We start from the raw sequence: 284,168 nt of genomic DNA, 5'->3' as shown, positions 1-284,168 counted from the left end.
TTACACAAATTTCAAACATTCCATCCTTTGCCCTGGCCTTAATCAATTCACATAATCCACCGGCGTACCACCGACTAACAAGGTGATGACAGCTGACAGTGGCCAGGCAAGATCAGCTGACATTTACCATGCATCTCAGAATAACCGAGGTGACAACAGCGTCACTTGTGCAACCAGAACGAAATGGACAATAAGCCCGCTTATTTACTTTGTGATTATCTACTAATTCACGCCTGAAAATGCATACAATGTGGAGCAGATAAAACGACATGCTTGCTTTGACATCATGCTGAAAGCGTAAGCAAATGACGTCTTTATGTTTCATGTCTAATTAAAACATTGCAGTTGAAAGGTTACCAGTTTGATGATGAGTTCATACTTCATAGCCTGTAGAAAATTGAAAGTGGTTGGAATAATGACCTTCTAAACGCTTGCCGCTTCAAAAGAGCACTGAGCAACGACGACTGAAACTTGATGAAAAGGTTTTCAGCTCTATAGGCTCTAGCTGTGGTTAGTTTCAGCTCCAGTCGACATTGATCCTAGCTCCCACAAGAGTTGGTCTCATTTCCCCAGGGCTACGGTCCGACCTCCAGCAGGGGTAAGAGCTCGACCTGCTCGCCGGGCTGCCCGGTGGCCGCGACCCATCACGGTGCGCCGATCTCCGCGACACCCGCTGACAAGGACACCAGCTCACGGCACCCGGTCACCGGCATCTGGTCTGGGTGGTCGCTAAATGAGTGTCGCAATGCGCCCCTGCAGTCGGCCGCATCCATAAACCTCCGCAATCAATCGTCCAATCACCACGAGCCGAGGTGCTAAGCGGTTCGGCAGCAGCTGCCGGTGTCTCTGCCGCGCCGCCACCGCCGCCACCGCCGCACACGATGGTTCTGATTGTACCGGTATCAGTACGGCGCCCGTACTTTATGGCCGGCAGGAAGGTGAATGTGCGGACTGTGCTGTCCATCTGAACGCGCAGTCACTGGGTTTGTGTGATTTCTATGTGTGTTCCGAACGGGCATTAAATTGGCAGTACAGGCCGGGTTTCGGGGCTAAGGTCGTTTAGTGTCGGCACTTAAATAGCAGCTAAGGCCTCACTGAGCTAATTAGTATCGAGGCTCGTGCCATTCGTCCCGGCTTTATGAGTGATAACATGACCGTTATATTTCTTTTCGATTGAGACATGCATGGAAAAGTGAGTGTAATTCCGAAAAAAGGCGTAGCAGTTGGAAGAAATTAAAAACAAGAATCAATTGTTAATTATCAGAATCTTTTCATTCTCTTTACAATAATCATGGCAAAACAAGCAGCATCTAATACATAATAAATTCAACTTTCAAGTTTTATGCATGTTGTATTTAAGGGATAGGTGGGACGGACAATTATCACACCGTAGAAAACATTCAGCCTCAAATATATACGACACGGTCCATTGGGCACACGCACGCGACACACCACTTAGAGCGCGTGATGTTCAGCTTGCTGTTCACCTTGCGGCCCGTTTGCACACCGGCACTCCGTGCGCAGAGTTATGGGACCGATCGACCGGTATCGGGAGCTGGTTAAAGTGCCCGCCGGTCGTTAAAGTGCCCGACTTACCTGTGAGGTGCATGTTAACCGGCACATCTCGTGTGTAAACACGGCCCACGGCAGGCAGCAGCTCTTTGTGAGAACCGCGTGGCCCGTGTACCGGCGGCGCTCCGAACATCGCCAGCCCGTATCAGAGCGCGCCCGCTACATGCACATACATCCTATAATGATAGGGATATGCTTCAGGCGCGCTTTTTACATTCCTCAAGTGCAAAATCCACCGAATGATTGACGGTAATAAAGTGAGGTTTTGGAGCAAAATAGAAGTTCTGCGGAACATTAAATGTGCGTGAAGTGTCACTTGATCTCTAGTTCGAAATACTTGACTGCCTTTCATACACTAATACAGCCTTAAAGGGAGATTATGACCTTTTTCCACAAAATCTGAGTTAGGACCATTTTCTGACAAAACACAACAAGTTATAATGTAAATTAAAACCATTTTGCTCAATTCGGTACCTTGCCGCAAATATCTCAACTTGAAGTCACGTTAGCGGGGAGCGCTGAAAATGACCGTTGAATAAGTACTTACATCACTTTTTGGTACTTGCATGTAATTTTGTAAAATGAGCGTATTCATTACATTTGATCTTCATCACATCTAGTTAGTTAATGGTCGTCTATAGTGCCTTCAAAAGATATTCATGGTTTGGGGGTGGTTTATGTCTAAATTTACGCAACTATTTTTCCTGTTCATCATCTGTCGCCATATGCTGCTATTTTAGTAGCAACGACTCAATTTTGAATCGGTCCCGCCGACTGCACAATAAAAGAAGATAGATACAACACTTTTGCGGCATCACTGAAAAACTTATGCAGTACTGTTATCAAAATTCTCATAACACCGTTCGACAAACCTGAAGTCTTTTTGAAATAAATATGCTTGTATTTTTCGCTTCAGGCTCTGAGGCCAAAATAATGAATTTCGTAGTCGCAATCGCAAGATTTGGCTGCGTTTCTGGCGCTTGCCGTTCATTTGTGGCGCAAAATAATACTTGGAAACAAAGAAGAGTAGGCACTATGTACCACCGAATTAGAATCTAATTAATTCTAAACCGAATTAACTCTAATTCAAATTAGAATCCTTACAACCAAGCAACGACAAGGCGATAACATAAACAAAAACCCAAGCGTCGCTGTTTGAAACAAAAGCGCCATATACTGCGACTTTTTTATAGAGAAGGACAACGCATTTCGGTGGGTGTTACAAGTACTGCAAGTACTGCTTCTTTTTTGCAAAAATAAAACCTTTTTCACATACGAAAATGTGCTAGGAAATTTTCATATTTTATAGAAACTACAGTAGAAATAGTATAGATGTCGAGTAATTTTTATTTAAGAAAAAAGAAAGCTCATTATCTCCCTTTAACGGTGTTACTGCTATTCCAATTATGAGATGATTAAGGAATATCTGACACTGGAGAGTGAAGAGAAAATCTTCTGCTAAGGACTATCACACTTCTCAGTGCACTACACTTGACTGCGGAATTTAGGCTGCTCAACGCCATTCTGTCTTTTATGTGTGTTTGATAGAAAAACACGGAACAAATAGTGCATGGACGCGTTTCGATTATTAAATCTTCATCAGCATGACATAATCACAGAGAAAACAAGATATCTTGTTTTCTCTGTGATTATGTCATGCTGATGAAGATTTAATAATCGAAACGCGTCCATGCACTATTTGTTCCGTGTTTTTCTACTTGTCTCTATCAATATACAATTGTGTGTTTGATCCTCAAGTACATTGTAGTTAGCTGTAAGGTACCTGATCATTAAATGAAAATACGACTTTCCTATCGAATAAAGCTTACTTATTTCACTCATTTTGATTTGTAGGTATATGATATCAGAACTAACTAACATAGGTACCTAACCTAGACTACTGACAGTTTACAAATGCATTACGAGGTCCATGGTATGTAGATTGTAGGTACATACCTGTAGTAAGTAGTTTGATGTTTCAAAACGCTTCCATACCCAAAGCTAACAAATACATACAGAATTAGGATAAATGATAACAATAACACGTCAAATGTATATTTAAACACACAAAGCTTTCGGTATGAAAATACCTTGGTCACTGTGTTAACAGAAATGAGGACAGAAATTGTCACCGGCAGCTTGTACAAAAATATAAAATAGCACTCGAAAAATAGATCACAATCACGAGATTATCTATCGGGGTCCTGCCACTAAGCTTACAGCGCATGTTGCTAAAGTTATAAATCCAGTCCTAGTATTGATGGTATCGCGTGCTGATATGTGAGCCGCTTCTAAGATTTTTCGTGTCGTTTTTCGTGCGCCCTTCTCTAATAATCGAGTTGCTCCCCAGTTCGGTAAATGATGAGATTGTTCGGCATGTACGACGATTGCGTTCGATGTTCGATGAAACTTAAGGTCACTTTTATGTTCTTTAAAGGCCGCCGTCCACTGCGACGGAATTCCGTCCGGAGTCCGTCCGGAATGTCGCCGCACGCTGGCCGCATCCGGTCCGGATGCGGTCCGGATGCGGAGAGCTAATAAATGTTTCCTATCACTTATTACCAAATAAAATATTGCAAGTAACCAGCAGCGAATACTCTTGCCATTCTAAGGAAATAATTTTTTCTGACTTCATGATGATCGAGTTCCAATTCTTCGTACAATTCACAATGTTTGCCTCCGATACGGCCCCAAACCACGTCTGTTCCGGACGTTCCGGATGCGTTTTCCGCAGAAAAGTTCAACGCGTCGGACATCACTCTTCCGTCTCCGTAGCAACCGCATCCGAAACGCATGCGGAGAGCTGACGGAAAATCAACAGCTGATTGCCGTTCGGATGCGGTCCGGACGGAGCGCACACGATTTCCGTACGGACCGGATGCGCCCATAGGGTTCTGTGTTAAATTCCGTACGGACCGCACGCGTTCCGCACCAGTGGACGGCGGCCTTAAGTCTCGTTTCGACCCCCCTCCCCGTTTCTCCCACGTAGCTTTTGTTACACCCACCACAAGGAATTTCGTACACTACACTTTTCGGAGAATCGGATGTGTCGGACGTCTCTTTCGGTCTTCGTTTAATCATCTCGTGTATCTTCGTTCCCGTGTTCGTTGCTACTCGTACGCCTGTCTTCTCAAGTGATTTAGAAATAACCTCCGCGCTCTTGAAGTTTGGAATCGATATCCATTTTCGCTTTTTCCTTCCTTGTTCTTTTTCCTTTTGTTTTGGGTTCTTCTTTATTCGTTCGGCCTTTTGCTTTTGCCGAATGAGATACCCCTTCGGGTATTTCAGTTTCGTGAAAGCGTTGTAAATATGTTTAATCTCTTCGTCCAGGAACTCCTCATCACAAATTCTCATTGCTCGTAAAAAGAAACCTATAACTATACCACTTTTCACACGTTCACTGTGGCCAGAGTAAAAATGAACATAATCTTCTTTGTTGGTTGGCTTTCTATGTACCTTAAATTTGAAACCTGTCTCTCTTCTGATGATGCACGTGTCTAAGAACGCTAGTTGGTTATTTTCTTCGTACTCGATCGTGAACTGTATTTTCGCATTGACGTCGTTCAGTTGCGCAAGTTTTTGTTCCAGATTCGTGTTTTCTGGAACGATCACTAGGACATCGTCCACATATCTCATCCATATGGAGCTGGACCCCATGATTTCGAAGAAATTTGATGCTTCCAGAGTTTCCATATATAAACAAGCGGCTACTGGGCTGAGAGGAGATCCCATAGCCAGTCCATTCTTTTGTAAGTATTCCTTTCCGTTGAATGAAAAACAGCCAAACTTCATGCACAGAGAAACTAATCTGATATAATCCTCCTTTGGAAGTGGGAGAGAATCCTCATCAGTGGTGCTTACCACTTTTTCGATTGCTTCTAGGGCACCTTGAATGGGGACGTTGGTAAAAAGGGATTTCACGTCAAAGCTTGCCATTTTCATGTTCTCTACGTTTTCTATTTCTTTCAGTTTAGACATATATATATATTTCAGATATTCTACATACAGAATTGAAAGTTGATGGCGTTCAAGGAATCGTTCACGGACACGATTATATGTATTGCGCACGATGTAACTAAATACTTGTGTCCTCATTTTGGCATACTGACCACGCGATTGGAGAGCACAGACAGCTGGAATGATTAGGGTGCAGGTCCGTTGCTGCACCATGCCGAAGGTAGCCACAGTTTGCCGATGCCTTGCTGAATGACCGCCTATCAGTTCTTGGGACTGTTATTTGGGTAGTGGACGGTGGACACTCCTGTTCTTGCTGTCCTAAAAAGTGTACCAGGTGGGTGGTCACTGGTCTCAGCAGTATTGCTAGGCTGTCGTAGGACGATAGCTGAAGCTTCATCCTTGCTTTAGACCCCAAACTCACTTATGACCCATTCCCAGAGACAGAAAAGAACATGGAAAAGACGTTTAAAAATGACGTTGGGAGCGGGGAATCGCACCCGAGTAGAAGCGGAATCCATATTTAAACATACGCACACAAATGGCCAAAAGGTTGCCAAGCCCTGAATTAAAAAGTGCTGATAAGTGATCAATTATCACCACCTTTCTTTACATGCTGGCTTATGTTTTCGTGCAGTCTTATCTCCACGAGATGTGTCGGTCAGAACTGATCCGGACTGACGGCACGGGACGGCCGGTGGACCGACCAGCTGCCCGCCGCCGTGGCGCCGGGCCGGGACAGAGCTGCCAGCTGCAACTGAGGGCCACCGCGCCACGGCCGCATATCGTACTTACATACGGGGAATAACTGCAATGGAACTGACAGCGGGACGAAAGACACGAGTAAAATAATTACACAGAGGGCAGGTCAAAGGCTTCCGTGTGCCAACTAACAAAAAGGTAACAAGAAACCTCTGCATGAGTTAAACTTTCTTCATTCTTCCTATTTTCGTTGCAGTTTCATGCCAACATTGAGGAGGATAACGGCCTATATTTCACAGGCAAGAAACGGTGAAGTGCCCGCAATATTTTTCTTTATTCTAAAAAAATATGGATAAGATAAAGGTAAGCAGGGTTGTGCTCGACTAAAAAAAAATGTACCGGCTCGACTCATCATTCAACTTCAAAAAGCCCTGACTCAACTCTGACTCAAACAAGGAACTGATTTTTTTCCCTTGACTCGACTCATGACTCAAGCGGCTCGATGAAAATATGAGTCGACTCAAACTTGACTCAATTTTTTTGTCAAGTGAGTTGTGAGTTGGAGTCAAGTGAGTTGACTCAAAATTGACTCAAGTTGTTGAGCGGGGGGAGGTGAAAAAAATCTGGCAGCAAAGCCAGGACTAAGAATATATATATATATATATATATATTATATATATATATATATATATATATATATATATATATATATATATATATATATATATATATATATATATATATATATATATACTGTTTCTGGAAAGTTGAGTCAGCTGACTCGTGTTTTTAAATGTTTGACTCAACTCAATGTCAAAAGCTATTTTGCTGACTCAACTCTGACTCAACTCAACGCCTTAATATTTTTGTCCGACTCAACTCTGACTCAACTCAACAGCTCAACATTTTATCCGACTCGACTCAAATCTGACTCATTTGAGTCAGAGTTGAGTCAAATTTCTGACTCGACTCATGAGTCAAGCACAACCCTGAAGGTAAGTTAAGACAAGAAAAAGATAAAAGATATATCGTCCAGATAACTACGTAGGAGTGAGCATGCCACAAAAAATATGCGAGACGATACACAAAGCTTGTTTCAGATCTTTTCAAATCTAACAATAAAACCGGATTATTTGCCAGTTTTTTTTTTCTCAATAGTCAATTGTTTAAAAAAGTTAGCAGTATTAGCATCCTTAAATTATTATTTCGCAACCATTCATTCGCAATTGCGCCGGCGCACTCACACCGCGGGGCATCGCTCAGCGGTGTTCCTATACCGCGACTGACCGGCGGCGGCTGCCGGTGCCGCGGGCTCGGCTGCGACCTTGGGCCGTCCGTTATCGTCGGTGACGACTGTCGACGGCCGGCGCGTGTCGGCGCCGATTGGAGGGCGCGCGTGCCGCCGGCCGCCACCGGCAAACAGGGCCGGCTGCCGGCGCGGCGGCCGCCGGGGGCGCCGGCAAACAGCGCGCGCGCCACCGGGAGCCGGCGGCGGCCGCGACCACACACTCGGTGACGGCCCTACGACACCGATCAAACAGGCAGATTACTGAGCAGACGAGTCGGTGGCGCCGGCAGCGGTCCGACAAAACTGACGGGCACACGGCGCACATAGGCACGGCCTGCAGCTACAAGGAGCGCCGCTGAAATATGCCGACTGAGACAGAAGTACAGGTGGACACACACGGATATACACAGACATAAACATTACACACACAACGTATTCAGTACTCTTATAGAGATTGAGAGGAAAGGAAGGAAGAGGAGAGGAGATAAATAGATAGATAGATAGATAGATAGATAGATAGATAGATAGATAGATGGAGAGAGAGGGAGAGAGAGGAGAGAGAGAGCGCAAATGAATAAATAGATAAATACATAAATAAGGAGATAAATAAGGAAGAGGAGAAAAGCAAACAGAGCATGCAAAATAGATTTAAAACATTGAAATACCTACTACTTTTGATGGTAGGATATTTCTACAAATGTGCGCACTTTTCAAAAGAAAAAGAAAAATGAATAATTGAAGCCAATGATAAATGAAGCCAATTATAAACCTAAAAAAACCACCGCCTTCATGGGCTTGGTAATTTTTCATCAATGCGGAATTTTTCACCTTATCTGCTCAGTAATGGCATCGGTGGAAAATAAATGCTCGTATGCTCCGAGAGATGTTTCTTGGCAAGGTTTTCGTTAAATTTACTCAGACAGGGACCTCGATGCCATGAGTTTCGAACCAGAACCGATTCATTTCCAGATTCCACGAGATGTCTACTGTTTATGCAAGTCTGAAGTGGACCAGTGGCGGCGGAAGGTAATTTTGGATGGGGGTGCAAAGTTTTCTAAAGGGGCCCCTCTGGAAGTTTTGGGCCCCCCTTCATTTTTTTTTTTTTGAGTGATTATTATTGATTTATGGAAAACGAAGATTTTGGAAAACTATCCCCATACAGACAAGTTCTGTAAAAAGTTTGAAATTGCAGTGTAAATACCTATCTCAAATAATGAAAACATAAAGAAGCCAATGTAGCTAGTTTTTGTCGGCTAATCTTTTAGTCTAGCCACCACCCGCAGCGTCTCAAACCACTTTTCTGGATCCGCAGTGGACCATTGAGGGCCCTACGAGACCGTTCCAAGAAGACCGTGCTTAGTAGCCCCTTGGAAACCGACCACATAGACCTCCAGAGTCCTCCAGAGACCTACATGACTCCCCAGACTGAATGAGCCCTTCGATCAGGGTCGGTCCCTTGAAAGTTGCTGAAAGGTTTCAGAAGGCAGTATAGGCTCGAAAGTCTTTTGAGGGCTCTCAGAAACCGGCATCGGACCCCAAAAAAGCCTGTATGGAGGCCCTCCAAAGCCGGGATGGAGGCCACAGGAGCCGATGTTTAGCCTAAGGAGCCGGATGGAGGACTGAATAGAGGAAAGGGGTCTCAATGAGGCCTTCAGGGGCAAGCGTTTGAGCCCCAAAAGTATGTGTGGGATTTTAGAGGCAGGTAGACCCCTGGGATATGCACGGGGTCCCAGGAGCTCGCGTGTGAGCCCAAATATTTGGCTGGCGGCTACTAGAACCAGCATGGGGATTCTTAGGACTTAGAAGCCGGTTAGTCCCACATTTCATGGGTCATGAGTCCCAAGAGTCGATGTAGGGGCCATAAAAGCCGGTGTAGGGCCCGTGGCCCCTTAAGTTCCGACATTGAGACTCTCAGAGGCCAGCGACGGGGCACCAAGAGCAGATAAAGTGCCGCAACAAGCCGGCATGGGGCCTGAGAATCAGTGTGGAATTCCAAAAGCCTGCGTGAGCTCTCGGAGACCTTCGTATTTCGTAAGGTCCACAAAGGTCGTTGGGTCCTCTGAAGCTGAACTCTGCGGGGCCCTCAGAGGCCAGCGTGTCTCCTGGCACCTGCCTGCGTTGAGGTGAGACCCTCCGAGGCCGTCGTAGGGTTCTTCAGAGGCCAGCGTTGGCCCTTGAAGCCTTCGTTAGGCCCTAGAAGCCGTCAAGAGGGCCCTCAGAGGTCAGCATGGCCCCTGGAGCCTGCCTGCGTCGAGGCCCTCAGAGGCCGTCGTGGAACCCTCAGACGCCAGCGCGGGCCTTTAGATCTTGCGTTGGGTCTTAGAGACCATTTGTGAGGATCCAGAGAGGTCGTCGTCAGGGCCCTCAGCCCCTCAGGGACCATCCTTGGGTCCTCAGAAGTTGTGAGGGCCCTTAGAAGCCTTCGAGAGGATCATCAGAGGTCGTCATGAGGGTCCTTTGCCATAGTGAGGGTCTTCATGGGCCCCCAAATACCTTTCCAAGGCTCTCAGAGGCCTTGGTAAGACCACTAGAGGCCATCGTTAGGGCCATCAATAGACTGTTGCAGGGCCCTCAGATGCCAGCATAGCCCTTGTAGCCTGGTTGTGTTGGGGCCCTGCCCCTCAGAGGCCGTCGCTGGGCCGTCTGAAGCCAAATGGGCCCTCAGACTTGAGTTGGGTCTAGGGCCGTCACGAGGGCCCTCAGAGGCCAGCGGGGCCCTGGAGTCCTGTGGGACCCTCAGCGGTCGTCATGAGGGCCCTTAGTGGTCGTTATAGGGCCCCAGGGGGCAGAGGTCGTCGTGATAGCCCTCAGAGATCGTAAGGGCCCTCAGAGGCCGTCATAAGGCCCTCAGAGGCCGTCATAGGGCCCTCAGATTTTTCAGATTTATTTGGCGAAAGATCCACATTATCACACATGGTTTTTCACAATCGCACGTCAGCAATTCAAACGTTAAAAAACAGGAAGAGGTCGGCCAAAGTGGCCTCTGGCCACTTTGAGGCCAGCGTGGCCTCTGGAGTCTCCTTGGGGCCCTAGAGTCTCTTTGGGACCCTCAGCGGTCGTCATGAGGGCCCTTAGTGTCCGTTGTAGGGCCCCAGGGGACAGAGATCGTCGTGGGAGCCCTCTGAGATCGTCATAAAAGGGCCCTCTGAGGCCGTCGTGGGGGCCCTCAGATGCCGCATGGAGCACCAAACGCGGCTCGGAACACTTCTAGTCGGTGTGGGGGCCCCAAAGACTAGCATGGGGCGCTCCTGACTGTAATTGGATATCCCGGATGATTCCACATCAGTGTTCGTTTCTCGTTCACTGGTTTTCAGGAGAAAATGTATTGGATGGTGCGACGGGCCCCTTGTACGGATTTTGGGGGTGCAAAAAGATATGTTTGCACCCCCATGTTTTTTGATGGGGGTGCAGCTGCACCCCCTGCACCCCCTATTCCGCCGCCACTGAAGTGGACCCTTTGCTGATCACTGTTTCCTCCGTTGGAGAAACTTTATCCAAAGATCGTAAACCAATAGCTGTACGTTTGCTGAACGAAGGGCACACTATCGGGTGAGTGGCTGAGGCTCAAAGGGCCGTCGTATATGTATGTGTGCAGTACGTTCGGACGAGTGATTGATGGCCGGTTTACCCAGGCCCCTTCTCAGCCGGCGCCGGGCACGGACCCAGCAAACATGCCCACATGGGTCCCATATGGGGTGAACATGGGCCAGATGGGCCCACGTGGGACATGGGCTACAGATGGGCTACCCATATGGGCCCCATATGGGATCAAGATGGGCCAAACGCATGTGGGCTGGAGATGGGCATCCCATGTGGGTCCCATATGGGGTGAACATGGGCTAGATGGGCCCACGTGGGACATGGGCTACAAATGGGCTACCCATATGGGTCCCATGTGGGCGCCGCGTGGGTCCCATATGGGGCCTACGTGGGCTGGCCCATATGGGTCCCACGTGTCACCCACTGCCATTCCCATGTGGGACCCATATGGAAGAGGTGGGGGGCCCATGTGGGCCCCATATGGGAACCATGTGGGCATGTTTGCTGGGGACATGCGCCCGCGACGGTGTAGTAACGTCGTGACCAGCCGTGGGCACGTGCCACCCGTCAGAGAAGAATTTGACCGGCGGGGCTCAGCCCGACCATCACGACATTCCTGCCAGAACGGCACCGATTGAAAGTCATAGCCCACAACAAACCCTGATCAGTTTGCAGGGCATATTATAGTTTGTCTGATAAAAACAATCAGCAGCCATCTGATGGTTATCATCTTTGCTCGCAAATGGTAGTCAGGTATGTAGCTGGTACTCTTTTGCGGTATTGCTTAGTCTCTGGTTTCATACAAGTCTTGATGCGTGATAAAATGCAGGTAGTATCAGTTACAGCAAAAATATTTACTGCCTGAGCTTCATAAAACCTACAGGCAACCACAGCAATAAGCTCTGGTTGAAGTTCAACTGATACCAATAACTTTATCAATGAGACCGAAAGAGTAAAAGAGAAAAGCAATGCACTGCAAGCATGCCGGTACATATCTCTCTAAGTTCCATAACTTTGCTCGTCAAACGCGAGTGACTAATGGTTCTCATCGTCAAAGTATTGTCTTCCGACCAGAACCTGGTGAATTTGTGTTTCCAATCGGGAGTGCTGTGGTATGTTTTGCCGCATAAAAATGCATCCATGGGATGCATTTTTTGCACCGTTGGTGTTAAATGTGGAAAAACCTGGTCCTTTCGTATAGTTGCAGTGCTCGCGACAGAGACTGACAAGATGCAGCACCTTTATATCGAATCTAGATGCGTATCTTTGATGGGGAACACTTTCTCTCAGTTTTTCTTCTCCCCTCTGCTTCCGCGGAACGCGGAAAGCCGCTCTCGGGTGACCAGAGACCGTCCCCGATCGAGATGTGTGCGACAAACCCCCCGGAGAGCGGCGCCGGAGCCCTTCACCTCTTCCCCTTCCTGTGACGGTACGCGCCGCCGGCCGGGCTGCCATCGAAACCGCAAGTTTGACCCATTTCCCCGTCCGCAAATAGCGTCCTCATTGTGCTCTCCCTTTCTACCGGGAGTGAAGGGCGCCGCCGCCAGGAAGCAAACAACTCGTTACAGTTTCGGCTCTGTCGCATGGCACCCTCTCCGCAATAGCACCCTTCCGCGATGTGGAGCAGCAGGCCGGTATGCACACTGAGCCGCTGGAGGGGCGCGCCGACTGTTTCCGCGCTCTCGGCCGCCATATGCGCCGATTTAGCCAGTCAGAGCAGTGAAGGTGAAGGTGCGCCGCTGTTGTGCCCTGAATCCATCACTTACTGCATGCGCATGAGGCGCCACCCCACCCTGGCCGTCTGGCGTGGCTCTCCAGGTCGGTACCCATCTGGCTAATGATGCTGGGGTGGCGGCGGCGCCCACCTCCGCCCCGTATATAGGTACCCGGTAATGTGCACCTGTGGCCGATCGAACGCCGGTCTTCGATGGGCCCGTGAGGTGCGTCATGTGGTCACCGCTGCGCTAAGAACGTCTCCCTTCCCCTACAGAACGGGCAACGAGAGCGGACGGGCGTGGCGACTCGGCACGCGCTGTCGAGGTACTCACTGTCCAATGTCCATATCGGAGCACGGGAGCCACTTGTCAGCTCAGCAGTAAGCAGCGGTGGCCCCCCAATGTGTGTAAATACGGTAGCTCAAGATCCACTTGAAGCACTCGACAGTTAAAGTGATGTCTGGCGCCTTTCTGAGGGATATCCGGTAGCCGTCTGAGTGAGCGTCCACACTCCACATCAGTGACTTCTGGATTATGCATTATGCAATCTGTTTTAGTTGTGTTATGGATGTAATTTGCCTGAGTGATACCTAAAAATCACCTGAATGATATCTGTATGTCGCCTGTCTGAATCGGCCATCGGCGGATTTGTCTGTATTTGTACTCGTGTTTGTGTGATACGTTTGGGTGGCATGTGATAGTGCTCTACTCATGGAGCTGGCCTCTGGCCTCTGTGTATAATCCAGTCCCCGTGTGATGCCCCGGAGTGTAGCGACACCACTCCCAGAGTCCAGACTGGCAGTGACCTCGACATCCCCGGTAATTAGCGATCTGAGAGGCACACCCTGCCAGACGGCGAGCAGTCTGGATGGAATGGAATCACAGCGGCCACCTGGATGGACGGAATACCAGCAGAAAGCGACGAGCGCTCGGCAGCTCGCTAGTCCATTAAACGTTTTTATGGTCCATATCCTACGCTCCTTTCGAGACGGCATGCCAGTCTCTTCAGCAGTCACTTTTTGTGACATATCTCTTGTACTCCTTTATCGTCAAACATCTAACACAACGCCTAAAATGATAACTGAGCTCTGAATAGTGGCTCTTTAACGATGAGGTTTTTCGTCGCTAAAGTGCCTGGTTATTCGTTCCCTTTCAGATTCTTTAATAAATAGTTTAAAAGGGTTGTAAATAACGCCGTCAGATGCCAAAGATGTTGTCTACGGATAAAGGGCAGGAAGAATGCCGGAATTCGCTTAATTGGAGGTCATTTTGCCATCAGTCTCCAGATCAAAGTGCAGCATTCGTGAGTGTTTGAAAGAATGTTGTACTGTGCTTTAGACTAGACATATTTGCAAGTTATTCAATTGTTCAGAAATTAACTACACATCCTTGCTCTCAATATGTTAGATATGTCAGCAGAGTACATACCAATATCGCGATAGGTGCTAATAAATAATGGGAAAACAAAATTATTGCCAAGCATAAAATGCAGCATTCCTGTACCTTAAACTAATTCAAATCCAATCCAATTCCAATCCAATCCAAAATGAATGATATCTAAAATGTAAAGGATGAAAACGCTGCGTTGCTACCATTCCATTCGTTTTGTGCTTACCTACCATTCCGTTCGTTTTGTGCTTACCTACAAATCCATTCGTTTTGTGCTTAACTACCATTCCATTCGTTTTGTGCTTACCCATGCGTCCAGTACCGCACATTTGGGAACATGAGCAGTGAGCCCTTATTGTGCAGACAGGAATACGATGTTGTAGTTACAAGACACATTAATCTGCCCTCAGTTCCTACTTCCCAGTAACATAGCTTATACATTGGGCGAGCTCATCGCACAAAAGAAGCTCCATACTCGGCGGGGTCGCGGCATTCTGAGCTGAGCTGGTTTTGAACAATAAAAACTGATGACAAACAAACAATTAAATAGTTAGCGAACATGCTCAAGATGTAAAGGTAGGAGTTTCATGCTTTCATGTTCATGTTCATGTTTTCCCTGTCGGGAAAACATGAATTAGTGAGTTCATACTGGGAAAACATGAATAGTGCGTTCATACTATTCATGTTTTCCCTATCGGGAAAACATGAAAAGTATGGAGCAAAAAAATGCAAGCATGAATAAGGTAGGCATTTAACTGTTCCAGTTATATAAAATATATCTAACAAGTAACTATCAAATGATATAATAGCCGCACCGCTCAGTGTCGATTACCCTCTGTCGGATCCCTGTTACCGAGCTAAGAGGCGGGCCGTCGGTGACCCTGCAGATGTCCAGCCCATACCCAAATCGGCGTCTAGGCCGCACACAAGGACCGACCGCATTGACAGTCAATGGATCCACTGTTGACTCGCCTTTTGCAAGAATTCCAGCAGTATCGTGTTTTATTGCCAACTGCTGTCTGTGCAGGACAGATAAGCTTATGGCTGACCCACAAAACTTCCCCAGCCCGCTGAAACCGAAAGTCCCCCACTCTACCCGATAAACTGGCGGCCGGCGTGTTTTGGGGCACCCGCTACGAATACCAATTATTTCGATAGCCGTGTCCCCCACCTGTGTTACACCGGCCGCTGTCCTCTGTTCACGGTTACGCTACTGAGAGTACCGACGGTTATCGCTCGCAGAGGGGAGGGGAGGGGAGGGGAAGGGTTGGCCAGGAAATGGACCGACCCGTCGGCCGATTCCGATCCACGGTCCAAACAACAGGATGCTCTGCCAATTTGGACTGCCCGCTCAGTGCGCGGCGCGGGCCGATAAACAGCGACCGCAGGCCGGCTACCGGCCACCCTCCCCGCTCTCGGCAGCGCCAATACCATATTTATTGTCTCATCGGTAATTGGGGGAATCCGTCAGCGCCGACCGGCCGTATCACTGGCGGCCTCCGACCGAGCGCGGTGATAAATGATAGATATCCAGCCGCGGCCTGCTGGTTGGCATTGAGACGGATGAGCAGCTAATCAGAAGCGATTGCGAGCGGGCAGCGGCGCTAACCCTTTGGTGACGTGGTATTTGGCGTACGTATGTAACATAGCTGCTTCTAGCTTTTTCTGCAGTCAGTCTTTCCACATATTATAGTTTTGATTATTTATAGCATATTTATAGTTTTGCAGAGTCATAGTTAAATAGATTTATATAGACCACTGGTGACAACATCGGTTACGTCGTCTCACAAGTCGGAGAGAGAGAGAGAGAGAGAGAGAGAGAGAGAGAGAGAGAGAGAGAGAGAGGGAGAGAGAGAGGGATAGAGAGAGAGGGAGAGAGAGAGGGAGAAAGAGAGGGAGAGACAGAGAGAGAGAGAGAGATAGAGAGAGAGAGAGGGAGAGAGGGAGAGAGGGAGAGAGAGGGAGTGAGATGGAGAGAAAGAGAGAGAAAGATAAGGGGAGATAGTCAATAAGAAGGGGAGGAGGGGAAGCAGAGAAAGCTAATTACAGGGTAAATAAACATGATAAGACATTATGAATTGTAAGCGACCTAAAATTACGTGCATAAAATGGCTGATAAGCAGCAAAATATTCATGGTACCGTACATTTCAGGTGTAATCACAAACATACACACAATAACTTAATTCTGGCCACTATCCTGTAGATAATTGCCTCGTCACTGACGCCCGATAATGGGCCTTCCTGGGCACGTGGCTGTGACTGACGATCAGGTAGCTATCGCTGCGGCTCCTAAGCACTCGAGTCACGCTCTTGACCTCCTATCAGCCGGCTCGGCGTACTACCTAATGATCTCATTACCGTCATTATCGGAGCGTCTGAAGCGTCGGGGCCCGGACCACGGTGGCTGTGGGCCATCACAGACCTAACCAAAGCGGAGACGGACCATCGCAGCCCGGAGTACGGCAGTGGGCCATCACAGACCGGACAACGAAAACTGGTCTGAAGCTCTCTGCTCTATTTCTTAGTTGCCTCACAGCTCAGTTGTATTTTCCTTCCAGCTGGGCATGTATCCCGCGCCAGCCATCTCGGACACAGCCCCTTATCTCCCCAGATTTCGGTTCTATCTACCCTACATCCCGTCCGTATCTCTCAGCTCCCTGGCGGTCCATTCCGTTACGATGGCGCGGCCTCCCACCTCCACGCTGTCACGGGAGGGGCGTCGCAAGTAATTGAAGCTCGGCTTTCGAAGCGCTGATTGGCTGAGGGAGGCGCGTGCGCGCGACCGTCGGCGCACTGCAATGTTTTATTCATGGCGGTGCGGCGCGGTGTGGCGCGGGGCAGGGCGTGGCGTGGCTGTGGGACCGGCCGACCTGTGACAGCGTCGGCACTTGGCACCGCCAGTCGTTCGTCGGTGGAGGGCGGAGCCAAGCGCTGCCGACGGGTGTGGTTCGCCCTGAAGAGTGAAAAATGTCTACCTCGACGGATGGCGAGACAATCGATGACTGAAAATACAAGAAAGAGCTGGTCATTATCCTGACATTTTAATGCTAGGTATTAGTATTACATTCGCTTCAGTGACTAGCTTGCCCGTTTCGTCCGCAATGTGGCGAGGGAAACTTTTCTATTCATCCCACACGGTTTTAGGCAATCATCTACAAATAGAGATCTTCCTTTTCTGCTCGTCACACAAAACAGCTTCTGAACATAAACTCTAATTTTGGCCCTTAGGTCGATGACGATCAGGTCATTAGGTCACGTTAACTTACTTCACCCCAATAAAAGCATCCGTGTTGATCATTCTTAGGTAAAGCTATGCCGGAGCTGAACGATTAAAAACTCAGATAACGGTGAGTGGGAGAGAATATCAGGGCCTCCTCTAAGGATTTTTCACTGGGTGGGCAGAATTTTCGCTACTCCCCTGCCCAAGGGCGAATCCAGCCACTATTTTGAGGTTCAACCAATTTCAAAACCTGTTACCGCGGGGGGGGGGGGGGCGGGGGTGAGGCGAAATAAGCAGTGCCGTTATTGGAAATAAGATGATAGTTTGCAAAGTTAACTTTTGTCGTATGTTTTATGGTTAGCGATGCTCGAGCGATTCGTTCCAGAGTTACATGTACAGCCCTCCGCAAACTGCGTGGTAGGTAGGTATTCTTATTCGGTATTCTTGCTATTTTGACAATGTACCAGTTTTTGTGACCTTGTGACCTGGCCTCGGGTCACTAGAACCTAAAACTCCAAGGCCAAGTGACAAACAGATGCTCCAAGTCGTGTCTTAACCCTCGCATGTGTGCGGCGTTTGCCAGTTTCTAATGTGTAGGGGGGGGGGGGGGGGTCGGTTGGCCCCCCCTTGCCGTTTGGCCCCTGATCAAGCTAGAGCTTCGCAGAAAAAACGAGCGTGTTGCCCGTGACGAGAGGAAGCCGATGATACCCAATTTTAAGGTCCTAGGTCATTGGTTGACCTTCCAGGTCAGGTCAATGACCCAAAGTCGGGAAAATCGGGACCTATTAGAAAGTCGTAAAGTGTGGCTGCTAAGGGGTTTTTCGGGGTGCTGATCACGAATATCGTGTTAGTTTTGATCACAGATGATGTCTTTAAGCATTTAGACCAGGTCGGGTCAGGTCAGGTCAGGTCAACCAGTAGGGGTTGTGACGGGTGTTCGTAGTACCTGTCAACCGCCTCTGACAGCTTCGTAACATGTTACGAAGGCACCAAAACTACTTCGTAAATGTTCAAATGGTTGCTAAATTGGAATTCAGCTCCAAAAACTAGCCTAGAAACATGTAAAACTCGAAAAAGTGAACCGAGGTCACCCGAGGTCACCAAAGGTCAATGACCTGACCTGACCTTCAGGTGACCTTAACACCCACCCTAATGCATGGGAGCAACATCAAATCATATGTTTGAACGTTTGAAACCACGAAAAGCTTGCAAACGCGCGGCTAATGCGAGCCGACATACGCGGAATCGCGATTCCGGCCAAACATGGTCTCGGAAAAGAGGTCACAGGTCAAAGGTCATTTGGGTCAGGGTCATGAAATTTTCAGGATAGGTGTAAAATTGATCAATGCGAGGGTACTGAAAGTTTCATTGCGATCGGCCGCTTTTTACGCGAGTTATTCGCGAAAAACCATGGGGGGTCCATCCGACCCCCCCCCCTACACATGCGAGGGTTAAATTTGGTAGCGCTACGTGCTATAGAACTCACGCTATCAACGAAAAACTCTGGCATTCGGTTGCCGCTAAACTACATAGTCCAATTTTCCCCTGACCTTGTACGGGGTTTGTGACCTGGTGACCTGACCTGAAAAGACTAGAGACCTGAAATTTTCAGGACAAGTGCCAAAAGGTTGCCCCAGAGGCCCAGAGGGTATGCTAACTTTGAGCGCCGCCGTTTTTACATTATTTGTGAAAAACCTGAGGGGGGTGCATCAACCCCCCTCACCGGGCGAGGGCTAACTAACATAATACATTGTAGTAAAGGCTACCCGAACCGGTAATGATTCTTGCTTATTTGTTTAGCTCAGCCGTATTTAGAGATTTAGCTGGCTTTGTCCATGAATAACAATATCGGCAGGGGCGTAGCCAAGGGGGAGGGGCCACGGGGGCAATGGCTCCCTCCCTTGAGCGCAAAACGCGCCATGGGGGAGCCCCTCAGGCCACGGGATATTTTTTTCAAACACTGGATAAACGTCTTTTACTCGGAAGAAAATTGATATCGAAGTTTCATTTCTGTGGCCCTCTGATGACCCAATGGGCCCCTGCACTCATCCGATGACCCCCGGTTTCCTGGGGCCCCTGGTCGCCTAGAGGGCCCCGGTCGCTTGGGGGCTAGTCGCCTGGGGGCCTGGTCGCCTGGCCCCTGCCCCCTGGTCGCCTGGAAGAACGCTTGTCACCTGCAGTGGCATAGCCAAGGAGGGGGCCAAAGGGACCATCCCCCCCCCCTGGAAGCCAGGGGTCGTTATTCTATAGGGGCCCTGGCTGACACAGTGGGCCCTTGGCGACGCAAAGGCCCCTGCGGCAGATCCTTTGACACAGCTGAGTAGTTATACTTTGGCCAAGAGAGCCCCAATTTTAGAGCCTTGGGGCCCTATTGAAACCAGGGGGCCAGTTGGATTGGATGGGTCCAACTTGGGTCCAACGGTGTGTAAACAGAATCAATGCGTTCCGACTGTTGGTCTGACCCTATATCGGTTTGAGGGAGCTCGGATCGGATCCACTGTCGATCTGAGGGGCCCCTATCGGTTTGAGGAAGCCCTCAACTGCCCTGAACGGGTCCTTAGTTTGTCTGAGAGAGCCCTCCGTCGGCATGACTGGGCATCTGCAAGTGCAAGGAGGGCTTTTGTCGGTCTTAGTGGCCCTTAGGCGGCTTATATGACCCTCAGACGGCTTACGAGGCTCTCATGCGCTGTAGGGGCCTGTGACGGTCTGAAGAACCCTTATCCGACCTACGGGCCCTCAGACCGCCCTCAAAACCGACTGGCGACTCTATGAAGCTATTCGTGGGCCTATCTAACAGGGCCCATGGACTGCTTACCCCCTCAGTTCTAGTATTTTTTGTTAATAAATATTTTTCTATTTATTTGGGCCCCCTCCAAAAAAATATTGGATCCAACCAGATGGCTTTTTGGATTTTTAGGGGGTTATTTTGGGCCCCTGTGCGTTTGGCCCCCTCCTTGAGGAAATTCTGACTACGCCCCTGAATATCGGGCAACCAGAAAACTTTTTTTTTTGACCTTCAAACAGCCTCCACTTTGCTTAAGACCAGAAAGGTAGTACCGGACGTCCGGCCGGACCCCAGAATTTTTGCATTTGCTGCAGCTTCTGGGTGGGCAAATCGACGCCACTGGGTGGGCAATTGTGGTGACTGGGTGGGCATTTGCCCACCCAGTGGGTATGTTAGAGGAGGCCCTGGAGAATATAGGTGTGAAACATACCTACATCTCCCAAATTTTCAGTATTTCTTTGTATTTTCGTAATTATATTTCCATTTGTATTACCATTGGGTAATCTTTCTGTTGCGTATCCTGGGTGATGGCATGGGAAATTGGGGCCGGAGAAGAAAACTTTACAAAACGAATTTGAAACATGAAATTGTTTTGACTTGCTCATGACGAAAAAAGTGCTAAATGGTGGCAAAATTAGGGACTTTGATTTGCTGTAAGAAGGTACCCGGCTATCTTCATCTAAAACTAAGATTACCTATCTTATAGGCCTAAGGCTAACTAATCTAAAAGCATATTTTGTTAGGCATTATTTCCGGTGATAAGTAAATCAATCAATCACTAATGGACGATGCAAAGTCAATTTCAGGCAATGACACCTCTCAAAATGTCTTATAGGACCTTGACTGGATTCAGTTGACTTGACAATGAAAGATCGAATCACTTTGTTGATTGGCACATTAGTTTAACGAAATTTCCAACGTCACCTCGCACTTATTGATAAATTTATCATACAAATTGTGCTAAATCTGCAATTGAAAACGATCCCCTCTGTCCCCAGTTTCATCCCCTGAGCGGCGGACCGTCGGCCCGCTGGCGATTCGGCCGGCACATTTTGGGGCAGGTGCTCGCCGACTGCATAATCACACACAGACACACACGAATATAAATCAAAATCCGCTGCACCGGCACACGCCGCCTTTATCTGTCGGCATTCGGTGTCTCTGTCACCTGCCGCCGGAGGGGGGCAGTCGGCCGGGTGGGGGGGGGGGGCAGAGGCCCCCTGGAGTGCACCTGGAGCGTCGCGTGCGCCGCCTACCTGCGAGGGCCGCCGGCGCCGCTGGCCGGGGGTGGGGGAGAGGGGAGAGGGGGCGCGGCAGGTGACGGCAGGCAGGTGCGGCCGCTCTCCTCTGCCGTAGTGGTCCGGCCCAGCTCGGAGAGCCGGCCCGGCAGCTGCCGCCGGCTCCGGCCCGGCCCGGCGCACCAGCTATCGGCCCGGCCCGCGCCGCCGCCGGTGGCCGGTCAGCCCTCACACGTGCTGAATAGATACACCGACACGGGGATGACGCGGCATCGGCTCGGTTTTACGGCCACTATGAATCTCAATGGGCGCTCGGCCAACTAGCCTTTACCATTAGGCTAATGTGGCTGCTCATCGGCTCGCATCGGTGCTGGATCTTCTCTGCTCTCCGTATCTGCGCTCATCAATATTTACAGCCATGTTGTCATAGACAGGCACGAGTCCAGACTACCTGCATTGACCGCCAGAAACCAGCCTGTTGTCAGTCTGCGCAGGGTGTATCGGCAGCTCCCTCCCCCCTCCGGCGCCATCATCGGACCGCCAATTAGCGCACGAAGGTGCACCCCTCCTCGTCCAGAGGGCGCCCCGACAGACGGGGGACGGCGATCACCTGTTGGCTACCTGACGGCACGGTGGCCGTTTTAGCCGGCAGATGCGTGGCGGAGGGGAGAAGGGCCATGGCATCTGCCGACCGCCGGGGGACAGGGCAGGTTGGTTCCAGGGTCGGTTACCAAGCCAACAGGTTGGTTCCAGGACCTGCTGTCGAACCGACAGGTTGGTTCCATGACCTCCTGCCTGCTGCTGAACGGACAGCTTGGTTCAGCATGACTTGTTTAGTGGGAGGGTTGGTTCCATGGCCCGCTGGGAAGCGGGAAGGTTGGTCCTACAGTCATCTGTCGAGGACAGTTGGTTCCAGGCCAGGTCGATTCCATGGTGGACCACGCTGTTTCCAGAGTCGGCATGCTGCTTTTTGCATACCGGCTTTCACTGTTTTGCAGCCAAAGCTTCTTCTCCAAGCACTTTGGTCCCATCCAACAGTCATCATTCATCACCACTCGCCAGTCTTCGACAGCTACCGAGTGGTCGCAGCATTGTATCTATTGCACACTATAGCTTATTCGGTGGTTTTGAGAGCTACTGCTCTACTAGAGACAGACTAAAATCACCTCCCGATAACACACAACAGACGAAGTGACAGTTAAGAAGCAAGATTCAGTGCTTTGCCTTTCAGAACTGCGTACTTACAGCTCTTTTACGTCTGCAGCTTTCCCTTTACGGGTGCCGCTGTCATAAATCGTGTGCACGTTGAGCTGTCAATGAGGCTGTGATGTGCCATCCGGCTGCCGCTGCTCGGCGGCGGACACCCACGGCGGCGGCGGCGATAGCGCGCCCTAAGTACACCCATCCATACGGCTGGCGGCGCCGGCCGTATCGGTAGGAGGCGCCCATCGCTCTGCCGGCCGCACGGCAGGGCGGCGCGGCCACACGGGAGGGCGGCACGGCGCGGCCACCGGCGGTTCGTCACGGCGGGGACAGAATCACCGAGCAGCGGCCACCGGCGAGGTAGCGGGACACAAACGACAGTATCATACACAGAGGACCGACAGCATCACAGCGGATCCGGCCACCGGCGGCGGATCACAGAGGAACGGCACAGATGAGTGACAGTATCATACACAAAGAAACGGCAGTATCATACATATTAGGTACACAGAGCAACGATAGGGTCACCGCGCGCCGGCCACCGGCGCGGCGGCGGGTCACAGAAAAACGACACAGATAAACGTCACGACAGAATCATAGTCCAAGAAACGACAATATCAATGATAAACTACAGCATAATCACAGAGAAAAGACGGATTCATAAGCAGAGAAACGACAGCATCATACACGGAGAAACGACAGCATGATACACAGAGAAACGGCGGCATAATACACGAAGGAACGACAGCATCAAACACGGAGAAACGTGAGCATAATACAGGGAGAAACGACGGATAGTATACACGGAGAAACGACAGTATCATCACATATGGAGAAACGACAGGATCACGGCGCGCCCAACCACTGGCGGCTCGCAGAGAAACGGCAGTTTCATACGCGGATCACAAGGTACCGACAACCCCAAACGCAGAATAACGACAGCACCATACACGGACCACAGCGTACCGGGACATCACGCAATCGCAGTGACGCATAGAGATGGGTAGCTCCTGTCCTCCGGGGCATCGGATTACATCATTTCCACATTGACAGTATGGATAAGCAATGAAGACGTGCCCCTGATATATACATCAGCATCAGGGAAAAATCGGTGCCGAAGCGTCTGACCCACTCCGTGGCACACCCTACTCGACCGGTATTTAAATAGTCAGCGAACAAAATGAATGATGCCTAGTCAAAGGACCGACTTGTCGTGACGTGCAGATACTGAGTATGTTATATCAAAGTCATGCGGTGTCATAATTTCAGAGTCTACGCATCACTATTCGAAGTAACCAGTCTGGCGAGCTGGGTAGCTGTACATACATCGTCGGGTGGCCCCCTCCCCTCCAGGACCCCGTAACGTCACTGATAGAGACCGTCTCGGCGCGCTGGTTGCGTCAGTGGGTGCAGTAATGAATGGTATATGTGCTCGTATGTGCTGAGGTTGTCGTATGGTTCGCTACGACAGAAGTGATTTGATCCGATACGCCCCTAGGCTGCATCCCCGAGGGAGGGAGCTAGCGGCATCCCCGCCCGTGGCACCGGCTATACCAGTGACCTGTTACTGCAGTTCCCCAGTCCTGACATAGGTCATGCAGTGACCTACCCCTGTAGTGACCTGTCCCTGTCCAGTGACATCTCGTCGGCCGGCGCTATAGCTGAGGAGAACGAACTCCAGTCTTCTGTAGGACGAATGCAAATTACAAATGCAGCGTACGGCAGGGTAGCGGAGCTATAGTGCCTCCAAATGGACGCTATGCTAAAAGCCATATCGACAGAGAGCTTGCAATGAAATTAAAAGGATATGGAGGACCGACTTGAAAGACATGCTTTTTACCGAGATGCATTCGGTCCAGCCAAGCCGCCGAGTTGTAAAATACGAATATCTGGCGGAATCGCATCATTTTACATAATTTGGATGCCATTTGTACATAATGACCATTATCGTCCTCACGGTTAGGCTCCCCAAAAGGCATTTGACTGACGTAGGTCGTACTCGTAGTTATACCTGTGATGCAAGTCCGACAACAGCTCGCACTTTACGAGTACGACTCAGGTCGGTGGCTTGACTGGACCAAATGCATCAAGGTAAAAGTGCTTGTGTTTTCAGTCATCAAGATCCTGTTGGATCACTGCGCTTTTGCTGCCGCTATGATTTGATCACATATTCTAGACCCTCTTTCGGCAAGTTCGCACTCAAGCTCCATTTCATGCATGAAAGTATGATCATCAATCACCAGCACCAGAGCCAGCGCCCCGTTGGGGTCTGCCGAGCAACGCGCCCTGTTGGGGGAGGGGGGGGGGGAATTTGCCCCCCCCCCTAAGATCTCAAGAACCACGCAACATAGCGACAAGCAGCAAACGGCGTTGGATAGCCCCAACAGGAAACTACATTGAGACCCAATTTCATTGGTCAAACCGATGACGTCACAGGTCAGGTCAAATGTCGATTTTTCACCGTTTACAGGCATTTCAAGAAATGCGTTGTAAAATTGAGTAAAATGCATTTCATTGAGAATCATCGATGGGAAATTGTTAGTCAAACACATATTTTGCTATTTGAGGTCACTGATACCAGGTCAGGTCACAGAGGTCAGGTCACTGAGGGTTACAATATGAAAATATCATGTGATGCATGTTTTATGGTCCATTTTATATGCTAAATGCGATTATGTGGGTCAGGCAGCCTTTGGGGTCAGTTTAGATTATGTTATGGAGAAGGTCAGATCAAGGTCAGGTCAAGGTCAGGTCAAATTAGGTCAACTTTCAAAGTTGATATTTTTGCATAAAAATGGGTATCGATTCGATGCAACTCATCACGAGGAACTCAATAGTGGTCTTTGTTTTGCGCTACGTGCTCTAGAACTGCCAAAAATTGAGTTAAAAAATTTGACGTCATCAATTTTGAACAGTTTTTTTTCGCTATAACTTGGCTAAAAAAGATGTATCGACCTAAAAATTGGTATGTAGATAGAAGAGCGCAGGGACTATCACATATATTCCGTTTTTCGAAATTCAAAAACTTGTGTTTTTAGCGTTTCTTCTAAAAAAAATCATTTTTTAATTTTTGGGGGTCAAAATCGAAAATTTTTGAAAATCCCAGATAGCAGTTTTGTAGCGCCATCTATTCTCTATATGACCATATAATGAACTTTGAAAATTGCTTAGTAACTGAAGCTTTTGTGAGCGTTTCAATGTTTTATTTTTTTGCTCATTTATGCTCGAATATGACCTCAGCTTGACCTCAATAACTCCTGACCTAAGGTGACCTAAGACTTATTATTTTGTGTGGAGGTGCCAAATTGATGCCCGGTAAGGTACTGAAAATTTGGCGGCGCGCAGCGCCGCCGTTTTCTTGCTATTCAGGAAAAACCACGGGGGGGGGGGTCAAATTGCCCCCGTGGGGCGACGGTTAAATCACAAATCCGATACGGCAATGCAGAATGATTTTGACCAATTCCTTTCCTATTCCCCAACATCCATAACGATTTCTCGACGGTGTCGTAAACATATTTCCCTCATCTCCTCTGCGTGAGGCATAAGAACTGCAGCTCTGAAGATAATCTACGATCAGTTGACCAAGTTGGGTCAAGCAGCCTTGTCCTCCGAAAAAAGACTCCCGTTACAGCTACTTTGGCTACGTGGTTGAATTATAACTCATGCTTCTTCTTTGGAGCGGTGAGATTCATAAAAAAACTTAGAAAACTGCCGTTTTTATTTGAAAAAAGTTTTCATGCCTTCGGTAACATTATTGATCGCAATAGCCAATAAATGACATCAAACGTTTTTATTTTGACCGTTTTCCTCCGAACGTTTTTTGCCTTTTTCAATGTCCGTGATACTGGCTTCCAAATGGGTTCTATCGATTCTCAACAATAGCGAGAATTTTCCCAGGAAACTCTGAAGGCACTTACTCTGTAAATTTTGCAATTATAAAAGCTTAATATTTTTCTTACTAAAAGTGGACACAAACGGCTCTAAAATAAACGTATTAACAGCCACCACTGCAATCGTGCAGCTGAGCTTCTGGCCGGAACCTAAGTAGGAATGTAGTCTAGTAGGTCTCATGCCTAATTCAGTGTCTCATCACACCTGAGCAGCGAACAGACATCTCGATTCTCGGAACCCCTGCAGGAAGCGTGCTAACGTGCCATTCGCAACATATGGATGAGAGTAGGTGAGATGAGTCTGCTTAATGACTTCCCAAGTAGGCATGAGTCATTCACAATGACTCGCCGTGTGAAATACAACGGCCGTTAATGTTTCGGCACCGCTGCTATGTATGTGCTCTGAACCAGCGGTAACGACTCGCTGACGTTGCAGAGGTGCCCTGCCGCCGCTGCCGGGGTAGTCCGGAGGACTGAGGCCGGGCCGGACGGGTCGGTCGGGCGCGGCGGCCTTGTGCCCCTCTGGTCGCGTGGCTAGCAAGGCCAGGGGAGCCGGCGGCCGGCGCGCTCATAGGGGCGATGCGGGTGCCGGCGGCGCCGCCGTCTCGCCGCTGACGGCCGGTTGCGCCGGCATACGGGTACACTGCGTCACAGGGGCGAGACAACCGACCGGGCGGCCCCCAGCGCCCCCACAGAGCGCTGAGTAGCGAGCTGTGACCTCCAGCACAGCGGGAGCTGCACCTGAGCAGCGAGCTATAGCGGAGAGCACCTAATTCAATTGAGAAAATCGAATGCACCTGCCTTACTCCAGCAGTATTCCGCACTACATGCTCTCTGCTGTCGTTAGAAGTGGTGCTGGCCAGTGGCCACCCAGATGTGTGCAGTGTCATAAATATCAGCGAGGATCGGACCCGGCGCTACCCCAACAGGTCCGCCGCAGCGTCCTGTCCCATCTGACCCTGCATGTCGCCAGTGTGGCTGGCGTGGGCGCTTCAGAAGAGTGCCGTCACCGGCGTCCTCAGACCTGCCGAGAGACAAGTTTGTGATCTGCATATACAGCACGACAGGCCAGTCCGCCGCCAGTTGCAGCGAGAGTGATTCGAAACCATCTCTGCATAGGGAATCAGAATCAACAAGCCACTATACATGGTATTATTGTTATGTTTATTTACATATAGTTACCGACAACATACATAGATTCAAAACTAAAAATGCAAATGTGGCGTTGCAATGCCATGACCATTTCAAAAGTGATGCATTATCGCACTCCGCCGATTGTTTGTTTGTCCAAAGAGAGACCTCAGTCCAACCGTAACCCGTTTGGTGAGAAGCTATTTTACATGGCACTACCTTCGGCTTCAGAGCCAAAGCCGCGTACAAGGGGATAAAGTCAGGTAAACGGGATAAGCGGCTGATACCAAAGGATCTGTTGCCACGAATCTGGTCTAAACATGACATGCTGAAGGGAAAATTGTCTAAATGTCACACTAAGCTTTGCTCCTTTTACTTCATGGCTGTTCGGTGTCGAAGGGAATATTCACGTTCCATTCACCGATTGCATGCTTTATTGCTCCGTCACTCACCAAAAGGCTTTCCCCCTCGCACACGACTCTCCCTGTCCCAAGCGCCGGCAGGAACTTTATAAATCACATGGTTTACCTGACACGCTGCCTCGATTTGAAAACCCGGGACCCGGCTCTACCGTCCGCAGTCCCATAGGCCGCACTCCACATTCAAACTCCCCTCCTACTCTCCCTCCTCTCTCTCTCTCTCTCTCTCTCTCTCTCTCTCTCTCTCTCTCTCTCTCTCTCTCTCTCTCTCTCTCCCTCTCGCTCCGCTCCGCTCATCCCTGTCCCAAATTCCGTCTCAGCCTTTGTTTCTCGGTATTCCCATGGCAGCCGCTCATTTTTTGGGTATCTCCACAGTTCCACCTAAGCTCACGTCCCCAATGACCCAGTCTCGTTCTCTTCCTTCGCTTCCACCTTGACCGTGTACTCTCGGAGCTCCATCGACTGTCCCGCCGGCGCGCCGACTGGCCGAGTGGCGCGCGCGGGACCGCGGCTCCCGCCGGCCGCCTCTCCCCTCCCCGCGGCGTCCCGCGTCGCGCGCCACCCCAGCGCGACTCGTGCCGTGGGCCGTGGCGCGCGCCGTGGGGCGGGGCTTCGCGCACTAGGGTACAAGTAGGACCGGCGGCGCGGCGCGCGCCCAGTCGCCCTGCCGCCGCCGTCGCGCGAGCCAGCCGCCGTCGCGTCGCTCCGCGCGTCCTTTTCCGTTGCGTTTTGTTCCGTTTGTCATGTCTGCGATGGGGGTGGTGCCGATCCGGCCGAGTCCGCAGAAGGTGACGACGACCACCTGCGTGCTGCTCACCACGTCACCGGCGCCGGTGACGACGGCTCTGAAGGCGCCGGTGCGCCGCCAGGAGCCGGCCGTCCGGCCCAACCGGCGCCGACTCGGCTACTCGTCGTACATTCCGCCGCCGCAGCCGTCCAACGTGCTGCGCCGCAACGCCCGCGAGAGGAACCGCGTCAAACAGGTCAACCACGGCTTCGCCGCCCTCCGCAACCACATCCCCAGCGCGGCCAAGAACAAGAAGCTGAGCAAGGTGGACACCCTGCGCCGCGCCGTCGAGTACATCCAGAGTCTGCAGGCGCTGCTGGATGAGAGCGACGCTGAGGGAGCGCCGTCAGCGACTCAGAGCCAGCCGTCTTCATGTCAGCCGTCTCCGCACCAGCCGTCTCTTCATCAACCGTCCTCTCTGCAGCCGTCACCGTGTCTTCCCTCCGCTCACCTTCCCTCCCCGTGTCTGCCCTCTCCCTGTCAGCCGTCGCCGCAGACCCTGACTCCCTCCAGCGGCTGCAGCGCCGACAGCGGCTACGGCGAGCAGCGCGGCTTCTTTCTGCCGTCTCCTGCGACCGGCTCGGTGGCCGGCCCGCACCTGGCCTCGCCCTGCTCAGACGCCTCCTCTCCGGCGCCGTCCTACTCGTCGGAGCCGACGCTGCTGACGTCACAGTACGACCAGTACGAGCCGTACACACCGGCCGGCTTCAAGGAGGAGTCGTACGCGGACGCTGAGCCCATTAGCGCAGAAGATGAGGAGCTCCTGGACGCCATCGCCTGGTGGCAGTGCAGCCAATAACCGTCCGAAGCCCGTCCGGCTATCACCGTCCACACGCACAGGTGAGAGAATGACCGAAACGTTTATTTATTTGACTAATTAGCGAGACATTCTTTTACATTTTCGTTAATTGCGTCAGACCCATGTGCCGTTACAACTGTTATTGTTCTTCTTTTTTTTTGCTGCACTTTTTGTATGAAGGGATTGATCGGAATTTTATCAGCACTAACGCCAATTTATCTATATAGTTTGAGGTCTCGGTATGTCAATTTTCAAAGGACATGTTTTTCATCTTCGGTAAACGGACAGCTCATTCAGGCGTTTTTTTTTTCCGGTCGGAATGGGTTTCGGAAGCGCGGTGGCTGTCTGAGAGGCGCGGTGGGTCCGGTGAGGGGCCGTCGGAGCGGGGTCCGCGGCAGATCCTCTGTGTCTGTCTCCCCGACATCCGCTCGGCGGCGGCGCCGCCACCATTACCTGCCGGCCGCGCGGCCAGGAAGCGGCCGCCGCCGCTCCGCGCTTGGCCGCCGCTCCGTAGCGGTGGACGGTGTCGCGGGCGGAAGCCGCCTGTCCCCCGACCTGCCCGCCGAGCTGAGAGGTGGCAGACACCGGCGCCGGACGCCACTTCCACCCGACATTTGCATAACCCAGCACGGCGCCTGCCCCCGGCAGCGGAGCCACCATTCATCATACAGCTCACGGGAAATATATGTAAAACTGGCTCAACTCCGCAAGAAATTCGTTGCCAAATTTACTCGGTGGCTATTCATAACGTTGGAATCGTAAATCTCACCAGAAATACCTGTCCAGCTACCTGCCTCTCTCACGCATTTTTCTCGGTTCCTTCGGTTTTTCTAATCAAGACCTTTTGTCCCCTTTGAGCCGGTGGGTTCCCTTTCATTCGCGTCAGACGGTCGCTGGCTGAAGGGACGGCGAAAATAGTGGGTCGCGCCGACGGGGCGCGCGGTGCCGGCACCCCCTGCCAGTCGTCCTTCTCTCAGCACCCGCTCCTGAAAGCGCGCCTGGGAAACCGACTCTCTTCAAGTTTAAGCTTTTTTTACTGGGTTCCTGTGAATGCAGCCCACGTGGAGCGCGGCCGAGCATTGGGCATTTTTTGTCGTCTGTGTTTTTGCCGTCTTGTCACGACGAGCTGTCAGCGCGCGTTCAGAACTAACGGCGTCTTCTCCGTCTCTGTTCACAGGTGGAGATTCTAGTCAAAGCTGACTGGCCTAGTGCTGCTGAGGCTCACAGTCGCCGCCGCCGTCATCCGCCGTTCGTCATCCGTCATCTGCTGTCCGCCATCAGTCGTCATCACTGCGCCCCCGCCGTCATCGTCGCCTTCAGATGTGCTGCTCGTCAGTGGAGGATGCCGCCAGCGCTACACCGGTGGAAACCGACCAGTCGCCAATCGTCCACGATCGCCCGTCTACGTTCGGCAGACTCCCGGAGGAGAGGTGCCTCTCAGTGCGTCCGGTCGCCGTCAGGCCGTCTGCCAGCGCGTCCGTCGCCGCCGGTTGTACACGAGCCGACTCCAACACCGACACCCGGCGTCCAGATCCCGTAACCTAGCCGGCCCTCGCGTCGGCCGATCGGATCGCGCATTAATTGGACCAGCCTTTCGGGATAAAGGGACACCATCAACATTCATCAATCGTGACGCGCGACCACCCAAAAAAACTCGACCGAGACGCGTTTCTCCGGCTCCTGGCAGGTGCCCGCATGACCGCAGAAGCGCATCGGGATAAGGAGTCAGCCCGTTCTAATGATTTGACATGACCTGGCGAGGCAAAGCGACCTGACATGCCGTGACCTGACCTGACCTGAATTGGCCAATGTATGGCTTATAATTGTGATGCAGTGTCTTGATGCCCAGTGCCTTGCTTGTTTGTGCCAGCTGCTCAATATTCATATCAGTCTGTGTTCGGCCGTGATATGATTAAACTGGTAGCATCATCTCTCTGTAGATATGCCTTGTTGGTCAGCTGTTGACAGTTTGCGGGATCTCTATAAGGAGCGTATACCGCTGCATTGTTTGAACTATGTCAGGCACATCGGTGTGTGATTTATCGACCCATGTTTTTTATCACTGTCAACAAAGCCATCGCTATTTTGTATCTTTTTACAGCAATTTGTACATTTTTAGATAATCTTAGTGTAGCTGAAGCATTGTACATAATAAGTGTATGTACAAATTTCATCTGTGACGTTACCCTTATAGCGACAATAAATATGTGACTAAGAACAACATACGAGTATTCTCTGCGGCTGGCATTTTAACAATGAAGTTGTTACGAGCATATGTTCAACATCAGTCGATGGCAAATAAATAAGGCCAATAAATATTGCAATTGCAATCTAATGAAAGGATAATTATACTTTAGTGCGAGACAGACTTAACATACATACGGGTAATACCTACCTACATACCTACTAAGAATCTATGATGTGCTTTAGAATTAGTAAAACATAGAACAAGGGGAAAACAAGGAAAGCAAGGATAAACACCACAATAGGTAAGAAAGGGAACACTGCAACCCTATGAAGTTATACTGTAACACTATGAAGAATTAGAAATCCGCAGTATTCGTACCAGTTTCAGCCGTACGCTTCAGTTGGAGGCTGCAACTCGTGTGACGCAATCTAACAGAAGGCTCTTAGCTTTATCAATGTTTCAATAGTCTCAAGTTTATCACCTCTATAGGAAGCACCCAAGCCAGATGTGAATATTTGCATCGGTGACATTTGTCAACACTCATTGAGCTCCTGTATTTGCAGACACTTTGATCTTTCAGAAATCAAGTGGTTCAAGGAGTTCTAGGAAAGCTAGCAATGGCGACTTACGCTGTTTTCAACGTGTCTTCTATATAGGCTATAATGATGATATGGATAATCGCTCCTCAACCTGGGTTTCGAAATGGCTTAGCAGAGAGATCCGACATCGTTAGCTAAACTTAGCTAATCCGCAACAGATTTGCCTACTGGAGATAACTTGAGATAACTTAACCCTCGCCCATGTAGGGGGGGTTGGTGCAACCCCCCCCTGAGGTTTTTCGGAAATAGTGCAAAAACGGCGGCGCGCAGCGCCGCCAAATTTTGGGTACCTTATGGGGCAAACCTTGCGCATCTTTTGATAAAAAAAATTTGACCGGGTCATGTCAGGTCACGGAGTTATGACGTCACAAAGGGAACAGCCTCCGGCCGGATTTTCACAAACTGAGTGCCAACGCCCGAGGTTTCCTGCCGGTGGTACGGAGATCGGTTGATGGATCGTGATGAAACTTCCCATGCATGTTGGGGCAAGTATTGGCTATCATATGGTATAAGAAACTTGACCGGGTCAGGTCAGGTCACGGAGCTATGACGTCACAAGAGGAACAGCGTCCGGTACTATTTTTGAAAAGCGCCCGAACCACTATTTTGCTAATTCTTGTCACCTCAATGGGAATATGCAGCAATATTAGCTTCTATAGGGAGCAAATGGACCTCCCAAATCCAAAAATACAATCAGATTTCAAAAATTTAAATTTTGATTTTTCGAATTTCTGCCGCCGACTGTGACCTTGCCAACTTCCGGCGCTCCCAACGCGCCATTTTTAGAGCTAGGGAAACGAAATACATACCAAACGATAGAGAATTGATCAAGGAACACGATAGTGAAGGTTTCAAGTCGATATCTCCCACCGTTTTGCCGCAATCGCCGCCGAAAGTTGAAAAAAGTCTATTTTTCCGAAAATTTGACCTTTGACCGGTCAAAAGTAGGTCAAATGTTGACCTAGGACCAAAAAATATACCACCAATCGCGAGATCTCGGCGAGAGCAATCCGTTGGTCTTTTCCGCTAAGCTCTACGACGCTCCGTTTTCAAACGCCAAGGGGGGGTCGCACCAACCCCCCCCTGCATGGGCGAAGGTGGCAGATCGCCGTTTACGGGCGAGGGTTAAGAATATGGCACTGTTTGGAGGTCATGACTTCACCATAATTAGCCCACAAGCTTAACAGGCGACAGTGATAACATATGCGAGTACCATGCAGCATCGTAAGTAAAATCACGCATGCCGAATAAAGTGCGGAGTGGGAACCATGGCGTTTGAAAGGGACTGCACTGTAATACAGACTCAAAATTGCTATATGTTTATCATTACTGTGGGATATAGCACTACTAATTGGGTACCTACCATCGAACTTTTAGGTATATGTGTCGCCAAAAAGTTTATTTTGATAAGTTTTATTATTGAAGAATAACCTCATTTCATTCACCCTATATTTTATCAATTGACCAACAGCTTGCTTTCCCTCCCTTAAAAGATTGTTTCCAAAGGTAACTCACGTCCGAAATATTTTGAAATAAAGCAATAAAATTTCGTTCTTTTTTGTGCACTGCAAACAATGCGTAAAGATATCACTAACACATTATGCGGTATATACTGGGGTAAAGAAAACAACCATAGAGGAAATTCGCAAATGGGAAATTGACAAATGTTCAGTCAAACACCTCTTTAAATTCTATATCGACATTCGACATAGATATAGAGATAATCAGTGACCATTATTTTACAGACTGAAAGCTTTATACGCGTTATAACACACGCCATAGATAACATAGAAAACATAGATTCATGTTATTCTATGCGCACATATTTCTTAACCTTCGCCCCAGTGGGGGGGGGGGGCATATGTTACCACCCTGTCGCGTTTTTCGCGTGTCAATAAACAACTGCGGCGCGTAGCGCCGCGCCGCTTGGGGTAGCTTTTGGTACATCAATTTTGGACAATGTGTGAAATTTTTGACTCCAGGTCATGTCAGGTCAGGTCACCAGGTCAAGTTAACTGACCAAGCCTTAAAAAAAGTTTGCAATCATGTCCAGCCTGCAGTGTTTGTCAGGAAGGTTTTAAACTTGGTGGATTGCATGCTGTTATGGGAGCCTACAATTTGTATATCTCGGATTTTTTATATCCGTGATCTAAGGTCAGGTCAGTGGCATGACATTTCCATTACAAGTCAATGGAGAAAAATGAAAATGCCTCTAGATCCGTGTGTACGCATAGGAACAGTCCAAATATTTCAGAATCACAATAATTTAGTCCACTCGTGATGACCAAGGTGTCATTTTTGCTGATAGCCTCTAGAAAGGTCATCCGAGGTCATTTGAGGCTACAAACAATTTTTTGTCAATAACTCGCGATTGGAAAGAGATAGAACGCTGGGGATGGTCTCATTGTGTTTGTCTTGTTGAGACGCATCGACTGATATGCAACATGACCTTTTCCGGTCAGGTCATGACCTTGACCTGAGGTCAAATTTTTAAGTTGACCTTTCAAGGTCAAATTATAGTTCATTCGACGCGTCTCGGTGAGGGGAACACGATTCTGGCAACAGAAATGTCGTGACTTTTTGTAGTCGAAAGTTATTGTCGAAAAACACTTTTCGTAAAAACAGCTATTTTTGGAGTTTTTGCCCTCTGGAGGCTAAACCGTTGACCTGAGGACAATATTGATAATGACCTTTTCAAAAGAAGAGTTCAAAAGCTATCGATTGCTTTTCCATGCGTTTTTCTAGTTACCATAGTTCCTGAGATAGCGGCATGTTTTCTGAAATATATAATGACAATTGGCAAATTTTGACCTTTGATGACCTCTGGTGACCCCAATATTGCTCTAAGGTGAAAAATGACCGAAATACTTTCAAACGTACGTATTGAGAGCTATCGACTGCTTTTTACCGCGTCTTTCTAGCCCTCTTAGTTTTTGAGTTAGAGGTGGGTGGTAACATATGCCCCCCTCACTAGGGCGAAGTTGGCCGAGACCGCCACTGGGGCGCGGGTTAAATTCATCCTCATTACCACTACGACCTATATAACTAGTTCCCAATCTCGAACAGTTACTTAGTGATGGAAGAGGAGAAAATAACGATCAGTCCCGGCGTTATGCCAATGTAAACCATTCGATTCACGTGTTTCGCGTATACCATTTAACATAACGTTCTCCTCATAAGCCATTATGCACTTTGCCGAATGAAGAAAAAAGACAGGTTATGCATGTCGACAACGATATTGGACTTTGGGGAGCAGCTACGCAACATTTTATAGACTTTTTATTGCTTATTTTATTCAAATAAAGCTGGTTTGGTGAGGACTGCAGAACATAAGCACCGGCGTATGCTATTTTGTGATTAGTCAAAGTCACTACAATATCGCATCCGATTCATATTACGATATGTATATTGTATTTTGATATGTAACCAGATTATGCAGGTGAAACGCTCTAATGTATTGCTTTTTGACGTGTAATGCATTCAACTCTGACGCAATTTCTGAAGAAGCGTAACATGATAAGCTGAATTTCAAACAAGGTAAAGAGGCTTATTATGAACAATGGAACGTCGTAAATGTCAATTAGGACCGAATATATTCATCTCATGAAGTCCAAAAGACGAACAGAGCTAATATCCCTATCGGGACGGGTGGACTCTATCAAAGTACTGTTGTTTCGGCATATAATCTCCGCCAGGGCACCTGTCATTGTATACAGAAAAAATGGCTAAGCGTAAGACACTTCTGCAACAGCATCTATATGTAAGTGTGACATTCCAAGCTCCTCTAAACAAAGGCCCTGGCTCAAGACTGCTTCACTCACCTGGCTTCCCGTCTGTGAGTCCGTCTAAAAAAAAAAAAACAAAAAAAAAACAGAGGGGCGTTTGCTTGCTCTGGTTTTTCAATATTTCCTTCCTCATTCTTCCGTGCTTGGCTCTAATTTTGTTCGTTCTCCGTTGTATCTGTTCCGCTCGTCATACACATATTGTTCTATGTGTCCATTTTCCAGAACGAATTTTTCACCAAAAAGCTGTCTATATTTCATGCAATAAAGTGAAGAATAAAAGCGAATGCTAACTATTGAGGCTTTTGCAGGATCTCCCCGTAAAATCGTCCTTCGTATCTTGACAGCATCACCACCTCTCATCAGTCCCTCCTGCAGAAGCTGCGCGCCTCTCCTGACCTGTCACCGTCCGCTGGTAAAACGCAGTCGGCGGACCGCCGGACTCGATCTGCCCTCGGGCGTCACACACGGAGTAGGACCGCCTCGTCCGAGACAAGCCCCCGGGCGACACGCACGCTGTCCGAAGGCGTCGCGTGGCTCGAGCTGCTCCTAATGACCCCGGCTTGTGCTCCGATAACAATCGACGGAGGCACGCGGCCTGCCAGCCGTCACTCGGCTGTCGCGCGGCGCCGGCCGGCGGCCGTCCGTTAACTCGTTACTATTCGATCCGCGCCGTCCGACACCCGCCCGACGAAAGTCGACACCAGATAAAGCGGGTTGTAATGGGATTATCACCCGACCAAGGAGTAGTAAATCAACTTCGGTAAACAAAAACCGAGAGATGAGGAGCAGGCCGCCCGTCGAGGCAGCCGATTAACGCTCTCCAAACGGGATTCGAGCGGACTGGTTTCCGGCTGAAGGGCTAGTCGCACCTCTGACCGGCCGGCTGGCTGGACGGGTCGCCCTTCTGACCGGCCTCAACCACCGCGTGGACGTCGCAGTCCCTCGTTCGACCGCAGTGGCGAATGATGCCCGTCGGAAGCCAGGCGGTCGTGTGGTCGCGTCGATCGCGTCCCGCACATGTGAGCTACTGACAGACGACCGACCGAGGGGAAGGGTGGTCGGACTTCTCACTCGCTGTCTGCCCGGCCAACAGCCGTCTGCGCGACTGGCCGGCGGCGGTCCAGCACATGGGAACGCCTCAGGACCAGAGCGACCCACCAGTCAGACTGCTCCACCCCTGTCGTGCTCGGTGGGCCATGTGGTCACCAGGGCTGTGACCGCGTTGTCCAGGCGCAATTAGAGGGTCTATGACAACCGCTAGTGACGGCCGCACACAGGCTGGCGCGTGCGCCGGAGCGATTTTTTCTCGCGCTTCTCCCACACAAAGCGCTAACTGGGTCAGAGGAAGGGTTAGGAAGGGGCGGACGCGGGTCGCGCCGGTGAGCGGTGAACCCCTGTGATCGCCGCTGACGGACACTCCCCCTGGCCCGGACCCGTCTCCGTCAGAAGCGGGACACGCTTCCGACGGCAGGCGTTCGAGCGGCGACGGCTGTCACCCTGCGGCCGCGCCTGGCCGCGGCGGCCACAGATGAGTAACGGGACCAACCCCTTCGGAAACACCGGGAGCCGTCGGAGCCGCCAAACAGCCGGACATGTGGGCGCATATCTGTCAGAGGGGGAACAGATGGGCCACTGAGACTCACCAGTCAGACAGGACCAGAGAACACTTCCCCTGCTCTGGGATAGGGGATCGACAGCTACACCAGGCCAGGGAACATACTGCTCCAGACTCAGATGGGCTTACCACCGGCGTCAAACTAACAGACTTCCGCTTTAGAGCGGCGAGTTGCACTCTAACAAAAATGTGTGGCTTCGATTGGCTGTGAAGCAGCCGATTGAAGCTGCATCTCTTCACCACACATCAGTGACTGGGTGGCTAATATGGGACCATCCTTCACCGACTGACCCCAGATGGTCGCCATTCTATCCCCATGGTACTCTTGTCCAGTCTCTATCGTCTACCCCCGCGCTGACCAGCACGACAGTACGTACTCCCCTAATTCGATGACCGATGATGACCGAGGCCGGACACCGGAGCCCGTCTGAGATGAACCGCTCGGATCAGTTTCTCCCATCGACCGTGTCGGCGACACCTTCCGGCGCGAGCCGGACACGGCGTCCAGCTGAGAAGATCTCCGAGCGGCGGTCAACACCGGAAGCGGTATCAGCTCGGCGACAATCTGGCCCACGAGTAGACTCTAGTGGCCTATGTTCCGTCATGTCTCTTCCAATTCATAGATCATTTATTTATTATGTGGTTGAGAATGACTAGAAAATATTCAGAGAAACTAGACAGGGAAGGTGAAGGTAGGTATAGCGGGATGGCTGCACGTTCGAAAAGGGTTGGTATACGACGGAGGCCGACAGACAGCAGGCAGGGTAGTGGGCGGATCGGCAGCGGTACCCGGCAGCTATAGCGGCCGGCCGGCCGGCGTCAGTTGTCAATTACAGGGCCAGAGCCAGTACCGGCGGCCGGTAGGTATACCGCCACCGCCGGTCCCCGCGCTGATCCACTTCACTTTCGGAATCACCTGATGACATGTTTTGATCGCCGGGTCGTTTTAGGCTCGTGTTTTGCCGTGCCGACCGGACCATCAGGCATCCCGTTCCTGTCAACACGAGTGGCATGTACTGACCGGTACGGACAGCCGACCAACCATATCGGCGGCGCTGATTTGGTGCTGACGGCACGGGTGGACACCAGCCTACACCAGCGCCCGGCCCGGCCCGGTCGGGGCCAAATTACCGCGGAACGGGTGGATAATAGCTCGGCGAGCTGGTATGGGTGCCGAGCGCTGCCTGGCAGCACGGCAGCGGGTCATTGGGTCAGAGTGGCCTGCAGAGTGGGCCGGGACACCGCCACGGTCTGACGGGCTGACAAAACTGCCGGTCATCCTATGTCCGGGTTGCTGTCACCGGATACAGTACACATGCACCGAACGGTTTGCTTACGGCGCAGGGTGAAGATATTTAGCATCGAACACGTGATATAAATGCCTGCTTACGAGTTGTTAAGTTTAGAAATATGAAAGAAGTATTTACTTTGAGCTAACCAACATGAGTTTTGAAATGATGTAGGTATCGCAAACTTCTTTATTCAACATGAGTGATGTAATAGACTAAAATTAGAAGAAGAAAAAAAAACAGGAACTGGTAGACCGTGGCGGCGGAACACCTTCAATTAAGGGGGGGGGGACACTGCCGACTTTTGGTCCCATTCTTACCATGCCACGCTCATAGGGCTAATGTTAAAATGCCAAAATCAAAGGGAGGCACGGTGCCCCGGTGACCCCTTCGTTCCGCCGCCTATGCTGGTAGACCGATAATTCACCATCAAATTACACGAGCGCGGGCCGAAACGTTTATATGAACTTACGCTATGGCTTTAAAGCTACAGCACACACCCACAGTTGTAATTCTTTGCGAGCAACATATCATGGTGAGACAGAAGACAAAAAAGGTGGCTCAGTCAGGCTCAATCCAACATCACGACCCACCCAAATCACGACGAAAACGATCCTCCTCTGTGCCGAAATGGTTCGGCCAGCGTACCTATTACAACTCTTAACGGATCAGAGATCACCATTGATCATTTTTAGGATCATCTATCGGAATTTGCCCTTTTGTTCCGGGCTAGACTGGAGACGATAATCGCTTGCCTGAGCCACATGTAACAAGGTGCTGGCGTCATATTGGTGATTTCCAACTAACATGGACAGGGCACGTGTCTGCGACTGCTCGGCGCTGTTACGTTGTCGGTTGTACCCGATGAACCATGATCAGAATGATCCCCCGCATTATTTTGCAGTGAACCGTTCGGAACACACGTATTTCCTGTACCGTACACCGTATCGCCGTAAATGGGTGTAAGTACGCTGGAGCCCTGGGACCAGGTGTACTACACTACTACAGACTGTTACCCAAGAAGCCGGGATAATGGATGGCTTAGCTACACAGACCGGACCAGATGACCCTAGATCTGCAGAGGAGGTCCAGGAATTTGATATTTGCTTGATAAGGGTGCATCTATAAATATAATGTATTTTGGATACACAACTGCTATCTTCAACAGAGACCGACGAACTCGAGCCAGTCCCTGAATACGGTCAGATTCAAGTCCCAGGATGGAGTAATGAACAAACCATGCCTGACTCTACGTGCAGACATTGACAGCCAGTAATTTATGATGTCGAATACAACGCTGAAGAAATATCATGAACTTATCTTTTAAGCATTGGGAGACAGCACAATTTCTGGCGATTTTTATTCAAGGCGATATCGAACTCCCCCGTTTTATAACGTGAAGCGTTGAAAAAAAAACAAAAAAAACTTATAAAGTCATAGTAGCATCAATGGTGTATCACGGCTAAAAACGCGCCTTGAGAATAGCATCTTCACTGCGGCCCTTGAGTCACAAATACTCCTAGATACTGTCTCATCATTAAAATACGTGCATTTCATGGGGTGATTAAGACGGATGTTGCGACATAGTCCCATCACCAGCACGACGCTAAAGCCACTTAGACAGGCTTATGGAAACAAAGGCTGGAGGGTCGTGTATGCAGCAGCGACGACCTGCCGCGGACGCAGCCAGCCGAGACAATCTGGCCATCATCGGCCGGGCGACGGTGGTCTACGGTCGGGCGGCGAGCCACCCTCCCCTACCGGCGCGGTGGTCACTGGAGGTCACCGGCAGTCTTCCCTGTCTGTGGAAGCATGCCGGATCCGGTATAGAGGGAATAGACTGCATGTGAAGAGAGGCCAGGCCCGGCGTCGGAAACTAGACTCGCTCCAAATACCTAAGTGAGCTGAATGCTGCTGTTGCCGGGCCCATGGGCAGCGCTGGGCGACTATTGCATGCCGCTCTCTTTCACAGAGAGACCAAGCGGATGCGTAGTAATTCATCAGGCCGGCTCGGCTCTCGGAATAGCGCTGCGAATCTCGCCTTCCTCGGGCTACCTTTGCGCATAGACAACCTGTTCTGTCCGGCGGTCAGATTAGATCGCGGGAAACCTCGACATTACCATCCCATTATGACTAGTTAGCGGCGGCCGGGCGCAGATTGGAGTGCGCCGCCGCCGCCGTCCAGCTGCCGCCGCGCGCCGGGATGCCGCCGGGCCGCGGCCACACAGGCGCCGCAACAAGTGCACTGCTGTGGGAGGCCTCCGGTGGACGGGCCATCACCCGGCGGTGACCGGACCTCAGCCGGGGAGGCCCCACCGGCCCGCGCCCACCGCAGTGTGCACAGCCTTGGCCCCTAGCCTCCGCCGACCCCAGCGCGCGGCTCTTATAATTGGACAATGATGGTCCGCACGAGGCGGCCGCGGTGACACCGCCTTTGAAGTGTGTCCTACCTGCGGTTTGTCACCAGCGCTGCGCACGATTTAGCCACGTGTGTGGGTGGCTACCTGCGTACAGTCGTGGCCAAAATACGACGAAAGCAATCGGAAGACGACGAACGACGCACTGATGACTTAATGTTAGTGCGTGGCGCGGGTTTGGGTCGTTGTGGTTGTCACCAGCCGGCGGATGCTGAGTTCAGGACAGTCTGGAATCGTCCGGTAGCACGCCACTAGACGTCCTCTGGGTCCACGGGCCCAAATCACAGACCACAGTGGACGGGGCGCAGGCCACAAGGGAAACCACTGAGCACCGGCCAGGTTCTACCTACCACTTGTCACTCTATATACAGAAGCTACATAACATGGGCCTCGTTTCATAAAACTCTGCCGTAACTTACACCTTTCCGTAATTCACACCCTTTCAAACTACGGAGCGCAAATGAAGCGGTTTCACAAAGCCACAACTGGAATTGTTTACACCTCCGTAAGTAAGCACATTTGCGTAGTTGCCGTAATTTATCAAGCGTCCTACAAATTACAATTTCGTGTCAACACTTATTTTTTTACGAGAAATTATAAAACAGTTATGCTGAATTTTAATCTTAAAAATTATTTATGAAAAAAACAAAATTGATATTGATAACCATCCTTTATTAAATCAATATATTGAAAATAGCAGAAAGCCAGCTAAGCAGAAGTGCCTTACTACGAAAGTGGCGCGGCGCGGCGAACAAACAAAATTCCGATAGTTGCCACAAAAAGCGATTGGTACAGAAGATTCGCAGTTTCTTTTTCTCATTTTGGCTGTTCTTTCTTCCTCACCGGGCTCAACATTATAAAATATATTAAAAATTAGCTTCGAATCTTCACATTAATTCAAATTCACGCAACATTTTTGTGCGTAGTTTACACCACTGATATCAAGAGCTTGATAAAATATTTGGCGTTAATTACGTCGTTTTATGAAACCCAAATGGCATGAATTGGTCCGGATTCGAGCATTTGCCGTAAATGAAGCTCCGTAATTTCGATGGCGTGAATTACTCCGGTCTCCGGCTTTATGAAACCGAATTGGCATCAAATACGCCAAATCTGGCATAATTGACGGAACGCCGTAAGTAATTCCTTTTATGAAACGAGGCCCTGGTCGCTGACCCGGCTGCATCCTCGCTGAGTATTGTAGATCTACTTCGGTTTCACGTAAACCGACTTCCGACGACCTTTTCTGGCTATACTGCCGATGGTACTTTCACTGGACGTTTACATTGCAGGCTAAAAATAAGCCGTTCAGTCCAAGGCGGGATCTTCTCCGTTATTTGGGACGCGTGAGACCGACACAATTCCGCTTTACGCATCTGAATACCAGGCGCCCCCAGCGTTAGGTACGCGGTGGGAAATCAGCCTCCCGTTTACCCTGCAGGGGTTGCAGTGCGGTGGGCCAACGGGCCATAGTGTCCGTCCGTATACCAATCTATCAGCTGCGGTCCCTATCACCACATCGTGCGACTAATATGACCGGAGAAAACAGATACAGTTGCACTTGATTTACACGCGCTACTCTACCAGTATAACGCCTTTTGGGGCGACTAACGGAGCGAGCGAGAGGGTGGGCCTTGCACGTGCGAAATTGCGAGGGGTTACCTCCAACTGACTTGTGTACGGCACCCTACTAACTGGTCTCTAGCGATGTGCCAAATTTGGGCACAATCGGCCCAGCCGTTTTCGAGATCTGGAAGCGGTACCCTGCACGTGCGCACGTGCAAAATAGGTCCCAACTGACTTGTGCACGGCACCCTACTAACCGGTCCCTATCCATGTACCAAATTTGAGCGCAATCGGTCCAGCCGTTCCCGAGATCTGGAAACGACCCCTGCACGTGCGCACGTGCAGCAGCACCCCAACTCTGGCACATGGATATGCAGTGCCTAGTGGGTGCCTACCTACATGCCAACTTTCAGCGCAATCGGCTAAGTAGTTACCGAGATATTGCAACAATTACAAAAGTGACACCTCTTCGTTTTGCACGTGGCACGTGCATAAGGGGTCACCCACATGAATCGGGAATAGTCCAATACTTGGTAGAAGGAATGAAGCTACCCTACAAAAATTACCGCGTGTAAATCGGTCAAGTGGTTGCTGAGATATAAGCCTCGCAAAAGCGTGACCACGGCCGGCCGGCCGGCCGGCCGGCCGCTCATACTCAGAAATTTCCGTTAATCTAAGGAAAGACTACGCTCGCTTCGCTCGCTCCGTAATTATTTTCTCAGCAAGCTACTTCCTGTGGCGGCTTGTTAATTTGTCGGTATTGGTCTAGGACTGGTCACGGTTATGAGTACACCTGTTAAACACATGTGCGCATAATTAACAAGGAGACACTTTTTCGCACAACTGAGTGATCTCTGGCTAGCGGACAATTTAACTGTCACGGATTTTATGGTAGTAGCGGTCAGCGGAAGAAACCCGTTGGATTTCTTGTCCCGAATACCTACATTGCAAAATTCATGAAATATTATCGCAGCATTGTTCAACAGTATGCGAACCTGTTAGTGAGGCATCACAAGCTTTCTCACATAACTTTCGCTCGACGGTTGCTACCCCGTCTCTATAATGAGAAACGCAATGATTTTCTGCGTCTGCGCTTCCCAAGAGCGACCTACTATCCATCGTTGCTGTCAGAGTAGCCTGACTGCAGGGTTGTGCTCGACTCAAAAAAATTTGCCGACTCGACTCATCATTCAACCTCAGAAAGCCCTGGCTCAACTCTGACTCAAACAAGGAGCTGATTTTTTTCCCTTGACTCGACTCATGACTCAAGCGGCTCAATGAAAATATGAGTCGACTCAAACTTGACTCAAATTTTTGTTGAGTCAAGGGAGTTGACTCAAAATTGACTCAGATAAAAAAGCTGTTGAGCGGGGGATGAAAAAGTCCGGCAGCAGGGCCAGGGCGAAGTTGTTAAGCGGTGGTGGGGAATAAAAAGCTTCTTTCTGGAAAGTTGAGTCAGCTGACTCATGTTCCTAAATGTTTGACTCAACTCAATGTCAAAAGTTATTTTACTGACTCAACTCTGACTCAACTCAACGCCTTAATATTTTTGTCCGACTCAACTCTGACTCAACTCAACAGCTCAACAATTTATCCGACTCGACTCAAATCTGACTCATTTGAGTCAGAGTTGAGTCAAATTTTTGACTCGACTCATGAGTCAAGCACAACCCTGCCTGACTGTCATCTCGGCCCGTCACTCGGCCAGTTTTATTGTGCGAGCTTAGCCTGCCTCACTGTCTCAACTCAGCCTGTCTCATTGTCTCACCGCGGTCTATCTCATTGTCAGCTCGACCCATCCCACTGTCAGCTCGGTCTATGTTCACCCTCAACCCTTCCCGGCCGGAGCGCGGGTTTTCTGGAAACTCACCCCTCCACCATCCGTGAGTCACCCCACGCGTCCGGGCTGCGGCGGCGCCGATGGCGTCCGGGGACCGGGGGCACTGGCGCGGAAACCGTCATCGCGTGGCGTGCAGCGTGGGGCCCGGCGTCATGACTAGCCGTCCGGCCGGGCTGTGTCGCCGCGAGGTCGGGCGCCCGCCAGTCACCGGGCGCAGTTCGGGTCTGCCAGTGCCGCCGGCTGCGGGCGCGGGTCACAAGGTCACCGCTGCGGCGCGGACCGTGTGCCCGCTTTGTTGCCGGCCGGTCAGACCGTTCGGTGGCGGCCGGTAGTGCTGATTTATTGATGGCCCGTGCCCGTAATGGGCGGCTGATTCGGCCGGTCGGTAGAGCGCGGATTGTGGATAGACTGGCTCGTGGACGAGTAGACAGGCGCCACTACCAGCATCGCTGTTTTATCGACGCAAGGGGGCTCGTCGGTGGTGACATCAAAATGTCCTAGCCGCTCTGTTTCAGCGCGTGTGCGCACGAACTCAGGACACCCCCGATAACTATCAGTCAATCATGAAATAGGTGTCCGGGTAACGGGAGTGACTGGCAGAGAAAGCCTCTCTCAGTAGCGCGTCCTTCCGCGCGTGTTTAGCTGAGTGAGTTGTCAGATATGTGACGATCTCGGCCGGCCCGATGAAGTCAGTGGCGCGTGGCTAACGTGCTAATGGAGCGAGCCGGCCCCGCTCTGCGCCCCGTCACACACACAGACGTGACACCGAGCCGACCGGAGCCTGTGTCTAACCAAATCGAGCCGGTGACTTGTCCACTTTGGACACCTATCTGCTCTGTATCAGCTCCAGAAACATGCCCAGCGTCACTTCTGTACGCTTTGTAAACAGGGCGCAGCGTGTTAGACCATGACGGATTTATTGGCCCCTTTCTCGACCCGATTATATTTTGTTAGACGCAGGAATTAGAATAATTAGCCAGCGGTGCATATGATTAATGCTAATGTCCCATTACTCGGCTTCCATCTTTGATGTCGGGCGGCGAACGAGTGATAGGGGCGGCGATTAATTGGAGAGGCTGGGCATAAAGAATGACGTCGGTTGTGTACTCGGACAGCGGTCGATCGGCGCGGCTCGATCGCGCCCCTATCAGCCGATCGGCCACTCTCCCCGACCGCCGCCCAGCCGCCACGGTAAATAGTTTGTGTTTGTAACGAAACGGCGCGACATTCTTGTGTTGTCCAAGATATGGATGGCGTTCGTGATAGGAGACGCACGTCGGCCGGCCGGCGAGGTCGGGGCATTCCGGCCGCGGTCACCGTCAGTTGTCACCGGTCCTCAGCGAGGCGTCACCTGTCACCCGACTGTCATCTGACTTCACCAAACTTCACCGAGGCGCCAGCTGTCACCTGAACTCATCGTGTCATCTGACCTCTCCAGACCTCACCGAGGCGTTACTTGTCACACAAAAATCGCCGGGACGTCACTGGTAAACACCGGACTGCCTCGGGGAAGTTTTGGATAAGTGAGGGCAGTGAACAGCCAGTTCTGTGTCACCCATGTCCACTGTCAGGCCATCCACCAATTCGATCCCGTACCAGTCCAAAAAGCGTTCTAAATTCGCTTTCAATTTGTGGGTCGGAGAAGGACAGGGAATGAAACAACTTTATTCATCATCCCGCTAACAATTTGTGGGGGCAAATAACTTCAGCATTTCCCGGTCGTTTTCTCTCAGTTCAGTCGAATGGTCTAGTGTCTTGAATCCTTGGTGTGCCTGACTTGTATTTAGTGTCGACTGTCGGCACCGTCTGATGCCGCCGACACCGATGTTCTCCCCAGTGCCCTGAGCCTGAATCTGTGGGTGGTCGGCGACATAGACACTGCACATTCCCTCTCCGATACCCCGTGCCCTGACGGTACAGACAGCGGGCGGTCCGTGTTGCCGTCTCACCCGCCGCCGGCCGGCACACAGGAAGTGGGGTCACACTTGGCTGACCGGGGCCTCCTTGACTCGTGTGGTGGCGCCGGCGGCGCGGCGGCCGGCCGCGGAACAGCCGACCTCCTCCGTCGAGCGGCGGCCGACGGCTGATTTACCGAGACAGCCGCGGGCGCCGCTCCCCTCCCACCTGAGGGGGCGCCCCGGGCAGAGAGGGAGAGGGGAGAGACGATGTCGGAGTGTGAGGGATTGTTGAGTGGTCTGTGGTTGGCTGGAACTGTCAGTTATACCTCCTTATACAGTTGATTGTCACTGTCGAAGAAGTCTACTATCGAGTAGAGCAGCCTGTCGCAGGGATCAATCGGTCCGAATATCATCATCCACGAGGTTCTACCGTCCTCTTCCAGTCCGAGACGAGCGTCCCCAGCCAAAATATTACCAGTCCTGTTCCGTTGACAGCAAATTTTCCAATGATGATCATGCATTAACAATGATATGTTCAGTTCATGGATTTATCAAATGTAAGAAAATCAATCTGTAGTTTCCACAGCCGACGCTGTGGTGCAGCAGTCGCCACAGGCGACCGCCGCCGGGCGTCCACGACTCCAAGCTCAGCTGCTCACGCACGTCGAGACCACGCCGTTGACTGAATAGTTGTATTTAAACTGATTCGTTACTGTGGAGCACAGCAGGGCGTCAGCGAGCATACTAGGACACGAATCCACCAGCGCTCACATCGACACTCGCACTGCGCAGTACATACAAAATATGTTGGTTTAGATTAAATGAAAACAATAATACATTTAACAGCAATTTCCGTTTTACACTTCCCACTCTCTAGCTAACACAATTCCCCTACAAATATCACCTCGAAGTTAATAAACAAATAAACATATCCTACCGGCTGTAAGGGTCTCCACGCCCTTTTCTCAGCGGCCGACCTCGCACCGCAGCAGGCTCGCGCCGGCCGACCTCGTGCCGCGGCCGACCTCGTGCCGCAGCCGACCTCGTGCCGCAGCCGACCTCGTGCCGCAGCCGACCTCGTACCGCGGCCGACCTCGTACCGCGGCCGACCTCGTACCGCGGCCTCGTCACACGGCGCACTCAGCCACGGGGAAAACCGGGCTCGCACAGGCCGAGCTCCTCCCCGGGCACCTATACAAACAGAGCACACTGCAAAATGACGCACCTGAGGCGAAATCCCATGCCGTCCTATGAGCATATTATAACTACCGAAATACGTATGCAAAATAAATCTAACGCCTGACAAAGCAATCAACATTCCTTTAGCAACAAATTTACGACAATCATCGATCAATATCCACCCACCTTCTGTCCAAAACCAGCACCGCAGCCGACACAACCTCTCGGGCCAGACGCACCCGCCGAAAAGAGCGAAATAGTGTCGCACACTGACACGTACCGAGATTTCACCATCACTCGCACAAATATCAAATTAAGCATGTTTGGCATTCCAAATCCACACGACGAATACAATAATATTTCTCATGGTTAAATCTTCAATATCTCGGCAGAAAACACACGCCTTCTATACATTTTATCCGCCTCGCTCGACGCGCATCTCTAAAGCTGCCAGAATTCTGACGCAACAAACCCGGCTAGAGGGCGGGGAGTGATGACAACACAGAACAACATGTAAACCAAAGGCATAGGTAAATCAGACAGGCCGGAAAAGGATAATGCAACACGGACAAGTACCACAATGCACCAAATCTGGCTGGCGCCATCTACACTCCCCCATTCGATCAGATGGATCGAATCTAGAAAAACCGGCGCCAGCGCGATACTCCAACAGGAATTTTTACGCGATGAGAAGCACTGACCTCAGAACACCCGACACATGACACAACTGACCTCAGAAGTCCGTCTGCACACTCGCGTGCCTAACTCACTCAGTCTAGCTCAGACTCTGAGCAGATCAGTACCATTTTATGAATGGGACGCAGGTATGTTGACGCGCCTATCCTAACTACCGCCTTCCTGACCAGCCCATCCTGACTTGGGATTGCCTCCACAATCCGCCCCATCTGCCACAGCCCCCTCGGAACGTCACGGTCCACGAGCAGAACGACGTCCCCCGGCCGCATATTTCTCACCTCCCGCGTCCACTTCTGTCTGGACTGAAGTGACAGCAAATACTCCTGTCTCCAGCGGACCCAAAACTGTTGGGCTAGATACTGAATCTGCCGCCAGCGCCGCCTGGACAGCAAGTCAGCCTCATCATACAACCCGGGGATCGGGCCCGCGCTGCCTCTCAGAAAAAGCAAATGGCTCGGGGTTAGCGGCTCAACCTCGCCCGAGCTGGTAGAAACAAAAGTCAACGGACGGCCGTTCATTATCATCTCAATCTCACAGAACAACGTGTGAAGGGACTCCTCGTCCACACGCTGCTGCAGCGGCATCGACCGCCAGATCTTTCGGAAAGTTCGTATTTGTCGCTCCACACTACCCGAAAAATGCGACGCAGTAGGCGGGTTGAATACCCATTCAATCCCGTACCTCAGCGCTGCGCGCGACAGCCCACTCCTGTCTACTTCCCTCAGAGATTCCCTCAGTTCTCTGTCTGCCCCTGTCATGTTTGTTCCCATGTCACTCCTGATATACTGGATCGGCCCACGACGAGCACTGATCCTCCTCACGGCGTTAATCAGCGAGTCGGTACGTAACGAGTCTAGCAACTCGACATGGACAGCGCGCGTCACAGTACATACGCACATCAGGCCGTACCGTTTGCGTTCAACGCGTCCGGCCTTTACCATGATGGGACCGAACACATCCAACATCACAGAGGAAAAGGCATGTCTCTCTCCCACGACTCGCTCCTGCGGCAGCTCCGCCATCAGCTGCTGCTGGGGCCTGGCGTTCACCTTACGGCACGTGACACACGAGCGGATCGCTCGTCTAACCTCCGGGCCCGCTCCTATGACCCAATACCTCCGCCTCAGCTCCCAAAAGGTATGGTCACGACCCTGGTGTCCCACCCTCCGATGAGTCTCACGGATAATCATCTGGGTCACATGGTGGCGCCGAGGGAGGATCACGGGATGTTTCACCTCGTCAGACAGACAGCCAGCTCGGGACAACCTCCCCCCAACGACCAGAAGTCCGCCGACCATGTGCGGATTCAGACGACTCAGCCCACTAGCCTTTCTCACGCGGACTGGACCGTCGTCACCGCCCTGCGGAAACTCGGGCAGCGAGCTCTGCTGAACGTATCGCAGAACTGCACGCTCCGCCGCCCTCAGATCGGACACACTCAGCTCTCGAGCTGCACTACTCTCTCGCCGCCTCAGACCTCTCCTCCTCATACACCACCTACGGAAGGAACCGTCACGGATCACATCAATGAATCTCCTCAGCCAGGCCACCGCTCGCTGAAGCCGGCTGAAAGAGGAGAAGTGCCTTATCAGGATATCAGACGAACTGCCCTCGCTACACTCGGGCTCCACACGGACCGCAGCGACCGGTGTCGCCTTCACCTCACACTCAGGGATTACCCCAGTCACTGTCGGCTCAGTCGGCCACCCACTCGTCCCCTCACGGAGAAACTCCGGCCCACCCAGCCAGGGATCCAGTCCCGCGGAACGACAGCCGCGGGATCCCACGTCAGCCGGGTTCATCTCCGACGGAATATACCTCCATTCGCACACGTCAGACCCATCGTGAATGTATGCGACTCGGTTCGCCACATACGTTTTAAATCGCGTCGATCTGTTCCGCACGTAGCCCAGCACCACCATGCTGTCTGACCACATGTTGAACGAATCGAACAGAGTGTCCAACTCCCTGACCAGCACGCGCCTAATCTTGACCGCCAGAACAGCGGCAGCCAACTCCAGTCGCGGGATGGAGACGAAACGGACCGGGTTCACCAGCGACTTGCCCATCAGAAAGTGGACAGACCGCTCAGTTCCCCCACCCGCAGTCCTCACCTCTCTCACCAGGTACGCGACCGCGGAATACGCCGTCTCACTGGCGTCCGCACACACGTGGAGCTCGGTGGCAAGCACCTCTCCTGGCAGATCAGAGATGCACCTGCTGAGCCTGACTCGATCGAGCTCACCCGCCAGCTCTACCCACTCCCGCCATTCCCTCTGCAACACATCAGGGAGAGGCTCGTCCCATCGGTACGACAGGGCACACAGTCGTTGGAGCAATGCACGGCCAAGCAAAGTCACCGGCGCGATCACACCCAGCGGATCAAACACCGAGCTCACGGTGGAGAGGATGCCGCGCCTCGTCACCGGCTTCTGTTTATCACGGAACTGAAAACAGAAACAGTCATCCTCCATCGACCACCTGAGACCCAGGACACGATCAGAACCGAGACTATCTTTGCCCAGGTCCAGCTCCTTGACGCTCTTCCCTCTATCCTGTACTGGAATCTGACGAAGGACATCTGAACTGTTACTCTTGTACTTTGTCAAATTAAACGCTCCCGTGCTACACAGCTCTTTCAGATCACTCGCCAGTTTAACTGCTCCCTCCACGGAGGACGTAGCACAGAGGACATCGTCTACATAGGATTTGCGGGTCAGTGCGTCAGCAGCCTCGGGGAACTGCGACCGCCCCTCCTCCGCACACTGTCTGAGCGCAAAGCTCGCCACGCTGCCGCTCGAAACGGCACCGAACACGTGACACGTCATCTTCCACACCCGAACCTCGCCCTCCGGGTCAGAGCCGTGAAACCACAGGAACCGCAGCAGGTTGGTGTCAGGCTCCGGGACCCTCACTCTATGATACATTGAAGCGATATCACAGGTGAATGCTACCGGGCCCTCCCGGAAGCGGCACAGCACACCGAGCAGCGAATTAGTCAAATTCGGTCCCCCCTTCAGTAGATCGTTCAGGCACACACCGTGACTCCTTGCGGCACAATCGAAGACAACTCTCAATTTACCTTTCTCGGGTTCCATCACCCCGTGGTGTGGCATATACCATACAGGGTGGTCACCGTCAGTCAGTCCGTCGGACACCGGGACAGCGTAGCCGTCCTCCTCGAGTGAGGAGATCACGCTGCGGTACATCTCAAAGTACTCTCTGTCAGATCGGAAACGCCTCCTCAGCGCTTCCAGTCGTCGGGAGGCCGTCTGGAGACTATCTGGCAGCTCGCCAAAGTCATCCTTGGGGAGGGGAATAACAAACTGTCCCCCGTCATCCCTTACCATGTTAGATCTGACAAAGTCAATCCATTCACGGTCCTCAACCGACAGGCCCTCCCTATCATCCGACAAGTCACCGAACTCATGCTCGTACAGCTTTCGGTAAAGACACTCGCCGCCGCCGGCGTCCGGCTCGGTCACACACGCGTCCATGACCCTCAGGAAGTTCACACTCAGTCGCCCTCCCGACACATCTGCCCCCTGGGCACAGCCGATGATATACCATCCTACATTGGTCCGCACAGCACAGAGCCCCTCCTCCCCCATCGGAGGGGCCCGCACCTCCCTAGCCACAATCAGTGCAGCACAGTCTGAGCCCAAGAGCAGCTCGACTGGGGAGTCGGCCTCGCACAGCCTGACACCCTGAAGGTGCGCGGCACCACTCAGCTCGTCGGAACTACACCTGTCATCTAATGTCACGGGCAGAGAGTCGACAGTCCACAGATTAGGCAGCGAATGAAACGCGCCACCGTCCGCACCGCTCACCTCTAACCCAAAGGTCATGGCTGTCGGGATAGTCTTCCGGTCAGTTCCCACTGTCTCGATAGATACTGTCGTCCGCTCAATCCGCACGCCTAGACGCGCCGCCAACCTCTCTGTCAAGAAGCTGCCAGAGGACCCCTGGTCCAGCAGAGCGTTCGTTACCAGAACCTTACCAGTCGTGGCCCTGAGTCGCACCGCCACAATAGGCAGCGCCGTCCGGCTGACTCCCCTCAGGCCGAGACTAGCGCTCACTACGTTCGCACCGGACCCGCCGCTGGACGGCATCACCACACCCGCCCCACGCGGCGTCACCGGAGGTCCTCCGAGCGGTCCCGGACAACTCTCCCGGTGCAGCACAGACGGATGCGCACCCCGGCAGACATCACACTGCAGCGGCCTCCGACAGGCCTGCACACGGTGCCCTCTCCGCAGGCACCCAAAGCACAGCTGGAATCGCATGAGTGCCCGTCTCCTCTCTCCCCAGGGTCTCTCTCTCAGGGCCTGACAACTACCAATGTCATGCGCCGACCCACAGTACTCGCAGCGCCGGCCACCAGGCTCACCCACCTTGGCCGTGTTCACCCTGAACTTGCCAGGATGAGGCGCACCAGCATCGGAACGGGACGGAGCGGGCGGCCTGGGACCGAAGAGCGGGCTCCTCCGCACTCTCACCTCGGCGCTGATGAAAGACACCAGGTCTGAGAAACGCACAGGATCGCCCCTCTCGCACAGCCGGTCCGCCTCCCTCATCCACCTATCCTGAAGGTAGACGGGGACCTTGGATACGACCAGCCGGAGGGTGGACGGGTGCTCAAACTCCCCCATCGTCACCCCGGTCATAGCATTCATGACCTCAGTCAAGAAGAGTGAATATTTATCCAGCCCCTCCACATCCCCAGCCTGGATGCGTGGCCAGCCATCCACCCTCCCGACGTAAGAGTCAATTAGTCTGATCGGATTCCCGTACCGGTTCTCCAGCAGCCGCCTGGCCTCCTCATACCCCTCATCTCCCAGGTGGAGGCATCCCTTTACCAGCTGATTGGCCTTACCTCTAGTATACTGCTCCAGATAAAAAAGAAGCTCCCCCTTGTCATTTGTTTTCTTGGCGATACGCGAGTCAAAAGCTTTCATGAAAAGGTTGAATTCCTCCACCGCACCAGTGAAGGGACGCAGCTCGGCAGGAGGGAGGAGCGACCTTCTCACCAGGGGAGACAGCTCACTCTCCACAGAAGGGGTCTCGACCATAGCCCCAGCCGCCACCCTCAGGGGCTCCCACGCAGACTCATCTACCTCCCCCATCTCCGCTAGCTGTAGCTCCAGGTCCAACTGCTCGGACCGAGCCCTGAGCCTAAGCTCCTCCTGCTGAGCTTGAGCTCGAACCCTGATCACGTCCGATTCTACCTCCTGTTTAGACTTTATAAGTTTAAGTTTCAGCCTCAGCATGCTAGCTGAGGTACCGGGCGGCCCCTCAGATGAGGTCGCACCCGCACCACGCAGGGGGGCAACACTCACTTGGGCCTGGGTCTCTGCGCTACCCACGTCCTGCGCCTCAGTCCTAACACTCTTAATCTCTGTTTCACCTGACGCGCGTCCCTCGATAGCACCCCACAGCCTCTCTACAAGCTCTACTTTAGTCCCGGTTACATCTAAGTTTAACTCCTCTAGCTCCTTCCTCAAGTCTGAGACCCTAAGTCTCCCCAACTCCTCCTTAGTCAGTGCGGTGATACTCATAGTTCAGGGATGGTTCAGGATTTGGTAGGAACGCCCAGCCAGTACTTAAAACTACACACCCTACAAACTACAAAGCTAAGAATACACAACACACATTAGTTAATCAAAAACGCGCTCATCACTGACCTAACGTCAACGTCTCTAACACTAATAGCGTCAGCACCCACGCACACGGGAACCACAACTGTGCACCCCCACCAGCTAGCTCCCCGTCACTGCTCTCAAGTCCTGGCAGAAAGCCAAGGACCAAACCTCAGTCCTGGCAGAACACCAAACACAGACCCTGTTCTGGCAGAGTGCCAGATCAGGTCGCAGAAATGTCAATCTCTGTCTGGCAAGGCACCAGACTCACTTTGGCAAAAACGTCTGACTCGCTCTTGGCAGAATGCCAGACTCACTCCTGGCAGAACGCCAAACTCCTATGCAACAGCACAGGTCAGTCACATCTCACCGGTATCAAGCGCAGCTAGATGCAGCTGAAGCAGCAGGTTACCCGGAGTTGCAGCAGCAGCCGGCTGCAGCTGACCCAGCCGTTGCTGCACAGCCAGAGTGTAGACGGAGGCCCAGCCGTAACTGTAGTTTCCACAGCCGACGCTGTGGTGCAGCAGTCGCCACAGGCGACCGCCGCCGGGCGTCCACGACTCCAAGCTCAGCTGCTCACGCACGTCGAGACCACGCCGTTGACTGAATAGTTGTATTTAAACTGATTCGTTACTGTGGAGCACAGCAGGGCGTCAGCGAGCATACTAGGACACGAATCCACCAGCGCTCACATCGACACTCGCACTGCGCAGTACATACAAAATATGTTGGTTTAGATTAAATGAAAACAATAATACATTTAACAGCAATTTCCGTTTTACACTTCCCACTCTCTAGCTAACACAATTCCCCTACAAATATCACCTCGAAGTTAATAAACAAATAAACATATCCTACCGGCTGTAAGGGTCTCCACGCCCTTTTCTCAGCGGCCGACCTCGCACCGCAGCAGGCTCGCGCCGGCCGACCTCGTGCCGCGGCCGACCTCGTGCCGCAGCCGACCTCGTGCCGCAGCCGACCTCGTGCCGCAGCCGACCTCGTACCGCGGCCGACCTCGTACCGCGGCCGACCTCGTACCGCGGCCTCGTCACACGGCGCACTCAGCCACGGGGAAAACCGGGCTCGCACAGGCCGAGCTCCTCCCCGGGCACCTATACAAACAGAGCACACTGCAAAATGACGCACCTGAGGCGAAATCCCATGCCGTCCTATGAGCATATTATAACTACCGAAATACGTATGCAAAATAAATCTAACGCCTGACAAAGCAATCAACATTCCTTTAGCAACAAATTTACGACAATCATCGATCAATATCCACCCACCTTCTGTCCAAAACCAGCACCGCAGCCGACACAACCTCTCGGGCCAGACGCACCCGCCGAAAAGAGCGAAATAGTGTCGCACACTGACACGTACCGAGATTTCACCATCACTCGCACAAATATCAAATTAAGCATGTTTGGCATTCCAAATCCACACGACGAATACAATAATATTTCTCATGGTTAAATCTTCAATATCTCGGCAGAAAACACACGCCTTCTATACATTTTATCCGCCTCGCTCGACGCGCATCTCTAAAGCTGCCAGAATTCTGACGCAACAAACCCGGCTAGAGGGCGGGGAGTGATGACAACACAGAACAACATGTAAACCAAAGGCATAGGTAAATCAGACAGGCCGGAAAAGGATAATGCAACACGGACAAGTACCACAATGCACCAAATCTGGCTGGCGCCATCTACACAATCTAAAACCCGACTAACTGCCCGACCGAAAAATGTCTCAACAGGACAAGGACAAAACGGAAAGGTGCAGGATCATCAACTTCATAGACGTGTCCAGCAGTGAAAGACAAATCTGCAGGCCGGCCAGTCAAAATGGAACAGTAAATTCAAATCCGTCTTGAAGTAAGTAAGTCAGCGTGCATGCGGTCATAGACAACTGTAGTTTATAGACTGCTGATAAAAAGTGGCTTAAAATACAGCACATTTTAAAGTTGCCGCCGAGTCGTGCGGTTTGTGGGCCGTAGACCCCCTGTTCAGTCGCTGGGTTGACTCGGGGGTCGGTCAGTCGGACTATAGGACCACTCCTGACCAACTGACCACTTGGTCACGACCTGCGGCGGTTTTTGCGGGTCTGACGGGCCGAGGAGCCGCCGTCTGGAGTGGAGGACCAGCTGCTCCTGACGAGACGCCGGGGAGAGAGGGAGGGAGAGAGAGAGGGAGAGAGGGAAGAGAGAGAGCCCCGGCCAGCGACTGACCACCCGATGCCCCCGGGCAGAGGGGAGCGGAGTGAGCGGCGGGGAGAGGAGGGGAGGCCGCCCTCCCCGACTGCGGCCACTTTGACCGCAGAACCGCCACGCCGCCTGGACTGCCCCATTTACAGCACGGAGGCCCGCCAACGTGCTAATTTGATAACCCCTCAGTGGCCGCCAGCCGCCAGAGGCACACAATGCCGAGAACAAATATTTCATAAAAAGGCTGAAAGAAAATAAGCAACGACATGGATAAAGGCGGGTGCTTGAAGTTGCAGCGATGTTCTAGTGAAAAGGCATTTTTACTATCATATAGATGATACCAACGGAAGGTAATCAAACATGAAGAAGGTCTTTTTTTAATTAATTGGGAGTCACTGCCCGATGCGTGGGTGGCCGTGATCGACTCCCCGTGCTTCTAGCAATCGTCAGATGGGCGACGAAGAGGCACTTGTTGTCAGGCGGTCTCTTGCAGGTGTGGGTGAGTATTTACGCAAATTCTACATAACTTGGTACGTAAAATATATCGTCAGTACCTATTCAAAGATATATGTAAGCTGACTTTCACCGAATGTAGGGGAGGCCAAATCCTACATCAGAAACGCGGGCATCTGGTACATCAAACGATTAGAGCCATAACTTCACTGTGCCATAGTATATACGGTGTTATTTATTGTGTAGCTATTATCATAATAGCATCATAAACTGCACTTGATTAAACTGTCTTCTCTCATATTGTTGTCGGCTACTGAATTCGTATAAGGCTTGAAACAACAGACTTAAAAACGTGAAAAAATGCTTTGACCTCAAGCTTGCGCTCGAGTTATTCTTGTTGTTAGAAAGGAATAAGCCATGATGATATTCTGACGCATGCGCGACAAATGTGGCCAATGCACAATAACGCCGAACCGTCGTCGCATGTACAATATACATATGGTTACGGTAGCGGATGCACAGCACATACGCCAATTATCGCGTTAATTTCAAAGGGTCCAAAACTTGAATGACTATACTGACTCTGAACGGTACTTGAGCAGATTATGAATAAAACGGATATTCTTGTTTATTTTGCAGCTTTCGTTTTGTTAATTGTTTCTAAAAAGCAGCAATTGTTTAGTTTTATGTCAATAATTACATTATGTACGTACATATCGAATTCTTATACAGAGAAAGGTTGACTGATATATAACTGACACAAAACAGCTTAGGGTCTGACTTTGGCGAAGTTTAGGGCAGGAGCCAGACTAGGAGCGAAAGTCATTATGAATGGCTCGGGGCGCAAAACGCATTGCGCGTATAGCCGAAATAAGTGGATGTGGCTGTTTTCGGATGCCAGCTGATGGACCGTGAAGATTACTGATGGAAATCACTGCTGGAGGTGGTATCTAGAAATCACTGCTGGAGGTGACCACTAGAGATGTAGCTACTGGATATTATTGCTGGAGGTGGTAGCTCATGGATTTTACTACTGGAGGTAACTGCTGGTGGTAGCTACTGGATATTACTGCTGGAGGAGACTGCTGCTGGTGCCTTCTAAAGGTGACAACCAGCGCAGCCGGCTGCAGGCCTCGCGTGCGGCCCGGTCGGCTCGGCGTCTCGGCAATTCATAAAGCCCGGCCGTGCGAGCCGGCGGGCCAACGGAACGGCCGTCGCGCCCATACCGGTCCGAGAGAAGATAACATCGGCGGATCGTGCAGATTGGTTAGATCAGCTGCTAAGTAGCCCACCGGAAAGGCATAGCCGGCGCTGTTTTTGCCACCGATAACCGATCTTCCCATCTCCAGCGCCCCTTTTCACGCTTAAGGTAGATTGAGTTGGGCCGAGATAAGCACAGTAGCACTGGGGGCGAATATGGGTAATTACAGGGTGTATGCTTTGTCTCATCTAGCGGTACCATTTCGTGGCGTATGCCTGTAGGCGCTCGCCTCCCTGGAGCTCACGGATCGGCAGGAATGGAGCAGCTGCATGCTCCGGCAGCCGGCGTTGATAGCAGGCAGGGATGGATAGCATCTCCGCAGGGGGAGGCGGGTCTAAATCTGATCGGACAGGACAGCGGCCGTCTGCGGCCAGCCCGGCCCGGCCTGTACCGGTAGTGGGCCGAGGACAAAAGAGCAGAACTAGCGCTGACAGATAACAATCCTTAAATGCTACGAAGTTCCAGAGACGAGACGACTTGCACCGAAAATGACATGAATAAGGCTGAAGCCATGTTGAACTTATTCTAGAGGGTTTACTGAACGTAGCATGCACCGCACCTGCATAAAATTCAGGAAGTTTTTTTGCTGGACAATGCGGGTTTCCTTCCTGCCAATTATTGACTGGCGGGGGATTTGACTGCGGGTATTTGACTGCAGGTGGGGAGGCGTGGGGAGCCTCTGTTGACCGGGAGTTTGCCTAATGACCGTCCGGGAACCTGTCAATGGCATTTCACAATTCCCAACCAATGGCATGACACGATTAAACGGCGCTTCCGGCCAGTGGGTCAGTGGAGAGAGATAGGGAGGGATGGGTGAGATGCAGAGGGGGAGGGAGGTGGAATACCAAAACGAAACCAACGCGGCATTCTGCAGAGTGAGCGCTGAACAGGAATGATGAAAATCTATACGTTATTTTCCGCACCAAGAAATCAATCAGAATCACAGTTTGCACTTTCTATTGACGTCACATAATTTGTACGAAATCCATTACCATCTTGGATAATAAAGCTTTGGAAACAAAAATAAATAAGCTAGATTCCTTCTCTCCTCTATTTGGTTGTCAGACATTAGTAAACTATGTAGATTGTATTCAATAATCAATTGTATTATGTTGTTGTGCGCTGACACCCATGCATGCGTTGTTTGCCATTGAACGGTCGCTGCCACTGCGCTGTGACCTCGTCTGACCTCTGCCTGCGTCTCTGTGTCTCTCTCCCCCTCCCCCACCCCAACAATGTCTCACATGAAACATGGGCCGGACATGAGACGCCGATTCTGAGCCCAGAGGTGTGCCCCAGTCACCGTGGCGCTTTTGTTAGTCTGCGCAAATGGAGGTAATTTCGGGGACAGTGACAGCACGCCTCCTCCTCCCTCACTCTTCCCCCCCCCAGCCGGTGTCAGGTCACGACCAATTCGCTCCCCTCTCTCTGTCTCCCCCTCCCGTTCCGGAAACGGCGAGCCCCGGTGGTGCTTCAGATGACTCTGTGGGTCCTCCACCGAGTCAGGCAGAGTCCTACTCAGTTCCATCGGGGCGGTAATAGACGGGAAGCCGAGTCATCAAATCACGGGTTCCGGCCGCACGTAGCAGTGTCACGAATGGTGAAGAGGTGACCAACACCGACACTTCACAGACAGCCAAGGACAATGCAAGCCTGGTCAATGGTCATTCACCTCAGCGGTAGGCAATTGCACATGCACATTACAATAAAGATAAGGCGGGCTGGAGTTCGCCACCTCTTGTCTACAAAGCTTGACGTAATTTTCATAATGACGGTATGGGCTAGGCGGCGTCATGCACTGCTGTGCCATTCTGGTTAATTAATAAGCACACCTTGTTATGAGAACGTATAGAATGCAAAATGTCCATTTTTTTTGCGTCAAAATGATTTGCATGTGCGTGTGTCGGCGTGCACGCTCTTTGATCAGCCGTTACAGCGAATGAGGTCATTATCATTTCGGACCGGGCGGATGTCCCCTTCCTCCCTCCCCATGAAGGACGGTCAATGGTCGATTTCCTCCCCGCTCCCCCTATGCAGTCCCCTATGCAGCGGGCGGCTCATTTTCCTGCAATTTCCCGTTGACCCTGACTCGTGACCATTTGTAACAGGCCGTCAACAGATTCTGTTTGCGGCCGGTTTTTGTGTGCCGACATTTGAACGCGCGGCTGAGCCGTTTACGCTGGGTGGTGCTTACTATAAACAACTCTCGTCGCGTGGCAGCTACAAGAAGCGGCGCAAAAACGACGCCACTCGGCGGTGTTCGCCGGGTGGCAGCAGCGACGAGGCGGCTGTTTTTATTCGCGTGGTCAAACGCCCGTAGTGGTGCGGGCCGCAGACGCCGATCGTTCGATAACATAATAACGCACTTATCGGGCCGATCTTCTCTCTCGCTCGGCTTGTAAACAATCGAGACATATAATTAATTTCGCCGTGCCGACCTGCCGCAGTGCGCCGTGGGGTGCCAATTGAATACGGAGCAGCCATCGCCATGCAGCGGCCCCAGATCGGAGGGGAGCCAGGGGTGCCATGACGCGCGGCGCGGCAGTCCGTCGCGCGCCACCTCCGCCGCGAGCGCGCCAACTTTGAACTGGCGGCCGGAACTGGCGTGTGACGGCACCGTTACGCCGTCACAATGGCCGTCACGCCGACAATGGTCGGCTCGGTACAGAGCGCGGTACACAGGGCGGCGGCCACGGTGCGTCCGCGCCGCGTCTCCAGCGCCGCCCGCCGCCCGCTCGTTTGGCGGGTTTCACCGCGCCGCGGCCAATTTGCCCTCGGCTGACAGGAGCACCGTGATGACCTCCCGTGGGAGCGCTCCAGAGGCAGGGAGGGGAGGGGAGGGGAGGGGAGCAGCGGCCGCGCGGAACGGCCCCGCCCGCCTGCCGCTCACCGGGACGAACCGCCGCCGCTCGAGCGAACGACTGTCGGCGGAGCAGTCATGAGGCTGCGGCACAACGTAGCAAGAACCGAGCATGTTGACATATAGCTGCAGTTATACCGATCCATCCCATGAAGCCTGTGCTCTCAGCACTCATGGTCCAGGAATCTACGTAACTATGTAGATTCCTTCTTGCTTACGATTACCACTTCCAGCTCCGGTCTAACTACTCGCTCTTTTTGTTGCACTATCGTTCTACCTTTCTACCACTTATAAAGAAACTTGGCCAGACAACTCCCGCTGCGGCGCTAGGACTTGGATTCAGCGCCAGGCCACTGTGCGAGCCCGGCGGATCCATCGAGCCACACCCTGCCAGAGAACCACCTCACCAATCGTACGCGGACGCACCTGAAATTAAACACAGTCAATCGATAATTTCCACCTGTTTTCCCGCGGCACGCCCAAGTCGCAGGCCCAGCGGTGGCCGCGGCAGCTGCCGCCATTACCCGTACTCATCACACCTGACTATTCGTAAAAAAAAAACGGTCATCACGCGGTGTTCTGAGCTCGTCTGCCCGGGCCGCAGCGGTGGCGGTTGGGACCGGGTGCAGTGGACTGAAACCAGGGACGTCTGCCCGGGCCGCTAGGTCCCGGACCTGCGGTGATGAAGGGGTCGTTTTTGACACCTGCCGAGCGACACCGGGCGGCACTGGTCACACCTGAGGGCCCCGCCGGCAGTAGTGCAGCCGCCTCTATGTCACGCACCACAAACCGTCGTAGCCAGCAAGACACCGAATAGTTTGTCCACCGTGTGACCGATGGTCTCACACACTAATGGCATCACCTGATGACTCCAAATGTCAGCGTTTAGCAGCGTCTCACCCTCCTGAGCCGACAAATTGAAGTGTCCGCCCCTCCCCCTACTGAGGTGGGGCAGTCCCAGGGCTCGAACCACCGCGCCCTCGCTAATTCCGACGGAGCTGTGCGGATCACTCACCGACGAGCTGACGGGCGGGGCGGGGCGGGCAGAGAGGGCGGACCGGGGCGGGGCGGGGCGGGTCACTGTCGCGCTCACGACCCCACCCACTGCCTCGGGCGGTCAGTAGGCAGTGGGCACGGGGAGTGGCATGGTGGGTCCGTAGAGAGGGAGGGAGGGGGCGTGTGTTTATGGATAGCTGCTGACTGCATACAACTGTCGGACAGCCTGTCCGAACAACTCTGAGTGCATGTCACGAACGGATGGCAGAGTGACAAAACTAGACCTTTTGCACTCCTCATTGCTAGCATTTTTCTTATATTATGTTATAAGCTCCCGGAGGTTCCTTCGCACACAGAAATTTCGCCACATTTCACCTTCGACTGTTCTCAGCAACTCGGTGTTTAGCTTAGTCGTATATTTTAGGCACTTACATATCTTACCTACAATACATTTTTCAGCGGCTCATGAGTGCGACTCGCTCTGACCTATTTCCGAGAAGGAACAGGGTCACTTCAGAGGGGACCCATAGCCAACCCAAGGCCGTCGTCCTGTAGTCCCTGCCCTCCTCGTCCTCTCCCTTTACCTACTGCCCTCCTGAACGACCCAGAGCTAGACTTCAAACGGCCCGTCGTTCGGGTGACGCCAGGGTCAATAGGGGTCACGGCGCTGTGGCTACCGAGGGAGGGGAGCGAGGGGGGAGGGGGAGGGCAGACTGGGTCGGCACCTCTGCGGGAAGCGGTAAGGTGACGCCGACGGTGGCCCCAGTTAATGGTCTGGATCGGGGAGGGCGTGGGGCGGAGGGGGAGGCAGGACACAGGAGAAGTGTCAGAGGCGGCCGGACCATCATCGGTCATCAGACCGGGCGGCAGTCTGTCGGCGCCACGGTGGACAACAAACAGGAAGCGGCGCTGTCGAGCGCGCTGCGATGTCTCATTTAGCGGCGCGAGAGACGCCGGTAAGGCGCGGCACACCACTGGTTGATTTATTGTCAGCGAGTTCGAGGGCTCGCCAAAACGTGCCGGCCAGGTTCAGACAGGGTTCAAGGCCGCGCGCGCGGCGGTCGCCGGCCGGCTTATTTGGACCGCTCACTTGCCTCCTGTTGTAGCGGCTAATTGGCCCCCCTAGCTCCTATTTCGGCGCGGCGTCAGGTGGTGGCTGCGCACGCGCGCCGGCCGCCGGTCAGCGGCGCCCGTTTGAAGCCGTCCGACCCTTGCATGGGGCGCGGGGTGGGCCAACCGGCCCCCGGCCAGCCTGCGGGCGCATCTGGCGCCAGTTAGCCTGTTTGGCTGAAAGTGAAAACGCCGCGTAACGAGCTTTTGATCAGCCTGGTTCCGCTGGACGATTGAGACGTGTGTGTGTGTGTGAGTGTATGTGTGCGCCGCTGGGACGCAGCTGACAGAGCATGGTTCGCTGCCAAGGCGGGCGGCGGTGCAGGATATGATTGTGGATGCCGTGACAGACTGATGAGCCGCATTGAGCGGGCTGTGGCGGCCGGTGGGCACTGATCGGCGCAGCGGATTCCCGGCCCGGCTGTCACCGCTCACACACCCCACAATAGAGCTCCGAGAACAATCAGTGTCATCTGAGTCAATGGTAGGCGGCGCACATGACTCGCATCGAATGACACTAAACACTGGCGGCCGATCGTTGCCCGAATCGATCGCCGCGGCCGCGGAAATCAGGCGTGTCTGGCCGGGACGATCCACTGCAGAGTTCCGCTCCAAGCTCATATGGAATGGTCCCGAGCGGATGTGAAATCGAGCCGACCTCCAAACTACATACTCGCATGTGAACGTAGTCCTTTTGAAACATTGGGACATTGGATTTCTCCAAATCAGATAAAAGTCTAAGTAATATTTATGATCAAGTTGTCAACGCATAGTCGTAAAACATTGACATCTAGGAAGTTATAAGGATAATAACCACATGTCTCCATGCAATCTGCCTGAAATGTTACCTCGTTTACCCTGCGCAAGTCGTATTTCAACTTAGTATAAATAACATCTAAACATAAATCGTACCATAAGCTAAGCATAAATCATATAATTGATGGTTACTCTGACCACCAAACTAAATTATTTCATCTAAAGAATTCTCTAAATTCTGTACCCGATGACCTACTCCACCCGGCTAAGGACTGAGCGGAAAGTCATTCTTGTAACTATGTAACTAAGCGACCCGGTGCCGTTTTCAAAGTAAAACAAAGACTACCTCACTGGCAGAGACGTCAACAAATGTCCCAACACTTAACATCAGTGATACCCAACAGTAGAATATTGATGAATATATTGATTATGAATACCTAATGGCTGGCAATGATCACAAGGCACAAAGATAAGGCTGGTGATCACTTCTAGATCATAACATTGAACATATACTTATAGGTGTGCTATTTATTTATTTCGGCGTCAAATATGTGATCGTTAAAAAATTAAGCGAGCATAGTAACACAAATGCCAAACTCGCCATTTATCAGTTCGGGTGCGATCAGTGTTTCCCAAGTAGCCTATCAGTCAGGCGATATTTCTGGCCCTACTCTTCAGACTGAGTTCAGCGATTCCAGCCGCTTGGTGCTCCAATATAGGAGGGTCGGCCCGCCATTGGGACCCCTACCATCCGTCCCATCAACCTCTGACAACCAGTATACGACCGTGTTTGGATGCCGGCTATAAACACCATTGTAGCGATCCAATTCCGAGCCCTAATGGTGTCGATCGCGCCGGACTACTGTCGGGTAGTTGTAACACGGACCCTCCCCGAGCCATACATCACTGCGGCCGAGGTACTACAGTAAACAGAGCCGGCGGCGGCGGTGGCGGCGGCGGCCCCGGCGGCCCACCCTTTGATCGGGTGAGCCCGACCGGCCGGCACCTACGGGTGGGGACTCGGACCCGACGGCCGCCTGTGGTTTGACACGAGACGTCGCACGGCCGCCGAACGGTACACATAGATTTACTGCACCGCTGAGAGGATAGGTGGGCTGGGACAAATGTTTGTTTATTTATTTCTTGTGGCTTCGCGCATATCCTAGAGAGACGAAAAATGTCAAAGAATAATAATTTGAATCCGACAGTATGGATATAACACTTTCTAAAGTTTGACCACATAGGCATAAATTACATTCAGTTGGGAACCTAAATGCTTTGCACGCTGATGCTGTTGACTATACCAATGCGAGCAGGATCCGCAACTATTACAGTTTTTTACAGATCCCCGCAGTTAATTGCCACCTGACAAAATTATTTTTCTTGGGCTTGTACAATCATTAGCCTCTCAAGTGCCATTAAAGTGACGTAAGGCACCGGGCAATAAGTTTAATCACATCAAAACAGACTACGCGTAGCTGGCTCCAGCAAATTTGGCCGCACCAATTTGTGCTCACCTTGACAATTGAGCCCGTCAGGTGACCTAGAAAGGCCCGGGGCCGGTTCACGTGCTGGGGCGCGTTAGTTTCTGCCCCGTCAGTGGGGCCGCATGGCCGGCCGGAACTGGCTGTCACACGGCCGCCGTAACAAGTGTCCTCTAATCATCACGCAGTCTAACGGAGGGGCGCGGCGGGCGGGGGTCACGGGTCGGACGGGGGGGGGGGGGGGCGAGGCCAGGACGTCCGGCCCTAAAGCGCGCGGGTCGCAGATGGCTTTTGCGCGCGTGCGCCATGCTCCTGACCTTGGTTAGTCGGGGGGAGTGACCCGGTTCTAGTTGTAATTAAGCTAGGGAGCCGCGTTGGCAACGCGGGTGCGTACAGCTAATAACGCAGAGTTCACGGACAACCAAGTGCCCGCAAATGATCAGGGAGGGGAGAGCTGAGGGGTCCTGGGCAGCCACGGCGGGCCATGTAGTGTGTGCGCCATACCGGCCAGTGTCCCCTCTCAGGAGGACGGAGCGGATACAACAGCCGCGAGATGAGTTTATGGCACCGGTCGCGGAGGGTCGGAGTCCATCAGGGACAAGTCGAGTAGCCAGCCGAGTCACTTCACGCCTCTCCTGTTCAGTCAATTGACACCTCCAGAGTTTACAGACCTCTGCTCCTTCAAGACTGTCCTAACTCACAGCATTTACAACACGCTGGAGAGAGCTGTTTAAAGACGGGTGCCCCTGTGATACTAATCCCTGAGTAGCTGTGTAGATTATTGATTACAAGAACGAAGACAATGCACGTTTAGAAGCGCAATAATCGCATTTGCATAATGCCCAGGTGCTGAGATGTGTCGGAGTGTGGGTGTGAGTGACAGGCAGAGTCGCTCCGCTGACGAGATGACACTATCGCCCGTCTGATCTGCAACTGAGGCCGTGAGGAATGCTAGCCGCTCCCGACAGCGCTCACACTACTGGGACACATCTGAAGACGAACGTGTAGGTAGGCATGCGATGCATCTAAATCAACAACATTCTCCTGATAATCATCTCTGAATTGGGTCTGATGAGGAAGCTGTAAGCATAATGATTGAAGAGTCTACAAGGAAATTCGTTGATGAATGTCAAGTCCTACAAATTACAAATCATATCACACCCATCTTCACACCACGTTTGATAACGAGTACATTGAGCCGTCAATAATACAGTAATGTTGATTGCACTTTCTCTGACAGATACGCTTTGATGGTGCGTTGAAGTCTCCGCCACTGGAGGACTGCAACGCCGGCGTAGAAGGTAGCAAGTTAATGTTCGCTTTGCTGTGTGATTATTACCGTCATATTTATACACGATTAACACGACAGGGTTAAAAGATAATAGTAAGGTAAGTAAATTTTCTCTCTATCTGTCCATCTGTCATATCCGTTTGTCCGTCTCCTTTTACTTTGTCTCTAGTTATATTTTTGTATACCCGCTAAGCATACGCAATACGCATTACGTTTATAGCCAGTCTGACATCTAGCTGCAGCATCCTGACACCCATACCTGCTCGTGAACCTGCTGTAGACGTCCCTGTCGACCGGCACGTTCGGCATCTCAGTGACGTAGCGCGTGCGTTCTCGTCCACCGAGCTGACAGCTCACACTCGATACCGACTATTCTGCCAGAATTGGGCCTCCGTGTGTGGATGTGTGTGACCTATCGTCAGTTGATCTCACGCTATCGGGGAGGGACGTTTTCGGACCGGCGCAGGAGAGAGAAAGAGAGAGCGAGAGGGAGAGAGAGAGAGAGAGAGAGAGAGAGAGAGAGAGAGAGAGAGAGAGAGAGAGAGAGAGAGAAAGAGAGAGAGAGATAGAGAGAGAGAGAGAAAGAGAGAGAGAGAGAGATAGAGAGAGAGAGAGAGAAAGAGAGACAGATGAGAAGGAGAAGGAGAAGGAGAAGGAGAAGGAGAAGGAGAAGGAAGGAGGTTGCTGAGGAATGATGATGGATGTTTTTTCCTCTTCCCTTTCTCCTCCTCCTCTTCCTCCTCCTCCTCCTCCTCCTCTCTCTCTCTCTCTCTCTCTCTCTCTCTCTCTCTCTCTCTCTCTCTCTCTCTCTCTCTCTCTCTCTCTCTCTGTTACCAACCCATCTATCCACTGCGCCGTGGCCTCGGCGCGCCGCCGGGCTGAAGTGTTCACCAAAGGGTTCAGTGGGCCGTCGGGAGCTCGCCTCGGGCCGGTGGGAGTCCCTTGGGCCGACGTCGGCTCAGAGCTGAATGGAGCCGCAGCTCGGCACAATAGACCTGGTGGCGCCCCGCGATCCACACGAAGAAAGGGACAGGACAGCTTCAAGGTCGGGCTTACATTGGGGCCAAAGGCTGAGTCAGATGAGTTTTCGTTAGATTTAGATCAGTGTGGCGACCACATTCAGGCGCGCCTCACTCGAGCTTCAGCCAGACTTCTCGTGGGAGCTCTCCAGACTAGGACAGACTTTTCGTGGGAGCCCTCCAGAATTGCTATTTCTCCCTTCCATCCCTCCACATCCACCAGCGCTGGTCACCAATTTCTGCGAACTATGCCATGAAAATAATTGTCTTTTTTATTTGGTCAACAACACTTGTTTGTGATATTCAGTAAGCGTGTTCTTAGCCCACGTCTTAAAGTTCCTAGATCAATGACATTTGATGGAAGGTCATCGCTTAATTAGCTTACTAAGCACACTTATATCAACTCTCCAAAACTCAGCAAAAGCGTGCGTTGGTAATTTACGCTTGATGGACTAATGGTGATTTAGGTAGGTGCCCTGCTTATAATGCTTCGAATTCTTTTAGGATGTAGTGTATATGTTACAGGCCGTATGAAAACTCAGTCCGTTTGCAAACGGCCTGGCCCGATTCAGGCCGTTTGCAAACGGCCTGGACAGCCCAGTCAGTATGCAAACGGACTGAAAAGTCAGGCCGTTTGAATACGGGCTGAAATTCCAGGCTGTATGCAAACCGCCTGAAATTTCAGGCCGTTTGCAAACCGTCTAGGCCGTATGACAACTTTCCAGACACCAGGCCGTTTGCAAACGGTCTAGGCATTTTGAAAACAATCTGGTCTGCATGAAGTTACAGCTGGACAATGTTGAGTTTGTTGAAGCACGACCGTTTCATGACATTACATGGCACCATGAAATCCTGAGGTGCATTCGGCATCCGGAAAAATATTGTCACTCGGATATTCTCCGTCGGAAAATTATTGTTAAGCGCCCATCTTCAGCATGTCTCGTTATCGCGATACCGTTCGTGATCCCTGATGATTCTCGCTAGTTCCGGAAAATTATCCCTGATTTTCCCGATGACGAATGCAGGCCTGGTCAGGAAGAGATTAGCAGAACTGAGACCCGGCCCGTTTTGCGCCCGGTCGACCCGGGCTTCCCCCGGACTTCAAAGTTTCGCCTTCCACCGCAATGGTCAAGTATTGCCGGCGTACGCCACTGCACCGGCCAGCCGCCGGCGGTCGACCGGGCGCGGTGAGGACTCTAATGTGAACCAGTGGCGCCAGGGCCTCGTCTAACATGTTAACTGGGGGGGGGGGGCAATTGCCTCCCCAGTCGAGCGGATTGCCCCCCCAGTGGCCAACATTTGCCCCCCCCCCAGTCAACACGTGAACTTCTCACAAAAGTACCTCATCTGCAATACGTTTTTGCCAGGAGTCTTACATGGATTTAACGAGAAATATAAAATAATTTGTTCAATAACTGTTCATGGCTACGGGAAAAGCCAGAGGTTTGTGATTTTCAGAGCTGAGAGCGCCAAGTAGCAAATTGTCAATTAGCAGCTGGCCAGTGACCCAACTCGTGTGTGCCCCCCCCCCCCCACACACACACACACTCAATCAAACGCCCAACACGGATACGTATGTTTATCATTGTCTGGTGAGGGGGTAACACAATGTTAACCCGCGCCGGGCCGGTGCTCCGCTACTTTCGCGCCGGGCCGGGGGTGTCTGAACACCCCCCCCCCGTCTAACTCCGCTCCTGGGTCACGTAGCGACACGCGGTAAGCGGCATTCGAAAGAACGTCAAAAATAATGACGGAAACACTTCAGTCATTTTTTAGGTCAGGTCAAAGGTCATATCGCCAGAGGTCATCAAAAGTCAAAATTTGTACATAAAAAAAATTGGAAACTGCCAACGGCTAACTCTGGAACCGATAGAGTTACAGCGCCGCTGAAAAGCCCATTCGAAAGCTCTTTTAACGCTCTTTCGCCGGTGTGTCCTCAGATTTGACATCAGGTCAACGGTTTAGCCTCCAGAAAAACGCTTTTCTGCAAAAACTTTTGACTCAAGGAAGTGACATTTATTTTGCCAGCATCGTGTTCCTCTTGTCGAGACGCGTCGAATTAACTATAATTTGACGTTGAAAGGTCATTTTGAAAATTTGACCTCAGGTCAAGGTCATGACCTGACTGGAAAAGTTCATGTTGCATATCAGTCGATCCGTATCGTGAAGCTGAACACATCTGCGGTGTTTTCATCGCTCTAGCATGTCTCTATCAAAAGTTATTGTCAAAAAACTAATGGGACCTTTTATGACCTGATATGACCTCAGGGTCATAAGGACAGGTCACGGGTGCCATTTTTCGGTTCAGCTTGTCGAGTTTACCTGTAACACAATGCTTGAGAGTGTTTGGAATGGCATTCGTCCAAAAAGGCGCCCTTCAATTTTATCCTATTAACTAATAATGGAGAGGTCGCAAAATTGACCTGACGTTAGGTCACCGATATCAAAATTCCGAGAGATCCATTTTTTATATACCTACTGTAACTCTCATTAATTGCTGAAAGTTTTAAGGTGATCGTTCGGTCGGTGCAGCTGTGACGCGGATTCTAACTTTTTCTGAGGTGAGGTCACTTGACGCCGTTTCTGCGAAAAACCGCAGGGTAACCCCCTTCCAAAATCCCCCGGCCCGGCGCGGGATGAAAAATAAATTTAAAAAAGAAATTTGTTAAAAAAATCATGGTCTCAGCGCTGTGACGAAAAACAAGTGGCCTAAATCCGGTGAGAAAACAGGATTTGGGGGTACCCTAGGTTTGGCTCTTTCAGTCTCTGCCCCCCCCCCCCCCAGTGAAAATTCCTTAGACTAGGCCCTGAGTGGCGCGGGAACTTCTTCCAGACTGGGGGGGGGGGGGGGCTAAATCATAATAGAGATCAACCTAGGGTACCTCCAAATCTAGTTTTCTCACCGGTGCGTATGAATCTATGAAATTATGTTGGTAGATTTCCGATTTCGATTCCTCCAGCTGGGGGGGGGGGCTCAAATACATTACGAGCCCCCCCTCCAGCCGAAAAGTTGGAGGGGTTCAGCCCCCGCTAGCCCCCCCCCCCCCGGTTCCCGCGCCACTGATGTGAACTCTGATGTCCATTGCGCGCTCCTTCGTTTTATGCCGCAAAATAATTGGCGAGTCTTGTAGTGATACGTTTCGCCAGACTTCACCAGTAGTGGCTTCACCAGGCTCCATCAACTGGATGGCCGTACACAGGCGGACCGTGGACTTGTATCATTTGTAATATTGTCGAAAAACGTCCGGGCCGAGCATCAGCACAGTAAGAAAATGTTCGACGCATGTAGACGAGTCATTCGGCATGGAATGCGCAAGCATTCACATGGATGTAACCTGATCATCGACCAACCTGGATCCATTAAATCAATCTTCAGAGGCTGTTGTACTTCGCCAGACCGTTTGAAAACTGACTAGACCGTTTTCAAAATGTCTAGGCCGTTTCAAACTGCCTAGGCCGTTTTCATACGGCCTGATATTTCAGGCGGTTTGCAAACGGCCGGCTTTTTCAGGCCGTTTGCAAACGGCCTGACTGGGCCAGGCCGTTTGCAAACGGACTGGGTTTTCATACGGTCTGTAACATATACATTCACACCAAATCAAATTATTCCAGTATAGAACAGCTTACAGCTCCTACTAACCAATTTCATTATGGTCATATGTATCGTCGGTTATCAATCATTGTAGCATATTACGCTGAAAGCATAGCATGCACTCATTCAAACTGACGCATATCTACCACGAATCTAGTTTCTGAGCTGAAGCGAACCCGTTTAGTTCAAAGCGCCAATCGAGTGAAAAATATTGTCCATCGTCTCGTCATGTTAATTGCCTGCTTGCTACTGAAACACGTGTGCCCAGGATATCTTTCTTGCTTGAAACTGAAACACGCTCTTGGGAAATGATTAACGCATGTGAACATGCCTTCAGGTGCGACAGCGGCAGGCTGCACCGCGAGGATTGTGTCAAGATAATTCTTTTCAGATAACGAATGGATAACAGGTAATGGAACAACGGTGTCCGCTGCACACGAAAAGCCAACGCGTGTATTCTCGCATTTAATACGGCTCGTAAAAAGAAACTGTCGTCAAGTTGCTACTCTTAGCGACTGAAAGCTAGTGGCTGCGGTCATTAATTTTCCATGATATGTAGAAATAGGCGAAAACTCATTGTGACTTGACATCCGATTTAGGTAAGTAGTAGAAGACAAAACTTGATTCCTAGCTTCACGGGATTGAATGCATAAATATGTTCTACATTTACTAAAAGTAATCTTAAGTACCTAGTACCTACATTCAAACTATAATGCAATAGAAATATGAAAATATATATGCTTAAATGTTGTAAAAATATGCTAAATTCAATTACGTAGAAAGTAATAAGCAGCCTACTTTGCTTGTTGGAAAGACACAAATGATTTCAAATCGCTTCCATATCCAAACGAAAAAAGCTGTGTGGTCCGGCGACATCCCCTGTTAGTGGGGACGGGAGGGGAACAACAAGTCGTCCGTACAGAGGGACAGTAATTATCGCGTGCCTGTGCCCCGGTCCTGATATCGCAACTGTCTCGCGTCATTACTGGCCAGATCAGTTCGGCTTCAGCACACACGCCTCGGCCGCCCCCAATGATGACCAGTGGTCCCGGCCGCCTCCGAACGTGACCCACCGCCAATTGAGTCGCCCGACCGGTCTCCGCCGGTATGTAAATGAGACAAGTGCCACAGAAATGCCAGCGAAATCGACACTGCCATTTGGTAATGGACATATTGCTCTAGATTGGAGGCATTAGCTCCATGTGTGCCGCACCCGCGGGCCCGGGCGAGCTGGGCCGTCTGCGGAAGGGCGGTGTGGCGGAACTATCCGTACTTCCGCTGCGGAGCCAGCGCTGGAGAGCGGACTTGACTTGCCACATCGGTGCCGTTAATTATGTGGGAAATACATATATGTAAAGCTAGAAGTGTGAAACGATATAATGTTGTCTAAGGACTAGACACTAACTAGGATGGCCGTGGAGATAGGGTCCAAGGGCTAGACGTCACCCAAAAACCACTGGTGGTGCAATGTGCTTGTGCAACAAATGCTCAGCGCATTACAAAACATGAACAGGTACTCTAACGGCCGTTTTGAACGTAAGCTTGACAAAGCACATGTGCGACTGTATTTACCCAGAACTGGCCTGGAGATCTCGATCAAAGTAGGCGGAAAGCACGAGGCAGTTCAGTCATCTTAGTACGGAGAGAGTAGAATCTCACAATACGCGATTTGGAATGTGGGTTGTAAGGCACAATATATCCGATTAAATATTGTGCAATGTTGCCATGTCATCATCACATCTTGTCACATCACTTTAGAGGAATAACTTAAGAACGTGGTAAATGGGAAGATAGTGAACGTAGGGGAACAAGGAAATACATCTGCAGGATTTATGAAAGCACCGTATACAATGTTAAGATTATATGCCTGGCTAGACAGATTAGGGCTTATTTCAGATTCTGGACATGCATAAATATTTTAACAATCTCTAGTCCTTTGATATCGTATGTTTGATGCTAAATCTTGTTTATGTAGAGCAGGGCGGGTATCGGAGCCGAGCTGATAAGATATTGGTGTAATGAGACGTTCTTAGATAACGGTAAAGCATAAATTGACTTCTACAGTGGCCTAATGACGGAATGTGCCACAGTGCCAGCCAATAATACTACTCATCCCGATTTAAAAACTGCATACTCTTTCTGATTGTTTGCTGCTGGACGATGCTGTTATCTTCATGCATTTATAATTAATTTCTATTAATTTTGACTAAAACATTCGCAACTTCGATCGATTTCTATCATGCCAGTCATCGCTGTGTATCCGGTAAAACGAGCTGAGTGCCCGGCAGCTAGATCACTCAGTTAGCCGAGTGACGGTGTACTGGCCTCTGGTGTCCCCTAATGTCGCTGCTGCTGCGGTGGGGAGGGTAGATCGGGGTGGTGAGGGGTGGGTAGGTGGGAGGGAGAGGGACTGGTCCGGTAGAGCAGGTGACAACGGGGTGCCACCTGCCCGTATCACTGCAGCCCGACTGACCACTGTCCTTCAGGCTACAGTTTAAATCAGTCCCCTGAAACTTCACTTGCTGGTGATTGGACGGCCCGTAGGCAGTGCTGTTACCTGACCTGACCTGACCTGACCCTTCTGAATCGCTAGAACACTGGGCACGCGCCGAGACGGCCGGACGATCGTCGTCGGCGCCCGCCGCCGCCCGACGGTTACCTCTCACAAAAGACGGCCGGCCCTGTCGGCGGCGGCCGCCCCTCGCTCGCACCGCCACCGACCGAGCAGATGTTCCCTGTACAAATTCCACCAATGGCCGATAAGCTGGCGGCACGGGCCGCGGCACACGCCACCGACACAACAATATTGAAGGTGTGTTCGTGAGAGTGGCACGTGCCACCGGCAGCTCCCGTGACGTGAGCGCTGACCCGGTGACCTGTCTCAGTTCCGGCCCGGACCAGAGACGCCCGGCCGACCGGACGACCGTCCCGCATCAACGGCCGTTACCATTCAAATTTTCTATAGGGATCGCGTTTGAATTGGCGAGTCAGCCAGCGCACCGACAATCTACGCAGCGGTGAGGCTGAACAGCCAGTTTTAGATCAAAACGGAGCGCTCGCACAGCGGCAGTATCAGGCTGGGACGAGCTGTCACCTCGCCATGGATCTCCACAAGGGCAGCCCCGTCATCGACAAAAGACGCAACGCCAGAGAGCGCAACAGGGTCAAACAGGTCAACCAGGGCTTTGCTGTGCTTCAAGCTCATCTACCCACTGGCGAGAGGAGAAAGAAGACCAGCAAGGTGGATACTCTGCGTGGTGCCATCGAGTATATTCATGCGTTGTCGGAGCTACTCTCTGCTGCTGACCAGTGCAGCCCGGCGTCCTACGAGTATGCATCGGCCTCAAGCAAATACAGCCCGGCGTCGCTAGAGTATACTTCTACGTCAAACGAGTACAGTCCTGGTTCAAACGAATACAGCCCGGTGTTACAAGAGAACGACTCCGCGTCGCACGGGTACTCCGCTCCAGGCCTCCCTGGCGTCTCCCGTACTCCGTCCCCGGGACCGTTCTACCACAGTCGGGCTTTGAGACATCGAGCCCACTGGGACGCGCTCGAAGGCACCACGGCAGCTGAGAGCAGCCAGCCAGCACACAGCGAGGATCCGGTGCCACAGGTCATCGGAGCGGGGCCGGCCGAGCTGTCCTGGTGGCTCGCGGTCGGCCTGCGAGCACCCTGACATCGTGAACGATAGCCGAGCAGGCGATAATCAAGACAAGGTGAGCCGGCCTCTCTCTCTCTCTCACTCTCTCTGTCTCTCTACCTCTCTCTCTCTCTCTCCCCATCTCTCTCTGTCTCTCACTCTCTCTCTCCCTTTCCCTTCCTCTCTCTCTCTCTCTCTCTCTCTCTCTCTCTCTCTCTCTCTCTCTCTCTCTCTCTCTCTCTCTCTCTCTCTCTCTCTCTCTCTCTCTCTCTAATAATACGGGAAGATGACCGGACACTGCTGCTCTTAATACTTTTGTTCACATCTTGCCTTCATGATATTGGTCTCATACGCTAATAAAACCCTTGAACTTTTATATTATGATGCAACTATCACAGCTCATAATTCTTCGGAATGATATTCGAGTAGTGAAGTAACGCGAATGACTACAGAGCCACAAATAAACTTCGTGTAACAGGCTAGTAACTACAAGATGATATCTGATCTTCCTACCACTTTGGTTTTAACATCGCGTGACAAAATCATTCACCCGTGCTGTCTGTCAGTGACGCTACAGAAATCATTTCCATAATGAACTTAATTACCGATGGTATCGCACATACATGCATGCATGCGACGCAGTTATTTCATAGAACACTGAACACTTGTCAACTGAGATGAATAGTACAAAATTACTGTTATTTATACTAATGGATTGCATTACATATCACAAACCATTTGCTAGACAAGTGTCGTGAGTCTTCCCTTTTCTGACACGGTGAGCTCCCGCGCTTTCTTATGGGACGTCCGGGTTAGAGGTACATTTGTTGCTGAGTGTTTTGGAAGGCCTTTTAATATATTATAACTTATTTTATTGAACCTAAATATTGGATATAAAGAATGATAATGAACGTTATGCCATCTATGTGGAAATACTCCGGCCGCATTCTCTAAGCTTTGAATATCAAACGACGTTAGCAAAAGACCAATAAGACCGTTGCGTTCATCCCTAATTGAAATGCCCTGTCACACATTTTCCGTCGCGCCGCCTCACATTAGCATTGACGTGGCGGCCGTAAATTTTGCCGGGGCACCACCTCTCGGCATTGAGTGGCGCTCGCCGGCGGCTCACTGCCGAGGTGTATTGTGCCACTCGAGTCGACACAGAGCCGGTCAGGGGACGGGGGAGAAGCCAGTGAGCCACAACCCACCAATTAATGCATCATTGCCCCTGCACCGTGCGTCTCCCGCTCCCCACACCCGTCGGGCCGGCCGGCGCCGCCGTCTCTACTAGAGATTGCAATCCCGGAACGTTTTGCCAATCCCGGGATCCCGAAAGTTTTTATTTCGGGATCCCGGGATCCCGGGATCCCGGCCTTGTCACTAAATGTCGTAAGAGTGATTTCCTACTGACATATTTTGCGTCTTTAAGCTTACCACAAACAAAGAGGCAACCAAAAGCCATCCTTAGACCATGTCATTTGCATTAAAAACGATTGAATTTGCGAATAAAACATTTCGATTTGATAAGCATTAGCATTTATTCCCAATTGGCCTTCATAAAACTGTGCGTCGACCAGATCGTTTACTAGACAGGTTCCAGCACATCCACGCCTCACTCACTCTTCGTCTACGCTACTCGTAGTTAGCGTGACAGTGTTAAGCCATTGCCATGTTGGTCTACTTAAAAACTCGCAACCAGTGTACGCCAACTTTGGCAGCTCCCTATTTCACAGTGTTTTCAAAACGTCGCTTGGTCACTTTACCTCCTTCCGGTTACGCTTTCATCATTAATGTCTCTCAGAATTTGCTCGAAAGTCGCTTTGAGAGCAGAGTCACTGACTGGGAGAGCTCCACTCTACCGTCTTCAACGTCTGAATCAGTGAGCTCTGCCGTCACTTGCGTGACATCTGTGACATCTTTCTGCGACACGAGCTCAAAGACTGTCTTGATGACCTCCTTTGTTCCGGCCACGGACGGGCAAGTCAGAATCGCTGAACGATCTGTGATCCTGATAAAGATGTTGCAGCGCTGATGCTGCATTTTTTTTTTGGCTTTCGGGACCTTTTTTCGTACGTATTTAAGCGGCTTAACCGCTGTGGGTGATACCCGAGAGCTACCAACACGGTCGATTGTGGACGGCCAATACGGGGTGCCAGCTAAATAGTTTATCTGCTTTATGTCACGCAGCACAATAAACAGTGTAAACAAGACTCGTGCAGCGGCTGCATTCTTTTTAAGGTGAAAACTGATTCTTTTCGGGATCCCGGGATTGGCGGAATTTCGGGATCGGGATCGGGATTAAAATCCCGCCGGGATCCCGGGATCCCGATCCCGGGATTGCAATCTCTAGTCTCTACCCGGCCGCCCACCCCGGGGCCACATTCTTTCCGGACGAAAAAAGACTGCATAAAGCTTATTTATTGGTGGGAGATTTTTTGCTAGCCGTTTCCGCTCGGTGGCGCGGAGACCCTCTTCTGCCTCCGGCTCGGGCCGCCGCTGAATGGAGTCAAAATCAGCCATGAAATATGTCGCGGACTGGGTTGGGCCGGTAGTCCTGCCAGGGGGCATTGTCCGGCCTGGGAGCGTCCTGTCTTGAAGAACATGCTTCCTACGCGCCGTATAAATTTATCCTTTATCCGAGCGAGGCTAATTGTTCACCTCAGACTCGAGAGCTCCGGTCTCCGAGACAACTGCGACTGTGGCTTCAAAGACGTTCGTGGCTTCCAACGGCAGCGGTAACTCGGTGCATTGTAGCGGAAACAGCGGGTTCGGGGAACTATTGTCGGACGCTCAGAATTCAGAAGCCCACAACTCCCCAGCTACGTACCCTCGGTCGTTGAACTAAGTTGGAAATTCCGTCTTTGTGTAATCCCATTTTGATCAGGAACAATGCAAATGATAATGCCCTTTATTCATTTCTCATAAGTTTGATTAATACCTTCTTCCGTCATCTCCTGAAAGCAGATATATAGCTCTGCTGGGCCGGTCTAACCGGAATTCGAAGACAGTTGATAGCTCAAATGTCTTGATCCACCATTGAGTTCCGTTATCTTCGATTTGAAGACGCACAATGAGAGTCCGACCCCGACATTCCTCTCTGTCGTGTCCTATGGCGGTGCGTGCCCAGCGGGGCCTTCAGAGCAGTTATGCACAGAAGGGACGGCCCCTGGACTTCCGTTCTTAGCGGTAGGAAGCTGGGAAAGTCTCTCCCGGACCTCGGCTCGGCTCGCCGCCGTCAGAATCTTTGATCCGCCGCCCATCAAAGCTGCCGTTCCGTTCCCGGGTGGAGTTCAGGTCGCCCGACAGCGCCGTTTACGAGTTCAGCTCCGATCTCGGCTGGCTGTGACGACCGGCGCCGACTCGCATCTGATGACGCCGCCGCGTCAGCCGTCATCACAATGGCCTGTGTTTCGGGTCGCTCGAATTCCTCGTGTCGCGGACGGCCTCTCAAAGTGGCACCGCTTTGCTGTCGTCCGCCGCGCCGGTCAGGCGGCACGGGACCTTCGTGCGGCCCGCGCGGCCCGCAAGCTCGGCCGACGAATTGTCGTTTCAGCGGCCACGCGTAATCTCGTCTGTCCTTGCTCGCGACTGGTCTGCGTACATCAAATGCCGATGCTTCAGTCAACACGCACGAACAGAAGGAAGGTGTGGCTGGAATTGTCGGCTGCCACATTGTAGAACGGCTTCCGACTCAGTCATTCGCGTGATCGGTCCCGTCACCTGATCTATCATTGGTACATCTGTCAGTGTACTTGGTACTGGACCTGTCATCCGTGGTCTGTGTCTGGAACTGTCACCAGTGGACCTGTCACTGGACCTGTCACTGGACCTGTCACCGAACCGGTCGCCGCGACACCTGCCACTCGCCGCCGCGCTGGTCGGCTGTGAAAGGTAGCCTGGTTTATTTACCGCGCGTGTCTGCCCAGCCGATCGCTGATACGGCCCGACTCTGACACCTAGACTCGAGACGCAGCCCGGATAACATCTAGGAAAAGGAGGAGAAAACTGAACACTCGACTGCCGGCATGTCTTCGGTGTAAGAGATGACTACAGTGTGAGCTGTCAGCTGGCGTCTTGCTACCATCCTTCGAAGAAGAAAAATCCTGAAAACCAAGAATACAATGTTAGTGGACCATCGTTGCATACATTAGCCCTCTTTAACAATATTGGTGCGATATATGTTGGTCGATGTCCTAGGTATGCCCAAAACGACACAGCTTACATTGCATTGAACTTTTTAGTTTTCATTTATTAGTTTCCTTTAATATGTTTTACACGGAATTATGCGATTTATAAATGTAATTTTACACAACAATCTATGAAACTTTTGCTTTTTAATTCATGCGTTTTTCATTTGCCATTTCTTCGTGCTTTCTTCATTACCTAATGCAGTTTTTCACATAATGTGCACTGTAGCCTACTCAAAAAATGTATTGGACGGTGATTAAACGTAAAACATATTGAAAAAAAAATATTGAACGGTGATTGAACGTGATTGAACTTTGCATTTTCACGTTTCATTTTTAAACGGCTCCGCAGAGTAAATTGCACTTTTAAGATACACAGTTTCTCATCTTGGCGCTGATTTAAAGGGACCCTCCCACCTTAACATTAGATTTGAGTTGAGATAGCCAAAATGGGGTCCCTGGCTCACAATTACCGGTTTCGGCACTCACAACATCGAGAAATGCCTTAAATCGGAAATATTGAATTTCAAAACTGCAGCATTTTGATTCAGAGGGGCTAATGCATAGGAATACCCCTCTGAATGTGTGACGTCAGCGCAGATATCTAGCGATTTTAAATGTTTGACTAAAACGTTTTGTAGCACGCGGTGGTATATGCTGCTTTGCGCGCAACAAGTGCCACACTTTCAGCTGCCAAACTATTGCTTCCAAATAAAGTCGCTAGGAACAGCGGAGATCCCAAAAAGTAAACAAAAGTAAAAGTCTAATAATATCTTGAAAACCGGTGAAGATTTTTCGGTGAAATTTGGTAGACATTCGTTTTCGCTCTTTCTGAACCGAGCGACATCACTTGCATGCCAATTCATAAACTTTTTTGAAGGTGGGAGGGTCCCTTTAAAGAAGACACTCAAGCGCAAGACAATGCCAGCGAAAAAAGCAAATGACGCGGTTCATTGGCATTATCCGACTAAAGGGAAGCCGCTTGAAATAAAGCACTCAATTATCATTGGAATTATTGAAAAATGCACGCATGAATATCTGCAAATGAAAATGCACGGTCCAATTACTCCTATAAAAACTGAGACGAAAAATGTCAATGTGAGTCGGGCGGCGATGCGTTTGGGTGGTGGGGCATTGTGGTGTCTCATGAGCGTGACAGAAAAACTTACGGACGCGGAGACGGGGATGGGACGCAAAAAACACGCCGCTCTTACACTAGAAAGACGGGGAGATGAATAGCATGAATAACGGAGAAAGGTTAATGGCTCAAAGCGGCTGATGTGTCAACTACCGTGGCGAATAGCAAATTAACTTGAGTCTTTTGCATTGTAAATGCGCTGGCCGCGGCGCGCACTGCGACGGAGACGGGTTTGGTGGCGCTGAAATTCCCACGAGTCTGTCAGTGCGGCCGCTTCATCCGCGACGGGCAGGCCCTATCCGGCAGGTCTCGTTCATCACGGCTGGTATTCGCACAGTGGTTATGCCAGTGCCGGTGGTGACTATGCCGGAATCAAACGGACCTTAGCGCTACCATACCACATCAGAGAGTATTGCGTTCATAGATGACATGCTAAGCTAACGGTGATTTACAGGGATATAGTCAATAAGTCATCAAAAGTGAATTCCAACTCACCCTTTGGTTGACTGATAGGCTAACCGAACATGGAAGCTTTCAATAAGCTTCACTCGCTTTCTCTGTGAATTTCAAAACCAAATGCTGGCATGCAAAATTCATTTGAAACAGGCAATAAAGATAACTTTCATAACCGAAATAAAATTTCCATTTTCCATTCTGACTCAGTTTAACGACCATTCTATCTGTTTTGTTTCAGAAGCAAACGATCATCAGTGAGTTGGTGACAGTCTCCGCCAGTCGGCCACCGATCGCCACCGTCACCAATCTTCGCGGGAAGTTGGCAGGGACAGAGCTAAAAGCACTGGACCAGCCGCTGGGTCATCCACTGGGTCACCCACTGGGTCAGTCGCTGGGGCTGCCCTGGGTCACCCACTGGGTCAGTCGCTGGGGCTGCTCTGACGGCCGGGCGACGGACGCATCCTGCGACTGAAGTCCGAGAGGAGCCCGTTCAGCGACTGCGAGGATCCAGCCTGGAGACTGAAAGGACTGGGGCGCTGGGGACTTACTCTGCGAGAGGACTGAACGGACGCTCCTTCACTTTCAGTGCCTTCTTGGCCTTGGCTTATGTAGTACCAAGCATAGATGTGTATCCTAAGTGCCGCGTTGGTAAGACCAATCATATGGGCTACTGTTGAGGACCGTGCTTTGCACTCCAGTGTTTTAACTTCTAGGAAGTTGATGGGTCCTTATGCCTGAGGAGATTAGAACACAGAGTGCCTTATCTAATATGTTTAGAAATACTCGCAACGTTTGATGTAAATAAATAAGCATGTTCGTCTACAATGACTCGAGTCTGGTCTGCTGTACATACAGCTCTATAGTTGACCCGGATATTTGCAGTGTTGAAAGGTCTGAAAGTGCTCACTGTTTATATGACGTGCAAATGTGTTATGTCATTAACTACGCCCGCTGCATACATGTGTACAATACAGCGGCGTACCGATCGGCTCATCGGATGACCGTTATGGATGGCTCTGGTGAGACCACCTGCCCGTCCATCCCGGGAGCTGGCCGGGCTGATACTGTCCTGATACGCTGATGGACTTGGTCACAAGAGGGCACCGGGCACGCGCCCCACTCGATAATATTTTCGATTGGGCGTCTCGTCCGGTAGAGTTGAGCTGGTGTGGAACGGTGTTGAGGAATTCCTGCGGTATAAGCTAATTTGGTCATAAACACAGCTAGATCGCGGTGACGGATAGTGTGCGCGAGAGGAAGGGGGCGGGGGGGGGGGGGGGGGGGTCCGGAGGAGGGGAGGGGCACCGTGGTAGGGGCGAGGTGGAGTGCTCGTGCAGAAGTTGACCCACTCGGCGCTACACCACACGTCATTTGTCTTTTGTCAGCTGCCGCAGCATGTCAACAGTTCGCCAGCCCAGCAAGAGAAATCACCCAATATTGATGGCATGGACAGTTGCCACTTAGAAATTCCAGCAAAGAACTAGCGTTGATTGTGGTAAAAGACAAATGTCCAGATGTGAAATCTTTACAAATAGTCGCGATCGACTGATCGATGACAGCCACATCACCACCAGTAAGTGAGCAGTTTCTGTTTGTTATGCCGCGCACATTCTCCTTTGCTGAATACGACACGGTAGCGGATTGCGCACTTAACCCACTCTATAGATACTTGCTCACAACATGACTGACTGTTTTGTCTTTCTATTCATCTCAGCAAATTGACCGCTCATTTGCAGAATGTCAAAATATGGGAATTTGTATCTGCCAATATGAAGAGTCAACTGGAAGAAGGATGGTATTTAGGGCACATGCGCCATCTTAACATGAACAATTTGAACATTGATTTACGCGCTGGTAATTTTCATCGAATTTTCTCAAATTTTCTCAAATCGAATTTTCTCAAACATTTTTAAAGGCAAAATCCAAGGCCATATATAGGGCAACATCTATGTTAGCTGTTACACAGCAACAGACAATGATGAATGAAACAACCTAAAATGAGTTCTTTCAATTAGGTAGTACATGAAATAGATTTTGGTGAAGCATGCTCCCTCAGGGCTGATCACTTTTACCAATGCCGTGGAATGTGGATCCAAAATCATTGCTGACAGAGTTGTAAAAAAAACGCTGTCCTATACAAGCCGAGAGGTGGTGGTGAAAACTACAAATGGAGGTTCCAAGCGCACATAGTCGAACAGGGAATTACACCTCACTACGTCATGGATAGGCACACAAACCAGCAATCATGGAGAGCAAATGCTCGATTTGGCGCTAAGTCCAACACACATCTCTGCCGGCGGGCGGTCCTTTGTTCACGCGGCCATTTACTGACCTCACTGGTCAGCCATAAACTGCCACCCAGCGTGTGGCCTCAGAGATGCCGCTATCACTCGGCACACCTACCGTGTGACCGGAGCTTAGTGTCCGCCACATTAGCACCAGATGAAACGGGCCGCGCCACCCAGCGCCAGATTTGTTTGGCGTGCGCCAGAATTGTCGCAGCACGCGGCACGCACGCTGCTGCGTCCTAAATGCCTGGCGCGCCAGTATTTGTCGCGGCATTACGGGTGCGACGATAGCGGAGCGGGCTCGCGCTTCACTCAATATACCCTGGGCTCGCGCTGCGTCGGTACCGGAACACGAGGCGCGAGGCGGCCCCTCTGACGGGCGCTATCTTATCTGGCAGCGACAGGGCGCCGCTTTCGTTGTCACCACCGCACCGGGCCGGGACGAACAGAGGACGGTGCGGCACGCGCGGGCTACGAGCTGATGTATGGCGCTCGCTATACGACTGCACCTGGTTCAATACTGTGTTGTATTTCATCTTATCTGGCATGTACAGGGTGTTTCTGAAAATGTTGACACATGTATTTATCCTATATCTCGCATGTTTATTGACGCACACACATTGTCATAGGCTACAACTAATCAGTCATCATTGGAAATTCACATCCATCGCCAATGATCACTATTTGATCCCATTCCCGGAACCTAGAGCAGGTGCTCGAAGTGACCACCACATCAAGCCACACAGAGTTTGGCCCGACGGTGCACTGCTTCCAGAACTCGGCGGCGCTCCTGGGGTGTCACCGCCCTCAAGCACGCGCAGACCGCAGCCTTCAGCTCGGGAATGTTTCGGGGTTCAGTACTCTAGGCTCTTTCCTTGACATGACCCCAGAGGTAGAAGTCCGCCTGCGTGAGGTCCGGAGACCTCGGTGGCCACCTTGTGGGGGTGCCTTGGGAGATGAGCCCCCTTCCCCCCCCGAAGCGCTCCTGTAGCCACTGTAGGGTCACAGTGGCTGCATGAGCGGGGCACCATCCTGCTACTCGTTGATGGTGTCCACACACTTCCGCTGGAGTGCAGTCCACTGAGAACTTCTTGAGCACCTGCAGATAGCGCTCTGCCGTCACTGTGAGGACGTCGCCCGCGTCATCTTCGATCCAGATTGGGCTGATAATTGCCCGTGCTGCTCACAGCGCACCACGCAGTGCATCGGGGCGGGTGCAGCTGATCTTCTGCGACCTCGTCCTGGGCCTTCTCACTCCAGATCCGGTTGTCCAAATCAGATCCAGATCCAGATCCAGATAAGCGCCATTGTGTCAAAACAACTGAACTGGTTTCGAAGTAGAAATGCACTATCTTAGCTTTTTCCTTCGTGTCAGTAATACGGCGTGATGAATGAAAGCACCGATGCTGTCAAACAAATGTCCAAAAACTCTTTTTTCGTCTCGTGTATTGAACACGTGCATTTAAATGCAGTAAATTCCTCGAAATATCAAAACAAATGTGTCAACATTTTCAGAAACACCCTGTATATTATCCCATAAGAGTTATGTCAGGAGTTATGCTTTCGCCTTTGGCATATTACTTTATCCTAATATTCTACCTAAGTCACATATTTGCCGTCAATATGTAGGACATTCCGCTGACCAGACCATTTAAATACTTGAAAGAAAACGGTGAGTGGTATGTCACAGATAAAATACGAGTATGTAGTTGCCTTGCACAGTTAGTGTGATACAAAGGACAGATCTTAGCGCAGTTGTTTGCAGACAGGACGTCCTTTCCTCCCGGCCAACTCATCTTTCAGCATGACAAAACAATGCCATCTTATTATTCATGACCATCGTTATCGCATTGGCAAGGATCATAAACAATATGGGTGTCCTGTTAAGCATGTCACGACAGCTCGGTAGGTAGTAGCCGCCACCGCATTGGTTGAATGTGAATGCAGAATATCGCACCGTGCGCCATTGTCAGCATTTCACCGCTGTCCGGTGGGGTTCAGTTTACATGCCAGCTTTCGGCGCCTGCGGCGAGGAGTAAACAACTCACCCACCCATACACGGTGTCGTGTCGGGCCGATACACAGCTCTCAGCTGATGAACGCCCTCCTATCTGTTCACCGCTCATTAGTCGAGCGCTATTTACTGGCTCTGACTGTATGCACTGACCGTGTGCACTGTACCGAGCCGGTGCCGATGGGGCTGTCTCCTTCACGTCAAGGTCACTTTCGTTACCTTCGTGACCTCACCTATAGACTGACACGGTGAGGATTTTGATGATGATGATTGTGATGCCGCAAATGTATCGTCCTGGCGTTGCGACCTCTCCCGCGTCCCCCGCCTACCTGCCTACCTGTCCTCGGTCCACCGACCGCATCCATCACTGCAAACACTCCGGGAGGTGTCGAAATCTCGCCGAGCGTATGAGCAATGAGCGCATCAATCAGCCGCTGCTATTTACTGGGGGATGTGCCGGGGGAGGCGCCCATGCGCGCCGTCCGCCAGCGCGGGGAGCCCGAATTACCCACCACCTCTGCGGCACACACAGGCACTAATGAGGACGCTACCAACGCAGCCAAACAGGCCCATTAATTGATCATTTTGCCAGAGTCAAATTAATTCGGCGTCGGTGATGGGGGCAGGGCATTGGAGCGGCACGCAGCTTCCGTTAGTGAGCGGGGAAGGTGGCGGTGGAATTTGCTGCAGCCATCGGCCGCGTTTGCCGCGACTGTCCGTGCTGTGTATCGGAACTGACGTTGTCTTGCTGGCAAGACGACGACCTCGCTCGCGGCGCTGCGCGGCACGCGTCGGGACGAACCCGATCGACTGCCGGCCCTCCGTGGTCATCATGAGGACGGCCACGGAGGGCGGCAGTCGAGGCGCCGCCGAAAACAACGGCCGCATCCTGCGAGCGGCGAGTGCAAAACAGTGGCGGTGGTGACCGGATATCCGCCGGCCGGCCGGGGCGCCGCGGGAAAACGGTCTGCAAGGGACCGACTGGAGAGGGCAGTGCACTGACGTCCGACGCTCGCCGGCGGTCACTGAACAGCGGCACTCTGTTGTGGGTTACAGGGTTGTAGTGTGACACCTATTGGTGACACTCACCAGCTCTATGACGCGGGCTAGAACTCAGCAGTAATGGATGTGATGCTGTATAGCCACCGGCGGAGTCAGACGACAGCAGAGCTCATTTGGAAATTACGGTGGAACCCACTGGCATTTGTTGAAATGGACATTAAACGCGATTTACCCCTGCTTATTTTGATGCTGAAAAAGGCAATGAAACATAATGATGTTGCGCTATGACCTCATGGTCGCCTTTTTACACATCTCGTGAACGCGCCAAGCCACCTCGTCACAGGCTAGAGCGCACCGGTGCGTGGACGGACATTATTTTAATTTCACGCTATATGATCTGCACTGGGCGCACGTTTCCGCTGACGGGTCACTGTCTGCACGCGAGGTGGCACTACCACCACCGCTTCCGGTCCTGCCTTCCTCTGGCCGCCGAACTGAGAGAACAACCGGCAGAAAAAGTGCGCCACTCAGCCAGAAAAAGCGCACTGAAAAAGTTTAACCGCGGTAGCACGACGCACCACTATAATCCAGACCACGTTTGACGCCGTTTGATTCGGTTACTTTGTTTTTTGGGTTATTGAATGTCGGTGTTGTTCGACTATAGACGGGCGGATAAAAAACTCTAGTGGGCTAGACAATGTAATTACCTGAAGGTCGTGGTCGATTGGGGTCAAATCATGAGTCAGTGGATTCATGGACATCTTCCCTACCGCTCCTCTCGATGTCGATGACAGAATAGCATAGGAACTGGGTGATCCCATGCAGTCAACTGAGTGAATGACTGCCGCAACAAAATAAAGGACTATGCCTATAGGATGCTAAAATAAGTGTGCCTAATTGCGATGCAGGATGCATCCCTATTGAATCCATATTGAGATTACGATGTTCCCTTTACCTCTTAATAAGGAATATTCGCTCATAAAACGCACGTGGTAAAAAGACCATTCTGCAATATTATGACAAACAAGATCCAAGGACAAGATCGACGTACTTTCAGACAAGGCCCTAAAACAACAAGGCCCTAAAACAAGCTTTCAGATAATGCTTTTTGGGCCTTGAAATGAAACAGCCCAAGATCCAATCACCTAGATTTGCACGCATCAATGCACCACAAACGTGTACAATCATGTGACGCTATGGTCTATTCATTGACCTGTAATGCACACTACGGTGCACGAGCAACATAAGCCATGGCGTGCAAAGCTGGAGGGCAAATTGTGGAATTAGCGTTATTACCGGACCAGTCAGGCTTATAACCTTGACTAAGATCAGTACGGACGCTTCTACCTCTCTTGTAAAAGTGAAGGCAAAACACGATTGTCTGAAGAATCAGTATCCGAAAAGTGCTTTCTAAAAGCTCATCCAATATATTGTTCAACAGCTGAAATGTTATTTCATTGTATTTCCTAACTTTCAAAGCTATCAAAGGTAAACATATATTAGAAAAGGTACCACAAAAGACCCAATATGGGGAAGAAAGATAAATCCAAAGCAAATAAAGACAAAGGAAAGGCTAGTCACAAAAAGCAGAAGAAGGGCAAGGAGAAACAAAAGAAGAGCCCCAAAGGAGAAAAGAAGTCCCTTCTGGCGTCGTCAGGAGAATCTGGAGATGAGTTAAGTCTTTCGGATAATGATGTCATGCGAATGAAGCGCATTCACGACACCAACGACGACTCAACGGACGGCTGGTTTCGCCCAAGCCTGTTTCTTCCTACGTTGTCTGAAAATGAATCGACGCTGTTCCAGCTGGTGCAGGATGGTGATCGAGACTCTGTGCTCCAGTTGCTGAGAGATCAGCCCGATCTCAACATCAACTGCTGCAACTTCCAAGGCGTGCGACCGCTTCACATAGCCGTGCAGCAGGGGGATGAGCCCATGGTGGAGCTGCTGCTGCAGCAGCCCAAGATTGAGCTGTCCGACACTGTCCTCTACGCAGTCGAAGCGAATAACGAAGATCTCGTTCGGCTGCTCTTCGAGAAGATGTCCGAGGATGACCCCGACCAGGAGTTTTTCGGTTATGACTCGAGCTCACGCTTCACGCCTAACATGACACCGCTGATTTTGGCTGCGCAAGCTGACCACTATGAGATGGTGTGCTTCCTGACAAAGCGGGGACACAAGATCATCAAGCCGCACCCTCCAGACTGCTTCTGCAAGCTAGAGTGTGCCGGTCGGCTGAAGGGCGAGGACCTGGTGAAGTCGTACCACCGGGTGCTAACGTATCAAGCCTTGACGTCTCCGTCGTACATCATCCAGTCATCACCGGACCCCATCCTGACCTGCTTCACGCTTCATCGTGAACTGGGCCGCAACATCCACCGAGAGCGCGAGTTCCGCACACTGTATGAAGAGCTGCAGCAGAAGGCCAGTGAGTTCGCGGTGCAGTTTCTGAACTATTGCCGGTCCACGGAAGAGGTAGAACTGATCCTCAGCCGCCCTCTGGGCTGCGAGGAAGGCGCGCGGCCCTTCCACTACCCTCGTCTTCTCATGGCCATCGACTACGGCCAGAAGGAGTTCGTCACCCATCCGAAGGTGCAGCAGGTGCTGACCAAGCTGTGGCTGGGCCAGCGGCAGGATTGGCGTCGCTACACCACCAAGAGGAAGGTGATGAGCTTCTTCTTCGCACTGCTGACTCTGCCGCTTTCTGTGCTGTTGATGCTCGTTTACCCCCAGTCTCGCCACGTTCGCTACTGGCACTCACCGATAAACAAGTGGATGAACTGGATGGCCTCGTACCTCATCTTCATGGCGCTGATCCTGCTCGAGTCGAGTCTGGACGAGATGAGTCAGTTCCGCGGCCCACCGGACTCTGGCCTCGAGCCACTGCTGGTGCTGTGGGTGTTTGGTATCGCCGCCTCTCAGGTGCGTCAGTGCTGGCGGCGCGGTCGGCGACGTTACTTCAGCGACTCGTGGCACTGGTACGATACCCTGATGACCACCGCGTTCATGGTGTCGTTCTGCTGCTGGATCTGGTCCTACTATGACATCGTCACCTACGGCAACGAGCGACTGGAGCGCAAGTTCTGGTACCAGTACGACCCGACACTGATCGGGGAGGGTCTGGTGGCCATCGCCAGCATCCTGGCCTTCGGAAAGACCCTGTATCTGTTCCAGATGAACTCCAGCCTCGGCCCGCTGCAGATCTCACTCGGTAAGATGGTGTCGGACATCTGTGAGTTTCTGGCGATCTTCACGCTCATCATCTTCTCGTTTGCGTCGGGCATGTACCGGCTGTACGCCTACTACGGAGGGATGGAGAGACTGGACGGCTCCGGAGTGAAGACCTCCATGTCTGGTGCGTTCGTCACCCTGCACGGGTCTGTTCGTACGCTCTTCTGGGCACTGTTCGGCATGACTTCCCTCGAGTCGGTGCAGGTGGTTGTGGAGAACCTCCCCGGAGGTACGGAGCAGCTGCCTGTCATCAACAAGCACAACTTCACTGAAGCTGTCGGCTACACGTTGTTTGCCGTCTTCCATGTACTGTGCGTTGTTATCCTGATGAACATGCTGATCGCCGTGATGTCCGACTCGTTTGAGAACGTGCACGAGTTTGTCGACAAGGAGTGGAAATTCGCGCGCACCAAGGTGTGGATCTCGTTCATCCTGGAGCCGCCGATCCCTCCGCCGTTCAACCTCCTGCCGTCTGCCGTGTCGCTGTTCCGTGCCGCCCGCTGGTGCTGCGCCTGTCTGACCAGGCCGCGGGGCCGCACAGCGCTCTGCTCAGCGCAGCGCTGCTGCTACATCGCCGAGGAGATCCACTTCCCGCGAGACGACCCGGCCGCCTTCAAGATCCTGATGGCGGCGCTGTCTCAGCGGTATTTCCGCGAGCGTCGAACGACGGAGGCCGGCGGCGCGGCGACACTCAGCGAGACAGCAGGTCTGAAGCGCGGGCTGATGACGCTCAAAGCTGAGCTGCGAGACCTGGCCACGGGCGCCTCCAGCACCACACTTCAGAAGATGAAGTCGCGAAGCAAAATGGCGCTCTAAACTAACTGTGACATCGAAAGTCGTGAGACGTCTATCTATTCAGCCACCAAGAACCACGGGATGAAAATATCTCAGTGAGAAGCGTCTGTCGGCCCGTAAGCAAATACTTGTTTCGTTCTGGTGATGGCTGTGTTGTATTATTGATGAATGTGAAACGCAGATGTAATGCTCCACCAAGTGTCATGCTGTATCAAATCACGGTAGATTGATGTGTTCAACATGCGTACACCACGTGTTGTAACATAACATGACAAACCACATTTATGATGTGTGTTTTTCATATGTCGTGCATCAATGTTCAATGACATGAATAGAGTGGCGTAATGTTTTTAGAATGAGGTTGTGAACGGATAACTCGTTTGCGGACATGTTATAGCTGCAACACGATATAACTAGCATCGTAACCGTGAAGTATATAATAGTGTATAGGGTTTACATACATATGTCAAAACCAACTATTGTCTAACGTCCGTCATTTGCATGCGTTGTAATAAAGTGGCTCACGGCGAAGTTTACTTGCAGCATCGGCCCCCCTTTCGGTGAGCTAGGCTCCTCACCCTCGTCAGTTGTCGGCCCATCAGTGCCGTGATGGGACTCCTTCTCGGTAGCTGTTCAGCAGTCAGCAGCGTCGGCAGGCTGGGGCCGTTTTTACAGCCCCAGCCCCGGCCGGACCGACCATACAATTGGCGCAATTGGCAAGGCGTTAGCAGATGGGAAAAACAAGAAACAGAATAGAAAATCCCCAAGAGGTGCAACACTGTTGTGTTTTTGTCGGGCGTCTCATAAAGGAGCCGTATTAGGTTACATAAAACAGAAAACAGTTTTTGCATTCTGTAAACCCTACTGAAGGGGTGTGAAACTGCGGCCTTTGACGAATCTGCATTTGGTCACGGGCCAAAAAGACAAGTTTTTGCAAATGCTGCATACGAAAGTAGCTCATCGGTCAGGACTTTTGTTGGCTAATGAACTGGAAACCAAGGAACAGAACGCCGTGTAGAAAAACTGCCTCCCTGGGACGCTTAGCGAAAAACAAAATTCGCAGCTTATAATCTCGGTTTTGTTACACCAGCTAATTTCACACCTTTTTCTGGGTTTACGAAACCACCTTGCGACCCAGGAATGGAAACGCTTGAGATTTCAGCAAAGGCCTCGGCTGGCTAAACTCATGGGCGCAGAGACAGACAGAGAGGCAGCTGGAGACATGCATATTAATTTCGCGGTGGCGGTCCACCTGCCTGACTCAGGGACTGATCTCACTGATGTTGGCCCCATATCTCACAGGGGTCGTGGAGAACTTATATTACATTTGAATAATGTTAACAACGTGATGGATAGGTCAGTTAGATACTATGTATATACAGGGTGATCCAAAAAAATTGGAACCCCTAACTTAAAATGTCTCTAAGACAGAAACTTTTCACTTTATTGACAAATTGCAAACACCATTAGAAAGAGCGTTCAATTCTCTATAAAACCAAATTGATGGAACTTAATTATTATTATAAATATTGCCCTAGACCTATGCCTATAAAATTTGTGTCACGAAACTCAGTGAAACGGTTTTGAACATTATGCGCAAATCAGTGATTGACGGTTTGCTGTTCTGACCATGTCCCTTGTTGGAGGTTCATGAATAAAAACAGCTCATTCACGTGCTATTGTAAGGAAAGGAAAGGCTGACGGCCTGCTGGGACCAGTTGTCCCAGAGACTGCTGGTCCGCGCAGTCGGAGCTGTCCCCAAGCAACTGCAGGCCTGCGAGACGGCCCACGGAGCTCGCGTTGAGCACATGCTGGGATGAACAGCGGAAGCTAGGTCGCGTGAATCTGTTCTACTCTGTGCTTCTGTGTAAACTTTTATGTAATAAAATTGAATTTGAATGTGGAGTTATTCGCAAAAAGACAACAGATAGAGTGCTAACGGATTTCAGCGCATTGTTAACATTTGGCGATTTCGTTTCACTCAGTTTTCTTACGCTCATTCCAAAAGCTAATAGTGTGCCAATGCTTTACAACATACATGCATCAATTTGACGTGATTTTTTTAGAGAATTAAATGTTCTTTCTAATGGTGTTCGCAATTTGTCCATAAAGTGAATATTTTCGGACTTATAGACATTTTAAGTTAGGGGTTCCAAATTTTTTGGATCACCCTGTATAACGATGTTTCACGGAACACTTAATACTGAACCAGCGCTAGGTCAGTCAAGATCCTCCTCCTCCTCCCAGCTCTCCGACGGACCGCAGGGAGAGCTACAGGACTGACCACTGACCAGTGACCATCGCGCTGTTGACCGACATTACAGCCGCGCCTGTCTCTCCGGCGAATGGGCCGCGGTCGTAGCCGTTTCCGCCGCCGCGTCCGGCCGTTTTACAACCGATCGTGTTCTTCTGTTTGTCCACCATCCGGCGGGCCCGTGCTTTGTGTTGCATGACACCCGCGCCGGCAGCGGAATAAATGTAAATATTTGTGACCGGACACAACTGTCCGGCCACAGACTCCAGCGACATAAATCACCACGGGGCGCGGGCGGCCGGTTCAGAGAGGCTGTAAAACCAGGGCGACCGGCGCCAATCGGGACCGACGGACGCGGCCACCTGGGCCGGTCACTATCGATTGGGTGAGGATGCCGAGCGCGCGTCCAACTCCACACAGACCCACGGCCCAGTTAGAGGCGGACGGACCAACGGCCATTCAGCAAACCCAGTGAACGTGGCAGTCCGCTGGAGAGAACGTTTATCAGTGCGGTTATCTACCACATTGGTTACCAATGCAGTGGTTTAGAGGCTTTCAGTCGAATTAATGAATGTGGTGTGGGTGGCGGCTGGCTTCCCGCAGTTTTTCTTCTCGTGGACGAGTGGATGATTTAGCGGTTTGGTGGGATTGGTGGTGGTATTTGCTTAGATGTTCCACTGTGTCTTAGAAATTGTCTGAAGAAACTGGTCGGCAAATACAGGGTGTTCGCAAAAATATGTCATGATTTCGTTACGCCATTATCGCCAGCTCAAATAGCAAGGATCAAATGTCTTGCTGAAATGTGTTGCCCGGATCTTCAAGTTTTGTTATACACATGTATCAGTGCCTCATGTCAAACCGGACGCACCCCACACGCTTTTCCTACAAAGCCATTAGAATCATGACATATTTTCGCGAACACCCTGTACTAGGTATCATAAAGGAACAAAACATAAAAAGGTGACGTCTTGTTGAAGAGTAAATCAAGCGTATAGGCAGTGTCTGATCAATGCATATTCAACAAAATTCCACGGCTCAAGAAGCATAATACGAGCGCCACAATTCATAGCTACCGCGAGCATTCCTCTCAGCTTCAAAACAATTACCGGTCTTCATATATTTGCCCCGAAATAAGACAGTGACCGCGGCATAGTAATCTCACCAGATTCCATCCCTACAGAACACAATCGTCCTCAATTCACTGAGCTGTTATGGGAGACCGAGCGACGCCGACATTCCTGTGACCGTCCCGTCCCGGTCTCAGCGGTGCCGAGCCGCGCTGTACCGACTGGTGTCCAGTGGCATGGGTGGGGGCCATCGGACCACCGCCACTGCCTCCCCCCCCCCGACGTGCCGTGCCAATTAGCCGCGACTGGAATCCACCGTGCGCCCCGGGAGGGGAGCTGGGACCGCGTCCCATTGGTGACTGGATTCCGCGGGCAGGCGTCTGTCTCCGGACGCTGCAGCACCGACAATGGCACGCCTCTGATTTACTCTGTCTCGGTAAAAACCGCCGCTGCGCCGCAGACACCACCACTGGGCGGCGATTTATGGCACTCCAGAGACGGAGGAACTGACACAGTCCTCGTCGGAGCATGCCGACGCACGCGAGTCGGCCGGAAGACCGGAAAGGGACGAGATGGGGTCCGGACAGCCGGGACGGGAAGGGAGGACAGGGTGGCTGGGGCTCGTCAGCCGCCCGCCCGCCGAACAGCAGCGCTCTCCAAGCTGTGAGCGATGCGCTCGACACAATCGGTTGCCGCGTGTTGTGTCTGTGCCGAAGAAGGTATGCTGTATTTTACTAGGCTGAATTGATATCCTGAATTATTTTGACTGCATATTTTGAGCACCAGAAAATTGTTATTTCTAAATGATATATTGCGATGCTGATTGAATGAAAAAATTCATCTTCATTAAAAGTAATAATACAATAAAACATCTCTTTTGAGTAAAATGGCTGATATCACTTATTCGAAACTGGGGTTTCAGATCATACTTCGGCTGATTAGGTTAAAACAAAAACTGCTATTGCTCACATTTGGTAGAAGGGCAAAGGACAGGTAAAAGGTAGCAGCATCTGCCGGTGGGCTGGCGGCGTGCACAAGGGTGTGCCGCCCATGTAATTGTCCCATTAGTGGACACGTGACTGCACAAGGACCAGACACCATATTCCCTCAGACGCCCCTCTGCCCGATCGAGCTTCAGAGAGAAAACGTGACCCTCCCCAGCGCCGAAATGGGCCTTACTGTCAGGATTAAAGGCGTTCAGCTCTTGTTTTTCATTCATTTTTCCCGAGAGGCCTCATTTTGTCGGCTTTGAGACGAAATCAAAGGGTCCACAGAGGTCCAGAGAGAAAGTGTCCGGTACAATTTCTTCTGAATGAAGAAGGTCGTGATACTGTTTGTATCGGTCCTAATAGCCCCACTCAGCTGTGGAGAGGGACAGGCCCGGCGAGCCGCGGCTGCCCCAGGCGAACGGAGCGAGAGGCTTCACCGTAAGCCGTGCCGAACGACCGTATACCAAACGGAGTGAGAGAGGGATAGAGAGGGGAGAAGTTGGGACAGAGACCGAGAGAGAGAGAGAGAGAGAGAGAGAGAGAGAGAGAGAGAGAGAGAGAGAGAGAGAGAGAGAGAGAGAGGGGGAGAGAGGGAGGAAGGGAAAGAAGGTGACCGAGGAGGGCTAGGAGAACCAAAAGAATAGTCAACGAATTCAGTTGCAACCTATCAAAACGACTCGAGCTATCCCTTTGGAGCAACGGTACAGCTTGGCCGCATCTAACTAAGAAAAGAAGAGCATCTGAAGTGGAACCTCCCAGAGTGCACGCAGTACGGGTAAGGGGCTAGCAACTCCTAAGATGATTAAGTGGATATCAGTTTCCAGATCGGGGTCAGAGTGCCAACTTTGGAAGTGTGCGTAAGGCGCCTCAAAACTCGGGGATTTATTTACACTGATAGGATAGCTGACACTATGCTGATGGCTATATAATTGCCGACCAAGACGATTAATTACAATAAACACCTCACGGTGGCGGACACCAGGCGCAGATCGAGCCGAGATAGCCGCACACCAGCCTCCTAATTGTATTCAGATAATCCATTCTGGGCGCTTAACCGGCGTCCCAGCCTGCTAAGGGCGAGGATTGCCTTGAGCTGACGAATGCCTTCTCTCTGCTGATCCGTGGGCATCAGACCATTTCATCTTAAACGATGTATTCAAATACGCCAAATTCTATCTTAATTAGTGGTGGGCATTCCGCGGTTTTTATCTGGGCTGCGGCCCGTGGCCGGCGTGTTTTTCGTCGCGTGCCACCGTGGAGATGTGATCGCCAGGTCGCCAAGGTCGCCGCAACGTGCCGCGCTGTGGCGGGCTCTCTAATGACGCGCCTTTGGGGACGCCGCTCGCGCCGGCCCACCGATCCGCCGCTGATATTGGATAAAAAGCCGAGTCGCCGCGGCCGTGGGAGCTGTCTGCTCGGCAAAAAGCCGCCGGCAACGGGCGGGGAGCGCGGAAACAGGACAGAGGTGGACGTGACGTCACTGGAACGATCAGCTGACGGCCGCCAGGGTCTGACAGACGTCCGGCTGCTCCGCTCCTGGAATTCGCTGCTGCCGAGATTCTGAAGACAAAAAGCATAATGATCCAGGCTGCAGATTTGCTCGTATCATGTTTCGTGCTGAGGTGCAATTCCTCGGGTTTTCACTGAGAAGATTCGAGACCATTTTACAATTTATGAGGCTTCTGTTGAACTTTTACTGCTAAAGATGAAGTAATAATCATAAACATCGATCAAGGAAATGTTTATATGCGCGCCTGTGGCTACGTCTTGATACAAAGCATAGATTTGTCTTATCGGCGTCATCCCCCAAATTTTACTCACTCTCGTGCTATCTGAAACGTTCAAAGAGGTGTGATAAATCAACACTAACCTCCCTTCGCAACATCAAGATTCAATAACCGAAGCCGTAAATGGAATTTAAGCGTCGAATGTGTCGGTCATTACAGTATTTTCAGAATTACAAGAATAAGTGTCATAAATCTTGGAACTGACTTGCGGGCACATAATCGCTGAATTCATCGGATTATATGCATGGATAAGTCTTCATTCCTGAATAAGCAAACATACGTACCCACATTGCATTTATATTTGTATAATCCAGCTAATGAGTAAAAAAGCTTAAACAGTCAGTTATGAGTAAATGATTCAGTTATGAGTTACGAACAACTTTAATCCAGTTACGAGCAGAAGTACCTATATACAGGGTGTCCGGAAATTATTTGCCCCTCCATCAGCTCGCCGCCATAATTAATAAACAAACAGCCCCCGGGTCATGGTTTATTGACCGATTTATTCCCTGCCCTGTCCTACCCATTCCCTCATCCGCTTTGGTATTCCATAGATCAAGATGTCCGGAGTATTCGCGCTGATGCTCAGCCACACCTTTCACACCTTCCTCTAAAGCTCGTTTTCTGTGGGAGCTGGTTCAATCTTGCTGAGCTTTTCCTTCATGATTCCCCATAGGTTTTCAATTGGGATTAGGACAGTGGAATCGATTTGACTTCCCGCTTCATTCCAGTCTTCACCATAACTTTAGCGCGATGACGCTTTGTCAAAGAATTTCTTTCGTCACAGTAGACACCACGTTCAGGTGCGAGTATGCGCCTGCCAAACGCCGGCCCCTGGCGCATCTCACGTGTCAAGGTCAGGTGACCGGGTTAGGTCACGTGACTAACGGACAGCTGTGGATAGTCTTAGGCACAGTTTTAGGAAATTTTCAACAGTTCTTAAAGCGCACAGTGGGTTTAGCTGAATGAATAAGGGGCACCCTTGTTTCCGGACACCCTGTAACTAAATGGAACTCTGCGGCAGAAATAGTGCAAAAAACAAAAAAATGATGCAGACGTATGCCATTCATCTCGCATCATTTTCTCCATGCACATTGCACACCGAAACACTGGCCAAAGCGCTGTTCTTCAGGCTGATACGAAACGTAAAACCCCGCTTGGTGCTAGCCTTCTATGCAGCATCCAGGTCCCTCAGCTGTCGTTATGTTCGCAGCACGCATTGAAGTCTCCAGATGCTCTTCGAGCCGAACGAACATGTCTCTGACACGCCGTCGAAGCGGCGGCAAAAAACGAGCACCAGGCCGTGTCAGAAAAACGCGGCTGCCGTTGGCTGCTGTCAGACGCGTCATATAGCGGGCGCGCGGCACGCCGTGCGCCGCGTCTGCCGCAGTGGGGCGGCGCCGGCCGGCCGACCCGCACCCCTAATTGCCGCGGGCCTGTCTGCCACCACCGGCGTGGCGTGAGATGAGGAACAGAGCGGAACTGGGCGGCGGGGAGGGGCGGTCTCCGTGCAGAGTCCGCTCCATCACCCATCGGTCGGCGTCCCACACTCGCCATGCGGGCGCCGCTGTCCGACGACAGGCCGACCAGCCCGCCTAACGAGCCCCGTCGGCCCGCTCCTCGACACCCGGTATGCAAATGTTGTGACACAGTGACATTGGACGGAGACGCTGTCCAGCGGCACCGCCTGTCAGTGGAAGGAACGGTGACTGACAGGACACAGGACAGGACAGGAGACAGGGCAAGACACAGGGCAGGATACAGGGAGGGACACAGGACAGGACAGGACCCAGGACAGGTCACAGAGCGAGACACAGGGCAGGACACAGGACAGGACACAGGACAGGACACAGGACAGGACACATGACAGGACACAGGACAGGACACAGGATAGGACACAGGACAGGACACAGGACAGGACACAGGACAGGACATAGGACAGGACACAGGACAGGACACAGGACAGGACACAGGACAGGACACAGGACAGGACACAGGACAGGACACAGGACAGGACACATGACAGGACACAGGACAGGACACAGGACGGGTCACAAGACAGAACACAGGGCAAGATATACGGGACCGGGCACAGGACAGGACACAGACCTGGACTGTGACCGAAAAAAATAAGAAATCAGTCAATTTCTTATTTTCATTATGAACCTACTCAACTTTTCTTACATGTTTAGGTATATTTCTGAGGTCAGGTCAGGTTCCTACCGCCTACGCATGCTGACCTGCTGAAAATAATTGGCATTCACCGCTTGATCGGGATAAATCAGGATGAGCGGCAGATTTCAGAGTCAAGTCAGCCATGTCAAACACACGATGCCCTGCTCGTCGAATTCATCGTGCTCTATAACTTAGCCACTGCCACTTATCTCAGACTAGGCTCGTAAAAAGAGCGCTAAAGCGACTAAAGCGACACGTGGGAAATCCACCGTATACCTAAAAATAATGAACACTTCAATCAAAAAATAAGAATGTAAAACATATCTTCCATACAATGTGGATACATTACAGCAGCTTAGCAGTTTGAATCAACTTGGCATTCAAATCCAGAGTAGTTAATTGCATGACGCCGCGCGTTTGCGTAACTTATTTCTACAGCCTACGAATCAGCGTGCCACAGGAACATGCAGGCCACTGCCGTCTAAGGAGCATGCGACATGGTCGATGACAAGCTCGATAGGTTCTCTCTCGTCGGCGGCGTCCCAGGTACGCCGGGCCGATCAGAGCCCACCCCGAGGCCAGTCAGAGCCAGAGCGGGCACAGCACCGGCCACTCCCCCGCACAGACGCCGCAGACTTGCCCAACCGGCATGGAAAGCTGCACCATTTGCATCGACGTGGCGGCGTGGTGGTGGCAGCGTCATCCGGCGCGCGGCGTCATCCAGCCGGCGTCATCGGTTCGTCGGAGCCCTTGACACAGATGCGGCGGGCGGACGGAGCGTCCCCCGACAGGCAGAGCGTCCCCCAACGGACAGGCAAGACTGTCCATGGGCCATGGGACGGCCGACGGAGAGATGATACCGGAGTTGTTGCTCTATCAGTCTCTTGTTAGTTGTCATGCTCCTGTTGCGCCTATCGGCTGCCAAAACAAACACAAACCCTTGAAGAGCTTGACAACTGACATGGTTATAAAAAATATTCAAATTTCGAACCGGTGCAACGGGATCGGCGATGACGATAATTCTGATCTGTTTATTTGTTTGTAGCGCTAGCGCCTTTAACCACGGTAATCCCTCGAGCATCATGAAGAATCACGGTAGCCGCCTGAGCAAATGGTCGCACTTCGCAGTGCCATTGCCAGAGAAGGACCATGATGAAACATATGTATATTTGCAGCTGTGATGCATGCTGCGCTCCAGCGTGCAAACCTACAAACGGACATCCCAGGTAAATCCACTGTTGCTCAGTGAAGGCCATGCATGAGCTGAGACAAACCAGACCCAGGACCTTCAATGCGAAGAGAGTAGAAGTCTAATTTCCGTTTTCCGTTTAAGCTATCGGCGATTTGTAAGTTTTATTTATCAATCAGAAATAAATTCCTCATTTTAGCCAAAATTCAAAATCAATACCTAAACCAAGTTCTGCTCTGTCATCAATTGTATTCTTATGCAGTAAATGCATTGGAGAAATGGCAAAGCCTGGAGCCACTCCAAACAATAAACAACAAACACGGATTTTTGCGCGAGCCCCTACTTCGGTACTGTTTTAACTTTTGAACAGGGATCCACATCGAGGAGAATCGATCGTCATGATGACTTGCAGTCCAATGCTAATTACAAGAATGCTCCAAATCGTCGTAAAAGGGACGAGAGAAGAAACTGCGCTATCAAATACACCAATCTAGAGTCACTATGTTTGACGAGTCATCATTTAAAATTTCGTTGGGAATATTAAAAGATAGCGGGTTAGCAAAGTCCAAAATCCATTTATAGCAGCCCCAAAAACTAATTAAAATCATCAATAAAAACCAGAGCTGTCACGATCTCTCGAACCGATGGCGACTAGTGACTCACGGATGCTACCGACCCGCGGCGTCGAATGCTGGCGTCGGATCAGATAACAGTGCGCCACACACGCCGCCACAGCGCCACTATTGAGCCGCGCTGTGGCGACGCCAATCGGCGCCATTAATCGTCTGATTAAGTCGGCGTCGCGGCATTGAGTGGCGCCGGCGCACGCGCCGCGCGCGGCGTGATTCAGGTGCGGCGGCATTCAGCGGCGCACGCGTCACCTGCGGCGCGCGGCGCTGAAACAGAGGCCGGCCGCGTGGGGACGCCGCCCCGTGGGAACGGCGTGCGCCCCAGGCGGGATGGGGTGGCAGGTGACAGACTGACGCCGCGCCAGGTCACTGGACTGATGGAGGCAGGTCGCTGGTCTGACGGTACCAGCCACCAGGTTATTGGACTGCGATAACGGATCACTGAACTGTCGGCAGGTCACTGGACTGACGGTGACAGGTCACTGGACTGATGGAGGAAGGCCACTGGATTGCCAGTGGCAGGTGATGGACTAACGGTGGCAGGTCACTGGTCTAACGGCGGCGGGTGACGGACTGACGGTGGCAGGTCACTGGACTGACAACGGCAGGTCACTGGACTGGGCTGAAGGTGGTAACTTACTAGATTTTCGACAGCAGGTTACAAAACGAAGGAGGCAGGTGACTTAGCGGTCGGCGGCTGTCACTAAATTGACGGCAGCAGAAAACTGGCAACCTGGAGCACCTCGAAAGTCTGTAGGTACAATCGAGAGGTCTTGTTTGCTCTTTGCTTTGTCTCATCGACTTCATTATAACTATATAGTAGACATACGTCTCAGTATCGTTAAACAGCATCAGCCTATCTACTACCCAACGAACAACGATAGAGTTTCATCTGATTTCCCGATAAGCGGTGACTTAATTAGCATCATACAATATATAAACAACACAATGGGTAATACCCATTAACATATCATCATTCAGTGTCACTTGCTGCATTATATGTAGATCTTTGTTCTCATAGAGAAAATATCAAATTTCAAGGTACCCTAGCAAAAAAACGCAGCAAGATGTTTGAAAGCTGTCACCAGATAATAAAATAAAAGAGCGAATCTCGTATGATGCGGTGTTTAGCAATGAAGCACGGTGGTAAAATATTTGATAGCTTTTTCCCTGAACATGGCGCAGACCCAGACCTTTTTCATGTATGAAGGAGGAGCTGGGCGGGGCGGGTGTGAGAGTGCGAAGGGTGGCCGCCAGCCGCGGGTTGATTTGGCCAGTCCTCCCCTCCGGTGTGGTCCCTATTTATGGCAGTAGTTATCGCGCCGGTGGCCGCACGTGGACAGCCGAGTTACGGCTCGCACCGGCTGTATATAAGGTGGCAGAAAGGAGTCTGGCCAGCGGCACCCTGTGTACCGCCCTGTATACTGCCGGATTACACGCCAAGTAGTGTTGAGCAGCGAGCCTATGATCAGAACTGCACAAGACATACACACATTAAACACACCATGCTGCTACTCTGCACTAGCCACTTTGATATATATGGGTTCAGGGTGTGTTGGGCCGAAGGCTGTGCCTTACAAGGTCTGTTGGAATGTATAGTTCTTGAGGTATGCCTGCAAACTAAATAGACATGTGTAGCATATTTAGGATTAGAACGATTATGATTCGAGTCTCGACATAAAAAGCGACTTTCCTGACAATATTGCTGTCATGCCTTTCCATCGGGTTTTCCATCCACTAAAGCCCATTATGTGTGCCCATATTGAATCTCTTATCAGTGATAAATGCAACCGTATAGATCTTTATAAAAGTTGACCTGATTAAAGATATGTCTCCGTTTTCTGTCTTTGGTCACTACAGCGTTCGGTTTGGATACCCTCCAAGAGACTATTACAAGAGAAATCTTTGACATTAGAAGAGGAATGTTGTACAATGCTGAATGGACGCCGTCCCAATGACTTGGGCCCCTGTTGGGCCGATGGCGGGCCGTCCCCGAGGCCTCTGATGCCGGTACCGGCCTATCGTCCGACGCACAGGCCCCGCGTCAAATGCCTGATCGGTCACTGGGCCCGACCGCTGCTCAAAGCGCGCCACTCGGCCGCGCATCCACCGGAATGGCCCGCATTCAGGGCGTCCCCGACCGTCGCCAGTCGCGACCCGCCCCCGCGCCGCGGCCCGCCTCCACACACTCAAATAACTCTTTACAGCTTTTCTGCCGCCCAGGTCACGCGTTAAAACGATCGCGCCTTCCTCGACTGAGCGCGACCATAAGGCAATTGGTGAAATGCGTTTTATGTCGGTGAAGCGATCCATCATAAGGCGGAGGCTCGCTCACCCTCTAACTCATCGTCCCGTACAAAACGGGACGCCGGCCGCGCCGAGCTAAAATAAACATATTCTTTCACCACGGCCGACAAATAATTATGGAGATTCTGAAACGGAACGAATGAAAGGGACGTGGAGAACGGAGTGGCCTAGACGGGACGGCTAAAGCAAATACGCCGTCTGAGCACGGTCTGAAGCCTGATCTATCTGTGGCTGAGCTAATAGGTCAGCGCAGATATATGTAGGTCGAATAAAGAGGGCTGTGATCTCCTATTTCTCCGATTCAGTAGGGCTTCCTTAGAGCGAGATCTTCTGTCTCTGCGACACTTCTCTCAGCTCCTCTAAGCCAGAATATTCGGCGTCTCTGGGGACCGCCTGTCGGACGGCTATGTCCTCATACACACTATAACGAGCGAGGCCGGGATTTGGGAACAAAACTCACATGACGTCTCCCAACTGCCTATGAGCCGTCCACTGCGGCGTCGGCGAATTCGACGGTTTGAAAAGATCGATGGAGAGTCCGTTACAGAGCATCGCGACTGCTATTCTAACGCAGTCTTGGTCCACAGAAACGTTTGTATTAGTGGCAGCAGAACAGAGAACTGTAAAAACAGCGGAGTGAGTCCGAGCTGCCAAAACATGCGCCGCGATCTCTAATGTTCCTTGTCTGTGTCCGTTGACTGTCCCTTGCCGTATGCCTATCCCGTAAATATCCTGTTCTTGGCAGAGTTATTCTTCCGTCAGGCAGGCTGTCTCAGTCCTCATGGTGCGCTCGTTTTATCATTTCGTCCATTTCTACTCCCTTTTAAATAGAGAGCGTTTTCGGTCCCCGACAAAAACGCTCCAGCGGTATATGATCGGGGTGCTCCACTCACCACTGACTCGCATGCCGGGCTAGGTCGGCAGGGCATCCTTAGTCCTGGGGAGCATAATTAATGCCTGAATTGTTTCACCATTACGTGCATGAACATCTTGCATGACCTGCATCACTAGTGTGTATGCAATGCTAATTCAGTCCTGCAGAAAATAACATGTTACATACACTGCCAAGCATGGCAAATTAGGGTAACACCCCATTACCATCCGTCAACATGGCATAACAGCCGCACCTGAATTATCCTTCGGTTGCAGTCCTGGCGGGCAGATGTCAGCACGCCGTCGGCCAATAGCGGCGGAACACCTTTAATTAAGGGGGGAGGGGGGCACTGCCGACTTTTGGTCCCATTCTTTCCAATGAACGCCCATAGGGCTAATGTTAAAATGCCAAAATCAAAGGGGGGCACGGTGCCCCGGTGCCCTCCCCGTTCCGCCGCCTATGCCGCCGGCCATCCGGCTTCTACCACCTTAGTCCTCCCAACGGCACCCCTCCTCCCAACACACTGCTGTCTGCCCGTCAACCCTTCTCCGGCACTTCGACTTCATTCTGCCAACCTTACGCAGAGCCGGCTTCACAGGATCTACCGAGTATGTAAAAAGTAGTTATGCCACATCCTAGTGGGATGGAGACCCATTATGCGTGGAGTTGATACTCTTTGCTTCCACAGATCAAATCAACGTCGATCCCCTCTGTCAATAGCGGAAGGGAAGCCATCAACGGACACCTCAGTTCCATCTGTTCCGTCAGTTCCGGTGGGTCACAGCAGCTCCGTCACGCCGGACACCATAGGTCCCATCGGTACCACGAGCTCTGTCCAGCCACAGCAGCCCTCATGCCGGACACAAACCGCAGTCCGTGGCGGCGATTCACTGACATCCGCCCAGAGACGACAACGGGCAGCGGAACGGATCGCATCCCGACCGCCGACCGTCCCGAGCGCACCACGCCACTGCACCAGAGTGCAAATCGCGCAGCCGGCACAATATCCGTCATTAATCAGCGGAATTATCGGCTTCGGCTCTCTTCCGCCTGTGCGCTCCGCTAAGGAGTCGTCAGCGGCCTGGCCGCGTCCTGGAGAGCGGCGTCGCGTCCGGAGCCGGCCCGGCCATTCAGACGTTTCCAGGCCAATTATTCGGCGGCGCTCGTCTCGGGAAGACGCACTGGCGGCTCCGGCGCGCCCCCGCCGGCACAAAGCGCGCCAAATGAGCTGGCGCGGCGGGGGCGGCCGGCCGCGGCGCGCGCGCCGCTGGCTCCCGGCGGTAGGACCGGAGAGCGACAATGCTGAGCTGATTAAGTCGCCGAGCTGCGACTACCTGTCTGTCGGCGGGAGGGCGGGTGACGGCAGCACAGCGCCGACTACCACTGGTGGTAGAGCTCTCAGTCCTCTGTCACTGGGCATGGCGCGGCCCGACAGACGTTTTTACAGCGGTACAGCGGCTGTAGTGTCCACTGTCCACCCAGACAACGGGCTGATGAACAGGGACAGATGTATTGGGTACCGGACGAAGACAGAATGATGAGCTGGCACAAAGGTACCGGGCTGAGACAGCTGACTGAGAAGAGAGGAATGATGCAGTGGGTATGCTATTTCAAGACAGTGGAACGATTGTACCGGATATGGACAGTGGAATGATGGCGACTGAACGAACTGACGAAGGCAGTATGGTTCGTAGCGGCAGACTGGACTGATATACTGCAGTGCTGGCTGCTATAAGGGACTGACGGGGTGATGGCGCCGCTATGGTCCGAGCGACTCGGTCCCATGGCTGAATGGCAGCGGGGAGGGGGAGGGAGGCGCGGGTGGCGACGGGGACCTGTTCAAACCGACCCGCCGTTCCGCTGTCGCCGGTCCTAAATCAGCGCCGCATTCACACCCCTGCACGGCCGTCTTTCAGCACGGAGCGGTGCACCTCTTTCAGGGCGCGGCCCCGCCGGCCGACCCCTTCCATTGGGCCTTTCACGCGGCCTGTGGCGCCGGTCAGCTGACGCCGAGGCGGAAGGAACCGTCGGGGGGGGGGGGGGGGGAGCGTCGGGCAACGACAGCATCTGGGTCACTAGAGATGGGTCTGAGGCGTGGGCTGTCAGCTCCCCCGCTGAGGAAGGAAGCTCCACTGCAGACAAAAAAATCCTGACTAGCGTTTACCAACTTCATGACTGATACACAAGAAGAAGGAGGGACGAGCTGATAAGAAGACATTCTTCCGAATCAAATTATTTAACTGCGTCTAGTAGCTTGCGCGTTTTGAGAGAACGAGGCCTAATGAGTGAAAACCAGGACCAGAGCTTGATGCCACATTGCCTAATTAAATCTGACGACTGACGAGGTCTTTCTCCAACCTCCCTCCTCCAGTCATGCCCTGCGGTATGTTCCGCGCTGTCCTCCATCTCTGCTCCCGTTCTTTGATCCGACCAAGAATGTTTCATATGCGACACTGTTCAATGTCCTCTCCTCTATACTGCGAGTACAGAGGGGACGCAGCGATCGCAGGGAGGACGCCCCCGCGGGCCCATGTCGGGAGACCCGCGCCCAGGCCCCACTAATCGCTTCAAGACGCTCCTCGGCAAACAATGCAGCCCCGGAGGCGCCCGACCCGATACGATGGCCGATATTCATCAGACCTTTGATGCTGTCCCAATATGGTAAGCGGCAGCCGGGCGCCCGTGTGCCCTCCGATCAACTATTGGCGTCTGGTATGTGTGCGTAAGGCTCTATCTCAATCTGGCATCTCCGGCGCGGTGCGAGCAAAAACGGCGCACATTCGGCCCGTATCGACGGCGCGCCTGAATGCTCTCCTGCATTATTCGATGGTACAGCGCCATTATTCGTCTCTGCCGCGCCAGAATCGGAGCAGGCTACCACCGGAGCGGCGCTAAATACCGGCGCACAAAAACGGCGGCCGGCGCACGGAGCCCGGCGCTCTCCGACCGGCGGACCGGGCGGCGGGGTCACAAAAACCCGGCACGACCCGCGCCCGGCGGCCCGCTGCCGAAACAATGGACTCAGCGCGCAGGCTGACCCCCGCAGAGAGAAAAATCAGCACGTGTAATGAAGTGGGCCCTACGACGGCAGGCGGAGATGTAAAAATCAATATGCGGTTCCCAGAACGGTTTGGGTGACATTGAGAAAAGTCAACGGCTGTAAGAAATTGCATGCAGATTTCTTTTCGGAGTTATTTCACTCGGGCGGAATTCCTTTTCAGTGTATTCCCAGAAAGCAGCGTGAATAATTAACTGTTGATTGGGGCCTCCAGTCCCTGGGGATCCAATTATCAGCTACCGCCATGTGGTATGTTAAAAGAACCAATAATTGGCAAACACCGCATCACCTAACTAATATAAGGGGCAGAGCTAAAATGATTTTTCTCAAAGGTCAGAATCGGTCAGAACAAAACCTCGTGGCATGGTGATGAATTGGACGGGGGGTGGTCGGCGGACGGCACCAAAACCAACAGGGTCCCACTCGGGGGCCTTGTTTTTGGCACCTCCCGCTGGGCCCGCCCCGGAACGGAGGCCCGGCCCGGGCGGACACCTGTGGACGGCTGCCGCGAGACTCACGGCTCAGAAGACCTGTCTCCAGCCGTCATTGATCTCTGCTACCCTGATCGCCGACCAAATACACTGGCATGGTAACACCGCGAGAGACAACATGGTGCCAGCTTCGCGGGATCATGCAAAGCATACACATGCAGCCGAAAGTCCGGTTCCCCTAACTCTGTGTGAGGTCTAATGGGCCCCCATGATTTAAACCGATACGCTGGTCTTTGATGGTCCATATAGATTAGGGCCGAAATTCCCCTTTCCGATAGCGTGCGTCCATTGTCGGCGGGGTAAATATTGGCCCGATAGCGACCCGGCGCTGTTGGACAAACTCCGGCGGGGCGGCCTGGAGCCCGTGCCGGCCGGCGGGGAGCCGCATTGTTTTAGAATTGGCCGTCCGATCCCCGCCGGTCAGTGTCCATTCTCCTCACCAGGAGAGAACTGTCCCCCACCGTCACTGAAAACAGCGCGGGTCGGAACGGGCAGGCGTCCGTCCGTACCCGAAGAGCCCGGCGCAGAGCTCGGTCAGGCACGTGCGACGCGCCACCTCCTCACAAACCCCACAATTGCTCGCCGCTGTACCCCCAACCGAGAGGCAGCCGCACCAAACAAGGAGCTTGAAAGAAGCCGCCTCTGTCAAATTGAAATGTGACATTTAACAGACGATTTTCAGCATTTGAGGTTGAGGAGTATTTGTTTCAAACCACCTTCTGACTGCTGACTGCACCTGGGATGGAATGTTTCTGCGGTAAACGGATTTTCCCTATTACCCACATGTCGTTGAAATAATTTGCGGCTGGTGATGTGCGCCTCATGCGCAGGTGGCTGGTTTTCGCGAGGTCAATTTCAAAATTGAGATATGCCACTCATAAGAAAGCTATTGTTATTTTACGTGTACCTAAGTACAATTCTACATACATATACATGTAAGTACTAACTGTAAGAGTTTATCTCTAGCATATATGTGACTAGTTAAATGTTAATGAGCTCATCATTTATGCATCCAAATCGTGTCTGGTAACACATAGGTATCCGCGGCGATCAGATATTGACAGCGTCCCTAGAAACATAACATGCTATCATGCTACTGAAAATAAATGACTTAATGAACGGAAATGTCGACATTCCACAAATGCATACAGCAATCAACATAATCGCAAAGCTGAAATATGTGTGTGAGCTGTGAGTGATTCCTGCCGACAAAGTGGTCCTGTCAATTGCATGGTTCTGTACTCTCATCCAGTTGCTACCTATTGACGTTTAGTGGACCATAACCTAGCATTTCAAAGAAAACAAATGCCAGACATTGACGAATAGGCGTGAAAAATAGAAACAGATCAAGCGATGCTTGTGGTCTACTTGCTGTTTGCGGACAGGGTAAGACGACGCATTATAGTCTGCGGTCTGAATCCCGAAGCAAAGCCCGGACGAAGGGCCAGACCTATTGCCTGGCTAGTCTGTGCTCCAGAAAATACTAAACAACGCGGCATGTCTTCTGTTCTGTCTTCTCTGGGGCACTGGGCCTTTCAAGGAGAGCGCCGGGATTATCCGGTGTCGGCTGGATGTATCATATTCGCGGAGACAGTGCCAGACGTGCACCGCCCGGCCGGTAAAGGGTCGCCTCAGGTTCAGGGGAGGATCGCCCCGGTCCAGACACAAGGGTGCCAGGGGAAAGGGCCGGTTTCTGGCCACACACAGCCCGTGCGCCATTGTGTCTGACCTTTTAAACTGCCCCATTGGTGGGCGTCCCTGTGTTCCACCCCCGGCCTTTTCAGACACGAGCGGCGCCCATCACGCCCCCTTACCCGCTGACCCAGCTGACACTGTCCCGGCATCGCGAGCCGAGTCGGCGTCTTACCTTATCGCTGTCAAAACTTCAGGTGTGAATTTACGATGAAGCTTGTATGTTTTCAAATTGACTCCTGAAACAAAATAAAAACGTGCTAAGCATAATCAACATTTGGTTGGCGACGCCTTTCGTAACGCATGGTGACAGCGTAGTTCAAAGTTAAAAATCATGAGAAATTACATAAGGCTAACGCAATACCGGACGCAGAGTCAGCATAAAGCTTGAGAAAACGCCACATGTCGGCCTTATCACATCATTTCAGAGTCATCTTCCACCGAATATGCGCGCTTTCAGCTGAGTCCCGGTCGCTTATGTAATATGAACCGTATCTGTGTGGCTTCGCAGGGGGCACTTCTCCCACGGCAGGTTTGATACCGAGGTGATCTGGCGCGCCGTGGGTCGCCAGAGCTCCACTCTCGTCTCAGTCATCGTCCCCTACAGATCCTACGACATGGGGTTCCGGGCCATCCCGCTGCTGCTGCCGCTGCTGGCAGTGCTGACGGACGCACTCATTCTCCTGCCTCCGGAGACGCCTGGCGTCAATGACACGGCGCTGATCATCGTGCAGGGAGCGGACGTCTACCCGGAGCAGTACCGCGCACTGGGGTGGGTAATCGGACAGTACCCCGCGCACTGGGGTGGGTAATGGGACAGTGTACCGCGCACTGGGGTGGGTAATGGGACAGTGTACCGCGCACTGGGGTGGGTGTACTGGGTACTGGGATCTCCCAGTATGGTACTGGGATAGTGTACTGGGACAGGGCACTGGGAGCGGACGTCTACCCGGAGCAGTACCGCGCGCTGGGGTGGGTAATGGGACAGTGTACCGCGCACTGGGGTGGGTGCACTGGGAGATATGGTACTGGGATAGTGTACTGGGACAGTGTATGTACTGGGACAGGGTCCAGGGAGCGGACGTCTACCCGGAGCAGTACCGCGCACTGGGGTGGGTAATGGGACCGTGTACTGGGGTGGGTGTACTGGGAGATATGGTACTGGGATAGTGTACTGGGACAGTGTTCTGGGACAGGGCACTGAAAGAGGATGTCTACCCTGAGCAGTACCGCGCACTGGGGTGGGTAATGGGAGATATTGTACATACTGGGATAGTGTACTGGGACAGTGTACTGGGAGCGGACGTCTACCCGGAGCAGTACCGCGCACTGGGGTGGGTGCACTGGGAGATATGGTACTGGGATGATGTACTGGGACAGTGCACTGCAGGGAGCGGACGTCTGTCGTCTACCCGAAGCAGTACCGCGCACTGGGGTGGGTAATGGGATGGTGCTTTGGACTTTGGAGTGCAGGTGGTGGACGGGTAGCCATGGGCTTTGGGATATTGTTCAAGCACCAGGTAGTGGTACTGCAGTATACCGAGAGCATGACGAGAAACGGTGCCTACTGCATTACGGCTTCCATTTACCACTTACATCTCCTGCGCAGGCTGGCGATTCAGAGCGCCACGTCCATCTCGCTGTGGGTGGCCATCCCGGAGGGGTTCGTGGGCAACTACCCGAACCCGGTGCAGCTGCCCGGCCTGGCAACCGACGCGCTGGCGCAGCTCGCGGACGCCGGGATGCCGGGGGACGCCCCCGTCTTCCTCTCCGGTCATAGTCTCGGCGGCATCGTCGTTCAGGGTAAGTCACCTCACCGCGTCGACGAATTTAGTTACTAGTCAATTGACTCAGTCAGTCAGTCGGTCAGTCAGTCAGTCAATTAATTAATCAGGAAAACAATCAGTCATGAGTCAATCATTCAATTATTTAGTCAGCATGTTCGTTTGCTTGTCAGGCGCCTGTCCTCTTGTCCCTGCGTCCGCTGCCCGTCTATTTAAACATCAGAGGTCTTTCTTTCGTTTTTTCCCCAGTGTCACCTGTCCGTTTGAGTCCACGTGTGTATGTTGTCAGTCTATTTCTCTTTATATGTATGATCTGCTAGTTCCCGCGTCCGTATTATTTGTAACCCGTATCTTTTGCCTCATGCTTTTGCAGGTTACGCCGAGGAGCAGGCGGACTCGCTGGCCGGCCTGCTCATTTTCGGCTCGTACCTGACCGACCGGCCGCTGGCCACGTTCCCCATGCCGGTGCTGCACCTGGTCGGCACACTGGACGGAGGACAGGCGCGGCCCACACGCATGTCAAAGACCTACTCCGAGCTCGTGGCGCTCCAGGTATTGAGACGTTGGTGGTGTTGTTGTTGGTGGCGTAGGTCGTAGGACGCGTTGCCTTGAATACACATTACACATTATGATGTACTATTATAGACTAAATGTTTTCGAACCTGAGGTCACATTTATGGTGTCTTTGTTGCATACCCGTTGACGTAAAGTTCTGCCGTTGCTTGTTTCCAGGCTGAGGACGACTCGGCCAACCTGCTGAAGCCGGTTATTCTGCTGGAGGCTGTGAACCACGCGCACTTCTTCAGCGGCGAGATCCCGCCGACAGTCGCCGCCAACGACATCCTCTCCGAGCTGGACGCCGACGAGGCCCGGGTGCTGATCGGCGAGCGCTGCGCCGCCTTCCTGGCCATGAAGTCTGGCGGTGCCGACGAGGCGTCCCGCCGCCTGCTGGTCGACGATTACAGCGCGACGGGCGAGTACCTGGCGCCCCTGTACGAGCTTCAGGAGCAGGAAGCCGACAGCGACGACCGCTCGCCCTGGGCTGAGAAGGCGCAGCGGTACATGTTCAACGTGCTGGACGAGTCGGTGACGGTGGACATCCAGAGCTACCACATCGCCAGTCTCAGTGACCTGGAGCACGAGCACAACCAGCTGAACATCACCGGCGAGCGGTCGGCCGATCTCTCCATCTTCTCCTCTGTGGAGTTCCCTCTGGACCCGGTGGACGCTGCGCCGGGGCCCCACGCCAGCTCCGAGCTGGCCGTCAAGATGGTCTCCCAGGAGCTGCTGGCCGCGAAGTTGCCGGTAGGCCAGTTCGGTGACGTCCGCTCCTGTGCTGATGTTAATCAGATGACGCTGGCGGCGGCGGTGGAGGCGGCGCCGCCGGCGGCTTTCGAGCGGTACCAGCGGCGCGGTCTGCCGGTCACTTACCTGGAGGACCACCAGGCCGGCGCCGGTCCCCTCTGGGTCCAGGAGAGGCTGCGGCTTCACTACAACGAGGACGGTCTCGAGATCCAGTCGGTCGCCATCAAGACGGCGCCCGATTCCATTTTCTACGGCGGCAGCAACTACTGCAAGCTGCTGTCGCCGACCCGTGCGCTCGAGTACGTGCTCATTGACAGTCTGAAGGGCACACAGCCCTAGGGTGCGAACTGCTGCTAATGCCAATTGCAAAGTGTCATTGTGCTATTGCACGTACCACCTCCAGTGCGATGATAGGTATTTTGTAAGATAAGTTATTCATTTGTCAAAGTCATGGGTCTGTTTTGTATGTAACATATATAAAATGCTTTCTAGGAATAGATATGTGCCCATGTGCCGTCGCTACCAGAGTGTAATAAACGTCCAAGGAATGAATAATTTGATTTGCGGTATTTATAGTGATTTGTAGCGTACAATTTTAATACCCTATCCAATTAGGGCCCGTATGAAGGAGACTGCTCTTCTCCTTCCGGCCCTCATCTCCCCCTTACCTGTCGGAATGAAGCGCCGATATGGTATGGCGCCACCACAGAGGCGCGGAATGTAAGGCACGCACCTGGCGGCCGACCCAGACCCCTGCCAGTCGCCCCAGTACGCCACCCCGAGTGTTTATTTCCTGGTGGGAGTGCTGCTTCCTGCCGGGTCTGTCAGTCCGGCCTACTGACCGACCCGGAGTGTATTCCGGGCTGTCCATCACCGCCGGCGCCAGCTCCATCGGTAAAGGTATCACTCGACCGACCCTGAAAGCTGGTTAAATACCCTCTGTTGGTTCTACGGTGTCGTCTGCCGACGCGGTGCTCTGCTCCAGACAGCCTGACCCACAGTTGACCCGAACACAGCGCGGTGGCGCCGGATCTCCCGGGTCGGACCCCCTGAGAGCGGAGAGGGGGGGAAGGGGTTCGCGGGCTGCTGAGGGAGCAGAATGGAATGCGGCGAGCAGGACAGATCGTGTGGCGATGCCGGCCAATTACAGGTGGTCCTGCCACGCCGCCGGCTGGGGGTCGGTCGCCGGTCGACCGAGGACAAACATGTTTTCGGCCGGCCGGACAGTGGTCACCGGCGTCTGGGCGGCAGGTCGGCGGCACCGACCGGTCAACTGAGCAAACACCGGCCGCGGCCCCCATTCAGCCCTTTAAGCGGCGCCCAATCGGTGACCCGGCTGTCGGGCCGGCCGACCGACAAAGGCGGCCGGTCGCGCCCCCGTTCGGAGCCACTGGAGCAGCAGGGAGCCGCGCTGGCCGCCGGCTGTTTGCGCTGACCGGGCCCCGGTCACCGGCCGGCCTTTCTCGGCGCCCAGTGGGACGTGACCCGGTACATTCAGCCAATTGGCCGCGCAGAATGTCGCCCAAATTGGTGGGAAACGGGGCGCGCCCTCAAAGGGTTGGCCCACGGGCGGCCCGAGCCGCCTTCTCTGGTTTCGGCCCCCGCTTTGTGCCGGTTCGACGCGCTGGTGTTCGCTCCCGCACCTCGGGTCGGCGCGGGACGATTTATCGCGATAAATCGCAGCCGGACGCGGTTCGCACGTGAACTGATCACAATCAGCGCCACCGCCGGCTGTGTGCACGGCCTATTCTCGGCGAACCGACAGCAAAACTGCAGATCGGAAGACCACAATACCGGCACAGAACAAGGGAGATGCACCTCACACTTTCAGACGTGGACGTTCACACAAGGTGAGAACGGTACGAAGGGTGTCGCTCACACGGCTCAGTCGCTCGTGCTTTAGTTGTGTCGCTCTTGTATGTCTGAGTTGTTCCTGCATAGCATGGCAGTGGGAACCAATAGATTCACAAATCGCTTACAACCTTTTGTGGATAGTTCCCCTTTCCTGAGGGAGAAGGAGACTGGAGAAGCTATGTTGTAATGGTATAGATCAGGTACCATTTTGACTGATAAGAAGCGCACCATAAAAGCTACAACATACATGCATTCCATTCGACGCCTTGCTGCGTCTTGTCAAGATGCAAGCGAGGTAAGTTACGGACAGTTAAGGTTAGCGGCTCAGTGGCCTGCACTGACCTGGATAGACCGGTTTGGAGAGGTGCTGTAGAATTAGTCACGGTGCATGGCTGAATGCTACCAGCTCGGCTGCACGCGCTGTTTTACACGGCTGGCTGCTCCAGAGGTGACGACGACACCAATGCTGTCATCGATCAGTCATCGTTCAACGGAACCAATCAACAAGTCGCCGGTCTGAAAAGCAATGCGCATCACTTGAGTAATTCAAATTGGTTTTGACGAGCGAGCATGTTAGTAGATTAACTAGCGTCTTTTTTACGCTAACCTGCCACGCATTAATCACTTAGCCCTTGCTGGATCTATCGGTTTATTACGCACTCGGCAATACACGCATGACGCATAGCTGATAGCACCCCGGCAGACGGGGAGAGAGGACGGGTACAAATCCCCTTGTCGAGTGGCCTCTTACTGTTAGCTATAGCTCCGCGGCAAAGCGAGCGTGTTCGAAGGTAGCAGACGCAGCGATTGGTGATCAATTTTAACCCGCGCCCCGCTGGGGGTCCTGGACTGGATTTTCACGCCCTGCTGGGGAAGGGGCGTGTCAACCCCCCACCCCTCTTCTAGCTCGGCTCCTGGGCCACGTAGCGACACGGAAGCACGTGCGCTGCTATGAGAAACAGCGACTGGTATCCGATTTTAAAGTCTCAGGTCAGTCGGTGACCTCTGAGGTCAGGTCCAGTATAAAGTAGCCAAAGGCACGAGATCGGTTTTTCATAAAAAAAAAATCGCCAAAGACGGCCGCAGAGCTGCGATTTTGGCATCATCGTGCACGCCTCGCTCAGGAGCGTCGACCATTTTTTTTTTTGTTCGATGTCAACATAAGGTGTTGACCTCGGTCAAGGTCAGGTCAGAGCTCCCTAGGTTACGAAGTTGGTCGAAAGAGGGCATATCGCATATCATTCAATTTGGCAGGTCTTCTCGAGTCCATTGGTGGCTTTGCCGACTCGCTAGCTCAATTTGATCGCGAGTTATTGACGAAAAACTCTTAAGGCCCAAGTGACGCCATAAATGACGTCACGCAAGGTCAACAATGAAAAAGTGAAGTATCGGACCTTGCAAGGAGTGCATGAAATCACGATTCTACTGTGTGATTGAGACAGTTGAGACAGCTTGAGACAGGCCAAAATAGCAGTTTTCATTTTTCCCCCATTGACACATAATGGTGAGATCACTTGACCGATCGACCTCATGTGGATGTGACCTTTGGGAAAAATCCGAGATATGCAAGTTGTGCCGAGAACTCTGGAGAATACTAGGTCCTGTATGTTTAATTTCCCTGTAAACACTGCTCTGGCACTGGGACCGTGCGAAGTTGCGACCGTGCATCTGAGTACCGTGCAGAGGTCACTTATGCCGACTGCCGACTGCCGTCATAGGTCAGTGACCTGATCTGACCTGGAAATGCGGTTGATTTCATAACACCCGGCATGAATCAAAGGTCAGGTATGTCAAGTTTCAGCTATTCGCCGGCGTTTCAGTTATCGCCGGCATTTTCGGAGCCATGACGAAAAAACTATGGGTAGGGGCGGCACCTGCTCCCCCTCCGCCGGCGAGGGCTAACCTGACCTGGTGACCTGACCTTAAGCGACCTCGCTTTGAAATTTTCACAGCATGTGTGGAAAAGAGACATGAAAGGGCGTTATCCAAACGCCGTCATCCCGACCGGGCGCACGTTAACTTTGACCGGAAGTTCTTGACACCTTAGCCATAGGTAACAGGTTCACTTCAAAGGTCAATGGCCTGGCCTAAATTGAAAATGCGGTTGTTGTCAGAAGATATATATACCTACATATACCTACATCCCGAATGAAAGGTTGGATATGCCAACTTTCAGCTATATAGGCAGGTTTCAGCTATCGAGATAATCTTCATCCGTGTTTTGAACATACATAGAGTCATCCCAATAAGTTAACAAGTTACAAGCGTTAAAGTTATACACTAGCGTCTAAAGTTGAAAACATGGCAAAGTCACCCCCGTTTACGGTACCTATCTTTTTCGCAAGTTAGTTCTCAGCATGGTTATAAGTTATAACGGCAAAGCCCTATCCGCTTACGTGCCCATCGCGTTTACGCTCCGCATGCGAAGCGGTCTTTAGGCAAAAAATTCCGGCAGGCGGCTATTTTTCTGTTGGCAAAACTGGCTCAGATCGCATTTCCACCGTTTACAGGCATTCCAAGAAATATGTTGTAAAATCGAGCAAAAGGCATGCTATTGAAAATCATCGACGGAGACTTATTTGTCTATTTTTCTATTGGAGGTCACTGATACCAGGTCAGGTCACAGAGATCAGGTCACTGAGGGTCACAATATGAAGGTGTCGTGTGATCCATGTTTTATGGTTCATTTAACATGACAAATGCGATTATGTGGGGTTAGGCGACCTGTGAGGCCAGTTAACCCGCGCCCCGTAGGGGGGGGGGCCGAAACGGCCCCCCCTGTCCTTTTCGGTCGATATCTCCTAAACGGCTGGAGATATCGCCACCAAACTTTCAGGACCCCTCCGGGCATTAATTTTACACATTGTGTTCAAAAATTTTACCAGAGGCTATGATAGGTTGGCCACAAATGACGTCAGAGTGACGTCATGTTCTGTCATTTTCGACCGAAAAAAGACCTTCGCGAGAAGACCTTTCAGGACTACAGCTTTGAAGATACAGAAAAATGATCAAGACATAAAAGGTGTAGAATTGACAGGGCTACAAAACTACTATCTCGAATTTTTGAAATTTTTGAGTTTTGACCCCCAAAAATCAAAAAAGCATTTTTTTGGATATATTCGCCAAAAAATCCAAAAAGTTTTTTGAGTTTCGAAAAAACCGGAATATATGTGATAGTGCCTACCGTCTTCTATCTACATACCAAATTTCAGATCGATAGCTCGTTTTTTGGCCAAGTTATAGCGAAAAAACTGTTCAAAAATGATGACGTCAAATTTTCAAACTCAATTTTTGGCAATTCTAGAACTCGTAGAGCAAAACGAATACCACCATTAGACTCCCCGTGACGAGCTGCATCGAATCGATACCCATTTTATGCAAAAATATCAACTTTGAAATTTGACCTAATTTGACCTGACCTTGACCTGACCTTCACCAAAACGTGACCTAGGCTGGCCCCAAATGCTGCCTAACCCACATAATCGCATTTGTCATGTAAAATGGACCATAAAACATGTATCACACGACACATTCATATTGTGACCCCCGGTGACCTGACCTCGCTGTGACCTGACCTGGTATCAGTGACCTCAGATAGCAAAGTATGTGTTTGACGAACAATGTACCATCGATGGTTTTCAATAAATTACCAATTTACTCGCTTTCACAGCACATTTCTTGAATTGCCTGTGAACGGTGAAAATCTGACCTTTGACCTGACCTGTGACGTCATCGGTTTGACCTAGGTCAATGAAATTTGGTCACAAGGTAGTTCCCGGGTGGGGCTATCGAACTCCGTTTGAATTTTGAAAATCGGCCGGTAACTTTCCGAGATCTTAGGGGGGGGGGGCCGAAACGGCCCCCCCCCCTACGGGTGGTAGGGTCCGCCGGTAGCCCTACGGGGCGCGGGTTAAGGTTACGTTCTAGTGAAGGTCACGTCAAGGTTAGGTCAAGTTGATTTCGAGTTGATTCGAGTTGATAGGTCAAGTTGATTCAAATTTCGAAGTTGATAGGTACTTCTAGACTCTAGTTCTGCATATGGGTATCGATTCGATGCAGCTTGGCATCGAATCGATTTTGATTTCGACAGGCAATATTTTCATGAGGATGCATATTGCATGAATTTTGAATCGTCAATACTGATGTCTGATACGACCGCAAAAATAAATTTTGAGCATGCCGTTTGGTAAAGTTTCTGCTGGAAAGTGGGAAAGCCCTTGCCTGAAACAGACTCATTCCGCAGTCAGGAAATCGCTTATCGCATGCGAGAGCCTATTCAAATACATGGAAGCACGCTTGCATCAATTGCACGCACCTCCCACAAGCGATTGATGCGAGAAGAATTATAACGTATTTGAATGCATAGGCTCACGCATGCAATTTCCTGAACGCCGGAGAGTCTGTTTCAGTCTTTATTAGCCCGGTACCAGTGTCGAATTCGGTCAGCATGTAGCACCAGCGCGGGCCAAAGCCTTGGGCCAAAGCATGCGTTCTTACCAGATCAAATTTCGGACTGCTGCAAGGCCGGCGGGGCTGCTGATCCCCAGGATCATTCGGGTCGGGTCGCTCGGGTCACCACCTGACGTTTCAGCTTCCTCACCGCTTGTTTAGCGCCCTCGCTTTACTTGGCGCCCTCTATCACAACGCTTAGCGCACCATCTATCGACAAAAATTGAAATGACGTTTTTCGACCGTGCTTTTGTCTTTTGTGCGCTGAAATTGCCTAGATTCTGGAAACAATCCAAAATACTGTGGTCTATTGTACTGCTTTTTACCACGTGACACGTGAAATATATGATCAATTTGCCTATCAAAGTTTGTATTTTAAGCTATTTTTTATATTAAGACATATAATATTTGTTAAATGACACTTTTAAACAATATTTTTTTTAGTTGTATATCTTTTTTAGGGTAAATCGTGAAATAGATGTCATGTGATGAACATGCCTCAGATCGACTGGGAGAGCAGTTTCTCCCCAGCCCCACCCATGGATATCTCGCACAGGTTCCTGGAGACTCTGGATGACTGCTTTCTGAAGCAGCAGGTCTTCCAACCTACACGTTTCCGCCCAGGCGAGACTCCACACATATTGGATCTTGTTTTGACAAACGAGGAAGGGATGGTACAAGACATTCTCCATGAAGCTGGGCTTGGCAAAAGCGACCATGTTATCTTGCAATTTGACCTGTGTTGTTACACTTGCAAGCAAGTAGCTCCCACATTCCACCCAAACTACTTTAACCCTCGCCCGCACATGCCATTTTCCCATCCTAGAACGCACATGGGGGGGGGGGGTGGTTGCCACCCCCCCCCGCGCCATTTCGTTCCTGTTGGAGATAGAGCTTAGCAGTAAAGACCAAAAAGATTCTTTGGGAAGAGACGAATCCAATGATGCCCAGTTTTACCTTCTCAGGTCAGTCATTGACCTTCCAGGTCAGGTCAAACTAAAAAATGTTGCTGTTTTGGGTCACCGTTGGATATCAAGTGCGCTGCTTATCAAATACCGATGACGATGCTGTTTTCTGGTGCCAAGCCAGCTAGAACCTCTTTGTCACACTATCCGACCAGAATTTTGGTGCTGAGGTCATTTCAGGTCAAGTTAGGTCAAGGTCAATGATATGTGTTTGTATGTCTGTGTGTGTCTGTGTGTATACTGATGTGTGCACCGATTGTTTTTGGGTTCATATCACATGAAATCATGATCTGAGAAGCTTTTACCAAAAAATGCAGTCAAAAAACTTCACAAAAAGTAAATTCAGCTTGCCTAAAACGCAATTATCTTAGATGACCTAGGTTGACCTTGACCCTGACCTTGACCCCTGTACATCGTCGAACAACATGTTCCATGATAGGTGGGAGGTAAGACTGGCAAAAAAGGCCGAAATCAGGGTGTCAAAAGCTCACAAGGCCCATGGCAAACGCAAAATGTTGAGAATTGGCCATTTGGGTCATGACATGACCTGAAAAACAAGGTCATATCTCCGAAACCAAAAATCACAGAAACTTGAAATTTTCTGTGGACATCAAGAAAGAATAGACGAGCAGCTATACAAAAAATCAGCCTTCTAGCTTTAAAAATGTTGAGTGCAGAGCAGAAAGACTGCCTGGGGGGGGGTGGCAACCACCACCCCCCCATGTGCGGGCGAGGGTTAAAGGGAAACCAGACAAGTTCTTAAAAAAGCTTCACGACACCGACTGGGACTCTACGGCTAATCTCACGCTCGAGGAGAAGTACCAGTTCATCATGAATTGCATCAAAACAAGTGCCAGAGAGTGTTTCCCAACAAGCAAGAGAAAGAACAGCCGCAAGAACATCTATATCAATGGCCGAGCCCTACGACTGAAAAAGGAGAAGGAGAGACTCTGGGCGATCTACTCCCAAACCAAAGACATCCTGGACTACAGCAGATACACCCGCTGTAGGAACCAGCTGCGGGCCTTGACCCGAAGGCTCAGGAGGGACCTGGAGGAGGAACTTGCTAAAAACATCAGAACCAATCCGAAGGTATTTTGGCGATATTCCAACTCAAGATTGAAGACGAAGGCTGGACTGGACAACCTTGTAGATGCTTCCGGAGCCACAGTGAGTGATGACAAGGGCAAAGCCCAGCTCTTGAACTCCTTCTTCAGCAGTGTTTTCACTGATGAAGACAAATCTCACATACCGGAACCAAGTAACCACTACACCGGCTCGCCAATTGAGACTGTCTCCATTACAGCTGAAGCGGTACGACAAAAACTTGCTCACTTAAAGACAGATGCTGCCCCTGGACCTGACGGTTTGCACCCAAAACTGCTACAGCTTGCCTCCGCGGTTCTAGCCGGCCCACTGTCGTCATTGTACGGTGAATCTCTAGAAAAAGGAACTATCCCAACAATATGGAAATCAGCGTCAGTGGTTCCGATACACAAGAAGGGTAGCAGGAGTATCCCAGAAAACTACCGACCAATCAGCCTAACGTCCATCCCATGTAAGATCATGGAGTCTCTGGTGCGCGATGCCATCGTTGAGTTCCTCGCCTCCACTGGCCAACTGTCCAGGCACCAGCACGGTTTCCGTCCCCGAAGGTCCTGCAGCACTCAACTCCTGGAGGTACTAGACGACTGGACCACGATGCTCGAGCAGGGTGATTCCGTCGACGTGGCATATTTAGACTTTCGTAAAGCGTTTGACTCTGTCCCACACAGCCGACTCTTGAAGAAATTGAGGTTTTTCGGGATCTCAGGCCAACTTCTCCAGTGGATCGAGGCATTCCTAACTGGTCGTAAACAAGAAGTCGTCGTAAACGGAAGCCACTCAGACTCAACGGTCGTCAGAAGTGGGGTTCCTCAGGGCTCAGTTCTGGGGCCCCTCTTGTTTCTGTTGTTTGTAGATGATATTCCTTCTGTGGTCGACTGCTCTGTGAAGATGTTCGCTGACGACACGAAGCTCTACCGAAACGTATCCAAGCGGCATGACAGAGACTCCCATTCAGAAGACGCTGAGGTTGTGGGGCTGGCTGTCGCTCAACAAAGGGCTGGCAGAGACCACTCCACTGAACACACCCAGCTGTCGATTGATGAACAGAGTCGGAACACTAGTGGTGCCCTACCTGAGGTTGACGAGGAGGGAGAGGTGGCTGTCTCTCACTTCAGAGATGTCAGATACCACTCTGCCCGACCATCGTCCCCACAGCAGGTGCGAGACACAACGGCGGCGACAACTCTTCAAGGCGACATTGATGCCCTAGTGACATGGTCTGACCGGTGGCAACTCCCATTCAACGAAGGCAAGTGCAAGATCCTGCACCTGGGGAATAACAACCCCCGGATCAAGTACACCATGCGAGAAGTCGACCTAGAGGCGGTGGAAACAGAGCACGACCTCGGTGTCCATATCGACTCCTTGCTAAAGTTTCGCAAACAAGCCACCACTGCTGCTGCGAAGGCCAATCAGATCTTGGCAGTCATCAGGCGCTCCTTCGAACTTATCGACGAATTCACACTCCCACTGCTATACAAGACTCTGGTGCGCCCACATTTAGAGTACGGAAACTTGGCATGGGGCCCGTTCAATCGGGCCGACCAACTCCTGATTGAAAAAGTCCAAAGGAGAGCAACACGCCTGGTAGCTTCCATCAGACACCTCCCCTACGAAGAACGTCTACGAGTGCTAAAGCTGCCTTCATTGTTCTACCGCCGACGACGAGGTGACATGATCCAAATGTATCAGCTGTTTCATGGAGGGGTCGACCTGTCTCCTGAGGATTTCTTTGCGGCTGCCACTGACAATCGTACCCGAGGCCACTCGATGAAAGTCCAGAAGCCCAGAGCGGAAACCAGGCCAAGAAGACAATCGTTTAGCGTGAGGGTCGTCAATGACTGGAACAGTTTACCCCCAACGGTCGTCGGCGCTGCCTCAGTCGATCAATTCAAATCAAGACTGGACGCCCACTGGGCAAACATCAGGTACCTGATACCTGATAGGAGTTAGAAAGGTCCCACCTGATACGAGCTCGATGAGAGCGGTTCCCTACAGGCCAAGTGGCCTCAAAATTCCGATCATATTAAGGTAAGGTAAGGTAAGGTGATTACACAAGCGAATTGAATGCCCTCGTGTTGTGGGCTTGGAGTATTTGGAGGGAGTGAATGCGGAAAATATTTTTGAATATGGTTATTTCAGAAGTAGCCAATTCATATCAATATGGCCTTGGGCAATTCACTTGACTTTTGCCATTTTTTCACGGTACAGATATTCTGCCATAAACCATGCTATGATAGGTATGTTGTGGTTGTTTCTCTTGTTGGACTTTTGTCATTTATGTTGATATTGATATCTAATTCCTCATTCGGGCTTGGATTGATATAACTTTGGGCATTAGTAGAGCAGACGTCACACGAAGGTTTTCCAACCGAGGAGAGGCGCTGTAGGTTTGTAGGTTGTAGGGTAGGTTAGGTTAGGTTAGGTTAGGTTAGGTTTGTTAAGGTTTTCCTAGAAAGAACACCACCGCGTATGGCGCCTCAACTTTGTGCTAAATTATCATTGTTGCTGTTCCATGTGTATCATCAATTATGCATCTTTACTTCAAAGTTACAATGTAAAGCTTGTCTGTATCTGTTCCATGTAAAGCTTGCAGTCGGAGTTTCTTCGGCAGATCGCTCCTCCGCTCAATAATTTGCGTCTTAATATGTAAGAGCTGTATATACAGAAATCACGCACTGCTTTCAGCAGGGCTCTTCGGCTGCAAGCTTGAAACGGAACAGACTGAGCATAGTGATATGCACTGTTAATATGTCATGTCAGTGTCTAGTCAGTTCTTATATACCGTGGTTTATTCCGTAATTCCTGTGCTGTCTTCAGTCCTGATACCTTAAAAATGACAGGGTCACCGTGGTGAAGTACGCAAATATTGGATCCTTGGACTGTGTTTACTATTCAATGCAATTGTTAGCAAACCTTTAACATTGAATAATATTTTAATGCAGTGTTATACTTTCAAGAGGGATTCCAGTAAAATATTTTTGCATCTGTGAGTGGTCTGCATTGTAGAGCATGATAAAAAGTTTGTACTTTTTGACCCAACGGCAACATATTAATTCCATTATCAGTATGGACGTTTATTGTCTTGGTTAACTTCCATACCCACTCTTCTTTCCAGGTTAAAGTAGTTATATTTTGACTTCAATTTAAAGATTCTACAAACTTAAGTTTGGAATGTTACTCTGAAGATTTACTGGCAATACCAGCAAGTGGAGATTGCAGACACTGTGTCGTCTCTCAATCATCAGTGATCATAAGCTGAACAGGTGACTAACTGCTCAATCCTCTCCGTAAGCCGTCCGACCATCATTGCCGACCATTATTGCCCTACGAACCGCTGGAACACGCTGTCAGTCTCTGACGGTCTACCTAATCGGTCAGACAGCCGGCCATCTCGGCTGGGAGTCCGGCCCACAGGTCATGGACCCCGTCTCCGCGCCAGTGGTGTACCGCTGTCGCGGCTGTCGGCAGTGCCTGTTCAGCTCGGAGCAGACGGGCGCGCTCCAGACGCCCTCGTGCTGCCGCGGCGCCCGGGAGCTGCGCGGTCTCTCAGAGGAACAGCTGCCTGGCTGGGCCCTCCAGCAGGTGGAGGAGGCCGGATGGACGCGCGGCCGCCTCCTCTGCCCAGCGCCCGGCTGCGGCGCGAAACTGGGAACCTTTGACTTTATCAGTGGTGCGAGTTGTGACTGCAAGAGCATGGTGTTGCCGTCCGTCCGTTTGGTGAGGTCACGGTTGGACGAGCTGACCCCCGCCCCCAGCTCAGTGCGACCAGTCATAGGCACAAGCGCCCCCGGAGACACTGGTTCGTAACGGGTGTCGTCCTTTCTAGCTGCTGTTTCAGCCGGGGAACTGTAACACAACATGTGATTCAGACTTCAGAGTGTTTCGCGACAACTGTTATATTATTTGCTGTATTGGCATAATATTTACATGAAATACTCTGGCCTCTGGCTCCTACCGTCCTTCCGCAGCAGCCTTGTGCGACTCTGGCGTCGGACTCACTCTCACTGCATTATATCGCTCTAGCTCTGAGAGAGGCGCCGCCGCGACCGTGCCGCGCGCTCTGCTCGCTCAAACAACAGCAGAAGCAGCGGCTGGCAGCGACTCGAGCCTACTGCGCAACAAACCAGGCCACACAACAGTCACTTGACATGGGGCCGGCGGCTCGAGGACAGCCCCTCCAATCCGGAATATCACCACGACTCGCCGCGCGTCGGCATGGCACACCTTACCCGGCACCCAACAGACGGGGCCCGCGCACAAACACAGAATGAGCAACACCAACGAGAGCACCATATTCCCGCTGTCCGCCCATTTACCGCTTAGAGCTCTACAACAGCGCGACGTACACGACACTTGTGCTAACAAAATGCTCAAAACCTACGGTCACAGTTGCATAGCGTACGCTCTCACACAGATCATCGTTAGTATCCAAAGATCAGATGCAATGGGATTCTGTATAACAGATGCAGCGGCCGCCATTGGCTGCGGACGCCGCTGCTGGCGCCGTCAGTCGTCCAGCCACCATGTGGCCGCCAGAATCTGCACCGGGCCGGGAATCGCGTCCCAGTGCGCCGGCCCGGCGCTGTGACCTCCGGCTAGAGCGGCACTCGCTGTAACCGTACACAGCGTGCCGTCCGGGCCGTGTGTGTGGGCGCCGGGCGCCGCTACGTCTGGGTCCGCCCGGCCGCTCGCCGCGGCGCTGGACCGACATCCCGCCGTCACGCCCTTACGCGGGCTGTTCGTAGTTGGCCTACAGACCCCACACTCTACCATGGCGTGGGTAGCATGTTCAGCTCGGCAGCACCCTTACACGGGCTGTACGTAGTTGGCCGGGTAGAGGCCCACCTTGCCGTCCTTACGACCCTTGCACCAGCCCTGCTCGTCCTCGTCCTCCAGCTTCTCGAAGGCCTCGCCTGGGGAGGGCAGGTGCGACCGGGTCAGTTTACACAAGACTAGCAACAACAAGCTGATAGGGTCACGCCCGTAAGCGATAAATAATCTGCGAGCAGTTATCCAAATATTAGATCCATGAAGCACAGCAACGAGTTATGTGCAATATGCATCATTTGTCTGAAAACAAAATAGTGAAAACAAGAACTACATCCAGCAGAATATGCCGCGTGATATCGACTGCTGGCTAGGAAGAACAAAACGATCGACAAATGTTGATTAAAAGCAAAACTATTTCCCACACGAGTCTTCCGCAGAGGGCCCGGCCGGTCGCCGAACCCGCCACCTACCGGCCTTGAAGGAGAGCTCGTCTGCCTCCACGCCGTCGTAGTCGTAGAGCGCCCGCACCGGCACACCCGGCTCGCCGTTATCCACCAGCTCCACGGTGTACTCGTCCCACTCCTCGTGGCCGCCGTCCTCGTACCCGTGGCCGTTACTGCGGGCAGGTCACCGACCGGTCACGGGTGTCCGGCGGGGATCGAAAGTGGGCGAGCGACGGGCGTCATCTATAGGTAGTCACGTCAGAATATCAGACGCGAACATCTTAACGTGAAGGCGGTGAAAGTTTCTTTCATCATTCGTTTAATCATATTGACAACGGGGCACGAAATAGCCAAATAACTGTGTAGAAGTGCTTCATGATGTGTAATACAATAATACAATGCGGGCTGTTGTAAGAGAGAGCATAGGCATTAGGCAAATATTGCAGCATCACGGACAGAACAGTCGTTGGACCGAATTTGACCTCCTTTCTGAACCGTCCTTCGACCTACCTGTGCTGTGAGCTGCGGTTCGGTGACACGTTGTTGGACTGCTGCCCCGACGAGTGGCCGGCCACCGCCCCTCCCGGCTGCGCGGCTGGCGTCCGTTTCCGCGAGCCCGGCTTGGCGTCGGCGTCATACTCCTGCGAATGAGACCGATAACGGTGGTGAGGGGCCGGCGGTACCGACCGCCACGACCGGCCCGCACAGACGTGGCTAAACGATATACACGGTCCGAAAGAGATACGTCGGTAAATTTGCAACATGACAACCGTCACGGATATACGGGTTGCGTTAACACAATGCACCTTTCGAAGATCTACAACATTATTACTGATGGGTGATCCAAGCAACACCGCTAAACTTGCAAAAGGTATCAACTTATCATAATCAAGCGGTAAAAACATGCGATTGTCCAAACATGCATTGCGCGTCATGCTTTCCGCCTCATTGGCAGCTTTCCTTACCGATTGCGACTGAACAAACCTACGCGATCGTCGCTCCAATGCCATCAGACAGTGAATGACTGAATCTTTCGAGCACTCACCATCTTACGCTGTGACACCGCCTCGGCACCAACTTTGAATGACCCACCAACAGCCGAAATGCGTGTGTTTTCATGCTTGTCTTACTCTTACTTTAATGTTACCAGCACTCCCATTTACGGTCTACGCAATCCAACAGGGGATATAGCACGATGCCACTCTGACCGGAGAAACGGATGGTAGGAACTTAGAGAGGGAGCCGTCGTCACCACAATCCCCCCTGGAGCCCGGGACACCGAAGGATCACTAAGCAACCTAGAGCATCGTCGTTCAGGATAGAGGACGTCGCCGCGTTTCACCCCGTATCCTTAGCGTCACACATCATAAAAAGTGGATGTGGGTTGTAATTGGGTCTTTGCGCCTATTCTCTACCCATACGTCTATCTTTCGACCATAGTCGCTATAGTCGCACCACCGTCGATAACCCGAAGTGGTGAACCGATACATACGGGCAGGTCGTCGGTGACCAGTCGCTGGTTGATGAGAGTGATGGTACCGTCAGCGTCCGCAGGGCGACCGGCGCGCCGGCTGCGGCCCGCAATGTCGCGGAACTCCTCCGAATAGTCCTGCAACGGGGTCAGGCCAGAACTGAGAGCGGCACCGACCGGCTTCCCCAGTGGTTCCACATGCTCGGCCCGACCCGCCTGGGGTTTGGGTGGCAGATGCAATCGGCGGCAATCACAACTTAAAAACACGCACACGATCCGGGTGAGGAAAGCAGGCAGCTCACCGTTATAGGGTACACACGTCAAACTGAAATATCCCAAAATATCAACTAAAAACAGCCACAAACAAAACATCACGCGTTAAAAAAGCTCGTTAGCCAGGCATCACACTGCATTGGCCAAATCTAGCGGCATGCCCGCAGCCACTGCGCTGTAGCGACCGCGCCGGGACGGACCAAGTCACCTGGCACAGAACCTACCTCGAATGCCGGCCAGTTCATGGGCATGTTGACGCCGTGGTTGTTGCTCCACCAGCGCAGGTCCTTCTCCTTGTCGGCGTTGGCGATTGTGTGCTCGAACTCGCGGTAGATCTGGGCCAACCTGTCGCAGGGAGTCGGAGGGACGTTAGAGACACATTTCCGTGGTATCCTGGGTCAGACTGTGTGACGAAATCAGAGAAAATCTGTGTAGTGCCGTAACATTACTGATCTTCTCTTTCGGCCAATAACTTACGACAAAATATTCGCTCAAAGTTGATTTTGTACCATTGAACTTATAGGAATATTGGAAAAAATCAAAGATGTCTTTATGAAACACCGCACAGCAATTTTGACCTATCGAGGCCAGGATTGGCCAGGATGGATACCTGAAAATAGAGTATTGCTACAGAGGGTGGACTGAAAAAAATCCCATATTTTTCGTTAAAACGTATGAGGCCGTCAGAAACGCCCTGATTCGGACATTACCCCACGTTAAAACTCACATGGGATCACTGGCGATGTTGAGACACTTATGTACGCCGAACAGGGTCTCCTTGAAGAACGTGAGCCGCTCTCCCTCGCGCTCCTGACACTTGTTGAAGACGTACGTCATGTCCTCGATGTACTTGCTGTTCTGGTCGGAGATGTCTTTGAGGGCGTTGTCGTAGCGTTCCTTAGTTTTGGCCACCTCCTCTCCGGCCTTCTGCACCCTGTCAGCTAGCTTCTTCAACTGGGGAAGCACGGGTGGTGGTGGGAGGTGGCTGTGAGCTGTCATGGACGGGGAGCTGAGTGGCACATGAATTTGTTTGCCTAAGCTCACAGTCAATATATTGTAGTGCTGTTATGAATACGCGCACTCACCCATGCACCTTGCACAGAGATCTATCATCATCCGTACCGCGCGTCAAGCACGTACCGCGTCTCCAGAGAGGCTCGGGTCGCTACTGGCGTTCTGTTTCTGATTCTGGGCGGTCCTCTCTGCCTTGCAGGCGGCGTGGTACTCAGCCTTTGCTTTGTTCACCTGTGCAGGAGTAACGAGAGGCAGGGCGGTCAAGGCGGGCAGTCACGAAAACAAAACATTTTGTTCGGGCCATATAGAAATACGAGTTAGTTTTCATGTTCGCACGCTATGTAAATTCGTGCATCCTACTTATTACTCATATGCTGATTAACATAAAACACAGTTTGATTCAGTGCCCGTGAGTGTGATAATGTCAAGTGGCGTATGTGAGCTGTGTATCGCTGACTCATACCGGGCCTGACTCAACCTTCTGTACGTTCACACGTCGGTAACACCGGGCTGACCCTGAGTCCCGGCGGGGCGCTGGGAACTTGGCCAGGTGACCGTAAGATAGGGCCATGGCCTGACTGCGACAAGGTACCGCTGTCAGCACAGGGAGCTGGGTAGGTCGTTTTCGTAACGGGAGACTGCTTACAGCGGCCGTCCAATGCCGCTCTGGCAAACCGGGGTGCGCACGCAGTACCTACCATATTCGCCTCTGATATCCAATGATAAACAAACAGCGACACGGAACATATTGTAACGTAGTTGTGTCATTCGTCATATTCGCGCTGCGATCACTTACCTTGACAAGGAGTTTCGCCCAGGGCTTTTGTGCTTTTCGGAATGCGTCATCAAACTCCTTCTTTTCCTTGAAGTGTATCATCGTCTGAAACACAAAAACAAAACTTACATCAATACCCGTATCAATCCTATGCATTAAAAACTCCGCTAGTTTCGTTTATTAGTTTGTGATATCTCGATCTATTGATACATGCGTTTATCGATATCTATTATTTTATGCGATGTGAAGTGAACAAGATACATCGCACAAGCTAGATTCATATCGAAACCTTTAACCCGCGAGTTGCTGGGGGGGGGGGGGGGGGGGGGGCGTTAAACGCCCCCACTTTTTTCGCCGGGCCATAGCATAAAAACGGCGCGCCGCAGGCGCGCCAAATTTTGGGTACCTGTAGGGAATTGATTGAAGTTTATTTTGACGAAGTTTCAAAAAAATCGGTCGGAAATTTTTTTGGGATATCGAGGTTTTAGTGACGTCATGATTTCTGAGTTTTCGACCAAAAACGGCATATGTTCAAAAAATCATATAAAATCACAGAATAGATATACAGACATGCCGTAAATGCCATTAGACTGCCAATACCATGATCAATCAAATGGCTATCTTCGATTATTGATTATCGTTCCGCATTTTCCAAAATCTTGAACTGAATCTTGGCAATTTTTCGTGACTTTACGACCATGATACATGAATTTCTTAAATTGAACTTTTTAAGCCAAACACGTACACATATGATAAAATGAATGTCACCATCGTGTTCTACGCCCCAAATTACCTATAAAACATGTGTCACAGGCTGCGAATATCAGTTTTGATTTTCGGGGATATGTGCCTACCCGGTTGACCTGACCTTGACCCTGACCTATGCTTGGCTGACCCCTATATGAAGCTGATACTCTTGTAGGCCTTATAAGATGGATTGTGCACCGTTTTGACAGAGTTTATGGCGAGAGGCGCCCATTGCGAAGTCCTGAAGTCCATGCTACTGAAAGCCCGATTTCAGGTGTTTGACCTGACCTTGACCCGACCTGTGACCTCAAAATTCAACTTTAAAGTACTCATCTGAAGCGTCTCATTGCGCTCTTTCGTTTGCCGCCTCGTGCGTTTCGCTGCGCCTATTGGTTCTCGAGATATCGGCTGGGGGCGTTTAACGCCCCCCCCCCCCCCCCCAGCAAACGGTGGGTGGCGAAATACCCCAGCAACTGCCGGGTTAAAAAGAACACTTTATTTATTATCGCAACATCGTACAAACAATCAAACTATGCATCACTGCGGCCCCAGTTTACACTTCCGAGTGACACAATGACGCAGCAGCGGTGCGGCGGGGCCCTCAGTTCGGCGCTGCAGGCGGTGACCCGCATTACATCGGTGGTGACCCGCCGTGCCGGCCCCGTCCGTCGTCAGTTCCCGTCAGCACGCTAAAGTGACGGATAACATAACCCAGGGCAGCCCACTAACTGCGGGAGGCCGGCGAGCAGCCGCTCTGTTTATGTGTGGGGGAAGAGTGAGTGCGTGCATGTGGATGAGGGCGTGCGTGTGCATGCTCGTTATATTTATAAGGACAGCCGTCAAGACTGAAAAATCCCAGACGGTGGTGACTTGACTACCAAAAGCTCGGCCAACCCGACGCTCCACGATCCGGTTGGAAATCAAGAATCCCCCTCCCCTCCCCCGATGTTGTGAGAAGAGCATAGCCAGTGCAGAGCTAGGAATCGAGACCACTTCAGGCATCGACCTTTTCGGGAAGCAGAACTACCGTCGGAGTGGTAAATAATGATTTATTTTCAACTTTTCGATAAAAGTTAATTGTTCAAAGAATATGTGGTCTAAGTCAATCCTGGTTTATGACAAGTTGGAGAGCAACAGACCGACTTCAAAACGACTGTGTGCGTTTCACACAGAGTTGTCGACTATCGAATGTCAACAGTAACAGCGTATGGCGCAGATTGCGCAGTGGCCTGCGGGCACACCGCACCGACCCGGCTGGGGAGGTGCGCTGGGCTGCACGACGGAGGGAGAGAGGAGGGGTGGGGCGGCCAGGGGGGAGGGACGAATGGGCGGCACGGGGGGGGGGGGGCACCTACCGGCACCAGCATCAGCGGCGCTCGCGGCTTGAAAACAACGATGCACGGTAAGAGGACGAAAGCACAGCACGAGAGAAACATGACGAGACGGCCTATACTACACATGCACGATGTAGACGAGAGAAATACGGCGCCACGTCATTTAGGATGCTTTCATAAAACAAGTACAAAATGAATGGATATTGATTATTGCTATGAATAGCGCGACAAATACAGGCAAACATGATTCATCAAATACGAATTACGTTAATGTGTCATTAAAACGAAATATTATGCATTCATAACAGGCACAAGCATAGAAACTTCGACGTCATCCATAGAATCAGCAAAGACAGGCTCGCAGTTGATCTAGACAAGCCGCCTGGAACACAGAGTGAAGTGTTTCTTGAGACTCGTATGAAGCAACACAAAGGAGGAGCTGCGTGGTAGGTGAAAGATGACTCACAAAGCCGTCTCGCTCACCTTGTGAAAGTTGTCCTTTTGCCACTGTTTGACCTTAGTGTGCACGTCGTTCATCAGGTTGTCGCGAACCTTGAGGTGCAGCTCGCAGCGCTGGTCGGCCTCCACCAAAACACTCTTCCACGCAGCCTCGGCAGTGCCGTATTCTGGGCCTGTGCGCAACAGTGTGAGTGTTACTGCGGATACGTCGGTAACAGTGACACCATACTCATAAACTCATAAACCCCGAGCCAGTATGTAACGCCTATACCATGCATATTATTCCGGATATCTCGGTAACATCATCCTCGATGTTCAGAACTTGGTGTCATTCCACAGTCGACACCGTACACGAGGCCCGTTGAAAGCGGCGATCAAATGCTCCACGCATTTACGGTCCCACGGTGCTAACCATGGTTTAGAGTTCCAACCAACTGAAACACGAGCTGCTCAAGGTTCAACCACTTCTCAACATACCAGAATTTAATGGACCAATCAATCACCACTTAACGGTGGTGGGTCATGGCAACCCGACTCCTAAAACGAATCTCAGAGAGCGGAAACAGCATCCAAACTACCAAACATGCGACATCTAAGTCAGAAGTCTCATGATGACTTAAATTACCTTTTTCAATAAGTTCATTCCATTTTTTACTCCATGCTTTGAGACTCTTGGCATAGCTTTTCTCGATTTCGCCACGTTCGACGATAAGCTTCATCATGTCATCACAGAGTTTATGACCATCTTCGATCCGTTTGCACGTCCGTTTGTAATTGTGGGGCTCCCAAAACGAGTCAGAGCCGGGGGCGAATGCATTCTCTTCACTGTTCACAGACATCTTGAGACTGTTTCCTGAGGAAAACGCAAAACATGATAATTACATTTGAACGCTGTTGGGAAAGACCCTGGACATTCTAAAATAGGCATGCAAAAAAAGAAGGCAATATTGTATCCCATCTGAGTGCCATGAACTGAGCAATTGTCGCCTAGTTTAGAGGACATGTGAGTGCATAAGGGCTAATGACAGCAAGGGCAGATATTGTTTAGTCTCTTTATGCATTAACAAACTAGCCAAAACCAAAGTCTTCCAGCTGAGCACTAACAAACATTTCTTATTAAATCAGCACAAAGCAGGGATATTTAAATTAAGGCATATTAACAGGTCACTTATCAAGTTGTTCTGGGTCTGATTACTTGAAATGAGAAAAATAGTAAGCACTAGACAGGGATAATCTATTAATTTGCATTTCTGAAATGGTGGTAATCAATCACTACCTAAGAGTCAAAACATCAAGGTAATCAATCAGTGACACCAAGAAAATTGCAGCCAGCCAAAAGCCACCAAATGGGATACAATTTATGACATTGCAAAAGCTTAAACCCATCAAAAGCTTGCAATTAAATGGCTCAAATTATGATGGTAACTGAAAAGCTGTTCACTGTTTAGTGCATCCCTTTCAGCCTTGCTGGCTCCTGCTGCCTAACACTTGTAAAATGAAGGCATGATGTTATGAAAACTTCCTATCTTAACCCTATTCCTGGCGTGGGGGGCCTCAGGAGCCCCCCCCCCCCCTGAGGTTTTTTGGTTATTTCTCCCAAACGCGTTGAGCTAGGAAGCTCAAATTTTCTGACTTTTCCTAAAAGGCTTCTACGCAACATGTCTGAAAATTTTGAGTTGATCTGACCTCAGGTCAGGTCACCAGAGGCGGTTTGGTGACCCTACCTCAGAAAAGTTTGCAATCACGCCAGAGCTAGAGTTTTTGACCGATCAATTTCTTCTCTTCAGGCTTTAGTTAGGGTACCAGTATGTGCAATTTGTATATCTCGGAATTTTGATATCCGTGACCTAAGGTCAGGTCAGTTTCGCGACCTCCCCATTATAAGTCAATGGGGGAAAAATCAGCTCCCTGTTTTTACCACTAAAACGGGTCGGAATGGCCCCATATACCATACATGACTTCATATACGATCAACCTTCACTACCTTGAGGTCTGTTTTGCTGTTGGGCAGCTGTGAGGTCATGTGACGTCATCAAAGGTCACCAAAGGTTTTTGGCCAATAACTCCGTACAGGAACAAGATACAGACGCGTGGATGGTCTCATTGTGTTCAGCTCGTCAAGACGCATCGAATGATATGCATGATGACCTCGAGGTCACGTGACCTGAGGTCAACCTTTGACCTTGACCTTTCGAGGTCAACATATATCATTCGATGCGGATTGACGAGAGGATCACGATGATGCCCTTAGTTTGTTCCTATCTTGACTAATTCGAAAGTTATTCGAGAAAAACTCTCTCCATATCTAGCGCCGCCATTTTGACTTTTTTGACCCCTGTGACGTCATCTTTGACCTGACCTGAAAATGACCTTAGTAAAAATTGTAGATCTTGACCGTGCGTATCCGATGCCGTTTACCGTTTGTCGCTGCGATGTGTAGTTTTTGAGATCTGAAGGGGGGCCGAATCGGCCCCCCCCCCCGCCAGTTTCTTGTCCCGGCGGAGCCCGCCAGGAATAGGGTTAAGACGACAAGATGCCAACTTCCAACAAGCTAGCTCACAAGAGTCCAAGACATCAACCTCCAAGAAGCTAGCTCCCCACTTCAATAACTCAAAATTGAGTTATTGTTTCCCACCCATCATCCCAACAACTCCCAGAGAGAGTTCCAGCCAAACTAGAAGGCCTTGCCCAGGGCCTTCTGAAGGCAGGGTATTCTAGCTCCAGGTAGAAAAGCTCTGCCTGTGATAAAATAACAGGTGGCATCATTAGGATTTCTGTGCAGGTCGAGCACTGTGTGGACACTAGCAGCATCTATCTGACTCTGAAATAGTATTTATGAAATAATGTTGAACATTCATAATATATTTGTGTCATTGAATTAAAGCTCAATCTAATAAATTGAAACACTAAAAACAATACATTTATGAGAGCTATTTCCTCAGAAATTGTTCAGGGCCCTGTTCAAATGTCTGCCACCGCTGATGCTAGCGTGGTAAAAAGGCGATGCTTAGCTAATGGCCAATCAGGAGTCAGGACAGCAGGAAATGCAATATGTGTGTAGCCTGACTAGCTGTTAACTAAGCCCAGCCTTTTTAATCAGGGATCCACGGCAGCCAAAGACACTTGAACAGTGCCCATGTGTCTTATTCACATGGCTACACCAACTCTTAAATCTGAACACATCATTGATATTCTTATGACTATGGCATGACTCAGCTCATCTACCTAACTATCAAAATATTTATATGAAATTTATGAACACATTGGCATAATTCAAAATGTTTTGCTCAATGTCTTGCACAGAAAAGAAGCACTATTAGTTGATAGCCTTGGTTAATGGTTGGTGCAACATACACTCGAACAGACATCTCACATATCACACACATCACACATAACAGCCAACAGGTGTTTTCGGTGTTATAAAATCATACTGAACGCCAGTGATTATTTTTACACTAGCCTGAAAATATAGAAAAATGGCAAATTACTGGAAATCATGTAAAAGCGCCCTACCCACATAGGCAGTCGCGCCAGAAATGTAGCAAAAGCCACGTTCAAGCTCGATAAAAACATTTATTTAAAAAATGGAAATATAAAAATAAATGACGTCAGAAAATTTTTGTTGAGCGTTTCGCGAAATGCGATTTTTAGTTATTAAAGGTAAGTATTTTTCTAAATAAGCATAGCCTGAGATATAGTATGTGTATTTAGAAGTCAAATTAGTCCTAATATGCTGTTTTTAGCCAAATTGCTCACCTCTGTACAAATTTGGTTTCGTGTTTGTATGACGCAATAAAAATGCGTGAAAATTGAAAGTCTAAAATACCAAAATAATTCCGAGTGTGTGATTGTTGTTTTGTGGTGATATGTGGTGATTGATGCTGTATTATGTTATTTTTCCATGATTGGAGAAGTGGGATGGCATCCTAGGTAGTGGTCGACTATTCCAATATAACAAGCACCAGTATTTTGATGTCACAAATGTTTTTGCGTTGAAAGTCGATGAATGACAACTGGACTGGAGAGCTGATTTCAAATTCAACTTCCATTATTTATGGTTGGTTTGATAGTCTGGTGCATATTAGAAAGATTTCATGTTGATATTGGTGTCAAAAGTTGCACTTGGTTATTCATTTTATCGAAAATAATATTTAACGGGTGAAACGGTACTCTCAAAGACCATGGCCCTGTTCACGGGCCCTGTGAGCGGTCGGACTGCACACAGCCTCGAAGCTCCGCCCACTGCGTCCCTACGTCAGCCTTCCGTCACCGCACACAGCGATCGCTCGCTGTGGCCGGTCGGGACTGGCCACAGCGGACCGTCCACCGCACGCAGCTGTGACGTCAGAACCGCCTACCCATCCCCTACCCCCACGCCTGCTGGATGCACCGCACACACCGCATGCAGCAGTGTGCGGTGCCCGTGAACACCCCTCATGTCCGAGCCTGTATTGATCACATGGTCATAGAATTGCTCATGATGAATGGGTTTCCTCTGCTTTTGATATTTATATTCCAATCAATATCACTTTTCATGATGAGACTGTGTATTTACTCAATCATATTCATATGGGTAATTGACAGCTCAAATGGCCTTTGAAAGCTGAAGCATGCAGTTCTGAAATATTTACAGAATATCATTATTAGATGCTTGAAGATGAAGATTGTTTTGCCTTTTTTGCCATGAAATTATGACATTCTGACTTATTACAGCTAAATACCTCCGTCACCGCGCTTAGCCGAAATGTCGCCACTGCCGGAGCCCATGTACTGCTCGCAGCAGATTAAAGTACCGCCGGCCTTTCCGGACATTCTGAAGCAGTACACGAAGGCGGCGATTCGCACCCAGCCACGCGACCTGGTGCGCTGGTCAGCCGCCTACTTCCTGGCGCTGGCCAACGGGGAGCGGCCGCCGATGAAGCAGCGACTCGAGTTTCCGCCCCCACCGGCCACTATGAATGGCCTCACACAGGGCTATCTGCGGGCCCTGCATAGTCAGGTACGGTCACCACACGACAGTGAAAAAACATGGTTTGATTTTGACAAGTGAATCAGTCATTTTAATATTCCTAGTCTGTCGTCGTTAAATTCTCACCGCACTTATGAAATCCAACCGGCTGTTTTGTATCCTGTGTTACGCCATATAAGTTTCATTATGTGCCGCCTAAATGATGCTGTATTGGTCCGTGCCCTTGCATGGCTTTTGGCTTATCGGCCCACGCGCTTGCCGTCCCCTGTAACACTGTGTCCTCCTCGGCAGTTTGAGGACCGCAAGACGGTGACAGTGTTTGTCCTTTTTTTTTTATAAATTTAGCTCGAATGTTTGAATGGACGGATTGACAGAGCCGGAGCCCACGCTAAGCAGAGCTTGTTGCGTAGACCCCGACCCCTACCGTCCAATCGCGCAATTCCGGGTAACGGGAGAATTTAGATGCCAAAGTTTAACGTGCCCTTCAAAGCCGGACACGGCCTGTCCCACTCAACTGACTTTAACTGGCTGCGGCTGCTCCCACCAACCGCAGACCATCCCCGTCAGGAGTCTCAAATATCGAGCGCCGGAGCGTCTCGAACCCGGGCTCTCACTACCGGGAGTCCAATGCTCTACCAACTGAGCTACGGGACAGGCCTTTGTGTAACTCCGTGTCCTCCCGGGCAGTTTGAGGACCGCAAGACGGTGACGGCGGATGACATCCGTGACGTGTGGCAGTCGCTGTGCCTGCTGCGTCAGGCGCTGGACGACCTGCTACTGGCCGGCGGATTCGACGAAGAACAAATTGACTGGCTGCAGTTCCTGGCGCTGGCCGCCGGCACTCTGGAAAAAGTGGGTTGATAGCCGCCCGTATTTTGAAACGGGCTTGTACTTCTGCACAGTGCACATGGTAGAAAAATGGATATACTGGAATCCGGTGTTGGGCGTTAGTGATGTGATCGTTAGTGAACAGATGCGATGACGAATTGTGTGTCGAGCTATGAGCAACTGTCTCTATTTGTGTGGCCATGTCTGTCTGCCCGACCGTGCCTGTGTATCTTCTGTCTGACCGCGAATTTTCTACCCTCCTGAAACCGCCAGGACCTGACAGGCACCATGCGTATGGTATGTGAAATAATCACCGCTGAGCCGGCCGGGGGCAGCGCTGCCATTCCGTACAACACCTTCGAGCGCATCTACAAGTACCTGGCCACCGCCGACGGATCGGTAAGCTTATGCTCTTTGATTATGGCATATTCGGTGCTCCAAATAGTAGCTGTTAGCAGCTAAACGCACGCTTTTTTCTCGTTCAGCGTTTCAGTGCTCGATTAATCAAAAATCGTTTTCGCAGGTGCCTGATTCTCGCGTAAACAACGTGCTGGAGTACCTGCGGACGGAGTCGGATAAGACGAGCCGCATGGTGATGCCGCGCCAGTTTGAGCATCAGGACTGCCCTCCGCTCCACTAGGTTCCATCAGCAGAGTGGGGAGGGGTACCGCTCAAGCCCGAGACGGTCGACTGACCGTGGTGCTTAGCGGCAAGCCCGCCCTCAGAAGAGAGGGTTAGAGCAAGCCTTCGACTCCGTCCACTTCGACGTTCACGCTACTTCTAGAAGTTGCCCTGAGGACCGACCGTCCACAGCTGAGTGTGCTACACCGGTCGCTAGAGAGCCGATCTCGCCCTTCGTGATCTCACCGTGAAGCCATTTATCACATCTCATCGCTTTTTCGCTGCTCGTCACGCCAACACGCGGGGCGTATTACACGGATCCGTCTATTGACACAAAGAAAATGTCGCAGTTTTCTACACGCGCCACACGCTAGCAATGTGTTTTGCCGTTAAAATGCGTCGTTTGTTGAAACGTCAAGCGATATCGGGTAACAAACTTGTTGTATTGAGTGTCGTGATGCGGTTTAAATTTGGTTGTGGTCTTCCCCTGACCCCTGAAGACTGCCTTACCCATTACATTCATATAAAAGGCTGTGCACTGTTGGTTTTTAAACATTCAAGTGTCATGCACAGAGCGAATCGCGTTATTTCTTATATTTACCGTACCTGAGTTTGTAAAAAATCTAGTCATTGGTGTTGCCTGGCTGCGCACATGAACGTTTATTTATCATTACCGTGTAATATTATATTATGACCACAATAAAAGTCCACTAGAGCCATATTATGTCTTTAAAGTTGTCAGTGAATTTAAAATAATGACACATCAATCGTTGAAAGTTGTGGGGCACGCTTGGACCCATGTCGCTTCTCCTGCCTTAGGAGGCGGTACTAGCCGACCCTTGTATACCCAGTACCCACACCCTCTGTGTGTGTTGGGGAGGGGCAGTACACGCCCGTGGAACTGCGCCGCCCACACCCAGCTAACGAGATCAGCCGGAAGCCCCGAGTGGAGAGCGCGGTCCGGGCCTTGTGTTCGCGCGCCGGCGCCCTGTCTGAAGCCCCGACCCGGGCCGCTGCCGGCGGTGTGACCGGCACGGAACGCTGTGTGAGGAGCCAGGAGCGGCGCGGCGGGCTCGGAATCAGGTGAGAGAAGGCTGCGACGTGTACCGTAGCCTATTAAAATAACCGCTCATGTCTCTATGTGTGTATTTATGTCTATTTCATGCCCTTCTGTTTCTTACTTCCCCCTTTTTCTCCCTCTGTCCGCTAGTTATCGCTTCACGCGTTCCATTCCGTGGTTTTCGCTTGGCCTGCCTCAATAAGGGTGTCATGCTCTTCACGAATGTACCCCGACCCCGCCAAGGCCCGGCTGTGTGCCTGCAAAACGCTGGCGACCTCGTTTAGCGAGCTCTAGTTCAATTACCATAACGGGTTATGTAGATCAAGATGCATACAAGCACTGCCTCTGTATTTACGGTACTGTCACGATTCGCGCGTCACTCAGAGCGACAGATCTGCCGGGGTGAAGACAGCAGATGCTCGGCCCTCTTGTCACACCCCGTCGGAAAATGCCGTTCTGCCTCTCCATTACATTCCTCCTTCACCCACAGGTGGTGACCCGTCCGGCCGGTCGCTACAAAGATGCAGTACGGTTGGGTACTTCTGCTTGCCAGCACGCTGCCGCACATCACCATGGGAGGCGCGTCCAGGTATGTTATCGGCCACACTGGTAATCTTACATGTTTGTGTGTGTTCGGTTTTATCCTTCTATGGGTTTCCTTTGCTATTATTATTTCAATAGGAGTTTCTTGAGCTTTTAATGTATTGGCATTACCCGACCTATCAGATTCATGCTCCGTGCCCTTCTCTGTTGCCACTACATATTCCACGATCGATCGACTGCAGCTTATGAGCACTGAGCATGGACATGACGTCAAACGCGGCTGTGATTATTGGGTCGATGGACGGCGGGCCATCCGACAGAAGTGCCAATGCGAAACAGCCGGGAGAGATGAGCGAGCTCGAAGAGGGGTGTCGAACGATTAATTTTTAATGATAACAGCAAGAAAAAAGTGCCACTGCCGGATGCTGCAAGTGTCAAGAATGAAGTCGAACGAATTGTGAAACTTGGAAGGAGCGCGGCAAGATGACATTGTCGTGCAGTCGGGACGCGTAGAATGAGCAGATGTGATAAGATGGGAGGGGCTGGCTTAGCAGTACGGGAGCGTTTGTTGATTGTCGAACTTATCACTTTTCATCTGCTGGTGTATGCTAAAAACACCTCCCCTGTTTCGAAAATGTGAGAACCTCGTGGTCAACATCGATTGCTTCAAATGTCCTTGCTGTGTGCAAATTTTAGCAACAGGAATTCCCTCACGACAGAATAATGCGACCATCCGAATAAATAAAGCATCACTGCAGCTGGCTAGCTCGATTAGATGGCCAGGAATTTCTCACCGTAGTACTTATAGATTAGCGCTCCCTGAAGGAATGTGATACATATTCAGCCTGATTGGCATGGTCATTTGAGCCTGCTAATATCCGCCACTGAACGGTCAAAGCCGGCCCATCCCCGTCACTGGCGGTCAAAGCCGACCCATCCCCGCCACTGGCCAGCGGCGCCTGACTGATGCCGATTGCACTGGTTTCAGATCAGCGCCGCATGCCGTGAGCCTGTGGCGGGGATGGGAGGTGGCCGCAGCTCGAACACCACCCCAAACCGACCGCCGTTCCGGCGGGGAGCGATCCGGCGCTCCCAGTCTGCGCCACCACCGGTCTCACAGACAGCGGAGCTCCCGACCGGTCTGCTCGTCCGCCGACTGCCCGAGACCGCCTCTGGAGGGCTCCCTGTCGGCTGAGGTGCCCACACGCCACGGGCACCGGCACAAACAGAGCTTGGAGGCCGCCCAGAGGACAGAGCCGCTGCCGCTGCGTGCTCACCCGACTGGCGCTACTGCGCTCCCTCAGCCGGTCGGTGGGAGTGAGACCGAACAGGAGTGGTTGGAGGACGATCCATACTCCGATCCTGACCGCTATGTGCCGTCAATGGTGAAGGAAATAGCCCTGTTCGGCCGTCGAGGCTCAGAGTTGGTCGGTGCTAGTTTACCACTGCCATGGCTGCGGACATCGACTGAGGGTTCTGAGACCCGCCCGGCGCTCCAGACCCGTGTGCGACGTAATCACGCTGAGGAGGTTTGCGAGCGGGAGCGATTTGGCGCTCCGTGTGACGAGTCGGCCGGTCCGCCGCCTGTCCAGGACTCTAACGTTGTGATGGTGGGAGGTAGTGAGAGTGCCACCATCAGCGCGTTGCGCCGCTGCGGCAGACAGCTGCGCTTCAAGGTGCGAGACCTGGCCGCTATCCCGGCAGTGCTGTACCGGTTCCGCGACCACAGCGCTCTCTATCAACTGTTAGTGTACGTGAGCAGCGACGGTGGCGCTGCGGTCGGTCGCCAGCTGCAGAAGACGCTGCGGGCTATGGCGGAGCTGTTTGGAGGTTACAGCCTGGTCTACCTGCCCGAGCCGGTGCCCTCGCAGCTGACTGCGCTGGCGTACGAGTTCTGTCAGCACGGCGCCGGCCCGTGTCGCTGGACGGACGACCTGACACCGCTACTGGCCGCCGCCAGTCGGCTAACTCGTAACGCCCAGCTCCTGAACGCCTATGACGCCGGGGTGAGCGGTGGGGGTGAAACGTGCAGCGTGCCGTCGCCGGCCGACCCGGAGGCCAGTCACACGCTGCTGCAGCAGCTGGAGCAGCTGGCCGAGCTGTGGTGCCGCGGCCGCTGGCACACCGTGCTGGAGATCGTCCTGCCGTCCGACCGACCGGCGCTGCAGCCCACGAAACCCCAGTCAGTCCCCGCCTGCAGCCCAGGAAACCCCAGTCAGTCCCCGCCTGCAGCCCACAAAACCCCAGTCAGTCCCTGTCTGCATTCACCAAAACCCCAGGCCCAGTCAGTCCCTGTCTGCAGCCCACGAAACCCCAGTTAGTCCCTGTCTGCAGCCTAGGAAACCCCAGTCAGTCCCCGCCTGCAGCCCACGAAACCCCAGTCAGTCCCTGTCTGCAGCCCACGAAACCCCAGTCAGTCCCCGCATGCAGCCCCCGAAACCCCAGTCAGTCCCCGCATGCAGCCCACGAAACCCCAGTCATTCCCCGCCTGCAGCCCACGAAACCCCAGTCAGTCCCTGTGTGCAGCCCATGAAACCCCAGTCAGTCCCTGTCTGCAGCCCAGGAAACCCCAGTCAGTCCCCGTGTGCAGCCCACGAAACCCCCAGTCAGTTCCCGCCTGCATGCACCAAAACCCCAGTCAGTTTCCGTACTCTGCTCTCCCAAGCCCTGTTTAGTTTAGCTGTAGACCCTCGTTAGCCCTCTTTGAACTTCATTCGATCTCTTGCGGCTCTCACCAAACACTTCTTGACCATCACCAAACCTCTGTCGACCTTCCCTAAAGCCCCTTCGCCCTTCATGAACACCCTGTCAGCCGTTGCCAAACCCCTGTCGGCCCCATCAAACTTCTGCCAGTCCCTGCCAGTTGTCAACCGAAGCCTGTGAGTTAAGCTGGTTCCGAAGCTTCTAGCCGCGCTTATATTGCATTGTTTATTTTATTGCCTTCTCGGTGTCGCTGAATGCTAGAGCTTGTCGTACTTTTACGGTAATAATTTATACATACATATATATCCCGTCTCACATTCTGGCCTATCTTAAAAATGTCGATGCATATCCTCAGAAAGAAATATATAACAATAGATCCTCAGCAGTAACTGTGTGGTAAGATATGTGATAAGCAAGTCCTTCATTAGGGCGACTCTTTAGTGCCCTGATTAGGGCGAAAGCTAAGGGACGATTTTAAGTAGATAAGCTAGGTACCATGGTCTTAGTGCAGCCTGCAAGAGCCTTTAAACGTCATCAATTCCTATTTATATGTAGCAGCCACACAGTGTTCCTTTATCTTTTGTCGCTCGCGGAATTTCTGACCGGCCGCTCGTCTTCCAATTTGCTGTGCCCGTGGTTCTGTTCTTTGTAATTCTGCAACAATGGCGTCTCCCGGATTACGGGCAGTCTGCTGATCAGCGCTTATTCGACAGAGCAGAATTTAAAGCCGGCCGTAATGCAATTGGTGACCACGGGTGGAAACCTGGCCTCATCAGAGAGTGGGGCAGGGACTGGGGGATTCTGTCCCGTCAGACTTTTCAAGCCAGGCAGCATCCGGAATAGGTAGCCGGTCACGCTGTCCAATGACTGTCCGGCAGGGCGAGAACACGGTGGGAGCGCCGGGACTGACGAAGGTTTGGTGAGGATGGCCGCCCTATGCAGTTACAGGGAAGGTCACCTTACTTACCCAGGCAGCCATGGGGGGTTTGGGTTTGGTGGTTTATTTTGGGTTTGGGTGTTGGTTGGTTTGGGATAAGTGATGCAATATGAATTCATCATGTCTGATTGTTTGATTTCAGAGGCAAGTCTTCCAACAGTCTGGGTATTTCGGACATCTTGCCTCTCAATATGAAGCTTTACGACAAGAACCAGCCACCCAAGTACCGCGGGGAGCCGACCACCGTCTATTTCCACGTCACCGTCATCAGCTTGGATTCCATCAATGAAGAGTCAATGGTGAGAGAACGCGGAATTTCAGATTTAACAATTCAAATAAAGTGGAAGCTTTTTTTGCTAGAAGTGGAATTGGCGAGGTCGAAACGGTGCATTTTGAGCTGTGTGCGTCTAGAGTTTTTAACCATTACCTATATAGGAAACAATATGCCGATAAGTTGCCAATGTCCCAAGGCCTCTTCTTGCATGAATTACCTATATTTCCGGATACCTAATTTCCCTCATTTTGTAAATCAAAATCGTTAAAAAGAAAATACAGTGAAATTTTTACGAGCCGCTGCCTTACAGCGGCTCGTTATGTAGATGCATGTCAAACTAGTTTCGTCTCTAGAGAGCGAAACGCAAAGTCACTTCAGGAGAATAATACATCATTTGTAGGTATAGTAAATGTCACAAGTTAACTATTCTGAATGCGTGCCATTACGGATTCAGACTTTGGAGCGTGCTCGTACTCTTATGGCCGGTCAAGTTTGATATTCTATATTAAAGTCGACATTCTGATGAAAGCGGCGGCTCTGGGCCGTGCCGGTGGGTTGCGCCAATCTGAAAGATCCTAAAGACGGCCGCGGCAGGGCAAGAGCTCGACGAGCGCCGCGTAGCCGGCTGAATCGATGCGTCGCCGGAGCGGCAGCGACTCTGAAGGGTGCTTGACGGCTGCTGAATCCGGCGGCGGACACGACGAGCTCTGATTCAGACTCGCTGAGGAGGTGCTCCAGTGGTGCTCCTCGGCCCGATCGGCCCCGTGATTAGACCGCGCTGCGCGGCCGACGGCACAGACCGCCGCCGCCACCGCAGCGCCTGCCGACCGACCGACCCCGAGCGGCCACCGACAGACCCGAGCGCTCGACGGAGCTGCTGCACGCGAATTATAATTGTTATGCTATACTGAAATAAGTCTTATTGTGTATCACTTTCTTATTGTCATTCGTATTTTGTAGCAGCAAAATTACCGCTTATTGAGCAAAGTCGCACGTTTCCGTCGTTTTAGTCCCGTCAGCGGACACGCGCTTTGCGGCACAGCATATATGCAGGGCCTGTAGTTTCACTAACTGCCACTTGATGGCAGTAGCCAAACGCCTGCAGTCATGCTGTGCCGCAATGCTCAGTAGTTTCACTAGCTTCCACTAGATGGCAGCAGCAAAACGCCTGCAGTCATGCTGTGCCGCAATGCGCAGCAGTTTTTGTTTTGTTTGTTTTGTTGGGTTAGGCTCTTTCGGTCCAATGAGACCATTTCAGAGCCGGGAGGATGCTAGGCTAGGATATAGCGGGAGACATTGGTCTGGGCAGGCACCCTAGTGAGTCGCCGGGGCTGAGCCCGTCCAGAGGACAGGCCACCCAGCCCCAAGGCACTCACTGCACCCGGCTACGGGGTGCGCTCCCTCGGGAGCAGCGGTGCCGCTCCAAGGGAGCAGCCCGCATGAGATAAAGTTGCCTGTCCAGCCCGGAGGGGGGTTGCGGCGTGGAGGAGAAGGATTTCAGTATCCTGAGGATGGAATCACGGAACGGTGAGCAGCAGTTTCCCTAGCTGCCAGCTATATACCCTGGCTGCCAGTGCCACTAAATGGCAGAAACAAAATGCCTGCAGTCATACTGTGCCGCAATGCGCAGTAGTTTCACTAGCTGCCAGCAGCAAAACGCCTGCAGTCTGTCGCCAGATGGCAAAGCTCAGGCAAAGCTTCTTGGGGATCATTGCGGCACAGCATAACTGCAGGCGTTTTGCTGCTGCCATCTAGTGGCAGATAGTGAAACTACTGCGCATTGCGGCACAGCATGACTGCAGGCGTTTTGCTGCTGCCATCTAGTGGCAGCTAGTGAAACTACTGCGCAGTGCGGCACAGCATGACTGCAGCCGTTTGGCTACTGCCATCAAGTGGCAGCTAGTGAAACTACAGAGCATTGGGGCATAGCATCACGACAGGCGTTTGGCTCCTGCCATCTAGTGGCAGCTAGTAAAGCTACTGTGCATTGCGGCACAGCATTACTACAGGCGTTTTGCTACTGCCATCCAGTGACAGCTAGTGAAACTGCTGCACATTGCGGCACAGCATGACTGCAGGCGTTTTGCTCCTGCCATCTAGTGGCAGCTAGTAAAACTTTTGAGCATTGCGGCACAGCATCACAACAGGCGTTTTGCTCCTGTCATCTAGTGGCAGTTAGTGAAACTACTGAGCGTTGCGGCACAGCATGGCTGCAGGCGTTTTGCTACTGCCATCTAGTGGCAGCTGGTAAAGTTACTGGTCATTGCGGCACAGTATCACCGCATATAGGCGTTGATAAAGCTGTATGGTGATAATGCTAAGTCTCACATGTGTTTCGTTTGTTTCGGCCGGGCTATTTACGGATTTGTGACCGAAAAATAGTCGACTTCACCGTTTTTTTTTTTCTCATCGGCTCTGAAATAATGACTATTATTGTATTGTCATTTGTCTTCCCGGTCTCCTGCGTACAGCCATAACATAGCCGGAACGCAAATTCCTGGAACACATCCCACAGTATAACTTCTACATGACATACCTGCCACGACAGCCACTACCCACACTGACTATATTGGCCCGGGCTGCGGCAGACGTACGTGGCCGACGTGTTTCTGGCGCAGAGCTGGCGCGACCACCGGCTCCGACTGCCCGAGAACATGACGGAGGAGTACCGCATCCTCGACGTCAACTGGCTGCTCAACATCTGGCGGCCAGACTGCATCTTCAAGAACGCCAAGAAGGTCACCTTTCACGAGATGTCGGTGCCCAATCACTACCTCTGGCTGTACAAGGACAAGACGCTACTCTACATGAGCAAGTGAGTTGGATAAAGGAAGGAGGACTGTCGTCGCTTGTAGTACCATATTGTCGCAGTAGTTTAGGTACGCAACGCAGTAGTTTACGTTTGCGCACGTAACGACATTGCCTTTATAATTTTTGGATCTTCGAACACTTTGTGATTTATCTCTACAAAACCTGGCTCCTCTTCTAGTCCCATTATTCTTGAATTGCTTTAAATTGTCTTTAAAGGACCAATAGTCTGACTCGTGGCCGGCATATTCTGCGATCATAGTTTTCACGCATGTTGAGTGTCAGCGTTTCGTCTTCCTGTTCAATTACTTATCGACATTATCTAACAATAATTGTCCTTTTTTGCAGATTAACTTTGGTTCTGTCTTGCGCAATGAAGTTTGAAGCATATCCGCACGATACTCAATCGTGTTCAATGATGATCGAGAGCTGTGAGTATTCGTTTTCTGTCAGCCAGTGCCTATGTGTCAGCCAATCTGGTGTGCTCAAATGTGTACTCAGTTACGCAGAACCTCTGTGAAATTTTACAGTGAATCGTAAGTGAAATTTGGATATCATATATCATTTAGAACTAGTGGTCATCTTACGTTGCAAAAAAGTATTTCTTATGGACGTGAGCTAGTCCCTTCGATCAATACTTTGCTCTGCTTTACTGCGGCGTATTTTTTGTCCGGGTGCATAAAATAGACACACTTTTCCTCCCACAAATAGACGCTCTTTGTAGCGACACAAGTTACTTTAACCTCAAAGCTGGGCAGAGTCTTTGGCAAACCTGGCGGCCTCGTTATTTCGTGCCGCCGTTGGGAGCTCAGTAATTTTCGTGGCCATTGTTTGGGGCCACTCCAGAATGTTTCCGGGGGCAGCTCGTTGCCCCGGGCCCTGTCGGCCGGGACCGGCTCGGGCTGATCGTGCTCAAGTGGCGCTCCAGCCGGCGGGCTCGGGATCAGAGAGACCTGAGCGCAGCCCGCGGCGACCGTCCGCCGCGCCAGCAGCCGCTCAGCTCAGAACGGCCGCTTTCCGAGACCGGAATAAGTCCCGGCCTCAGCGAACCACGTTTCCATTTTTAATTTAGGCTGTTTCAGATTCAGGCTGCCTTTAGCTTTATATTGTCAGCAGATTGACATTGCCGGCAATGAAGGCTGTTTCATTAGGTTTTAGCATTATTAGCTCTGCTAATTTACGCATGTTGTCTTTACATTATTATAGGCAGTAGCCAGTAGGTACTTGAGAACAATTTATTTCATTTATATTTCATACTTTTGGCAATGAAAACACAATAAGGTTCTTTTGGATGTTTCAGTATCGCACACCACTTACGACTTGATTTTCAAATGGAATCTGACTGATCCACTGATGGTGAACCCCGAGATCGAGCTGCCACAGCTAGACATTTCCAAAAACAGCACCGAAGACTGTACTCTGGCGTACTCTACCGGTAAGAGAAAACAGCACCAAAGACGATACCCTGGCGTACTCCAGTGATAAGCAAAAACATCACCGAATACTTTATCTTGGCGTACTCCATTGGTAAAAAAATAACACATTTAACTGTATACTACAGTCCCTGACGCGTTGATATTTCAGCTGATTAGTCGATATACACGAGAAATCAGAGCTTAGCGTGGGATATAAGTGACCTTATTATCGATGCTTTGGTACTTGAGGCAATGTAAGGAGATGTAAGATATATTCATGATAGCTTAAACGTTTCGACTTCTTGTAGCCGATGATTTTTAATGTCAAAACGAACGGACACATCGTCGACAAAACTTCTTACAGGCTTAACAATATCGCTCGCTAAGTGCCTAATTTTGGACTGAAATTGAAATAAAACGTTGCAATTTCGTAGCGCATTCCAGTCTCTCGTCTTTAATGATAGTTGCTTCATCTGTGTGGTAATTTTCTCAGAAGCTATACACAATAAAACATGCATAGTTGTTTTTCCCAGGTAACTTCACGTGTCTGGCCGTGGTATTCCATCTCCGTCGCCGCCTGGGCTACCACCTGTTCCACACCTACATACCGTCGGCGCTGATTGTCGTCATGTCCTGGATCTCGTTCTGGATTAAACCGGAGGCCATTCCGGCCCGAGTCACACTGGGTGTCACATCACTGCTCACACTCGGTAAGTTAGAGAGTGAGTGAGTGAGTGAGTGAGTGAGTGAGAGAGAGAGAGTGAGTGAGTGAGTGAGTGGTGGGTGAGTTAGTCAGTCAGCCAGTCAGTAAATGAGTGTATGTCATGTAAACGAGTGCTAGTTACAAAATGATTATTCGCGTTGGCTCACGTTTGTGGTTGTGTTTGTTGTAACGACACCATTATTACGGCAGTCGTGTATCGACTCTCCATTATGGCCCGAGTCTGAAGACCACCGTCAATATGGGGTTATAAAACAATCTGCTAAACAGGCGGTGTCACGAAGAACGGTGATTGCCTGCGTTATGGTGACCTGTTTCGTGCCGACTGGCGACTGCAGAGTTATTCGTGTATGCCTGTTGTGTGACTGTATGTGTGTCGGCAGCTACGCAGAACCAGCAGTCGCAGCAGTCACTGCCGCCTGTCTCCTATGTCAAGGCCATCGACGTCTGGATGTCGTCCTGCTCCGTGTTTGTGTTCTCGTCGCTGATGGAGTTTGCCATCGTCAACAACTTTATGGGCCCGGTGGCCACCAAGGCCATGAAAGGCTACTCAGACGAGGACCTCACCAACATCGACGACAAATCATTGGTAAGCCGAGCCATGCACTTGAGTCATAGGAGGCATCGATATTTGATGCCACGTACAAATAAAAACAAGCAAAGAAAAAAACTCAGACATTGCATTCAGTGTTTTACGAGATGAAAGTATACTGTACAGTGAAAGTTTCAGTTTAGCACAGATGTTTCCACATATTTGGTGTTAATAACGCTGCCATAGCGTCATACCAAGCCCTTACCACATTTTGCGGCCGTGCCTGTAATGTTGTCGGTGCGGTCGCGCTGCTTCCTGGCCCAATATTGCGTCCGTCATAGAGTTACGGCGGTGCTTATGGCGCTCAGCTGCTGGCTGAGTGCTGTCGCTGAGTGGCACGGAGAGGACGGCAGACAGCGGGCCCCGGGTGTGTCCCTGGGGACGGCGCCGGCCGCCCCCGTACAGTCGCCATGGACCAAGCAGTGGAAGAAGGGAGACGCAGCCACAGCTTCTGTCATCACCTTTTGACGGATAACTGAAATGGACTCTTTGCTTTATCTATTTTCTTCAAAGAGCTGCCATCCACAAGGCTATTTTGTTCGTCTCTTCTTACAGTAACTACATACATCCGTGCGAAGTTTGTCGCCTTTAAATCATGAACTGTGTGCAGCTCAAGCTATAAAACTGTTATCCCACGTTCAAAGTAAAAACTGCGATATGCCCCTCATTCACAAGCACTCACATACACTAACGCAGATATTTGCTTCGGGTATGGATCTTCCGCACTACTCTTATGTAACCCACGATTAGTTGACTGAAACGGTGCAGACCTGAGTAAGTCATGTCCATTCTTCAATGTCGGACTGCAAACTGGTTAATCCGGTGTGGAGCTAGTTCGCTGCTCGCTGCCGGGTTCAAAGCTCATCGCGCCGACCTGGCACGGTCTCCGAGCTATGGATTGACTCTCCAGCCCCCCCCCCATCCCCGCGAGCCGACCTCTGTTCGTTAGGCAGCTCCGAGCGGGCACTTCTGGTCGGCCGTCCCTGAATAAGAACGCAATAATCAGATTAGATGAGGACTTCAGTCCGCTTGAAAAGCCGCTCGGAACAAAAACCTTCAGTCAGAAACTTGATTTTAGAAGTTAATTGATTAGAAGTCGAACTTCTGAAAAGTGTACTGCTATTCGTAGGAAGGAAATGGCATAAAGCAGCCATTCCCATGAAACCTTTAGAAACTACCGGCTTCTTGACTTCCCTGATATAGAAATGTGAGTTATTTCATATAAACACAATAGTCACTTAGCCTCGCTGTTTTTTTATTCAATTCGTTTCAATTACATTTTGCTTAAAAGCTATTTTAGGAGATACATCTACTTCATGATCCTCAAGTTTTCAAGTTTTCGACAGATCACCCAGCGGCCAACACCACAAGATAGGGACTTTAAAATTGTTGTTCGCAAGTAAATATTGGAAGGGAAAATAATCCAAGCTGGATGCGTTTATTGATCTGAGAAGACACAGTCGAAGCAATGCCTGCTGTTCAATAGGCTGAGCGGAAGTCTGTACTGAAAAAAACTCCGGCGGATAAGTTTGCGGTAATTGATTTGAGAGATTTACCCGACAGACTGTGTAACAGTACCCGGATATCTTTGTGTGTGAGAGTGTTCGTAAGTTTGTAATGTCTGTAATGTTGCATGTTGACGTTTTGTCCCCTCGCGCGGCAGCGCTCCTCCGTGGGTCGGTCGCGGCGGCTGTTCAGCGGGGGTCCGGCCCGCACCCCGCCGCTGCAGCCGCAGTATGTCACCTTCTGCCACGGCCGTGAGGTGGCCCTCTATATTGATAAGGTCAGTGAGCGTCCTATCCTGAATGTTTGTCAATGGTAAGCGGCCGCGATGTGACCATTTACATGGACAAGGTTAGTGGTTATCATGTTTGAACACATTTTACTTAGAAGACTGTCAATGAGCGAAACACATATGTAATTATTTGTTTTCGGATTGACTGTGAAAGTTATTACAAAAGCACTAAAGCAGCTTGACATGGCCTTGAGCTTGACGAAATCCAAGTCAAACTTTACCGTTTAAAAGAACCTTTGTCACCTCATTTAAAAGTAAGATTACGTTTCAGCGCTGACCATATTTTTGTTTACTTATTTTAGACCCCAAAACTAGCTCAAAACGCAAATATTGTGCGGCATATTCTCAGACGTTTTACGGACGTCACTGGCGGCTAAGCCTGCACATCGTATTTAGGCGAGGAGGGAAGTGACTGTCCAATAGGTACACTTAATACGAGGTCAGGTTTATTAGAGGGCGGTTTTATCTGTGGAAACCGGTCTCTTTCGCCAAACGCTTACCTCTCATTGCCAGCCCCTTCTCCGTAAAACAGGTATTGAGTGCGGTATGTTTTCGTCGCGCAAGTTTGCGTTCGAGTTATCTCACTGCCCTCTTATCCCTCCTCGACTCGACCGCGTCTCACCACCGCTCACCGTCCGTCTGTCCGCAGCTGTCCCGCTACTGCTTTCCGCTGGCGTTCGTCATACTAAACGTGGTCTACTGGACCTGCTATGTCGACTGGGAGGAGCTGAGTCAGGCGTGAGCAGCACCTGCTCCATGGAGCGCAGGTGAACTGGCTACCCTGTGTGACAGGCCAGGCCATTTTGTCCAGGGTTCATGCTGCGAGTCGGTAGCGACCGAAGAGCTCCTGATTTGTGTGTGGAGAAGAAGCTAACTCTGCCGGTTCTTGGAGCCGCCTTTCTCCAGTGTGTGGACCAGGAGTGGATCCAGTCGGCCGCTCAGTGTCGCGATACCGACTGCAATGTGTTCGCTGACTGTAAAACTGTACATACTGTACCATAGTGATCAGCGCCTGTAACGCTGACGAAACAGCCGTGGCTGTACTGACGGTTACGACTTACGAGCCATGGCGGGAGCATGAATGTAGTCGTATTAATTGAAATATGTCCCGTTCAAATAGCTATTGTGCTTTGCTTGTCCCTTGTGCCGGTGCCATCTTTTATAAATAAAACACAAGCGTGTCAAATAGTTTTTTCTTCTACAACTGGCGATGATTCGACTCGTATATTCCTATAGCATGCTTGCACTCAACTACCATACACTATTTGTTAAAGCACTGAGGGAGTGCTCACGGAGACGGAATGCTCTGAAAGTCGCTAGCCATTTAGAAGGCATGCTATGACAGCGTACATCTCGGGGTCGCCGGCGCCCCGAACCGCACCTAACCCCCCAACGCGGCAACATCCGACTGAACGACTCACTCAAACGAGATGTATATGTAAGCACGGTGCACTCGCGACTCGCAATATCGGCGATCGAGCGCGACCCCAAAGTATGTCTCTTACACTACGCTGGTGACGATTGCACCTTGAGCCGAACCGAGTACGCTCGCTGTGAGTCGTCCGGCTCTCTCCGCGCGCGGCACGGCCGGCCCGCCGTCCGCCGCACCGGCTGCTGACGTTGATGTTGACGTTGACGTTGCCGTTGCCGTCTACAGGTTATCCACGTTGACGAGCCAGTAGGTGACGTTGAGCATGAGGAAGGTGGCTGGGAACAGTACGCGCGACACGCGGTCCACTATGATGGCGCGTCGTCGGTTCACCTGCTGTTTGGACAGGCCCGGCGGCTTGGGCGGCCGACCGGTCAGCATGCGCGCGTTCTCCTGAGGAGGCGAGGGGAGGTCAGCGAATAGGCGCTACCCAAAGGAGGCCGGAGAAAAACAAATAAGCGGTCGATACAGTCTGAGCATGATTGGTCATACCACTGGTTCATATCGCAAACTTTATTAGAGGCTCTCGATTCTTTCTTCAGAAAAGAACCTAGTTCCGGTCTCGTGACTCTCGATTCGTTCTGGTCACGTGTTGGCCACCGACTCAGCCTACCAATGCCAGCTCTTTTTTTCTGAATTATCGGCAGCGCGTTTGTTATTCTATATGATGTCACGGCTCCGCCAGACGCCGCTTTTGTGTACGTTCTCTGTGCGGTACGTGCACAGTGACCGGGAGAAGGCCGCCAAAAGGAGAACCACGTTCGGCGCTAATCCAATACAGTGACAGAAAGGTGCGGCTCTGGTAATTCATTTACCGATGGAGGGCGAGGCGTGACATGATACACCGACGTCTAACATAGAAATGGAGCAGCTAAATGCGCTCTTAGTGGCTCAAAAACGCTTCGTAAAATCAGTTCCGCACGCGGCTGAAACGAATGTAAAACGACACCAAGCTGTTTTTAGGGGTGACAAGTTCTCCAATGCATACGTGTAAAATTGTTATAACGTGATGAAGGTAAATTATCACGAGGTGATATTTATTGAACGCCAGTTCAGTAAGAACGTACCCGAGCGGCCAGGTGGTAGATTTTGTCGGGCCTTGGCGGCTCGCCGGCGCTGGTCCCCGGCCCGCCCGCGCCCGGCTTGGACGGCGGCTCGGGACTGTCTCCGAGCACAATATTCACCAGAGCGTATTCCATCAGCGCCAGGAACACGAACCTGCCGACAGGACGGCACGGGACAATCACAGGTGTGGGAGACACGCAGCCGGCGCGGGGTCGTCACAAGAGTGAGATGTTAGGGTTGACCAAACACTGCGGCCGCATCGTGCATATGCACATATACCGTCTTGGACGAACGGTGGCTATCACTTTATATATAGGAATGAACGTTCTCTTTTGACATGCCGGCACGTCTATACTAAGACACGGATGGAAAAGCTGCTACCCTTGCTCCAAATCATTGTCCGTTCCTCAGGCCATCGACACGTCTCTCATGTCGGCACATCTCTCACGGTCACGTTCCGCAGGCTGGCTAAATCCTCCTTAGGACCAATCCGTCACATTCATTTTCAATTCGTAGCGAACTGTTTCCTATAGGGATAATGATACATTCTTTTACTTTTATGTATACAAAAAACCGAATATTTGCACAGTTAATAATCATATCACAAACTTACAAAAACTGCATTATCATAAACTTCTATGCTTTAGCCACCTTTGTTCCAAAATATCGTCAATAACTCGTGATTTCCGTGCCCACTCAACCGACTCCTTCAAGCCTTTATTGGCTCCCTCACACTCTTATCCGCATTCTCGCCCCACTCACACTGTGCAAGCGTTCATGAAGCTGTCGATGGACTTGACGTAGGAGACAGGCGGCAGGGCCGACTGCGACTTGGCGTGCTGCGTGGAGAGGGTCAGCAGCGAGGTGACGCCGAGGGTCACACGCGCCGGAGCCGCCTCCGGTTTGATCCAGAATGAGATCCACTGGCGGAGCAGAGCGGCACACTCAGTCAGCGCTGGTGGTGGTGACACAGGGCTCATGGGCACATAGCTCATACTGACAGCCGCCAGATGTTTACCCCAGGGGCATGACGAAAGTAAATGTGCATGAAAAAAGGACGATGTTCAACGCAAAATCCGCTTGTAATGATTCTTCGTAGTGTATTTGCGTTTAATGGCGCTAGCAAACAAATAAGATAAATAAAGATAAAAGAAATTAAAGCTCGTCATGAAACAAAATAAAATGTCAATAAACTAGTAAAAAATCTTCTAACGCGACCCCTACCGGTGCATGCGGCTACGCCGATCCTCTCTGACTCATGCCTGTCATAACTGATACAGGTTCCCGATAAAGCTCCGTCGTGACGTTCGACCGAAGCCCTACAAAATGCTTCGGCGCCCAACATTGAGTCACATCAGCCTCTAGCTGAAACTGCGCCCTTGGGAAAATGCAGTTAAGTGCTACGAGCGGTTTTTGATTATTTGTTTTTTACGATCTAAATAAGCCGACATAATGGTTTCATTCTCTTCGCATCACAGTAGCCATGCCACGCAGTGCTATATATAGACGCCTAATGTCTAATCCTGATCAACACAGCATTCCTCGCCGAGCCTTTTCCGGCTGGTCGCACGCCGTTATTAAAAACTGCCTCGCGCTGTGGCCGGCGGTCGGCGCGGCGCGCTGCCGCACCAGCACAGTTCACCTGATGACGCTGCCGTCCGGCGCGCGCTAATCCGCACCAGTGCGCCATCAGCGCCGCATTACGGGCCGCGCGCCACAATGGCGCCGACAATACCGACAGTCTAATGGGCGGCGCCGCCGACGCCAGCACAATGGCAGATCAGCGCGGCGGAGCAGGTACCCGGGCCGGGACGGATCGGGCCCACTCGGCCCCTCTGGCCCCGCTCTCGGCTCCTCAGCGACTCTGCTCGTCTCTCGTCTCCTCCTCTGCTTTGGTCGGCTCCTTTCCTGGGTCAGGGCACCCAGTGATAAACCCCAAATGGATGTGATGCCAAAGATATACCTGTCCCCGGGACCAAGAGAGGAGAAAGCAGCGCATTTATCATTTATTGTGGCTATCCCAACGAGATAAGACGGCACGGGATGGATCGTCCTCTCGTGTACTACCCCGCCATTGTAGCCACACATAATTGTTTGACTTGCGGGCGAAAAAAACCTGCGTCGTGGAGTCCATGGTTGCAATAATAGGTACACTGACACTTAAGCGTAGCTGAACATTGCAACGAACACCTTGCAACTGGCAACTGACATGGAGCTCATGAAATTTTCCGCTGAGCCATTGCCCTGTCGAATGCACGATTCGCCACTCTCCCGATACAATTACATACTGATACCCTTCAGAGTGCAATTCCTAAGCCTTCGTGGTATTGAACATCCGTGCCATTTTGCAGGAAGTTAAACGCATTCAGTTTTCGACAAGAAAAGATATGATAGTAAAAAAAAAAACACCCTTTGCATGGTGTGTGACAAAATAGACAGTCCGATACACAATGAGACAGTTCAATAATATTAATAACTAACTTTTACTTCAAGTTGAGGGATCGTCTGAATCGATAATCACTTTGCAGTTTGAACTGGTACTCACACAGATAATTACTCATGATATTGGTACCGTAAGGTGGGGCTATTTGAGACAGTGGGGCCATTTGAGACAGTATTTAAAATTGCTATAAGATAAAAACCACTTAAGATTCATGCTTAATTTTTTGCTCAGACGATTTACTGCTCGATTCCACACCTCCCTGTGCAAAAATATCAAACAAAAATCAAACGATCTTCATTTTATAGCGATTTTAAATACTATCTCAAATAGCCCCACTGTCTCAAATAGCCCCACTTTACGGTACGTTAACTGTTAAAAACACATGTAAAATGAAATAAATATGAAAATTAAATAAACGAAAACGTACAATTGTGTGGCATTTCGATTTAGTCTGCAGTAAATTGGCTTTCAAAGGTCCTAGCATTATGTAACCACCGATAGAGTTTCGGTCCACGTTTGACGTCGAGTCTTTCAGCGAAATAGCCTCGGAGTCAACACCCAATGAAACTTCATCGGGACCAAAATAGCGGTGACCGTTAGTTGGAGCTCCCACGCCCTCAAACACAAGTCGTTCTTTGCTCCAGAGCACTATAGCTCAGTCAGTAGGTATTTGAATAGTCGAATTTATCAACCTTTTCAGAAAGAACAGAATGTAGCAACTATAGCAAATACAACAATACCTATAGAAAAAATGGTGATGAAAGTTATTTAAAGAAATGCACAATGCATGTACGTAAATGCGCGCAAATTCACCCTTTTCAGACTCACCGACATAATGACGATCAAGCAGGTCGGGATGTAGGTGTGAAACAAGTAGTAACCGAGACGCCGTTTAAACTTGAAAACCACTTCCAGACAGGTAAAATTTCCTGCAACGGGAGAACGGCTGTTATGAAATTGATAATTAGATAGGAAAAGGCGATGTCAGATCCTATATTTATGAAGTTTAACTATTTCAGCTCTCTGATATCAGCACTTTCGTATAAGTAAGCATTGATTACAAAAGATGTTATAATTACGAAATGTGGAACCATCGCTTTGCAGACATATGATGTCGAATAAAGGGTGCGCATGTAAGTACAATGCACCGCAGTCATTTCGACACGTAAAGCAACGCGACAAATTCCTACACTGTTAAAAATGTCGTAGGGTATAGGTACCAGGCTAACTCTGAAAATGTTATACATAAATGAAGGTTCAGCACAAAGTTACATGGCGTTGATGTCAGTTTATCAGCCTTACCTTGCACATATGCTGGCTGTTTCCGTTGCAGTAGGCTCAACGAGGCGTTATACGAGCACATTACTCCGAATCCAGGAAGCGTGGACAATACTTACCGTGCCATGGGCAACGTATAACGGCCACTACTTGGTGACATTTCTGCAACGCTAACCATGCCAACGAAAACCAGCCTATCGTCATTGGCCGGTAGCCCAAATTCCATTTCCCCGTGTGAACTTCTTTCTCGCGAACAGTTTAATAGCGCGATTGGCTGTCATGAGCACGCATCGATGCACTGTATTGTCTTAGTTTTCACATCTTTCCATGTGAAGCCCTCGTTTATCTCCTGCCGATGAGATCATTTTACTATGACACATATGAAATGAACTAATTCACGTGGTGATAGGTGCATTTTGTTTCAAATAGGTCGCATGGATACTGCTGATACTTTTCTATGCATATTTTCTTGATAAAAATGCGGTACGGAAATGAATGTAAATTTTGTGGAAATACAAATGTTGCGGCACATTCATCAGCACAATAATGACACGCCCGGGCGGGTTTCCGTAAGTAGTTAATACCAGCGACGTAAGTGGGATGCGTGTCATGCCATCTGTTGACCTCTAATATTCACCATTTCCGTGTCCAATAGCGCAAGGACACCATTTCCGATGCAGCGCCATCTCATTAACCGCCCTCGGTAGGCTTCCAGGAGAGCGGCCGCGCCCGGGCGAAACAGAGGTCAATTACAGACGCCGGCGCCGTCCGCGCTGCCGTGAGCAGACCACCGCGGCGAGGCTGCCGCAGCCAAAACCGATAGTGGTCGGGGAGCCCGGCCAAGGCCCAGCCGCCGCGAGCGGGAGAGTTACGACCGGAGAGTCCGACAAACGAAACTTGTTGCTTGGAATGGAAAGTCAAAGTGGCGGGTCTTCAAAGTAAAACGTGCAATTTTGCCATAAACTTTTCAACGGGCTAACTGCTTCTTAACTGACATGTGTTTCTTACAAAGGTAGCTCCTCCGTAATTCCATCTAGTGGACCTACATAATCGTTGTCTCGTATCTGTTTCATGACACAAACTACTGTCTTTCAAAACAAAAGCGCTCTTTCGTCCTCTGCCGCCCAGTAGAGGATGCTTTACTACTGCTCTGTAGAAACGGTGGCATTTGTCTTGTTTATCAGCAGAATTGTGGCCAATAGTTGTTCCGCAGACCGTAGGGGAAGTTGGGGGAATGCCGAATACTTTTTTTCTGACGCCCGTAGCACGCAAGGCAGACAAAATAAGCTATTCTTGTTGGCGTCATTCGAGAGGCCAGTCTTTTGCCTTTCAAACATACCAGGCGCATTTGATGAATTCGCATACCGTTAAGCGCACAAACTAAAAATATCAAAGAAGTGACTTTTTCGGCGTTGCCCCGGACTGCGGGGAAAGCCGAAAATGGGAGAAATGATCTACGGGGAATGCCGACATTGATGTTTTGCCACTTTATCTCAAACTTCATCCAGAATTTATCAAAGCTGACACGCGTTTTAAGAGCTTGAGGACGCTTGGTGCACACTGGAAGTTATAATTGTGTGATATAATAAGAAAATGCCAGGTAAATAATTCCTTATAGGTAACAGGCCGTTGTGTCGGTTGAAAGTGTACTTTGTGTGACTAAAAATTCGCGTTGCTATTCTACAGCAGTAAAGTCCACGTCGCGTGCTTTAACGTGCGTAATTGCACGTTTTCGGCATTACCCCAGCCAGCCATACTTTCATTTGCAGGCCCATAACTTTTCAACGTGCCGTATAAATTTCAAATAGGCAGCACACTTATGCAAAGACTGCTGAAGATTACTTGACCGAATTGGCCAGACAAACGGTAGCATACTGAGTAAGAAATGCAGCTTCAAAGGCGCATGTAGTACAAGGAACGCGTACCTTGAAAACGCTCTTGGCGCCCTCACAGCCGAAGTATTCCGAATGACGACTCGTAACAAACATGCGATAGTTGTAGTCACTTAAGCTTCAGAGCATCACTGACAGGTGGCATCCATGTCTTACGGTTTTCGAAATATCTCGAATTTCGGCTTTGCCCCAACTCCGGCATTGCCCCAACTTCCCCTATTATCGTAGCAATTAGCAACAATTTGGCGTAAAACCTAGTCGCACTGGCCAGGAAATGTGTCTCAATGTCTGTTGCAAAAAATAGTTCAGAAACACACATTTATTATATTCATCAACCTGCAGGCCATCTTAAACATTGCCTATATGATCCCATAAAGGCAAAAACTTTACTGCGACGTGCAAAAAAAGACACTTTCATTTGACAACCAGTCATCGTTTCAAAGCCGATAACACAATCAATCTACGCAATCCATGCATTCTTCAATACGCATTACAGCAAACCTGCAGTGTCACAATGCGGGTTACAGCTGCCAGATACATCACATCACAGTCATAATTACAGATATCGCATTGACGAAGTTTCCGATTCGTCCCTGTCCGAATTATTCCACCTTTTGCGCAGTGACGAGAATAGAATACCGTCGTCCAGGTCGGGCCATAAGTGGATCATATTGCTGCCGTCTGGCCGATCCGGCTCCTGTCATCGCACGCCGCGCCGCCTATCGCGTTAGCCGACACCGGGTAACTGGATCACCGGCTCAATCCCGGCTGTCGACCGGCGGTCGGCCGGCCGACGCGCCGCTAAAAGTCGTATCTGTCGTCAATATACTGCAGCTCGGGGTCGGGCAGGGGTACGGAGCGGGCCCGGGACGGTCGAGCGGCTGCTCTCACTGCCGACCGGCCCCGCTCGTCTCGTTGCGCGGCCTCATTAGTCACTGAGCACCCCTTGGCGGCCAGCTCCGTGTGGCTGGGCAGAGTTCCGTTCTGGCGCTGTCCGTCGGAGGTTCCCAGGGCGGCGGAGTCGGTGGCGGCGCCCTCCCTCGAGGGACCGCCGGGTACGGACGGCACGGAACGGATCGAGCCGCTGGCTGTCGGAGGAACTGCACGCCCAGCCGAGCACCTCCAGTCCACAGACGAACTGCGCCGAGGAATGATCGGCGGTTTGGACGACAGGTCCCCGACAGTTGCTGACGTAGTGGCTGTCAGCTTTACCTCAGAAGCCGCAGTTGGCTTTGCTGTTGTCGACTGGTTTCCGGGAATCACAAATGCACTTCCTTGGTCCAACTGATCAATAGCCTTTCCTGTGGATGCAATTACTGTCGCACTTGCTGTCACCTGGCCTCCATCAGTCACTGATGTATTTGCTGTCGGCTGATCCCGGCAGGTCAGTGATACATCCTCCGCTGTCGGCTGACCCGGGCGGGTCTCTGATGTACCGGCTGTCTGAGAGCCCCGATCAGCCGGTGCCACACCCACACCTGCGCCCGTATCCCGGGACAGGGGCGCGTCATTCCTGATTGATCCTTTGCTGACGATAGACGTTATTGAATTTCGAGCGTTCTTTTGTTGTTCGTTTTCAATGTCCACAAGTTCGTCCTCAAGTTCTTTGCTTGGGTGTTGATAGGCTCCCATATCAGCGTATATGTCACTGGCTCTGGTATACGTTTTGAATTCATCCGTCGATTGAGTATTTGCTGATGTGTAGCCTTCGCTGCTCAGAGCTGTTCCCGGAGTCAGTGTGACTGAACATTGTTTTGGTCTGTCGCTGATAAGTTGGTCTTCCTCGAAATATTGCATGTCACCGACTTGAACTGCACCATGGTGTGTAACACTATCCTGTTGTTGAGGAACTCCCCATTCGTTGTAATTTTCCGCCCACTGTTCATATTCGATGCCGTCGGTTGTCATATAAGCCGGTTTATGCGCCGCGGCGGGGTCGGTCCACCAGCGATCGCCGTTCTCGGTCTCCCCGGTCCAACTGGCCGGCGCAGCGCCCTCCCAAGGTGCTCTGTCAAAGGACTGCTGCTGACCGTCAGTCGAGGGGCGCGGCGGATCGGTCGCCGACGAAGAATAGCTCCATCGGCCGTCGAACGGGCCGCGCTGAAGACCTACGACTCCATTCTGACTGTCCTCCCAGGCTTTCGAACTGTCTTCTGGCGAGGATGATTGAACATCCCCTGACGTTCGCGGGGCTTTGGAATGTCTGAGCACGTCGTTGCCTTTGTTGTCGAACACTGCTGGCTGAGTTATGTCGTCATTCGCGGTGCCGCCGTAACTCGTTGACGTGTCAAACATTCTCCACCGACTATCAGTGGGCTCAGTGGCGATAGGAGCAGCTCGATTCGGCGGCTCTGTCCCCAGGCGGTACCCATTGACCTCGGTGGAGCCAGCCGCGCTCGGTCGACCCACGCCGCCTGTTACCGGTCCACCCCTGTCGGCGAAACTGACCCGTCGCTGGCCACCATCGTTCTGCGACCTCCAATCAACAGCGGCCGGTCGAGGCTCAGTGATATTCCTGGGATACGAATTGAGCATTTGAACACCGTCAGCCGGCCGGGTCTGCGGTGCCCTGAGCTTCTGGTCCACTTGCAGCTCCTCCCAGGAGGCGAGCGGGGATCTCCAGAGGACGGTGCCGTCCGGCGGCTCAGTGCCACCCCATCCCCGAGCTTTGGGTGGCTCAGAGCCATCCCAGGAGGGCGGCGCCCCGTGCTGCTGCCGCTGGGGCTGGGGCACAGTCGGTGGACCAGAGCGCTGGCCGTGGTCCGCATACTGAACAGGCCCCCGAGGCAGGGCGCGTCCTTCGGAAGGATCCCCTCCGAAATATGTTGCTGTTGGTCGCCTCGCTGCTTGCTGCGCGTGGCGCGTGTCCAAAGCGATGCCCTTCTGCTGATACGGTCCTCCGAATTGAGCGCCATTCTGTTGTTGGAGAGGCTGCATCTCTAGTGAGATCGACTGTCGTGGCTGCCACTGACCTCCCGGGCCTGGCCGGGGCTGTGAGTGGTAAGGATGCGCTTTCTGTGGTAGGACCTTTCCAGGTAGCCTCACGGACGACTCCCTATAGAAGCCCGGTTTATCCCGCGGCCAGTGTTGAGAGCACGCCAGTGTCGGGCGGGCGGGCGGTCCCGTCCACGGACGTCCGTCCGGTCTCAGCTGAAGTACACTGCTGCTGGTTCGAAGACCACCACGAACTGACGACGCTGACACGACCTTGGCCGCGGCCGTGGTCTGGCGGCCGTGCGGCGGCCACGGCCGGAGGTCGGGAGGAGCCGTGCCGGTGCCGGCGGCCGAGGGCCGAGCCGGGTCCCCGCGGGAGTGCTGCTCGCCGCCGGCCTCTGGCGCGCGGCGGTATCGCGGCGCGGCATTGATCGCCGCGGAGCCGCCGCGTCCGTCTGTCGGCACCACCAGCCGATGAGCATCAGCTGACCGGGTCGGCACGCTGGCTACGAGCCGCCTAATGGCCCCTGGGCCCTCCCCCGTGGAGCCCCGAGTGAGTGCGCGACGAGCCGAGAACAGCCCGCCCCCAGGGTAAGGACAGTTCCGGTGACAATTGAACGTTAACTTATGAACACACTACATGGAATACGTAATACTGGTGAATCTAAAAGCGATGGCTATTGGCGAAGGCAGTTATATTTAGTGATACAGATCGTGTACCTTGGACAAACTAGCGTCACCGTGTGCTAATAGTGCTCCTTTCCCGAAAAGACAATGACCCGTTACTCAGAACACATAACCAAACTACATAGAGGGGACTGGATGAGGCGACACGTGTTTACATATCCTTCGGAGAGACGTGGCATGTGTGCAGAGCGGATTGCCCATAACGGTGCCCAATAGATAGATTGCATGGCACCAATAACACATCCCATCACCGGAAAGTGATAAGAAAACAATAAAAAATGACCTTAGCACGCTTTCTGTAAACAAGGTTCTCCCTCCCTTCCTCCGCTATTCTGATCTCTGACTGTCAGTCAGTTTGTCTTTGTGTCAGTTTGCACTTCTGTCAGTATGTCTGTCTGTCTGTCTGCCTCTCTTTCTCTCTTTCTCTCTCTCTCTCTCTCTCTCTCTCTCTCTCTCTCTCTCTCTGCAGCAGCATACAAATTAGCAGCGAATTTAATTTGTCGCTCAGCCCCTGCCTGCAAAAAACATGGCAGCACCGATCCAGAATATCGGTGACCATTTGCATTGGCCCGCGCGCGCTCCCTGCTGCTCTGACATTCATTCGTTACATCCTGCCACATTTTCTGCCTGGTAGGAAGATTGTCATCGGAGTCGTCACACGGCCATTACCATTGTTTGTCCGCCGCCTGTATTGTCCTCTCCCTGTCCCGTTCGGGCCCGGTCCCCTCTGCCGTCGGTTCGGTCTCTCTCGGCCGCCCGCCGGCAGTCTCACCATGCTCCGGCGGGCCGTGGCCCCCGGTCGTGCTGTATTGACGTTTGCCGTGCTCGGCCGCGCCCGACAGACCGCGCTCCGTACCGCCGCTGACCGTCGACTCGTCGCTAACTCCGCTCTCTGACCCATCTGACATGGAGGAGACGCCGCTGCTGGCTGAGCCGACCCGATCGTGGGCGGGTCGGTGGCGGCGACGGCGGCGGCGGCGACGGCTGCGGCTGCGGCTGCGACTGCCGCTGCCGCTTCGGCGCCCATTCGGCGGCTCGGGCGCGCCTCTCCGTGCCGAACGACTGCCCAGCAGGCGTCCGTACATTCGTCGCAGACCGCCGACGGCGCCACGCACGCTGGCCTCCAGTGTGGCCAGCGTACTCTCAATGCTGCTCTCATCTGTGAACGGTGCGCTGTCGGTGAGCACCGGGCGGCACCGGGCGGCGGGCGGTACAGGTCACCGGGTGGGTGACCGGCACCGCCCCCGTCCGCCCGTCACTGAGTAATTGTCCCTCGCACCGGGGCCGTCGGCGACATGCAAGCTAATTGGTTCTGCCCTGCGGCTTATTAGAATCCGGAGCGCCATATTGAGTACACTCAGAACGGGAGCGTGACTAAGTCCCGAGTCTCCCCCGAAAGCCAATTACGGGAGACAGACGAAGATGGAGATAAGGCAACAGTGACTGAAGAATAGATGTCCTGATAAATCTGAATACATTCACGGCAGTACAAAAGCCCTCGGACGTGTCCATGAATAATACCGAGCAATCGCCAGGCAAATATGTAGACCATTTCGACGTATCTGGCATGTTTGGCGGTGCCTTGTTCAGTAAAAATATTACAACGCACGGATAAAATGAGCTATATGGTGTGTACAGTGTGTGTCAGAAAGAGGCGCGCCGCTGCAGAATACCTGAGCTCGGCTCCGGTACGTACTGGCGGCTCGGGTACGGCTCCGTGCTGTCCCAGTACGTCTGATCCTCCTCGCCGTACGGCTCGCACGGCTCCGGCGCAGGGTACGGCTCGCACGGGTCGGCCGCCGGGTACGCAGGCTCGCACGGCGCACCGTACCCGTACTTGGCCTGCAGGTACTGCTCGCAGCGACGGTCCAGGTCGGCCTTCTTCAGCAGGTACTCGCACTCGCGGTCACGGCGACGGGAGCGGTACAGTTTTCGGCAGCAGGCGAAACACACCAGGAACAGCAGTATCAGCAAAATCAGCAGACCCACCAGCATAAACACGTACTTCAGCTTGGGCGCTATGACGGCCAGCTCATCCAGGAAGCGTCTGAAGCCGACCAGCACTGGTGTGTCCGGCACCGGTTTGAAGGCCGGCTGCTCCCTGAGGACACCCATGGGCTCCTCCTCGTCCTCATCCTCGGGAGACGGTGAGGAGGATGGTTCAGGGAGGAGCACCGGCACCAGAGGAAGCACTGGCGCCGGCGGAGCCGAGGTGACCACTGGCTGCTCGCAGAGAGTCCCGCGCCGCTCCGGAGGACACACACAGCGAAATGCCCCTCCGCTCAGAGACAGACACCGCGCTCCGGCCGCGCACGGCGGATCGGCCAGACAGATGTCATAAAGAGCGCAGCGAGGGTCGTCTTCAGATTGCCGCCTCCAGCCGGGCCGCCGCTCACAGTCGCAAGAGAACCCCGTGCTGCTCTGTGTGTCTCGGCGGCACGTGAATCCGGAGCCGCACGGCTCACCTTCGGTACACGGATCGACAGGCGCCTCACACGTGGTGCCGCCCCAGCCGGCACGGCAGCGACATGAGTACAGGGTGCCGCCCTCAGCACTGCACGTGCCGCCGTTGGCGCATGGTGCGTACGCCAAGCACGCGTCGGCGACTACACAGTGACCGTCCTCAGCTGCTACCCACCCGGGCTTCCAGTTGCAGCCGCACGTGAATCCCAGTGGCTGTTTACTGTCCACGTGACACCGCCAACGGGTACCGCATGTGTGCTGGATTCCCTCACATGGCACAAGTACGATCTCACACGTCCTCCCTGTCCAGCTTTTCTTGCACTCGCAGAAGTAGTTGCGCTCGCCGACCGGGGAGCAGAGGCCGCCATTTGCACACGGCTCCTGAGCGAGACACGTGTCATACACCTCACAGTCAGGGTTGGTCGGTGAACTGGGACGGTATCCAGGTTTCTCGTCACAGCCGCAGGAGAAGCCCAGAGGCCGATCCGGGTTACGTCGACAGCGGAAGCCGCTGTTACAGACGTTCTTGGGGTCCAGGCAGGGGTCGAGCGGCTCGGAGCAGTTGCGACCGGTCCAGGCCGGGGGACAGAAGCAGCGGTAAAAGCCGTCAGCCTGGTCCGCCACGTTACGGCAGGTTCCTCCGTGTCGGCACGGCTTCAGCGCTAGACAGGCGTCTTGTATCATGCAGCCTGGATCAGCGCTCGAGCGGCGCCGCCAGCCCGGCCGCGCGTCACAGTCGCACGCAAAACCGACCTCAGAGCTCGTGTCCCTCGAGCAGCCGCTTTTAGCACCGCACACGCGAGTCACCGTCTCTGGCTCCTGGACGCAGGGATCACGCGGCAGCTCACAGCGGTCTCCCGACCAGGCCGCCGTGCACGTGCACGTGAAGCTCTGCTTACCAGCGCGACCGGCCGTGCACGATCCACCGTGGAGACACGGCGCCTGTGCCACGCACGCGTCGTCCAGAACGCAACGTGGATCGGAGCCGGAGTGGGGCCGGTAGCCGGGCCGCAGCTCGCAGTGGCAGCTGTAGCCGGTCCGTGCGGTGGCGTTACGTCGGCAGGTATCCTGAGCGCCGCAGGGTGAGCCCAGTCGGCACGGGTCGCGCGGCTGCTGGCAGAGCGGCCCCTGCCAGCCACCCGGACAGCGGCAGGTGAATGGCTCCGTGGTGGTACCCGGCCCGCAGCGGCCGCCGTTACGACACGGCCGCCGCACCCGACAGAAGTCAGACCGGACGCAACTCGGATCGTCCAAGGAGCGCGGCCTCCAGCCGCGGCGTGTCTCACAGCCGCAGCTGTAGCCGACTTTACTCGTCTCATCTCGACGACAGGACCAGCCGGCACCGCAGCGCGCGTCCCCAGCGGCGCAAGGATTCCGGGGCTCGGCACAGACGGGGCCGCCCCAGGCTAGAGGACACTGGCACCGAAACCCCGGCTCTCCGTCTTCCATAGTGGGCACACAGGTGCCGCCGTTACCACAGGGAGCCTTGGCTCGGCACGGCTCCACCAGTACACAGCGCGGGTCGGTGGCAGAGGTAGCCCGCCAGCCCGGACGGTGGTCACAGCCGCACGTGAAGCCCAGCGCGGCACTGGCATCGCGGCGACACTTCCAGCCCGCGCCGCACGTGTCCGACTCGCCGCACGGGTCACGTGGCACGTCACACGTGCGGCCGGTCCAGGCCGACCGGCACTGGCAGTTAAACTCTCCCGGTGATAGGTACTGGCAGCTTCCTCCGTTCAGGCACGGTGATCCGGTCAGACAGGGGTCGGAGACCGCACAGCGCGGGTCCTCTTCTGACTTGGCCGCCCATCCCGGCCGAGAGCCACAGTTGCACGAAAAGCCCGCGGGTGAGTCCGGGTCTCTGTGACACTTCCACGTCTCACCACACGGGTTACCTGTCCGACACGGGTCTCGTGGTTTCTCACATGTGTCACCATGCCAAGCTGATGGACAGCGGCACGTAAAACCGTCTTTGGGGCCCGACTCGCACGTTCCTCCGTTGAGGCACGGGCTGCGAGCGAGGCACGTGTCTCGGAGCACACACTGCGGGTCGTCCTCGGAGCGTGGCGCCCATCCGGGCTTCTCCTCACAGCCGCACGAGTAGCCGGCGCGGGATCGCGGCTCGCGGCGGCACGTCCAGCCGGCCGTGCAGAGCTCGGCATCATGGCACGGGTTGAGGGGCGCCTCGCAGCTGCGGCCGGTCCAGGCTGGGGCGCACTGGCACCGGTAGTCGCCGGTAAGGCTCAGGCAGGTTCCACCGTGTCGACAGGGCCGGTGCGCCGTACATAAATCAGTTTGCACACAGGTGGGGTCGGTTTCTGAGGCTGGTTGGTAGCCGGGCTTACGGTCACAACCGCAAGAGTAGCCGGCTGGTTGTGTTGGGTCCTCCTTGCAGTGCCATCCGACACCACAGGGGCGACCGCGACAGGTGCCGCCGGCCAGCCGAGGCGAGCGGGCGGCCACAGGTGAGCAATCTCCATCGCCACCGGCACAGAGGCACGAATAGCCGGTGGCAGAGGTGGTACTCCGGACACAGCGCCGTCCGGCGGCACAAGGGGAGGTCTGACAGGGGTTGGCAGCGCGCTGGCAGCGGCTGCCCGACCAGGCCGGGTGACAGCGGCAGTAGCGGAGGCGGCCCGACTGACCGGCCGGCATCAGCCAGGCTGTGCCGGCCTCTCTGTACACCACCAGTCGACAGGAAGCGCGGTCTGGAAACTGTTTTCCGCACCGTAAAACGTCTGTTCGGCAGCGGCTTGCTCGGGTCACCTTCAGCAAATCACGATGTAGACGATAAAACTTCACCTCCGGCGTCCTTGGAAACCAGTGACTGCAGCCAATGATGAGACTAGCGAAAATGGCACATAATTGAACCCATCTCATGACAGGTAAACTGAAATGAGATAAGTGCTAATTTTGATGAACAAGCAATTGAATTTAACCATGACGTACTAATATGCATATCAGATATGCGAAATTATAGCAATGTGATATAAAGCCAACGCAAATAAATGCTCAAAGCAAGGCTCAAACGAGCGAAACGAGCCATCACTGCCGCATCTAGCGCAATATGTCAATCACGTGCTGTTTATTTCATGCTCCCTTCCACATTTCTTCCAGTTAAAAATGTAGGATAGATCCTGGGATAGATAATGAATTAGGGGATAGATATCCCGGAAATAAGTTTATCAGCACAGCCAACAAAATTAAAAAGGCAATCATGCAATAAACGAGTCCGCGCGATCTCGCCTCTGTATTTAGGATCGGTATATTTACGAGTATGTTTCATTTGTCATTGATCACCCATTATTTCAGTGTCATCAAAAGTCATGATGAGTTAAAATCGCGTTTAAAACGCATCACATCTACACCTTTCAAAACATGCATAAAGTCCATTTTCAATGTGGTTGTGTAGCTTGTAGCGTGTTTCACAGTCGAACACACTGACTACTTTATTGACCTCGATTCTAACTGGGCAGATGTCGCTGACCGCTGTCATCAATACCCACTTAATAGGTGAAATGCCGAGTTAATAACGCAATCGCCGCGGTAATCTTCCCAGAACACCACCGTCTCGTCCAACAAAACTTGTTAAAAAACACATACATAGGCCTCTGTACACGATGTACAGAGGTTTATTACTCATATAATATAACTACTCTGGCTGGTTAACAGACATACTAATAAACTACTGTTAGGTCTTTCATTTGCTTGATTACGCACTTAATTCCTTTATTTGACTGAAGCAGCAGGACATGATCAATGGGTACTTATGTATGTACGTACTCTTGTATCATCTACAATGTTGACATAAGCCGTTGTGTGTCGTGAACACTGAACATAATGGCCTGATGGACTACTTGAGGTGCTTCACAGTTACCCATTAATGGGTGGCGGTGCCGATAAACCTGAAAACAGATTGCATCGCTCCTACCGAGCAATCGAGAAAGGCAAAATTACCGGAGCCGTCGGAAGTTGGAGAGAGGGGGCTTATGTACTCCGTCTGAGCACGACACCAAACTAGGCTAAGGCACCAACTGCACTGACCGCTATATCTCGAACGTCAAGACCATCGGTCGATCTCTCCCAAGCTCAGATTACTCGGGCTGCACTTTTCAGGCGGTGGTGGAATGTGTCACGACCGACGTCTATTGACTGCATCTCTGTCAACAGTGATAAAGCCACGACAGGAGGCCTCAGACCGACCTTTGGGAGCGTCCGTGTTCTGGGAGCATCCGTGTTCTGCAGAGACAGGCTGATCTGAGAAACGCTCGTAAAATGTGCATCGTGCAGCCTTACCTCTGGGAGTTACGAGGACACAGACTAACCTTACCCGCGGTTATTGACACCGGTGGGTGCGAACTGACCTGTTGGGTACAAGTAGGTGAAGACTGACATGTTGGGTAGACGTGAGTGCGGAATGACCTGTAGGGTAGACGTGAGTGCGGAATGACCTGTAGGGTAGACGTGGGAGCGGACTGACCTGTAGGGTAGACGTGGGTGCGGACTGACCTGTAGGGTAGACGTGGGTGCGGACTGACCTGTAGGGTGCACGTGGGTGCGGACTGACCTGTAGGGTAGACGTGGGTGCGGACTGACCTGTAGGGTGCACGTGGGTGCGGACTGACCTGTAGGGTAGACGTGGGTGCAGTCGTCGGTGTAGTTGTTGACCAAGTCCAGCTGGGGGAGCTCGATATTTTCGTCCACGACTAATGGAGTAATCTTTTCCCAAACAAATACGAGGTCGTCCGTCGTATAAGACACTGCAACAAAATATTCGTATTTTTATGCACTGGAAACTCTTTGATATCCAGCTATCGACAACTACATGCGCTCTTGAAATATATATGTTACAGGCCAAGTGCGAAGGCTAGTACATACACTATACAGTACCCAATCACCAATTTTCATCAAAATAGCTTTTTACATTCAATTAAAACGCACTGTCTCGCATTCTTAAAATCGGCATAGCATTAGCATTGACAGTAGTGTATATGCTAGCCAGCCACATGTTGTAATTCATCGTTCCCATAAAACAGTTTGTGGCTTGTGGAAGCACGATCATCATTCATCAGCGCAACGAGCGGTTCCCTTCACCAGCTACAAAATACATATCAGATACCAATCGTCGGCATAGTGGTCTCTCTCTCTCTCTCTCTCTCTCTCTCTCTCTCTCTCTCTCTCTCTCTCTCTCTCTCTCTCTCTCTCTCTCTCTCCCTCCCTCCCTCCCTCCCTCCCTCCTTCCCTCCCTCCCTCCTCTTTCTCTCTCCCCTCCTCTCTCCCCTCTCCCTCCCTTCCTCCTCTCTCTCCCTCTCTCTCTCTCTCTCTCTTTCTCTCTCTCTCTCTCTCTCTCTCTCTCTCTCTCTCTCTCTCTCTCTCTCGCTGTGCGAGTGTTTCTGTGTTGCCTGGCCGTCTGCCAGTGGCCCGTTGGACCCGATCTCTCTGTCTCTATGGTTGTCCCCGGTCGTGCTGATGGCACCGGGGCGGCGTGCCCCTCGCCATCCGCCCTCGTCTGAGCGACCCCGGCTGGTGACGAGCCGCCGCCGGGCCCGCCCAGCTCTCAGCGCAGCCAGGCGCACCTCCTCGCCGCCTTTGTGTGAGCCGCCGCGCCGCGTGTCCCATCTCCGCCGGTACGGTGACGCCCCGGTCCTGTTCATGCGGCGGCGCGACTAATGACAAATCCATGGCGGCGGCTGCGCCCGTCTCCCGACCAGCCGGTAATGGCCAGAGCCGCTATTCTCCGTGTGTGCTGTCCGTGGAGCGGCGGGGAGGACCCCCTCCCCCCCCGGCGGAGAGGAACCGGGCGGAGAGGAGCCGGGCGGAGACCACCGATGGGTATCGTGCGGGATGGACGGGTGAACTTGTCTCTCTCCGTCCCGTCGGGCTAGACTCCGACGGAACGGAGAGACACAAGTTCCCGCCAGACACAGGAGTTTATTCAGCTGTTCTTTATTTTGCTTAAACAGAGATTCACTCTGCACAGACCACTTGGAACTGGGATCCATGCACCCTTGGATCCATTTTCCTACAAGATTGGGTTTGACTGAAGAATGATTTACAATCGACAATATTGCGCCAAAACCGAACAAAAGATACAAGTTCTTGAAACGAACTTTTCCAAACTTTTCCCAAAAAAGCTTTTTATTTATGCTTTCGCATTTTCTCAGACACCACAAAAAGTGTTAAAATGCTGCGAACTAGATGTACAAGCTGGCAATAAACGTCTATTTCATAGATCTGTTACATGCCCATGGGAAGGATGCAACCACTTCAAAAACTTCAAGGAACTAATCAATATGAATTTCATGTGGGGCGCTTTTGTGGGTATTTTGCAATGCTTGTAATTGACCTACATCACTTATGTTGACTGACATAGCCGATGACGTAAGCAGTGGCGCACTGCGGATGACCTGCTGTTGTTTCCTGCCAATAACCTCGCCGACAAACAACAAATGACGGCTGGCCTGGCAGGGGTGTCTCGTGTGAGCTGCGCTAACTGACCGATGGTGGCCGAAAATGGCTCGGCCGACCAGCGTGCGCCGCCGCGCCGGTCCCTCGTCTGGTGGTGTCTGGAGGGGGGGGGGGGAGGCGCCCAGCCAGGTCCCTTCCGACTGGTTACTGTGCCGCCGCCACCGCGTAACGAAGCATGATGAGCGGCGGCGCAGGGCGGGACGAATATAATGAGCACCAAGACCGTCTGATGAGATGGCATTGATGAGATTGGAATAAAGCACTCTGGCAGATTGACTTTTATTTCCAAAATTCATTCTAGCCACGGTGAATCAAGAAAAGAGTATTTGACTGCTACTTGAAAAACAAATGTGATTTAATGCCTTTTATAAGTGCGCATTAGAACAGGAACCCACCAGCATGCTTACATTAAATAGTAGCAATACAATACAAATTACAATTAAAACGGATTATATAACAGGTACTGCATTATTTACCCGTCATTCGAACCAATGAAGAAAAACGTTCAACTTTTTGCATTAAGATGTTTTCAAAACATTATAATAAAAAAACAATCATCAGCATATTACTTGTTTGCGACCTGTCGTGGTCTATAGAAAAAACTCTTTCTTCTGTCTCGTGCAACAACTATCATCTGTGACGTTTTATGTTGTTTCATTTTGTCGGAATCCCGCCGCAACAGCCGGGGATTGTCTCCCGACGAGCGCCTTGGCTCCCTAAGGATCTGTCAGTCCGGGCAGGCGTCAGCCAAGTCTCGGATTGTCCGTAACGACCCATCGCAGCAACACACTGGCCGGGGAAGTGGCGCCTTATTGCGCGACCATGGCGCGGTCGTGCCTAGAGACCGTGATCGGTCATCTGATACCACTGCGCTACCAGCCGGCCGGCCCCCGTCCTGGGTGTGGGTATAGATATCGCGTTTGGGAAGCGGGAGCTGCTTTAAACATTCGCATTTTACAGGCTCCTTTGACCTGCATCCAGTCTGTTCGTCCGGTTACCGGAAGCGCAAGTTCGGTTCCATCGGGGTTAATTGCTCTGACGAGGGCAACAGAGCATATGCTAATGTGCCGTAAAAAGCCACTTGCGTAAACACTTTGCTTACAAGCACATCTGACTCAAAATGAAAGCCTTACACATAAGGCAATCGAACTTTATGCATTTGTAGCAAACAGCTATAACACACGGCAGTTTATTAGCTATTTCATTCTACCTTTATGAGTTCCACATTTTATTCGTCCGAAGTTACAGATGCCCACGATATCCTAGAAGTTTGCGGAAAGAGCTAAGACGTTATTGTAATGCAGCGGCTTAAACTCACTTGTGTCGCCCTACACGCCACCTGCGCGGTATGCTGAATGCATAATTGTATGTGTAATGTGTATTGTGTAGCAGTTGACGGACGCCTGCGGAGGTAGGCTGTTCCGGTGGCCAGTAGTGTACGGCGGCGCAGTCTACCCTCGCGTGAGGCTGGCCCGGCCTACTGACGCGAAACGCGCAGAGCTGGATGGGGTTAACATATATATCTCAGGTCTGTCTCAAAAGAGTTGATCGTCACTCATCTTGCTGAGATTAGAACGGACAAGAGTCGTGCGAAGAGGGCTACAACGGTCTAAATATCCGGCGATCTGAAACCAGTTTAGCTGACTTCGCTTCTGACTATATGTACATACAAGCGCGAAGGAGAAACTTTATACCTACATGTGAAAGTTACATCTTACAAGCTTACACAATTAATGGGTGAAGTATAAAATTTGAACTTGATTCTGATGAAATGAATAGCGATTTTCTTGATGGCATAGTGTTGTGAGCTGCATGAACGTTGTAAGTCCGGTGAAGTCTAAGTAGTCTAACAGCATCTAATGCAATTTTCTAAGCTCATAGGATGAGACCTAGCCATTGGCTATACATAGTAGTAAAAAGCTCTGCCAGCGCCAATGTGCTGTGTTCTTTTCGTCCCCTAACTAAGCAATACCGGACATTGCAATCAGCTTCAGCGGCTGTCTGACGCAGGAAACCCAACTGTTCTCTGGCGCTGCGCGCTCCAGATGTAGTCGCCTACGGGAACTAACGCTAAACGCTTGACTAACCCCACCGCCGCGCCGGTATGCCTTCTGATGGCTGCGCTGGTTACCCATCGCAAACGCGTGCCTGGCGGACGCAGCCCCTAATGCCTACAAGACCGAGTATTGAGCGCTGTTGGGACATGCTTTTCTTGTCAAAACATGTCGGCAAGAACGAAAAACTAGCCAATAAAATTTTGTTTTGTGTGAGGTTAATATTTTTAAAAATAAAAATTGTATACAAGCTCTCTTCTAAGCAAAGGAAGCGGCATTTAAAAAACGCCATTTAAAACGGCATCAGAAAATCTAAACCTTTTTTATCAGGAACATTATGTGATCTTCTTAAATCCCGAGCCAGCTACACGACTGCCATAGTTCCCGTGCCTGATGTCCTGGACACCATCCAAACGTCGGACGGACACCATCCCTAGCCGTGCCGATAACGGGGTAGAGTGGACCCGATCCGTCTCCACGGCCGATCTGGAGGGTGCGTTCACCCGCCAGGCCCTGGGCGACAGCCTGATACTGGGACAATATACACCGACCCGGGCCGGCCGGGCGACCGATCACCCGCCGGGGACGCCGCGAGTACGCCCTCTCCCTCTCCCTCGCCCTCCTCCCCCTCTCCCTCTCCCCTCCCCGGCCGGATATGTCCAGAGATGGCGGGCGCATGATTACATTGCGTGGGGTAACGACCTGGCTTCGAGAGATGGCGCTCGCATAAGGCATGAGAGACAAATCAATAAGAAAATTTCCTATAGATAAGACCACAGACGGGCAGAAAGACGGTCGAAACTTAGTAATAACCCTAGTTATCAATCGCTTCACTTGATAAAATAATGGCATGCAAATACCTAATCTAGGTGCAGCTCATTCCTCTCTCTCCCTTATCCCCCTTCCTCTCTCTCTCTCTCTCTCTCTCTCTCTCTCTCTCTCTCTCTCTCTCTCTCTCTCTCTCTCTCTCTCTCTCTCTCTCTCTCTCTCTCTCTCTCTCTCTCTCTCTCCCCTAATTCGCTATTCACCAGTCGCCACCACCGGTGACTCCGACGACCTGCCACTGGGCCACTAGTTAGGCTCGTCACGCGCACCCTGCTACTCACGGGACTCCATCTGAAGTCGGCACTCCTGATAGTCGTGAGGGTACAGAGCGAAGTTCATGGCGCAAGAGAGCGTTAAAGTGAGTCTGGAAAAGGAGAGACGAAAGTCAGCAGAGGTCAGCCTGTCCGGCCGGGCAGTCCGTCAGCCTGTCCCCAAGAAGTGGCAGCGCTGCACCAGTACTGCAGCAAAGCAATGCCTATAGTTATTGGTATATCGCCCCTATCCTGGTACCAACACTATGGTACACTGAATACGATGGTAATAATGAGAATAAGTTTATTTTATTAATCAGGACACGTACAAAACAATGATCGCCAATAGGTGCAAAAGCTGTTTGCTTATGTCGCAGCACCTCTCAGCTTTTACGTACTATCGCGCGTGTCGTTTCACCTCCCCACTGCACGCACACCCGCACCGCCCCCGCAGCGACCGCCGCCACGCCAACACCGCCGCCCCCGACCGGCCCGACCGCTCCGGCTCCGGCCGGCCCCAGGGGCCAGCCCGCCAACCCGATAGGCTACCTGAGGCGTCCTGTATCGGATAAAAAATTTTGAAAAGAAATTTTTGATCAGAATTGGTATTACTGTTCCAATACCAACGCTCTGGTATCCCGGTACCAGCGCGGTGCCCCTACTCTATCAGCATTTTTTTTTATGCCGCCACTCATTTGACTAGACACATGATCAAACACTCCGTGTCACTGCTCCAATGTCAATACCTTGTATCGATGGAACCGAACAGCCCGTACCCACACTCTAATATCAGCGCCGCGTCCCAACTCTGACCCTCCCTCCCACTCAACTGAATACTTTGGCCGTTACGCCAATCCAGCCGCTGAAAGAGTAAAGAGCTCACGCCCCACACCAGTCGGTACTGGCCGCTTCACGCTCCCTCTTTCACTCCTGCCCCGCCGCCCTCGGACTTTTAGTGTCCGAACGCTATTGATACTAGTATAACCGAGCGTGTGTGGAGCATCTTTAGAGTGGCTGTAAATCTCGGCTACTGAAAATTGGCCAGCGCATAAAAAATACAGCCGGTGCTGGATAGATTCAGTCTGCACCCTGAACAGCGGGCAGCGAATTGATAACTTCCTGTCTCATAAAATATAGGTCACAATGCTGTCAGCGATACACTATTCAAAGTCTGCGGACAGGTCTTTTTCGAGACTTAGGCAGTAGGCACACATTTAACTAAACCCATTTACACTTGAGTTTCGAGAAGCCAGGGCATTTTTGTTGTCATGACGCATGACCAGTTTGAAGATCAAAGCAAGAAGGTCTTAGTATAATTGTCAATTTTTGTAGTGTATATTTTTAGTGTTGAGTGTATATTTCTTCCAGTGTATATTTCTTCCGTTAAATGCATATCGCGATATTTGAATGCAATGAAATGTTAGAATGATTAAAGGGACTATCCCACCTTTAACATGGGGTTTGAGTTGAGATAGCCAAGTTTGCGGCGAGGTTCAGAAACCACTATCTATCTAGGTTGCAACCCCCGCGGCCTCTTGGTGTTGAAGAAATTCGTTCCCTTCATTTGAAAATGGGCCTTGCGCAAGGCCCTATCTTCAACATGGAGCGACCGGTAGTGTGACGTCACCTCGTTTAGTCATTCTGATTTAAATGGGTTTGTTCGTTGAAAAATCGCTTAAAACTTGGTCTGAACTTTGTTGTGGTGCCTACAGAGTAAAAAGAATCAGCTTTATGACAGTAATGTGGCCTGGGGAAGGAGGTAATTTTGGGCTGTGACGTCACATATTTGAAAGTTTGTGTTTGGAATATGGGAAGCCTAAGATGTTTAATGAAAAATAAATGCCAGAACCGTGTTCCTGGTCATCCAATCTATAAAGTCGGGCACAATTTTACTGGTTTTAACAACATTTTAGAAGGTGGGATAGTTCCTTTAAAGCTAAAATTAATCGTCATGATTAGTTTAATTGCCTCCAGCCGTGCTTTATCAAGCGCTTCTTTGTCTGCTGCACGCTGGTCTCGTTTGTATATAGGCTTTGAGCTAAGGGCCTAAGAGGCCCAGGGGAATAACAATAACCTGTTGTCTCGGGGTAAAACTGGCGTTAGGACAGCCTGTTACTTACTTGACCATGTAGAGAATAGACTTGTCGGCATGGAGCCAGACGTAATGGTTTGGAACAGTCATTGTCTGAAAGGTCACGGACTTGGCGTTCTTGAAGAACGAGTCCGGCCGCCAGATGTCGTTCAGCCAGTCGAGATTCAGCAGTCTGAAAACCGGCAGAAGTGTGACATTTATAGGGATAATATACGACCGGGCGGTGACTCACGATCAACCGGCTGGAGGGTTTAACACGTCCAACTGATATGTAGCAAAATATGCCACCCTGAAAACCACGAATAATGTAACTAGCTTAACGTAAAATGAGCTTACAAACTTCATGGGACAATCGCTCACCATACGAAACTCAACGAGACCCAAAACTGAAACAGACCGTTCCGTGCTTCTATCCTCAGGATACTGAAATCCTTCTCCTCCACGCCGCAACCCTCCTCCGGGCTGGACAGGCAACTTTATCTCTTGCGGGCTGCTCCTTTGGAGCGGCACCGCTGCTCCCGAGGGAGCGCACCCCGTAGCCGGGTGCAGTGAGTGCCTTGGGGCTGGGTGGCCTGTCCTCTGGACAGGCTCAGCCCCGGCGACTCACTAGGGTGCCTGCCCAGACCAATGTCTCCCCCTATATCCTATCATCCTCCCGGCTCTGAAATGGTCACAATTGACCGAAAGGGCCTAACCCAACAAAACAAACAAAACAAAACTGAAACACCTACAAGAAACCGGCATACTGCCTTCATTCCCACGACTCACAAGGAGACATGGCGCATCGATTCACACACACCCAACAGGTTCGGTCTCCGTGCACCGGTGAACGGACGGTCAGTGGGCACGGTATGCAGGAGCGAGCTGAGGGGTAGGCTGAGGGGGCGGGCTGCATTCCTCTGACTGGGTGCACGCGTCAGTCACTGACGGAATGTCTGTGTGCTTGTCGAAATCGACCAGTTCCCAGTCGGGTCACGACCTTCGCCTTCACCTCCCTGGGGAAATCTGCACAGCCGCTGAACGCACTGAAAGGAATATACGGCGCTGGGGCGCATGGCGCGGACCCGAGCGGCCGCGGCCCAACTGCCCCTGACGACCGGACGAGCTGACGCACCGGCCGCCCACAACTCAGTGGCTGATCTGAGAGGAACGTGCAGCGAATGATAGTGTGGGCGGGGAACAACGAATGTCCCGGGACCTCATGTGTCAAACAGACCTTATTCTGTAAGTAATGAACAGTATTGCTCGTGTTGCCCACTGTTTATTCATTACTTGATTCATTAATGATTTAATTCATTCGTTTATTTCTTTGGCATTGTATTATATCATTTATTGCTTTTCAGGGAAGAACGGAAGACATCAGTCGCAGAAATCGGCAGGATTGCAGTGTATTTTAGGTGGGCTAATCTCGTACAAATTTTGATCTAATTTATAGCCGCTAATGTTATTTCGAAAGAGGGAGACGACATAAAAAACCTTCAATTCCTCGAACGATTGCTATCCCCCTCGTAGTGCTCAATCAGAGAGTGACCAATTAATTACACACATGCAGCACGGCGCTACGAAAGCCGAGCCCTCGCTCCTTGCCATTGTTACTATACTTGGTGCCTTAATGGGCTAGCCGCTCTCAATCAGGCTGCTTTGGCGGTTAATAGATGCTATCCTGGCAGACGGGGTAACGTGTAAATATGCTGGGGGATTAGCGGTAGAGTATATTGGATCTTGTGCAGTAGGCGGTAAACTTTAACTTGTGTGTTTGGAGGTGCAGTGTCACCATGAAGGACGTACTGGATTTATGAAATAGCACTGGGTAGAGTGATTCACCCCGGCGAGCTCTGGGTCCGAAGTTAACAAGGCCATGCTTTTGGTAAGCCATATTTGATTGAACGGCCTCGCTAGCGAAAAACGGCGCCGGGAATTGAGACATTAGCTCGCCTGTGGTCCAGCCACGTAAATTACGATGTCGTGTGATTCCACAATGAGAGAGAAATATTTCACCAAAGAAGGCGTCATAACTAGCGCTAAGCCTTATGTCAAGCGGCCATTTTATATTCTGTTGAATGAATCCGTAAACTAAAAGATAGTATTCATATTCTGATGAAAGAGATAAAACGCAACTAACGCTGAAATAAAATGTCATCAATGTTGATTGTAAGTACCTATTTCGCTTAACATTTCGTAAGCAAACGGTAAACAAAAACGCAACGTAACGTTTTCGTAACAAAAACGGTAAAAAAGAAAATACATATGGATCTGTAAAACGTAAACACCGTATGAGACTGCTAAGGCTTCTTACCTGTAATCCGATGTCATGTTTTCAGGCAAATGAAGCCTGTGGTCTTTCCATGATTGTGCGAAGAAAATGTCCGCAACGTATGTCTGAGAAAGAAAAGGCAGTTAGGGCAAACAAGGAAGAGCCTCAGATCGTCCGATAGAAACTTAGGAAGCATCCCACTGCGTTTCATTTTTGGTAGTGCCATTCACCCACACATAATATTGTACCTAAACGGAGATAGTTATGTATAAAAAGAAAATCCTCTGAACATTGAAGGCCTGATGGCTGAAGAGTGGCTCATCAATAATGAAGCACTCACAAAACATATTCTCTGGCGCGTATTTACCATTGAGTTTTCGTTGATAGAATCCAACTGCATCACGGTGACGTGAAAACCCACTTCTGTCGGTTTGCCGTCGGACTTTGGCGGCTTCATTTTATCGTATTTCTTATGCACCTCCGGAGGAAGCAGATCTTCAAATCGTAGTGGCCTGAAATATAAAATTGGGTGAGCTTTGATGATTGATTTTGTATTCATAAACAACAGTTCAGGTGATTCAGACTTGAATCGGTTTCTCTCTGAACCACGAAGATGGTGGACGAACATGGTGCACTGTCACCAGACCATAACACCCACACGAGTCTCCATTTATTGCACAATGCTCAGTACACATTGCAGAAGTGCAGTTGGGTCAGCACACTCGACAAGCGACCACGACGCTGTGTCATTTATCATTCGGAAGAACATGCCGGAGCACTCGGCTGCTTGGGGACCTTGGGACCACTCGTTCACCCACTCGCAACAAGCACACAGCTAGTGCATTCGGTCGTCATAAGTCTATCTGAGGCTTGAGGTCTTGGTGTTCGCCTATCAAGGTAGTAAATCGATCAGCGTTTTGAGTTTACGGCCCTGTGTGTAATGGCATGGTGAAAGAATGCCACGATCAGCAGACTAGGGGAGAATAGCGATGCCCATATTTTCATAGCGCATGGAGTGTACAAGGAGCATGCCACTTACCATAAACAAACGTAATGGTGCGAGCGTTGGGTACTGCCTAGAAGCGAACTCATGTCTGGAGAAAATGGAGGGCAAACGATAGGTAACTGTTGATGCCAGACAGGTTACTGGACGGCTGTAGAGATGCCACCGTGGGGGCGAGGTGCCGTGTCACTCACCCGTCCTCCGAGGCAGTCCGTTGTACGGGAGCCAGCAGTCCGAACACAGCCAGGGTCGTGAGCACACTGCCCGAGAGAGCCGAGCAGCCGCGCGTCGCCGCACCCATCGGCGACTTATGCCGTCAGACCTGTAACGAACCGCGTGTCAGCATACAACCAGAGGTAATCAGCACGGCTCATTTACGAATGACATGGATACTTAGGCAACAAGCGCAAAAGTGCTAGTGATCTCCGAGACAGACGGACCGACAGATGACAGTGGCATAATGACATACGGACAGTCGGAGGGTGACTGTATCGTTTTTTCAACCCCGCCGCGCTGCTGCGTTTGTCACAGCAGAGCGCTGCCAAATGCGCTGCCAGATAGGAGGGGCCGGATGGCAGGCCGGCCGAGACGCCCTCGGTCGTCCGTTGACAGCCGGAATACATTACGATGAGAGACGATGAGAGATGACCGCGCGGTGAGTGATGAACTCAATGGGAATCGCCCCATCCGCGAGCAAGAGTGGTTTCTACGAGTCAATAAAACACCATCTGGGCTTGAAGAGCTAAAAAAGGTTCCAATATTACCACACATCTTTGCTTACAAGTGAGATATTGCGCCATTTATAATTTCTTCTTTACACATGCGGGCCATTAACATTATGTACAGGCGCATTCCCCATAATGTGCGAGGAAGCTACAAATTGCTCAATGGTCGTTCTACTTTATCTGTCAGTGAAGCACATATACCTAAATATCTATCATACATTTTGCGTTTACTTACTGGAAGAAAAGAAGTTTTAAACAAGCGGAGACTGCTCATTATCTTACTATATAGTTATTTTTATTCTTTAACCCGCGCCGGGCCGGTGCTATGAGATTCCGCGGCCGGGCCGGGGGGGGGGGGGGGGCGGCGCATTCGATTGCCTTTTTATAGACCTTTCTGAGTAATAGTTTCAGATTTGACCTCAGGTCAACGGTTTAGCCTTCAGAGGTAAAAAACTGTAAAATAGCAGTTTTCACGAAAATAGTTTTTCATCAATAACTTTTGACTCAAGAGAGCCACGACATTACTTTTGGTAGCATCGTATTTCTCTCGTCAAGACGACGCGTCGAAAGAGCTATTTGTTGACCTTGAAAGGTCATTTTGAAAATTTGACCCCAGGTCAAGGTCATGACCTGTCCGAAAAGGGTCATGTTGCATATCAGTCGATCTGTATCGTCGAGCTGAATACATCTGACGTGTTTTCATCGCTCTAGCACGTCCTTATCAAAAGTTATAGCCAATAAAACTGCTGGTGACCGTTCATGACCTGATATGACCTCAGGGGCACACAGAGGGGCCACAGGTGCATTTTTCCGATTCAGTGTGTCATGTTTACCTATGAACCGATGTTTGGGAGGGTTTTGAACACCATTCGCCCCAAAATAGGCGCATTTCAATTTTCTTTCATTGACTTATAATGGAGAGGTCGCAAAATTGATCTGACCCTAGGTCACCGATATCAAAATTCCAAGATATACATTTTGTACATACTGTTACTCTTATCAATCGCTGAAGTTTCAAGGCGGTCGTTCAGTCGGTATAGCAAATTTTTTCTGAGGTGAGGTCACTTGACGTGACCTGGTGACCTGACCTTGAGAGCCCTGAGTCTAAAATTTTCACAACATGTGTAGAAAAGATGCATGAACAGGTGTCCCAAAAACGGCGGCGCTCCGCCCCGCCGTTTATCAGACCCGAGTCGTTCAAGGTCAGGTCAGAAAAAGTTCAAAGGCTCTCTATAGGTACACCGACTGAACGATCACTTTGAAGCTTTCAGAGATTGCTATGAGTAACAGACTAACAGTATGTATAAAATGTATGTCTCGGTTTTTTATATCTGTGACCTAAGGTGAGGTCTGTCGCTACGTGGTCCAGGAGCCGAGTTAGACGGGGGGGGGGCGTGAAAACGCCCCCCCCCCCCCCAGTACTCGGCGGAAAGTTCAGGCCACCAGCACGGCGCGGGTTAAGTAAGTTATCTGTAGAGTGTAGACGGCATTATAACTACCATTGCTACCATAAATTATCATATAACTACTGCCATACTATTCATATTACTACCTAATTACCACTATTATAACTATTATAACTAGCATAGATTATTAAACAATATTGCTTATACCTAGATTAACTAAATTAACTAAATTAGATTATACCTAGCTTATACCTAGATATTACAATATTGTGGCAGGTGATTTTTTTTTTTGTAAAAGCTGGCCCACAGTTTAAAAAAAAAAACTGAATAACTTAAGATACCTAACTGTAATCAAAATACAAATTCGCCTTTGATTAAAACTGGAAAATATTTCAGTAAAAGAATCACCAAAATAAAATTTAAAATATGCAAGACTCTTTAAGATATAAGTATTTATCACCCGCTCAATGATAGCTAGACAGAGTATACTGACCGGTGTGGGGTAACTCTGGTCTGGTCTGTCCACTTTCGCAGTCTACTCTTTGGGAGCATGATACCCTATACCATTCACATCTGTCGGACTTAACGAGCCAGGAGTATAGCCGAATTGGTCATCGACTAAAGGATTAATTTTTTCCGATTATACGCATTTTCGCTAAGATATCTAGTTCTTAGATTATCTACTCATACCTACATGATACATAACCTCTTATTTTCCGTGACAGAAGTCAAACACCGAAAGGATGGCATTTACAAACTTATCTGGAAGCATCGTGAAACGACTGATGAAACAATTATGCAGATGAAGTTCAAAGTTGTCGATGCATTCGGCCCGTGTCAGACCAAATTAATCACGAGGGCCACAATAAACTCAGCGTCCCGAACCTTCAAGCTCTAATCATCATTACATGAGTCGTATAAAAAACTCACCGACTAAAGACGGTAAGACGCCGTTGAGCTGAACTGCTTTATCTGTGTTCTTCACCGGTGTGCACTTTAGCATGCGCTGCACCGATAATACTGCAGAACAGTGATGGGTCGGGATCGAATCTGTCTCCAGTAACACCGAGCGTTGAATTACACACCCCTACACACCGCTCGGCCGCAGTCAATCAGTGATATCTGTCAATCAGGCTCCTCAAGATGTCTCCCTTCCCTGTTCTTCTCCTCCTCCAAAGGATTGGACCACCCGACGCTCCGCCACCGTCCGTCGGCCGACTGCCGCCTCACCGCCGGACCGACTGGGGGTCTCACGGCGCTCTGCTCCCCTCCCCACCCCGCCCGCGTCGGTGTCGATGCGTCGGCGGCGACATGCGTGTCGGTCGGTCGGATAGAGGAGCTGAGATGACGATGCAGAGCGTGACGGTTTCATGGACGTGCGTGTAGGTATGCACGTTGTGTGACCGGCCGGTCACATGCACGCTCGATGCACGTGCCCGCATACATAAAGTTACAATGCATGCACATTGTGCTAGCCACACAACTTGAACATCGGTGTGATCAAAGAGGCTCACCTACAGTATCCATTTACTATGAAATGTCTAAATAATAGGCTCATATAAGTCCCAAATGTGATATACCTATATCCGCAAATCCGCAAATCCGCAAAAGCTAACCGCTCTTTGTGAGTTATGCTGCGCCGCTCCAGACCTGCTGTGCTCAGAAACAGATCAAAGAAGCTTATCACGAATAAGGACCAATTACTGTAGAGTGTAGGCTGTTGTATGGGCCCATAGTCCCATACAGTCATGGGCCACGATGTTCACGCGATGGCTAATGACATTGCGGGCTGGCGCTGCAGCATGGAGTGAAATTTGTCGTCAGAACATCCTGTCATATCTTCTGGTCATTAAAGGAATAAAAAAGAAATCTGCGGTCAGACACTAAGCAGAGGCCCGACAAGCTTCAAAAGCAATATATTTATTTTATATGGCAAATGACATTTGCGAACCAAATTTCCTATGACCTAGTGTACGCTTGGAAACACATGAAGCCAAAAGTCATGTGTTGAATGACCTGAATCACAAAACGTGATGGGTCCATTCCAGGGATGTGGAGACTAGTGATGTCAATTACGGAAAATCGGAATACCGATACCAAACCAAATACCAATCAAAGCCACGGGAAAATACCGAAACCAAACCAACTTGGGAAAATGAGGGAAATACCAACTTTTTACCGATTTCTTAGTCTCTTTTACATTAGCGAGGGTTTATGATACCAACAAAATACCAAACACATTACGATTGAAATACCAAATACCAAGTTGGTATCGATTTGGTATCGGTATACCAAAAAGTTGCTATCCGATTGACATCTCTAGTGGAGACGGAGCCAGAGCCGAAGCCGGAGCCGCCGGAGCCGGCATATTTTGCCCGGAGCCGGAGCCGGAGCCGGAGCCGTGAAACAATATATCCCGGAGCCGGAACCGGAGCCGGAGCCGTCAAAAAAGGGGGCGACTCCGGCTCCTTTTTTAAGAGGAAAAAATTATTTACCTAGTTCGTTTTGACAGTAGGTACCAGGCGTAAAACAATGTGGTACCTATTCAAAATAGCCTTGTTATACAAATACAGAAGCAACGAGTACCAATCCCATTGCCTTTTTTCTTCCACCCGTATTTAATGGATCGCATAGGGGATGTACTGAGTAGAAGCCGGAGCCGGAGCAGACGGAGCCGGATTATTTTACTAGGAGCCGGAGCCGGAGCCGGAGCCACCATGACATTTCACCCGGAGCCGGAGCCGGAACCGGAGCCGTTTTTTTTCTCCGGAGCCGGAGCCGGAGCCGTCTGAAATTTCAACGGCTCTGCATCCATGGTCCATGCCATTCACGTAGCTCACATTTATGGCAGTGAAAATATCCTGGTTTCGCTCTGTCCTGGTAAAATCAAATAGAAGTGTCATATTTCAGAGAGCTTGCCGCCCATGTTGGTGGCTACTTTCTTTTGCAGTATCGACTACGTTTTGCTCGTACATAATACATAAATCACTCGTACTTGTACATAAATCACAATTCGACCGTTTGGACCGGAAAGGGTTGACGAAGCCAGGGTCCACATTCATCGTCCGATCGGTAATTTCTGATTAGTTGGAGGATCCAAGCGAAACGTCCTCACATGCTCGGGCTTGATCCATCCCATTCACGGACTTGAACTTGCTGCGGCTACTCCTACACCAACTGCAGACTTATCCTGTGCGGAAGTTTCATATATCGAGTGCCGAGGCGACTGGAAACTGGCATACCCGAGTGTGAGGACACCGCCGCGCCGTCTGGCGTCAGAGGGACGGAACTAAAGCTTTGCTTGATCTGTCTCACTTGCGGTGGGGTCGAGGAGGCTTTGTAGTATACGGCTCACTGTGGAGGGTGCACTTTGTTATCAGTCGAATAAAGTAGCATTTATACCATTTATATGTCCGGTGATGGGCCCGACCTTTCGGCGGTTTGGGTGGCGGGGAGTGCAGGTGGCTTGTGGGCCATTCGGATTGCAAATGCACGATGAAGGATGCACGGTCTGGCTGGGTGTCATAATCATGTGACTGCAATCCCGATTCAGAGCCTTTCTCTTGAAAAGTGAAAAAGACGAGTTTTGCAGTTTTTTAAATAGGCCAATGTCCAATAGACTTGCTTTTACGCATGAGGAGAGTCACAAGAGTGCATTAGTTACTGAAAGCACAACCGATTGGTGACTGTGTCTGCTGACTGCTCTATGATGCTGACAAAAAAGCTCCAGCGGAACACGATTTGTCATTTTTTACCTCCTATCATGGATCAGATCGTGCCTATAAAGCATCAGTCGTGCCCGCCACATTACCCTCCTACACACACACATTTGAATAGCCAGTCGGCCAAATTGTCCAGTTGACTGCCTCTGTCACCAAACCTTCTTAGCGCACAGTCGGCGACATGAAAAGGAAAAGGAGAAGGATGAGAAGACAGACAGAAGAGAGGGAAAGGAGCGGCCGGGGAGAGCCGCGGCGCGGCGCAGGGCCTCTGTTCCGCTCGGCTGGTGGCCTCAGAGAGAGGGTGCCGGTAAAACCTCGGCACGGACCCGCCGATCCGCAGTCGAAGATACGCCTCGGTCGCACCATGGCGGCTCCGCGCTGGTTCACGTATCTCTGCTCCATCTGCCTCCTGGCCGGAGTCTGTTTGGCCAGTGACGACAAAACAGGTATGTGGCTTCGAATGTTTTTCCTTTGGTTGAGTCCCTAAAGCTATTATGCATATAATTATGATGCATATTTATTGCATTGCACATCGCTACCAAAGCACGTCGGGAAACTTATAATACTAAACTACGCTCCTGAGAATACACTTTCGCTGTGAAGGTCTGTAAAAGGCCTCCAGATGTCAGGAGCTTTCAAACATTGGCTACGTTTCCATGACACAATCTAAGCCAATTTTGAAAAATGGATTTGCTCCATCATAGCATTTAGGCGTAATTTAAAAATGTAAATATAGGATTAGGTGCTAGCTAAAACCATATCTACGCTCATTTTTTGCATAAGGTAAATAGTTTCCGAGAAAAACGCACGTGAAATTTCGCTAAATCGATTTAGACGTGTCATGGAAACGTAGTGATTGTTCGAATTACCATGGATGAGATAATAATGGATTGGTGTCTTCGCAGTTTTTGGCGACATTGAGCTCAGGCCTGCCATCTAGCGGGAGAATTGTCGTAAGTTAGGAGCAAGCCGAGTGAACGCCGCTGATTAGCATTGTGACACACGGGAGTGTGGTGTAGTAGCAGGCTTGTTGTGCAATTTTTCAAAAGGTTATGTCTTTATATGTCAGTAAAAGCGAAGAAATTAATAGATTTATGTGCAGGGTCAGTAATAAGATAAGCAGTTCCATGTTATTTCCTCATTAAATCGTGAAACAGGGAGTTATTGGAGACTTTGCCAGCACGTGTCGTTTTCGCTATTTTTCACATGAGTCTTTACTTGGCCTAAATCAAACAAATTGTCCGATCAAAGAACAAAACGAACGTTAGTACTATCTATAAGTCTAATGAAAAACTTAAACGGAATTGCTAACGTCATTGCCGCTCAATATGTCATTCAAGACGCTCTATGAAAAGGACCCAACCGGTGGTGCGTAGTCGATGAAATTTCAGTAACTTTGGCTCCAACTCCGATTCCGGTATCCAAATATCGACTCCGACTCCTCCGGGCAGAACTGTCAATTCACGCAGACTCCGACTCTGACTCCGCCTGCAGCCCTGGTAAGTCTGTGGAGTGATGACTTTTCGGTGACGTTCGACTCATACTCGGGCTACAGCTTTTAAAAATCAACCGACTACGAGTCGGAACAGAACCGCTGGCTCTGACTACAACTTCGCAGCCCTGGCCCAAGATAGCTGCCTAAAACAACTTTTATGTGTGATCTTCTTCGTACATTGTTAATGCTATTTTAAACAAGGGGTGGAAAAGGGAGACGAAGCCTTTGCAAACAAGGATCTCCTGTTGCGAATCAATCAGCTGCTGGAAAAGAAAGGCATAAACACCACGCATCTCATTTCATCGTTTTCCTAACAGCTCTGCACCAATGTAAGCACTGATCAATGCAGTGCGAGCATCGATGTGACATTTGTGTACCAAGTTTGAGTGTTATCCGCCCAGCCGTTCTTGAGATATGGAAGCGGCACCCCGCACGTGCGCACGTGCAGTAGCACCCCCATAGTGACACATGGAAATGCATTGGCCACTGGGTGCCTAACTATTGACGAAGTTTTACTGTAATTGGCCCAGCCATTGCGGAGTTACTTTATGTGGAACAATTTCGACACCCCTAAGTTGGCACGTGACACGTGCCGTAACATTAACTAAGATGAAGAAAATCGGGCGTAATTCGGAGAAGAAGAAATGAACCTACCAAATATGTAAGTGACATATTGTCAAACTGCTTTACCATTGTGAGTAAATGACCATATAAAAGGTCGTACAAGCCGATGTGACTGGGCGTTTCAATACACACCGTCTTACGCATTTTATTTTCGTTATTACCTAAAGACCGCTTGACGTTTTTGGCTTTCAAGCATTTAGGACGTTTTTTGTCGTCTCAGGACCAGTAAGATTACCTCCAACTCGTGGGAATATGCACTTCAAGCCAACTAACACACCACACCCACGTGTGTCATAATGCTGAGAGATGGCGTTCATTCGGCTTGCTCCTAACTTACGATAATTCTCTCGCTAGATGGCAGGCCTGATCCCAATGTCGCGGATCCCAATGTTAATTTCCACGAGACACCAATCCAGTGTTATATCATCCATGGAATTACATTCAACCCTCAAAACCAACATGACTTCGACATGATGCAGCCTGAGATGCATGCAAAAAGGTCAAATTTGAAAGCTAAAAAAAATCCAGAAAAAAGATATGTACCTATCATTGGAAGATATGCAGCTTGAGTTCGGATAATTTGATGCCTTTTTGCGAGCGATTCCTTGAATGATAATACTGTGTTCTCAGCGTTATCCAAAATGGTCTCTGCCAATCTAAACATTGACTATAGTGAAATGTAAAACGCTTATAGCTTCCTTGCAGTCGCAAAATATATAAGGTTAAAACTTTATAGAGCTACACATCTTCGATGATCTTTGTTCCGATTTTTGTTAACCTCGTAAAAAAAGAAATAACGGGTTAAAATTACAAAGAAATTGTGCTTTATATAAAACATTTTTTCGTAAGTAGGCAAATCCGACATGATAAAATAAATAAGATAGAAGCGACAGGCTCATCGACCAAACGATTGCTCTGAAATTATCAGCGATTGATAAGGTCGACGGGATGTAGGTAACATTAATCTCGTTTTTACGTCGTTCACCAGACGCTAGGGCAATTTTGCGACCTCTTCATTAAAAAAAAACTCAGTTTGAAAAATATATACCTAACACTTTGTGGAACAAATGTCAGTGTTATCATTTCTTAAATCATAAAATGCTTTAAAATGTGTCCCTTTAAAGGGACTATCCCACCTTTAACATGGGGTTTGAGTTGAGATAGCCAAGTTTGCGGCGAGGTTCAGAAACCACTATCTATCTAGGTTGCAACCCCCGCGGCCTCTTGGTGTTGAAGAAATTCGTTCCCTTCATTTGAAAATGGGCCTTGTACAAGGCCCTATCTTCAACATGGAGCGACCGTTAGTGTGACGTCACCTCGTTTAGTCATTCTGATTTAATTGGGTTTGTTCGTTGAAAAATCGCTTAAAACTTGGTCTGAACTTTGTTGTGGTGCCTACATAGTAAAAAGAATCGGCTTTTTGACAGTAATGTGGCCTGGGGAAGGAGGTAATTTTGGGCTGTGACGTCACATATTTGAAAGTTTGTGTTTGGAATATGGGAAGCCTAAGATGTTTAATGAAAAATAAATGCCAGAATCGTGTTCCTGGTCATCCAATCTATAAAGTCGGGCACAATTTAACTGGTTTTAACAACATTTTAGAAGGTGGGATAGTCCCTTTAACGATGAAATGGATGGCTGTCTTTCCAAGTGCTGGGTGCCCCTGTCACGGGATCCATTAGACATCGGGTGTTACAAAGTCACCCAGCAAATCGCACCAGCGTGCGTAATTCACAGTCTCGAAATGATTAATTAAATATATACGAAACAGCCTTGTACTGGCTCGAAACCACTTCACGTTCTAGTAGCTACGCTCAGCAGCCTCGACCCGATATGCACATATAGGGCAAAGGTCTAATCGATTGGTGGTTACATAAAAGTGCAATAATCTTTACCAGACCATCGTTTTTAACTCATGCATTTCATTCCATACATCGTGTCAAGTTAAGTTATTGTGTGCACTCCAATAAATTCGGCCCTGTCAAACATGTGCAAATAAGCTGAGCCGGAAACTTGATGTCGATTGTTGAACTTTTTGACTGAAATATGGACTGTCAGGCCATTTGCGTAATACAGCACCCTTGTGGCGGCCTTGGCGATACACGGCCACCTTTAATTCGTCACGCCATGGTGACTAGGTTTGACGATCCGTTTCACATGTCCAGTGAAATTCATGACTATGTCCTCGGCGCGGTCTAAGTGTGGACTCGGGTGTCACGCGCCACCGATCCCCGGTGGGACCCGGGGCGGCAGAGAGTTTCCTCCGGGCAGAATCGTCACCGCCCCGGCCTCGGTCTCCATTGGAACCGAGCCGTGACGACGCGCGTCGCTCACGATGTTTCGACGCGCGTCGCCCGAGACGTTTCGCGTCACATCGATGCGCTGGAGCGGGTATTAGGGTTTACGTGGCTCAGCTGGGATCAATGGTCTCTTCTCGCGGTGCATGCCGCACGGTCCATTTGTTTAATCAGCTTTGTAATATAACTCTGTTAATTGTCAATGGCTAAGGCTTCATTACTATAGTGTATACGTTCAATAGATACACAAATAAACGGGGGTAGGATAACACCAGAGGGATATTGGAAACCGTGACCTGGGCTGAAGTATCCCATCTCAAGATTGATGGATCATTTGACATCTGTTTCTCTCTGTCTCAGACAACGCGCAGCTCCTGACACAAGCAAACGACGCATCCGAAGCATCGGATGGAGGCTCTAAGGCGGAGCGAAGCGTCATTTACCGTGACGGTGAGTCACCTCCACTGCACTGCTGCCTTCGGATCAGAGCGCGACCACAACAAACTGCGGCGGCGGGATACAGAGCACGGCTCAGCTAATCGTCCAATTGGATGAGACCGCAAATGTTCGGCATATTTCGCATAATCGGCGGTTCTGCCGTTTGCTGATTGTGCAAGTCCAACTATTAGGGAGAGAGAAAGTAAATGGGTAAGCCCACTCCCATATGTTTCAGGGAATATTAAAATTACAAAGTTGCATAGAATGAGTAAGCTATGTCGAATGATTCATGGTGCGAGGATGTGTGGCAAACACTGGTAACTGATAGTATTTGATCGTTCTAAAGCTGGCGTTTCCATTGGCAGACTACACGCCTTACAAGCACGATGACTACCGGGACTACAACTCTCCGTTTCCTTTCGAGATGCGACCTCCGTTCGCCTCGGCGCCATCCGGTCGCAGTCGCCACCCGAACGAGATCTTCGAGCATCCCAAGTACCGACCGGCGGCTCAGTACGTGCCGTACCCGAGGCCGAGGTACCCGTACCACGGGTACGACGGTCCGCGGCCGGAGCCGTACTCGCCGCCCGTGTACGTACCGCGGGGTCACGCCCGACCGGAGCCGGTGCCGCACGCCGACCCGTTCCTGGAGGTCCACCAGCGCGTGAACGCTCAGTTTGAGCCGGAGCACGCGCCTCCGCCGCCGCCGGCCGCCCACTACCCGCCGCCCCCGCCCGAGGTGTACCTGAGGCCGCTGCCGGCCGTGTACCACGCGCCGCCCCCGCCCCCGCCGCCGGCGTACCACGAGCCGCGCCCGTACGCACACAGGTTCCCCTACTCTGAGGACGAGCCAAAAGAGCACTCCTCGTCCCGGCAGCCTAAGTCGCTGAACCCGGCACCGTTCATCGCAGCGATCGCCAACGCTTATCAAGAGAACGAGAAGAACTTCGGGGTGAACCGTCAGGGAAAGCTGGAGCACCCAGTGGGTCACCCGCGGCCGGTCCATCTGCGACCGGAGCACCCGCGTCCGGAGCACGCTGGGTTCCGGGAGCACCCGCTGTTTGAGCGCGTGCGGCCCACGCTGCGGTACGCGCCGCCCCAGCTGCCGGGGCCGCTCTACTCACTGGCCACGGCCGGTTCTGAGCTGACGGCTTCGACAGTGCAGCCTGACGGCATGGCGGCGGACAGTGGGGAGATGGGACAGGAGGCGTGAGCACAACGGCGACAGAAGAGAACAATTTTGAACAGTGGGAAAGACTGGTTGAAAGGCGTGAGCATGAGGGGCAAGAGCTTGAGAGCAGAAGGAGTGGCAGTACATATATGTACATAGACGGTTGGCAAATTTGGACGGCAGAAGGGACCGTACTGTGAACATAGAACTATTTCAACACCTCAGTGATCATCAAAAAATGTTTCGAAAGCGTATTTAATTGTTACATCAAAAAGTTATATTTATACCAGCACACATCTGCGCAAACGGCAGTTTGTCCCACGCGTAGAGACCGTTCGTGTTTCACGTCTCTCAGTGACGAGTTTTCCGCTGTGCGGCAGTAACAAACTATTATGTGTGTGTGTGTCATGTCATCTCGCGGAGAGCCGAACAGCCGCCATCTGTCGCGATCCGTGGCCGTCTGCTCCCGTCGCCGGTGTGGGGGTGAAAGCCGTCTTTGCACCGTCTCCACCGTCTGTGGTCAGCCAGCCGTGTGATTCCAGTTATCTCATGGCGGCGCCACCGAGAGAGGTCTCACCGAGGAACAGTCGAAACATCCGTGCGACTGCATCCGTAAGTGGGGCTTTGCCTGTGGACGCTATGCCAATAAATAAACAAATAAACAATTAACAATCCGGTCAATAACACAAACCGAACGGAATCCCACCGTTTAAATGATTTAAAAACGTTACCAGTTCAATTGCAGCGACGCTGGGCACGCCTTGTTGCCATGTTATTTGTATGAATGTAATATATGTGCATTGTGCGTTGTACTGTACATATATGCTGAATCATGTACCGAGATACACTATATCATTGCTCAATAAAACGCCTTCTAAACAAGATTTTGGTGTTTTTGGTGTGCCTATCAACTATGTGTAAGCATAATTCTCCACTTACCTTTCCTTTACCCACCCTCTTATCACTCGAGAACATTCACCTGGCAACTGACTATTCTTTGATCGGTAAGAAATATTGATGGTGAAAGATTGATAACTACGTGTATTGTGTAATGCATCGCGGGGTGGGGTCGTCTTGCGTTCGCCTAATTAATCCGGCCAAGCCAGAAAATAAAACGTTCAATAGCACAACTCGATTATTTACATGCACGTTATCACAAATACACGGCATGAGTCAGCGGAGCGTACAGCCCACCGCTACAGTAATGTGTGGTTTTACCAATCTCAACGGATGGCTTTGACCGACGATTTTTAAATGCGGACTGATTGAAAAGAAGACGTCAATAGATAAAGTTGTAGCTGCAAGGGTGAAGATATATGTAAGCTACATTTAACCCTATTCCTGGCGGGCTCCGCCGGGACAAGAAACTGGCGGGGGGGGGGCCGATTCGGCCCCCCCCTTCAGATCTCAAAAACTACACATCGCAGCGACAAACGGCGAACGGCGTTTGATAGGTCGTTTAAAGATCTACAACTTTTACATAAAACATTTTCAGGTCAGGTCAATATTGAGGTCACCAGAGGTCATCAACGATAAAATGTTTTGGAATTAGTTACCTATATAACTTTTAAACTAAGAAACATAGAGACATAAAACCAATACATTTTTTGTTGCTCTCGCCGAGGCGATGCGAAATAAGTATGTGATGACCTTCACAGGTCAATTTAAAATTTGACCTGAGGTCAAGGTCAGGTCATTCATCAATGAGGTTGTGGGGTATGGTCATGCTGCATACCAAACGACGCGCCTTGACCAGGCGAGCAGTTTGGTACCACTTACAAGTCTTTAGCACCATCATGTCGTGATTTATTGACAGAAAAACGATTTATGACGTCACATGACCTCAGATGACCTTTGCCGGTGCCCCTATCAATTAGCGGCACCAGGATCATCACCGATGAGATAATCTTCCATAATACTGAAAGAACTGGGTGGTTTTGACTCGTTTACACGAAGCAGGAGGCGTTTCAATATTTTCCCATAGGCTTGCAATGTAAAGGTCACGAGTCTGGCCTAACCTCTGGTCACAGATATGAAAATTCTGAGATATACAAATTGCACATACTGGTACCCTAACTAAAGCCTGAAGAGAAGAAATTGATCGGTCAAAAACTCTAGCTCTGGCGTGATTGCAAACTTTTCTGAGGTAGGGTCACCAAACCGCCTCTGGTGACCTGACCTGAGGTCAGATCAACTCAAAATTTTCAGAAATGTTGCGTAAAAGCCTTTTAGAAAAAGTCAGAAAATTTGAGCTTCCTAGCTCAAAGCGTTTGGGAGATATAACCAAAAAACCTCAGGGGAGGGGGGCTCCTGAGCCCCCCCCCCCGCCAGGAATAGGGTTAAAGTCTCGTTGCAGTCTGGCTAATCGTTCCTAGGCCTCAGAAGCAGAACATACCCATGACTGAAACCACACATTACTTCTGCTGTGGACTGTACATATGTACATATATGTAACAACAGCTTCTCAATTAGCTGCACCACCAAAAGATCATGAGTTATCATGTGTCCCGCTGCTCGTTATTCCGATCGTTTATAATCGATGAAAAATCATTGTCGTATCAGTCTCGCACGGAATGTTAGTGGGATCGTATCATGCTTAATCTTTACGTCACTCTCGCGCATATGGTGAAGAGTATAGACGTGAAGTTATTGTCAGTGCTTTCCGCGATAACTGATTTTCGGACCTGCGATAACGATAAAACGATAAGTAAGGTTTGCGATAACGATAAACCATAAACGATAAAAATTTGCAAAAAATTAACAGCGATAGCGATAAAACGATAAAAACGATAACGGTAATTGTTTTGAAATCATTGTCGTATCAGTCTCGCACGGAATGTTAGTGGGATCGTATCATGCTTAATCTTTACGTCACTCTCGCGCATATGGTGATAAGCGATAACGAAACGATAAACGATACAACGATAACGATCGATAATTGTTTTTAACAGCGATAACAAAAGCGATGAGAAATACAGCTTAAATAACTGTACTTAAAGTTTATTTGCAGATATATACACTTAGCAGATGGCAACAGGTTGCGCACACATATTGTCGCGCGGCACACTGTCGATCGATCGTCTTCCATTTTTCCATCATCCCGTTTTACTCTGTTGAGTGCTTGAGCAAGGAGCATAATACAAGCGTAATACACAAGTTTTAATGACCGGATCTCCTTGAAACTACCAAAATCGAAAAAGCTAAATATTTATTCGTTGGTATTCGTTGCTATTCGATAAGATACAAAAAAGTGATGAATTTTCGGTCACGGACCTTCTTCTGATCTAAATATGATAAAATGTAAAACATCCCGTTTTACATTTTATCGTTTATCGTTCATAATTTTTGTAACTTGCGATAAGTGGATGAGCGATAATTTTGAAAATTTAGCGATAAACGATAACTATAACCGATTTGCTTAACAGCGATAATTATCGTTTATCGTTTATCGCTCATCCTATCGAATGCGGAAACCACTGGTTATTGGCGATGGTTATGAAGTCTTTTTACAATCTCCTAGGTAGCCTGAGATTATCGAATTCATCCTCGTATTTGTAGGGGACTGGGGATTCATGTTATCTATGAATAGGTAAATACATAAAAACCGGGGGGAGAGAAACGATAAAAACACTTTACGAGGAACCCATGCCAAATAAACGAGAAAGTGTGAAACGGCGCTGACTTGAGGACCCATATCTCAAGATATCTCGTATCTGCGCTGTCACAGAAATTCGGGCTGTATAGACGCCTTCAGCTGGAAAATCCCGATCTCACGATTTAGAAGACAAAAGCACATCGTCATTTAGTGAAAACTGAATCGGACGTGACGGAAGGCTCTGAAGAAGAAATAAATGAGTTGAAGAAAAAAAAACAGAAAGAGTGTGATAATCATCGTGCATGGGCAGACATTTTCCCTATATGACTTTCAATATTTTGTATGTGGACTTCAGTGCAATTCAAGATGAATTCAAGCAACCGGAACTCGAGTCGACGACCGCTATTTTCACAATTCACGAGAAAAAAATCATGACGAGATTTTGAATGCGCATTTAAAAGGAAAAAGACACATACAACTAGGATAAACGTAAGGCTTAGCAAAACTATTCGGTTGTAGCCTATCCGCCATCCCCAGCGGAACAGTAGTCTATCCGTCCATGTAAGTATGAATCATCCATCTTCAATCTCCCTGACACTTCCCAAACAGTTCCGTATCTCTGCAGTGCTCATCTTTGTCCCACCCGGCGCAGCGTCTGCGGCCGCTTCCCGTGCAATGTTCAGCGCCACTGATCCGTGGGACGCCGTGGCTGTCGTTCGCTCTCAGAGCCCGCTCGTCAGCCCAGATGTCGGAGCGCGCGTGCAGGCTGCACGTCATGGGACGCGCTGCCACACGGATCGCTGTGAGTTTCACCGGCAGTTTATCGAACTAATTACCGTCACGTATCCCAGGCATGACACCGTTCCGTGGGGTGGGCGCCGAGTCGCGACAGTGAGCGACAGGGTGCATCGGACGGCGACCAAAACATAAACTGAACGAATTAGCGACTACGCAGTGTGTAATATGCCTTGTCACAACACTCGTCAAGGAATTGTGCACTACGAACTGATAATGGTTTGGTCCGTGGGCTCTGTTGGAGCAAGAGCCCAAGCTAACTTCAGCCATACACAGAGAAGTACGCACTAAACGTACAATAGGTTCTCGCTAACGATAAATTATCATCATACACATACGGTAATGACTATTTCACTATTATTTGACAAGTGTGCACACTTGTCATAAGGTCATAAGGTGAGATTTTATGTCAGTTGTATCAAAGTACCAAATTTATCTCGAACAGGTCTAATAGGACATAGGCATGCGTGTGTGTAGTCTAATAAATAGGCTATTGTGCTGGGAAGATGATCCACAACCGAACTGACAGCCTCAAGTCGTGTGTTAAGGAGATTTAAAGCGCAAACATGCAAGTCATAACGATCACAACCGAACAAAACCGTATTGTAGCCGATACGTACGCTCAGTTTTCTCACACGCCTCGACCACTACTGCAAATAGAAAAGCTGTTACCTCGTTGACGAGGTATGTAGATGCTTCTATTCGATGACGAGGAGGAATAATGCAACTATCGAAAATCAGTCTGCCTTCAGTGGCTGTGACGGTAGTGGTCACTGGTCAGTGGTTTCGTAGCGGTATTCGTGGCAAAGACAGCGACAGAAATAGAATGTAGTAACTAAGGCGTACGTAAGGCTCACACGTTAATAAGAATGACCACATTGCAATATCTAAGCGAAAGGTCTGGAGACTCGCTGAGTTGGCAAGTTACACAAAATGCAAGCTGGGCTATAATAGGCTGTGAACGCTCCTTTGCACATTAGTGGTATCCAGCACCGCAGAATTAAATTCCATAAATCCCTCTGTGACTTTAACGTTTTATTGTGGAACATTCACGGGGTTGACACCATAGTACCGACAACGTACGGCTAGTAAAGCAGCAATAAAGTGGTCGCCGCCGGCGCAGGGCGGCGTCGCCACCGTCCAGCACGTCACTACCAGCTACTACCAAAGACAAAGAATCGACCGGCGGCCATAGGCAAAAGCTAGCTAGCGCGCGCCGGCGCGGCGGTGAGCACACAGACGATGGACCCATGAACTGACAGCGCGGCGAGAGTCGCCCCCGCCCCCTCCCCTTCCGACCGGCCCGAATATAACACCGGCCGCCTCCCCCACACCTCCAAACGGCAGATCTGTCCCACAGACGCTGGGATCGTCCCCTCCCCAGTCTCCCACAATGCCACATGATCCAGCCTTGCCACTAAACTGCATCGTAAACTCCGCGCTCCCGGTCGTCAACATCGAAAGTTCATCATGGAACGCGATGTCCTCCGACCGATTTTCCGGGTACTCGGCGGGAGCACTGGTCTTGGGTAATATCGGTATGATCGGCCCGGCGCCGGAGAGTATTGGATTGACCGCCGTCTCGGCAGCCTCAGTCGGGAGCTGGTGGCCGGGTTCACACGTCCACCTCAACACACCCGATAATGACTAGTTTACACGTCGTGCTGCCGCAGCTGCTGCTAGAATAGACGGCCGTCCGACCGGCCAACGAGACCGACGTTGAGCCCACACGCACAATTCGCTCGGCGACATCCAGCATTCGCGGTACAAAACTGCACCTATATCAAATACGGTACAAAACACGGCGTACAGTAGCAAAACTGAAAGCGAAAGCGGGCGGCGCTGGGCACCCCAAAGTGCCGCGCCGCGCCTATGTACAGCTTGGGTGAGTAGCGTGAGAGCATTAGGCGGCCGGCCAGTGGGCGTCTTGCTAATGGCTCCCGGCAGACTGCCCGCGGCGCCGGCCCGTCCGCGGCTGGCAGTGAAAGCGTCTCCGGAATCGGGTGGCCGTTCGGGACTGGTTCGCCGGAGCCGGCGCCGGGGCCGGCCAGAGAGAAGACGTCCTTTTGTACGCTGGCGGCGACCGCCCGTCGACCGGACGAGGGATCACCGGACTAGGGATCGCAGCCCGCGGCGGGACGGCCGCCGCGCCACCGCAGCTACACTGCAGCAAACATGAGATGAGTTGTACATGTACAAACACACATCCCTAGTCGGGGCGGGGCGCGCAGAGTGAAGCAGCAGCTCGTCGGGGAGAGACTCGGCGACACACACGCACACAGTGAACGGCGCAGCAGCACATACAACAGCGCGGCGAGCGGCGCGCGTCCGTCCCCGACCGGGAGTGTGGAGCTGTTGGTGGAGTCAGCGCTGGGGCGCTCAGTCGGCGCGCGCCTTGTAGCTCGACTTCCACACCTCAGCCAGCACCACGGCCGAGTGGAAGCGGTGGAAGATGGCCAGCGGCAGGGTGACGCGCAGCAGCACCGCCCAGTGCAGCGGACCGTAAAAGTTCAGCTGCGGACACAAACAACGGGGGCACAGTTAGGTTAGGTGTCGACTAGGGCGGGTTTATACTCGCAGGTATGATAAACTGGTTCTAAGTACCATTTTGGATTACTTGTGAGTGCTTCTGCGACTGAGAGCGACATATGACTTAGCACACTGCACGCTATATGGATTACAGACAGGCTGTTACTAGCTAGTGAAACGGTACGTTAGACCACTCACACGGGTTTCCACGTTTCGCCAAAAACATTGGGCACGTCTTATCAGACTTTTCCATGGCGGGATTTCAAAGAGTGACCAATGCAGCGCCACCAGATATGTTTACTCCCACATGCAACTCCTCTCCTTGCCCACAGCGGACCCCCCCCCCCCCACACACACAATTCTTCCTCACCTGCACGGGGTCGGCCTCGACCTTCCTGATCTCGAACGTGTAGACGACCCAGAGGGCGATGTTGCAGAGCAGCAGGAAGGTGACCACCTGACGTCCCGGCTTGCTGAGGTCGTGTTCCGGCAGGTAGACGGCCCTCTTGGATACGTCGGCCACGTAGAGAAGTTGGAATAGTACCTGAAGACAACGAGACCAGGGGGCGTTAGAAGCGAGGGGATGGCATTGAACTTGGGACGGGGTTACCATAGCCCTGCACAGCTGACACTTGAAAACATGGCTTGGGGTTTGTACGGTTACGAGCAGATGCAGTAAACGGTCAGCACGACCAGCCCAATGCCAAGTTAACGGGAAATTTGGAGACATTCAATACCGATGCAAGTTGCAACGTTTATAACGCTGTAACATTTGTTGAATAGTTTAGAAGAATATAGAAACTACGGTGAAAGCAAGTTCAGTGATCCACTGCTGTGAGAAAATACCTTGATAGACAGCAACGGTCATTTACCTAGCACTAAAACGGACACTGAAAACTCGGAGGAAAAACTTGTTGAAATTTATTATTCCAATGGACCTCTTCACAAAACAGGAATGCAGCATCTACGAGTACATTTATCCTTTCGGTAGGTCATCAGGTTCCTGGTAGTGAGAGCTCAGGTTTGAATGGCTACTGCGGTCGATATGTGAGACTCCTGAGACTCTTGGCCTGCGGTCTGTGGGAGCGGCCACAGCCAAGTGAGGTCGGAGAGTGGAACAAATCGTCTTCAGCTACGTGGTCAGCTAAATTCTAAATTCGGAATCCTCCCAGCCCAAATTTTCACTACCAGACTGTACGATGTCGGGACCTGCGCGGCGAGCTGTGATTAGCGTCGGATTTGGCTTCGATAATCGATTCATTAAAAAAGGTCGAACTAAATTCATAGCTGATCCGAACATGATTCAACGTGATCATCATGACCCGAGTTCAAGATCCATGAAATCAAACTCCGAGTTTATGTTGTAAAATCCAAACACATTGTACATTCTCATCGATGGACGAATGACACAACCGAATCGGTGCCGAACAATGAAACAAAATGACACTGCTATCATTACCACCTATCCCACTGTCTCCTATCGACTTTCTCAAGAGACATGGGCGCAATCATCCCTCTCGACAAGCTCCACTGGCGCCACGCAACTGCGCGCAGCTGTGCGGTCGGGGCGGCGGGCGGGCAGTCTCAATCAGACACGGTACGCGGCGCGCAGAGCGGAGACCCAATGACGGCGCTAATAGACGGTCGATGGTGGTGCGAAGAATCGAGGAGGGGGGAGAGGAGGTGGGTGATTTTGGAGGTGCTGGTGGGGAGAGAGAGGTAGAGGGAGGGTGAGGAATAGGAGGGGAGGCGGTGATTAGGTGTATGTGTGGTGACGGAAGCCGGTGGCCGGCACTCGCTATACCATTGTCTGATTCATCGACCAATGTCATGAATTTGCAGCGGCAGGCATATCTACACGGATTTCGGCTAATCCTGATCGGCTTATCTAAAGCAAAAAAAAAAAAAAAATGACCATTGGGCACCTGATCTGCATCAACTGAACGACCTACAGTTAACCAACTGATCTGGTGTCTGACTAATTGACCTGCAGCATGACCTGATGTATGACCAACTGAACTGCATTATGACCTGCAGTATGACCGACTGACCTGCAGTATGACCAGTGACGACGTGATCAGTACCAGCAGGTTCGGTACATGCGGCAGTGGTGAGAGAGCCGCCGAGATGACGCAGAACACCGAGTACAGGAACAGGCCGAACCCGGAGACACGCTGCAGGATGGCGTCCAGCTCGTCCGGCTTGTCCTGCGCAAACTTCAGCTTACGGTTTCTGTGGGAGGAAAGATATTGAGTTAGATATTTTAAAAAAGAAAGAAAAAGGATGGTGAGACGGCGCAGAGGCAACGAAGAATTAATTAGATGAAAGAAGCTGATATATCATTAGCGAGCAGAAATAAAGAAATTGTAAGACGGAACAGGGCAGGAACTAAGGCAGAGAAGGAGGAATGGAGAGAGGGACAGACGGAGATCATTAGCGAATTCTGAGCAGTGCCGAGTGCATTGTGTTTGCCCTGCGACCAAACGACATTCAGACGGACTGGCTACACGGGCAGAGCCGAGCTCCGGTGTTCCGAGACATACGACTCTGAGTACCCTCAGCCGGCATCTGAATCTCGCCTTGAACTGACCTGATGAATCCGACCAGCGTGGCCAGCAGCATGAGGAACAGGATGCCGGCGTGGCTTGTGTCAGCCAGGAAGATGGCCATCTTCTCGTACTCCTCTCTCTCGATCAGCACAAAGTAGAGGACCAGGCAGATTATGGCCGCCACCAGCACCAGGAGGCCGCAGAACAGGCCCTTCGAGGCGCCGATACAGTCCACCTGAGGAACGGAGATCAACACAGATCACTATCAAATCTGGGAGAAAGACGGTTGAGGGCTTGATCATCTTAGATTCAGAAATCGGCCCGTAATTACAGAATAAAAACACGAACAAATGAACAAATTAAACTTCAGCGAGGTAGATAGCACGAATCGAGATATAATCTAGTCGCATGTTTCGAAAGTATTGATGTGTTGTTCGTTGTTCCGTGCCGGACGCAGTTCGTGTTCCAGACTCCCCGCTAGGTGTCGGACTGTCTATGATGGTGACTGGTAGATGTCGGTATTGTCTGGCTGATGGCTAGTGGAGTTGTGTAACTACTTATATGCTAATGGATAGAAGGAGTCTGATGTATGTCATCGACATGATGCTCGCTGATTGATGCCGGCAATGCACGGTGGCAACTGGCAAAGTTACAAGGCTGCGGATGCCAGTATCGTCAATATGGGAGATGTAAACCGATCATAGGGCAGCGCTCCTCCCCACCTTGGTGTGCGCCTTTCGGCTGGTGACGCTGACATGGTCGGGGATGTCGTCCTCCTCCAGGTAGCGCGGGCACCTGCCGATGTTCTGCCACATGATGTACAGCACCGCCGCGCCGATCAGAGAGTATTCGATCATCAGCGGGAACAGGTAGGGCGAGGCGTCGCGCACGATCGCGCCCATGATGTTGACCCGGCCGCAGGTGAAGTTGTCAGCGGCCGCCACGGGATCACCTGCCGGGATAAACGACAACGTTAGAATGTTACCTCGGGACGGCAAATCAAGCAACAAATCATTATCGTAGGTACACCGGTAAAGGACCCATTACTAATTACTGTAGCAACTTTAATTATTAACAGTGAAATGCTAGTGGAACAAAGCGATGTCACAACTACCTATGTGTATTGTGTAAGCAACATAACTAAAACCGAATCCACTTACGATCAGCTTCATTATTCAAAGGATAGTGAACGAAATTAAATACTAGTTTTTACGTCTTCCGCTTCATTAGAGCCTCGCATTTTAAAAAGGTGTGGGAAGATGGTGAAGACAAATTGAAATATCATTTTTACAATTAAAAGAACCATAACTCAAAAGAACCTGATGTACGAAACACACCATAGAAAAGTTAACATGCATATCCTAGACGAGCGGTTCAATGTAAGACCGTTCAAAGAAATTTCCATGTAAACACTTGCGTGAAGACAGAAATACATAAAATAAGGAAAATCGTCGATCAAAACATGCACAACGTTGGTAACAAAACAAAATTCAATCACGAAGCGAAGAAAACATCAAGCCGGATCACCATGCCGCTGGAAACAATCTGAAAAAAAATAAAACATCGAAGGCTGGAGTGATTGAGACGCAGTCAATCGATTAATCCGACAGTTTCTACAGGGCCATTGGGCAGCAGTGTATCGACAAGCAGGGTCGGTGCGGGGGCGGAGACGGGAGTGTGGCGAGGCACGGACCGTCGGTTGTGCCCAGTACGTCGGTCAGCGGCGGCTGCGTCGGACGGCTCCACACGCTCTGCACGAGCTCAATCGGTGACATGGTGGTGCCGTCCTGTGCCTCGGTGGGGCTGACGCTGGCCACAGAGCCAGCGCCCAGCAGCGCGTCCAGAGCCGAGTCGTTGACCAGCACACCCGAGCCGTAGTCAGCCGAGTCGGAGTCGGAGTCGTAGTCGGAGTACTGGAGCAGCCTGCGGCCCAGCCGGCGGACCGGGTCTGTGGGGCGCCCGGCGGCGGACCGCTCTGTTATAGGGGCCACGGCGGGCGACATGGACAGCCCGACACCCACACAACAGCCACACACCAGACAACACCTCTAAGGTCAGTTAGAATTGGCTAGCCGGGTCTGTTAGTCCGAGTTAGTAGGAGGCGCCCGATAGCTACACACAACACATCCCAGGTTAGTCAGAGATGGTTAGAGCGCCCACAAGCTTCACAAAACACTTCCCCGGTTCGACAGAAGCATAGAGGACGCCGCAGTCCCAGATACAAGCCACAGCACCACTAAGGCCAAAACGGGCACCAGATCACCTCCGACTCATCTGTAGGCATACCTGCCCCCTCTTCACTCCTCCCGGGTAAAGTCATGGCATACAGAACGTGCGAAATCGTCGTGCCCCGGACGCGTCAGGACCTCGCGCCGCCGTCCTCTCACCGAGTATGAGGAAGTCCTCGGTGCGTCGGCCGCCCGTAGCGCGGCTGTGGTCCGTGTAGACCCGCAGACTCTCGCGTACCACCGTGCGCAGCCAGACACACACGTTGGTGGCCACGACGTGCATCAGGCCGCAGCGAGCCACCACCTTGAACTTGTGGATGTTGAGCTGCGGGCGAAGGGAAGGGAATTCAGACGCCGCGAATGTACTTCCGCCAACAAACAAACAAACAAACAAACAAACAAACAAACAAACAAACAAACAAACAAACAAACAGACAAACACCGCCACACACCACACAAATAGGAAGACCACATACACAACACAAATAAGCAAACAAATAATAACAGACACACGTAGTCAATATGGTAGCCTGTCGATTATAACATGACAGCTGAGCTGCTAAAATGTCTCCAACTAACAGAAATCCCACAGAATTGACGATGGGGCGCTCGCGGATATAGTTAGACGGCTAAATGAAGCCGAGCTCGTCAAATTTCACACACTCCCGCACATCGACAGGGTGCCCGTCGATGCGGGGACTACGTCAAAGTTTGACGGAAGCTGGCAGCAGCAGTGAACCCGGGCCCTACTGGGGTAGGTCCTGGTCGTGCTGAGGGAGGGATGACGTTTTAGATCTCATACTTCACTGAAAATAATTGGTTATGCAAAGCCTTGGTGAATTTGGACAAGATTGATTTGATTCTTCCTCGAACTTATGTAACAATAAATCGTTTCCAGACACGAAATTCAGTACCCGTTCGGCAATACCTACCCGAGAGTTCATGAAAATGAAGTACATCTGCATGAATGTGAATGTGGCCTGTAGGCAGGGGTTGACGGCCATCAGGATCTGCCAGCACTCAGAGTCCTCGGGGATCTCGAAGAAGGTTCCCAGCTCCAGGCCGTTGTACACCATGGTTCCGAGCCCGAACGCTGCCGGAGGTCGGCCGAAAGACGTCATTGGGGGACTACCAGTTGGCAGGGACAAAACAATCACGTTAATTCAGGACAATCAACTGGAACGTAGACACTGGAAGCAGAACGGACTGCAAATAAAATACTTGCTCGATCTGTCGCAACAAACACAACTATTTCATAAGGTTAAATTGAAGTGATTCACGAATAAAAAATAAACTGGGATTCCACTCGGAACATCGAAACTTATACGCATACGCGTGTCCTAACTCCAATGTTCCACTAATGCGCAACAGTTGACAAACACAACCTTGTAAACGGGTCCCACTCGCACCACAGAACACTCTTTGACTCACCAATGGCGCCGATCCGCAGGAAGAATCCGCCATGGCTGTGCTCGTTGTCGCTCGTCTTGGTCTTGTACGGTCGACATTCGCGCGTGAGTCGCTCGGGCGAGCCGCCGCCGCCGCCGCCGGCGCCGTCGTTCAGGTTCACATCGGCGGGCGGTTTGGCCTTCTGTGTGTGAGGCGAGCAGCGTTCAGCACTCAGGCACAGCGCCGCGCAAAGGGGTGAAGGCGGTCAGTGGTCACTACTGTTATACGGCGATGGTCGGAGAGGGGGGGGGGAAGGAGAGAAGCGTTCCAGCTCTGGCACTATTGCCCTGGAGTGACCAGGCTCGTGTGATGCGAAATCATTTCAGCCGGACAAATAAATGCAAGCAGGATATGTCATATAAATAATAAGTAAAAATAACATTATCACCAGATAATTTAACTTATTAGCTAAAAAGCTTAACAGGATAGGAAGAAAGTTTGAGAGAAGCTCATAAGAAGCTTTGTGAAGTGGCTTCGGGTGGCACAGCACGACGCTGAGATGAAAGGCAACTGTTGCTTGCTAGGTACTTAAACGGTCATGCTGAATGATCGACGTTGCCTCGTTGGTGCTGAGCCTTTTGACAGACGGCGACCACCACCGAGATCCTGTTTTAAATCCCCTCGCTCATCCCCGTGAAACTGCGCGTTTGCGACTCTCTACTTCCCCTGTAGAGTGAATACCATGTTGTCAGCACATGGTTGGCCCGTTTCGACCCGGCGTTAGTATGTACCGACCAGTGTGACCAGACAAAGGTGAACAAACAAGACCCTCCAGCAAACAGTGCAGATCATGTACAGACATTCGACACGAACAAACAGACATGTTTGTGCAGACATTCGAGCCAGGAGCCTTGGATTATGATACATACGGTCATACGACACCAGAGTTTTCCGAGAGATGCGACTGATTAATTACTCGCATGATATGCATCAGGTTAACCCTCGCCGGACCTATTGGTTTTCTACATACGCGCCGGCCGAGGGGGGGGGGCGGGTACGACCCCCCCCCCTCGCCGTTTCGCCCCTGGTGGAGCTAGCGCGTCGCGGAAAAAACGAGCGTGTGCGCCGTTACGAGACGCAGAGATTGGTACCCGATTTTAAGGTCCTAGGTCAACCGGTGACCTCTGAGGTCAGGTCAAGTGCCCCAGGGTACGGTTCAGTTTTTGGTGAATAACTTCGCAAAAAACGGCCGCAGAGCGCCGATTTTGGCAGCATCGTGTTCGTCTCGCTCAGGCGCGTCGAATGATATACTTTTTGTCCGGGTCAGGTCAACTTGGGGTGTTGACCTCAGGTCAAGGTCAGGTCAGCACCCCCAGGTCACGAAGTTGGTCGAAAGAGGTCATGTCGCATATCATTCGATTCGGCAGGCCTTCCTGAGTCCATTGGTGCCTTTCCCGACTCGCTAGCTCAATTTGATCAAGAGTTATTGACGAAAAACTAATTTGACCTTGATGACGTCATAAATGACGTCACGCAAGGTCAACATTGCAAAAGTGACGCATCTAACCTTGCAAGGAGTGCATCAAATCACGATTCTGTGTGCTTGAGATAGTTGGAGATCGTTCCCGGCGCCAGAATAGCAGTTTGAATTTTTCCCCATTGACTTATAATGGTGAGGTCACAAAAATGACCTGACCTCATATGACCTTTAGGAAAAATCCGAGATATACAAGTTGTGGGACTCATAATGGATACTAAATCCTGCAAGTTTCATTTCCCTGTGACATCTCCTCTGGCAGTGAGGGCGTTGCGAAGTTGCGACATCTGAAGACCGTGCAGAGGTTCACTTATGACGTCATAGGTCAGTGACCTGACCTGACCCAAAAATGCGGTTGGTGTCAAAAGATCCGGCTTGGATCAAAGGTCAGGTATGCCAAGTTTCAGCTCTCTATCGCCAGCGTGTTCGGAGCTATCGCGAAAAAACCCTATGGGGGGGGGCGGCACCCGCCCCCCCCCCCTCGGCCGGCGAGGGTTAAATGACTTATCGCATTGTTAGGAATTAGGACGCTTAATGATAATCCAGGCAAGTGTCAGCAGACCGAGTCGCTGACGGTAGCCTCCATCCCTCTATCAATCAGGACACGTTAATGGGCGGTTCCGTGCATCTGCAGCACGGGGTGGTGTGTTAGTTGGCACATTGGACAGCGGCGGTCACGGCAGGCTGGCTGGCAGGTATGCAGTATTCACTCTGTAAGTACCTTGGCAGAGCCGGGGTCACCACTCGGGTTAACCTGGTAGGAGCCACTGCGGAGCCCGCGGCGTCGCGAGGCGCGGCCACAGCACGAGGATCCCTGCAGCGGCGCGTGCGATGTTAGGGCCGGCTCGCACCGAAAACACACCGCCGTCTATATCGGATGTCGCCGTTGAAACCTCAAAATGTAAAGCGTTTACGTCGGGTGCAGTTACACTGAATATCGTGTGACCCTACCCTCTGTGCCGGAGCGCCAGTTACCACCGTGTGTGCCCAGATACCGCTGTATATAGGTACAGAGTGTCGATACTCTGGAAAGGTATCGCTGTCCGTACTAACTGTGCCGTGTTTCGGTGAGACGCTCACCTTCCCGCAGCAGCCGGAGCCCTCCTGCTGCTTCCCGACTTTGGTACTGCTCTCGTGCAGCAGGTAGACGAGAACGTACAGCAGGAACAGGATGCTGACGCCGTACAGGTAGGTGAAGAACGCCTGCCGATGACACACAGACAGACACCGGTCAGTTGGGTCCAAGCACTGATCACTGACCAGCTTAATCGTCATTTTCGACTTCTGTGACATACCTGTGTTGAATGGAGCCCTTGACATTTATAGGCCCATGTGCATAGGCATGGTGTTTTCGGCTTACCTCGTAGAAATAGAGTGGCACACTGTCGGTGATGATCTCGGATATAAGAAACGCGATGCAGACCACCACCAGAAGTTTGGCGTAAACTAACGAGAGAATCCGGAAACACGCCGTCCTGCAATAGGTAAAAACCGTTAGTCGCTGAAGGAAAGTGGTTACAATAAGTGATCCACCAGTTATTAAGCACACAGGGTGTGCGACAGGCGTTGTCGACCACGAGTCAAAATTTGAAGAATTTAAGACGTTTCCATAAGTTTTGAAGGTATGGATAAGTTCTAAAAATCCGGTTCTCCTTATCCGGGTCATTAACTCCATATGGTCCAAGAAAGCTGGCACACTACCTTTAAGAGCATCTGCGATTATTAATTATGTGAATCTATCTCGCATTCACTATCACTTAAAGGGACTATTCCACCTTCTAAAATGTTGTTAAAACCAGTTAAATTGTGCCCGACTTTATAGATTGGATGACCAGGAACACGGTTCTGGCATTTACTTTTCATTAAACATCTTGGGCTTCCCATATTCCAAACACAAACTTTCAAATATGTGACGTCACAGCCCAAAATTACCTCCTTCCCCAGGCCACATTACTGTCATAAAGCTGATTCTTTTTACTCTGTAGGCACCACAACAAAGTTCAGACCAAGTTTTAAGCGATTTTTCAACGAACAAACCCATTTAAATCAGAATGACTAAACGAGGTGACGTCACACTAACGGTCGCTCCATGTTGAAGATAGGGCCTTGTACAAGGCCCATTTTCAAATGAAGGGAACGAATTTATTCAACACCAAGAGGCCGCGGGGGTTGCAACCTAGATAGATAGTGGTTTCTGAACCTCGCCGCAAACTTGGCTATCTCAACTCAAACCCCATGTTAAAGGTGGGATAGGGTGGGATAGTCCCTTTAATTTCATTTGGGTGAGCCATGCGATTTACTACTTCGGAGGCAATACGATATGATGCCATGACATGGTACGGTATAGGTAATTAAATTTGGGACACTATTGCCATTGCCACCATTGAGTTATTAACGACACACAGTGACGGCCCTTATGGATCACCTTAACGTCACCTGTGAAGTCATAGAAAGCCCATGAAAACACAAAACTACGCCACGAAATCATGTAAGCGACGTATGAAAGCAATGCTCATATGCCGGGGAGTGGATTATGTCATAGCCAGGCGCGTAACCACGATTCTGAAGTTTCTGGGGACCACATGGAGGGCCGCGAAGACCAAATATTATATTTCAGGATCAGCCTTCGCCCAAGTGGGGGGGGGGGGGGGGGAGGGGGTGTTTCTGGCCACACCCGCCAGTTTTTTTTTGCGCGTGTAAAGAAAACCGCGGCGCGCACCGCCGCGAAACTTGGTATGGCTTATGATACCTCAATTTCGCATCATGTGTGAAAATTTTGACACCAGGTCACCTAAGGTCAGGTCACCAGGTAAAGTAGCCATGCCTCCAAAAAACTTTGTGACTCTGTCATTCCTACAGTTTTATCCCAGAAGTTTGAAACTCGAGCTTTTGCATGAGGAAATCAGTATGAACAATTCGTATATCTCAAAGTTTTCACATCGGTGACCTAATGTTAAAAAAAAAATTAGTCCGAACCCTCTGATAGGAAGGACTCACAAGGACAGAGCCACCGCTAAGCGAAGCTTGTTGCGGTGACCCTGCCCTCTACCCTCCGATCGCGCAATTCCAGTTCTATGGCAGAATTTAGAGTCCAAAGTTTAACGTGCGCACATAGCCACTAGGGTTGTTAAAAAAAAAACGAATTTTGGAAAAAGTATATGGGCTCATGGCTCATGTGGTGCGGTATTCTTTTCTGAGACCAATGATGCCCTTTTTTCTGAAAAGTATTAACTGTTAGGGGCTCCTCAAACGGCTTAAATAGGACCATGTTACGCCCGCCGACCGGCCTGTGTCAATAAGGGCGAGAACTCGACGCCGCGCGCCGGCGGCAGCGCCTTATCGGCACCGCGCGCCACGACATCTGCCGGGCGGCCGGCTGGGCGGTGGGAAGTTATAAGTGCGTGGTCTTATTGCACACGATCGGGGTGAGCTATCCCATGTTTTCGGGGCGGAAAGTTTCAGTGCAGCATCGGTGCGTCTGCCACGGTGGTCTGTGTCGATGGTATAGAAAATAACTCAAGCAGAGCTCAGAAAATACTGAATGATTCCGGGCAGTTGCCTCGAAACAATCCGTTTTAAGAATACAGCTGCCTTCTTAACGTACCGTATCACTTGTTAATTCTTCAAAAAGCAAACTCTGAGCAATAACACACCTCTTTGCATTGCTGTTGACAATTTACGTTAGTTTTTGACGGTGGCTCGCACCCCCAATATGCTGCCGCGCAACTTTATTCCAACCAATTCCAACGGCGAAACGGCAACTTCGTGAGAATCGAAAATTCACGATATACGTACAGCAGGGGCTGGCAATGCAGTATGCACAAGGACAGAATATGGAGGATACCCGACAGTCATCGGCCCAAGTTTGGGGGTGGCTTTGACGAGCATAGGCGTCACCAATGTCATTATTCAGATACGTTGATGTCAGATGCTGGGGCAACAGAATCGACGCCAGGTTTAAAGGGACCCTCCCACCTTCAAAAAAGTTAATGAATTGGCATGAAAGTGATGTCGCTCGGTTCAGAAAGAGCAAAAATGAATATCTACCAAATTTCATCGAAAAATATTCACCGGTTTTCAAGATATTAGACTTTTACTTTTGTTTACTTTTTGGGATCTCCGCTGTTCCTAGCGACTTTATTTGAAAGTGCGGCATTTGTTGCGCGCAAAGCAGCATATACCACCGCGTGCTGCCAAACGTTTTAGTAAAAGATTTAAAAATCGTTAGATCTCCGCTGACGTCACAAATTCTAAGGGGGCATACCAATGCATTAGCCCCTTAGAATCCGAAAACTGCAAGTTTGAAATTCCATATCTCCGAATTAAAGCATTTTTCGATGTTGTGAATGCCCAAACCGGTATTTTCAGGCCATGGCCACCAATTTGGCTATCTCAACTCAAAACTAATGTTAAGGTGGGAGGGTCCCTTTAACTTAGAATAGCGGGTCGAAAGAAAACATAACATGTCTGGGAGTGACAGGGTGGCCACCCTGACAGTGTGACGAAGTGAGACATGAGTAGAGACATTAGCCGGAGTACCTACTCATATAAATCAAGCGCCGTTTATCCAATCCTTCGAGCATAAGCGACGCCGGCAGTCCGGCCAGGGCGGCCGTGCCCACCGATGCCGATCAAGACCCGAATCCAGACCCGGCATAGAACACAGCTCTGCCCTGACGTGACACATTACCCCGGTGTGTCACTCATGACGGATACACCAATGCAGGAGCCTTGCCAGCTCCTGTTGTACCTACTTCGTTAAATTTTCGATTCTCGCTAAGTTGCCGTTTCGTCGTTGGAATAGAGTTACGCGGCAGCATATTGGGGCTGCGAGCCACCGTCCAAAAGCAACTTAAATTGTCAACAGCAATGCAAAGAAGTCTGTTATTGCTCAGAGCTTGCTTTTTGAAGAATTAACAAGTGATACAGTACGTTAATTCAGTGGCGGCGGAATAGGGGGTGCAGGGGGTGCAGGTGCACCCCCATCGAAAAACATGGGGGTGCAAACATATGTTTTTGCACCCCCAAAATCCGTACAAGGGGCCCGTCGCACCATCCAATACATTTCTCCTGAAAACCAGTGATCGGGAAACGAACACTGATGTGGAATCATCCGGGATGTCCAATTATGGTCAGGAACGCCCCGTGCTAGTCTTTGGGGCCCCCACACCGGCTAGAAGTGTCCCGAGCCGCGTTTGGTGCTCCACGCGGCATCTGAGGGCCCCACGACGGCCTCAGATGGCCCTTTTATGACGATCTCTGAGGGCTCCCACTTGAGGGCTTTGTCCCCTGGGGCCCTATAACGACCACTAAGGGCCCTCAAGACGACCGCTGAGCAGGGGCGGATCCAGAAAATCTCCAAGGGAGGGGCCATTAGAAACCAGGAGGCCCCCCCCCCCCCCATAATCCCACCTGTTGGAGGCCCCATCTTCCCACTTGTTGGCCCCCCCCAAAAAAAAACTGCGTCTATTGAGCTTATCTAGCTGTTCAGGCAACATCTCAACATCTGTGCAGGCTTGGAGGCCCTCTGTGCAGGTTAGGAGGCCCTGTAAAAGTGGTCATCTCTGTGAGTATAAGAGACCTCCAAGTTATGAAAAGCTTTACCAATCTTCTAACAAAGAAGTCTTCTCAGCTAGTCTTCAAAGAAATAACTAAGTGGGTAGGTTAAAAAAAAAAACTCATCGGATTTCGGCCACTTTATTTTCAGGAGGCCCCCTTTTCAGCTTTTTAACTTTTTAACTTTTTATTTTATTTTTGAAAAAAATCGGCCAAGGGGGGGCCATGGCCCCCATGGCCCCCCCTTGTATCCGCGCCTGCCGCTGAGGGTCCCACAGGACTCCAGGGGCCCCACTGGCCTCTGAGGGTCTCTACGACGGTCTCTGAGGGCCCTTGTGACGGCCCTAGACCCAAATCAAGTCTGAGGGCCCATTTGGCTTCAGACGGCCCATAAAGACCCTCAATATGGCCAAGGACCCTCATGACGACCTCTGATGATCCTCTCGAAGGCATCTAAAGGCCCTCACAACAACTTCTGAGGAACCCAGGACGGTCCCTGAGGGGCTGCGGGCCCTGACGACGACCTCTCTGGGCCCTCACGATGGTCTCTAAGACCCAACGCAAGCTCCAAAGGCCCACACTGCCTGGCGTCTGAGGGCCCCACGACGGCCTCTGAGGGCCTCGACGCAGGCAGGCTCCAGAGGCCATGCTGACCTCTGAGGGCCCTCTTGACGGCTTCTAGGGCCTAACGAAGGTTTCAAGGGCCAACGCTGGCCTCTGAAGAACCCTACGACGGCCTCGGAGGGCCTCAACTCAACGCAGGCAGGTGCCAGGAGACATGCTGGCCTCTGAGGGCCCCGCAGAGTTCAGATTCAGAGGATCCAACCACCTTTGTGGACCTTACGAAATACGAAGGTCTCCGAGAGCTCACGCAGGCTCCTGGAATTCGGCCACACTGATTCTCAGGCCCCATGTCGGCTTGTTGAGGCACTTTATCTGCTCTTGGTGCCCCGTCGCCAACCTCTGAGAGTCTCAATGTCGGAACTTATGGGGCCATGGGCCCTACACCGGCTTTTATGGCCCCTACATCGACTCTTGGGACTCATGACCCATGAAATGTGGGTCTAAGCGGCTTCTAGGAATCCCCATGCTGGTTCTAGTAGCCGCCAGCCGAATATTAGGGCTCACACGCGAGCTCCTGGGACCCCGTGCATACCCCAGGGGTCTACCTGCCTCTAAGACCCCACACATACTTTTGGGGCTCAAACGCTTGCCCCTGAAGGCCCCACTGACACTGAGACCCCTTTCCTCTATTCAGTCCTCCATACCAGCTCTTTAGGCTAAACATCAGCTCCTGTGGCCTCCATCCCGGCTTTGGAGGGCCTCCACATACAGGCTTTTTTGAGGTCCGATGCCGGTTTCTGAGAGCTCTCAAAAGACTTTCGAGCCTATACTGCCTTCTGAAACCTTTCAGCAAATTTCAAGGGACCGACCCTGATCGGAGGGTTCATTCAGTCTGGGGAGTCATGTAGGTCTCTGGAGGAGTCTCTATGTGGTCGGTTTCCAAGGGGCTTCTAAACACGGTCTTCTTGGAACGGTCTCGTAGGGCCCTCAATGGTCCACTGCGGATCCAGAAAAAGTGGTTTGAGACGCTGCGGGTGGTGGCTAGACTAAAAGATTAGCCGATAAAAACTAGCTGCATTTGCATCTTTATTAGTGATGTCAATTACGGAAAATCGGAATACCGATACCAAACCAAATACCTACCAACCAAAACCACGGGAAAATACCGAAACCAAACCAACTTGGGAAAATGAGGGAAATACCAACTTATTACCGATTTCTTAGCCTCTTATACATTAGTGAGGGTTAATGATACCAACAAAATACCAAACACATTACGATTGAAATACCAAATACCAAGTTGGTATCGGTTTGGTATCGGTATACCAAAAAGTTGGTATCCGATTGACATCTCTAATCTTTATGCTTTCATTATTTGAGACAGGTAGGTACACTGCAATTTCAAACCTTTTACAGAACTCGTGTGTATGGGGAGAGTTTTCCAAACTCTTCGTTTTTCATAAATCAATAAAAATCAGTAAAAAAAAACTGAAGGGGCCCAAAACTTCCAGAGGGGCCCCTTGAGAAAACTTTGCACCCCCATCCAAAATTACCTTCCGCCGCCACTGACCACGAGGGAAAATTGCTCCCTCGGGGCCATCAGCGGGCTGCAGAGCCGGCCAGCGGCACCATTTCGCTGCACCGCCGCCGGCCGCCACCGGCCACTGTTGCACGCCGGCGTACGTCCGGAGCTATTTACTGTTTATTATCGTACATCCCACTTCGCCGTAAATGTCAATCTCGCCAGGTTCGTCCATTTCGGCTGCAGCGCAGCATGGTATATTGATTTAGGTCGGGCTCAGCCGCAGCAGAGCCTGAAATCTTTAGATGTCATGCAGATTGTATCCAGGTTGAATTCCCTTAAGCCCGTGTTCTACTCTCGGTAGAGCCTGTCTAATCGCTCCGAGAAGAGTACGGCTCTTCCCCGTACAAAGTCCGACTCTTGCTCTATGCAGTTCAGCCCTTACCCCACGGAGAGTCCGCTCTTCCTAAATCCGACATAGTCCGCCGCCTTCCCCCTTGTAGTCCACCTTCACAACTACCCACCTCAGTGGAGGTTAGCTCCTATTCTCGGTTAGAGCCTGCTCCTCCTCGCTCGACCTCACTCCTGCCCGGTTAATTCCGCCCCCTTCCCTGTAGAACCCGCCACCTTCCCTGTAGAATCCGCCTCCTTCGCCTTAGGATCCGCCTCCTTGCCCCTCCCCCTCCCCCCTCCCTCCGGTAGACCCCGGCTGCTCGGCACGTCGGCACATCGATCGCGCGCGGTTCGTCGGCCGGCAGACACCGCCGCCGACGCCGTCTTGCCACGTTGCAGGAGGTGCAACAGACCGGCGCAGAGAGCGGCCATTGCAGCGCCGGCTGCAAGCTGCGCCGCAGGCCGCCCGACGGCCTAAGATAATTAGCGTAAACAAAGGAAACGCCAAGATGCAGAAAAAAACATGGTAGAAAAAGGAAATTATTCGGCTACATTCATTTGCACTGAAAATCTAGGACATGATCGTCGCAGAACAGTTCTTTATAGGCATTAATTAATCAGCGATATGTATTATACTCGTATAAGCTACGAATTTCCGGAGTCTAATTACCCGTTTTGGCATCCTCATGAATTAAATCGACCAAACGTAACTGCTGCTGGAACGTTGAAATTATGCACGACCTTGTCATGAGCTGGAAGTGTTCTGACCAAGCGAATTACGTGCACGTCTGGGGTCGGTCAGCCAGACTTGTCATGATCCACGCCGAATTTCAGTGAGATATCGGGCCGATCTGGTGGGAGCGCGCGCCAGCTGCCCGTCATGAGGACGCGCTCTGCCGGCTCTCGGCGGGTCGTGAACCCTCCATGGAGACGGTCAATACACTGCGCCGCTGGCCCGACACCCTGCCAGTGCCACCGGACAAAGGAACCGTGCAGTCTCCGCTTTTTAAGCTGGTGTCTACCGTCCAAACATCGCCTTGTTAGTGGAGTTTAAGCAAGAGTAACACCGCTAAGTGGTCTCATAAACTTCTTATACTACACTGCCACCCTAGCATCGATATATTACCGCATTAGCAGACAGATTGTCGCTATTTGTCTGGCTGAAGAAACGAAGTTAAAAAGGATTTTACAGCGAATTCTGAGCGTCCCAGTCCCCTCTTCCGGCTTCTGAAACTGAAAGCCTGTCGCGGCTCATCCCCACAACACGAGGTAGCCGGTTCACAGAATAGGGCTTCGCACGGAAGCGCAGGCTTAGAGCCGACAGAAAGTCGTCTACTGTGGAGAATGCATAGAGAATCAATGAAGTTTCGGCAACATTAACAATCAACTATGCATTGTGCAGAGCAGCAGGCCGCCCGAATAGTGGCTACTACATACTATACCAAGTCAAAGTATACCTACCGGTGTGACCTCAATCGCCAATCACCTTCGGACGGTGGTTCGACGGCCTCCCCCACCGACACTTTAGCGGCCGACGGTTAATTATTCACCTACTACGGCTGCACCGGTAGCGAATCAATAACTCGGTCGTGCCCAGGAGTGAGTAGGATGTAGGTAGGATGACCGCCTGTCAGGCTGTCACGTCAACAATGTACCGATGGCAGGCACTCAAGCATGACCGGTATCTGAGTGGGACCGATGCTTGAGGTCCTATTCAGTGAAATGAAATGAAATGCAGTGAAAAACATTTGTATATAAAATAAACATCAAACCATTAGTAAACTACAAATGCCAATATAGGCCCCTGCAGCGCTTGTCGAACAGCACTGCGGATCCGAAGGTTGGGACCTGTGAAAAACCGCCCGCCCGCCGCAAAACGCGCAAAACGCACGCCCAAAATGCCAACGCAAATGTCGCAAAAAAATAAAACGCCCGCCCGCCGCAAACCGAAAAAACGCAAAAATTCCGCAAAAAATCAAAACCAAACCGCCTGGCTCGCACGCACGCCAAACGCCAATCAAAAACGCTTCAAATCGCCCGCCCGCGCAAAACGGAAACAGCGCAAAAAAAAAATAAAAAAAACGCGCAAACGCCGCCAACCGCGAAAAAATCAACACCCCTAACGACGCAAAAAGAAAACCGCCCGCATCGTCCGCCCGCCCGCCGCCAACCGCAAAATACTGCAAAAAAACGGCCGCCCGCCGCAAACCGCAAAACACCGCAAAAAGCGGCCGTCCGCCGCAAGCCGCAAACGCAAAACACCGTCAAAAACTTAAACTACAAATGCCAGTATATGCCCCGAGGTTCCCTATCAAAAGAAGAAAGCTTTTTTGTTTACAAAATACCAAGATTCTCAAAATACCGTAGTGACATCAAGAACATAAGATCGATGATGCTTTTATATTTCAATCTCACACTTTTCTTACAAACAAACTGCTAGAGTAATTATCATTTATTATGGATTTATTGTAGTAGAGTTTATAAAAATGGATTTTTCCTAGTTTCTGGTAAAAAAAACATATTATTTCTGCTTCACAAGATACAAATTCAAGGTCATGACTGTTTACAAACATTTGTGAAGTCTGCGCCTCTCGGGGTACACCGTTCGCCGTTTTGGGGCATTTTTCTTCCATTCTTCTGTTCTCGGATAAGGTAAGCTGTCATCATAAAATGCAACAATTCTCCGAAACGAAGCTCGTTCAAAATCCATGCCTGCAACTTGCAAGATGAGTTTGCACCGTTTGCACTTCGCAACAATGTCGCTGCCTCGCTCATCGCTGCTTCATCTCGTCTCGTCACTTTTGCCACCAGGCGGGCACCAAACCAATCAACCAGCCCAGGTACCTTGCGATTTGAATTTTAATGCTTGACAGAGTTGTACTTATCTCATAGACATGAATCATATCATATATCCATGACTCACATAATTCATGAAACTGATATGTTGAGCGGGCGAACGCATAGGTAGGTAGGTATATTTGGCGAATTCAATGGTGTCTGTAACCAGAGGTGGAGATCTCGGGGGGTCGGGGGGTCAGGACTCAGGACCCCCCTGAAAACGAATTACTGCTATGCAAGTCAATGGTACTGCATCCAGCCCGCCTCCATCTGCCCGGCCTGGACCCCCCCCCCTGAAATTTTGACAGATCTTCACCCCTGTCTGTAACTGTTGACCGTAGACGTCATACCCACTTACCTGTGTCCGACTGTAGTGTATCAGATTAAAGGGACTATCCCACCTTCAAAAATGTTGTTAAAACCAGTTAAATTGTGCCCAAATTTATAGATTGGATGGCTGCAGGAACACGGTTCTGGCATTTATTTTTCATTAAACATCTTAGGCTTCCCATATTCCAAACGCACTTTCAAATATGTGACGTCACAGCCCAAAATTACCTACCTCCTTCCCCAGGCCACATTACTGTCATAAAGCTGATTCTTTTTACTCTGTAGGCACCACAACAAAGTTCAGACCAAGTTTTAAGCGATTTTTCAACGAACAAACCCATTTAAATCAGAATGACTAAACGAGGTGACGTCACACTAACGGTCGCTCCATGTTGAAGATAGGGCCTTGTACAAGGCCCATTTTCAAATGAAGGGAACGAATTTCTTCAACATCAAGAGGCCGCGGGGGTTGCAACCTAGATAGATAGTGGTTTCTGAACCTCGCCGCAAACTTGGCTATCTCAACTCAAACCCCATGTTAAAGGTGGGATAGTCCCGTGGGATAGTGGGTGGAGCTTTTCCAGGGAAGTTGGTGGGGAAAAAAGTTGTCAAGCCTACAACGTCTGATTGTTAGTTAGATAAAATACAACAATGAATCGATTCTTTTCATTACAGAGATAATATTTTGCATTACACAGATATTTCAAAGCTCCTCAACGCGAAGACGATTGGTCTGCTAGGCAACAAAACCCTACAAATCAGCTTGAGTTGGTGGGGCAAAACGCTTATTGGTGGGACAAAATGGCAAGTTGGTGGGGGAGCCGCCCCTAAAAATAAATGCCAACTGAATAACTAAGCTCCGCCCCCTAGATTAGGATATAGAAGTTTTGGGCTGGTTGTTATTTTATCACCTTTGACTGGTTGGAAACTTTGAGGATGACATTAGCTTCGACCGATTACAGTTAACAATGCATGTACTATTGGTCTCAAGATAAGGGCCCAGCCTGGGCCCGCCAGGCGACCTGTAGTTTTGATGCGGTGAATAGCCTTACTTACCCTCGCCACAGCTCGGGCCGAGTGCACCCCTCCTCCCATCCAGCGCCAACCCCACTCGAGGTGTGGCGAGGGTGAGGGTATTCACCGCATCCGAACTACAGGTCGCCTGGGCCCTTATCTTGAGACCACTAGTAACCAACGCCACGACAAAACAAGCCGATTAAGTCATTTAGTTAACCATGAAAAGCACTGTTGCCCGCTGGGTACAACACATTAGAAATTAGAATGATAGGTATGCATGTTCAGGTAGCGTAGCATATGTATTTTATGTTCGAACTGTTGTAAATGCTCTACCTTCCGGTAGCCTCACATCATTTATCAATCACGCTAATGTGATAGAACAGGTGACCGACCAAGTTGAAAGAACGCATACCCCCCAGCTTCAAATGAATTGGATCAAGTACAACCAGCCGAAGAAGTTGGACAGACGCAGGGTGGAGCACGCCCCCGCCCGGCCGTCAGTGCAGGCCTGCCCGGCGCCCCGGCCCGGCGGGTCCGGCGGCTCCAGGAGGACGGCTACCTGGAACCGCAACCCAGACGTGTTTAGACTGCAGCTCGCGCGTCGAATGGCACACCCTGTGCCGCGCGGCGAGCAGCACCACCAGAGCCGTCGGCAGCCGGAGGCGGAGACCCCGGTGGCGAGGAGGCCGCCGACCGCCGGCCGGCTGTTCGCCTCCACGCCCAAGTCGCCGGCTGAGGGGCAGACAGCCGGCGGCAGCAACTGGCCGGAGCGGTCGCCGCCGCACCCGGCCACCGCCAGCGAGTCCTCCCTGGATACCACCGGCCGCAGCCTGCTCTTCCCAGATACATTTCCCGGGGCCACCGGTCCGACCCCGGCCCCGGCCGAGTTCCACCAGCTGTATGGAGACGGGACGGAAGAGCTCGCACAGCAGTCCCACATCATCGAGGACCAGCAGCACCAGCACCAACAGCATCAACACCAACATCCTTCGATAGATAGGCAGCGGCGCCGTCCTCACTCGGGCCATGAACACGAGCGCCAACAGTGTCTCAGCCCCGAGCGTACCACAAGAGCACGACTACCGCTAGGACGACGTGCTGAAGCGGTCCAAGAGCACGAGCGCCAGCAGCTGCTCAGCCCTGACCGAGCCGCTAGAGCACGGCTCCCTCGTGAGCGGTGCGCTGAGCCTGACCAGGAGTACGGGCGTCATCAGCTGCTTAGTTCAGACCCTGCTACTGGAGCACGGCTCCCTCAAAAGCGGCACCCCGTGCCGGACAAACAGCAGTGTCTAAGTCCAGACCGAGTTTCTGGGGCTCGACTTCTTCAGGAGCGGAGCACAGAGCCGGAGTGGAAAAGTAGTACTAGCGAGAGCCGCCGCCCGCCGTCACGCGGTGACGATGGACTCTGTGACGAGCGACAGGAGTGCCTACCCAGTACACCGCCCGGCGCGCGCTGGCCGCCTCAAGAGGAAGACATCCCTACTGTGATCCGGCCAAGACCGACCGACGGTCCGGCGGCGCCCTCAGAGCCAGCGCCCGGCCCGGGGCGGAGACTGGAAGATATAATAGAGGAGCTCCTGTACGTGCCGACCAACACCCACTGCACCATCGAGCGGGAGATGTCCGACCCGCTCTACTGGCGGGCCGTGTTCCCCCGGCGACGGGCCGGGCTGTTCTCACCAACTGGCGTGGAGCAACAAACAGAGCCTGACGCACACAGTGCCGGGCCTATTGCAGCTGTGCAGCGTGCCGACGTCGTCTGTGCTGAGGCTACTGAGCGGCCGGCGCCTGTCGAATCTCCCCCGCGGCCGCCGCCTGTGGAATCTCCTCGGCGGCCGGCGCCTGCCGTACCCGTCCCCGGCCCGGACGGCGACGTTAGGCCGTGCGTGCCGAGCTGGCCGGCCGCAGAAAAGGCTGCCTCTCCGTCCAGGGGTCGGACAGACCGTCCCGGTCGACAGGTATTCGACGACCAGTGGCGTCTGATCGCGGACGGTCGGCTCCGGCGCCGGACAGACGGCCGCCCGATGGAGCCGCCGGCCACTCCGCGCCGACTGGTGGTGGAACTGGCCGACGCCGGCGTGCAGACCGACTCACCACGCCCGGTCTGTGTGCAGACCAGCTCGGTCTCAGTGCAAACCAGCCCGGCCGCAGGCGCACCGTGACGAGCCGCTGCACGGAGCCAGCGGCTGATGGGGTGCGTCGCCGGTCGTCCGAGGACGCCCACGCCACTCTAGCTAAGCTCCTCTCCAGGCTATCGACACTCAGCCCTCTGTCAGTCCTTTGTAGACACATCGCGGCTCACGGCTCTCCATTCACGTTCGGTCAGCTGGCCATCAGCTTGTTTTCGCAGCCGGCTGAGGCACGCCGGAAGCTGAGTGATTGATTATACACATCCCCGTGCAGGGCCACGGCGCAGCGGCTGCTCTCCCTCCCTTCCCCTTCAGGACATCTGCAGAGCACGTGAGGACGGGAGTGACGTCGGCCACTCGTGGAATGGCGGAATGAGGGCGGGGTCGCAATATTTTGTTATGTGTATATTTAATACTTGTCATCGTTGTGTTAGAGGTGTGCAAAGAAACTCTCTTTGTACTTAGAATTAGAATTAGAATTAGAAAAGAATACGTTATTCGTGCGGAAAGTAACAATGTTCATGTTTCGTTTCAGCTGCTCAATCGTTATGTGAGCGTGTGTGAACTCAGTTGTGCTCTTCCACTGTCGCACCGTCCCGTGTGTGCGGCAGGTGCGATGTCTGGCGGCGGCGCGATGCCCAGTGGCGGCGGTGCGGCCGGGGACGCTCCCCAGCTGGACCGAGTGGTGGCCGACCTGGAGGTGGCCGCCCGCCAGCTGGACGCCGCTCTGGACGAGGTGGCCCAGCTGAAGGCGCGTGCCGCCTCCGTGGCGCTCCAGCTGACGGCCCAGTTTGACCCGGAGCTGACCGTGCGACTGGAGCGGCTAGAGGCCGAGCGGAGCCGAGCAGAGGCCGCCGTCGGTCAGCCGGCCGCCGGGCAGTGACGCCGAGAACGGCGATACAGACCTGTCCTACCGAGCCGGCTGTCAGTGTCCAATGTGAGTAGACTGAATTATGTGTTCAGTGGAGTCCGTTAGCTCGTTGTGGTTCTGTTGTTTCCCGGGCTCCGTGTTGTGTTGTCTCGTGCCTCTATAAATGATGCACATTCGCACTGTGTCGTCTGACAGATCCCACTCACCGCTGTCACATTGGCCGGGCTAACGGCCCCGGGACACGGCAGCCGGCTAGGCGTCACGCGCCGCTCGCCGCCCTCTCACGCACCGGCCAATCATCGACCAGGCCCGACACGCACCCGGCAGTACGGTGGGAGGGGAGCGGGTGCGACCACAGACCACAATAGGAAGGACCAGCCGCGCCCGTACCGGCTGCGGCCATCGCCGAGACGCCGGCGGCGCCGTCCTGCAGAGGGTGTATTCGTGGCACGTTCCGATGTGCGGCCGCTGCTACGGCGGTTACTACTGAGCGGGCGCCGACGGCCGTTACCATCTGTTGCTGTCGCCGGCGACGGGCGCCGCACGGAGAGGGTGGGGTGCGGCCCGGCTCCCGGCGGCGGGAGACGGCCGCGCGACGACAGATGGTGGAGCACGCACCCGGCCGCCCCCGCCGGAACCGGAGCGGCGCGGGATTGAACAAGGGAGCTCTGGTATTAGCTACGGCTCTGTGGAGTGAGCGGAGGCCGGAAGTGCGAAATATAGGAAGGTAATATGATCCGCATTTAACAAGATCTCTTGGAAAAAAAATGTTGGTTTTGGAACTCCAAACGATACGGCCAAGCAGCTAATGTTCTTTCTTCAATGCACATTCGTTCATTCATCATTCGTGTCCGTTGTAATTCCCCAAATTGCAGCAGGGGGAGGTTGCAAGCAACATTGCATTGCTTCTCACCATGCAATAAACATGGTCCTTCTGCAATGGATCATGTTTATCTGCAATGGATCATGTTTATCCGCAATGGAACATGTTTATCTGCAATGGATCATGCGTATCTCTCTGCAATGGATCATGTTTATATATCTGCAATGGATCATGGTGTTCACATGGTCACTATGCTTGGCTACCAGAGGAATCCCAGTTGCATTTCCGTCCGCAGGATGGAACTGGGGAGTGGTGCGGTGAGGACAGGACGGTCAGTGTGGTGACCGCCGGGTCAGTAGGGGAGGAAGTAGGACGGAGCGGACAGTGGGGTCACCGACCGATCCCCGCTCATCAGTCCCATCCGGTGGTCGCCAGCGGCCGTGACGCCCCTCCGTGTCGGTGAGCTCACTAATGCGGGGGTGGTGGTGTAGGCACAAGTTTTGGCCGCGTGACCAATGTAAGCCTTTGAACCTCAAACGGAACGACTGCGTGTCCTTGTGACTCACTCAGGGTCTGAATGGCACGCCACTCTGGTTTTTCACAAGTGCCTGAATCCTGCACGTAAAATGGCCATACTGGCCAGATTTGAAGCAGTTCTTCAATTGCACTTCAGGTATTGTAATTCTGCAAAGCTCTGATCGATTAGAGAAGCAAGCTTATTTGACCACTCTTCAGTCCGCTCAATTTTACAGTTGCCGACACGAGGCGAATCGATGCAGCCCCTCAGCTACATATTTCGCGAGAAGGAGTATTTGCAGAACTGCTGGAAGGAGCGGACTGTTTCTGAGCACAGCATCCCTTGCCAAACTCGGAAACTTTATGTTCCCGTCACGTAGGCTGACTAGGTTATGAATCGTTACTACGCCATGGCCTGGTCATTTATCTCGCACATGACGTACGGCGACGTAAAGCCGAATTCGGTTGAAACGATGTAACGCGTACAAACTGCATTTCAGCTCTCCAGCGAATTTTCGTTGAAAGTCTAAAACATGACTGATATTTGATGGCACTGAGCATCGGGTCGAACCCTAATGTGCCGTCGATAGCAGTGCTGAGGACGGGTGAGTTATACACATGTGGCATTATTTGTCGATGCAAAGGGCAGCCCAAGTGATAAACCAAAGCCGAGAATAGAATCCGTTTTAATTGTCCCGTGGGATCGCAGCGGCTTTAATCTAATGAAACCACAGCTAGAGAAATGGCAAATCACGGGTCTCATGGGCTTTAGAGTAACTCACTGAGCCACTGCGACCAGCCTAGGAGACTGCTGGACCCTGTGATACACCGGTCTGACAATTCCCAGGGGGCCAGCCGCGACAGACCTCGCCTTTCAGCGGGCCTGTCGCTCGCCGGCAGTCCCGGTGATCCGTGCCAGCAGCCACCCCTCCCCACCGCGCCGGTGGCTGCCCCAAACTGTTGCGGAAGTGGCACGTTATACACACGGGTTGGTAGCAGTGGCCTGCTGGCTGCTACTGAGTAAGGTAGCTGCAGTGTTAAAAGCGAGCTGGGCCGCCCCGACCACCCACACACTACCCAACCCGCTAGCGGCGGCACAGTTTGTTTGGAATGGACTGGAGAGCGGTCGTAAAGGGGTGAAACAACCCGCCGAGGCCACACGCGCAGCTCAGATTGTGACGGAGCAGATACATCGGTATTCAGTAGCTGCAAGCCTACAGTGGAGCTCACTGGAGATACAATGGCAATCCGCAGCTCGGCGGCGGCTGAATGAGGCTAGATGAACAACAGCCATTTATCAACACGACAATGACCGAGGCTAACCAGCCACTGCCGGTACACAAACGGCCGTGCAGCGCAGCCAGTCCAGCGCGGCAGCCAGGCTGGGTCTCAGATGCGCCGCAGCACGGCCAACAACTGTCCGTTAAAGCGAACTTACTTGCCGGACCCGTTGGTATCCACGTTGAGGCGGGCCACCACGCTGCCGCCCCCCTCCAGCATCGGCGTGACGGCGCGGTTGGAGAGGCAGAGCGCCGGCTCGGCGGGCGGCCGCTGCTCGGTGTCATGGCCCCCGCCCGTGTCACCGGCCACGGCCAGCGCCGCGTCCACGCCGTCCACAAAGTCCGCCTCACTGTCTATCGAGTCCACCGTGGCCAGCGGCACACTGGCCGAGTCCATGGCTGCTGGCCGCGCGCGCGCCCGTGCCCCGCCAGCGGCCGACTGGCGCGCGGAACGCCCACCACAACAAAGGAGCGCCAGCGGCCGGCGCGCCGGCTCCACTATCGACCGGCGCCCGGCACGCGCAGCCTTTCCAGCCGGATCGGCGGCGCGGCGCACCGTCGGCGCCTGCGAATCGATACAGTGAGCACTGAGCACTGCGCGGCGCGCGGCGGCCGCCCGGCTGGCCCGGCGTTCGTTCGCTCACCGCTGCGTGCCGCCAGCAGCGCCGCCAATAAACACTGCTCCCGCGCCGGCCGAGAGGACCCGCCGAGCGGCGCAGTCGGTCCCAAAGGGTCTGCAGGGACCCGCCAGTTGGAGCCGGGCGGCGCGCAGGTCCCCGGCAGCCTCATTTCACTGGGCAATTTCCCAGAGTTAATGATCGGCGCTGGCGGCGGCCTGCTACCGGCCGGTAATGACATCGGCTGCACCCGGTGATTTTACGGCAGACCAGACAGCCGCCTACTTCATGAGACGGAACTGCAGATCGAGACCGATTTAGATGGTTCTCCGGATGTATGCCGATGAGCAAGTATTAATGTTGATTGTTGAAGGAAAAATACTTTTCGCATAAGGACCTGTTGGTGATGATAATTATGACGCCCTAAAATACCAAGTGAATTTTAGGACTTTTATGCACTCTGCAAAGTCTGTATTATTCATCACTAGCGTGCTGCTTAAAAACGGCTCCTTTGCATGCTACGATTATATAAGGATATAATAATGGTAAAATAGAAGTTTGAGCCATACGCACTATAACCGTAAAGTTTCACGGGTGGCGGACGGTCGACTGCAGAGCCGAGGAAGGCCGTTTGGCGTGCTGCGGCCGTACCATCGATCGAAGGCAGCTCGGCGCGACCCGCCACCAGCGGCTGCCGTGCGTCCGGTCGGCCTCAGTATTGTAACTCAGCCGACCACGCTGGCGTCGACAGGCAGTCTGGCCAATTGACTCGGACAGTTGGACGCCCCCGCCCCGCTCCCGATTGCAGGGGGGCGCCCGACGCGCTCCCAACAATGACCGCCCTCAATCTCGGCTGACGGGGCGGCATCGCTTCAGTTCGCGGACCGGTGGCAGGGAGAAGGGTATCTTGATGTGTGGTTTTCATAGCAGCGTCGAACCTTCTTTATCGGACACACTGACACTCACCTACAGAAATAAAATTTGCCGACTTTTTATAGGTCAATAGTTTTCACTTTTCAGAATTACATGAATTATTCCGGACCCTGAATATAATTTTAGCCCGACATTTGGGGCGGGGAGAGAGAGAGAGAGAGAGAGAGAGAGAGAGAGAGAGAGAGAGAGAGAGAGAGAGAGAGAGAGAGAGAGAGAGAGAGAGAGAGAGAGAGAGAGAGAGAGAGAGAGAGAGAGAGAGAGAGAGAGAGAGAGAGAGAGAGAGAGAGAGAGAGAGAGAGAGAGAGAGAGAGAGAGAGAGAGAGAGAGAGAGAGAGAGAGAGAGAGAGAGAGAGAGAGAGAGAGAGAGAGAGAGAGAGAGAGAGAGAGAGAGAGAGAGAGAGAGAGAGAGAGAGAGAGAGAGAGAGAGAGAGAGAGAGAGAGAGAGAGAGAGAGAGAGAGAGAGAGAGAGAGAGAGAGAGAGAGAGAGAGAGAGAGAGAGAGAGAGAGAGAGAGAGAGAGAGAGAGAGAGAGAGAGAGAGAGAGAGAGAGAGAGAGAGAGAGAGAGAGAGAGAGAGAGAGAGAGAGAGAGAGAGAGAGAGAGAGAGAGAGAGAGAGAGAGAGAGAGAGAGAGAGAGAGAGAGAGAGAGAGAGAGAGAGAGAGAGAGAGAGAGAGAGAGAGAGAGAGAGAGAGAGAGAGAGAGAGAGAGAGAGAGAGAGAGAGAGAGAGAGAGAGAGAGAGAGAGAGAGAGAGAGAGAGAGAGAGAGAGAGAGAGAGAGAGAGAGAGAGAGAGAGAGAGAGAGAGAGAGAGAGAGAGAGAGAGAGAGAGAGAGAGAGAGAGAGAGAGAGAGAGAGAGAGAGAGAGAGAGAGAGAGAGAGAGAGAGAGAGAGAGAGAGAGAGAGAGAGAGAGAGAGAGAGAGAGAGAGAGAGAGAGAGAGAGAGAGAGAGAGAGAGATCCTTACGATGGGGTGAGTGGCGGCGCAGGACGTTCCACTGGACTGGACACACAGCGATCCGGTGTCACCTGCAACAGACGCAGAATAAAAAATCACCTCCTTTTCCAGGTCTGACCAACACAACTGTGGAAAACCCATTCCTAGATTCCTTCGAGGCATAGCAAGTGAATCTTTTTCCACTTCTGGCTATTGTCGATAACAAACAGAATCGGTAAACGTGCGAAAACGGATGGTTCATTTTCAGTGTCGTCTAATTCTAGGCTCAATATAGTTTTATCTCCCAAAATAACCCCAAAACGTTTAAAGCATTTCTAATGCAACTAGTGACTAGTCGCCAACTACATATAACTAGATTTAACAAGTCGCCCAAGATTACTAGTTTAAAGTTTGCAATGCATTTATTAACCCTCGCCCTGGCAGGGGGGGGGGTCGATGCGACCCCTCCTAAGGTTTTTCGAAGATAGCGTAAAAACGGCGGCGCGCAGCGCCGCCAAATTTGGCACAGCCTATGAGGCAAACTTTTTACATATGACCTGAAAATTTCAGGTCCGGGTGACCTTGGGTCAGGTCACCAGGTCAGAAAAACCGGTACAAGGTCATGGTCAAATTTCAATTTTCTTTTTGCACCTGTCCAACTCACAGTTTTCGACTGATTTCCTTCAAACTTTCAGGATGTGCTAAGTTCACCGAGTTGTATAACATATAGTTCGGGTTTTTTGAGGTCACTGACCTGAGGTCAGTTAGAGGTCATTACGTCGTAATGTTAAGCCTATGGGAAAATACTAAATTCCGAAAATACTGGAGATATCTACTTCTTTCTATCACTTTTGTGCTTTGAATCAATAGTAATTAACAGCAGGTCACTTGGTGCTTCGTTGTTTGGTGTACTTATCCATGGGTCAGGTCAAATGAGGTCAACTGAGGTCAAATGACGTTTTTGCCAATAACTTGGCACATAATGACGCTAGAGCTTAAAAAATGGTATCATTGTGTTCCTGGTGATCAGCCGAATCGAATGATATGCGATATGATGTAATTTGGTTAATTTGAACTTAATGTATAATTTTAAGTTTACTTAAGATTTAAGAAAAAACTTTAAGTACACTTAAGCAAGCTAAAAAGTATATCATTCGATGCGCCTTGACGTGCTGAGTTCACTGGTGCTTTTCTTTTTGCTTTATCTTAATTAGATCAAAAGTTATAAGCGAAAATCTTTTGACCTGTTTTTAGCGAAATTTTTACATTTATACCCCCCCCCCAAAACCCCCCTAAATATTGACCTAGAGCAACCAAATTTGCACAGGGGCGAGAACTCCAGGGGGGCCACCTACCTACCAAATTTGGTGTTTCTAGGTGCCATAGGAGCCAATCGCGAGGGGGGGGGGTCGCATCGACCCCCCTGGCCCCTGCCAGGCCGTGTTATGAAAAATTCCCTGCCAGGGCGAGGGTTAATATTATAGTTTTGCTGCAGATATAGATCTGAGTATCTTCTCGAATCATTAGGACCTCATTGTTTCGCCATTCACATGACATCATCACACAAAATGTGGCAGTGTGTTAACTAAACCACAAAAGCAAGGGATATGCAGCAGGACTTCATCCTCCATATCCATGTCATAACTTATTCCTGAATGGGCGTTAAGGTCGGGAAAATGTTTCTAGCGGGTAGCGAACATTGAGGCCTCAGACCATCCGACCTGCGCGCCGCCTACCGGCCAGACATTGTGACCAATAGTTAGAGGCGGTGGCCGCCAGGTGGCTGACGAGTTGGCCCAGACCTTCGTTGTTCGTAACGTTTAGGAGACCGCCGCCTGTGCTGGCACCGCGTCCGCCCTAGCTCAGCAGCTGACCGCCCGGGGACCGGGATGACGCTGCTCAGGTCGGGCTGGGTCCGCGTGGCCGCGAGCCAGAGCCGGTCCCTGTCCCACGGCCGCGCCCAGCCTCCACCGCCCACCAGCCGCGGCACGTGTTTACACAGAATTGTTATTTTTGGTGGGCTTATCGATACATCATAGGGTCTCCTGATTCAACTCGTACCAACATAAACGGCCAAAGGGCGAGTAAATCAAACAAACGAAGACCTAGGATTCACAACCAGGTACGCTACTTTGTTAAAATGTAATGAGCAGTCCCGGATATGCAAGACGATGCACTGTACCTAACTAATTGAATTTATTAATCCACGCATCCACGCACTCATCTTGGCTATCATTTTTAGACGGAGCGAAAGTAGTCATTCATTCGTCTAAAGTCTTGCCGTTTTACGAGTATACGGACCCTGCGTTTACTTGCATTCCTAGTCAAGGGTGATTGGGAGGCGATCACCGTATTATCGCCATCTGAACTCATGAGTCATGAGGTCAAGCTGTTTCCTGCGTCTCGCGCTCAATGGCAGTTGGACCACCATGGATTTCCTGTCTAAGACGGAGCGACCCGAGTCAGCTCCTGCTAACCCCGCTATCGAGGCGCCGGAGTATCAGATGATCTGATCATCTGTCAGATTTTAGTGCGTCTCGCCACCGAAGAGGCTGGCTTCTGTCAGCGATTGTCGCCGGTTCCATTATGTTGAAATATCTATCACCAATAACCCTGAGATTCCCGAGATCATCAATATCGCTGACATAAGGGAATGAAACCACCAGACAAGGCGTCGATAAAGCCGAGGGTTTTATCGTCTTACCTTTATGATTGACACTGGCGTCTCTCCCAGCTCGACAGTCTCGGTAGTGGTGTCTTCCATCTCGGCCTTGGGTGACGAGTTGAGTAGCTTATCCTTCATTTCCTGCAGGTACGGGTACCTCGGCATCGTCCGGTAGTAGACCGCCTGCGCTGGCCGAGAGGGGGTCGTCACTCGTCAGTCACTGAACGACACTGTCGGCAGCTAGTGACACTGGCCTTCAGTCGTTGTCATCGTTGTCATCGGCACAGTCAGTCATAGCTATCGGTGTTTTCACCCACCCGCACCAATTACTCACAGAGTCACTGACAGTCAGTCAGCAGCTTCCCACTGGCGATGCAGCAGGAGCATGGGATCATGGTCTCCTCGGAAGATAGATATATCGGTTATTTATATAGGGGTCGAGAGGAGGGCACTGCTTCGCTACCCTTTCCCGAAATTGAGCTCGAGATGCACGGAAAAGGACAAATCGTGCACAATTTAAAATCGCACGCAAAAACCACGAAAATCATACCAACTTTAAGATATAACAACAAAAAAAAAAAACAAAAAAAAACGGTGACCTCTGCGGTCAAATCAGCGACTCAATGGTCAAACTACACATTTTGATAACACTTCGGCAAAATGACCGTAGACGTCACGTCTGTCGTGGTCAATCATATTCTGTTATATTTTTTGTTTGGGAAAGATGAACAGCCACAGGTCATAGTCGGTCATAGTCGGTAACGTCAAGGCAGGTCAAGTTGCACATCATTCGACTTAAATGGCTTCAGGTGGCCTTTCCGATTCGCACGAGCTATTGACGACAAATTCCAATGACCTCAAATGACCTCAGTGGCGTAATGTATGTAGATACGCAATTACGCAATATCAGTTTCCATATTTTATCGGCGAGTTTTAATGTAGAGTCACGTCAGATTGGTCTGACCTCAGGTGACCTGAACACAAATATGAGGTAGGAACAAGGGCGCGGGAACTAACTACTTTCAGACTGGAGGGCACACCATGATAGAGATCAACCTAGGGTACCCCCAAATCTAGTTTTCTCGACGGTTTTAGGCCACTTATTTTTCATCCCTTGGCTTTTTCAACAGAAAAAAGAAAACGTTTGCAAAAAAAGTAGTCGGGTATTCTGTCTCAAAAGTTGTGGAGGCATCGCCCACACGGCCCTAGAGTTGGGGGAGGGGGAAAGCTGCCCTAACTGCCCCCCACCCCTCCCTTCCGGTTCCCGGGCCTATGGATAGGAATGTTGTTAAGACATAGGAATTTACTTTTCGAGATTAACTTCCAGCAACAGATTCCCTTGTAGTGAGAAAGTTACTCAGTCGCGACCTTTTTGAACCGTGCAGAGGTTTACCTGAGGTCATAGATTCATATGTCAGTGGCCTGACCTAAAATACGGTCCGTGCCAAAAGATGCGGGTTAATCAAAGGTCAGCTATGTGAAAATGGATACACATTGCACACTCCAACATCAGCTGGTCCCAGTTTCGGCGGCAGCTCCCCTCCCCTCCTTATCCCCCGGCTGGGGCCGCCAGTGCAGTTGCCGGTCTTCACTGACCGTTAGCAGTCACCGACGACAGTTACAGAAGACGGCAGTCGCCAGCCATCGATCACAGACAACAGCGAACACGGAGCTGACAGCCAATGAGCACCGACGATATTAGTCGTGGTGTCAATGATCATCAACCATTGGCAACATCCATAGCTGGGCTTGCCATGTTCACAAGTGCGTTATCGACCTTGACTTTCTGGTAACGGTGATACGTCACTGATACCGGCGACACTGCCTTCGGAAAGAAAGATATACGGTACCTACTGATGTCTCGTGACCTATCCAGCTTTGCTGTGCTCTCAGCTCCTCTGCCGTTCACAGGTTCACTGTACCCATCCCATGTGTGCGCTCTGAGGAGCGTATTGATTGTTGGGCATAATGACGATACTTACTTGCATATTGTTAGGCCTATATGCAACATTGTGCAAGTCTCGCTGAAAATAGTACGGACGTATAAATAAACATTTATTTATTTATATAAACGTAAACGTTTACTTATACGTCCGTGGAAAATAGTAACCGGTGGACACTGTCACACTGGCACATGGTAGATGGCAAGTTTGAATGAATTATTGACTTAATAACGCTTGAGTGAAAAATGTTTTTATCGGCAGTGACTATATAGGCACAACGCTTTAATTAATGAAATTGGCTTTATCGGTATCGTGTTTCTCTCGTTGAGATGCGGACAATAAATTATAATTTGGCTTAAAAAGGTTCACCAAAAAATTTGAGCCAAACTTAACTATCGCCGGACCTATCGGTTTTCTATATATTCCACACCTCATCCGAATGTACAAAACGGTTGGTGGAGTGAACTTCCCCTCACCGTTTCGCCCCTAAGTGAGCTCGAGCATCGCGGAAAACAACAGCGTTGCGAAACAGCGACTGGTATAAGTATCAGATTTTCAGGTCTCAGGTCAAACGGTGACCTTTGAGGTCATGTCAAGTCCCCCAAGGTAGGGACTCTGTTTTTGGCGAATAACTTCGCTAAACATGGTTGCAGAGCCACGATAGCATGACACCGTTGCCTTCGTCATGATCAGACGCATCCAATAATATACTTTTTTTTAGTATAGGTCAGCTTAGTATGTCGACCACAGGCCAAGATTAGCTCACAGTCTGTTGGGTCCCGAAGCTATTAACAGGAGGTTGTATCGCATAAAAAATCGATTCCGTGGGGCTCCTTGAGTCCATTGGTGGTTTCCCAACTCGCTGGTTCAGTTTGATCGAGATCGGCGAAATGCTCCGATAACTTTAGTGAAAAATAAAGTATCGGACCTTGCAAGGTGTGCAGGAAAGCACCATTCTCTGTGCTTATGGTAGCCTGCAGCTATCTGCGATTTATTTCGGCGCCAAAATAAAAGCTTCCATAATTCGCACCTTGACTTACCCCTCGCACTTACAGGAGTTCGGATGGACCCCTCCTCTGTTTTACGCAAAGAACGCGCGTAAAAAGTGACTCGATCGCAACGAAAACTCCAGCACCTCGAGTTTATCACTTGCATACATCCCCTAAAAATTTAATGATCCTAAGCCCGATGACCTTTGACCTGTCACCTATTCCTCGAGACCATGTAGAATTCGCGATTCGGCGTATGTTAGCGCACATTATTCATGCGTTTCCACACTTCTTTGTGACTATAGGTACACTTGCCAAGCCAACATGCGAAATTATGGTTGTCCCATGCACTACGGTGGGCGTCAAGGTCACTTGAAGGTCAGGTCAATGTCATTGACCCTTGGTGACCTTTCGAATTTAACCACGTTTTAGGGAAGTTTTCGTAGCCGGTTTCGAATAAAGCAACCGTTCGAACAATTGAGAAGTATATTTTGGTGCCTATGAAACATGGTGCGAAGCTGCCAGTGGTGGTCGACACCTACTATATGTAGATAGTCGTCGGTACGCCTACTGATTGACCTGACCTGACTTGGCCTGACCCGACCTGACCTGACCCGACCTGACCCAAATGCATGAATACATGAAGACGTTGAGAAGTTGCGTCATTTTAGGACCGTGCATAGTTTCACTTATGCCAGCATAGGTCAGTAGGTAACCTGATCTGACCTGACCTGAAAATGCGGTTGCCGGTTGGTGTCACGAGACCTGGGTCGTATCACTGGTCAGGTAGGTATGTAAACTCTCAACTCTCGATGGCGAGCATGCTCCGAGCAATCGACGGAAAAATCGTCTGAGGGGGGGGGGGCACCTGCCCCCTTACGGCCGGCGAAGGTTCAGAATCAGGTCAAGGTCAATGTTACCTGACCTGTATGAGAAAATGGGTAGGTACCTATGTCAGGCGATCGGTATTGATGAACTGAACATATAACTAGTGTTTTCATTCTCCTGAAATGCGTTGTCAAAAATACTGTTGAAAACTGCTGAACTGCTAATGATTATTTATGGCCTAGGATGACCTGATGGTTATAAAAGGGGTCACAAGTACAATTTTCCAACTCAATATTCACCAGGTGACTGAATTGAAACATGAAGTTAACCTGACATCAAGGTGTCGAAATAATCGAATATATCTGAGATGATATACGTTTACGCCACGGTTTAGGTTTAGGCAATGCATTCGATGACCATTCAACCCAATCGATCGCTAAGATGCAAAGCAATCGGTAAATTGGTAAATTGAGGTGCAAAGGTCGAGCATTTACTTAATGCTTGAGATGAGGTCACTATAGACGTGGCCTACATCCTGGTTGCCTGAATTTGAGTCGCTTGAGTCAGAAACTTTCACATAAGCGGAAACACGCATCACGGTCGACGCCGTTTTTGTGCGTAGGTAATGCGTGGATATTTGTGAAAGCCTTTAGGGGCATTAATCCGCTCCCGTTCGGCGTTAATCGCTCGCCTCCAACTCTTTACCGTCCACGTTGTCTCTATCGCGAAGCTACGAGTACCTATAGGTACCCGTGGCTGTATCGTCAGCCGTTTGGTCAGTCGTAGCGTTGCAGAAGCTGTGTAAGCAAACAAAAGACCAGGGGTCGAGCACTATTCCGGGTAAAACGACTGCAGTCACTCGACAGGCTCGAACCGTATTCCAGGCAGAATCAAATAGCCATTAGGTATGGCAGAGGCTGCACGTTTTGATTTATAATTTAAACAAAGTGAATCGCACATTTACAAACACAGGGCAAGCCATGGCGACAAGCGACACATTCGGAATAGGATATAATCATTCTAAGTCCACTGCTTACACCCTACCAACTTACATTGTCCTCCTCATTCTCAGCTTCGACGTCGGCCGAGTTCACGGGCTCCATCGTTCTCCCAGTTCACGAACCGTCGCCATCGTGCAATAGAGACCAACTCTACAGCAATCACACTCTAGGCACGTCCACTGACCACCGGCTCGATCCCCGGACCCAGCGGCCTATGGCGCCGGGCGCCCACTGTCCGCCAGTCGGCCGCTGGCGGTCCGCCGTCGTCGATCGGCCAGACCCCGGTCCCGCGCCAGCCGCCGCCGCCGCCGCCGCGCAGAAGCGTTACCATGACAACATCTGAAGGTCGTCGCGAGCTCGGAGGGGAGCGGGAACTGGGGTTCAGACCGGCTCAGGGGACGACAATGGTCGGTGGACGACCGACACAAAATGGCACCATTTGCAATGACATTTTGGCATACCCCAAATGCCGATTTGAAAGTTTTTACTGTCTATTTTGCGTCAGTTTCCGACCGGGGCATGGTAGTTGACCGAAAAGATAATTTCGATTTTCGTGCAAATGAAATTGCAGGCTGCAGCATCCGGGTTAAAAAAGCATATAACCCCATCTGTATATCCATGCAATCTAATTGAGTCAAATTCGCCACCTCAAAATCTCTACCACACAAGTGTTTTACTGCGCATATATATTGTCATCGACTTTTTCGGTGAAATATTTTAAACAGCTAAGCCATGCCTCAGCGCGCATCCATCGCCCCTGCACGGTCAGCTGCAGCCCAAAGATGCTGAGCCAGCTATGACAACACTCGAGTCGAACAGTCCTCGACTCTGAACCTGACATCTACGGCCGGGTGAAGTCCAGACTGCTCGTATCACGGGCGCCTAACAATAGCGGCCCTGTCTCGCTGAGGAGTCGAATTTAACCCCATCCATCGCTGCTGACGTAAAACAATCCTGGACATGGCATCACTTCCGACGAGCATTTCGTAATTCGAGACGGTTGAAGTGGAACAACGGTTGAGTTAAATGTTTATTTTCCTGGTTGGCCCGCTCGTTTGGGCGGCCGGCTCAACTCAGTTCGATGGACCGGCGGAGTCGGAGACGGCACGGTATCGGCCTCCGTCAACAAGGTTTGGCGCAATAATTCCAAATCGAACCCCAGTTATCTTCCGTTAACATCTAGCACTGCAGTAGCAAAAACTTCGGGCTGCATTTCTTGAATTTCGAGAGTATCTATGTAGTTGCTAAACAGCAAAAAGACCGATAAGTTTATCGGCTCGCCTGTCCATATATGTAGCAAACGACTTTCTAAATACTGCCACGACACTATCATATGACGGAGCCGTTTAAAACTCCACTTACGAAGCAAATAGGACACATAAGTTGAGAAAAATTGCGGTGCTTTATTCGAGGCTTATTTTGTGAAGAATGACGTTTAAACTCAATGCATTCGACCCAAATGTTTTAACGGAAAAGTGAACAGAAACTCAAAAGTTTTAAAGCCAGTTTATAAGCGCCTTTTTTGCTTTCATATATGATATTCTAGCGCAAAGTTAACGTGACGATTAAAACCAATGACCTCAATCATACCTATCATTTTTTTTAATTGATGCGAGCTTTTTCAATAGGCATCCCGTCCTGGCCTTCCATAGATCCCAACTGGTTAAAGGCCAGCGCGTGTCACCGATCGTCACGCACGTCACACACTCAACATCTCTCGACCGACGGTCCCGTCGCCACCGACGACACCCTCCCCTCCCCCGCACACACTGTCGGCTCGACAGTCCGCCATTCGGCGCACCCCGGGAGCCGACACATTCGGTCTGTTTGTGCGTGTTTGTAGGTCACGTAAAGCACAGCACACAGCCCGAGGCCATGAGTGCCTGTTAGACACGCCTGCGGCGGCTCCACCCGGCCAGGTGGAGGCAGCCGTCGAGCTGGCGACGAGGCTCAGCCGGCGCGGAGCAGCGGCCGGCTGAGCCCTGCACGGTGCCGAGTGACGGACTGTCAGCGGTAGCACCGTCTGTCAGCGGACTAGCCATAATCTGCGCGATGTTTTGTGTCAGTTATGTGTTCAGAGCGAACTATTTTTGATGATGTTACCGATTGATATCGCACGCTGAACATTTATATTTACGTTGTTTTTTTTTCAGGGGAGGGGGGGGGGGCGCTTATGAGCCAGCAGCCCAAGACAACTTGACCATTCATGCCCCCATATATGTCCAACTGCTATTTAATAACGACGCCCGACGGCATGCGAGCAGACAGTGCAATCTGTCGCCCCATACACCTGTAAACCAGCCTGCCCTGCGTCGGTTCGTCTGGCCAAGATTCGTCTGGTCGTCGGGCCATTATCCCTCGCATGAGGCAGCGCTGGCGGCGTGCACTCGTCTGGAGCCCGGGATTTGATCCGTAGCTCCTCCGGCCCCGTGAACCCGATGCGGCCACTTGGTACAGACTGTGTGACCGCTGACGCCCAGGTATGTGGCGGTAAACGTTATGGGACCCTCGGAAACCGATATGACGTCGACGTGGGCACTTTGCCCGGATTGGTATGCCACCCGCATGTTACATGCTATATGCGCACGGAAGTAGAAAACGGGTGGAGGAGGAACTGCATGGATAATCATTTATGCGGGGGAATAAAGTTTCTCTAAGGGTCGATCGTGCTATTTTCAGGTGAATTAGAATGCTAGCAACGCTTCATCAGCTCTACGACTCAGCAACTATATCTAATCGGAATTTTAGGTACATAAATGCAGCTATACCGAAGGCGAGTGAATATTTCCTAGGGCTCAACCTTATTCTTCGAACGTATAGGTACTAAGCGAAGTGCTCACTCAGGCCGTCGATCGAAACCAGGAAGCCCAAAACAGCCACCAGTAGCCATTATCTAGCCGTATTTGTGAATTTAATTACCCCGATGCCCCTAGTAAACTTCTGATATGACGTAAATCACGTTCGGGAGCCGAGGCTCCGACAGCTACTGGCTTAGGCACGAGGTAGCGTCCAATTGAACCGCGGGGCATAATGCGCTATGCCAATCATGCGAATCCTGAACTGATTAGTTAGGTCTATGTAATTGTATACAACGCATCAACATTCAACAGGGCTTGTTAGTGCGCAGGGATCATCGGCTGGGAGCAGGTTTTAAATCAGTCAGGCCGTCGCGACCGTCAGAGGGCTGCGGCATTGTTGGTCATTGTCTAGTCACCGTCTGCTCTCGGCAAAACGTAAAAAAAGCATAGTGTCGCTGTCACCCACAGTCGGCCACTGTCGTTTACCTACTTTGCTGCTGTCGGTCATTATCAGTTGGTCTCCGTTATTTCGCAATTGTCGGTCTCAACTCTCAAGGTCACTGATGCACTCACTCTTGGTCGCTGTCGATCGCGGATGTCGCAGGCCGTCCAATGTCGCATGGCCATGTCGGCCACGTCTGTCCTGTCTAGCTATCAATTGCCAATGGCTAAGCTTACCACGGTGACTATAAATAAGCTATAAGGAAGCTTACGCTTCCTTTTATCTGTAGCCCGCAGGTAATCAACTTCCCATCCAAACCAATGATCGTTTCTGCCGGCTCGTTCGGCGTTCCATCAACATCGAGCCTTTGCATCACGTACCGCACTGTGTTCCTTCTATCCAATATACACATCTCAGCCACGCCCCCTGCATGACGCCGGTCACACCAGGCGACCTCCGATGGGCGGACACAGAAGTGCAGGGTGACAGCGCGGTCGAGAAGATACAGCCCCGCCGACTGGGCGAGTTTATTCAGCGCCGCATCGACTGCTCAACATCCGGCCGAGACGGGCGCCACACCGGGGCACCGCGCCAGCCCCGCTACACGGCAGACAGCCAGACGGACCATGCAGGCGCCTGGGGCAACCGGGCCGGATAACTGACAGCCACACTAATACACGTGCTGACGAGTGTATGGCTGCCAGGTCGGCAACAGGTGAGTCACTGAGGCGGTGTTAGCGAGAAACACGGTAGTTCAAACACAACTCGGATTGTCAGTGGGCGTAACAGCGAGGAATCAGAAGCAGATGGGATAGGTAGAAAGGCCAGGTTAACCGGGCGGAAAGGTGGGGTCCTTGGAAAGCACACATGCCCTTCAGGCAAACTGCTGTTTGAACTCACCGGCAGTTTGCCATCGCGCCAGTCGTGCCACCACTGGTCGACCACTCGGCGCCGCTCCTCCCTGTCAGGAGTCTCGAGGAGTCGCACTCTCACCCTCAGCGGCGGCGACACTCGCGCACCGTTCCTCTCCGCCGGCTCCGAGTGACCGGGCGCCTCCTCAACGACCAACCCTGGCTCCTCGGCGACAAAATGCACCGCTTTACTCATGTTCCGGCGGCGGCCGAGTCCACATGTCGCCGCTCGCTGCAGTTCGGACGGACGGCGGAGTGGCACGGGGTTCAGACACCTGCGGCAACACCTGACCGCTGCCGCACTCCGACTCTGTCAACACAGTGAGTCAGAGTCAACTCACAGAGAACGGATGGCGAGCGGCTCACAGCTGCGTGGCGAATAGAGTGTGTGGGGGTGACTGTCGACCGTCAACAGCGCGGCTAGATGTTTATGATCCGCCACAATCATGAAACGGTTGCATTTAACCTCCACCGGACCGTTTACTTTGGAGAGTGAACGTTTACTCAGCGCAGAGCAAAACAAGACTGAAGGCTCTATGTTTTAGTCAGAAAAGTAGCAACTAGCAATAGCTGGAATTTAATTGTTAAACGTTTTATTCATATAGCATAATGTGCGTAACACTCGACGACGTCGTGGTATCACTATCACATGTCAGTATATACATAATGCATACGATGTCTAGAGCAAACATCGATCGTTTTCAGCAGTACGCCTTATCCATGGGTTGGCTCAGCAACCCTCATGTGTTCACCTATCTCACCGGCACTACCTATAAGCTGTGCTTATGTGTCCCAGGATCTCAGAAATCGGTCGAACTTTTGTTTCTTTGCAGCCCTGCTCACCTTGTCTCATTTGCCGTGTTCACCTGTCTTGTCAGCCGTGCTCCCATGCCTCAGCTATCACGGTCATGAGCGACTAACCCAAGTCACACTGCTCACCTGACTGATTCGCTAGCCACTCTCATTGGCATCGCATGACGTTCTTACCTGTCACAGCCGTTCTAATCTGTACCAATACTGCCTTGCTCACACGTCTTATAACTTGCAAGCCATGCCGATACATATTATATACGTTCAGCAGTCGTTCCCAGATCGATCTCAGCTATCCCGCTCACCTGTTTCAGAATCCCCGCTCACCCGGCTCACCAGCGGTGCTCACCTGGCTCAGCGGCCGGGTCGGTCTCGTCGGCTGCGGCGCGGCCGTGCGCCCACCACTGGCTCTCGGGTCCGCCGCTGTTCCGTCCGCGCCCTGCTCCGGCTCCGGCTCCGCCGACGGGACGTGGCCGACCGCCCAGCCGGACCGGCTCCGGCTAATTTTGACCTGATATTAAACTTGGCGCGGGCACCGCCACGGCACCAACAGCGCCGGTCGGCACGCGGAACCACCGGCAGATGACGGCACTACAGGCACCCTCAGCTCCGTCCGGCCCGGTCATGGCTTCGGGAGCGGAGCAGAAACTGGCTGCTCACCAGTCACTTTGGGTGCTGTCATATTACCTACCCGTGTTTTTATCCTCAGGACCACCCCATGTTATCATCTTTTTAAAAGTGCATTTTCTCTCTTCCGGGTCAACGAATGTCAGGTCACACCACCCCAGCCTAACCGGGTTATGGCCTGTGACCTAATTCAAAACATGGCCGTATAAGAGGTTCCAAACAAAAGGAGCTCACCCTTACCCTATAAGGTAGGCCTATCGTGCAGTTGGATGTCCATTCGGCCGGAAGACGCCATGCTCAGCCGTAAGGTGACCAAACAGCCGAATCCGACGGTGGGCGAATCGGCCCGATGTTTCTCGATCCGCTTGCATGTTTGCTTCCTACGAGCAACGACCGGGGATGTGTCTAAATTGTAAATCAGTGGTCTAATTGGATCAAAACACTAGTGTCGCGTGTAGGTCAGGTAGGGTCTGGGGTCATTCTCTGAAAATGATTGTATCATGCAAAACCACGGACCGATAGAACCTGTCTTTTGTCTAAGTTATAGGTATATCCAATTCAAAGCCATGAATATCGTAATGCGTGACTAAGCCAATATAACGCTGTTGGGATTGGTAGAGTTTGTGTTGTGTTTTCGATCGGGAAAAAGTAATGAATCGTCATCAGTTATTTTTAACCGAGCCTTGACTGTTGCTGAGGTGGCGCTCAAGGCGATAAGTGGCGCTGTACCGTAGGACAGCTGTGGAATTTTATTGTTAATTTATTTTAGGGTATTTTTTAAGTGGAATCTAGTGTAGAAACCCTCAAAATGGCAGACAATGTACCACACAAGGGTGATATAATGGCAATATTCAAAAGATTACGTGCTATTCCTACCAACAAGGTGAGGCGACATAGGTACCACCTTATCTCATCTGACATTTTGCATCAGCATTGTTCTATGTTTTATTTCGTGTTATGAATCATAAACAGCGTTTTGCTCTACTGTCATTTTTGGTGTTCATTATTAGGTACATGCTTAATAAATTGAGATATGTTATATTGGGTAAATAGCACTAAATGTCTATGATACCGTAAAACAGTAGGCGGAACTATGGTCAAGCGTACCCATTTTCGGGAACGCATTATCGTTCCCATGTTTGGGAACGATAAACCCAAATATGGGAACGCCATGTAGGCATTATTTAAAACAAGAAAAAGAACCGTTAAATGACGTCCAAAAAATATAAAACGATCGTGAACCGCCTGATATTTGTCTCAATATTGTTGGGAAAGAGTTTGATATTGTAAGGCCCATCGTAGTTTCAAATCGTTCCCCCATTTCTAAAGCAGTCCATCATCCGGGCCGCGAGCCCAAATTTGGGAACGCTCTCGTACACTGGCGTTGCAAGCGTTCCTTATTATGGGAACGGCGTACCCAAAATTGGGAACGATTTCACCGACGCCTTTCAGGGGCTCTTTTCATTAACAAGCATCACGTCCAACGCCGCAAATTATTGTTAACGCAACAATCATCAGATGACCTTTCCGGCAAGACCGTCGCATGTTTCGCCCGGTCTTCTGCGCTTTTATTCCCGTAGATCTCGCAGCGGGCACGCCCCCCTCTGCAGGATTACGTAATTCACAACGCTCAGCGATGTTCAACAAGGTCTTCCATACCTATATCCACCGTCCGCGCCGAGGGTGGAGACATGTCAAGCACCTGTCTGTTTATCACCGATAGTTGACGAGCGCAAGGAAGTATCCAAAAATGGGAACGCTGAATATGTTACACCCTCAAAACACCTAGTCCCAATGAAAATCTAGTTTTTTCCTTTCTTGATGAGTGTAAGTGGCAAAAGGCCTGGTAGGATGGGCATGAGGAATGATCGAAATCAGCATAAAAATTATAAATAAGCCACACAGAGCGACCTATATAAGAGAAATTCCCCCAAAACGATCAAGCTTAGAAACACGGAAGACAAAAACCACGCTCATTACGCTCCTTATAAACAACTCTAAACAGCTAGCATCCAAATAAAATATGTCTTTCTGGGATGATAAAATACAGCTGAATAATTTTAAACCACTGAAACTGAGTTTACAACAGTAGTTCGGTAAAATCACTGACGTTCCATGCGGTCGTGCGCCCCGACACCAAATGTCACCAATATTACCCCCGGACTGTCCGCGTGTTCGCTTGCATATGTCAGCATCTGGTGTCGCTAGTATGAAACTTCATAACCAGGCGAAAATTATTATACTTGACCTCAAAATGTAAAAAACGCTTCATTTTCCTTAAAATTGCAAGTTAAATGTAGTATAACCCATGTTTTCACCATTCCGTCATTTCAAAAAATCATTAAAAATATCATTCGACGGTCAATTTCCTTGTGCAACGGTCAGATCAAAGATAATTTTATAGAGACTTAGTAGATACTTAAATTAGCGTGCACTTTTTTGAAACGTGATGCACTAATGAGTTTTAGTGGGCGAACGGCCGAAAAATTACCTTCCGTTCCCATAAATGGGAACGCCCGTTCCCATATTTGGGAACTCCGTTCCCAAAAATGGGAACGTTCCTATATTTGGGTACTCATGACCATAGTTCCACCTACTGAAAACGGTGTTAAGTGATGGTTTTGAGTTGTTTTGTTTTATAACTCAAGAATGGTTTGAGATAAAAGCATCAAATCACCAGCATTTTATGTGGAATTTGGTATTTTACATGCCCGCTACATTTAAATTTTGAAAATATATACCTGCATATGATTTTTTATTATTTTTCTTCACTGTCCCTTAGCACCCCAATGTGGGGTGTGAAGGGACACCTATGACATATAGTATTTCAAGAAATGGCCATCAAATGCTCACAATTGGGGTTTGAAAGGGCATACTTTATTTAATGAAATGTTTTGCATATTCTGTCACAAAACAAGGCACGCTCATCATGGGTGGAGAACCTGCCCCGGCCACCCCGGCCGTGGCCGGGGTAACTTTCAGCCTACCCCGGCGCGGCCGGGGTAACTTTTCTACTCTTGTAAATCTTAAAAGCTGTCTCCATACGAGAAAAGAAAACTCACGCTCTTTGAATGTTGACTTCCATGGGCGTAATATTGCAAATCAGGTAGGTATTTACCATTTACTTAACTTGCCATAGTCTCCAACCCTAAGACCCGCGTGTGGTGGCCAATGCCAAGATTGCTCTCAAATCCTGTTCAGTTTCGAAACTTTTACGCGCCTTCGGCGCACTTTTTCAAAGCCACTGCTTGACCTCATTGCCTTCGACTGGCCTGCCACCAACCGCAACCACACCCGTTTATGAGCGTACCCGTCAGGGTGCTCATAAACACCGAGCGGCCATCATGCTTCGAACTCGGACTGTTGTAACCGGGACGCGTGCTCTCGCCACGCGGAGTCCAACGCTCTAGCGACTGAGCTACGTGACCGGGACAGGTCGATATTTCTGGATCGACTCCCTTTTTGTCTTATAAGAGCCGCCCAACATTGAAAAAGGCTGGGTCCGTGGATGTCAGTGACCTATTTTAGTGCTTTGTTTGGTTCGATCTGTCAGTTTCTCTGTAAAGCTTCTACTAGGTGAGTTGTCTTTTTGTAGCTATTTTGAGACACAATAAAAAGCTGAAAACGCAACATTTAGGTACTCAAAATGGCATATGGTTTGGTTTGGGTTTGGTGTGAAATTGCAAGTTAAAGTAAAAAGAAATAATAACTTAAAAGGAAATTGCCTTTTTGATCATTCCAAAAATGTTATGAATAATACGGTGTCGGATACAACGCTCATCCTTGAGCAAACACAGCATCCTATTCCATGCGTCAGAATAGGGGTTTGATGATGACCGTTGAGAACATCGTGCGTATATCGTCTTCCCGCGACTATCGGTCGCCGGCCGGGGTAACTTTTTCAAACATTCTCCACCCATGACGCTCATTCACTACTAATGGCCTTTTCAGCCAATCGTGTAATGAACCAAAAAGTACCCTTCTGTCAGCAACAAAAACCCACTTTGAAGCTAGTCATTTGTCCTAATGTTACCCTCTTTGTTGTCATCTTTTTATGATTACAGGGGCCGTATTCACGTCGATCATTTTCGTAAGAATTTTCTTAAGTTTGACCTACTTCTTAAGTAATTTTTTTTAATCACGTGAACTCCGTCGATAAAAACTTACGAAGTGTCAACGTGAATACCAAATTATACTTACGAAAGAAAATCGACTTACGAAGTCGACGTGAATACAGGTCACATTTATCTACAGGCTACATCAGTCTTCATTGACCCATCATTGTAAAACAGAGTGTTAACAGAGTTTTGAGATGTTTTGTTTTATAACTTGAGATGTATTAGAGATAAAAGCATGAACTTGCCAGCATTTTATGTAGAATTTGGTGTTTTCCATGCCTACCGAAAGAAAACTTTATGAAATTCTATTTAGATATTATTTTTTATTTTGTCTTCCCTGTCCCTTAGGGCCCTGTTTCACCGGTGATAGCAGCACGCTGCTTTTACACGTGTCAAATTGGGTTTCCATGGAAACATCAACAGGCCCATTGCTCCAACACTACCGCAAGTGTGACGTCAGCTCGCGCAATTTGATAGCAGCGTGGTAGCAGCGTCCCGTGAAACACCGCCTAGGTAGCACCCCACCCCACAAAATATGCATGTGTCTGGAAAAGAGGAAGAGGATGATGAATGAATGGGTGGGTTTGTAATTTTTTTTTGCAAGAGACATGTGCAATACATGTGACAATACACCTATGCATTCATTTTCCCTGTACACCTCCTAGTTTCTCTGATGCACACATGGCACAGGGTTTTGGAGATGTTTCAATTTTGTGAAAATGTATCATGATTTTCAAAACCATTTTTCTCAACTAAATCACTTGCATGAAAAACCTTGTCCATGTCAATCATGTCCTTTTCTCCTGTAGTCAAGAACAATTTAACAAAACTGAACAGTGTCAACTAACACACTCAATTTTTTATTTAACCTTCTCAAATTGGGAACACATGACTCAAAGTTTTTCCCACGCAACCATCCCTTAGCACACCTCTGTTCCTTAACACCTCATTTTGCGGTAGGTATAATAGGTATTGGCTGGTCCCATAGCTCAGTCAGTACTCAGTAGAGCGTTGGACTCCGCGTGGTGAAAGCATGCGTTCCCGGTTACAACAGTCCGGGTTCGAAGCGCGATGGGCGCTTGACGTTTATGGGCCTCCTGACAGTTGTGGCTGCCGTTGGTGGCAGACCGTAGCCAGGTGAACTCAGTGAGGGGACCGGTCGAAGTCAGTGGGGGGATCGTTCGTGCGCGGACATGTACGTACGTTAAACTTTGGACTCCAAATTCTATCATATGTAGAACCGGAATTGCGCAATCTGAGGGTAGAGTGCAGGGTCAACGCAATAAGCATCGCTTAGCAGAGGCTCTATCCTTGTGAATCCTTCCATTCAAAAGGTTCGGATTAATTTTTTTTTAATGATGTGGCCGATGTCAGTGGCAAATCGAGTGAGGGCTCGAGGGGAGCATTCTGCATTTGCCTCTGCACCAGGTTCTAATTTTCAGGAAGTTTAGTAGTTTCTCTCTCTGAAAAGTGATAACTAAGCAATTTTTTAAAAAAGCATGCCCTTACCAACATTCTACTTGAAATATCACGGAAAGACTGCAAAGGACTGCAAAGTATGGAATGTCTGCCTCTTTCACTGTCATCAGTTGACATTGACTGTTGGTAAGAGGTTATTAATTTTGAAGGTTAACATCTGCTTCTAGCGTGAAGGACTGTTCAGTGTTCATCCCTTATTCGACATTTCATAAGGTAAGTAACAGTTCCAGTGTTTGTTATTTCAAGACTTGCTTCTGTGTTTTTCAGGTCTGCTTTGACTGCAGCTGCAAAAACCCAACCTGGGCCAGTGTCACATATGGTGTTTTCCTCTGCATAGACTGTTCAGCTGTGCACAGGTGAGGATGTGGCATAGAAGATGCATATGCACATCGTGAGCAGCTATATGCCATGAGCCGTGGAGAGTGACACAGTGCTCAGTGCTGTGCTGCATTGGTAACAACCTACTGTGCTGAAACCTTTTTCCCATGGTTTATCCAGGTGTTATATGTCCCATGCAATACCTACTGCTAGCTTTTGATTAGTGGTCCAACCCACTGGACTGTCCCAGCCAGCCAATCACTGCAGTGCCACACCGACGGGCGCCGGGACCACCAATGAAACCCATCGAAACAGGATGTGTCCGTGGGTTTAGTTGGCGGCTCGCTGTTTTGGTGTGTGGCTTGCTATCTCAGCGTTCTCAGGGGGGGTGGGGGGGGGGGGAAGGGAGGTCTAGTTGACGTCTTTCTTGGCCTCAGGAATCTGTAAAATCCATACGATTTCTTTGAATTCGATGGCTGCCGGTCGTAAAGAAATAATGAACCAAGTTACTTGTGTTACATTTTCATGCAGAGGAACAGAGGAAGGAGTAATGAAAGTCACATTCTGTAGGAATGATGAACTTTGAAGCATAACGAAGAGTGATAAAGTTACCATTTTGTAGAACTGTGCAGTGTGCCCACGTCCTATACAAGACTGCAAAAGTATACTATATTGTGCTCTATTTCTCACATTTTTTCTTCATTGCATCATATTTCATTGTTATATGCCAGTCAGTTATCAACAATATTTGTCTCTCGGAAGGTGTACTATTCCCACCGTCTGTCTGACTGTCTGTGTGTGTGTGCGGCCGGCAGGGGTCTGGGGGTGCACGTGACGTTCGTCCGCTCCACGCAGCTCGACACCAACTGGACCTGGCTGCAGCTGCGTAACATGCAGCTCGGCGGCAACGCAAACGCCGTTAGTGACAACTATTTTCTCTCGATCTTTTGTGCAATAGTTATGTCAATGATTTCATCAGGCGGTACGGCGTCGCATTGTTATCGTTACTTCCTGAAAACGATGTTCTTTTCCTTGAATTGCCTCGATGTGCAGGCTTTTTTCTTTTTTCATATATTACCGTTTTCTGTCGGGTATGGCAATAAAACCATGCATTTTGCTTCCTCAATAAATGTAGTTTTAATAGCATCTTTGATTCTGTGCTATCACGGCATGTCTTTTGAAATGCCGACTTTAACGTGGTAAACTGCTTTTTGTTGTTATCTCTGTCGTATTTCGCGATCATAACAAGTTTTAATGCCAGTTATGATATCATAGCCGTCCTCAATTGGCTGACAAATCCTATCCGCCGGCAGCGCAAGTTTTTCCACCAGCACAATTGCTCGACGACGGACGCGCAGCAAAAGTACCATTCGCGGGCGGCACAGCTGTATCGCGACAAGCTGCATGGCATGGCGGTGCAGGCCATGAAGCTGTACGGCACGCAGGTACGGTAGCGGTGCGTCCGTGTAAGCAGTGCACGACGAACTGAATTTTGACTGCCTCAACAATACATTGACAGGACACATGTTATATGACAGGAGACAGATGTTATTGCCGCGCCACTGCACTGTGTTGTGAAAATGCCCCTGTAGTTGGCATCGTGATGGTACACTCAGTGTTGCTGTCTGTTCATGTGTGTTTGTCACAGGTTCACATCGAGTCAGAACACCACGACGGCGGCGGAGAGAAGGCGCAGCCCGATGTGGACTTTTTCGACGAACACTCGTCGGCTCAGTTCGAGCAGCCGCCGGCCCAGGACAACAAGTACTCGGCCGCCGCACAGCTGTCAGCTCACGAGGTGAGCTGTGCTCACAGCTGCTGGCCGATATTATACGTGACATATCAACTCTCGTGTCTCGATCTGAAGCATCTGAGTCTTTTTGTCTATGGTTAACCCAACGGCCTCTGTCTAGTTACGGAGCGAGCGAAGCGAGCGTAGTCTTTCCTTAGATTAGCGGAAATTTCTGAATATGAGCGACCGGCCGGCCGGCCGGCCGTGGTCACGATTCTGCGACGCTTATATCTCAGCAACCACTTGACCGATTTACACACGGTAATTTTTGTAGGACAGCTTCATTCCTTCTACCAAGTATTGGACTATTGCCGATGCATGTGGGTGACCCCTTATGCACGTGCCACGTGCAAAACGAAGAGGTGTCACTTTTGTAATTGTTGCAATATCTCGGTAACTACTTGGCCGATTGCGCTGAAAGTTGGCATGTAGGTAGGCACCCACTAGGCAATGCATATCCATGTGCCAGAATCGGGGTGCTGCTGCACGTGCGCACGTGCAGGGGTCGATTCCAGATCTCGAGAACGGCTGGACCGATGGCGCTCAAATTTGGCACATGGTTAGGGACCGGTTAGTAGGGTGCCGTGCAAAACTCAGTTGGGACCCATTTTGCACGTGCGCACGTGCAGGGTGCCGCTTCCAGATCTCGAGAACGGCTGGGCCGATTGTGCTCAAATTTGGCACAGCGCTAGAGACCGGTTAGTAGGGTGCCGTGCACAAGTCAGCTGGAGGTACCTCGTCGAAATTTCGCACGTGCAAGGCTCACCCTCTCGCTCGCTCCGTTAGTCGCCCCAAAAGGCGTTATACTGGTTACTATCCTTTATTTTTCGGCCACCTTTCGGATATCCGTGGAGGTAGTCTTTCTGCCGGCACTCGGTCCGCTTGACATGTCTTTTTTTGTAATGTATATTTAGCATATATCTCTGTCTCTTCTTGCCATATTTGACACCCTTTTTATCCTTGTCCAGCCGGAGCCGGAGCCGCAGTCGGGCGCGCCGGCCTCAAACGGTGCCGTGCAGGTACCGGGTGCCGGACCGCGTGTGGAGCACGTGCTCGGTACCAGCCCCCAGGCGGCGCCGCAGCAGATCAGGAAGTCGACCATCGGACAGCGGCGACCGGCAGGCGGCAAGGTGAGCGGTAATGGCGGTTTTGGGGTGGAGACGTAGCAGTGACGCAACAACAGTGCCACGGGCATACTGTTGGACGAGTGAAATACGTACCTATCTTGACTCTTGACTGAGCAATGAGTTTCTGGATTTATGTTGTTATGATGCGACAAGGATTACAATATTAGTTGACTTCTGTTCAATGATTGGTTAAATGTAACGTGATGCTCGTGTTTCCAATATTGCGAAGCTGATTTGTTGACTGTTAGGTGAGCCGGAGCGTCGCGTGACGGCTAGTAGCCGGCTGCCGTGATACCGTCATAAATATATCGTCGAAGCTGCCTTATCGTTACCGTCACGGCCGCCTCAGTTCCGCCCTACCACACCTTATCAGTGACAGATCCTATAACTGACTGCGCTCCTTTTCCGACAGCTGGGGGCCCGCAAACTGGGAGGAGGACTGGGCGCTCAGAAGGTGAAGAAGGACTTCTCGGAGATTGAGCGTCAGGCCGAGCAGGCTGACATGATGAAAGTACAGGCTGCTGAGGCCAAGGTAGGCGGGGTGACCAAAGGAAGACCGGGTGGGGCTAACCGTGACACCACGCTGTCGGCCTAATGATGTGTGGGTGGATCTTTGAGGGAGGGGCGGAGAACGTATCTATCGTCAATTCCTCAGCAACAGCGGTTGTTGGAAGCTATGGCACGCAGTGCTAGTTAGTTGTTTTGTTTCCGTCCAGAACTGTAGGACGCTTTTTGAAATACAATGATAATTATCAGACGTCTGACTGTGTAGATGCCGCCGAAGACTCGATTAATTTTGAGTTACTGGGCGATTCTTCGCCTGTGTTTTGTATGCTTCCTTTTCCGGTGTGTAATCTGGCTGCCAGGCTGCATTCTGTTCATCTACATCAACATTTAGCTATCTCGCTATGTCGAAACCTCTCGTTGTATAATGCCTCTGAATCACACTCGCCCCTTGTCACCTGCACAGAAGGAGGAAGCCCGTCAGACGGCCGAGGAGCAGGAGCGTCAGCTGGCCTCGGTGCGGCTCGCCTACCAGGACCTCAGCCTGGAGCAGCGGAAGCAGACCGACAGGGTGAAGAACATGGACCCCAAGAAGGCCGAGCAGCTGGAGCGACTCGGCATGGGCTTCGGCGGCGGCAACTCCGGGTATGGAGATACGACGGGAATGGGTGGTCGGTCCCCCGTGGAGATAGGCGGTCCCTTGGAAGGGTGGCTGTTCCCTGGGACAGGGGTAGGACAGGAGGGCTTGCGCGTTTTTTTTCGACGTAGGGATGTAGGACTGGCTCGGACTGATAGAACGACTACCTAATGCATCTCTTTTGTATTATTGCTTACCGTGCTATTTTTTTCCTCGTTTTCACGTCCCCATGTACTAGGTAAAGCGAGACAGTCTGGCAAAACGGACCCCTGACTCGATACTGACGCTCCCACCCGTTCCGCCCACAGTGCCGTCAGCCACTCTGCGTTCAGCGACATGGAAACGATCGAGCAGAGCGCGCCGGCCTCTGCCGAGCCGCTGGGACGCCGCGGCGCCGACGCGTTCTCACGCCGGGACGACATGGACGAGTTCGAACTGGGCTTCTCCTCCAAGGCCAAGTGAGTGGGCCGTGGACTTGTGCTCCGGAAGTCAGGGAAAATGTTTGTCTGGTCCGTGAGACGGAAAAGATTAATTTTAAAGTCTGCTTTAGAAGACTGGCGGATATTGTGTCTGCTGCGGGAGACAGGAGAGATGAGTTGTACCTATCGTGGCGAAATTGAACTCACTGCGACGTCATTCTGTGTGCTCTATCCAGCCGCAAGGTGGGGCGAATTCTGAACTATTCCATCCCGCCTCGTGGTTTCAGATCACAGAGCGACGATGACGACTTCTTTGGCGGCTTTTCGTCTGGTACCGGTTTGGGCGGTTTGGGTAGCAGCAGCGGCGGCGGCTGGGGCAAATCCAGCAGCTCGGCTTCCAGCTGGGAAAAGGCGCCCACTTCCTCGTGGGAAAAGGCGCCCACATCCTCCTGGGAAAAGGCGCCCACGTCCTCCTGGGACAAGACGCCCTCGTCGGCGCCCCGGCGCCCGCCGCCCACCGATACTAGCAAAACGTCATGTGGAGATGACGCCCAGAAGAAATTCGGCAACGCCAAGGCGATCTCGTCGGCGGCGTACTTCGGTGACGAGCGACCATCTGTGAGTGTCAGATTCCATCACATGCTATTTTATGCCCACGGAGCCTAAACTGACCTGAAACCTAAACTGCGTACGTACCTAACCTATATTGACGCATCATTTCAGGGTGTTAGCGCTTACATCATGCCTAATCCGCGTACACTCTCCTCTGATCCCATTGTTATGACCTCTGATCTGACTTCTGATGGGGATATTACCTCGATGTTTCAGTTCGAGTCGCAGCAGAACATGAACCGGTTCCAGGGTGCCCGAGGTATCTCCTCTGCCGACTATTTCGGCGAGCCGCAGACGAACCGCGGTGGCGGCGGAGGACCTATGATGCAGGTCAGTATGGCGTGGGGCCGGCCGGTCGGTATAAACTCATTGTGTACTTACTCGTTAGTGGACTGTGTGGCTGTAGGCTGGGTGGGTTTTGTGTCTTCTTCCTGTCAGTTTAATTGTACCATGTAAGTGATCCGCTCTGCTTGATCACACCTGAACTTTGCCTGAACTGACGCTCTCTTGCCCTCTGTCGTCTTGCTCTGCTTACGCAGACTCCTGATCTGGAGGATGTGAAGGAGAGTGTACGTCAGGGCGTTACCAAGGTGGCCGGCAAGCTGGGCACCCTGGCCAACGGCGTCATGTCCTCCCTGCAGGTGAGTCCAGCGTCACCTGCTGGTGCGTCCCTCCCGATCCCACCGCCCGACGGGCCCCACTGCCCTTCCTTACTTATCTGACTCTGACTACATAGCAGCCAATACCCAATGACAGGCTGTCTCTTTATTGTCTTGATTCGGTACCGTATGTTGGTACTGGATTCGCTCAGGGACGAACGTGTGGTTAATCCGTGGGTTAGATGCGCAATGGGGAACGGGTCAGTACGGAGTAGACGCATGTCACGTAGAAATGGTTTGCTGGTTGAACCATTAGTGGATAGCGTGGTGTTAGACGTTATACTCTACCAGACTGGGTAATGAGTGACTAACGAGCCTTAGAGAACCGGAAACCGGGATTAAAGCCCCGGCGGCAGTCGGCGCCTGGAATCCCTTACCCTACTAACAGAGTTGTGGTCCGCGCACAGCGCAAATCGTAGCGCAGCCAGCCAGCAGAACGGAGTGTGACTGCCTGTAGTCGGTGAGCGTGTGCTGTGTGCTGTGTGTGACGGGAGTTGTGTGCTGTGTGACGTGGGTTATATGCTGTGTAACGTTTGAGTGATGCGTGATGTGACGTGTGTGTTGTGTGTATGATGTGCGCTGTGATGTGTGCTGTGCGTTTAATACCTTTTCCACGGTGGGAAGTAAATGTATGCTTGCGAATGAATGATGTGGGTTTGCTGTGCGTTTGATATAAGATTTGCGATACATTTTGCTGTAATTGTAGAGCTCTTGTGTCTTTGATATCCGGTGCCTTTGCCGTGCATTTCATCCCTGGTGTGTTTTCTATGCGTGCGAGTGCCGTGGTTTTCCGTGTGATCTCTGGTTTGCCGTGCCCGGGAGCGCCGCTCTGTGGACGGGTCGAGCCCTGCTGACCCGACGCGCTGCTGTTTGCAGTAACGGCTCGTCTCCGTCGGCCCCAGCTCCGCTAAGGCTGTACGAACGGTGGGTGGGCGCTCTGGCCGCTGCTGCTCGCTATATGTTCCGCATGTGGTGTGGGCGATACCCGTCCGGCCGCCGCCGTGGCTGGTTGTGGTGGTGGGGAGTGAGACATTCTGACTGTGGCCTGCCACTGGACCTCTGTCTGTCCTACGCTGCGGCTGGGGTGGTGCTAGTGGTGCATGTCAGGCTTGATGTTTAAGGTCTCCATGAGCTATCCGGCTCGAATGAATTCCACTGACCCGGCACCCACTTTTCCATATATGCATATCATCCGCTGTGGCTTGGTTTCTTCCCTCTTAAAAGACAACACCAAGCGGGAGTAACGTCGCTGATATTGATCACCCGAGAGCCTAGCCCTTTACTGGCATCGGTGCCTTCCGCCTCCCCTTTGTGACATACCGTGTGCTACCGTGTCATACACAGCTTGGTGTGTGCACCATAACCTCAATTGCTTCTTCGGGTATGTCGCGTTTTTCTTTGTGCCTTTTAAACAAAATATGGCATATAAATGCATTATGCTTCACTTGAATTATATAAAGGCTCATGCGTTCATAATTATCATTTATCAGTATCTACATATAATGTTTTATTCAATTTTAAGCAAGTTCATGTTCCGTGAGTTATTAGTCTGCCGATTGGTTCAGGTGAGCCTACTCCTTAGACTTTTATCGATGTTATTTCATATCTGTACGGTGTACGAACCAACCCAATCACTGCCCTCCTTTACTGACCTTAATTTTCTACCCCGACGCCCTGAACAAATAAGTCTATGCTAATGCCTGTCCCTACTGCACGTCATGCACTATTTCTCTGATAGTGATGATTAAATCAGTTCATTTAAGGTTATGAGTGTTAACTGTTATGTTCATTTTTAGCCACATTGCTTTGGTCTTGTTCTTTATCCTAATGCATTGTATGCTATCTGTTTTCCGACTTCATGACATCAGTAATAGGTATTTTACGATGCAATGTATGGACCCCTTCAACATTTTGTTTTGTGCGATGATGGTATGTTATGGTTTATTCAGTGAATCCTTTGCACGTCTTATTTACTGCATGATCGTGACACTCGCACCGTTCACTGTTGGCTCTAGCACTGACACTACCGCTCTTCACTGACACCGACGTGGACACCTCTGATTCTAATTCTGGCACTGCCTTCTGCTAACCTCGACGCCGACACCGCTTTAATCTAACCTTAACACTGACACCGCTCTCCCTCTGACACTGACGATATCCCCACTTCTATCCGCTGACGGCGCTCCCCTCTCCAGGACCGCTCGTGGAACTGACAGACGCCCAGCGGCGACTGCCCGGCCGGCGGAGCAGCCGACTAGGGCGGACAGACAAATAGATAGGCGGACAGCCACCAGCGGCTGGCCGTCTGCCGCAGCGCCGCGCTGACAGAGGCCAACCTCACCTGCCGGAGGCCTGATAAGTGCCCGCGGCGCGACACTGATGGGCCATACCGCGCTGGCCGGATGTCCGGATGACTGGTGTTCGCGTGTACGCATGTGTGTCTGTGTGGGTGTGGGTGTGGAAAGATTTATCTAGCTTAGCGCGCAAGAGTGTGACGCGAATGACGCATTCCGTGCTGCGTGAAGCCTCTGGTTAGAGCGATGTGACGCCTCTGGCTGGAGCGATGCAGTGGTGTGACTGCTCGAAGCTGCATTCAGTCGCACTGAGATGCGTGAAGTCTTGCGAACCCAAACAGAACTTCTAGGAGTATGCCGAAGTTGTATGCCTGCTCGGAAGTGTACGGAGCAGAGTTGCGCGCTATTGAGAAGCCTTGCGTTGCTATCAGCTCATGGCTCCCACGGTGGAGGGCTGACGGTGGGGGGAGTCTGGTCCGGAGCGTTTGACACCGGGCTCCATCCCTCTCCGGACCTGAAGCTCCGCTCCCCGGGCGCCAATGTAGCCTCATATAACATGATCGGCGGTGAGAGGCATGTCGGTGTTGTCCGTTGGGTTCAATCTGATTTGTCTATATATTCGGGCGTGTGAGTCGGCCCCCGTCGGCCGTCCTGCTGTGCTCTCCCGCCGCGGTTGAATGCGAGGGAGTAACTGTCTCTTCTGTCTGCATTCAGGGCGATCCACGAGACGCCCAAGACATAGTGTATGCGGTGGGGGTTTGAACGTTGCAGTGATTGTACGGTTTGGTTTAAAGAGTCGTAGCTATAGATATCACGAGCTCGCGAGCCATTTTATGACGTTTCGGGATTCGAAAATAAAGGTGCTTCGGCTTATTGTTTTAAATTTTCCCATGTTATCTGAATAAAGTGCCTCTTGTATGATGTGTATTGGTGAGCGTTGGCCGTTGAGTTATTTAGTTACGAACCCAAGCTGGATGTCGTAGAATGGAAGCCACACTGGACGACGAGTTATTCAACACACATTTATTCACAATAAATAGCATCGCAAAGCACACCGATGTTATAACATGGAAGGTTACTCTCGATAGCAGGCTGCCAATTCAGGCTTCAGGCCAGCCCACGCACGCCCTCAGCCTGCTCAGGGCGGTGCTCAATTCTCAGCATTATTGAGCTTGCGCGTATTATCGGCACTCGGTCCTGGCTCAGATGGACGGCATAATTATGGGGATGGTAACGGAGCAGCGAACATTACATACATCCCGCTACAGGAAGGACGAGTAACAAAAAAAAAAAAAATGAAAACTAATGGATACACCATCCACAAGATTACTTTGGCTGAGCTGGCACCGTCAGCCGAAGCGGGTGCCATCTGCCCACACTTTGATCATCTTCTGCCACATCGTACATAACCTCTTTCAAACAAGCCTTACTTGTACACACATTGAGACTCATAGAAAATATACAGCTACACACTTTGTCATATGTAAAATTGTGCTAAGCACTGTCCTCACTGACCACTGTATTCTCAGCCCAGCGGCGGCTGTTGATATATGATGACATCAGAGGAACTCTCTGCGTATGACGCCTCCTTTAGAAGCCGGCAAACAGCGATTGTAGCGGCAACAGTGGCGCGTCAGTGGCCATTGTGATGGACGGGTGCTCTGTGGGCGCCTCGGTGGCTGCCACCTGCTCCACAATCATGTCGAGGCCGACCTCTGGCGCTGTGCTGTCGAATGGAATGAACTCTGGCTGCCCCGTGGTGACAGCCTCGACCGAGACTGTGGTATCCGCCGTCTGCTCCGCCGCTGTGGTCTCAGGGACCGTCTGGGCGGTGGTCCATACGGTAGTCTCCGGGACCGTCTCGGCGGTGGTCCTCGCCGTGGTCTCTGGGACCGGCTCCGGCGTGGTCTCGGCCGTGGTCTGGGCTGTGGTCCGTTCAGTCTGTGTAGGCGCAGCAGTGGTCTCGGCTGGCTCGCTGGTCGTGCGGTCATGCTCCTCGACGGCACCCAGAGGCCGGGTGGCTGCCGGTGCCGGGTTCTCCGTCTCCGCTAGCACCGGTGTGAGTGTGGTGCGCGTGAACTGAGGAGCCGTTGACTGGCGCTGGACCAGCGACCCGAGCAGGGTCCGCTTGGGCGGCTGGCCGCGACTCTCCATGTTGGATCCCTCCAGGTTGACCGCTGCCAGTGACTCGGCGGCGGTCGGCGGCTGGCTGGTGGTCGCTGGACTCGGCGTGGTGGTCGGACCGCCGGTCTCCACCAGAAGACTGGCCAGTGTGGACACCCGACCTCCGGTCCTTGGGGGAAGACGGAGACGCTGACGCTGTCGGACGCGGTCCGTGCGGAACCGGCGCCGCCCTGGCCGTCTCCGTTCCTCCTGCTGTTCATCTTCTTCCTCCGGCTGTTCAGTGGGCTGTTCGGTCGGCTGTTCCGTCGGGCGCTCGGTCGGCTGTTCCTTTGCCTCGACCTGAGGCGATGCCTGATCCCCTTCGGACTCTGGGCGCTCAGTAGGCGTCTGCGCCACCTGAACGGTGATCTCAGCATCGGTGGGTCGGTTGACGCGTAGCCGCAGTCGCTGCTGCGTCAGGCGCCGGCTGCCAATCCGCCGCTCCCGAGAGTCCCTTGAGGAGGCGACTTCGGTGTCTTCCTGTTCCTCTGCAGAGGCCTCGTCATCCTGCGCGGCCGGCCTACGTCTGAAGGACGGCCGTTGACGGCGGAGTTGGAGCCTGTTCTGTCGCCGCCTCTCGTACAGCTCCTGCAGCCGCTGCTGGGTCGTCTTTGCAGCCGATTCGTCGTCGTCATCTTCCACCTCTGCTGCCTCTGTCGTGTCTTCAGTGGTCTCCTGCGTGAGACGTTGACTGTCCCTGTCGGTGATCCCCTCTTCTCCCGGCTCTTCAGTCTCCTGCTGCACAGGCGCTTCGGCCTCCTCGACATCTTCTTTGGGCGCCTCAGTGGCGGGAGCCTCGGTGGTTCTCACCCTGTTGCGCCTACGGAACGGCCTCCGGGAGGCACCGTCTGGTCGTCGCCGACGGCTCGGTCGCTGAGCCACCTGCTTCTCCTCCTCAGCTGCCTGCTGACTCGCGCCAGTCTCCTGGGTAGCTGAGTCGCTGGCAGTCTCCGATTCGTCGGCCTCGCTTTCACTCTCGGTGCTCTCATCTTCCTGCTGCTGGAGGCGGGTCCTCAGCCTTTGCCGGGCACGAGGCCGGGAACGGAAGCCGCTGCTACCAACCGGCCGACGTCGGCGGAACTTCCTCGCCGGAGCTACTGGCGCGGCCTCCTCTGTGGTCTCGGTGTCAGTCTCGCTAGGCTCGGTCGCTTCGTCGATGACCGGCGCTGCCGTGGTGGTGGTTCGTCGACGACCGGACAGACGCCTTCGCGACGGCGGACGACGTCTCCTCTGGCTGGTGATGCCCTCGTTTTGAGTCGGCGAAGCAAGATCTCTGGTTGAGTCTTTCTCTAGTCCTTCGTCCTCGGGCTCCACGTCGTTGGTAACCTCCGGAGCAGAGGTGGGACGGAAGCGACGGCGACCTCCCGGCCTTCGGGTCCTGAAGCGGCGCCGTCCCTGGGTTGGACGCGGCTCCTCGGTGGTGGATGGAGACGTTGGCTCGGTGACACCAGCCAGTGCGGAGAGAACACCCGGGGGCAGCGGGCTGGAGATGTGCGGAGCAGGCGCGGTGGTCTCCAAAGGTGGCGGGTCGTCGAGCGAAGGCCGGCCAGTCGGCGGACCGAAGAACTCATCATCGATGGGCTGGAGATTCACCACGTCCGGAACGGGTCTGAAGAAATCGCTTTCATCTCCACCGAAGCTACTGTCGTCATCTTCAGCCAGGGCGGGGAATACGGTGGGATCCCGGGTTTCGAATGAAGAAAGGGGTGCTTCCGAGCCGGCGGGAGGCGGAATGACACTAGGCGCTGCAGTCTGAGGTCTCGCGGTGGTCGCTGGGCTTGGCTGTGAACTGAAGGAGAACGGTGCAAGAGTGGGCGCAAACACTTGACCCGGCGCTCGTGTTGTGGGCAAGAACCGAGATGGACCACTGAGCGGCGCCGAGTCGCCGGGACGGACCGGGTTCGGAGGCGGTGGCAGGCGCTGGAACGCCGCTGCGAACTGCGGAGCCACAAACGTGTTGAAGCCGAGCGCGTTGGGCGCCGGCAAGAGTCCGGAACCGAACTGCTGCTGTGACTGTGGCGGCTGCGACTGGAAGCCAGAGGGCAGTGGGCCGGCTGGCCTGCCGAACTGGAAGGAACCAGGCCGCTGGAATTGGGCGCCACCCGACGGCTGAGGACCACTGTCGTCAGGTCCCAGCGGGGCACCGTTCGGCTGGCGGTCGAAGCCCCCCTCGTCTTCGTCGGCAGAACCAGCAGGGCCGTTCGATGTCGAGATGGAGCTCACGCTAATTCCAGAGCCAGGCCTGGGCCTGAAAGGGGAGCTGCCAGCTTGGAATGAGGTGGGTAGGTTTCCCACCACGGATGGAGACTGGGGCCTGCCAAATCGTTGACTATCCTGGAACGCTGGCTGTCCAAAGCTCTGCTGCTGCGGGAAGCCAGGCGGGGGCTGGGGGAATCGTTGCTGGGGCCTTGCAAAGTCTTGCAGAGGTCGTGTGAAGCTCTGCTCGGCTGGCTGAGAGCCGATCGCTCGGAAGCTGGGTGGTCTCGCTGCAGAGGCGCTGCCCGATGAGATAGGACCACCGAATGCCGGCTGGGACGGCAATCGCGCAGGCTGCAGCACGAACGTGTTCGCAGGCTGGAAACGTTGAGCTCCTCCAAAGTCCGACTGGCGGTCCGTGATGTCGTCATCGCTGTCGCTCTCCTGCCTGTTGTTCGGCGGCGTTGGTCGAGGACCGACGTTCACAAATTGGGTGTTGACGAACGGCTGGCCTGGCTGCGGCGCCGGAAACCTAACTGGCTGGGCGAAAGACTGCCGCTGAAGCTCCCGTAGCTGGTCGACGCCCTCGTTTCGTCGCGGTATGAACGGGAACTGCTGACGACGGGTGCGGCTCCGAGCGAGCACCGGCGATGACGCAGCCACCTCGGATTCGGCGAGCTTGGCCGTTTCCGACGCAGACAGAATCGAATCCGACTTGGGTGTGCCGTATTCAGAAGCGTCGAAGAGCTCAGTAGTGGCGGCGGAATCTAGGTCGTCTTGGGATTCGGTGGCAGTCTCTGTAGATAACGAGCTCCCTGAGTCGCTCTCTGAAGACCTGTCCTGCGCTCCGGCAGTCTGCCGTTCGGTCGAGCGTCCACGCTTGTATCCGAAATCGTGTTGCACCGCCTCGCGAGTCTGTCCGGTCCAGACAGAACTGCTATCTGAAACCCGCCCGAGGCGAGCTGTTTGACTCCTTCTCCGGCCAGCTGGAGCCTCTTCCACGGCGATCTCATTCCTCACTGGAGCGGGCCACGGCGCGCCGAAATTATCCCCGTCCATTTCTCTAAAGAACTCTGCGTCGAAGTCGCGTTCCGTTCGCAGGAGGTCGTCGTCAGAGCGCCGTTGGGCGAAAGGCGAGCCACTACCGGGGAAGAACCTGCCAACCTTGGTGTCAACGATATCTCTGAGCGCCAGCAGGCCGGGCTCCTCCCAGTCCACTGATCGGCGGTGACGCACGCTCGGTCGGCGCAGCGGCGTCGGGCCATACGAGTCTCGTCGTCTGCTCGCCCGTGACGTCAGTCGCCTTTTGGGGATGTGCAGTCGCGGCGGCGGAGCGGGACTCTCCTTGACACCCTCATCGTGTCTGCGCTGTGCCGGTGTCAGCAGCGGCAGCACGGGCAACTGGGGTACCTCCGTCTCGCGGATCGTCTGGTGGATGTCGTTGAGGACAGCCCGGTATCCGTCCTCGGGAGGCCGGCGGTCACTGCGCTCGATCGTCGGCCCCGCTGTGTGGTAACGGTCCAGCGGCCGGCCGCGGCTGAACCCCAGAGGTTCCAGTCGCTGGCGCCCGGGTCCGCTCCTCTCACTGGACACAGGCGCGGTGTCGTGCCGACGGCGCGCCTCCAGTGCCGGTCGCCGCACGATCGGTCGGCTCTCCGGCTGGTACCGCTCGGGCTGAACGGGAGCGGAAGTGCTGGAGGCGGTGACTCCCATCTTCATGATCTCGCCGGCCGGGAAGAGGTGCTCGGTGGAGAGCGTATCAGAGTGTGCCGGCAACTCCTCCAGTGTGCCGTCACCGCCGCAGCGCAGCTTGTGATCGAAGTCGCAGATCAACGTTTTCTGAAACACAAATGCCTGGCATGAGAACACTGCTGTTACCTAAACTACGAACCAGGATCGAATGCCAAAAACCATCGCAATGTTGATATATTTTGAACGATGCGAATAGCTGTGCGAATGTCATAAAGTTGAGGAAGCAACAGCAAAAGAGCAGAATGTTGTCTCACCTGGTGGAACTTTGATCCCTCTCCGCAGAGGAAGGTGAACCGCGCCCCGGAGGCTGAGCAGTAGTGGAAGACCTCACAGTTGAACTCCGGGTCGGCAAAGTAGCCCTCGGCGCGGCACTGAAACCTGGACACGCAGAGGGATTCTCGGTCAGACAATGCGAGATCCGCTTGGACGACCACAGCCCACAAAGGTGCAGTCTGGTCAGACAACAGCGGTTCCATTGAATCTTTTAAGCTCACATTCGGGGTCACTGTCTGCTCAGGCCGTAATGATATGTCCACTGGAAGACGCTCTAAAAAGTACATATGCTAAAGGGACATGAAATCTTTGAAATCTTCCAGTCGTGTAAGTTCCGTCGCTCCCACGATATCTCAACATGAACTGGAAATACGGTTTGGCCGGTGCCTGTATATCACTCGTATATCGTATATCACTTGGCTGTCTAAGAGAAGCCTTTCGGCTTTCTCTACAAAAAAGCTCCAAATGACCACACCCTTGAAAAAGGGGAAATTTCTATCGCTCTACTCACCTGACCAGCGGCAGGATTTTGTCCAGCCGGCTGGGAGGGTTGGGCTGCGCGTCATCATAATAATCGTAGTCATAGTGCGGGTAGTCGTCGTCGGCCGGCTGAGCGGGCGGCGCCCCCGACGGCACTCTCTCCTGTCGGGGAGACACGGGGTGGTCGTAAGGTTCCCACGGGCTCAGACGGAGTGATGGCGCATGGAGCCGCGTTAGTGTGAGTCGAACTATTACGAGCTGTGGTCAGTAGGTGCCTACTCGTGAACGGCGACTTACAAACACGTTTACAGAACGTATTTAGACAGATGTAAGCCGTGAGGGCCAGCGCGCACGCAATCACACACACACGCACGCATACATACATGCATGCCTACAAACAGTTTCACGCAGTCTTTTGATACAGCCAGATTTTCACAGGTAGACGAGTCACGACGTTCTATAACTTCAAACCATCGGCGCATTGCCTTGTGATGATCGCCGGCGCCTGTCATTCCGTATCTCCCTGACCCCTCCCCTGGCGCCTTCCCTGTCAGTTTGCTGTCACCTCCGACCGATCGGCGTCCCCCTCTGCCTGTTCGGACACCGATCTGTCTGTCAGCCAGCTGCGTGGGATGGACCAATCTTTCTGACACAAGTTCACGTTTGCTAGTTTTAATTTTATCGCCATTAATCGTGTCGTGTTTACGTGTGTGTAATCGAATCGTTGCCAAGCCTATACGTTGGCGTGCGTGTTAAAAATCTAATCTCCAAATCACACGACTCTTATTCTGATTCATTCATGACTAAGGCGTTCTGGACCAATCTCTGTCGGTCCGTGTCATTCCTAACACCTTTGTCATCATGCATCACTGTCATGCGCCTCGCCCTGACCTGCACACCCAGTCTACCAACCGTGACCTGGGGCGCGGCCCTGCATGCCGTGGCTGCTGGTGCGTGCGTCACCTCAAGGTAGACAGCGCGGCGCCGTGTCCGTGGGCCGCCCCCGGCCGTTTCCACACGATGCCTGCCGCCCCCGGCGACAGCACTGCGGTGCGCCGCGCGGCCCCGCCTCGCGCTGCGCGCTCAGTTGTGAAACAGCCCGCGGGGCCTGGGCGAGGACGCTTCGCACGCCGTCGGGGCTCCCAGCTGTTGACCAGTCGCCGCGGCTGACCGCAGAGCGTCGCAACACGCGGTGAGGGGTACGCATTCCAGCACACCATCGATTGCCAAAGATACGTAACCAATTTGGGAGCTGTGGGCATTGTAGGCGCGGCTCAACAGATGTCTGTGTGTCGAGGTCTCAGTTGGGAGCGGGAGGGAGTATTAGGCTCATTTGTGCGCCATGAAAGAAGACTGTGATGTCGTCATGCCGTGTTGATTTAGGGTTTCAGTAAACCGATTGACTGACCACATGGAGTCTTTGGACATGTGTTTGTTCCCATCCGTCCCACGCTTATCCCGCGCCCTGATGGGGGGGGGGGGCATTTTGGCCCCCCTGTGGTTTTTCTTAAATAGCGAGAAAACGGCGGCGCGCAGCGCCGCCAAATTTTGGGTACTTTACCGGACATCAATTTGACACCTTCACACAAAATTTCAAGTCACAGGTCACCTCAGGTCAGGAGTTATTGAGGTCAAACTGAGGTCATGTTCGAGTAAAAATGAGCAAAAAACATGACATTTTGAAACGCTCACCAATTCTACAGTTAACAAGCAATTTTAAAGTTCTTTATGTGGTTGTGTAGACAAAAAACGGCGCTACAAAACTGCTATCTCGGATTTTCGAAATTTTGGAATTTTAACCCCCAAAAATAAAAAAAAATGTTTTTTTTTTAGAAAAACTCAAAAAATTTCCTTTTTTTTGAATTTCGAAAAAAAACCGGGATATATGTGATAGTCCCTGCGCTCTTCGATATACATACCAAATTTTAGATCGATACCTCTTTTTTTTGGCCAAGTTATAGCGAAAAAACTTAAAAATTGATGACGTCAAATTTTTGAACTCAATTTTTAGCAATTCTAGACCTCGTAGCGCAAAACGGAGACCATAATTGAACTCCCCGTGACGAGCTGCATCGAATCGATACCCATTTTATGCAAAAATATCAACTTTGAAATTTGACCTAATTTGACCTGACCTTGACCTGACCTTGACCTGACCTTGACCAAAACGTGACCTAAGCTGGCCCTAAAGTCTGTCTGACCCACATAATCGCATTTGTCATGTAAAATGGACCATAAAACATGTATCACACGACACTTTCATATTGTGACCCCCCAGTGACCTGACCTCTGTGACCTGACCTGGTATCAGTGACCTCAAATAACAAAATATGTGTTTGAAGAACATTTCTCCATCGATGATTTTCAATGAAATGCATTTTACACGATTTTACAACGCATTTCTTGAAATGCCTGTAAACGGTGAAAATTCGACCTTTGACCTGACCTGTGACGTCATCGGTTTGACCGAGGTCAATGAAATTGGGTCACAAGGTAGTTTCCCGTTGGGGCTATCCAACACCGTTAGCGCTTGTCGCTATGTTGCGTGGTTCTCGAGATCTGGGGGGGGGGCAAAATGCCCCCCCCCCCATCAGACCGCGTTGCTCGGCAGACCCCATCTGGGCGCGGGTTAACAGTCGAAGTGGTTCGTGGGAAAACGCTTTACCGTATTTATAAACGAGCTATAGTTCAAAATCTTACACTTTTTTCGTTCCGATTTCGTCGAGTGTGATCCAGTGGTCCAGAACAGACCCTCTCGTCTCCTTCCCGGCGGCGTCAGCTGCGGACAGCGGAGCACTGACCGCTGTTATCTGTCGACCCGAGTGTGAAGCCCTCCTCCTCTGCCGCCTTCGGTAGCCGGCGTGCGAAAGTGACCCGAAAGGCGGTCATGTTCTGCCGTGGCCGGCGATGAAGGGCCGCCGCGGACGGACCCGGTGCCATTTGGGTCAGCGTGGAGAGACGTCTGTCCGTATGGGGGCCGACGGTCACGGCTCACCGGAGCCGTCTCCGGTAGGCCGGTGAACGCCCCCGATGGTGGTCGGCTCGAGAATAGTGACAGTGGATGTCGGACCGACGAGAACCGAGAGCGGGAAATGATTGTCAGACCGGCTGCAGGCTCGAGAGCAGTGACAGTGGCTGTCGGAAGTGGAGTGGTGGACTGGTTATCATACCTTCCAGACTTTAGAGCAGTGACAGTGGCTGTCGGAAGTCATACGACTGCAAATACGGTCCCAGAACTGTCTACCCTTATTAGCAGCCGACAACCATACGGAGACTAGTCTATCCATATCAGCTTTTGATACCGACTGACTGCTGAGAGTTTTCCTACAGCTGCCGACAGCGGGTGGCAATACCGAGTGACTACAGCAGCTATCAATGTCAACGTGAGGGAGAAGTCCTAGCAGCTCAGTGCTGCCGACGTGCAACTCATGTGGAACCAACAGGGAATCCGACGTGGACCTGCGAGAGAAACTACCGCAGCTACCTGTGCTACCCACAGAGGCTCAGTAGTATCCAGCAACCAGTACCACAGCAGCTGCCAACACTGCAGCGCCGGAGCTCTCGGCTAGACCCGAGAGAAGTCGCCGTTTGCCGAAACGGATTCGGATCACTGCACCGCCTACGGCCCCGCGAGCAGAGAGCACGCTCCACGTGATAAGACCCTTGCAACTGGCGCTGCTTCAGTGTGCCATGTGTCGACGGCGCCAACGGCGCCACCATTTGCGCCTCATGCATTATAACGGCATGCTTTGAAAACTCCAGCACTCAGCAGCTCGTGATTTCATGGTGCTGTGCCATGTGCAGTGATCCGTGGAAACTACTGATCCATTAAGTATTGCCTACATAGCACAAACTTGCGCAAATGTGCGCTAACTCAGGAATATGAATTTGGATCGATGATGTATTTTTGCTTCAATGTGTGTGTTAGAAAAGAAGCTGACAACCTCGCAATACAAGATGTGGCTGGTGGAGAGACCAGCCCGCGACTGATAACTGGAAGTAGACTGGCCCACAGCACGCTCCGGTAAACACTACCTAACGGCTATTTATCGATGCTTCATCTGATTTACGAAGAGTTATGAGTGCATATGTAGATGATGATGACCCCCATGATGTGGTGAATGTTCCACTTACCTCGTGGTATGGTAGAATGGGGCGGTCCCGAAACCGATCATCACCTTGCGCCAACACCGACGCGAGCACAGCAATACCTGTGAAGTGATAACCGAGTCACTACACTGCTGAGAATTACACATTTGGTTTATTCACGGCCAAACTTTAAACAATACTAGAATGCCAAACTGGTAATCGTTGCGAGTCACAACGATATCTAAACTCATGTCGTCCCCATCACTGAGGTTGAGCCAATGGCCAAGTCGTTGACGTCTTGGCATACGAGTAACTACACTCTCACCATTTATTACACTTCCGCATTGAACCTGTCCTATTTCGCTGAAACACAAGCTAAAAGGAGGTCTCAACTTTCATTTTTTAATTCAAACAATAGAGTTTTGGCAGTTGGCACACCCACACAGAAATTGGTAATGACTCCGCTAACTCTCAGAGGTCTGAGTCATCTAAATCAGACCGTTTCACGCCAAGAACTGCCTCGTCACGCTTCTCTGTCTTGCGATAATGATGACAAAAGCTTGTGAAAAGATTGTGACACAGATGGTACGGCGACACCCCATGCTTGCGCCAGACGTCTGTGCAGATTTCCGTTCCGCGCTGCGCAGAGGTATACTAGTGCCTGACTGACTCAGATCTGACGCATGTCCCACTACCACTCATTGGAGCAGGGATGGGCAGGAAATGTGCAGGGTCCGTGGAGTGAGTTATTACGAGTAAAGTAGAGGTGGTCGTGTTCGTGGGAAGTTGATCGTTATTTGCGTGACCCTCCGGTGAGTACGCTAAATCTGCAATAGGTGACCGGTGATGTGTATTTGGATGGTGTATGCAGATGGTGTATTTAGCAGTGGAGCTAATTTAGCAGCGCAGTATGTACGAAGGCTGTGCTGCTGTGCAGAATGGGAGACTGGAACAATAGGCTGGTGTATACCACGGGTGATTACAAAAGGTAACACCAGCGGCTACATTACGTAGCAAACGCATTTGACTTGAGATAGTGTAACAGACAGATAATACATGCATACCATGTATTCATAAACTGCACTTGCAGTGCACCCTCAACGTATCTTACGGTGAAGACTTAAGACTGGGGCACAACGAAAAAGTAGCAGGAGACTACAATACCTGGTGAATGCATAATAACAGCGACTACATTTTGCGGGCGTGCTCGTAATAGAGGCGCGAAGTATGGAACGAAGGGGAGAGTTGTTGCGGGACACCAACACATATTCCTATTGAAATCAGCGTCCAGCAGTGACGTAAAGTTGATTTGTCACTTCGAAATCCGATGAGTCATGCTACCGACATATTGCATTAGTCTGTATAAGTCTGGTGTTGTATTAGTCTGGTGTTGTCTGGTATTGTATTGCATTAGTCTGGTGTTATGCTCCAGCCACCTTTTGCAGTCTTTAGTGGTGTATATCAGCCACTTATCGCATTCGCCGGTGTTATGTATGTACCAGTCACCTATTGCAGTACCTATCTGGTGTGTTATTTACCAATTACTCATTGCAGTGCCTGGTGTTACATACTAGCCACCAATGACGATCTCTGGTGTTATTTACCAACTTATCGTTGCAGTCCCTGGTGTTACCTTACAGCAATTTATTGCAGTCTCTGGTGTTGTGTACCAGTCACCTATTGCAGTCTCCGGTGTTATATAGCAATTACTCATTGCAGTTTCAGGTGCTATATACCAACCACCTGCTGCAGTCTCTGGTATTATCTAGCATCCACCTTTTGCAGTCTCTGGTGTTATACACCAATTCATTGCAGTCTAGTGTTTTATACCAGCTACCTATTGCAGTCTCCAGAGCTATACATATACCAACCACTTATGTATTGTTGTCTTTAGTGTGATATACCAACTACATATTGCAGCTCTTAGTGCTATATACCAGCCACCTATTGCAGTCTCTAGAGTTATGTACCATCCAGCTGTTACAGTCGTTGATGTTACATATCAGCCACTTATTGCAGTCTCTGTGACTGTCCTTGGCGCTCAAAGTGACTGCAATAAGTGGCTACTGATAATGCAATGTATCCGCCACCTGTTGCAGTCTTTGATGTTACATACCAGCCACTTATTGCAGTCTCTGGTGCTAGACACCAGTTACTCATTGGAGTCTTAAGTGTTATATACCAGCCACCTAGCCAGTTGGACCCTGTTCCTGCCTCTCTTCTTACAGCGCGTGTGAGCGAACAGCGACAATGCCGTCTCCGTGGCGAGTGGTGGACTGAGTCCGTGTTTTCTCCAACCATCGGCCGGTTACCCAACATGATCAGAAACCCACCAATGAGTGGTTAGGTTATACCACGCCTGACTTGTCACTCCCATGCCCACAGGTATGTCAGATCCAACACTACCCTGCTGGAACCAATGCTCGAATTATCAGACTTTTTAGCATAGTGTCCAATCCTGTCTTTCCTTTCCTTTCAGTCGCGAAGTAGGGGAAGCAGGGGTAACACCGCCACTGTGGGAAACACCGCCACCCCATCTGGCGGCGAAAGTATGAAATGTGAAGTGTAAAAATCCGTTATTTCCTATTGACCGCACGCAGGCAAGCGTCTTCTGATTTGTGTTCCGGTGTTTCAGTGTAATCGAAGCTCAATGTGGGCATTTAAAGAAAAATGCACATTCTCTTATAAAAATTCGATGAGTTGGGAGCACTTTTGAATGTCTTTAAGTAGAGACTCATTTTGATTTACTTGATTACATCGAAAAATAACTGATCGGCTTTGTCCAGTAAGATAAGTTTGCTTGAACCGTGTAGTACATTCTTACCGCTGGCGATTTTTGCTTGTGATCACTTATTGGGGAACACCGCCACCCCGTGGCGGTGTTACCCCAATTGAGGTTGCGGTGTTTCCTGTTTGTAGCGTGATAAGTGATGAAACTCCAAAGACACGCTTTATTTATGTTCGTAGATGTTCCTAAATCGGGAATAAGCAGCTTATTTGATTTTTTACTTTATATTTTTCATGCATCCCGACCAAGCACTTGCCAGCTGTATAAAACTGGCAAACAGCTGATGAACCTATACCTATTTAGGTGTCCATTACCGATTATTTGCGAAAATTACCACTTACCGACAGGAAACTCATCGCACACGATCTCTGAACAATTAAAAGCTTTCGTAGGAATTGGTTGGGTTAACATCAACACCGGTGGCGGGGTTACCCACACAATTTGTAGGCAGCAAACGGCCCCCGGTCAACAGACATGGTAGCCCAAATCTAGTCGGATATGAAAATTATTCTAAATCCATAGACTTTAATGCTAAATTGACTATAATTGAGAAGGTTTTATGAAGATACATGACCAGATACAGAAAAAAGCGAGATGCTATTTTGTAGATTAAATCGTCTACTATCTGCGACTTTTGAAGTGTTTTTCAATCTGAGGTACAGAAATCGTGTTCCCAAGAGACTGAAAGTAGCCATGCTTTACATTAGACCCAATGGCAAAAATTCGGAATCTGACGAAATTGGCCATTTTTACGTCTGATTTATGAAAATTTTGGACAGGATATATAAAAACCCGAGATGCTATCAGGTGGGAAATTTCATTTTCTATTACCGCCTTTTGAAGTGTTTTTCGATCTGAGACCGGCAAATCGTGTTCCCAAGAGACTGAAAGTAACCCTGTTCTACAGCAAGACAATGGCAGAATTCTAATATTTGATGGAAGATATCTAAGGTGATAATAACCTTATTACTAATTGCAATGCTTCATTGGAAAGCTCAACACTGGCACTATCATCGGTCTTTGCATTGCTATTTCACAGAACAACAAGAAATAACGTTTTGAAGCCTTTGCATATTGACTTACTTTTCATCGACGGGCTCGATCCCCACCACCACCAACAATTTTCCGGGAAGTCAGGATTTTGTAGATATTTAAGCAGAATTGCAGAGCTGTGTTAATACTACGGCACTTAAATACACATTTTAAGAAAACTGCTTTCTTTCTTAGCATGAGTTAGTTCTCAGAAACAGCAACATGTCGATATAATGAGAAAAAAACAAGTGCAATGATCACGCAAGAGAGTATCCCGAGTATCCTTAGCTCCCTAGCAACCACCTAGCAACGTAAGACAAAATAGTAAACAACTCCTGTTGATGTGAGGTACTCAGCCTTGGAAGCACACTAGACGGACACCATACTGGGCTTCATACTGAATTTTGCATACCAGAATGGATGTTTCCAACTAAAATTATTTTTTCACGAAATTTATCTTTGTTGCCCTACTATTTTTCGTAAAACCGAGATATACAAACTTCATGATATCAAAAATAATATTGTGATAATGAAAACCGCCATATAAAACAAAATAATTGCTGAGATCATGCCTACTAAACTTGGTCCTACCCCCTAATTCAATATACCCTGGGCAGCAAATATGCAAGGTATTTTTAAAAGTCGTGATACATGAAAACCTTTTAGGAGCATGCAAAATAAGTACCTAAAACACGTGAGAAAATGTTTAAATATTGTAACCAAAATAATAACTACCAAGAGACTTCACACATATTCTCTCATTTTGGCGAAAAGCTTAGGGGGGCGGTGTTACCCCCGCTTCCCCTACAACCCTATCTTTTCAGTCTTGGTTGTCTCTCTGTGTTTCTGGCGAGGTCTTTTTCCTCGCGGTCAGCGGCCAATACACTGTACTCTCCGGCCGAGGACGGTGGTCAGTTTCACCGCGGGGAAGATCACGACACTTTCTGTCGGTAAACAGGCTGTCCGAGCATCCCAGTGCACCGATACCTACCGATGCATAAAAGAATGACAGACAGCCGACAGCGGCACACATTGACCCGCGTGTCTATGACATTATTGTCCCGACGCCATCTGGTTTGCAGAAACATGCGAAAGTACATACATGAATGATGTATGAAACATTAGAAAGAAAGTGCAGAGTCGAGTCGGGAAAAATGTTTCCAAATATTCACATAATTCCGTTCTGTGCACTGTGCAGTATGCACTGCAGTGCGCACCAAGCGAATCGTATGAATACCTATTGTTCACAATGCATGTTTTGCATGTTTTTTTTGTAGTAGTGGACACTATGGAGTCCAGCTATTCGTTTTTTATATGAAGCACTATGTGTGTCTATGTAAACGCTAACAAGTAAAACATTTGTTTAGCCTGTGGGAATGTGAAATTGTCAAAGTTACATCGAATTAAAAAGTGTGAGTGTATCCGCCAGTATGGTGTCGTTCAGGCAGTACATGGGTGCGAAATTGACTTGGATTGCTGACGGTTCTGAGGCCTGTTTCACTAAAACTTGCGATTACAAGTGTTTGAACTTTACAATTCATAAGTATTTTTGCAAACTACCTATGTAAAATCGGATTTCACTAAACTTCATCACCAGCGGCACCTCCGATAAAAAGAGTTTGCAAAAAAACTTGTAAACAGTAAAAACGTTTTTAAAGGGACCCTCCCACCTTAACATTAGTTTTGAGTTGAGATAGCCAAGTTTGCGGCCAGGCTCAGAAACCACCATTACCTGGTCGCAACCCCCGCAGCTTTATGGTGTTCAAGAAATTTCTTCCCTTTACTTGCAGGGTGGGACCAGCGTGGTCCCTATCTCTTAACCATTACGGGAATCTGATGACGTCATCAGGCTTTCGAACGTCAGTTAAATGTTTGACTAAAACGTTTTGTAGCACGCGGTGGTATATGCTGCTTTGAGCGCAACAAATGCCGCACTTTCAAATAAAGTCGCTAGGAACAGCGGAGATCCCAAAAAGTAAACAACAGTAAAAGTCTAATATCTTTAAAACCGGTGAATATTTTTCAATGAAATTTGGTAGATATTCGTTTTTGCTCTTTCTGAACCGAGCGACATCACTTTCATGCCAATTCATTAACTTTTTTGAAGGTGGGAGGGTCCCTTTAATCAAGAACTACAACATGTTACAGATATTGCTTCTTTTTATCAAATTATGTCTAGTATCATGTCAAAAAATGCATGAATAAATTATTAATAATGATGCTGTTTCTAATTGGTATAAATGATAGTTCACAATATCTTATCATTGAAAGAAAATAACAGGCAAAACTTTTGACAGCAGAAGACTGTTGAATGCAATTATGGCGCGCGAATGACAAAACATGACGATATTTATTTATTGCTCGTAGCTGGTTCGTAGGGATTGTGCTAAGTAAAAAGAACATATAATGACTCAGCATATCATATTTGTTTTAAATAATTGATTGCTTTGCATCATTGCACAAAAAGTAATAAAATTCCGAACGTAAGAGCCACTGGAATTTCGGGTTTGTAAGTACAACGTTTTCTTTCAAGTTTTTGGTCTTCGTGAAACAGAAAGTTTGCAATTTCGATGTTTCTTACAAACTTTTTTCTTGTAAAAAGTTGGTAAAATTTAAACTCAAAATTCATGCTCGGAGGTTTCGTGAAATCCAAATTTCAAATGTTGGTAAATATTTCTTTTAAACTCAAGTTTTTTCTTTGTAATTACACACTTATTTGTTAGTGAAACAGGCCTCAGTTCAAACTTTCCAGCTTTATTTCTTGGATGCCCGTCTAGTAATATGTTCTGTGTTCTGTACGTAAGCCTCTCCGTCACCCCTTTTCAAAGATGACACTTCTAGCACTGCGGCTCTGACAATGACAATTTGATTCGATTCAGCATCACGAGACAATGCAGCTTTGAAAATTCGATTCAGCATCACGAGAAATTACGTTAAATTCGCCACTATCGAGAAATGGGAGCCGATTTCCACCATCTCCACGGGCACCAGGTGCGTGGGATTATCCAGTGTGGCGTGTCCATCTCGCGGATCTCCCGACACTCAGATCCGGTCCGTCCGGAGAGGCGTGGCCGGTGGCAGGTGCCCAACGGCGAGACGGCACCGCCGCCGGCGCCGACAGCGACCCAGATGGGTACTGGGCCGAGCAACCGGCGTCCGGCGCGGCGGGGTCACACATGGCGGTCAGGCCGGCCACATGCACCTGGAGAGATCTGTACACCGGAGTGTGAGTTTATCTGATAGTTATTCGCTGCCTGCTTCCAAGATCTTCCGTGAGTTCCGTCTACATAGCCCAATTACCCGAGCATCCGCCATACACTGATTTAACGTCGCCAGCCTTCATGTACTGATTTAACCTTATATAACACGCAATGCAGTGACCAAGCTCAGCATGCTAGTTATGAGTTATATTTTTCTTCTCTGAGTCTTTCCCTGTATTCATTCAGTGTTATTCAAGCGGCGCGCCTTTACAGCTCTCAGTCACGTCAGATGACAGCTCAAACTATTTCCCCTGGGAATAACTTTCCAGTTTCCGCACCGTCACTAGACAGTATGCATGTGCCACGACTTTGTATACAAAATTGCGGCTTAGATCAGTGGAGGGTGACATAGGGCGACCTATTCGCGACTGACACTGACCTTTTACCCGACGCACTCAACTGCGACAAAACCACGACTGACACAAATACGGTGCAGGTCAGGGAGCAAAGGCGATGGTATGCAGCGAGGTATGTGTATGCTCGTATACTACCAGTGCCCTTGGAACAGTACAGCCAGCATCGCTTAACTATAATTCAACTGTGACCGTAATTGAGAGCAACATGGGGACTCGTAATGGCGGGGACCGATCCCCAAGGCCAAATGAGCCAACTGCGCCAATTGTGCTGCGATTTCGCGAGCCGCTGTGAGCGCCGTCCTCAGAGGCTGGCGTCGGTCTCGGGGAGCTGGCGGGCGTTAAAACGGCGCGTGACCGGCCGCGGCCGGCGGCCCGTGACCGCAGTACGCAGTGAGAGCGAAAGTGGCGTCGGTCGGCCTGCTCCCGTTCGCCGTCGGCCGTCGGCCGGTGACCGCGGCACCGCAGGAGACTGACCGCGGCCGGCCGGCGCGGCTGGCGGCGCCGCCAGCTTTCGCCACCGACACCCTCAGTGGAACCGAGACCGACAGAGGAGACGCAGACTGACCACCCGTACAACTGACCACTGGACTGACCACCGCGACCAGACCCAAGCTGCTGCTGGTTAGAACGACCATCGGGCTAGCAGAACAACCATTTGACTAAGTGGCGAAGAAGACAGAGAACTTGGCTGAGAGACTGACCACCTGACCGACAGACTGACCACCAGACGCTGACAAACTGGCCAAGGACCTCTTCATTTTCACACCAAACTAATTCAAATTACAGCATAATCCCCCGGACCAGTATGCTACTCAAGCTGCTTTTACTGTCTTGAACAGCAAACTGCCTAGCTGTGAATACAGAGCTTTTCAAACCACCAACAATGACAGCCACCATGGGTCGACAAGCGCCTCGATTGGTGCATAGTCATCCCCGAGATCCAATTGAAGTACTGCAAGCCACGGCGATGAACAAGTAGGCCATGTATTGACCAGCGGACGGCGAGTGAACCCGGCGATTTCTCAGCCCGATAAATGGGCTGGTGGTGCATTTCCCAGATTGAAAACTTTTCGCGCCTCTCGGTACGAAGTGAGTTCAAACTGATGTAGAGCTACTCAGTCCAAAATATAATTCCGTTTCACATTATTTCCATTTCTGAGCTAGCACATCAGCGAAATGTGGGATCAATTTAAATCGTTGCCTAAAAGTTACAATGCTGACCGTTACGGAGAGGAAGAAGGATATCGACCGACAAATTATACGATTGCCTGCTGTCTTGAGCGTTTTCCCGATGGAAAGGTCAAAGTTGTGACCTTTACCGAGTGCACCAACCTAAACCAAACGTTAGCTAAAGCCTAAAATTAGATGCTTGACAATACGACAGACCAGAACCAAACATTGCTCAATAAACGTTTCCCCAGATACGTATTTAGGAAGCAAATGCCTATTGCAAAGGGCTTTGTATGACAAAGAATAAATTTCGATGACAGATCATATTCAATTCAGTGTCTGATTTATTCGTGATACATTTTAATCTGATCATCTCGGATGATTTAAATGTCCTTAAGCAGCGTGACGAGATGTCCAACGATGCAAAGTCGGAGCCTCTGCGTGCCGCCGGCGCCGCCCTTCACCCGGGACCTGACGCCGGGGGTGGACCAGCTGAGGGTCCGTCGGAACCGGCGCCGGCGGGGCCGGCCGCGCAGCCGGGCCGTGAAATGGCTGGCACGACGAGTCACACTAATCTGACCGTTAACGACTGGGCAAGGCAAGGTCACGCCGAGGGCGGGCCGGCGAAAAACACCATCACGTGCACGGGGGCAGCTACCGTGACCAAATTTTCCGGTATCAAGAAAATGAAACAATGATTCGAGCATGTTCTGGAGAGGCAATGTCGGAAAGATCCGGTCTCCACATATCCAGCCCGACCATGCAGTGTTGGAAAGGTCAGATTCCCACACCTTTGCAGCCCAGCCAGACGGTACAGGAAGGGTCAAATTTCCGAATCTACCCCGTCAAACTAACGGGATACGTGGATTCACGCATCCTGTCAAAGCGTGTCGTGATGGCAGAGTCGAGCCTCCGACTGCCGGCGCTTGTCCTGTTGGAGCCTCTTGTGCCAACTGCTACACAACACAACACGTGGGTATGGGAACCGGGACAGGGCCAGATGGCACAACTGCCCTGCGCACTGGCGTGTGTGGAACGACAACATTTTATGTTTCCTAACAGCGTGTAGTAAACCGTTCGTAGGAGGTGCATTATCTGTTATGAATAGCCCGTTCATCAATACGTTTAGCAGTAACGTTTATTTAATTGAATTTTTAATTATTCCAATTTTCAGTTAATAAGCCAAATTGATCATTGAATATCTAAGAGAGCTTGACCAGTTGCTTGCTTAAAATTAGGTGGTAATTTTGACACCTTCCAAATACTCTGTCATTTGATTCATTTAAGCCGTGAATGCGCACATGGTGACGGGCTATTGGGTTGGTAAATTGGTTAATGTTTTCCTCACACAGTATGCACTATACTCCCAGCGACTGTGTCAAAACTAGAAGCTACACGCACTTGTCATCTTGGTATATCATGCACGCATGCAATATTTATTCATTTTTGCTCAGTACTCACCGATAGCATGGCTCAAAAGCCGCCCTGGGCCTGCCATTATTGGTCCCACCGAACGGAGCCACCTGCAGGGACATCAATGGACTGTCAACAAACAGCGTAAAACCCGAACGCAGGTAAACGGCATGCAACGCATGCTGAGCAATGGCGCCAACACGTACGTGTGCATAATGCATATGTAGGTACCTACAACTGATGGTGTGAAGTATCCGCACGTCGATGTCCATCTGCGTCAGAGAACGCAGTGACCTCGAGGACCTCGAGTTACGGATCGGGGTGAGGCCAGAATTCGTCTAAATACGAAACTAGATTCCTTGAATAGCTCTGCGGCAAAGCCTTTCTGCTCCATTGCTGAGTATGTAGGTCAGTCCTCAATCGAGCCGCCCCTACATCTAGAACGGGCTGGATGACAGAAACATCCATGCGGGCAAACAATGTGCCACGCTCAGCACCATTCGCACCTTCTCTGCCTACGCTTCCTGTAGACCTCAATCGCTCGCATCAGTGCGTTTGGCCATCCGATTCCTATTCTGTGACTGAGCCTGTTTCCAGATCGGTGTGTGACAGTCACCGGTCACAATACCTGCACCGTGTCATTCATGTCATCCGCTCTCGGTCGAGCATGGAGCTGGCCCACTGACCTGTGCCTGATGGGGAGTGAGAAACGGAGAGATAGAGAGAGAGAGAGAGAGAGAGAGAGAGAGAGAGAGAGAGAGAGAGAGGAGAGAGAGGGAGGGAGGGAGAAGGAGAGCGAGGACGGAAGATAGATACCTTAAAGGGACCCTCCCATCTTCAAAAAAGGTAATGAATTGGCATGAAAGTGATGTTGCTCGGTTAAGAAAGAACAAAACGAATATCTACCAAATATCACCGAAAAATATTCACCGGTTTTCAAGATATTAGACTTTTACTTTTGTTTACTTTTTGGGACCTCCGCTGTAACTAGCGACTTCATTTTGGAAGTGCGGCGTTTGCGGTAGATGTTGCGCGCCAATAGCATATACCACCACTGCTTCACAAAGATGTTAGTATTACGTTTTAAAATCGTTAGATCACCGCTGACGTCACAAATTCTAAGGGGGCATTCCAATGCATTCGCCCCTTAGAATCCGAAAACTGCAAGTTTGAAATTCCCGGGCATATCTCCGAATTAAAGCATTTTTCGATGTTGTGAGTGCCCAAACCGGTATTTGCAGGCCATGGCCACCAATTGGCTATCTCAACTCAAAACTAATGTTAAGGTGGGATGGTCACTTTAAGGCCGCTGCTGTCTTATTTGCTGGGATCAATTTTATATAAGAACGTTCATGAGCCCTCTTTTATCACGAGAGATCGAAAAATTTGGCGCGTGGGATGATTTTATGCATTGCATTTTTTAATTAAAGGAAAGTTGGAAGCAAGGCCATATATAGTGTTGGAAGTACTATTAATGAAGCCTTCTCAATACCTTTTCTGAGCCGTCTACCACTTTCCACTAAATTGTTTAGGTTTCGAGATATTCGTTTCAAATTCCTATAACTGTTCAAAGCGTGCAAAGACTTGGCCGTCGTCCGTACGCTAATTTATTACCTCGAGCCCCACTGGGGTCCCGGATTTCCTCCATGTAGTTCTGTTTGAGTGTGTGCAGGAGGGGGGAGGGGAGAGAAGTGCACATTTCCTTATATTGCTCGGCGCCTGGGCTATATATCAAAAAGCGGTACGCTTTGGAATGTTGTAAAAAAATAAAGGAAGGATCACTATCATGTTTTGCAAAGAAGCGTGCTGACGAAAATACAACGAACAACATCGACCAATACGTGCATTAGAATCTGCATTAGAATATCTGCGAATTAATGTGATTGTTTCGGTATCTTGTCACTTACATATACCTCACCTGGCACGGTGCGTGGTCCGATGATCGGTGACCGATGCAGTGATGCTGACGGGTCTCCCGCTGTGTCCGACTGAGCTCCTGCTGACGCTGTATCCGCAGCGAACCTGACCCGCCCGGCTCCCGACACCGACTGCCGTGTCTCTCCCCGCCTCGCTCCCATCGACGGTCAGAGCACGACGGCCGGCGGAGAAAGCTGCACGGCCCCGCCCTGCTGACCGGCCGACACACCAGCTCCTCGGGCTACTCCGAGGACACATGAGCCCTGCTGAAACACACAGCTACTCGCGGGGTCTCCGCTACATGTAACCACTCCGAGGACCAATAGAGCTAGCCCTGCTGAAACACACCAGCCTCTCGGACTCTCCACTGTATGTAACTACTCCGAAGACCGATAGAGCCCTGCTGACCGATCAACACCAGCTCCTCGGGGTCTCCGCTAACTCCGAGGACTATACTCCGTGCTACTGAGCTCCAGGGTCCCGCTGCGACCTCGGACACGCTTCCTTTTCCAAGTCCCCGCTGTCGGACACGCTTCCTTTTCCAAGTCCCCGCTGTCGGACACGCTTCCTTTTCCAAGTCCCCGCTGTCGGACACGCTTCCTTTTCCAAGACCCCGCTGTACTACAGGTCCCGCCGTGGTTTAGGACCCCGCTGTACTACAGGGTCCCGCCGTGGTTTAGGACCCCGCTGTGCTGCGGTCTGCGGGGTCCTGCCGTTTTTCTTTGACGAACAATGCCAATCCACACTGTTTACATCATGTAACGTCACTTTTTCACCCTTCAATACTCGGAGGAGCCGCAGTTTTCTTCTACATACATATAGGTACCGTGAACCGTCATTCGTCCCGCAAACCGGCTGATAGACGCCAGCTTTTTTCTTTAGTCAGTTGTTTCTTAATGTCACCTAAGTGATCTCGGTGTCGGTCACCCTTGAAGGTTGGAGTTTTTGACAATTGCAGTCATCCTTTGACTAAAAAGGGTAGGTACCACCTTGCAACACCACAGTAGGTGCTCCAGTGCCTTCGCTCTCCCTACGAAAATACCGCTTTAATCGCGAATCGCAACGAAAGTAGCCTCATTCGGCTCGCCACATGATATTTCATCGACTGTTTCAAATAAGATGCTGCTGCCTGCTCGCCCCCCTCGTCGGCCAAGGGGGGGGGGGGTCCTACCCACCCTCATTGTTTTTTTCCGCTAGCTCTTGGAACACGCCGGGGACAGAGAGCTGAAACTCGGCATATCTGACCTTTGCTGCAACCGGATCTTGTGACAACACTAACTGCATTTTCAGGTCAAGTCAGGTCAGTGATCTATGACGTTGTGGTGCATGTAACCATAGCTGACCCGTCGAGGGCGCGGCCCGATTGGCCGCGACCGGTCACGTGACCGGCCGGTCACGTGACCGACCGTGCCAGACGCTGGGGTGAGCTCGGCCGGACGGGGAGTGGGGCTGTGACTGTGACACTGTCGCCATCGCCGCTGAATACAGAAGTACGCTGTATGAAGACTCTACACTGGCGACGAGGATTTTTCAGCACGAAGTCACGAAGCAAGGAAACGGGAGAGGACTGAACTCAGCAACATGGTCATCGGTTCGATAAGTACATTCGATCCATCGATCGACCGGTTTGACACTTACCGGGAACTGTTTGACCATTTTTGTGTCAGCAATGAGATATGGGAGATAAAAAGAAGTCTGTGTTTTAACGTGCATTGGTACTGTAGCGTACAGTAAACTGAAGGATTTGATCATCCCAAGAACCGTAGAAGACTGTACATATGATGAGCTCGTAGATCTTTTGAGTGCACATTACAAACCGTCAAACATCGAGATCGCTGAACGATACAAGTTTTTCAAACGTACTCAGGCACCAGGGGAGAGTGTCATGGATTTTGTTGCTGAGCTCAAGAAGATCGCGGTCAATTGTAATTTCGGCCCGTACTTGCAGACTGCTTTACGTGATCAAGTCGTGTGTGGGATGAGCGACAGCAAGTGCCAGAATGAGCTGTTGTGCAAGGATAACCTGACGTTGGATATCGCTTTGCAGCATGCCAGGGCGTCTGAGACGGTCAGACGTGAGTCGCAGCTGATCCACACGGACGGAGCTGCTGCTTTCAGGGTCACCCGCGGACCGCCCGAGGGCCCGCCGCCGTTCGGGTCGGGCCGTGCCGGCGCGAGCTCTGGCGGACGGGCACCGCCCGATGGCGGGCGGCGCGCCTCCGGCCCAGACAGCGGGCAGCGCGCCGCAGCGCCGCGGGGCAGCGGCGGACAGCGCGCTGCGGCGCCGCGGGACGGCGGCCGGCCGTGCTGGCGGTGCGGTTCCAGACACGGCGGTACGTGCCGCTTCAAGGATACCGGTGCCATTCCTGCGGTGCCATCGGTCATCTGTCGCGCTGCTGTACGCGAGGCAGAGACGAGCGCACCAACCGACTGGCTGAAGATGATCCTGCCGCGTCACCGGAAACGCTGCAGCTGGATAATCTCTCCAGCTCTGACCCCGTCTACATGGTAAGACGCACTGGGGTGAGTGTGCCGCCCATCTGGTGTCCCGTCGAGATGCATGGTCAGCGGGTGGATATGGAGTTGGATACGGGCGCGGGGGTCACCATCATTGACGAGCATACTTACCTCAGGTTGAACAGTCGACCCAAGTTGACACGGTGCTCTACTACCTTGAAGGCGTACTCAGGTGATGTCATTCCTGTGTTGGCCGGGTCAGTTCACCACTGATGTATCGTACAACGGTTCTGTGCACAGGGATCTTCCCGTGATCGTGGTCAAGGGCTCTGGTCCGAGCCTCATGGGCCGCAACTGGCTGCACCTGATGAGGATCAACTGGTCTGAAGTACACGCTCTACGCTCTCCAACGTCACAGCCGGCCACGGACATGATCAAACGCAAGTACCCCGATCTGTTCCTTCCACGGTTGGGTGAGCTTAAGGGGGTGCGTGTTCACCTTGATATTGACCAATCTGTGAGGCCCAAGTTTTGCAAGGCCCGTTCGATTCCGTATGCATACAAGGCAAAGGTAGAGGAGCAGTTAGATGCTGATATCGCTAGTGGGGTTTTAGTACCAGTGAAAGACAGTCGCTGGGCAGCCCCTATTGTACCTGTGATTCGGCCTGATGGCAAGATCAGAGTCTGCGCAAATTTCAAGCTAACCGCTAACACTGCTGTGCGCATGGACCGTTACCCTCTGCCCAAGACGGAGGACATGCTGTCTTCCTTGAGTGGGAAAAATATATTTTCCAAACTCGACCTAGCGCAGGCATACAATCAGTTGGTCGTCCATGAAGAGTCACGCGAGATACTCACCATCAACACGTCTCGTGGGCTTCTCAGATATTCCAGGATACCGTTCGGCGTGAACGTGGCCAGTGGCGTCTTCCAGCGCGAGATGGAGAAGCTGTTGGCGGGCATCCCTGGAGTCGTTGTCTTCCTCGATGATGTTCTGCTCAGCAGTGAGACCCGGGAGCAGCACTGGAAGCTGCTCGACGTCGTTTGTCAACGTCTTCAAGACGCCGGTCTCCGTGTCAGGGAGGAGAAGTGTCTGCTCTTCCAGAGTCAGGTCGACTACCTGGGACACCTCATCAGCGCAAGCGGAGTCCGCACGAACGCCTCCAAGGTAAAGGCTATCTTGGCTGTCCCCGAGCCCAAGACAGTATCGGAGCTGAAGACCTTCCTGGGTCTCATATCTTATTACTCGCGATTTGTTCCTGACAGAGCTTCTATTTCGGCACCCCTCTATGACCTCCTAGGGAAGAATGCTGTGTGGCGCTGGGGCTCAAAGGAGAGAGACAGCTTCAACAAGGTCAAGGAAAAGTTGGCAGCAAATACGCTGCTTGTCCACTATGACAACACCAAGCAGCTCGTTTTGACTTGTGACGCTTCTAGCGTTGGTGTGGGCGCTGTGCTGTCTCAGATCGATGACGCAGGGAGAGAGATGCCCATCGCTTTCGCATCTCGACGGCTGTCACTATCTGAGTCTAGATACGCCCAGATAGAGCGCGAAGGACTGGCCATAATCTTTGGAGTCACAAAGTTCCACAATTATTTGTGTGGCGTACCTCGACCGTTCGCTCTGGTTACTGACCACAAGCCCTTAGTGAAGTTGTTCGGTGAACATGAAGGACTGCCAGAGATGACTGCCGCGCGGATTCGCAGGTGGGCGCTTAAACTGTCGTGTTACAACTACACCATACGGTTCCGCCCTACAGGCCAGATGGGTAACGCAGATGCACTGAGTCGCTTACCTGTTCCCACAGAAGTCGGCGCACAGATGGAAGAGCTGGTGCTGCTGGTTGATGATGTGCCTCATGATGCTGAAGAGCTGGTTCTCCTCGCAGGTGCAGACTGGCTGGATTCCAAGGCGATCGCGCTGCAGACCAGTCGAGATCCGGTGCTGTCCAAAGTCCTGAGGTGGGTGCAGTTCGCAGACTGGCCGTCCGAGGCACCAGATGACTTCAAACCGTTTATCAGAAGGAGGGACGAGCTTACTCAGACAGCGGGAGTGCTTCTGTGGGGTCACAGGGTGGTGGTACCCCAGTCAAGTAGGGAGACTGTTCTGCGTGAACTCCACGTGAGTCACCCCGGGATGCGGCGTATGAAGTCGCTAGCCAGATCGATTGTATGGTGGCCTGGTATCGACGCGCAGATCGAGCGGGTTGTGCAAAACTGTTCGCCTTGCCAGCAGAGTCGACCCAAGCCGCCGCACGCCGAGCTGCATCCATGGGCCTGGCCATCTAGACCGTGGTCCCGGATCCACTGCGACTTCGCCGAACCGGTACGCGGCAAGTATGTGTTCTGCATGGTCGACGCCCATTCCAAGTGGGTGGAGGCGGAGATTCTGCCGTCCACCGCCTCTGCTCCCGTTATCGCTTGTCTCCGCCGTGTGTTTGCAAGGTGGGGACTGCCAGATATGTTAGTCTCCGACAATGCTACCACCTTTACGTCTGATGAGTTTCAGCGCTTCTTGGCCGGCAACCGGGTCTCCCACCGCACGATCGAGCCCCGACATAGCCAGGGCAATGGGTTGGCCGAGCGCGTGGTTAAGGAAGTGAAACTCGTGTTGCAGAGAGACGCAGGAGACGGCTGGGAGCTGGCGTTGTCCAAGTGGCTCCTGCGGCAGAGAACGACGCCTCACTCTACAACGACTGTAACGCCTGCCGAGCTGATGCTGGGACGCAAGCTGAAGACACGACTCGATCGTATGTATCCCGATTTGAACAGGTCAGTGGCCGAGGCTCAGTTCGCTCAGAAGAGCCATCATGATCTTTCGGCGAGGCATAGACTCTTCTCTGTAACCGACCGCGTGCTCGCACGGAACTATGGCTCTGGAAGCGTTTGGCTACCTGGTACAATCGTTGGTGCTGACGGACCAGTGTCCTTTGTTGTTCGCCTTGATGACGGCAGGACGTGGCGCAGACATGCGGACCAGCTTCTGAGCTCTGTTCCTTCGGCAGGTCAACCGGCTGGTGCGGCATGCACTACCACACCGGCTGTAACGACGCTGCCCACTGATGTCGAGATCTCCCGTGGCGGCGTCCCTCGACCGACTGCTGGGACCGTCTCTCAAGGCGCCGCGCTGGCCGCCGCCGAGAACGACATGGCCACGCGTCGTTCGACTGCTGTGCCGCCGGTTGAGGAGCTGCAGCCGCCGCCAGTCCCGAGTGCTGCCACGGGTTCGCAGTCGCAGTCGTCGAATCCAAAAACTGTGGTGCGTTCCCTGAGCGGGCGGCGCCCGCCGGTCCGCGCCGGGGGCCGTCGGAGACTGGTGGCGGACCGGACGTTCCGGGTGCGCAAACATCGGCGCCGTCGCCTCGGAGATCCGGTCGTGTGCGGAATTCTCCTGACTTTTTCCAGAGTGTCTGGTTTTGTCGCGTTCCGTGAGGTGTACAGTGAGGTTATAAGCGTGTTTTTTTTTTGGAAGGGAGGTGATGTGGTGCATGTAACCATAGCTGACCCGTCGAGGGCGCGGCCCGATTGGCCGCGACCGGTCACGTGACCGGCCGGTCACGTGACCGACCGTGCCAGACGCTGGGGTGAGCTCGGCCGGACGGGGAGTGGGGCTGTGACTGTGACACTGTCGCCATCGCCGCTGAATACAGAAGTACGCTGTATGAAGACTCTACAGACGTCATAAGTGAACTTCTGCACAGTGCACGGTCCTAAAATGCCGCAACTTCGCAATGCTCTCAATGCCAGACGAGCTGTCACATAGAGATGAAACTTCCAGGACCTAGTATCCTCGAGAGGTCTCACAAGTTCTATATCTCGGATTTTTCCTAAAGGTCACATGCGGTCAGGTCCATCACGGGGAAACATGGAAGCGAAATGGTTACTTTGGCGCTGGGAATTTAAACCTAGCTCAAACACATGAATCGTGGTTTCATGCACTCCTTGCAATGTCCAGCGTTTTACTTTTGCATCAAAAGTGAACTTTTGTAGACCTTGCGTGATGTCATTTATGACGTCTCTAGGGTCACAGGAGTTCTTCAATAACTTCCTATCAAATTGAGCTAGTGAGTCGGGAAAGCCATCAATAGACTCAGGAAGGTCTTCCAAATCGAATGCTACAAAGATGACCTCCTTCGACCAACTTCGTGACCTGAGTGGCTCAAGATTGCTCTGACCTACCTGACCTTGAACTGAGGTCAACACCTTAAGTATAAAGTTGACCTCAACTAAACAAAACGCATACCATTCGACACACCTGAACATGGCGAACACGATGATGCCAAAATCTCGGCTCTGCGACAATTGTTTGCAAAGTTATTCACACTGAACCACTGAACTCTATAATGTGGAATGCGCATCGGCCGCCAGATGGTGTCCAACGGTGCCGCCATGTTGCGCAGACCAGGAAGCGGCCGCCGCCTGTGTTGGGGAATAGGGAATTCGGGACCTCGATTTACGTTTGCGGTCGCTGCATGCGTTACGTTCAAGCTATGTGGACACGGAACCCGGCATCTTACGCAGAATTGAGTGGAGAACAAGATGGAATCCTAAAAAATCCTCAGATACAAGGAACTAATACGTTAAACCCTTATAAGTCAATGGGGAAATATGAAAATTGCTATATTTGCGCCGAGAATGATCTGAAACTATCTCAAGCATATAGAATCATGATTTCATGCACTCATTGCAAGGTTCTATGCTTCATATTTGCATTGTTGCCCTTGCGTGACGTCATTTGTGACGTCACAAGTGTCACAATTTTTCTTCAATAACTCCCGATCAAATTGAGCTAGCGAGTCGGGAAAGCCACCAATGGACTCAGGAAGACCTGCCGAATCGAATGATATGCGACATGACCTCTTTCGACCAACTTCGTGACCTGGGGGTGCTGACCTGACCTTGACCTGAGGTCAACACCCTTAGTTGACCTGACCCGAACAAAAAGTATATCACTCGATGCGCCTGAGCTAGCTGAACACGATGGTGCCAAAATCGCGGCTCTACGGCCATTTTTGGCGAAGTTATTAACCAAAAACCGAACCCGTGCCTTAGATCACTTGACCTGACCTCAGAGGTCACCGGTTGACCTGAGACCTTTACAGCGGGTTCCTACCAGTCATTCTGCATTATACTTTGCCGCATACGACCACTTTACCGCTTAATTATAGTTAAATTAGCGGCGCATTAGCGAGGTGGGTTCAATCAACCCCTTCGGCCGGGGCAAATGTAGGTCG

General features: G+C 51.2%; 14 protein-coding genes and 2 long non-coding RNA genes across 54 annotated transcripts; 11 read left to right on the top strand and 5 right to left on the bottom strand.

Annotated features, from left to right (window-relative positions):
- The first annotated feature begins 28,719 nt into the window (after positions 1 to 28,719).
- Positions 28,720 to 31,854, top strand: LOC122386232 (achaete-scute homolog 1-like). Its single transcript, XM_043375235.1, has 2 exons — positions 28,720 to 29,674; positions 30,811 to 31,854. Exon 1 carries the CDS (start codon positions 28,791 to 28,793, stop codon positions 29,631 to 29,633), a length of 843 nt encoding a protein of 280 aa, XP_043231170.1. The 5' UTR covers positions 28,720 to 28,790; the 3' UTR covers positions 29,634 to 29,674; positions 30,811 to 31,854.
- A 43,006-nt stretch (positions 31,855 to 74,860) lies between these two features.
- LOC122386237 lies at positions 74,861 to 81,794 on the top strand. Its single transcript, XR_006257355.1, has 2 exons — positions 74,861 to 75,088; positions 81,035 to 81,794. It is a non-coding gene; the product is annotated as an uncharacterized LOC122386237 (long non-coding RNA).
- A 5,833-nt stretch (positions 81,795 to 87,627) lies between these two features.
- Positions 87,628 to 90,147, top strand: LOC122386291 (short transient receptor potential channel 4-like). Its single transcript, XM_043375358.1, has one exon. It carries the CDS (start codon positions 87,628 to 87,630, stop codon positions 90,145 to 90,147), a length of 2,520 nt encoding a protein of 839 aa, XP_043231293.1.
- Positions 90,148 to 98,398: 8,251 nt separating this feature from the next.
- LOC122386241 lies at positions 98,399 to 118,242 on the bottom strand. Its single transcript, XR_006257356.1, has 4 exons — positions 118,079 to 118,242; positions 113,924 to 114,097; positions 108,814 to 108,877; positions 98,399 to 99,316 (listed from the first exon to the last, which is right to left on the bottom strand). It is a non-coding gene; the product is annotated as an uncharacterized LOC122386241 (long non-coding RNA).
- LOC122386225 lies at positions 109,207 to 112,282 on the top strand. The gene is made up of 4 exons (XM_043375223.1): positions 109,207 to 109,410; positions 110,248 to 110,441; positions 110,796 to 110,974; positions 111,155 to 112,282. The coding sequence occupies exons 1-4, from the start codon at positions 109,256 to 109,258 to the stop codon at positions 112,064 to 112,066; spliced, it is 1,440 nt and encodes a 479-aa protein (XP_043231158.1). The 5' UTR covers positions 109,207 to 109,255; the 3' UTR covers positions 112,067 to 112,282.
- A 313-nt stretch (positions 118,243 to 118,555) lies between the features above and the next one.
- LOC122386213 lies at positions 118,556 to 125,722 on the top strand. Of its 3 annotated transcripts, none has more exons than XR_006257351.1 (2): positions 118,556 to 118,586; positions 123,221 to 125,722. XR_006257351.1 is itself a non-coding variant. In XM_043375202.1 (2 exons), exon 1 carries the CDS (start codon positions 120,991 to 120,993, stop codon positions 122,053 to 122,055), a length of 1,065 nt encoding a protein of 354 aa, XP_043231137.1. In that variant the 5' UTR covers positions 120,963 to 120,990; the 3' UTR covers positions 122,056 to 123,091; positions 123,221 to 124,045. The 3 variants fall into 3 exon arrangements, 1 of the variants encoding a protein (XP_043231137.1); XR_006257352.1 differs by having other exon boundaries at positions 118,578 to 118,704; positions 123,221 to 124,045; XM_043375202.1 differs by lacking the exon at positions 118,556 to 118,586 and adding an exon at positions 120,963 to 123,091 and having other exon boundaries at positions 123,221 to 124,045.
- LOC122386161 (protein kinase C and casein kinase substrate in neurons protein 2-like) lies at positions 123,984 to 135,121 on the bottom strand. Of its 12 annotated transcripts, none has more exons than XM_043375104.1 (11): positions 135,099 to 135,121; positions 132,017 to 132,244; positions 131,416 to 131,564; positions 128,873 to 128,956; positions 128,203 to 128,307; positions 127,790 to 128,016; positions 127,287 to 127,407; positions 126,811 to 126,927; positions 125,829 to 125,959; positions 125,346 to 125,491; positions 123,984 to 125,018 (listed from the first exon to the last, which is right to left on the bottom strand). In XM_043375104.1, exons 2-11 carry the CDS (start codon positions 132,228 to 132,230, stop codon positions 124,912 to 124,914), a joined length of 1,401 nt encoding a protein of 466 aa, XP_043231039.1. In that variant the 5' UTR covers positions 132,231 to 132,244; positions 135,099 to 135,121; the 3' UTR covers positions 123,984 to 124,911. The 12 variants fall into 12 exon arrangements, with proteins under 12 accessions (XP_043231039.1, XP_043231071.1, XP_043231062.1 ...); XM_043375136.1 differs by lacking the exon at positions 135,099 to 135,121 and adding an exon at positions 134,909 to 134,956; XM_043375127.1 differs by lacking the exon at positions 135,099 to 135,121 and adding an exon at positions 134,905 to 134,955.
- Positions 135,122 to 135,159: 38 nt separating this feature from the next.
- Positions 135,160 to 138,528, top strand: LOC122386137 (ropporin-1-like protein). 7 transcript variants are annotated; one of them, XM_043375076.1, is made up of 5 exons: positions 135,160 to 135,173; positions 136,105 to 136,390; positions 137,048 to 137,212; positions 137,462 to 137,587; positions 137,712 to 138,528. In XM_043375076.1, exons 2-5 carry the CDS (start codon positions 136,136 to 136,138, stop codon positions 137,826 to 137,828), a joined length of 663 nt encoding a protein of 220 aa, XP_043231011.1. In that variant the 5' UTR covers positions 135,160 to 135,173; positions 136,105 to 136,135; the 3' UTR covers positions 137,829 to 138,528. The 7 variants fall into 7 exon arrangements, with proteins under 7 accessions (XP_043231011.1, XP_043230964.1, XP_043230985.1 ...); XM_043375029.1 differs by having other exon boundaries at positions 135,160 to 135,262; XM_043375050.1 differs by having other exon boundaries at positions 135,168 to 135,252.
- A 1,878-nt stretch (positions 138,529 to 140,406) lies between these two features.
- LOC122386122 (glycine receptor subunit alpha-2-like) lies at positions 140,407 to 151,843 on the top strand. The gene is made up of 9 exons (XM_043375004.1): positions 140,407 to 141,594; positions 143,195 to 143,351; positions 145,915 to 146,141; positions 146,483 to 146,565; positions 147,435 to 147,569; positions 148,083 to 148,259; positions 148,654 to 148,859; positions 150,526 to 150,645; positions 151,307 to 151,843. The coding sequence occupies exons 1-9, from the start codon at positions 140,795 to 140,797 to the stop codon at positions 151,397 to 151,399; spliced, it is 1,998 nt and encodes a 665-aa protein (XP_043230939.1). The 5' UTR covers positions 140,407 to 140,794; the 3' UTR covers positions 151,400 to 151,843.
- LOC122386117 (glycine receptor subunit alpha-2-like) lies at positions 151,837 to 183,169 on the bottom strand. 2 transcript variants are annotated; one of them, XM_043374989.1, is made up of 11 exons: positions 182,857 to 183,169; positions 179,990 to 180,117; positions 179,160 to 179,304; positions 178,835 to 178,917; positions 176,567 to 176,710; positions 174,477 to 174,559; positions 169,474 to 169,608; positions 156,423 to 156,523; positions 153,914 to 154,074; positions 153,154 to 153,304; positions 151,837 to 152,479 (listed from the first exon to the last, which is right to left on the bottom strand). In XM_043374989.1, exons 2-11 carry the CDS (start codon positions 180,094 to 180,096, stop codon positions 152,309 to 152,311), a joined length of 1,281 nt encoding a protein of 426 aa, XP_043230924.1. In that variant the 5' UTR covers positions 180,097 to 180,117; positions 182,857 to 183,169; the 3' UTR covers positions 151,837 to 152,308. The 2 variants fall into 2 exon arrangements, 1 of the variants encoding a protein (XP_043230924.1); XR_006257338.1 differs by lacking the exons at positions 151,837 to 152,479; positions 153,154 to 153,304; positions 153,914 to 154,074; ... (6 more) ...; positions 179,990 to 180,117; positions 182,857 to 183,169 and adding exons at positions 159,069 to 162,153; positions 163,158 to 163,544; positions 164,082 to 167,872.
- Positions 183,170 to 185,133: 1,964 nt separating this feature from the next.
- Positions 185,134 to 192,555, top strand: LOC122386129 (early nodulin-75-like). The gene is made up of 4 exons (XM_043375016.1): positions 185,134 to 185,174; positions 185,822 to 186,094; positions 190,425 to 190,514; positions 190,868 to 192,555. Exons 2-4 carry the CDS (start codon positions 185,830 to 185,832, stop codon positions 191,713 to 191,715), a joined length of 1,203 nt encoding a protein of 400 aa, XP_043230951.1. The 5' UTR covers positions 185,134 to 185,174; positions 185,822 to 185,829; the 3' UTR covers positions 191,716 to 192,555.
- A 4,530-nt stretch (positions 192,556 to 197,085) lies between these two features.
- LOC122386060 (proton channel OtopLc-like) lies at positions 197,086 to 239,977 on the bottom strand. 11 transcript variants are annotated; one of them, XM_043374844.1, is made up of 16 exons: positions 239,352 to 239,480; positions 238,182 to 238,502; positions 229,320 to 229,463; positions 226,646 to 226,707; positions 207,656 to 207,770; positions 207,376 to 207,498; positions 207,017 to 207,109; positions 204,801 to 204,960; positions 204,302 to 204,462; positions 203,529 to 203,694; positions 202,835 to 203,089; positions 201,864 to 202,093; positions 201,183 to 201,376; positions 200,644 to 200,824; positions 198,963 to 199,136; positions 197,086 to 198,577 (listed from the first exon to the last, which is right to left on the bottom strand). In XM_043374844.1, the coding sequence occupies exons 2-16, from the start codon at positions 238,386 to 238,388 to the stop codon at positions 198,443 to 198,445; spliced, it is 2,400 nt and encodes a 799-aa protein (XP_043230779.1). In that variant the 5' UTR covers positions 238,389 to 238,502; positions 239,352 to 239,480; the 3' UTR covers positions 197,086 to 198,442. The 11 variants fall into 11 exon arrangements, with proteins under 11 accessions (XP_043230779.1, XP_043230823.1, XP_043230787.1 ...); XM_043374888.1 differs by lacking the exon at positions 202,835 to 203,089; XM_043374852.1 differs by lacking the exon at positions 207,017 to 207,109.
- On the top strand, positions 216,705 to 221,694 carry LOC122386102 (actin cytoskeleton-regulatory complex protein pan1-like). 5 transcript variants are annotated; one of them, XM_043374958.1, is made up of 2 exons: positions 216,705 to 216,982; positions 221,256 to 221,694. In XM_043374958.1, the coding sequence occupies exon 2, from the start codon at positions 221,261 to 221,263 to the stop codon at positions 221,525 to 221,527; it is 267 nt and encodes an 88-aa protein (XP_043230893.1). In that variant the 5' UTR covers positions 216,705 to 216,982; positions 221,256 to 221,260; the 3' UTR covers positions 221,528 to 221,694. The 5 variants fall into 5 exon arrangements, with proteins under 5 accessions (XP_043230893.1, XP_043230904.1, XP_043230884.1 ...); XM_043374969.1 differs by having other exon boundaries at positions 216,906 to 216,982; positions 221,180 to 221,694; XM_043374949.1 differs by lacking the exon at positions 216,705 to 216,982 and adding an exon at positions 217,076 to 217,119 and having other exon boundaries at positions 218,935 to 221,694.
- Positions 239,978 to 240,309: 332 nt separating the features above from the next.
- LOC122386028 (ADP-ribosylation factor GTPase-activating protein 2-like) lies at positions 240,310 to 254,506 on the top strand. 5 transcript variants are annotated; one of them, XM_043374832.1, is made up of 14 exons: positions 240,310 to 240,512; positions 245,494 to 245,582; positions 246,360 to 246,462; positions 246,858 to 246,989; positions 247,193 to 247,342; positions 248,305 to 248,466; positions 248,876 to 248,995; positions 249,434 to 249,612; positions 249,913 to 250,062; positions 250,311 to 250,641; positions 250,852 to 250,965; positions 251,175 to 251,276; positions 252,171 to 252,209; positions 253,490 to 254,506. In XM_043374832.1, exons 1-13 carry the CDS (start codon positions 240,438 to 240,440, stop codon positions 252,171 to 252,173), a joined length of 1,710 nt encoding a protein of 569 aa, XP_043230767.1. In that variant the 5' UTR covers positions 240,310 to 240,437; the 3' UTR covers positions 252,174 to 252,209; positions 253,490 to 254,506. The 5 variants fall into 5 exon arrangements, 4 of the variants coding, with proteins under 4 accessions (XP_043230767.1, XP_043230761.1, XP_043230749.1 ...); XM_043374826.1 differs by having other exon boundaries at positions 252,171 to 252,218; XR_006257317.1 differs by having other exon boundaries at positions 251,175 to 252,218.
- Positions 254,507 to 254,877: 371 nt separating this feature from the next.
- Positions 254,878 to 276,750, bottom strand: LOC122386016 (mucin-5AC-like). The gene is made up of 6 exons (XM_043374801.1): positions 276,479 to 276,750; positions 274,609 to 274,670; positions 264,587 to 264,663; positions 260,484 to 260,614; positions 259,954 to 260,077; positions 254,878 to 259,786 (listed from the first exon to the last, which is right to left on the bottom strand). Exons 1-6 carry the CDS (start codon positions 276,733 to 276,735, stop codon positions 255,179 to 255,181), a joined length of 5,259 nt encoding a protein of 1,752 aa, XP_043230736.1. The 5' UTR covers positions 276,736 to 276,750; the 3' UTR covers positions 254,878 to 255,178.
- Positions 276,751 to 278,187: 1,437 nt separating this feature from the next.
- Positions 278,188 to 282,097, top strand: LOC122386009 (uncharacterized protein K02A2.6-like). Its single transcript, XM_043374790.1, has 3 exons — positions 278,188 to 278,985; positions 279,235 to 281,706; positions 281,940 to 282,097. The coding sequence occupies exons 1-3, from the start codon at positions 278,363 to 278,365 to the stop codon at positions 281,995 to 281,997; spliced, it is 3,153 nt and encodes a 1,050-aa protein (XP_043230725.1). The 5' UTR covers positions 278,188 to 278,362; the 3' UTR covers positions 281,998 to 282,097.
- Positions 282,098 to 284,168: the final 2,071 nt, after the last annotated feature.

This window comes from Amphibalanus amphitrite, unplaced genomic scaffold (genome assembly GCF_019059575.1).
Source record: "Amphibalanus amphitrite isolate SeventyFive unplaced genomic scaffold, NRLGWU_Aamphi_draft 000015F_arrow, whole genome shotgun sequence".
Lineage (NCBI taxonomy): Eukaryota > Metazoa > Arthropoda > Thecostraca > Balanomorpha > Balanidae > Amphibalanus > Amphibalanus amphitrite.
This window is presented reverse-complemented; position numbering and strand designations above follow the sequence as displayed.

Excerpts from the sequence above, each read along its gene's own strand:
- LOC122386232 (XM_043375235.1), top strand. The coding sequence starts at position 28,791 with ATGTCTGCGATGGGGGTGGTGCCGATCCGGCCGAGTCCGCAGAAGGTG.
- LOC122386291 (XM_043375358.1), top strand. The coding sequence starts at position 87,628 with ATGGGGAAGAAAGATAAATCCAAAGCAAATAAAGACAAAGGAAAGGCT.
- LOC122386225 (XM_043375223.1), top strand. The coding sequence starts at position 109,256 with ATGGGGTTCCGGGCCATCCCGCTGCTGCTGCCGCTGCTGGCAGTGCTG. Across the intron at positions 109,411-110,247 it reads GAGCAGTACCGCGCACTGGG|GCTGGCGATTCAGAGCGCCA; the intron begins GTGGGTAATCGG and ends TCTCCTGCGCAG. Across the intron at positions 110,975-111,154 it reads CCGAGCTCGTGGCGCTCCAG|GCTGAGGACGACTCGGCCAA; the intron begins GTATTGAGACGT and ends GCTTGTTTCCAG.
- LOC122386213 (XM_043375202.1), top strand. The coding sequence starts at position 120,991 with ATGTTCGCTGACGACACGAAGCTCTACCGAAACGTATCCAAGCGGCAT.
- LOC122386161 (XM_043375097.1), bottom strand. The coding sequence starts at position 134,910 with ATGTGGGTAGGGCGCTTTTACATGATTTCCA. Across the intron at positions 127,408-127,789 it reads AACATCGCCAGTGATCCCAT|GTTGGCCCAGATCTACCGCG; the intron begins GTGAGTTTTAAC and ends TCCCTGCGACAG. Across the intron at positions 126,928-127,286 it reads TGAACTGGCCGGCATTCGAG|GACTATTCGGAGGAGTTCCG; the intron begins GTAGGTTCTGTG and ends ACCCCGTTGCAG.
- LOC122386137 (XM_043375076.1), top strand. The coding sequence starts at position 136,136 with ATGTCGCCACTGCCGGAGCCCATGTACTGCTCGCAGCAGATTAAAGTA. Across the intron at positions 136,391-137,047 it reads TGCGGGCCCTGCATAGTCAG|TTTGAGGACCGCAAGACGGT; the intron begins GTACGGTCACCA and ends CCTCCCGGGCAG. Across the intron at positions 137,213-137,461 it reads CCGCCGGCACTCTGGAAAAA|GACCTGACAGGCACCATGCG; the intron begins GTGGGTTGATAG and ends TGAAACCGCCAG.
- LOC122386122 (XM_043375004.1), top strand. The coding sequence starts at position 140,795 with ATGGTGAAGGAAATAGCCCTGTTCGGCCGTCGAGGCTCAGAGTTGGTC. Across the intron at positions 148,260-148,653 it reads CACATCACTGCTCACACTCG|CTACGCAGAACCAGCAGTCG; the intron begins GTAAGTTAGAGA and ends GTGTGTCGGCAG. Across the intron at positions 150,646-151,306 it reads TGGCCCTCTATATTGATAAG|CTGTCCCGCTACTGCTTTCC; the intron begins GTCAGTGAGCGT and ends GTCTGTCCGCAG.
- LOC122386117 (XM_043374989.1), bottom strand. The coding sequence starts at position 180,096 with ATGGGTGCGGCGACGCGCGGCTGCTCGGCTCTCTCGGGCAGTGTGCTC. Across the intron at positions 179,305-179,989 it reads CGGACTGCCTCGGAGGACGG|GCCACTACGATTTGAAGATC; the intron begins GTGAGTGACACG and ends TTTATATTTCAG. Across the intron at positions 153,305-153,913 it reads TTCATGAACGCTTGCACAGT|GTTCGTGTTCCTGGCGCTGA; the intron begins GTGAGTGGGGCG and ends TCCTGTCGGCAG.
- LOC122386129 (XM_043375016.1), top strand. The coding sequence starts at position 185,830 with ATGAAAAGGAAAAGGAGAAGGATGAGAAGACAGACAGAAGAGAGGGAA. Across the intron at positions 186,095-190,424 it reads GGCCAGTGACGACAAAACAG|ACAACGCGCAGCTCCTGACA; the intron begins GTATGTGGCTTC and ends TCTCTGTCTCAG. Across the intron at positions 190,515-190,867 it reads AAGCGTCATTTACCGTGACG|ACTACACGCCTTACAAGCAC; the intron begins GTGAGTCACCTC and ends TTCCATTGGCAG.
- LOC122386102 (XM_043374949.1), top strand. The coding sequence starts at position 217,087 with ATGTCGCTGCCTCGCTCATCGCTGCTTCATCTC. Across the intron at positions 217,120-218,934 it reads GCTCATCGCTGCTTCATCTC|CTTCAAATGAATTGGATCAA; the intron begins GTCTCGTCACTT and ends CATACCCCCCAG.
- LOC122386060 (XM_043374844.1), bottom strand. The coding sequence starts at position 238,388 with ATGAGTAAAGCGGTGCATTTTGTCGCCGAGGAGCCAGGGTTGGTCGTT. Across the intron at positions 207,771-226,645 it reads GCGCCGCCACTCACCCCATC|GACGGCGTGTTTCCGGATTC; the intron begins GTAAGGATCTCT and ends TACCTATTGCAG. Across the intron at positions 200,825-201,182 it reads ACGCTGGTCGGATTCATCAG|AAACCGTAAGCTGAAGTTTG; the intron begins GTCAGTTCAAGG and ends TTCCTCCCACAG.
- LOC122386028 (XM_043374814.1), top strand. The coding sequence starts at position 240,438 with ATGGCAGACAATGTACCACACAAGGGTGATATAATGGCAATATTCAAA. Across the intron at positions 248,467-248,875 it reads GGCGACCGGCAGGCGGCAAG|CTGGGGGCCCGCAAACTGGG; the intron begins GTGAGCGGTAAT and ends CTTTTCCGACAG. Across the intron at positions 249,613-249,912 it reads TTCGGCGGCGGCAACTCCGG|TGCCGTCAGCCACTCTGCGT; the intron begins GTATGGAGATAC and ends TTCCGCCCACAG.
- LOC122386016 (XM_043374801.1), bottom strand. The coding sequence starts at position 276,735 with ATGTGTCCTCGGAGTAGCCCGAGGAGCTGGTGTGTCGGCCGGTCAGCA. Across the intron at positions 274,671-276,478 it reads CGGACCACGCACCGTGCCAG|GTGGCTCCGTTCGGTGGGAC; the intron begins GTGAGGTATATG and ends ATGTCCCTGCAG. Across the intron at positions 260,615-264,586 it reads CCATTCTACCATACCACGAG|GAGAGAGTGCCGTCGGGGGC; the intron begins GTAAGTGGAACA and ends TCTCCCCGACAG.
- LOC122386009 (XM_043374790.1), top strand. The coding sequence starts at position 278,363 with ATGGATTTTGTTGCTGAGCTCAAGAAGATCGCGGTCAATTGTAATTTC. Across the intron at positions 278,986-279,234 it reads GCTCTGACCCCGTCTACATG|GGATCTTCCCGTGATCGTGG; the intron begins GTAAGACGCACT and ends TTCTGTGCACAG. Across the intron at positions 281,707-281,939 it reads ATGTATCCCGATTTGAACAG|GTCAACCGGCTGGTGCGGCA; the intron begins GTCAGTGGCCGA and ends TTCCTTCGGCAG.